Source organism: Sorex araneus, chromosome 6 (assembly GCF_027595985.1).
Source record: "Sorex araneus isolate mSorAra2 chromosome 6, mSorAra2.pri, whole genome shotgun sequence".
In the NCBI taxonomy this organism is placed as follows: domain Eukaryota; kingdom Metazoa; phylum Chordata; class Mammalia; order Eulipotyphla; family Soricidae; genus Sorex; species Sorex araneus.
The window spans coordinates 52016088-52268587 of record NC_073307.1 but is presented as its reverse complement, the minus strand read 5'-3'; the positions used below and the strand labels follow the sequence as shown (position 1 = coordinate 52268587).

Sequence of the window (252500 nt, the reverse complement as noted above, 5' to 3'; positions counted from 1 at the left end):
ACACACATGCAGGAATTCATAGTCAAACAACTTTGGGAATGATGGCTTTGAATAAGAACATGATGGGCTTGCCCCACCAAACCCCAATCAGCATTTGCTCCCGTTGGCAGGAAGTACCACTCCCACATACATATGCTGGCATCAATCTATTTCCACTTCCTGCCAGTCTTGGGTGCCTCACAGGGCCTATAGACAGCCGGTCAAGACTTTTGTCCTGGGCATCAGCCAAAAGCCACCATGATTTGACTTGTGCAATTATTCAGACTGCTTCGAATAAGCCTGGCAAGGTGACATTAACATTTTTCACATGTTTGTGGGCTTCTGGCCTTCAAGTTATCAGCAACATGTCACTAGACACTCTATTCTGGGAGGTGGGGGTATATTGGAAGAAAATATAAGTTTTCAATAACTGAACTTTTATTCCTGCATCTTGGAGGAAAATGACTATTGGACCCTATTAATATTATTATTTTGGTTTGTGGGCTATTTTTTATTTTTTGTGAGGGGGGAGGGGGAGTGTTTTTTTCTTAGTCTATGCTTAAGGAGTACTCCTGACTCTGTGCTCAGGGATCACTGCTGATGGGACTCAGAGGATCCTATATGGTGCAAAGGATCAGGACTGGGTCAGCCAGATGCAAGGCAACTGGCCTGCCCACTGTATTATTTTTCTGGCCCACTGTAATATTTTTTCTTAAGAATTTTTTCACTGGAGCTGGAGCGATAGCACAGCGGGTCGGGCATTTGCCTTGCACGCTGCCGACCCGGCTACAATTCCCAGCATCCCACATGGTTCTCCGAGCACTTCCAGGAGTTATTTCTGAGTGCAGAGACAGGAGTTAACTCCTGTGCATTGCCAGGTGTGACCCAGAAAGCAAAAATATATATATATATATATTTTTCACTGTTGGACCAGAGAGACACTTGCATGCAGGGGCTAAGCACTTGCCTTGTTCTAAAATGGCAAGACCAAAACAAGTGTCTTTTGGAAAAGACTCATATAACAATTCAAGCCCTGACCAGGCTCCACCCCACTGATCACTTCAGCTGGAGCCTCAGTGCTACACTCTGCAGTGTGACAGTCTAAGTTCAAAACATTTTTTTTCTTTGCATCTCTGGTGTAAGAACAAAATTTCTCAGTGACCAAAGGTTGGGCCAGAGCGATAGCACAGTGGGGAGTGCATTTGTCTTGTATGCGGTCAACCTGGGTTTGATCCTTGGCATCCCATAGGGTCCCTCAAGCACCACCAGAAGTGATTCCTGAGTGCAGAGCCAGGAGTAAACCCTGAGTCTTGCTGGGTGTTCCTTGCTTGGGTGTTTTCCCCCCACCCTCTCCAATAAAAGCCAAAAAAAAAAAAATGACCAGAGGCTGCCACTCTGGGTCCTGGTAAGCTAGTGCAGATTAAAGACTCAGGTTTTAGTTCTAGTTCAATCTAAATCAGACCCCAGTGGCAACTCCGTTTCCTTAACCCCTGAGTCGGACTCTCGCAGCGGGATCCACAGAAGCAAGATGACCTGCCTGTGCCTTTGCTCTCCATGTGAACTTATCTTGATGAGAGATGAGCCGGTGCCACTTGCATGCAGCATGCCGTGCTCAGATGGTCCTGGCTGCGGTGCAAGGCCGGTGCAAGGAAGATCTCAGATATCTTTGCCAGTGAGGACAGAGGATCATAAGAACCCTGCTGAGGTGCATGCTAGCCCAAACCTATGGGCAACATTACCCTGGCGGCTTCTGCTCTCTCTCTCTCTCTCTCTCTCTCTCTCTCTCTCTCTCTCTCTCTCTCTCTCTCTTTCATTTTTTTTTGGCTTTTTTGGTCACAGCTGGCAATGCTCAGGTTACAACTGGCTCTGCACTCTGGAATTACTCCTGGCAGTGCTCAGGGGACCATATGGGATGCAGGGGATTGAACCCAGGTCAGCAGCGTGCAAAGCAAGAGCCCTCCCTGCTGTACTATTGCTCTGGCCCCTATCCCTGGAATTTCCCAATAATCCTGGAAACTGGCCCAAGAAAGGAGGAAAGAGCTCAGGATGCTCCATCATGCCATCCCTCAGTTGCCTCCTGGCACGTCATAATGACCATCCTGACCGGTTGGTGTTTGTAGGAAGGAAGGAGGAAAGAAGTAGACATCCTAGGTGTGTGCTAGGTTCTAAGTCTCAAAAACTTATTTTGCAATCCCCCATCCCGCCACCCCTGAAAAAAAAGGAGAACCTCCAAAAAAGAGGCAAAGACATGGGAGAGGTACGTGCTCAGGAGCAGAGATACCCAGAAATCCAGCATCATCTTAGTGGGCACTGCAGGTTTTATTAAGCCTTTGTACATGGCTGAGGACTTTCAGCAGCTGAAAAAAAATTCCCCTCTTGGACCTGTTTTCTCAAGGAGACCCTTTGTTTCAGAAACTCTGAAAGATCATTGAGAGCAGTCACCAAGTCCTGCCCTTAATAAAATGTTCCTCCTCCCACACTCTGCCAGAGACCACAAACAACAAGGCCATAGATAGGGGAGACACAGTTTCCCTTTCGAGACAATAATCCTGGGAAACTGATTCTGTAGTGAGAACTCATGATGTAAAGGGGGAATAAAACGTTCATTCTTGGGACTGGGGAGAGAGGACGCAGAGGATTGCAGTGTGTGTGGGAGCCCCAAGTTTGATTCTTGGCACCACTTGGGCCTTGGGAGTGACCCCAACCCCTGAGCTGAGAATAGCCCCAAGCCCTGCCAGGTGTGACTTGGACAGCTCTTCCTGTCTTATGGCCACAGAATTTCCAAGGGACACTCTTTCGGGGTCTAGGTTGTTCCCCTACTTCCATCATATAAAACTGTGAAACTGTTTAGTGCTAAACTCACCCAACACCCACTAGCCTGGATCTCCAGGCTGCCTGATCCGAGTTTACATCTAGATGTCCCTCAGATTTCACATGAAATACATCCCGAAACACCCCAAATAGATTGTTTTCAGTACCTTCACTTCAAAACAGCTTTTCCCCTTGCATTTGTGAATGACTGTTGTGTTCAGCCTGAAAAGTTGTACCTCGCACCAGTGTTTTTCAACAGGGACCATAAGGCTCCCTCGGAGGCCCCCCCAGGTATTCCAGGGGACCACAGGTAAAAACTGGGTCACTGGGTGGGGTGGGCACAGCATAAGTCTAGGTACGGAATGGTAAGTGGGGGAGGGCAGGCAGGGAACAAAGTTGGTAGAGGGACAAGGTTGAAAAGTTTGATTCTTTTCTCTCTCCCTTCTCCTCTCCAGGTAGTTAATGAAAACCAAGGTGTGTCCCTGTGACTCAAGCACCCTTACTATTGCCTAGTTGAAGTTTTCCCAGACATTGGCCAAGTCCAATTACCAACTAGAAAGCAAATTCTCTGCCCGTCACATTTTCTTCTACTTCCTTGTCAGAGTGGTGTTTTCTGTTTCATTTTTATCAGACTCAAGACCTGACATCTGGGACCCGAAATTCCTGTTCCCTCAAGTGGGATCTGAGGCCGAAGATCTGCTCAAGCATTTCTCCTTCCTCCTTCCTTCCACCTTCCTCTTCTCTCCTTCCGTCTTTCTCTTTCCTTCCTCCTTCTTCCTCCCTCTTTCTGCCTTCCTCTTTTTGCCTTCCTCCTCCCTCCTCCTCCCTCCTTCCGCCTTCCTCCTTTCTTTGGGAGCTTTAACCAGGACCTCCATTAGATTTGCTCAACTCAGTCTCCCTCTGGGATCAGGTCCCCAAGCTCTACCAGGGATGTACACAAGCACATGTTTTGGAATTTAGAAATCCTTTCTTCCCTCAACAAAGCCAGTCCTTATTTGAAAGAACACAGACTTGAAAGAAAAAAAAATTAAAAAGAACTTAGTGTGAAATTCAAGCTTGCCAAAGACTTCTTTGTCCCAGATGGTATTTACTGGTTCCCCCTGAAACAATTAATGCCATTGATCCCCAGGGTGAGAAACCTCAGGGCAAAGTGATGGACAAGGAAGGGAAAATGCATTGTTTTCAGTATCACTCACCCCTGTACCCCCTCTCCACCGCCTCCCCCCTCACTCTCCCTCTGCCAGACCTTTGCACCTTTGAAAAGCACATTTGTTCTCAGGAAGTGCTCCCCACCCCTCCTCCCAGGAAGGGGGGGTGTCAGGGCCTTGTCACTCAGAAAGGGCAGAGTGGAACTGGGACAATGGACCTGGATTGGGGGAGAAATCAGGAAACTTGGTCTATCATGAGAAATATTCCCTTGAGCAAAGTATAACAGCTATAATATTCTGGCTTTCTCTAGAGCAAATATCCTTAAAAAAATCGGTGTGACTGTCATACCCTATCTTTTTATTTATTGCTTTGGGGGCCACTGCCAGGGCTTACTCCTTGCTTTGTCCTACGAATGATTCTTGGCGGATTCAGGGGACACTATGGGGTGCTGGGATCAAAATTAGGTCAACGGTGTGTAAGGTGTGTAAGGCAAGCACCTTGCCTGCTGTGCAAGCACCATGGCCTCTCTAAGCTCTCTTTTAACAAGTAAGTGTTGATCATCTTCTCCTTTCTCTCTTTGATTAGATTCTTTGATGAGAATTAAGGAAGAGGTTAAGTGGGCCACAGCATGGCCCACTGATCATATTGGGTGAATGATGATTTCTTCTCCCTCTGGAGAAGGGAGAAGTCCAGTGAGTTGGGTGTTTGCCTCCCTCCCTCCCTCCCTTCCTTCCTTCCTTCCTTCTTCCCTCCCTCCCTCCCTCCTTCTCTCCCTCCCTCCCCTCCCTCCCTCCCTCCCTCCCTCCCTCTCTTCCTTCCTTCCTTCCTTCCTTCCTTCCTTCCTTCCTTCCTTCCTTCCTTCCTTCCTTCCTTCCTTCCTTCCTTCCTTCCTTCCTTCCTTCCTTCCTTCCTTCCTTCCTTCCTTCCTTCCTTCCTCCCTTCCTCCCTCCCTCCTTCCCTCCCTCAGTCCCTCCCTTCCTTCCTCCCTCCCTCCCTTCCTTCTTTCCTTCCTTCCTTCCACACTCCCTCCCTCCCTTCTCTCCTTTCCCTTCCACCATACCTTCTTTCCCTCTCTCCTTCCTCCTCCCTCCCTCTATGTCCCTATTCTAATTCAGGGCAGGAGGTTTTGTGTGTGTGTGTGTGTGTGTGGTTGGTCCAGGGATGCTTCCAAGTAGTGTTCAGGAATTATGAGCCACTCCTGGCATTTCTTAGTAACTGGTCCAGAAGTTCAGTTTTAGGAGCCAGAGACGACATGTTGCTATAACCTAGTGGTTCTGGGGACCAGTAAGACCACGCTAGTGGTCCTCAGGTGATTCCAGGGTTCCACCCAATAATGCTCAGTTGGCGATGTTGTGCTGGGATTCAACGGAATCCCCGGACTATCTGCCTGGCCCCTGATAAGGTTTCTTCCTGCAGTCCTATACACAAAGCTCAGCAGCAAGGCATGTTCTTCCAGCAAAGCCAATGGATTTCAAATGCTGAGCACCCAAGGGTGACTGTCATGGCAACCTCACAGAAGCCACCAACTGTGTGAGAATTTTTTTTTAATTGTTTTTTGTTTGTTTCTTTTGGGCCACACCTGGATGTGCCCAGAGCATACTTTGGACTTTGTGCTCAGGAGTCACTCCTGGTGGTGCTAAGGGATGCTGGGGAATCTAGTCATTACATGCAGGCAAACACCCAATTAACTGGACTCTCACTCTGTTCCCTGTAGTGAGACTATGGGACCAACTCTGAGCCCATGAAACTACCACCCCAACCCCCTCTCTCCTCTGATATACTGTTCGTATTCTGTCTCCTATTCATTCTCTCTTTTTTTTTTGTGGTGGAGGGTCATTCCTGACTATACTCAGGTCTTAACTCCTGGCTCTGTGCTCAGGGATCACTCATGACAGCACTTAGGAGATCACATGTAGTACCAGGGATGTTATGACAGACAGGAATTCAGGATTCACACAGATGGGTGAGAAGAGCCGATGAATAGTCAAATTCAAGGTAACTCCAGTCTCATTAGCAGTGTTCCTGGTCATGGGCAAAAGGAGGAAAGCCGCCAGCCCATCTGTCACTACATCGTTGATCTCACGTGGCCCCAGTCCACAGTTCCTTGTCAGCAGTTCCCTTCTATTCCAGATATAAATGACACCAATCAACTGGCTGCCCCCTCCCCTTAGTGCTAACGTCACCAACCAAAGTACTGCTTGTCTCTGATCACGGCAACATCATTGTTTATTCTGGCTCCTGAGCGTTTCTGCGTGTGAAGGTGCGGATGACTCTTACGATCTTGTGAATCAAGGGAAGATGACGGTGTGGGGTAGCGGGTGCACTGCAGAACTGGCAGCAGAAGTGAGAGCTCCCCATGGAATCGACGTGTCTCTGTAACTCACAGGTGTCGCATGTGCTTGACAATCACCTGACAGGTCCTATTTGCTCGGTCCCATGCTCCGGTTGGATATTTGTGGATGTTCATGGGTGTGTGCATGTGTCCTGTGATTGTCTCCCTTTAGGACGTGTGATTTTCTGTCATCATTGTCTTTGCAGAGCGTGGACATGTGACAAACACACTCCAGCCAGGGGCTGAGGTGACAGAAACACCCAAAGGTCTGTTCATCAACGCAAAAGCCAATATGTTCCAATATGGCTGCTTTCCCCACGTTTGTGATGTTTGGGCTCATCCCTTTTACCCTGAAAGGATGCTCTGTGTGGGGAAGAAGCATGCAAGGCACAAGCAGGATGGGAGATAAACCTCCACATTGGCAAGGTGTCTGCTGCAAGTGCTCCCTGCTGGAGAATCACAGCTCTCCAACTCAGATCCCAGCCTAACACTCCTCCTTCTGGCTCCTCTTCCCTGCTGGAAAGGCCTTCTATGCCCTACATGTAGGTATTTCATCCCTAAGTCTTTAGTTTGATTTTGGCGGCCACATCTAGTGGTACTCTGGGCTTCCTTCTGGCTCAGTGCTCATTCTTAGTCATGCTCAGGGAACCCTATACAGGTCTGCAAAGCCAACACCTTACTTCCCAGACTCACTCTCCAGCCCCTGATTCTCTAGTTTCTTTTTTTTTAAATTAATTTAGAGAATTTAGACATCTAGCAATTATTATGATTAGCCCCCCTTTCCACTGCTATTCATCACAACAAACAAATATAACCCTCATGGAATGAAATGTCCAAATTTCATACCTGTATTGCATCTACCTCTTTTTGTTTGAAAAAATACAGTTTTTAATTGAATAACATTGAGATATACAGTTACAAAGTTGTTCATGATCGGCATTCAGTCATACAATGTTCCAATACGCGACTCTTTTTTTTACAGTTTACCATTCCCACTGCCAATTGTGGGGTCCCATCCTGTCCCGCAGGGAGGACCCTTCGTGGGGCTAAGGAAGGGACGCAGCCAAATGAACGGACGCAGACGCAGAAGGAGGAGGAGAGAAAGAGAGTTTATTCTACTGCAGTTACAATACTTATACCTTTGCTGGGAGGGGGGTGGTATAGTATGCATGCTTGGACCCCCATAGGAACAGTAGTAGAATGTTAATCAGGCATGGCTGTTGGCTAGTGAGACAAATGGTGAAATGATAAGATCACAGGAATCCCAAGCAGCCTCCACTTGACTAGACGATAAGAGCCAAACTCTGTAAGATGGCTCCCTACAGCCAATGTCCTCAGTACCCCTCACCCACACTCCCCCCCCCACAGTTCCTGCCCACCTACCCCAAAGCTGGCCTCTATGGCAGGCACTTTTTTCTCTAGTCTTATTGACAGAATAAGAATCCTATGTGTATGTGTGTGTTCTTGCATCTTATCACCACTATTCAAACTTCTGACTCTTTCAATGTGTGGTAGAATATCACTCCATTTCTCTCTAGTCTTCAGGCCCTGAAATCGGTTGGTTTATGAATTTTAAGCAGGTAAAGACAGTCAAGGTAGCAGTGGGATGTTAGGTTTGCAAAACTGCTGACCTTCCAAAAAAGATATGTTGGAGTTTCTATCCTGACTCTGTGTGATCAGAAGGTCCCTTACATAGGGAAGAGGGAGAAATGAGAGCCAGAAACAGAGCCAATTCTGCATGAGGAAGATGTGTACAATTCTGTTGGATTGGAAGGTGGAGAGCAACTTTAGCCAAGGAGCGGGGTAGCTTCTGAAAATCGGAAAAGGCAAGGAAATGCATTCTCTCCTCTAAGCTCAGTGGAACCCAACTGGAATCTCAGAAGCTGAATGATACTATTTATGTCCAACTCAAAAACTAAGGGGAAAGAAGCATCTTTGTGAGGGCCAAGAGTACTGATCTACAGTTGGAAACTTGTCACAAGTAGTGGGGGAGGGGAGAGAGCAGTTAGAATAGATTAGGGACCATTAGGACAATGACATTTGGAAATGATCACTCTGGTAAAGGGATATACATGATAACCTGTATGACAAATCATAATGACTAAAAGAGGAGAGAGAGGGGGGTAGGGAGGGAGGGAAAGAGAGAAGAGAGAGAAAGAGAAGAGAGAGAAGAGAAGAGGAGAAAGAGAGGAGAGAGAGAAGAAAAGTGTGAGGGGGTGGAAGGAGAAAAACTGGGGACATAGGTAGTGGGAAATGTACACTGGTGAAGGGATGGGTTTTGGAACATTATAAACTGAAACCTAATCCTAGACAACTTTGCAGCAGTTTCTCTCAGGATAATTTATTTTATTATTTTTATTTTTTTTAAATTTTATTGAATCACCATGTGGAGGGTTACATAGTTCTCAGGATTATGTCGGTTATACAATTCTCAAACACCCTTCCCTTCACCAGTGCCCATCTTCCATCACCAACCCCCCCAGTATACCTGCCGCCCCCTCCCACCTCCCCAGTCCCCACCCTTGTGATGTTTCACTTCGTTTACGCCTTATCTCGATTACATTCCATGTTTCAACACATAACTCACTACCGTTGTTGGGATTTCCCCCAAAAAAGAAAAAGACAGTCCTATTGCCAAGGAGGCATTTGATAGTTCTCCACTGCTAAGAATATAGAGATATTAAGTCCCGCTGTTTGTTACCTAACTTTTCTTTTTCCCCCTTGCCCCCGAGCCACCGAGTTCACGCCTGTTTAGTAATCGCCACGCTGCCTGACAAGGGAAAAAAAAACCGAAAAGGATGGTTATTTCCCGTCATCAGCAGGCGTGGGGCTCTGGCTTAGTTGATAGACTAGTAGAGTGTCTGCAAGCAGTTTCTGGAACCAAAGGTCTCGCGCTGGTATCGGCTCCGGCTCGAGATTCCACCAGTGTCCCACTGTTCCATGTACATAATTTTCCCCTTATATCCCATTCCCACGCCACCAGGTCTGTTTGCTTAATGGACATCACACTATGTTTGACACCACGCCTCGTTTCTTCCCGAGAAAGAAGGGTATTTCTTCTCAGCCGGCGTGGGGCTATAGCTTAGTTCAGTCTAGAGAGATGGCTACCACTTTGATTGCCTTCAATATTTCAGCAACAGACTATTCTTGATAGGATCTCCCACAAAAGTCCGACCTGTTAAGGAGGAACCATTACATATTGCTGATGCTAAGATGACATTAGGTCGCGCGGTTTTGGGTTTGTGTATAAAGTCCAGGGAAAGTACAACCAGAAACAACATCACTACAAACTTTTACCCTTATATGGTGCTCATAAGATGGAGAAACCTAGAGAGAGGCTCGGTGTCTCCATTTTGCGCTCAGGAAAACCGCGGACCCTGCGCTGTGTTCAGAAGGAGTTGAGAGAGAGAGAGGTTAAAAGAATTGGGGGATGCCCGGTTCCCACTGTTTCAGCGCCGTGGGGTCTCTGGTCCCGTGCCGGAATTAGTTCAGTGGGCAGCTTGGAGTCCAAGGGCGCTTCCTTGGGCTCTTCCATCGTGCTGGCTCCGCAGCAGGATCCAAAAGGAAGCACACGTGGGGGAGGTGGGTTTAAGTATCTATTGCGGTGGGCGGGGGTCACCGCCCCCGCCCCCTGGGGCCTCCCGCAGGCGCGCGCGTCCTCTTTCAACCCGCTCAGCGTCTCCATTTTGTGCTCAGGAAAACCGCGGACCCTGCGCTGTGTTCTCTCTCAGGATAATTTAATTAATTTTTTAAAGAAAGCATTTTTGCATCTGGAAGGAATGAAAAATTAAATTAAAAACCAGCATATGTAAAACACAGTAGGCTTCCCTCAAGGGATCTGGCAGCAGGATTTTTTTCCATTATATTTTAAGTTTCCCAATTGGTGTTGGACTCCAAATAATAACTGTGAGATGGAGGTGAAGAAATGCAAGAGAGTAGGAACTGAGAGAATCAGAATCTGGGACTCATGCTTATTAGTGACAGGACTAATGTTTTAGAAAGACATGGGACCAGAGAGATAGTATGAGGGTTAAATACTTGCCTTATATGCCACAACCAGAACCCAGTTTAATTCCACCACCCCATTTAGTTTTCAGGGAGCACTACCAGGAGTGATTCTGGAGCACGGAGGTGGGAGTAAACCCTGAGCACTGCTGAATGCAGACCCCCAAACAAATAAACAGATGAAAACAAAACCCCCCAAGTCCCATGATACACAGGAATGATGGGAAAAAAGACAGTAGCCTGATTCAATTCAGAATTCACGGAGAGAGAAATTTCACAAGAAGGAAATAGCAATGGCCTCTTCAAAAATCTGGCTATCACCCCAATCAAGTGTTTCAGAGATCAGGAGGCTGTGTGCATTGATTTTTCTTCCACTTAACAGGCTAGTCGAGACGATTTTGCTTTTACAGATGTTTTAAGACATGATGCCAAAGACAAATTTTTCAACTAGAACCCTCCAGAAATGGTACTTATGTATCTTGCCAAAAGAGAGCCAGCATTTTCTCGAACATGAACATCTGCTGACAATATTGTGAAAGCGAGGCATTTAAAATAATGATATTGGTAGCTTCTTGTCTCTCATATGTTTTAAAAGGAGGGAAATAAATTTGCGGTCGATTCCCACCCAAAGCAAGTTTTCTTCACCGGCAAGCCTCCAATCAGATGATGGGGGAAATGAATGTATCAACATTATGTTGGGTGGAAGTGGTTAAAACCATTTCTGTGTGCAACCAGCGATCAATCACACCTGCAGAAAACTCTGAACTCCTCTAACTCCAGAAACCTGACTGATTCACTGCTCTGCTCACTTGTTTGTGGCAATTAGAATGCGCTTCTATTTACATATGGATGGGATTTTCTGTTGAGTGAAACTCAAAAAAGCTTTGAAAGTAGTGAGAGTCAGGCAGGCAGAAGTTAACCAGGTATAATCTGGATGATACAAACCATTTGTCATTCGACTCTGTGTAGGGTGCTAGCCTATGTAGGGTGGGGATTGTTCTCTGTAGGGAATGGCATGACACACATAATACCAGGTCCAATGAAAGAACTTCATGCACCTTGTCTTTGGTAACAGGTGTTTGTTGCAGGGCTGCGCTCAGGATGGCATTTGGTAAGAAACGCTGTCTCTGAGCCACCATGCGTTGGGATGCTCCTGAGAAACAAGTTCTCAAACTTCCTGAGATAGAAAAATGATGTAGGGTAAAAATAGCTCAGATTACAAAGTCAGCTCAAATGAGCTGCCTTCTTTCTCTTCACCCATAATTCGTACTTCTCCAGATAAGTGATTTGAGAACCGTCAGCCCCCAGAAAGGAGTAGCGTTATTGGCAAGAGCTTCTCACCAACACATCAGGGTAATCAGGTTCCAGCCTTTGCCCCCTCCCCTCCAATCTCTTTCTTCCCTCTTTCTGGGGGATCAGATGGTCTCACATGGAAGGAAACAAAGGGGCTGGCTGCCAGGAGAGGAAAAACAAGGTCAGAGATTAGAGAATGGCTGGGAAGTGCGACAGTACTACTTGAGAGTTCTTTGTAATGAAGTGTATGTGTGTGTATGTGTGTGTGTGTGTGTATGTGTGTGTGCATGTGTGTGTGTGTTTATTCAGGTGCATGTGCACATGTAGGTGGTATCAGATGAGGTCCCAGGGATCGAACCTGGGTCTGCCCACATGTAAGGCAAATGTGTTACCCAGTGAGTTTTCTCGTGGGCCCTCCATTAATCTGTCCTTAGATATTTGGGTTGATTTCAGATCCTGGCTATTAAACATAGCACTGCAATGAACACACATGCACATATACATGCACTTATCTGTATGTATATGTTCATATATTATATGTAATACTATATGCAATTAAATCTATATTTAATATAGATTTATATAAAGTATAAACCATATATAATTAAATGTATATTTAGTTATTACTTTTAAATTAATTGGGGTAGATACCAAAGAGTGGAATTGCTAAACTCATTGCTGAATTGTTCTTCTACAAACCCGTCTCCTCTCACACACTGTCTTGTGTCCGATTTTTCTTTCCTTCCGTGTCCCTACCTCTCCCTGCAATTCCATTCTACCTGTGCTTATGCATTCAGTTATTTATTGACATACAAGAGTTTTACTTTTTGCCATTTTAGTCAACCAGTATCTGAAAATATAATAATGTATTTGATATTATAATAATATATTTTGTATAATCAACTTGTTTCACTTTCTTTAGCTTTACTTTATGTCATTTTAGTTAAGATAGACTTAAAATATTATGCCCACTAGATGTTTTGAGAGAGAGAATGATGGAATAATCCACATAACACTCACATACCTTGGAAAAGAACTGAAGTCTGTTATTAGCAACATCTTAGCCCCCACTGTGCTATGCAACACCTGGTCGGAACCTGGGCCCTCGTATTTCTTTAGAGCTTAAGAAAATTGTTTGACTTCAATGAGACTTGCCTGCATGGCAGAGCCTGGCAAACTACCCGTGGCGTATTCAATATGCCAAAAACAGTAACAAGTTTCACAATGGAGACATTTCTGGTGCCCGGTCGAGCAAATTGATGAGCAACAGGATGACAATGACAGTGGTACAGTGAGACTAAATTACTTGACTTTGATGAGACTCACTCATATTTATGCTTGGGTTTCTGGCATATAATGTTCCAACACCTGTCCCTTCACCAGTGTACATTTCCCACACTAATGCCCCCAGTTTCCCTCCTTCACCACTGCCCCACCTCTATGGCAGACACTTTTCTTCTCTCTCTCTCTCTCTCTCCTTTGGGAACTGTGGTTTGCAATACAGATACTGAAAGGTTATCAAGTATATCACTTTAACTACTTTCAGCGCTCAGTTCTTATCCATAGTGATCATTTCCAACTACTATTGTCATACTAGTCCTTTCTCTATCCTAACTGCCCTTCACCTCCCAAACATTTGTGGCAAGCTTCCAACCACTGATGAGTCCTCCTGGCCCATTTTCCCTGACCTTGGATAATAGTCTCATACTATTTTTTTTTATATCCCACAAATGAATGCAGTCATTATATATTTGTCCCTCTCCTTCTGACTCATTCCATTCAGCATGGTACTCTACATGCCCATCAGTTTATAAGCAAATTTCATGATGACTGGATAAAGAAACTATGGTACGTCTACACAATGGAATACTATGCAGCCATTGGGAAAAATGAAGTTGTGAACAGACTCATTTTTAAAATGGAGATGAAGCTTAATTCACAGGAATAGAATAATTATAATTCTAAATTATAATAATAGATTAATTACTTATGCTAGTAAGTGCTCAGACCTGGTACTTTGGAAAGTGTAATAATTCAATGAACAGTAATCCCCCTCCTTTTACTGCAGAAACATCCTGACTTGGGTCACCCCCTATGTAAATCCTACTTAGCACTAAAAAACCCACAATCATCGAATCAGAATCTTGCAGAGTTATGTATGCTGAGATGTTTTTCAAAAAATGCTCCATTTGTGGCCAATAGATAAAGAAATTTGCCAAGTGAGCCCTCCGAGCCACAGGCATATAAATAAAAGTAAACAGAATCAATTAGAGAAATCCTTGAACATCTAGGAGGTGGAAACACTTAAATTGATTTTAGAAGATAATCTAAAACCAACTTCAAGTAGAGATGAATGTGTTTTCCTTGTAAGAGGGTGAACTTCTGGTACTGTAGAGGTAACAGTAACACCTCTTCTGGGGAAGAAACACCTGTAGGATGCTGAGGTGACAGAAAAGGTGGACAGAGAAGGGAACAGAAGCTCTGACCTGTACAGCAGGGAATGTAGCTGTTGACCAGGTCCAGATACTGACCAGGGAAGATCTTCAGAGTCAAGAGTGAAAAAGGAATGGAGTCACTGTAAGATAAGATGTTATCTTACAGATAACATTTATCCCATCAAACTCTCTCATTAATATTCACTGACACACCCTCAAGTGTATTTGCTGTACTCTTCTCAGAGTACAGACAAACTGGAAATGAGCAGCCATTTTTTTTCCTTTTTGGATCACACCCGGCAATACACAGGGGTTACCTCCTGGCTTTGCACTCAGGAATTACTCCTGCCGGTACTCAGGGGACCAAATGGGATGCTGGGAATTGAACCCGGGTCGGCTGCGTGCAAGACAAATGCCCTACCCGCTGTGCTATTGCTCCAGCCCCATGAGCAGCCATTTCTACCTACCATGATCTAATGGTCTGGGAAACTTTGTGGCCCTTTTGTGGGATAAAGGTCTGTGTTAGACAGGTCTGCTAAGACAAAGTTTCAGTAACTCATCCCAGACTGGGATATACCGGTGCTTTGCATGTGACCCACCCTGGTTTGACCTTTGACAATGTGCACGGTACCCTGAGCACCACCATGAGTGATCTCTGAGCACAGAGCCAGAAATAAGCTCTGAGCACCTCTGGATGGGGCCAGATTCCTTTTCCACCTTCTACTGAAACATGACCTGAGCCTTCTGGTGGAAAACAATGTCTTTCCAAAGACCAGTAGGCAAAAATAAAATATATAACATGGATGGACACGAAGAGTACCATGGAGAGTGAAAATGAGTCAGTAGAAGAGGGACAGATGTAGAATGACTGCACTCATCTGTGGGATACAAAAAAAAAAAACCCAACCAACCACACACACACACACACACACACACACACACACACACACAAACCAAAACATAGTATGAGACTAATATCCAAGGACAAAAAAATAGGGTCAAGAAGACCGTTTTGTTTCATAGTTGGAAGCCTGCCACAGGTATGTGAGGGTGCAGAGGGCAGCTAGGATAGAGAAGGGGCCACTATGACAATGAATGTTGGAAATTCACTCTGGACAAGAATTGAGTGCTGAGAGGAGGTAAAGAGATATGCATGATAACCTCTCAGTATCTGTGTTGCAATCCACAATACCCAAAAGGAAGGAGAGAGATAGAGAGATAGATAGATAGATAGAGAGAGAGAGATAGAGAGAGAGAGAAAGAGAGAGGTACCTGCCATAGAGGGAGGCAGGTAGGGGTGGGGTGGATGGAGGGATGCTGGAGAAGTGCAGACATTGGTGGTGGAAATGTGCATTGGTGAAGGGATGGTATTTGAACATTGTATAACTGAAACCCAAACCCAAGAACAACGTTGTAACGATGTACCTCATGGTGAGTCATTATATATATATATATGTAATATATATACATGCACACACATATATATGTATATATGGGCTGGAGCAAAAGCACAGTGGGTAGGGCATTTGCCTTGCATGCAGCCAACCCAGGTTCGATTCCTCCATCCCTCTCGGAGAGCCCAGCAAGCTACCAAGAGTATCTCACCCACACGGCAGAGCCTGGCAAGCTACCCATGCGTATTCAATATGCCAAAAATGGTAACAAGTCTCACAGTGGAAACGTAACTGGTGCCTGCTCAAGTAAATCAATAAGCAATGGGATGACAGTGACAGTGACACAGACACACACACACACACGCACACACACACACACACATATATATATATACACATATAATATATATATATATTTTAACCATAAACAAAGACCCAGCAAGCTGAGAAAAAAAGTGACTATGAAGAGGTCAACTCTATACTCTTCCATGGAATCAATTTCTTTGCCATTCTAAGGAGCTTTTGGTAAATCATGTATTGCCCTGCTTTCACTATGAGTCTTGGCATCTTGTCGTGTCTCTATTTTTCTCTCTCACAATACCTCGGGGTATAGGTGGAGGAAGAATGCCCAGACTTTCAGCAGCAGATGAAATAAAGCACATGTTCAAATATTATTAACAGAACCAGAGAACCCAATCCTGTTCTCAAATTTTTCAGTTAACTCACGCCCTGGTGGGGAAGAAGGTCACCACCCAGGGACAGAAGCCTCTCCAGTAAGTGAGAGCAATTCATGCTGAAAAGAGAGTGCATGCTGCGTTTAGGAAACTATTTGTGAAACATGTCTGTCTGTCTGCCTTGAAGTGCCAGAAAAAGGGTAATTTTATTAAAATGCCCAAAGCAGTATTTCAGTTCGTATTAGCTGCTGAGGCCCAGTCTCCCTTGCTTCTGGGTTTGTGTTTGTATTTTTATTTCTTCTGGTAATTCTCTGAGGTTTTGTTGTTGTTGTTGTTGTTGTTGTTGTAATGATGATGATGATGATGATGATGATGATGATGATGTTGCTTTTTGGACCATACCCAGTGATGCTCAGTGCTTACTCCTGGCTCTGCATTCAAGGATCATTTCTGGTGGTGTTTTTTCTGGGGGTATCATATGGGATGCTGGGGATTGAACTCAGGTCAGCTGCATGCAAGGAAAAAAAATGACCTACTGTACTACCCTCCAGTCCCCTTCTCTGAGGTTTTTGGGGAAAAGCAATTTATTTCTAGAAATGTGTAACTATAGAGCATATATGCTCTGAATGGGCCCTTTAGAATGAGCTCACAACACAGGTAGAAACAGTGCATAACATTGTGTTTTGGGGGCTGGTGCCATAGAGCAGCTGGTATGGCACTTGCCTAGTTGGTGGCCAATCCAGGTTGGATGCCCAGCATCCCATAGGGTACCTGAGCATCACGTGGGGTAATTCCTGAGTGCAAAACCAGGAAGAACCTCTGAGCATCACGAGTGTGCTTCCCCCTGCAAAAAAGTTGTGTTTCACACATTTTACAGGCCTTTCAAAGTCCAACATCCAAAAGTAATGCCAATATCCCTGTTTCAATATGAAAATATCTGAAGCACTAGTTTAAGTTCAGAATGGGAAACAAGATGGGTGATACTGTAAATTTTAACCAAAAACATATTAGTAAGTAGATATTGCTTCTAAGAAATTAAGATAGCATTTGCAAATAGAGATTTAATCTGAGACTATATTCTCTGAAATTCCTTCCTCTTTAAGAATGAATTAGAAATGAATAGATTTTAGTATAATCGCTAAGCTACCTAAACTTTCTAAGTTATAATAAGGCGATGTGTACAGACTTTGCATAAAACAAATAATAATTTTTACTCTAATATAACACTGGAGCGATAGCACAGCGGGTAAGGCGTTTGCCTTGCACGTGGCCGGCCCGGTTTCAATCCCTCCACCCCTCTCAGAGAGCCTGGCAAGCTACCGAGAGTATCCCGCCCTCATGGCAAAGGCTGGCAAGCTACCCGTGGTGTATTCGACATGCCAAAACCAGTAACAACAAGTCTCACAGTGGAGACGTTACTGGTGCCCGCTCGAGCAAATCAATGAACAATGGGAGACAGTGCTACAGTGCTACAGTGCTACAATATAACATTATGAAGTTGTCTTAAAAACCCTTTACCATAGGTTTTGGGTGTAGTAGCTTGGACATGAGAGGCTATGTCTAAGTTGTTTATTTGGTGAGAGGAAGGAGAAAACAAATAAAAAATTTATTTTCGTTTGCTCACCCTTCAAGTTGAGGATAGAAATGTTAAGAAGAAAACCAACTTCTTTTAAAGATTCTGATTGAGAGCTCTCTAAACAATGTAATTATTTTTTCAAGTTGATGGTCATTTAATAAGATTTAATAATGGATTTGTGGGAACTTGTATATGCCTATTTTCAGAAAAGCGTTCTAAAGAGGAAACTACAACCTGAAAGTTAATTCTCCTCCTCTTCACCCTGCAATAACCTGCCCAATCCCCTCCAAATGTATTGATATTCTTTGGACCGATAATAATAATAAAAAAAGCATTACATGCTTAGTTCCAGAAATTCTCCATTTCCATTATTGCTGGAAAAGCTATCTTAAAAGCACTTGAAGTTGATGATGTATGTTGTTTACTCTCTTGAAAAAAAAAACATCCTCTCCAAATAGGGGGAAAGGTTAGAAATGATTTGTACTGCATTGATCAATTTATCCAAGTTGTCTTTCGACAGATTGTATTAATGGAACTTCATTTTCTTTTATTCTGTTGACGGCCAATTTTTTGTTGTCTCTTAAAAAGATCAATGAACGTGTCTCACCATCTTTTCACAAAACAGGATGATTTTCCCCTTAAACTTAAAAAAAAAGACTTTATTATTTGGTTGTAATAGATTTTTGTCCCCCTCTTTCTTGCTTTCAACTCCCTGCAGCGAGTTTTCTAATGCCTGCCTATTCTTTTATATCTCTTTGTAGTTTTGACTTCAATGCCTTACATTTCACTTGTTTTCATCATTCAGGGTTCCACGGGGATCTTCAGGGATAGCAGCCGCTTTGAGCTGCGTTGGGCAGATAGGCTGATGTTCGCCACTGCGGTATAAAAATGCAATCACAACAATCACTCGCAAGAAAAAGAATGCATTTTGATGGGGGCATTATGCACTGGGACTTCCGATTCCTCAGTAATGCAAACCTGCTGCCTTCACCAAGGCCAGGTGGAAGAGCTGATCCTTGGTCTGTGAGGGGAGAGCAGGGAAATGATGAGAAAGCCTCACTTGCCATTTCTTGACATTTAGAGTATGTTTCCATGAATGTAAATGCATCTTTCAGGCTGACGGAAACACTCTGGTTTTCTTGTTTTATTTTATTTATTTCTTATTGCGGGGAAAAATATGAATTGAAAAAAAAACAAGACAGTAAAACTCAATTTATCTACCTGTCTTTTCCTAGTAGATTGTGAGCCCTAGTTCCTTCTAGCAACTGCCCGCCCCAACCCTGCTCATAATTATATCCACAATCCCATTTGGCTTAACACATACCCAATCTACTGATATTTGTAAGAGGTAGCCACGTCTGCAGAGAATTGGTACATTCAGCAGGAAATGTTTTCATGAATTGACTAGCAGTGGAAACCATGTGATATCTATTAACTTCTCCCAGACACTTCTCTAAAAAAAAAACTACCAAAGACATAAAGAGCAAAAGACCAAAGACATTAAAAAAAAACTACCAAAGACAAATATCACCGATACATAGATTCAACATAGGTGGTATAGACACCTGTGTGTATCTTGGGTCTACTATCTTCTTTCCTTATTTTTACAGACTAAAATACATATGAGTTGAGGAAGAAAAACTGTATTGGTGCATCTGTTCACTCATCCATTTATTTGCAGTCATGACAGCAACATAAGCAAGAGCTCGGTTCCCCCAATAAAAAGCCATTCCCAAACCATCACCTACAGATTAATGCATCTATTGGCTGAGGGTCACTCCTAAGTTTCCCTCACCTTCAGGACACCATCTACAGGGGATGCTGAATGAATACCTGTTAGAGTGGACCTCCAGGGAGGGAAGTGGAAGGACAGAGATACTTTTTTTTTGGTGTTTGCATCACTCTCTTCCAAGTGGAATATCCGGATACAGTTCTACATGTCCCTCCTTTACTTAACCCGTACTTATAATCTGTCATTGAGTCTTACAGATTTTCTTTTCTAAACAACTCCTCTTCATTTCTCTCATTGCTCATTGCTCTTCCTGTTCCTGCAGTTGGTTTTTCAGTTCAAGCATCATTTATCACCTCAAGGACTGGGTTAGCCTCCCAACCTGTTTAATTATTTCCCATATAGTGGTAGAATGACACTCCATCCCCGCCCTAACACACATGCACTCTGTCAATATAAGCTTCTTAAACTGAAAAGATGATCCTGGCACAGGCTCTTGGAAGGATCTTAATTTTAGGACAGAATTTACAGTATTGCCATTTCTCTTCTGAAACCCTTGAGGCTCAGCTCCATGTACCCATGATACTGCAGTAGTAGGTACTCTTGGAAGTACCTGCACGCATGTAGCTGTTTCACTGCTGTGAATTTTCATGTGTGTGTTTGTCTTTTCAAAAAAGCACTTCTGACCACTATGACAATGATAGTTGGAAATGATCCTCTGTACAAGAACACACAGAGGGAGAGGAGAGAAATAGGGCAGGAGTGGTAGGTGGCAGGAGGGAAATGGGACATTGGTGGGTGGGAAATGTGCACTGATGAAGGGACGGTTGTTGGAACATTCTATCACTGAAACCCAATTGTGAATAACTTTTTAACTGTGTATCTCATGATGATTCAATTAAAATATATAAAAGAAATAAAATAAAAGTATGCAGGACTACAGAGAAAGAAAGAAAGAAAGAAAGAAAGAAGGAAAGAAAGAAAGAGAGAGAAAGAGAGAAAGAAAGAAAGCTCCCCCCATCAAAGAACCATTTCTTGCTAATTTTCAAAAGGAACAAAAAATAGGATGGCTCTCTCAAGCACGAAAGGCAATCTCTGGATGAAAATTTGCTTTCTTAGAAGTTACCCCTGCATTCTGGAGTCAGTCCCGTCTGTACTTTCATAACCACCTTGTGATTCCTGCACCAAATTGTAATTCTCTGGTCACTGGTCCTGAAAGCTTCAAAGCTTCTAGCATTAATGACCTCAGCTTATGTGCCTTGCACTTTATAACCCAGGGGGCTGAATCTATTAATCAAAAAGCCATCCAATGGGTATTCCCATGGGTGCCATCAGGAAGAAGGGAGCTTCTTATGGAGTGTCAACAGGTATCAAAATAAACAATGGTCCATCCTCATCCTAGCTCCTCAATTTACTTAAGCAACTTTACAGGATTCTTGATCACGAGGCCATTTGATCTGTTTAATGCTGTGATTTCCTGAGCGCTACTTAAAATTTATTCCTGAATTGATCTATGAGTTACTCTTCTGTTCTAAACTTCTGTTGCTACTATACTGCTTAACAATGAGAGTACACACATTTTGGGAGGCAAAGCCAATGGCCAGAATGAAGAGAAATGTATTACACTAGAAACACTGTTAAGAATTCCATTTAAAAAATAATGAGAGGGGTTCGGAGTGATAGTACAGTGCGGAAGGCATTTGCCTTGCATGTAGCTGACTCAGATTCGATCTTCAGCATCTCATATGTCCCCTGAGCACTGCCAGGAATGATTTCTGAGTGCAGAGCCAGAAGTAACCCCTGAGCATTGCCGGATATATCCCCTTGCTCCCCAAAAAATAGTTATAGTAACACAATCTGAAGCAAGTTTGGGTTATTATTTATAAATATGTTATCAATATGTTGTTGATAATACAAAATACTCACTCAGAATGTCTTTTGTGTAAGTACTTTCTGTGTTTTCATTGAAAACAGAAGCCCTGATCTTTTCTTAAGCACAATATTGTATGTCATATGATGTCCTGCCTCTTCAATTCACAGACTTAAGTCATAACCCTTCTTGCCTCAGACTATGACCTTCTTGGAAGCAGGATCATTACAGATATAATTAAGATGAGGTCATGTTGGTATAGGATGGGCTAATACAATATGACTGGTGCCCTTATGAAAGAGGAGAATTTGGACACAGACACAAGTAGGAGGAAAGTGACATGAAGCTGAAGGCAAAGATCAAGGGCTGTCTCTGGCAAGTCAAGGAACACTAAAGGTGACCAGAAGTTAGGCAAGATGCATGCAATAGGTTCTTCATAGACTTTGGAGGCAGGGATCACTCCTGTGTACCTTTAGAATGTGGACAATTGGTCACCAGAGTTGTAGGACTACATATTTCTGGTGTCTCGGTGGCTCAGTTTGTGTCACTTGGTAGGGCAGCCTAGAAAACTAATACCCACAATAATATGAAAGTCAAGTTTAGAAACTTAATAGACAAACACCTACATAGAATCACGAAATCCTGTTAATCACCAGTTTCTCGGGCGGGCTCAGTAACATCTCATTTCGTTCTTTCCCTGAGGTCTTAGAAGTCCATCTCGACTCGGCCCTCCTACCGATGCTGCACTGGGGGCTCTTCAGGGTCAGGGGAATGAGATCCAGCTTGTTACTGGATTTTGCATATGAATACACCATGGGGAGCTTGCAAGGCTGTCCCATGTGAGCAGGAAACTCTCAGAAGCTTGCCAGTTTCTCCCAGAGGGAGAAGAAGGCTAAAGATATCGCTTCTGGGAGCTTGCTTTTAAGTCTCTGGGTGCTGACCGTTGATGGGATTACACACACCTGGGTTCCTCTGCCGGTACCTTCATGCGTGAGGCCTGGCTGAACATGTGGAGGGGGCCTCCAACATGGCTGTAGCTAGGTTCCGGTGGTCTTTGGCCCCCGGGAGCTCTGCTCAGGGTGGGGAGGGAAGCTGGAGCCCATCCCCTCCGAGGGGCCCCGGGGGAAGACAGCCAGGTGTGCGGGCAAGAGACTCTCTGCATCACTCTCTTCTGAGAGCTTGCTTTTAAGTCTCTCTCTGAATGTTGGCTGTTGATGGAATTACACACACATATTCTACATAGAATATATAGAATTATTCTTTTCAAATAACAAAGGAAAGAATAGTCTTAGGTCATTAAACCTTCAAGGAAAGAAATGTCATCTGGTGCTGGAGTGAGCGATAACACAGCGGGTAGGGTATTTGCCTTGCACCCGGCCAACCCGGGTTTGTTCCCAGCATCCCATATGGACCCCTGTGCACTGCCAAGGGTAATTCCTGAATGCAGAGCCAGGAGTAACCTCTGTGCATCACCAGGTGTGACACAAAAAGGAAAAAAAAAAGAAATATCATCTGCCTGAGCCAGCTCCTCAGGAATACAAATTTTGTCTGTTGTATTAGTGGATGTTTTTCTAATCCAATTCTGATTTTTATGTGGAAAAATATCTATTGGTGGAATTTTTTCAGCTGGAGGGCAGCACTTGCCTAGCATTGATTTCACTGATTTTTTTTTCACTTTCTTTTTGCTCATTGATTATTCTGCTGAAATTGTATTGGTATATTTTATGATTTTTGTGGATCTTCTAGTTTTCTTTAAATTGTTTGTAGCAAAAGGTACCTAAATATTAAAGCAAAACAAAACAAAAACCAAAAACCAAGCAAACATAAAGAAGTTAAGAGGAAAATCATACAAATGTTAGATACAGTGAATGTTCCTAAGATGGAAGAAAGGGGGTAGTTTTAGGATTATCACGTGGAGCATGTCGTTCATTAGTGTTCCTTGCACTGTTTTCACTCTTCCTTGTTGAATTTCTCCAACTCTAACACAACGATAAATTTTGGAAATGTTCCAAGTGAAAGCACAGGCATGGTTCCCCATCTCAATGTTTGAGTATGTAAACAAAGGTATAATGAGAAATACCTCAGAGTTATGAATGAGCTGAGTGAGGAAAATGCATATGACGTATTGGGCTTTCAGTATCTAGTAGGGAATAAGTGCAGAGAAAAAATTTGTGTTTTTCAAAGTCAGAAAATATGTCCAGGAATTTGTATATTGATACTCATACCATAGGATGGTTACTAATTAAGATGGTTATCTTAATTAGTTAAGCCCATCTTTCCTGGTAGATCATATTTCAAATTAATGCCTTCTCCGAATTTGTCACATTTGGATAAAAGGAATTAAGAGTTTGTAGTCTATAACTATATTTTCTGTTCTCCTCAAAGTCTAACTTAATTATGAACACACAGCCTATGGTAAAACATTGTACGAACAGATGAGAGAGAGAGAGAGAGAGAGAGAGAGAGAGAGAGAGAGAGAGAGAGAGAGAGAGAAAAGAAAATGGGAAAGTGCCTGTCATGGGAGTGGGGACTGGGGAACTTGGTTTTGGAACATTATATGACTGAAACCCAATCAGGAACAACTTTGTAGCTGAATTTCACTGTGATTCAATTAAAAAAAAATTAAACTATAAAAGAGACAGACTGATATTTTCTTGGAGGGAGGGATACATCATACATACAATTAAACAACTGTACCCCCTATTTCTGATGTCATATATAAGAAAAAGAGAATATAATACAGAAATATACTTTGGTGCTCAGGACTTAGTCCCGGCTCTATGCCCAGTGTTCACTTCTGGTAGTGCTCAGGGGACCACATGTAGTGATGTAGTAATTGAACCCGGTTGGCCACATGCAGAGTATTGTCTATATGCTGTATTCTTACTCTGGCCTCAAATTCACTGTAATCACTGTAATCCCGTTGCTCATCGATTTGCTGGAGTGGGCACCAATAACGTCTCCATTGTCAGTCTTGTTGTTCCTGTTTTTGACATATTGAATATGCGTTGGGTAGCTTGCCAGGCTCTCTGAGAGGGGTGGAGGAATCGAACCAGGGTCGGGCTGCATGCAAGGCAACTACCCTACCTGCTGTGCTATCGCTCCAGCTATTGCTGGTTTCAAATTAAGAAAAAGAAATCAAATCATCCTGGATAGTTTTAAATGTCCCTTTGAAAACTGATCGTATAGCATTATTCTTCATTTTGAAGTCTTCAGTGAAATATATAAAAAGGGCTTGGCTGTCAGGTTCAAATCATTTCTGCCACCAATCTGAGAATTGCAAAGTATCTTAATCTTCCTGAACTTCAATGAGCTTAACTGAGATTTTTTTTTTGGGTGAAAATGTCAAAGCTATGTAAAAGTTTTAAAAGTATCTACATTTAGTAGATACTCAGTGAGATAATTTTTCTTTGTTGATTTTTTTTTGTGATTGAACAAAGAAATCACAATGGTGATAAATGGATGGATAGGTAGAGTAGATTTAGGAAGGATAAATGGATGAATGTAGGGTGGTGGGTAGATACATAGGTAAATAATTTGGAATTAAAAATGGATGGGTTGATAGGTTGATAGGATAATTGGAAATTACTCATGGATGGGTAGAAGGATAGATGAATTATAGATAGACGAATGAACAGAAGGAAATATGGATGAATATATATCATAAGGAAGGATAATTAGATGATTGGTGGATAATCAAGTGATTAGAATTAAGAATGGATGTATAGGTTAGTAGATGAATGGATGGATTGTTGACTGGAAGAAAAGATGGATGAATAAATTGATTTTTCTGTGTAGGGTTGCACAGTTATAATGGTTGAGGAATCATGTCTCAAATTAATTGACAGAAAATCAAGGAGAAATGACAATGAATATACAAACTGGGAATATGGACATGGTGAAATGCTGCTACTCCCCTTTGCATCCCTGTCATACATTTTAGTCAAGTTGACAACAACCTTCACATGTAGAAAAAGCAAGTTTTTAATAGAATAAACCTTCTTTCATGATTTCAGTATAGAAAAAGTTGTTTGAGGCCAATTCTACTAAACTGATCCCAAAGATCTCACTCTCCATACGTATTCTTGGTCTGCTCTATCTGATATCTGATATAGAGAATTTCCCTGAAGACAGAAGAAAAAAAATATATATGGATATATTTAAGATATCTATATAAATATGACAATTTTATTTTGTTATAAAGATCTATATACATCTCTACCTAGTAAAGAATTGATATTTCTATTTTATTATATGTTTATGTATGTGGTATATTTTTAATAAGAATTTTATTTAAAGTTCAATATTCTTCCTCCCCTCCCTCATAGCTACAAAGGTGTTCATGATTGGGTTTCAGTCATACAATGTTCCAACACCTGTCCCTCCACTAGTGTACATTTTCCACTACCATTGTAACCTATGGCAGACACTTTTCCTCCCTCCCCCACCCCCGTTGGCCATTCTGATTTGCAATACAGATACTGAAAGGTTATCATATATATCCCGTTACCTTCTTTTGGCACTCAGTTCTTGTCCAGAGTGATCATTTTCAACTATTATTGTCATAGTGGTCCCTTCTTTATCCTATCTGCCCTCTGCCTCTAGCCCCATTTGTGGCAAGTTTTCAATCATGGGATAGTAATGTATGGTATAAATGTATATACTATAGATAACATGCATATTATAAGTATTATATATTACAAATATTTTAGGAAATTCTAAGCAAGTCAATTAAAAATCACATTGTTTAGAATCTCTGGAGGTTTGGAGAAGTTAATTGATTTTGGGTTTATTTTTTGCAGTACTCACAATGCCAGGCAAGTCAGAGAGAGGGTTGGAATTAAAGGTCTGCTAGAGTCAAAGGCCCATCCACATGCATCCAGCTCTCTTGCAGCCTCAGTTTACTCAGCTGTAAAATGAGTAGTAGGAGCAATAAAGAGGGTAGGGAGTAACTACCTACTCCCTGAGTGACTCCATTTCTCCCTGACTTACTGGGGAGCTTCAGTAAATGTCCTAAATACCAGATTCATTGCAAAGATGTGGATATTGATGCTCTAATCGAAATAAAAAGTAAACAAAGTAGCTTCAGGAAAACCTCCATTTGGGGGGCTGAATTTTTCATCTACCACATAACTAAGCAAAATGAGAGATGCCTAAGAAGCCCTGAGACCTTAGTGGGCCATCTGCTGTAAATCATCTGAGAAAGGGACTAGCGGCCTGAGCAACAGGACAGCAGGAAGGTGCTTGCCTTGCATGTGATCAACCCGAGTTTAATCCCTGGTACTACATATGGTCCTCTAAAGAGTGAACATATGGTTCACTCAGGAGTTATCCCTGAGTGAAGGAGGAAGTACTTTGCACAGTTCGGTCCCCCAAAACAAAAACAAAACAAAACAACAAAAAAAGAATCACTGTATCACTGTCATCCCGTTGTTCACCAATTTGCTCAAGCGGGCACCAGTAATGTCTCCATTTGTCCCTGTCGCGTGCTAGTGTAGCCTGATGGCATATTGGAGGTTCTTTCAGGATCAGGGGAATGAGACTGTAATTGTTACTGTTTTCGGCATATTGAGTACACCAGGGGTAGCTTGCCAGGCTCTGCCATGCGGGCGGGATACTCTTGGTAGTTTGCCGGGTTCTCTGAGAGGGACAGAGGCTTTTGGGGAGGAATAAATCGTGCTAAATAGGACTTCCTTCACAAAATTGAAATGTATGTATATAATTTCTTTTTTCTCTCCCTTCAATTTATTAAGTTTATTCTAACCAGATTATTGTCAGTATGTCATGCTTGGCCCTGCAGGTAAAGCAATATACTTATACTACATACTTTCTGTACCTAGTAATGTGTGGCTAGTAACTTTTATCTATGATCAGCATTTTTTTCATTTATTTATTCATTGATTGGTCAGTAATTTTTTATGTATTAAAAGCTCATAAATACAAGTGGCCGATTATTTGATTAAAATAAAAATAAAATTAGAGAGGCTGAAGAGATAGTACAGCAGGTAAGGTGCTTGCCTTGCACACAGATGACCTGGGTTCGATCCCCAGCATCCCTTATGATCCCTCCACCCCCACCAGGACTCATCCCTGATTGCAGAGTTAGGAGCATGCCTTGGGCACCACTGGGTATGGCCCCAAAGTGAAAAAACAAAAATATAGAGCTTAAAATAAAGTCTCAGACTTGCCTTTCTATTGATGTTTGATTGTTTTCTGTGGGAAATGTCAGTAATTCTTCTGCTTCAAGTTTCTGTTCATAAGAAACCGATGTGACATCCAGAGATACCCATTAAATGGCCTACCTCAACCATCTAATTCTGAAAAAAGAGTCTTGTTTTGTTTTGTTTTGGTTGGTGGTGCTCTGGGCTTCCTCCTTGCTCTGTGCTCAAGGACTCCTCCTGGCAGGGCTTGGGGCCCCTATACAGGGTGCTGGGAATTGAACCCAGGTCACTCACATGCAAGGCAAGCTCCCTCCACTCTGCATGATCTCTCCAGTCTCTGGAATCTATTTTTCATTAGAATACTTGCTATCTTGATGAATATAGCAACAGGCATAATTTATGGTGGTATGTGTCTGATGATTCTGGTGCTCCTGAATTTCTATAAAATGGTTATTTTACTTAATATTCAAGAAAAAAATCTCTTTTTTTCTTGGCACAGTACATTTCCGTGTATTTTATCCCCAACCGGAACTTCAGCCATCTTAAGAGGTGGAGTTTAACTTTCCATAGTTACCTCAACATTTTGTGTCTCTCTAGCCACTACCTCCAGGGCTTCTCTGCTGTTTCAAAGAGGATCATGCCCTAGGGATCTGACTGGGCACTCAGTGATCTATTTTATGATTTTCCCACAGAGAAGAACACAATTCATCAATTCTGGAGCTGACGAGAGAATATAAAGCTGTTTTTCCCAGTTTAAGATTACAGAGCCAGGACTGGAGCAATAGGACCACTAGTAGGGAATTTGCCTTGCATGCGGCCAACCCAGGTTCAACCCCCAGCATCCCATAAGGTCTCTCAAGTACTGCCAGGAATAATTCCTGAATTCAGAGTCATGAGTAACTCCTGAGCATCGCTGGGTGTGACCCAAAAGCAAAAAAAAAATCAAAACAACAACAACAAAAAGATTACAGAGCCAGGAGTAAGTCCTGGGTATGGCTAGGTATGGCCCCCAAACAAAAACAAAACAAAACAAAACAAAAACCAAAGAACCACCAAGAACAAAAGCAAAAGAAATAGAGCTTAAAAATAAAAGTCCCAAGACTTGCTCTTTTATTGGTGCTTCACTCTTCTCTATGGGCAAGATCAGTAATTCTTCTTCTGTGTGAAGTTTCTGCCAATATGGAGCAGATATGATATCCAGAGATACCCACTTAATGTCCTACTCATCCATCTAGCTCAAAAAACAAAATAAAGAACCCGGTTTTGTTTTTTTTTTGTTTTGGGGCAAACATAATTCCAGATTGGGATAAGAAAGTTTTGTTACTCTAAAGTAATAATTCACCAAGTTATTTCCCTTTAAATTCTTCTTTAGGATAGTAAAAATGATTCTGGATTTAGTAGGGAAATATAGAAACAGAATTTAGAAGAGTACTGTAGACTGTTTGCCCAGTACATGTGCACACACACACACACACACACACACACACACACACACACACACACACACATACTCACACACACACACTGTGCAGGCCGTTTACTTTTAAAACCATGGAAATTGACATTAACAATATCCTTACAAATCAAGAATTATCATAAAATGCTAATTCACAAGCAAGACACATTAATAATGAGAAAGCAGCCAGCAACATGTACATCCTATGCGAATAACCAGATGTTATCAGTTGTAATGTTTTCTAAGCATTGCCCTGCAAACACAATTCTGCATTCAAATTAGTCCCCAAAAGTTATTACTCATTTCTTAATACAAAAAAATCATGTTTTTAGAGTACAGACTGTATTATTTTCAATCCTGTGATAGTCACAGAAAAATAAAGTCATTCTTGTTTCTGTTTTTACATATTAATACTTTTAAAGAAAGACAGAAAAAGCCACAACATTTTTCAATAAAGTCAAGAAGTTTGATCAAAATGTAGGATCCATATATGTGAAAATATAGAGCTGTGCTCCAGAAAACAAAGAAAAAACAAACTATGAGAACAAAAATAGTTTTCACTATATGGAAGGAATGTGTGTGTGTGTGTCTCTGTGTGTTGTGTGATGAACAAATTGAGTCAAGGGGCTCAGTAGTAGGGTGGTAGATGGAAATAGGGAAATTGATGCAGCATACACAGATGTCAAATTATAATTCGTCATACCTGAGATCTACACATCAATACAACACCAACAGAAAATTTAATAACAGGAAGGTAATAAAAATACTCAGACTCCTCAAACACAATGTGAGCTAAAATACAGGGTGTCAATCTATTCAAATCCTCTTACTGCAAAGTTCTGTCTATTCTTGTCTGTGGTGGCCAAATCTAGTCTTACTCAGTGCAACTTTCTTCTCTTTATAGTCATGAGACCCTATTTCACTTTGAATTACCTTTAATATGCTAATGCTTATAAATTTAAAGATTTATTCTTTTTAATTTTGTAATTGTATTTTATTTATTAATTTTTTATTATAGAGCCATGATTTACAAAGTTACTGATAGTTGCATTTTAGGCATACAATAATTCAGCACCAATTCTTCCACCAGTCCACTTACGTCCACCAACGTTCCCAGATTCCCTCCCCATTCCAACTCCCCACTCCACCCCACTTGTCAACTTGACAGGCACGTGTAATTGTCTTTTATTATTTCTGTTATTTATTGCTACAAACCATATGCAGAAAGTATAGGTTGGTCCTAAGAATTCATTGATCTAAGTGTTTGTTCTCCGAATATTTATAGAGAAGCTTCAAGCTTGCAGTTTCCATAATAGGGTAAGAGGCTTCATGCCAAAGATGAACCACACCTACTAAATCCCTCCAAGAACGTATCAGGTAAATAAATGGACAGAATGTGCCTATTTCTAAGTTATTACAAATCCTTCAATCTCCCGAGTCATGCTTAGTACCCAGTGCAAACATTGTCTTTGGCAGAGCATGCCTGCTATTAATAGCTTTTGTGTTGGTAGAGTGATTGGAACATTCAGATATATAATTATCTCATTTGATTTGACTCAAGTTTGAAATTTGCACAGCATCCTACTTTACACAGGACTCCTTCCTCCTTTTCCCTTCTCTCCTTTCTTCCCACTTTCTTTTTTCCTTCCCCTACATAATTATCTAGGATATAGATGGTGATTAAGGAGCTTGCAATCAAGAAAGCGGTATCAATACTGACATGATGGATGCTGTTATTTCTGTTTGAGAGGAAATTCCAAAGACATGAGAGAAGGATCAAAAGCAGGCGAAGGTCATTCTAATCCAGGTCGTTTTCTTGAGAATAGATGAACTTTTTTGCAAGAGCACTGTGGGCAGTGTTTGTTCAGCCATGGTATTTGTATATGCAGCAGGCAATGGGTCCTAAGATGATATATAATTTCCAGAAGGATCTTTGGTTACAGAGCAGAGGGAAGGATGGCTTGATAAAAGATTTTTGATAAAAAAGCCAATAGATAGAAGCCAACTTTGCAGGTTGGCTGCTCAGTGGTCTGGGATCGGTGAAGCGACCTATTGATCCAGAGTTCTGATTTCTCGTGCGTCTTATGGAGAACATGACCAAGACATGGTAAAGTTCTAAAGTGGAAGGAAGACTTGCTGATGAGAAACAAATGATTCTGCCATTAGCATTGATTGCTAATTGATTACAAAGAGAGAAAGTGCAGGCCCACACAATCAGTTCAGACAAGAGACATTGACTAGCAGCTGCAAAATGTCTGCTTTAATCTTGTCCTCTGAGCTGTTTCCCAGGAGGATATTCTGGCCAGATGATAGGGATGCCTTAGGGTAAAGGGAAACTCACATGTGGGACCTTGACATGCGTAATGCAAAATAGCTTTTCCTGTAGGGAGAGTGGAGCCTTGGTCTTTATGGAACTAAATATTCATTGGGTTCACATAGAACCATTTACTTAATGAGCATTTCTGAAAACTTGGTTATGACCCATTAAAACTAAGGTAGCATGAGGTTTCACCCCTTATGCAGGCAGAGTCTACAGTACTTTGGTCAGCATCAAGGAGCTCCAGGAGATGGGCCCTTACCCACTTTCCCCTTAAAAATTTAAGGTGGATGTCTCATGAAAAGTGTTGTAGTTCAGTATCCTAGTCCAACAATTTTTATAGAAAATTCCAAATAAAACCTGTTTTTTTTTAACTTCACTGTTCATCTTCTCCTGAAATTTTTTTCTGAAAAAAGGGTGAAGTACCCGGAAGGTCTGGGTAAGGTGTAGACTGACTTTCCTCTCTTGCAAGGAGCAAGGCTCACAGCAGACTCTTATCAGTCCGAGATTTCCCCAGCCATTCCTGGGTGGAAGATATAGAGATACAGAGAAAATAGAGAAAATGACAGATTCCCTTCTCGAGGCTGCGGTTTCTCTCCTCCCCACTTCACATAAGTCAACCAGGGACCCCATGGGCATCATTTATGTCTGCGAACCTACTCCTTAACAGATATTTTAAAATAGATAAACTTTTCCTTCAGCATTGTGCTTAGTTATGGGTATGGAAAGTGAGAGTCAGATCTGGCATTGGCTTTGTCATCTTGCTCTGAGTGAGAAGAACAAAATACAGCAGGCATTTATGAGAGAAGTATATTCTTCATGCATTCTTTTGTCTGCAGGTAAGTAAGAAATCCAAGCTTCAGCCTTGTGCCCTAGAACCCAGTTACATATGAAAGACCAACTAAGAACCACTCTCAGGTACCATTTAGGAGAAAATGTCATTTTTATTTGTTGGTTTGTTTTTGGCATTTTGGGTCACACCCAATGATGCTCAGGGGTTACTCCTGGCTCTGTACTCAGGGATTATTCCTGATGGTGTTCGGGAGACCGTATGGGATACCAGGGATAAAACCCAGGTTGCTGTGTGTAAGGCAAATGCTCTCCCTGCTGTACTATATGGCTCCAGCCCAGAATGCTGTTTTTAAACAAAGGATAGTATTTAAATGATGATTTGATGGACTTTTTTTTTTTTTGGTAAGAATTCTGTGTGCAGTATTTGGACAGCCACCCAATTTGTATATGCAACAGACAATGGGTTCTACTAAGCTGTAGAGTGTCCAAGAGGAGCTTAAGTAAGAAAACAGAGGGAAGGGTGGTAGAAGATAGAACTCAGCAGCTAGCACTGACTAGCTGGTCAGTGACTTTGTGTTTAGAAAACGAGGAGTAGAACTGTCAATAAGTCAACCCAACATAACAACATTTTGATTTTTGTTTTGGGACCACACTGGTGGTGCTCTTGTTTAGGAGCTCAGGGATTACTCCTGGCGGGCTCAGGGGATCACATGAAATGCTGGAGAGCAAACGAAGGTTAGCCATGTGCAAGGCAAGTGCCCTGCTCACTGCACTGTTTCTGTGGCCCCATAGTTCCCTCTACAAAAACCCACATGTTTACATAGAAAGAGAAATCTGTGAATAAATAGGAACACCAAACCTATCAGTGGTGGAAGAGAAGTGTAGGAACGGTTCACAGTATAGATGCATCTGATAGTTTTGATAGTTTGTATGTGTACTGGTATGTGTTTGTGTGTGTGTGTATGTGTGTGTGTGTGTGTGTGTTTTGTAAGGAAGCCATTAAACTCAACCATCATTTGGTTATATCATTTTAAATTGGGGTGTTTTGACACAAAAACATAAGTGAAAACTAAGAGGTCAGAGAGACAGTATTAGGACACACTTGCCTTCCACTCTGTTGACCTTTGTGCAATTCCCAGCACCCAAATATGGTCCCCTAAGCACTGCTAAAGGTCACACCACCACAAAGCTCTTTATAATTGGGTTTCAGTCATACAATGCTCCAACACCCATCCCTCCACCAGTATAGATTTCCCACCACCAATGTCCCCAGTGTCCTTCCAGCCCCCCACTCCCCCGTACCTTTCTCTCTCTCTCTCTCTCTCTCTGTTTCTCTCTCCCTCCCCCCCACTTTGTGCAATATTGTTTGCAATACAGGTACCAAGAGGTCATTGTGTTTGTTCAGGGTATTCAACATTCTTATCAGGGAAGTATATCTGGATTAACTTTTATTTAAAAAACTGGGTGGCAGCTTTCAGGGTATGGAGATGACTGCTTGGGCTTCTGGAGGTACAGGGAGGTAGGGGGAGGTATTCTATTTCAACCCTGAGGAAGCCTGGAGATTAGAAACTCATTATTAACTCATTATTATTTTGTTGTTGATGATGACTGTGCTGGGAGCAGTGCATGATGCTCAGGGCCAGGTGGTGCTGGGGATGGAACTGAAAGAGGGATTACAGAGGCAAGGCATATGCTCTATCACATGAGAACTGGGAATATTTGGAATCAACTTTAAGGACTGCATGGGATGCCTCCATGCATCCAATGTGCTCTCTTGTGAAATCAAGCCTAAGATCATTGCCATACCATACTTTTGCCAGCATTTGCAATTTGATGTCAAAAGGACATACAGAAATGAAATCAGCTTAAAAGTGGAATCTTAATTAATTTCCTTTTACATTGAAGGTAAATGTAAAAGGAAGGCTGTTTGCCTGAGACTGTTTGCCAGGGATAATTAAAATCCTTATATTTGATCCTTTTCATTATTTTTGTGTGTATGGAATCTGAAAAACATTCCCCACTTGTAGAATTTCTAACAGTATTTGAATAAAAATCTGTTAGCAATTTCAATTTGTTCTTTAATCCCCTAATTGTGGTACTTCTTTTTTTGGTAGAGGATGGGTTGGGCCACATCCAGCCATGCTTAGGGCTTCCTCCTGGACCCACGCTCAGGGATTACATCTGGGGGGTGATTCAGGGGACCATATGGGATGCTGGGGATCAAACCCAGGTCGGATGCATGCAAGGCAAGCACCCTCTCTTCTGTACTATCTCTCCAACCCCAATTTCTGGCAGTATTTTTTGGACCACACCTGGCAATGCTTACTCAGTGATTACTCCTAGGTCCTACACTCAGGAATTAGTCTTGGTGATGCTCTGGGGACAATATGAGATGCCAGGGATTGAACCCAGGTTGGGCATGTGCAAGGCAAATGTCCTCTCTGCTGTCCCATTGCTCTGTTCCCGACCTGCTGTGCATTTTTCTAACCACCTTGTTTCTACTCTCTCCTGCACATCATCCTTTGAAGCCTTCTGTGCTCTAGTCTGCCTGTCTTCTGCCCAGTGCCGACCTGATTTGGAGAACTGGAGAAAATCTGATCATTGTGGCTTTTCAAGACAGGGTGGAAATAGTTGTTCAGCGAGGGTGACAGGGATTGACAAAAAAACAGAACAAAACAATTTACCAGAGAGTCCTTTCTGCTGTAACTGGAGAGGGTTGGCCTCAGAGATGCTTGATTGGGCCATGGAGAGGAACTGGCAGTCATCACACAGGGCTCCAGGCCATGGGTTCTGCATGCTAGCTCCTTTTACCAGCTGAAGACAGAATTGGAAGGTTGGTATCGGGAAGGTGGGGGTTGGTGGGATTCTCTAGCTCCTACTGCATTTGTTCCCTCAGGCTCTTCAAGTCTCAGTTTAGGTTCATGTAAGGTCCATGACTCAGGGTGTCTGATCCTCCTGCAGGTCACCTCTGACCTTGGGGTTGCAGGCATGGAGAGACTGAAACAAGATCAATTTGTTCCCTGGGCTGCATGCGTCCTTGTGGGTTTCCAGTGCTTGCTCTTCCTCACTTGCTGTCCCGGCAGGTTTTCTTCTTGACTGTTGCACCCCACTGGATTAGCTTCAGGCTTTTGTGAACGGCCAGTAAGACTAACATCTGTCAATATTAAAAATAGAGAGCTAGTAAGACTAGCTCTTTATTAAAAAACATTTATTTGTTTTAAAAATTGAATCACTGTGAGCTATACAGTTACAAAGCGTCAATGGGTTTCAGTCATACAATGCTCCCAAACCCATCCCTCCACCAGTGTTCATTTCCCACCATCAATGTCCCCAGTACCCCCTCCCAACACCCTCACCCCAGCATGTCTCTATGAAAGGCACTTTTCTTTTCTCTCTCTCTCTCTCTCTCTCTCTCTCTCTCTCTCTGTCTCTCTCCTCTCTCTCTCACTCTTTTGGGCAATATGGTTTGCAATACAAATCCTGTGAGGACGTCATGTTTGGTCCTTTACCCACTTTCAGCACACATCTCCCACCCAGAGAGCTCCAATCAATCAGCTTTTCAGTGAAGATACCTCTCTTCATGCTGACTGTAGTAGTCCCCAAGAGCATCAACCCCAAACTGCAACAGTGACCTCAGCTTAGATGAATTACTGTGTCCCTACCCCTTAGCTATTTCTAATCGGTTGCATCCTATGGAATTGAGGATTTGTGGTGCTGACCATTTAGATCACATATATCCTATGTGAATGCAGGATGTGGGACCCACCAATCACAATTATTTATATACATATAAGGGTCCAATAGAGGTATTGGGTTATCTGGACCCTCCCTCCTGGCTTACTCCCTAACACAACCTCCCCATCACTGCCTTCCAGAGTCCAGCTCTTTGCTCCAGATCCCCAAACTGTGTTTGCTTTGATTTCTTGCAGTTTGCTTCATGGTCCAGAAAACTCAGAGTCTGTCTCCCTGATTAGCCAAACCCCTGGTAACATAAAGGCAAAAACATTTTGTTATAGCATAATCAGGAAGGTCCTGGGGCAGAACAGGAGCCACCGTGTTTCTGCTTTTGATGGCCCTGGTCCCTGGTCTGTGTGTGAATATAGGTGAATATTCCACCTGTGAGACATTCTAGAAAATTCTTCACTGGAAATCACTCCTGGCACCGACGAGGTGCCAGGGCCCGAAGCATGTTCTCTGGGAAGGACAGATTTTGTGTTCTCCCTGCCTGCTGAGAAGGGGCAATATTTGTAACACACACGTTTCTGTGATAATCTACTCATGCTGCCGGAAATCTAACTGCGTGTCCTTGAAACATTTTCATCGTACCCCAAGTTTTAGGTTTCCGATGGGGAGGGATGAGGAACGCATTATGCTTTGCAGAACTGAAATTAAGGGGAGAGCCACCAGTAAGTGAAAAATCAACTGGAGATACTTGGGGAGGGGGAACAATTAAAAAACCAGTCTGCTTTACTTGGTGCAACCTGGAGGGGGGCAGGTGATGTCCCTTTTCACCCCAACAGAGCCAGCCTCAGCAGCCGAGAACCTTTAGAACTCAAATGCTGCTATGCTCATGGCCACTTGCACACGCCTGGACAAGCCTCAACCACGAGTGAATGTATTTCTGGATGGCATGGCCACATTTGCAGCCTTGCAACATCTCATACTTTACACTACCAATATATCAAGAGTAGCACACCACATTTGATGGGGTTTAAAGTAGAAGGCAACCAATCTTAGGGGAAAATGGCTCAACCTTTAACAACAAGGCTCAACCTTTAACAACATGTTACTAATATCTCATAGAAGGGCTTAATGTCTCCTGGATGAAATACAACAACCTTCACACACTTTCCTCTAAGAAACCTTTTCTGTCTCATTTTTAGTGGATTATTCATAACAAGCAATACAAAATAAATTATTTCGGTTCTGCCTTGGGGGCAGAGTTTGGGCTTCGGGATGGAAATATGGTGGTGGGAAGGTGCAATCGTGGTGGGATTGGTGTTTGAATAGTACATGTAATCAAATATTGTGAACAACTTTATACAATTAAATTTTTAAAAATCTAAGATTAGAAACAAAACAAAACAAAACAAAACTGGTTCTTCCTCCCTAGTGCCCATCCCCTCCCCCAAACCTCACTTGCAGGCAACTAAGCTGCCCACACGTTCTGATCATCTCGTCGCCGTGTCTGCCGTGGTGACAACTGATCCATGTATTCATTTGCATACATCTCCCGATGCCAGCAGCGGAATACAGAATGGGGGGCCTCCTGCTCTGGCAGCCCAGCACTGGCAAATCAGGGGGCTGTCAGAAACAGCTGTCCATTAACAGAGCTGGTGGGAACAACCAGGAGCTGTTTAAAAATGCTAGGTGGTAGAATTTAATTGGAGCAGCAACTGTTCAAAATTAAGATGAAAAGGACTAGTCACTCAGCGCGGATGCCTGACACCTTCAAAAAATAATAAATAACGCTTCAGGTTTGATTCATGTTGCCTGGAGTTGTGTGTTTCTCCCCTTTATGCCCACCCAGCCTTTTTGCTGAAAGGTTGAGTGCCAACAACTCAGGAAATGTGTCAGTGTTCTCTCGTTGAGTCTCCAAATCCCCTAGGCTGAGACCTATGTGGCTTTCAGCAATTTTCAGTGGCCTCTTGCATACAACTCAGTCCGGGGGAGTGTGGTAGTAATGGAAGAAGCAGAGTCGTGTGTTTGGGAGAGAGACAAGCTTTTGAGTGTGGTCCAGCCCTGTAAGATGGGTGGGGGCAAGCACCCCCACCTTTCTGGAACAGACATGAAATTGACCCAACACATTTGCATCTGCCTTGAGCGGGGAGAGAAAAGAGAGTCTATATTCCACAACCTTCTCTCGAGTAGCACCAAAGAATATCAGAAGTAGCTGATGATGAAGTGATGGAGGGAGAGGAGTGTGGAAGGACAGAGTGATTGGGATGTGAAGACCAAGGGCTGGGGAGTCGCCTCTGAGAAAAATATCTTAACTTTAGCATTTCCTCAAGAATTGGACAAGAATTCCAACAGGTCAGAAATAGCGACTTAGTACTTGGAACAGAGTAAGCCCAAACTGGGATGGTAATGATTTGAAATTCCTGTCTCAACATCAAGTCCTGTGTTCTGAGTCCCACATGTGTGGCTCTCCAGCTGCAAACTTGGACGGGTTGCTTAATTTCACTCGGTGACTTCAGTATTCAAAAGATTCAAGATGATGCCAGACCGTTACAAAGATCATTTGAGAGTCAGTATCAAACAGGGTACTCGATTCATAATAAAAACTAATAAACAGAATGGTGAGATGTTCTGATTAATTTTTTTCTCTTTTTCATAGACTTCCTGCCCCCTAAAACAAAATGTTGGAGGAGTTATCCCCTAGAGTAAGGACAGTGTGTGTGAGGCTGTAGCTCCAAAGAGGTGGTACACAGTAGGCAGGAGACGAAGTGACAGCTGGTGGCTTAGTAAACAGATTTCAGTTTAGGATTTTCTGAACATTTTAATATGCTTCTCCACTGTATCTTTTGTTCCCAACTCAGTAACAAAGCAATTTTCTATTTGTTGCCTGAAATATCGGATTGGTTATGAACCAGATATAGAAAAAACAAAATCAGGTGGTACTATAATAAAACATCTAAAGATCTGATGTGATATCATTGGCCTGTTGGGGAGGTGAGGGGAAGGAGAGTATTCCCAGTGATAGTGCTTGAGGGTATTTGCAAAGAGAAAGTGTATCCAGTATTTCATTGTCCCCCAATTTGTCCTCCTATCCTTTCTCCCCAAGTAGCATGTATCCCCAACTTCTACCACACTGATTAAGAAGTGAACCTGGCTCTAAGTGGCTTGGAGGAAATCATAAAATTTGACAATGGCATGGAAGACATCCCTCCTATTAACAGCCTGGCTGACTCCTTTTCCAAATGCGAGACACTGAAGGGCACAGTCATATTCGAGTCTCCCAGTCTGTGCGGCTTGCTCTGCGTCGCTGCATGAAAAACAGCAATTTGTGTTTGCTGTGGAAATGTGTACTTTCTTATGGAAACTAGTTATTCATGGTTGCCAGCCTTCGGGTTCTCTGCTACTCACATTTTCTGTGTGAAATGGAACAAGGCAAGTGGTGAGGCTCTTTGTGGGGGAAATATTTCCCTTCCGTTTGAGCGTGGGGGAGACGCGTGCTTCATATTTTAGTTTTTCCTGTATGATTTTTAGTCTCCTACTCCAGAGAAAAAGTCATCAGCTCCTATTTCTATAACTTATATATGAAGCTCTGTGGTTTTTGAGAAACCTGCATTTTGAAAAGAAAGATAAGCAATATGCAGGAAAAATTCAGCCTAAATTGGAAGCTGGCATTTCATGTCACCGTGTTCTACACCAACCACCATGTTTCTGTTGCAGCCTGGCCTGGTCTGCTCAAACCTAGCTGGAATGTGCAGACAGATTGCAGATGATACTGCTAGGTTGATAAACTAAGTATAGTTATTACATATCTATCATCTGATTGTATTTCCAAGTGAGGAAGTGAAGGTGGCTGCCTACTGCTAGCTCAACAGAAGGATGGCAGGTTTGAGGCTCTACTAGAGCTCTTATGAAGAGCTTTTTTTCTCTTTTTGGGTCACACCCAGCGATGCTCAGGGGTTACTCCTGGCTTTGCACTCAGGAATTACTCCTGGGTACTTGGGGGACCATATGGGATGCTGGAGATCGAACTGGGTCGGCCAAGTGCAAGACAAATGCCCTACCCACTGTGCTATCGCTCCAGCCCCCTCTTATGAAGAGTTTTAGAATAGGAAAGATGTTGAATGTAGCATCAAGGTTGTTTTTTGATCTCTCTCTTCTACAGTTAATTTTTATTTTATTTTAATCAACTTTAAAAACTTTAAAACTCATTTTTAAAATTTTTAAACTCTACTTTTAAAACGCATTTAAAATCTACTTTAAAAATCTGCCCCATAAATTGTCTGCCATGGAGGCAGTGGGAGGGTGGGAGAGGGAGGGAATACCAGGGATATTGGTGGTGGGGAATGTGCAATGGTGGAGGGATGGGTCTTTGATCATTGTGTGATTGTAACTCAAACATGAAAACTTGTAACCATATCTTATTAAAAAAAATTCTCTCCATTTAAAAATTTTAATGGACTTTCCCAACGCTCCCTACTCTGGGAATAAGATGGTTTTGAGTATGGGTGTCAGCAAGTCCTCCATCTTTTTAGATTACTAGCAACTGAATAAAATCATTGTGGTGGTTTGTGCACATCAACCTTAGTATCTTGAGTAATTGGCTTTCCAGCAGCCAAGCACCTGAAACTTGAATGGCTAACAGAGGCCTCAGCTGGAGCTTTTGGTCCACACTTGATCCAGCTGCCTCTAGCTACTGTGTGCAAAGGGCTTCGTTGTTGCTGGGTCTCTGAGCTAAAGACGAAGCAGGAACAATGTTCCTGCCTTGCTGTGACTTCACAAAGTAAAATCATTGGATTCAGAGCCTAATTTATCTGCTACAAATTTGTAAATGGGTCCTGACTGCCATCTCCTTCAACTCCTTTTCCTTCCTATGAATGAGTCTTCTTCCTTTAAATGAACGGATTTATGTGTTCATTCTCTCACTGATCCCTCCAAGGAATGCCATCTTTGCTTTCTCCTTCTGAAGTTCCCATTGAGGAAATTGGGGAGCAGTAACCAACCGTGTTATCAGGGGGTTGGAAGTACCAACATTCGTGATGTCATGATTTCTGCTCACAGCTCCTTATATGAGGCAGGTTCCCATGAGGGCAAGTACATGCTACATACACTCTGTGCACAACACCCTGGAATCAATCACAAAAGCAGGGATGCCCATTCAAGCATAGTTATGACAGATCGGAACCAAGAGGACAAGTCATTTCAGTTCATCTGACCTCATTAACTGAGAGTACAGAAGAGAGAGAGAGAGAGAGAGAGAGAGAGAGAGAGAGAGAGAGAGAGAGAGAGACAGACAGACAGACAGACAGACAGTCAGAGACAGAGGCAGAGACACAGAGTCAGAGACAGAGAGACAGAGAGACAGAGACAGAGACAGAGAGGCAGAGACAGAGGAGAGAAGGTGATGAGGTACCTGCTTTTTCTAAGACATATGAACAGCCACACTGTCAGCCAGGATGATTACAGGAAGAACATGGTTATTTTAGGAAAAATAGCATGAATACTCATCCAAAAAATTATTTCAAATCAATGTCTGCATTTATTTAATAAAAGCCTTCTTTTATTGGACTCCTGGAGTCCTAGCTCTCCATTGCAATGAAAACTAAATTCATTGCTACCAAAATAAATATAGTTTTGAGATGTTTTAATAGGATCACCTCTACTGATATAATATATTAGGATGGACTTTTCCCTAAAAATCAGTAAACTAGAAAGTGATCAAGGAACCCTAAATGCGCCCACCTTCCTGCAGGTTCCAGGCTGTTCCCTGTCCTTCATCAAGAAGCAACGAATGTGTCATTGCTAAGAAGTTCCCAGAGCTGGAGAACACATGCACCCAGATTCAGGAGACCTGTAGGGTACCAACTAAAAGAGACCCACATAAAAATCCCTAAGACACACTAATCAGAAAGACAAAAGCCAGACAGATAGAGATAGAATACTGAGAGCAGCAAGACCAAAGAAGGAAATTATGTACAAAGCAGCAGATCTGGATAAGATTTACAGCAGAACTTCCAAATCAGACCCATTAGGCCCAAAGACAATGGTGGGGTGCAGTGATTAAAAACTCAGTGAAATGAACACCTCACAGAAGCTGTACCCAGCCAGACTCTCATTCATATCTGAAGGAACAATATACAACCTTATAGATAAACAATAACCAAGGAACTTCATAGGCTCATAACCATATTTATAAGAAGAACTAAAGCTGCCACTCTAAGGCACGATACATCTCACAAGAACTAAAAACTTCTACAGAAAGATAACACAAAAGTCCATGATAATAATCTCACTCAATGTTGACAGCCTAAATGCACCAACTAAGAGACAAAGGGTGGATTAGGAAATTGAATCAAACCTTATGCTGCCTATAAGACAAACATTAGGAAAGTCTCAAACTCAAAGGCAGTATTTCAAGCAAACAACCCTCACAATAAAAGTCTGGGATGGCCATACTAGTATCAAACAACATTAACGTCAGGACTAAAACAGTGATAAGAGACAGAAAGGGTCATTTCTTAATGATCAAAAGATATATATATATATATATATATATATATAGTGAAGAACTTACTCTTAAACATACATACACCTAATGAGGGATGAGCAAAATACTTAAAACAGTTGTGAATAGACTTGAAGGATGACACTGACAGCAACACAATCATAGATGAAGTTGTGAACACCGCTCTGTCACCACTTTTTAGGTCAACTAAAACTAAAACTCAGCAAGGAAATACTGGCTTTGAAGAAAGAAATGGAAGAGAGGGATTTAGTAGACATATAGAGGACTTTTAATCTCTCCAAAGTTAAATACATATTCTTCTCCAGTGTACTTGGGTCATTCTCCAAGATGGACCACATATTGGGTCATAAAACAGCTCCGTAAAGTCAAGAGGAAGAAAGCATATCATCTATCTTCTCAGACCATGAAGAACTGAAGAATAGAAGTTAACTACAAACAGAAATGGAAAAACAACTCAAAATATACACGCACATGAAGAAATAACTCAATACACACATGCTTCTAAAGGGCAGTTATTATTCTCAAATACATATCAGTCAAATTGTGTGTTTGACCATGACTTCTCCCTGTAGATTTTGTTCTTTAGCACTTGAACTAGTTTCAAATATTATCATACTGAGACACCCAATGCAATCTTGAACGTTTGAAGGCTACAGGGATATAAAAATATATTCACACTACAGGAGAACTGGACAGTAGCAAAGAGCTACAAAGCATTGAGTGAAAATTTTTATTGTGTGTATTTTTTTCATTCTTACTGTTATAGAAAAATGTGGAAATAAGAAAATTAGGAGAAAAGAGTAGTATTTGTGCTGTGGCTCAGAAATCAAAGTGCTAAGACGCCAGTAATTGCTTAACCTTGATCTTGGCATTGGGAAATATTATAAACCTTCCCTCTTTCAACTGACTCCTTTGTGAAACATAACTAATCTGCTTTATTGTGGAGGAATAGATGTTATTCCAGGAAAAGTGCTACAGTTAGGCATCTGGTGTTGAAAGACAGTCAATACTTCGAGCTGTTCTCTTAATTGTGAATGAACATGATTATTATTTTAATTTGTTATTTATTTATTATTACATCCATCACAATTAGTTATATCTATATTACTTTTGGTGAAGCGTTTTTATTTTAGATTTCAGAATCACATCCAACTGTGCTTAGGGGTTATTTCTAGCTCTGTGCTCAGGTGACCCCTGGAAGTTCCTAAGAGTCTATATGTTGTACCTGGGGTCGAAGCTGAGTCTGCTGGTTGCAAGGCAAATGCTTTAACCTCTGCACTGTCTCTTCAACCCTACCTTTTTTTTTTGCCACACATGGTGGTGCTCTGGAAATCCTCCTGGCTCTGTGCTCAAGGGTTACTTCTGGTGGCCAGGGCAGTGCTGGGGAACAAATCTGGATCAGCCACAAACAAGCACCTTACCTACTGTTCTATCTCCCTAGTCCATAATGTCTTTTCTATTGGTGTTTTATTTTTGCCTTGGGGGCCACTTCTGGCTGTGCTCAGGGCTTTTGCTTGTCTCTGTGCTCAGGGATAACTCCGGGTAGAGCTCAGGAGACCATATGTGATGCCAGGGATCAAACCTGGGTCAACCAGGTACAAGGCAAGTGCCTAACCTGCTGTACTATTTCTCTAGCTCCCTTATATATTTTAAAAACTAATAAGAGTGGCCAGAGAAATACAATGAGGGATAAGGTTCTTGCCTTGCTCCTGGCACTGTATATGGTCTCTCAGCACTGCCAGGAGTGACCCTTGAATGCAGAGCCATTACTAAGCCCTGAATACTTTTGGGTGTGGCCTCAAAACAAAACAAAAATAATACCAATTTTCAAAATAAAAGTTTCCAGTTCTTTGAAAAACCTTGTGATTAGATTATAGGTATGTTAAGGAAAATGTAATCTCATGCAACTTTATTTTAACAGGTTTCATTATATTAACAGACTTTGTCCTTTAGCATTTACCAATTATGTATGGTATTCTCACTCATCATTTTTACATAAGGGTAATTGTGTATGGCTTTAGCATTCACATTTGCCTTTTCATTTACATGCTTGTTTCAGAAGAATGAAACGTTGTTATTCTTATCTCCCAATATCAAGGTTATGAAAAGAGGCACATTATTTTCTCAGAGTCAATATTTATATTCTCCTAGCTAATCATGTCCGAATCTCCAGCCTCTGTTTTATGACACACGTGTATTGACACACATAAGCTTTACTCTAGTGGCTTGTTTTAGTGTCCAGATATATATAAACAAATGCATGTTTGCAAATACAAGACATTCAAATGCACGTTGACCCAACTTTAGGCCAACTTCTAATGAAATTGCATGAAATTCATCTGAAACACTATGGATTGCTTCTTTATTCTAGCAACAAACGAATAAGGTAATACATAGAAGTGCAGATCTTCAAAAGAAGCGGATGAAAAGCGTTAAGAGGCAGAAAGGTGAAAAAGGCTGTACTGAAACAGGAAGGTGGTCTGGGCACATCACCTGCTCTCTGCTTCATGATTCTCATTCAGTCCCGTGAGCTTCTCAAACAAAGTCCGGTCTCCTAAAAATATTTGGAACTATTACAAGGCATAAATTATAAATGTGTCAGGGAAATGGAAAAAGGTGTCTTGGGTCTACTTAAAGCACAAAATGATCTCCACCATTATTCTACAATGATATGAACATCTTTTATTTCATTTCTCCTTAACAGTTCCTTCTGTTTGCTATCATTTCCTGCTCAGCACCATGTCAATAATTACTAAATTAGCGGGACGCCTGTACAATTTCAGCTCAAGTGTTATTACTGACAAGTCAAACAATGGGGCTGATCGAAAAGATGGGCCTCCAGCTCCTTATTTAAATGGACCGTGTTCAGAAGGCAAGATTGAAGCCCCCTTTTTTTGCACGAGAGGGAGGGAGGGAAATGGTTTACATTTTGTGTGGCTCAAGGACACAGTCAGAGGAAATGCCTTTTTAATGTAAACCTCTTTTCATTTCCAGGGGACAAAAATGAAGGTTATTGAAGAGAAGCATGCTGGGTGGAAGAAGTAATTACATTTTTTTTTCAAATCTCAGAGGAATAATGCTTTTATATTTCCTGCGATGACCCAATTTGCACTGTGATATGCTCCCTTAAATATAAGTGTAGGGATAGCCTCGGCCCACCCTGTTGTTCCACCGGAAATGGTGCTCCTGTTTCCTTCTGATTAATTTTAAGATGGGGGGGGGAGGAGGATGAAAGAAAAGAAAGAAAAGAGAAAAAAAAAGGACTTCATCTGAGCTCGCCCTCATTACCAAGATTATTTAAAATGAAAAATACTGCCAGATGTCCCCTGTTCCACCACACCCCAGTCAGAATTGCGTAACTGTCTCTGTATACCATCCCATAGGATAAGGCAAGTTGGGGTTCCCAGATGAGACTTGAGGAGAAACAAAAATCATTGTTATTCTCAAGAGGGAGTTGAGGGCATGAGTTCACAGGTCAGGGCTGTGTTACCAGTGCAAGAAGGTCATCTCTCTCCTTGGCCATTTTTTTTCCAGCTCTAAGAGCCTATCTATACCTCTCAAAAAGAATGGTAGTTACAACTGAGAACCTAGAATTTCTGTAATCTTTTCTAACAATCAGTGGTCCTTCCACTAAATCAGATATTATTAAGAGTATTTGCTAAGGAACACCCTGCCCCAGATGAGGCACAGATTGGGTACTATCTTATTATTTCCTAATCAATTTTTAAAATTTGAGGTCCTCATAGTTTATAATAGAGCTAATAATTTTCCACGCTTACAGTGTTACTATGATATGCCCACTACCAAAGTCTTATCCTTACAACACTTTCATCTTACTTTTTTTCCAGACTTCTTTTGGAAGCATAGTACTGTTAACAATATCTTAGGGTTTGTTTCTATTGGGTATTGTCTAGTGACAGCACTTTATTTCTTTATACTTCACACATTACCACGATTGTCCTGCATTTTCCTTCTGACTCACTTCACTTAATATGCCACCCTCCAGTTCCATCCAAATTGAAGTGGAAAGCAAGATTTCATCTTTTCTCCCAGCTAAATAGTATTCTATTGTGTATACAGACCACAAATTCTTTTCTGAACTAAAATGTTTTAAGCATTTCCTAAAAATTAGTTCGCATTCTATGACTTCACAGGACATAAAACTAAACTTAGCTTTAAGATGTCCAACAATTTTTCCATAAACCCTGTTTAGGAAACAAAGCAGTTGTGTGCTTTATAGTCATCTAGAAAATTCTAGGTTTCTAGGCATGTGATAATGCATTGTGTCATTTAACACATTGAAAACCCATGATTGTAAGCAACTCTTTCAGCTTCAAAATGATAGATACTCATCTCAGTAACTAATGTTAATGATATTTCTGTAATTTTAAAAAGCAGAGAGGGATTTACACATGCAAGGCAGTTTCTTTGCCATTGAGTTTCACCTTAGCCTGATTTGGGGGCTTTCTTTCTTTTTGACTTTTTAAATTTTTTCACAGAGAATAAAAGCTCTATGGAAGGAAGACACAGATTTCAATGAGCATGTGAGACTCTCCAGAAAGAAAAAAACAACAAGGAATGCCAAAGGCACAGGAAATTTTTGCCTTAAAAAAGATATAGTCAATCCTAGTGGGATCTACAGAGAAAAACACACCTGGAGCTGGGATGTGGGAGACCCCAGAGTGTGGTCCTTATACAATTTTTTGGATGAAAATCTTACCTCCTTTTCTCTTTCCTCTCATTTTCTCATACCCATTGACAGTATAATGATGTGGGCAATTTGAGATGAAGTTACCACAAGCAACGACCCACATAGGCTGAAACTCAGAACAGAAAAATGGCTCACTAACTCACTAACACAAACTGTTGACCCTTCTCATCAGTGATCCTAAAGTTGGTGGTGAGAGGCTAATGGACACGCTTATCTTGCTTGAGGAAGCCTTTCTTCCTTGGTTAATTATGCTTAAAATAACAGATTTGGCTAATTTTCACAGTGAGTCAAAGCAGGGAACATGGTCACTATTGAGATTCTTGGGTAATCTCAGGGTGCTGTCATTGACTGAAAGGCATTTCTAAGAGCAGATGAAATGAAAAACCAAGATTAGGATTGCAATCTTTCTAACTTTAATGTAATGATTGTGTCTCGATTTGTGGTTGGGTTACTCATTCAATGGACTGACATTTTCCTCCATTTAATTGACAGAGTTCATTGGTCATTTACATCAGGATTGATTTTCTTGAATCCTTCATTGTCTATTTCACTGCACAGGGCATGTGGAAACTCTTTTTTGAGCTATGAGAAACTTAAAATCATTTCTACTATGAAGAAAAAGCTTCGGTTTCTTCATTTGTTTCACGTTAATATATTTTAAAGAAGCCTGTAGTAACTTGGGTAGATTTGTAGGTATCTTCATCAGAATGTTAAGATAGAGAAACAGAATAGGTACTTCATTATTGCATTAGTGGGAATTAGTGGTATTGTCCAAATATGAGTTAGCAGACTTTAAAAAAATTATTTTTAAAAATTGAATCACAATGACATACACGGTTACAAAGTGCTTATGATTGTGTTTCAGTCATACAAAGTTCCAACACCAACCCTTACCCAGTGTACATCCAAGGGATGTACGTCCCAGGGAAAACAGGGACTAGGAGGACTGGTAAATGTTGGAAGCTTATACAAGTGTGTGTGTGTGTGTGTGTGTGTGTGTGTGTGTGTGTGTGTGTGTGTAAGGGCAGTTAGGATAGAGCAGGGATCAGTATGAATAATAGATTAATAGATAGAAATGTTCACTCCGGACAAGAATTGAGTATTGAAAGTAGGTAAAGGGGTAAAGGGATATACATGATAATCGTTCTGTGTCTGTGTTGTAGATCACAATGTCCAAAGGGGAAGAAGGGGAGAGAGAGAGAGAGAGAGAGAGAGAGAGAGAGAGAGAGAGAGAGAGAGAGAGAGAGAGAGAGAGAGAGAGAGACAGAGACAGAGACAGAGAGAGAGAAAGAGAGAAAGATATAGAGATAGAGAGAGAGAGGGAGAGAGAGAAAGGGAGAGAGGAGAGAGAGACAGACAGACAGGGATAGAGACAGAGAAGAAAAGTGTTTGTCATAGAAGTGGTGGTGGAGGGGGGAGAAAGTGCCAAGAAAATTTCCAAATAATCATCATGATCAAATAATAGTTTATTTGAAATTTCCTATCAGGCCACATGTCTATCACGAAACATGAGCCTGCATAGTAAAGAGTTAAGTCTTCCTGGATTCTCTTAGGCCAATTCTTGATTTCCTGCAGAACATTCGGACTGTTCAGTGCTCCAACCTCCAGCTCTGCAATATCAGATCTGGATGACTTTGAACAAGTTGCTTAACAGAGTCTGCTTCATTTTATAATGAGGGCGATGGTGCAGGAGTAATGCTTACCTCCCAGGGCGATTTGAAGAGCAGAAAGTCTCGGAACTTTGTGTAGAGCAGATCATCACTGTACATGAGGCAGCTATTGTAGTCATCAGCATTCCTTTTATGATCATGGTTGAATGATTCTAAGAACTCTCCTGCTCCTAGCATGTTCTCCATGTCTGAGCATGCCCTGTCTAAGATGGAATTGGCTCTTGTCAGTTACAATTTCTATTAGGCAAATGGAGATTTGCTTCTAGACAGACGCTACAGAAAAGGATCCAGTGTTGGGGCCAGAGAGATAGTACAGTGTGAGCAGGGGTGCTTACTTTGCATGATCAATCTGGGTTCAACTCCTAGCAACCAATTTGGTCCTCTGAGCACTGCCAGAAGAAAATTCTTTTGGGTAAGCATAGAGACAGGAGTAAACCCTGAGCATTGCTGGGCCCAAACCAACAACAACAGAAAAGGAAGAGAGATAGGGAAGAGGGAGAGAGTGAGATAGAAAGAGAGAGAGAGAGGGGAGGGAGGGACAAAGAGAGGGGCTGGGGAGAGAGAGTGAGAGTGAGAGAGAGATATCGAATATCATGTCTTGACACAGACAAATTAGTTGCCGTTTATTCATCCAACAGATATCTACCAGGTACTTATTAGGGGCAAAACAAAACAGTATATGAAAGTAATGCCTCAAATATGGACTAAGCAGAGAGACGGTAGGCCAAGCTATACAATTTTACAAACATTCCATGTGTACGTGTGAAATTTGTATGTATTCAATTTTGACGAGGAATTACAGAGAGCTTTTGTATTTCGTGACAAAGCCAAAGACAAAATTCAAGGGGCCTGATGCTGGGAGGCGGCAGACAAGACAGACTTGAAATATCTTTTCGACCACTTCTATTGCCTGAATGAAACACACAGCAAGGTAATGCAGCAATGTAACTCTACAGCCATGTAGAGTAATAAGTCAAGAGAAACTGGTCAAGGGAGGAAAGAGATATAAAAGGGATGAAATTGACCCTCAGGCCGGTATATGCAGTCCAGCCCATTGCTCAAATCTGATGAAACAAAGTGGTTCCTCCTGCTTTCCATTTCCGAGATGTCCTAAACCATGGCTTCTTGGAGCCAATTGGGAGAGTTACTTACATTATCTGTGTTAAGACAGAGTCTCGTCATTATCTAATGAGGATGATGGTGCATTCAGTGACAGAGGTACAATGCAAGGAAAACATGGCTGGGTAAGCAAGATGCAGGAGAGTGCTCCAGAAAAGACAGCTTCATCCATTGACAGGGTTTTGCTCTGAAACAAATTGCTGGTTCCCTGCAACAGACAAATGGAGAAAGAAAAGGTGGCCTAAACGCACAGTGAAGGGCTTTTTGACTCCAAGCAAAGATAAAATTTTGCAGTTGGCTGCAACTTGGATGGATCTGGAGGGCATCCTGCTAACTGAAGCTGGTCAGAAATTAAGAGAGAAACTTCAAACGATCCTGTTCATAGGTGAAGTAGAAGAAAACCAAGGAAGGGATCTGATGAAAAGTTTAAAATGACCTTTAAAATACTGTACTTATTTTTTAAATATAAAGGGGAAAGGAATATCTGTCTTTTCCCCATTCCCATCAGCATACCACATGCATACGAAGTATTGTTAATACTCCTATAAGAATTGTTTAATTAAAGCTGAAACACCATTTCAGTGCACCTATTCTGGGAGCATAGGGTTGTTGTCAAAGTAACCTTGATTAGATAAGCTAACAAGAAAAGAAGCAAGCTCATTTTCACATTAACAACTGTAAATATTGACATACATGGATATTGGTTCAAAATATTTCTCATAGGTAGGCTTTTATTTGGGTATTTTCAATTTCCTTTATCATTTTGCTTAATTTTGATTACAGAACTGAAATTTAGGAGGGTAATAAAGATTATACATAGATAGTATGATATCAGTATGTACATTATGTACATATATTTATATATCATGTACTTACAGTGCATATTTATGGATTTTAAATGCTCATACTGTATAGACTTTACAATTCTTCCTTTTCCTATCATTTTGTATTATATTACATAAAAGTTGGCTTTATATCTGCTCAGTCTCAGTACTGGAGAGACAGTATTGGGCTCAAGACACTTGCTTTGCATGCAGCTGTCCCTGGTTCAAACCCTGGCACCATATGAGCTCCTTCAAGCACTCCCAGGAGTGACCCCTGTGTTTAGAGTCAGAACCAAGCCCTAAACACACCCAGGTGTGGCCCCCAAATAAAATTAACAGAAAAGAAAAAAATAACTGTATATTTGCTTACTTTAAAAACATTGGACCTATGTATATTTTTTTTTTTTTTTTTTTTTTTTAGAAAGAGGAAAATTTTATTAATAAGATTATAAATGAAAGAGTAGTTATACCAATGAATTACAGAAGATCTCTCCCCATAGTGTTCAGATGGGTCTACTAGTGAATTCTTCCAAACCCTCAAACAGAACTTATTACCTATCCTTTTCAAGCTTTCCTTACTGGAAAGAAGCAGGAATCTTTAAGAACATTTTCTATGAGACCAATATTGTTCTATTTACCAAAAAGACATCAATAAAAATGAATATATAGATCAACTTCCTTCATAAATAGACAGATTATTAACAAAATCTTAGCTACCCAAATTCAATAAGACCTTAAAAAAATGAGGTTCTGGAGAGAATGCAGTGGGTAAGACATTTGCCTTGCATACAGCCAACTGGGTTCCATCCCCAGCACCCCATATGGTTTTCTGTGCCCACCAGAAGTGATTCTTGAGCGCACCGTTGGGTATAGCCCCCCAAAAATACAAATTACATACTAGAATCAAGTGGAATTGGTAAAAATTCATGTGATCATACCAATAAATGGAAAGTATGATGCAACAATATTTGTGATAAAAACTTCCAACAAAATTGGGTAGAAGGAACTTGCTTCATAATTCATAAGTTTTTCAACCCAGTTTTATAAAGTTGTTTAATAATTCATCTTGTGATTCTTTTTAGATTTTTAAAATCAAGGATATTCCCGGTTTTATTACTTCACTAAAGCATACCTATTTTGCTGTATCTATAAATTTGTGTAATTGCACTATAATCTCACAGCTTAAAGGTCTTAATATTTGGTAAGATGTGTTAAGTAAGGTATCTGTCCTTTACCTTTGTGAGTTTTTATATACTGATTTGATTCTTTTAGTATGATTTTCATGCTATGCGTTTTTTTTATTTGTTTTTTAATAAGTTTAAGTTTACTTGGTAATTTATTTCCTATAAATATTTTACATTGAACTATGGCACTTACAGTTTTATCAATATATAAAAATCTATAGTTATACCTGCTTTCACCCACTTTAGATTGTTTCTTGTTACTTTCAAGATAAATCCATTAAAAATTACTTTAAAATCTTTCAGATTTTTGAATTATTGGTTATATGGTTAATTGATGATGTTAAAATAGTATAACTTTTTTTGTACCCCCCTGGATTTTATACTATTACTTTTCTACTTCTTGAAATGAATAGAAGTATTATTAACTTTAGGGTTTCTTTTTAATTTTAATATGCCTCTTTCATTAAGTTTTCTTATGATTCAGTTATTTTTTGATTTTATTTAATTATTAAATCCATGAGTTAAAATTAATATAAAAAATAAACACATAGAAATATTAACATGCAAATTTATAGTCATTTATGTACATAAATATAAGTATTAAGATATGTTTTATAGTCATGATTTTTATAATTTTTTATTCAGTACAGTATTTAGAGAACGTAGTAATTAAAGCTATTAAAATAAGTTAAAATTAGGTTTATTTTCTTTTTTTTTTTTTTTTTTTTTTTTTTTATTATAGTTTATTTTTAATTAGTGAGTCAACGTGAGGGTACAGTTACAGATTTATACATTTTTGTGCTCATGTTTCTCCCTTACAAAGTTTGATAACCCATCCCTTCACCAGTGCCCATTCTCCACCACCAGTAAACCCAACATCCCACCCCCCCTTCCCAGTCCCGTCTCCCCCCACCCCACACTGCCACTATGGCAGGGTATTCCCTTTTGTTCTTTCTCTCTGATTACGTGTTGTGGTTTGCAATAAAGGTGTTGAGTGGCCATTGCGTTCAGTCTCTAGTCTATATTTGGCCCGCATCATCTTTCCCCCACATGACCAACAACCACATTTTACTTGCTGTTCCCTTCTCTGAGTTGCCCAGGATGAGAGAACAGCCTCCAAGCCATGGTGACAACCTCCTGGTACTTATTTCTACTATTCTTGGGTGTTCGTCTTATAGTCTATTATTCTATATTCCACAGATGAGTGCAATCTTTCTATGTCTGTCTCTCTCTTTCTGACTCATTTCACTTAGCATGATACTTTCCATGTAGAACCACTTATATGCAAACGTCATGACCTCATTTTTTCTAACAGCTGCATAGTATTCCATTGTATATATGTACCAGAGTTTCTTCAACCAATCATCTGTTCTAGGGCACTCGGGTTTTTTCCAGATTCTGGCTATTGTAAACAGTGCTGCGATGAACATATAAGTGCAGATGTCACTTCGACTATACTTTTTTTTTTTTTTTTTTTTTTTTTTTTTTTTTATTATAGTTTATTTTTAATTAGTGAGTCAACGTGAGGGTACAGTTACAGATTTATACATTTTTGTGCTCATGTTTCTCCCTTACAAAGTTTGATAACCCATCCCTTCACCAGTGCCCATTCTCCACCACCAGTAAACCCAACATCCCACCCCCCCTTCCCAGTCCCGTCTCCCCCCACCCCACACTGCCACTATGGCAGGGTATTCCCTTTTGTTCTTTCTCTCTGATTAGGTGTTGTGGTTTGCAATAAAGGTGTTGAGTGGCCATTGCGTTCAGTCTCTAGTCTATATTTGGCCCGCATCATCTTTCCCCCACATGACCAACAACCACATTTTACTTGCTGTTCCCTTCTCTGAGTTGCCCAGGATGAGAGAACAGCCTCCAAGCCATGGTGACAACCTCCTGGTACTTATTTCTACTATTCTTGGGTGTTCGTCTTATAGTCTATTATTCTATATTCCACAGATGAGTGCAATCTTTCTATGTCTGTCTCTCTCTTTCTGACTCATTTCACTTAGCATGATACTTTCCATGTAGAACCACTTATATGCAAACGTCATGACCTCATTTTTTCTAACAGCTGCATAGTATTCCATTGTATATATGTACCAGAGTTTCTTCAACCAATCATCTGTTCTAGGGCACTCGGGTTTTTTCCAGATTCTGGCTATTGTAAACAGTGCTGCGATGAACATATAAGTGCAGATGTCACTTCGACTATACTTTTTGGCTTTTCTGGGATATATTCCCAGCAGCGGTATTGCTGGGTCAAATGGGAGCTCAACCTCAAGTTTTTTGAGAATTGTCCATACTGTTTTCCAAAAGGGCTGAACTAGCCGGCATTCCCACCAGCAGTGTAGAAGGGTCCCTTTCTCCCCACATCCTCTCCAACAGCGGTTGCTTTTGTTCTTTTGGATGTGTGCTAGCCTCTGTGGTGTGAGGTGGTATCTCAAAGTTGTTTTGATCTGCATCTCTCTGATGATTAGTGATGTAGAGCACTTTTTCATGTGTCTTTTGGCCATTCGTATCTCTTCCTTGGTAAAGTTTCTGTTCATTTCTTCGCCCCATTTTTCGATGGGGTTGGATGTTTTCTTCTTGTAGAGTTCAACCAGTGCTTTATATACCCTTGATATCAACCCCTTATCTGATGTGTATTGTGTAAATATCCTTTCCCATTCTGTAGATAGTCTTTGTATTCTGGTCGCTGTTTCTTTTGCTGTGCAGAAGCTTTTTAGTTTAATGTAGTCCCATTTGTTGATCTCTGTTTTTACTAGATTGCTTAGTTCCGTGTCATCTTTGAAGATACCTTTATCTTCAATATCCTGGAGGGTTTTGCCTACCTTGTCTTCAATGTACCTTATGGTTTGTGGTCTGATGTTGAGGTCTTTAATCCATTTTGATCTGACTTTTGTGCATGGTGACAGATCGAGTTCTAAGCCCATTTTTTTGCATGTGGTTGTCCAGTTGTGCCAGCACCATTTGTTAAAGAGACTTTCCTTGCTCCACTTCACATCTCTTGCACCTTTATCAAAGATTAGATGATCATACCTTTGAGGTTGTGTGTGGGGATATTCCACCCTGTTCCATTGGTCTGCAGTTCTGCTTTTGTTCCAGTACCATGCTGTTTTAATTGTTACCGCTTTGTAGTAGAGTTTAAGGTTGGGAAGGGTGATGCCTCCCATCATCTTTTTCCCAAGAATTGTTTTAGCTATCCGTGGGCGTTTATTGTTCCATATAAATTTCAGGATTGCTTGCTCCGCTTCTTTGAAGAATGCCATGGGTATCCCCATAGGGATCGCGTTAAATCTGTATAATGCTTTGGGGAGTATTGCCATTTTGACAATGTTGATTCTCCCTATCCATGAGCAGGGGATATTTTTCCATTTCCTCATGTCCTCTTTTATTTCATGAAGTAGCGTTTTATAGTTTTCTTTGTAGAGGTCCTTTACTTCTTTAGTTAAGCTGATTCCAAGGTATTTGATTTTCTTGGGCACAATTGTGAATGGGATTGCTTTTTTCATGTCCCTTTCCTCTGTCTCATTGTTTGCAAGACCTATGTATATATTTTGAAGGCCTCCAAAGCAATATTTTTGGGCACTGGGGGCCATTCCTAGTGATACTCAAAACAACCATGCAAGGCAGTTTAATGTTTGTGCCCAAGTATGCAGTGTATACATTCTCAGCCCTGTGATACTGGGGATCACCCAAATGACCCTAGTGGTGGTAGGTGACCTACAGAGTCACACCCCATGATGCTCAGGGGACTATGTAGAGCGAGGTTACAACTTACACTGATGCATGCAGTGATTGTGACCCTGAATTCTAAGTTCTCCCTCTAGCTTCTGGGCCTGTCTCTGGAAACCATATAAGTATCAAGCCAAGGAGCCACATGGTAAGAAACATAATCGGCAATGTAGAGTGAGGAGACTAGTGGAAAGGTTGCGTGGCTGAGATGAAAAGCAACAGAAATGGGATGAACTAATAGAAAATCCCAGCTAGGTAGAGTTGTAAATTGTAAATATTGTTCTGGTGTGAGTTCACAAAGTGTGAGGGTGTGCGATGTATATGTTCAGTGGCTGAGAGCTGCCTCTCTGTCCCCCCCAGTCCTCCCCAGCAGAGGAACAAAGAGACTGGGGACTCAGGCCTGATGGTAAAAATGACCCATTTAATGCAGAGCTGCTAACATTCTTATAGAACATCTGAAAAGATTTGGGCTATAGGGCTGCACATTGCTGTGGTCGATCATTTATAGAGGTAAAACATTTCGGCATTGACTCAAGGAGACATTCTGTCTCCCAGGGACACCTATATTACTTTTCTCTTTCCCTTAAGTTGTACATTTTAAATAATTAAGTTTATTTCTTATTAATATTTGCAGCTATTTGGGTAAACACAGTAAGATATATAGATTCCGAAACTTACTTCTCTGGGCTCTGAGAGCAAGCAAGGCTTTTACCATAAATCCTAGACTAAGTCCTCAGGCCAGTTCAACCTCATTCTTCCCCATGGAGATCCTTTCTCTTAAGTCATAACAGCTTGCATCAAGACCATGCTTTTATTCTTTCTGCACTGTTCCATTTTGATGCCAGGGTAGTAGCTTCTCTATTTATCCTAGGTCCATCTCAGTCCCATGGCAGGACCTCTATTTTGGTGTTTTAGGAAAAGCAGCAACTGAAGCCTGAATCAAGTAGTTATGATGAATGCCCAGGAGTAGGACTGGAGTGATAGCACAGCGGGGAGGGCGTTTGCCTTGCATGCGGCCAACCCAGGTTTGATTCCTCTGCCCCTCTCAGAGAGCTATGGAGAGTATCCTGCCCACAAGGCAGAGCCTGGCAAGCTCCCCGTGGCATATTCGATATGCCAAAAACAGTAACAACAAGTTTTACAATGGAGACGTTACTGGTGCCTGCTCGAGCAAATCGATAAACAATGGGAAGACAGTGCTACAGTGACAGTGCAGTGCTACCCAGGAGTAGATACATTTGAGAATAAATCAGTCCCCAAATACTAGGGGCATAGCATTAATAGTCTTTCTGTGTTTAAGCAAAAAAAACATTGCTCTATAGTAAAGTATGAAAAGGCCATAGGGAAAATAGAAAAAAAATTCACTACAAATACAGAACCCAGAGTTACCAGAAAGCTTTGGCTTATAAGTAATCAATATTGACTTGGGGAACTGTGACAATGAGAGGTAAAACACAAAGGAAAAGTTAAAAATAAACTCAGGGGATTAAGGATGTTCACAACGGTAAGCTTCTCTGTGGGGGAGGAAGAGGGACAATTCACTGATGAAGCCTAAAGCACTTAGGGTTAATATACAAAGTTGTGGAAAAAATTTGAGAGATATTATCCTGCAGGAGGAGGGACCTAGGAATTTCCAAAGAAATGGGTAGTTTCCAAGGTGTTAGTTTATTATAATGTTTTGAAATCTGTCGGCTGGCTATTAGGTAGTTGTGATGGGCAAAGACAAAGTTGCTTAACATAACTGGAGACAAAGCTGATAGATTAGATTTAATTAGCCAGCTCATGGCTACTTTAACCTCTCTGGTTACAAAGTTACGTGGGGGAGGTGGGGACTGCATGAATATGAAGCAGTTCCCAATTAATCAAACTTGCTCACCCATAATACATCACCAGGTTAATGGGATGCTCTTTTCTTCAATTGAATGCTTAGGTAGAAATAACTGAATAGGTAGAGGAACTGAATCTTTTACTTAGAGGTTGGAACAAGATTTAGTTTCAGAAGAAAAACATTCATTTCAGCAATATTGAGGAAACTTGCAGGCATGGCAACAGGTGAAAAATTACAGATGCTGAATGATATCACTAACCATGCAGTGTAAACAGAACACCTGTCTCAAGAAACAGAGTAACTGGCGGATGTCAGAGGGCAGGGAAGGTTGGCTTCAGGGCTGTTAGGGTATACAATTTCAGCTAGAGGAGGAATAAATGGGAGGAACAGATCATTCAATGTGCTGATTAGAGATGGTAATATTGAATTATATACTTGGAAATTGTTAAGAATACACATAAAATGTTCGCACCACAACAAAAGAAATGGCAATTATGTGATGTGTTAACTAAGACTATGGTGGCAGTTATTTTGCAATCTATACATGACACCGCATTCTATGCTAATATGTTATAAGTTGATGATACCTCCAAATCAGAGAAAAGGAAAAATTACCAGATGAAACATTTAACACTGAGCCAATAAAAAATGTTTACCTTTTTTGAGCACATCATTTTACCTTCCCTTGTGCTTGCACAATTGTCTTGTGATAACTTCAGCAGTAATGCTGGTTTTGCATGGGCTCATAGACAAGTTCAACAATGCTGTAGTAATTCTTGAATGTCCAGCTTGCTCAAAGTAAAATATCTGTCATCATCCATAGGAGAGTCATCAGTCAGTCACTTCTGATTTCTGATGAACCTAAGACATCTTTTTCCCCACCCCACAGTATAACCACTTGATGCTGGTGGCTAGAAAAATATTAATTCACATCCCTTAACACTTCTAAGGCTTAGAAAAATGAGTTGACTATATAATCTTAATAATTATGAAATTGTATAAATGGAAGAGATTTCTTAAATGAAAAAGTGATAGAATCAAATTCTATTTGAGTTTACATAGCATAGAAATTAGTTTTCATGCCAATATCAATATTACCATCACATTTTAAAAAAGAGAAAACATCAAAGTCATGATTTTGTATACCATTCTACGGAGGACAGAGTAGAGGCAAGACTTGCTGATTTAAAGCTCTCTGGTGTCTGGAGAGTCTTGTAAACTCCCAGGTACAATATTTATTCTTCTTGCCGATCATGATTTGCTCTATAATTTATAATCACATTTGAACTGCCGGTTCTAAATCAAAGGGATTTTGAGGTGGTAATACAATCCTGTTGAGAAGTACTAAATCTCCCCCTTAAGTATCCTTGAACTTTCCAATACTCCTCTGGGAAGACTCATAAGATATAGCACTACAGTATGAAAGCTGATATGAAAGTATAATGATATTTTTGGCTAATTGGATCATTAAAATATGGGTTTCGATAAAATTTGAACTATTCCTTGAATAGGTTCAAATGTGGTAACTAGATCTGAATGTCTTCCCACCCTGTAGCCTGCAGAATCCACAGGACCAACTCACCTAGCCAGGCAATCAACATAGATAGGCTGGTTCCTTATGGTTGACTAGTCACGTTGAATCATAAAGATGTAAACAACATAAACATCCAGTAATTATACCACTTAGTAAAAACTTCATCATAGTTTTTTTTTTAAAAAAGAAAAAGATCTGTAGTATTGTTGAAATGAAATCTAATTAAAGTTTTGTCTTGGAGATCAAGGTGGTAGGTTTGGATGATAGATGGGTGTGGAATGTCAGGAAGTGAAAGAATTGGAGGACGGACACATCTTGCCTGTGTTCTCTATGAACTGGCACCAAGCACCTTTGTTAGGCCTCCATGGTGTACCTTATTTCTAGTCAGGTCATGCTGTCCGGTCAGAATTGAGGCTTCTATGTAATTTGTGAAAGAAGAAGGAAAGGAGTCAAACATCTACAAACCTCTTCTTATTCTTTTCAACATCGATTTCCTTTTGAAACTTGGGAAACCCATGTTCAGGGCTGAAAAGCAAAGGTGCTGACAAGTCTATCTAAATGGAAAATAATTGGATGCTTGTATGTCAAAGCACTGAGGCACAGAAAGCCATGTATCTGAACATCAATGGAAAGGCAACTGGGTCAGAAGGTAACCCGTATCTTCTGGATCTTCTAAAGACTCGTTTTGGAATTCATGGTGTTCTCTTATAACCCAATGAAGTCAAAGCCTCTTATTATAGTATGTTAATGGTGCTCGACCATTCAGCGAAGACCTCTGGAATGGAAAGGAATCATCTTTAAAGACTTGAGAGAATGTAAGAGTCTAAAATAAACCTTGGCAAAACCCTACGCTATAAAAGAAAATGCTTGAAAATATTCCTCACCCAAGTCTCTGAGCACGTAAAACTTTTCTAAGCTAACAAGAAGGTAAAGCGAATGATCGGGCAAGCACAAACCCTTTGCTTTGATGTGGTAATTAGATTACAAATCTGTGCACGTAATTCTCACAGCAGAAGCAAGAAGTGGCAAATTTTTACTCAAGGCGTATTCCCCATTGAAATAAGAGACGCTTTCATTTCTTGACAGAGCATATAGTTACTTTAAAACTAATATTCTATGTATTTTGGACTAAAATGGATGTTCTGACTTAACATATTTCTCTAAGGGAAGAAAGAAGGAGATGGGAGGTAGGAGAGAGTTCAGTGGTAGTGGGTAGAGGAATATATAGGTGATTTGATATAGGCATGGAATAGAAACAGATATTTATAAGAGGTGCAGAAAAATAGAAAGAAATTCCTCTAGAAATGAATATATTTCATACCAGATCCATTTTTATTCCAGTGTTTTGATGCCACCAAAATTTTGCATGAAACATTACAAATTCTGGACACCCACAAACGATGTTTCTAAGTTCCACTTTGATAATGACCAATTGCCAATGAAGTTTGGGAGTCAGGAATCTGTCATCCACTGGAAATAGAACCTGGGTTGGATTCCATGAACTGGTGAATTTGAGAGAATGTGAAGAGTCTGAAATAAACCTGGGCAAAGCCCTACACTAACAAAGAATACTTGGAAATATTCTTCACTCAAGTCTCTGGACACGTGAAACTTTTCTAAGCTAACCAGAGAAGGTAAAGGGAATGAACTTGGTGGCTCTAGATAACTCTGACCTTGATTACACTCCCATTTTATTCCCATAATTCATTTTAAAGCATCAATAAATTGATAGTTATATATTTTTTGTGACTTTATTCCTTGCCATTCTTCTTCCCCCCACCCCACCAACTTAACTCAACTGCAAGTGACTCAAAATTTCAAATTACAAGTTATTGTAATTTGGACTGGAGCAATAGCACAGTGGGTAGGGCATTTGTCTTGCACATGGCTGACCTGGGTTCGATTCCTCCATCCCACTCGGAGAGCCTGACAAGCTACCGAGATAATTCCACTTGCACAGCAGAGCCTGGAAAGCTATCCGTGGTGTGTTCGATATGCCCAAAACAGTAACAAGAAGTCTCACAATGGAGACGTTACTGGTGCCCGCTGGAGCAAATCAGTGAACAATGGGATGACAGTGCTGCAGTGCTACAAGTTATTTAAAAAGTATCCTATATATTTTGGACTAAAATAGATGTTCTGACTTAAGAAATCACTAAGGGAAGAAGGAAAGAGATGGAAGGTAGGAGAGTCCAGTTATGTCTCGTAGAGGCATTTCGGCCCTTTGGAGTAGGCATGAGATAGTAATGTATATTAAGAAGAGGGACAGACAGAAAAAGAAGAAATTACCCTAGAAATGAATATATCTTATAGTGGGTCCATTTTTATTCCAGTGTTTTTATACCACTAAAATTTTGCATGGAACATTACAAATTCTGGGCACCTACAAAAGATGTTTCCAAATTCCACTTTGGTAATGACCGACTTCTAATGAAGTTTGGGAGTCAGGAATCTTCCGTCCAATGGAAATAGAACCTGGGTTGGAGTCCATGAACTATGTCAAATCTGACCTAAGTGACATTCCCATTTTATTATCATAACCCATTTTCAAGCACCGGTAAATAGATCACTGCATACTTCTTATGACTTTATTCCTTGCCATTTGTCTTTTTGCTCCCAAACTTAATTCAACTGCAAGTATTTTAAAAAATTTCAAATTGCAGTTGGCTTAAATAGACAGGACTCAATTTCCTTTTCTGAAGTGTCAGTACTGTGATGGCCAACAGGGGAAGAGTGGCATTGGGTGATGGTATGGCTTTAATTCAAAGATAGTTTTATTTGGGGGCATTATGGCAATGCCCCAAAGTAGAGAGAGAATATGGGAGAAATTGTCTGCCATAGAGGCAGGGAGAGGATTGGGATGGGGGGATACTGGGGACATTGGTGGTGGAAAATGTGCACTGGTGGAGGAAGAGTGCTCGATCACTGTGTGACTGAAACTCAAACATGAAAGCTTTGTAACTGTATCTCACGGTGATTCAATAAATTTTTTTAAAGGATAGTTTAATTTTTATTTATTTATTTTTAAGACAAGGAAAACATTCAATGTCAAAAGCAAACAGGTAATCACTATCCTTTTAGACTCCAGATTGGGCACTTCTATTTCAATCTTCCTGTTCAAGACTTTCATTACGACGGCTGCTACCACGGTGGATGTCAGGTCCACTTGAGCTGGTCTACATTGTTGGTTCAACATTCTCTTTGGGTTTGCTTTGAGGTTTTTCTCACAGGTTAATGTCTGAATAGAAAAACAGATTGACTTCTCTGGTGGCATGAATCAATTCTCATCTATTGAGCGGTGACAGATCTTTATGTGTTCCTTTTCCTAGCTAGGAAAAAGAAAGTTGATTTCTTAAGTTTAAAAATCTATATAGACAAATGGGAAGTAGGTATGAAGGAAAATACTGTCTGCTAGCACTCTCCAAAGCATATAAAATATTTCATGCAAGCACAACAAATGGTAATTTCAAACAGAAATACAGTTACAACTATCTAAAACCAATTACTCTGGGGCCAAATGGACAGGAAGAGGGTAAAGCTCTTTTTTTTCTTTTTAGGTCACTTCTAGCAATATGCAGGAGTTACTCCTTGCTCTGTAGCATGGTAGCACTGTCGTCCTGTTGTTCATTGATTTACTCGAGGGGGCACCAGTAACATCTCCATTGTGAGACTTGTTACTGTTTTTGGCGTATTGAATATGCCCCGGTTAGCTTGCCAGGCTCTGCTGTGCGGGCAGGATACTCTTGGTAGCTTGCTGGGCCTTGAGAGGGGCAGAAGAATTGAACGTGGGTTGGCCACGTGCAAGGCAAACGCCCTACCCGCTGTGCTATTGTCGCTTCTAGAAAGGCACTAATCCCATTAGATCAGGGGCATATACTTCTGCCCTGATCACCTTCCAAAGGGTTCCTCTCTAAGCGCCATCCATGGAACATTACAGCTTCAACATTTGCTCTGCACTCAGGAATTACTCCTGGAGGTTCAGGGGACCATATGGATGGAGGGGATGGAAACAGAGTTGGCTGCATGCAAGCAAGGCAAATGCCCTACACACTGTACTATCACTGCAGCCCAAGAAGTTAAGACTGACACAATTCAATTGCAGGCACTGCATAGTTTACCCTGAGCATTTCCAGGAGTGATTCCTGAGCACAGAGCTAGGAATAAACCCTAGCACTCAGGAGTCTGCCCCCTCCCACTCCCCACAATTACTCCTTGAGTTGGTGGGAAAATTTGAGTGAATGAGTTGATTTCCATTTTATAGAAATGAGGCCAAATAGAATTATATTTTATTAGTAATTGAATCAGGAGGTGGTTTTGTTTATGACTGCATTAGCTTTGTCCAAGGAGAATGAATGATGTTGCCTTGTTATTGTCTATTTGGGGCCATAGCTGGTGGTACTCAAGGTTTATTCCTGGCTTTGTGCTCAGGAACCATTCAGGGTACCCGGGGTTTGACCTGGGTTAGCTGTGTGTAAGACTATCACTCCACCTGCTGTGCTATCTCTGTGGTCCCTAAGTGAGACTGATTTCTAAAAAGCCACATCTTTTCACATTTTTTCTCCAAATGAAAAATAAAAAGCAAAACTTAAAAGAGTAAGATTTCTTGAACCTAAGAGGATTCATTAACAGATGTAAACTATTGCTAACTCAGTTTTCTTTCTGCCTATGGAAGACTGTGGACTGGTTAATCAATTTAACCAACTATCAGTGAACATGTAGGGAAGAAAAAATGAAATTGGGAGGAGTATATTCTACACAGGAGCACAAGACTTCAAGTTTGAAAGGAAATGCTGGTTGGCAATGAAACTCCACAGCTGTAGGCAATGAATGGGTGGAACAGATTCACAGTTAGCTGGACGGTCAGACATTTCACCTTTGCTGGCCCTTGACAACACCTGATTAGGACTTGAGAAGACCCAGGACTGAGGAGAGAAGTTCTAGGCTGGATTTCCCCCTCCAAAGCCTGTCATTGGAGACTCCAGGAAATAATGATCTCCATGAAATTCTTTCTAGCTTGGCGATTTGATGGTGATGTTTGGTGTAGGGAAGAAGAGTCTTGTCCAAGGTGACACGAAGCGTGGGACACGTTTGCAAGGAATATTTCAAAATCCTTGCCTTGTCGCCATGCACCATTCCTTTGAACAGGCACCATTTCCCACCGCTGTCACTGAAATAATAACAGAAGGTTCAAGTGATTTGCAAACTGTCAGAAAAATGACCTCAGACAGTCCCATTATTTCCAGTGACGGAAGAGATGCCCTAAGGCTAAAGCCCACTGCAGAATTTTAAATAAAGCAGGATAAATTCAAACTGACAAACTTCTAAAAACTTCACTCTCGTTCCTGTTCTACTAGAAAAGCTGCATTACCTGCAGAGGGAGGTGCAAGAACAGGCAAGCTCTAAGACACACACACACACACACACACACACACACACACACATGCATGCACGCACACACACAAATATAACAGGCACTTTCAATTTTGAGTTTTGAGTTCATTTTCAATTTTGAGTTTGCAATCTGATAGACTCTCCTCTCTCACCTCTGGGTATACACCAGATATTCTGCAACACACAACTTGGAATGATTTTGCTATGCGAGGTGCTGAGAGGGGAATAACTTGATCACCCTTGATCCCAGATTATAGGAAAGAGAAGGACAGAGAAAGAAGGAAATTGAGGTGGGTAGCTAGAAGAAGAGGCAGGAAGTAATAAGGGGTGGGAGTTATGGGCCTTGAGTGGAGATGTGTAGATGATATAGAGAGTTGGTTAACCCACATATTTTGTGATGCATATATATATAAATAATTCATGTATAATATAATTTATATATCTGTAGATCCATACATTCTCATCCATACATCAAGAGTCAACAACACTGGAAACAGGAGATTCAAACAACTACACCCAAACTTAAAAATATGCCCTTTGGGGCTGGAGTGATAGCACAGCGGGTAGGGCGTTTGCCTTGCACGTGGCTGACCCGGGTTCGATTCCTAGCATCCCATATGGTCCTCTGAGCACTGCCAGGAGTAATTCCTGAGTGCATGAGCCAGGAGTAACCCCTGTACATCACCGGTGTGACTCAAAAAAAAAAAAAAGGGAAAAAATGTGCCTGTCAAGGTGGCAGACTTGGGGGACGGGAGGGAACCTGGGGACACTGGTGGAGGGAAGTTGATACTGGTGATGGGATTGGTGCTGGAACATAATATGCCTAAAACTCAGCTATGAATTTTAATCAATCCTGGTGTCTTGATTAAAAAAATTAAAATAATTGAAGAAAAAGAAAAAATTGGAAAAAATTCTTACATCTTACTAGAATTGCATCTCTTTAGGGGGAGGAATAAAGTCTGTCTCATTTGACATTAATTTTCACAGATGCCTAAATGTCAGTTGTGGCCCACAACAGGCTCTTGAGATTAATATCAGAGGGATTTCAGTATCAGAGATCAGAATTCAGAGGGAAAGCTGGCCCTGCAGGTTCGTCCTACCCAATCCTGCAGATTCTCAAACAATGGCTGGGGTCCCTCTCTCTTCAGGACCAAAGCACCTGATCCGTCCTGGAGTGGGGGTGCGGGTGGTGTCTCTGGGTGTCAGAGACAGGCAGACAAAGGAGAAGACCAGCTGTCAGGGAGAGGAATTGAACATTCCTTACCGGAGCCTCCTACATTCATCTCCCTGCATGCTGTTTCACATCTGTCCTACTGGCAAATCCTCTCTCCGTGCTCCGCGTAGCTTGCTGCTCTTGTGGGTAGTTCTGCTGCTCTGCTTTTAGGAGTTGGGGGTAGCTCATGGCTTCCTGGGTGGCCCCATAATTGCATGCTCTCTCTCTACCTCCCTCCCTTCCTCTCTTTCCCTGCTCTCTTGGGTAAGGGCAGCTGCCACCTCCTCTGTCCTCACTGGGCTCTGTGGGGTCCTGGCAGTGGCAGGACCCCTTAGCGAATGCACGCCCATCAGGTCTGTCCTCCCAGTAATGCAGTCTTGGGAACTCTCTACTCCAGAGATACACAGCAAAGCAGACTTTGTGCCAAAGCCTCGGCATGTACACAAGTACTCAAGGTCTCTGTCTTTTGTGAGGCTCATTCCCGCAGACCACATATTTTTGCCTCAGCCAAGGTTTTGCCTACACCAAAGACTCATTTCTGTTCCCAAACATACTATGGGTCACGGGGCCCCTTCAGGCTTAAGTGCTTTGTGTAGGAAAGAGCCTTATTGTTCAATCTTAGAGTGTCTTTTTTTTTTTAATTACCTTTTGGGGTCACACCCTGGTGATGCTTAGGAGTTCCTCCTGGTTCTACAGGAATTGCTCCTGGTGGTTCTCAGGGGACCCTATGGGATGTTGGGGATCGAACCCAGGTTGGCTGCATGCAAGGCAGAACCCTCCCTGCTTTTCTATTGCTCTGGCCCTAAGCATCTCTCTTAAGCTCCCAGAGATCTAGTTTTCCAATGCTGCTGCTCAATTATGACATAATCACGACCCTCCACAAAATTTCTGCCTTCCTATTGGGTCCCTGCCCTGAGCCAGGAAGCAAAGTCAAAAATACGGCCATTGGGAAGAGTTCATTATTTTATTCTTCTTCTAAGTATTTGTCTATTAAAAAGCCATTTTAAATTGTTATTTCAGATTGCCTATGCGCACCCAGAGGTAAGAATGGAGAGAATATTACCTCTTTATAGTATTTAGAATTTTTTAATGATAGCATCATTATTACTTATACTAAAGGATTCAGCACCAGGAGCCACTGCTGTGTCTGATGCACCTTTATTCCAGCCACTGCTGCATGTCAGGGTTGGACTGACATGACAAAGGGGAGTGAACCAAGGGCCAGGAGAGCCACTATCACCTGCCCTGTCTCCTGAGCAGGCATACATGTGGCTCCATGACAGGAGTTCCACACGCAGTTATATAAGATTTTGCTGAATAACCTCTGGCTGGAAGTCAGGCCTGGCCAGAAGCTAGCTCCAAAGGACCAGTAGCGCAACTGTGGCCATGTACTCTATAGCATTTCATTGTATTTATTTGATTTTGGGACCATATCCAGTGATGTGTAGGGGTTATTCCTGGCTCTGTACACATATATTACTCCTCATAGGCTTGAGGGACCCTTTGGGTTACCAGGGATTGAACCTGGGTCAGCAGTGTGCAAGGCATGCCATACTCTCACGTTGACCCAGTCCCGCCAGTCCCTAGCATTTTAAATCTGGTTTCAAACCCACTATTTCTCTCTCTGCAGTAATAAATGCTCCCCTCTGTGCTATTGATCTTTGAAAGAAATGCAAATATGCCCAAGATGGGTCATTTTGTTATCAATTCCCCAAAGGCCAGCTCCCTAATCATTAACTAATTGTCTCCTTGCTCTATTGACAATGTGGCTACCTTCTTGCTAATTTTTGCTGACACAGGAAGGTCCCTAAGAACTGAAGTAACCTTTGTACACTCAAGAGCCAGAGGTGAAGTGTTCATCAATGGGGCGGGCCTCCATGTCTAGGAAAACCTCATCAATGGACCAGATTTGTCTAATGAGGCAACTTTAACTGACAATGAACAGGGGATGTAGACATGCTTTTACTAAGATTTGGATTTTGCTGAAATGGGCCAGAATTTTGGCAAACAGGAACCGCTAGTGGAGTGCAGGGTGGAGCAAATACAGTGCCTTAGGCAAAGGCAGGAAACAAAGACAATTCTTAACGCAAAATGGAAATGCACAGTGAAGGAGCCATGAATATTTCACATCTGTAATTTGTGAGGTGGAGCACAGGACTAATGATAATGGATATTTATTTATTTTCCAAATATTGGCTGGCCAGAGAGATTGCTTGAGTTAAGCCGTTTGTCTTGCATGTAGAAGACCAAGGTTTGGTCCCTGGCACTGCATGTGTTTTCCCAAGCACTGCCAGGAGTGACTCTTGAGCACAGAACTAGGAGTAAGTCCTGACTTTTTGCTTATCTCACCCTTCCCCAAACTAAAATAATAAATAAATAAAACAAAACTAGCTGGGACATGATAGAGCTATAGAAGTGACTGGCAAGAGCAAGTACTATACTTGAACGTGACAAAGAATCAGGATTAAGAAAAACAATGTGACCCATAGTTAGAGTTGGTCAACAGTGTAGTTCATTCAATGAATCCGTATGTATTTATCAATGTTGCCCATGTATACTTGGGAATCAGTTACTGGGAAAGGTAAAAGGAGAATACGGTGGGAGAAAAGGATCACTTGTATCACTTGTCATCCCATTGATCTTCGATTTGCTCGAGCGGGTGCCAGTAACGTCTCCATTCATCCGTTTCATGTGCTAGTGTAGCCCAACGGTATTTGCTCGCTCCAGGAACACAAAGAGCCTCAAACTATTCATTCAGGTTTGTGACGAAGAAGTCTGACCATCTCGTAGGTGGGCTGCCACTCGGTCTTTTGATGTCCTGTAGAACCCAATCAGTAACAGCTCTAGTCCAGAGGTTGTCTCTAAATTGCATTATGTGTCTGGCCCATCTGATTTTTGACGCCTTGGCAAATGAGACAGTGTCCCTGATTCTTGATCATTGATGGAGGTTGGAACTCCAGATTCCTTCTCTCACTTGAGTGAAACGTGATACTCCAAGCATAGATCTTTCAATCCTCTTTGGGATACCCAAATAGCGTTCTCATCCTGTTTGCATAGGGCTCAGGTCTCTGAGGCATATGTTAGTGAAGGAAGAACGGTGGAATCAAAAAGATGTGCCCATAGCCAGAGGTTCTTCGAGGATCAATGGGATGACAAGTGATACATTTTATAATATAAATGTATTACTGTATCACTGTCACTGTCATCCTGTTGCTCATTGATTTTCTCCAGTAGGCACCAGTAATGTTTCCATTTTGAAACTTGTTATTACTGTTTTTGGCATATTGAATACCCCATGGTTTCCGGGATGGAGGAATTGAATCCGGGTCGACTGTGTGCAAGGCAAACGCCCTACCTGCTGTGTTATAGAAAATTATACTGAAGGTCTGAGTGACACTAACAATCAAAGTTACTGACACAGCCAAACAGGTAGCATATCAATATTTTGACTGAAAAAAATTGAGGAAAAAGATTTAACTGTTATGCAGAGTTTGGTCATGAGTTAACTGAGTGATGGAGAAACTTTCCTTAATAGAATCACTTTCTTCTTGGAATCTATTACTTTTCCCCCTCTGATTATAAATTATTTACTATTTATCTCCTTTGAAACTATTTTAGATAATTAAATTATTACTGAATTTATGTGACAAATAACTTTATAACAAATGCCTCCTCTTATAGCCTACTTCTCCCTCTTACAGAACCTGGCAAAGTACCGTGAGCATCCTGCCCACACGGCAAAGCCTGGCAAGCTCTATGTGGTGTATTCGATATGTCAAAGACAGTAAGAATGATGGGTCTCATTCCCCTTACCGTTAAAGAGCCTCCAATGCGGCACCATTGGGAAGAATGAGTAAAGAGAGGCTGCTAAAATCTCAGGGCTCAGACGAATGGAAGCGTTACTGGTACCCGCTCAAGCAAATCGTTGATCAATGGGATGATAGTGATAGTGAAAATGAAATACATCATCATAAAATTAGACCATGCTACATTTCTCAACAAACTAGAAATTGAGCTTCCATATGACCAAGTAATACCACTTCTGGGAATATATCTGGGGGGGTGGGTGCAAAAAAGCACAGTGGAAATAACATCTGCAGTTTTATGTTTATTGCAGCACTGTTCATAATAGCCAGAATCTGGACCCCTGAGTGCCTGAGAACAGAAAACTGGTTAAAGAAACTATGGTACATCTACACAATGGAATACTATGCAGCTATTAGAAAAGATGAAGTCATGAAATTTGTTTATAAGTGGATGGACATGGAGATTATCCTCCTAAGTGAAACAAGGCAGAAAGAGATGTGCAGACATAGAGTGACTGCACTCATTTGTGGAGCGTAAAACAACATAATATGAGACTGACACCCAGAGACAGTGGGCACAAAGACTGCTACACAGTTTGGAAGCCTGCCTTCTGAGCTGAGGGAGAAGGCAGCTGGGATCGAGAAGGGACACTAAGTCAATGATGGTTGGAGAGATTGCTCAGGATGGGAGATATGTGCTGAAAGTAGGTAAAGAAACAAACATGATGGCCTCCCAGTATCTGTACTGAAACCATAATGCCCCAAACTAGAGAGACAGAGTAAGAAGAAAGGTGCCTGCCATAGAGACAGAGAGTGGGGTATGGTGGGGGTTGTGGGAGGGATAAACAAACAAACATAGAAAATTAGACCATGTTAATTGCATTTGAGGACCAACTGAAAAGGTTGGATTTATGAGGTGGATTTAATTTTTCCTCATTTAATACCAATACCCTTTTCTAAATTTGTGCTCTCACATTCTAGTTCTGCAGCATTTGTTAAAGTCTCAGTGGCAAGGGCAAACAAGAGCTTGGTTAGTGGCTTATCGCTGGGGTAGTTTCTCCTTTCTAATCAATCTCCAGCCCTCAATTTAAGCAGAGAGTCTAGGCTCACATCCTATATTGGTCATATAGGTGAGTTAGGCTTGACCTAGGGCATCCACTTGATTCATCAGTGACTTCAGGGTAAGGAAAATGTTCCCAACCTAGACTCTGTTTCTTAGCAATTCACTTGGATCTGTACGAACTTCTAAGAGCTTGCTGGGTTCCATTGTTTGTCTTTGAATCATGGCAAAAACAGGTATGCATCATTAAAACAGAGAAAATCAGTAAGAATGAATCTATCAAATAATAAAGGGTCCCCAAATTTAAGGTCAATGAAATGACTCCAAGAGGATGATAGACCAACAGTGACTTTGTTGGGATTGTCATAAAGGAATAGGGACCCAATTAAAGCCACATGGTGGATGGTTTTAAATGGAAATTGACTCTGTCTTAGCAACATCTGTCAGCGTAGACTCTTCATTAGGATATGACAGTTTGAAAAAGGGGTATGTTGCTTATTATTAATTTACTGTTTAGAGCCCAAATCATTTTTTAGTGCTCATACACAGAACCTGTAGACATGAGATATTTTCCTCTTCTCTGTTATTTCTCATTTGGGTCCCAAAGATAATTTACTTCTCCTCTGACAATTCATTATCTAATAGGCTGGTAACTCTCAGTCACCGCCATGATAATTTAGTTCTAAAATGTTTACAATGCCATTATCTCAACCAAATCATTGACAAGCAACTTCCTGTGTCGTCTCTTTGTTGCTCTGCTGAGATGACAACTATTTGGTACTATCCTGAGTTACCATGGAAATAATTTATTATTGTTGTCAAAGATGGACAGTCCACATACATTTTAAATAGGGTAATACAGAAACTTTTCATATAAAAAAACACTAGTTCTGTCATTGTCTCTGAGAACTCAGCTCTGAGAAGTAATCCATGACTTGCAGTTCAATTACAGGCACCATAAGCATGAAATTTTCATAAATATTTTCAAGAGTATTTTAAAACACAATCTGTCTTTTACAGATTACCTGACTTTCTATTCTCTAAATAATCTAATACTGCAAATAAATTCCCCAAACAGTAAATATAAGTACATGCATATTTCCTATAAAATGTATAAATATGTGGATAATTAGACCACAATTACACACACATACTCACTTCATTGACATGTTATTTCTCTTAGAATAATGTGTGATTAGTAAAATATCCTTGGAATATTTCTCTTAGAATAATGTGTGATTAGTAAAATATCCTTGGAAAGAATGTGACTAGCAATGTTTCAAATGAACCAAAAAGTACTTATAATTGTGTATATTCCCCTCAAGAGTGTGTGCATACCTATCTGTGAGCTCATACCTTTAAGGTGCATTTGTATCTTGAATTTCCTTTGCATGTGACCTTTTGGGAGGCCTGTAAAACTAACTCATTACTAATGATGTCACCATAATTGTTTCTTATATGTGGAATACCACACTAGAGGCTCTAATGTGGCACTGTTGGGAAGGATGAGTAAAGAGAGGCGGCTAAAATCTCAGGGCTAGGATGAATGGAGACATTACTGGGCCTGCTCGAGCAAATTGATGATCAATGGGATGATAGTGATAGTGATGTGGAATACCAAGTGTGGCAAATTTAAAGCCCACGGGCAAAGATTAATTTCTTGGCTCTGGAATTTTCATGAGGAAACAGAGGGAACAAATTGTGGCCCAGGACTTATCAAGAGAATGCTGTGGTCACTAAGAAAGCCATGCAGGGCCTGATCTCAAGAGGAAAAAAGGGGATTTTCTTAGATTTTGATACAGAACTATTCCAATTCCTTCACCACTTTGTGACTATTAAATATAGATTTAGTTTTTGAAACATAACTCTTTGAGCATATATTAGAACACCTATTCAATTGGTTTGTCAAGCTCTGCTTTTATTTTATTGTGTGTTGGTTTTGCGACCACACCCAAACATGCTAGGGACTTGCTCTTGGATCTGTGATCAGGGATTATTCCTAGTGAGGCTTGAGGGAATTTACATGGTGCTGGGGATCGAACCATGTTGGCTGCGTGCAAAACAAAAGCCTTCACCACTCTACTAGCTCTCTGGCCCCCAGACTATTCTGTTTTCTGTTTTTAAATGAGATTCGACATTCCACATCCCACAGCTCCCTCCCTGTCAACTTATCCACCAGCTCTGCTTTAGATTCACAACTAAATCTTGGAAGAGATGCAAAGCAAACCACACAAACTCATGGGTACACTGGTCTCCTGGCTGAAAACTCTGGGGTACCCTCGGGCAGAAGGTGGGTTGTATCCACGGCTGCCGAAGCCCCAGCAGCTGCACCTACCCCTCCCATCTGCCACCACCCCAATGGTCTAACTCCACTGTTTCAGAACTAATCTCTGCAGAGACATCAAGAAGTGACATTTTCAGGGAAAACGGTTTTCTGATAACTCTGGAGTCTTATTGAAGTGGGGGTGGGCAGCCTCCCGCATCACTTGAATCCCTGGCATCCACGCCGACATCCCACAGGCATAGCCATGTAAACTCATCCATTGGCAGAGCTTGACAGATCCTGGAGTACCTGGAGCATACATGCAGTACAACACCTCCCGGTTCCACAGTACTGACATCCCAGTAGGAGCACACCAAGTTAGATGGAGAGTTGTAGCCACTTAAGCCAGCAAACAAAACAGTAACACAGAAGGCTCAGCTAGCAACAAATGGCTTGGTGAATCCTCAGATAAGGACTTACTCACCCCATGGTGAGATAGAACAATACTCCCAAATTTTCTTCTGCTGAAGTAATTTTGATAATTCTATTAGCCATTTAGTTGTAACAAGCAATATAAAATAAATTTTCATGCCTGCTAAGGGGACAGACTAAGGGGGTGGGTGGGAAACTGGGGACAGTTGTGGAGGGGATGTCACTCTGGTAATGGGTTTGGTGTTGGGACGTTGAGTACCCTTAACAATGGTATTAGGAAACCTTTGTAAACCACAATGTTCAAATGAAGTGAAAGTAAATAAATGTGAGGTTCCATAGCCTAAGGATTCCTTGACTCAGGTAAACTGAGATGCTTGTCAATTGATGGCACAGTTTGCAGTTGCACTCTCTAGCATCTGTTTTGTCTCTGTGTAGGTACGGCCACAGCATGGCCACAGTATCTGTATTTCATCATACTTGTATTTTGTTTTTTATTTCTGTATCATCTTTTGGGATGAGGGTTGTTCTCCCAAAGGGTTCTTCAGGATCCAGGGATCCCTCTTGCCAATTCTCATCCAATATGGCCTATGTTTCAATGCAAATTCCCAAGATGCAATGCTGCTCTGACACTATAGTGCTGGGGAATACTTGGCCCCACCCACAAAGTGCTCAGGGACTTCAGAGCTGAACCCAGCTTGGGGAAGCAGGCGGTGCCAGGCACCCTAACTGGGGTAGGTGGTGTCCAAAGCAAGAGCTTTAACTTCTGCCCTATCTCCTTGGCCTCTATCTTTTGTTTCTAATAATGGCAAGTGTCTCAAGGCCACATGTCATTTTGTGTCTTGAGCAAAATTACTTGGAAAGATCCCCCATTAAAAGAGACTTTTTCCTTAGTTTCCCCCTATTAGAATTCTGGCCAGATGGAGGAGGCAGTCAGCATAGAACCTCTGCCGCACAAAGGGTGGAAATAGCCGGAAAACTGCCGCTATTTTCCGGCCCCCAGGAACCCTGTAGATGGAGCCCTGTGCTAATTCCTAGGTTCTCTCCACACACATCGACTTCCTTTGGGTTGATGATGATTGATTATGGTGGTTTCTTCATTACTTTAAACCTAATCAGTGCTCGGAGTAATTTGAGTAATGATTGCTCATTATTGGCAATTGTGAAGTTTAAGTCTTGCTTTATTTTGCATCACGAGGCAGTCAGTCGGGAAATTCTGGGCAACATCCGGGGATCTGCCACGTTTTTAAGGAACGAGTGGAAATACATGATTCACAAAACCCAGTGATGGACAGGAAGTCCTGGAGGTTGGGCAGAAGTTATAGTCAGATTTTCTTGGCAAGAAATAGTGACAGTTCCCACTAGATCAAATGAGACCATCAAAGAGACAGTTCTTACTGGATTTAAAAGCCATTCAGCCTCTTACTGAAATTCTCAAGTTCAATAAATCACACTATTTCATATACTGTTGTTATACTACTCTGTCTTATAAATGAAGATCTATGATTTGCCAACCAATTTTCTATTGTTAAGAAAGATAATTAATGATTCTTGCATAAAAACCAACACATTGCAACTTCTCAGAAAGCACATATTTTAAGGTGCGCCTCCCTTCTCCTCTGTTAAATCAAGTTTAAAAGTAACTTTGCTTGTAGGGGTTGATTGATTTACAGTCTTAAATAAGTGATCCACAAGGGAGATATTTTAGGCTGCTCAGCAAATAAATAATTTGTAAAGTCATTAGATACCTAAGAATATTACATCTAGTGGGCTTATTAAATTATGTTAGTAGAATGCTTGAACACTCTGGATTCATCAAAGAAACCATGGAAAGAAACTATACTCACAATCTAAAATTGCAGCTTCCAGATGCCTGTTTATTTGGTGTGTGTATGTGTGTGTGTGTGTGTGTGTGTTTTGTTTGTGTGTATGTTCATGATGATAGCTGTAAAGGCATTTATGGTTTTAGAGCATCCTAAACAAAGCAATTAACCATTACAAAAAGTGCCTATTTGATACTTACATTTAAAGCCTATCTGGTTTTACGTATGAAATAAATTTACTTTAGAAGAAATACCTTTAATGGCATACAAGTACTGTGTATGCTAGTTTTAATTTAATTTTACTGCCGCATGAATACAAGTGCCTTATACAGTACTTATCATCTTAACACTTGTTTAAGTGTAAAATATATTGTTGTGCACTACAGGTGTAGTATTGAAGAGCTGGTCACTAGAATTGCTCATCTAGCTGGAATAAAACTTAAGTAGGACATTCATAAGGATGCTCATTCTTCCTAGTTAGAAATTTAACCCTGTCTTAAACAGTCAAATTTCTTTCTAGTCATAGATTAGTGGTATGCTTTATGTTGAATCACATGTTTTTAAAAATTGGAAGAGGAGGTAGGCTTTTTTGCGGTTGACCCAGTTCGATCCTTGGCACTCTCTTTGGTCCCTTGAACCTCACTGGGAGTGATCCCTGAGCTCAAAGTCAGAAGTAACCCCAGAGAACTGCTGGATGTGACTCAGAAACCAAAAGGAATAAAAAGAAAAGAAAGGGCATAGGGGAGATAGTACAGGAGATAAAGCACTTGCTCTACATGTGGCTGTTTGACAGATTCTGGTTCAAGCCCCTTACCACATAAGGTTCTCTGAGGACCCCCAGAGGTCACTCCTGAGCACGAAGCCAGGATTATTGACTGAGGACCATCAGGTGTGGTGTCCACATTTCGAAAACCAAAAATGAAAAAGGGCAAATCTTCCCAAATATCCAAATATAACAAAAATCTCATTTATAAGTAAAGCAATATACAATGAAACAGTCACGTTAAGAGGCTAGAGCATTTCAACCAAATCAAACTGGAAAATGTATTGCTCAGTAAAATGTGACATTGATGTAAATAGGGAAAGGATGAACTTGAGATGGTTTTTAGATATCTGCAGAGCTGGGATAAGATCTGTTCCCTGGAACTATGTCAATAAAAATGTTTGGTTTCTACATGAACAGTGTAACTAGCAGGAACTATAGGCAAGTTCCTTTGCTGCATAAACAAGGGGGAAGCTTGAAGATCATGTTCAATTCTACAGTAGTACTGCAGCACTGTTGTCCTGTTGCTCATCAATTTGCTTGAGCAGGCACTAGTAATGTCCCCATTGTGAGACTTGTTGTTACTGTTTTTGGCATATCGAATATGCCACAGGTAGCTTGCCATACTCTGCTGTGTGGGCAGGATACTCTTGGTAGCTTGCCAGGCTCTCCAAGAGGGGCGGAGGAATCGAACCCGGGTCGGCCGCGTGAAAGACGAACACCCAACCGCTGTACTATCGCTCCAGCCCATTACTTAGCAATACAATGAACAATTTAAGGGACCCACATCTGGCTCTATGCTCAAGAATTACTCCTGGAAGTGCTCAAGGAATCATACAGGATGCCAGGATGGAACCCCGGTTGGCTGAATGCATGTACCATTATTGGGTCACGTGCTCTGAACTACTGATAGTGATGGATCAGAGGTACTGATTTACTTTTGGGTAACAACTTTGAGAACTTTGTATTGAAGCTCTGGGGTTGCCTGATACTGTACAAACCATGGTTATAAACATACTGCTATATGCTAGAGGCCAAAGCTCAGACCTAAACTTTTTTAAGGGCGCTGTTACCCTAAATAGTGATGGGCTGGACCCTGTGGTGCTGGGGATCAAGCGTAGAGTTCCTGCAATGTGAAATATGAGCTCATCCCTTTAAGTTAATCTCCTGTCCACTAAATGCATTTTAAATGTACCTTCTTTTTCTTTAAAGAAGAAAAAGCATCTTCTCTGGTGCTGGAATGATGGTTTGCCTTGCGTTACCCAACCAGGGTTTGATCCCCGGCATTCCATAGGGTCCTCCATATGCTGGGAGTAATTCCTTAGGACAGAGCCAGGAGTAACTCCTGAGCATCCCAGGGTGTGGCACAGAGTGAGTGAGTACACAGAACCCCCCTCCCCTAAACCAGAATTTCTTCTGTTCTATTTACTTGCCTATTTGGAATATAAAAAATCTTCCACCAGCCACCATGAACAAATAGCAGCTCAAAGGGTATGGTGTAGAAAATTAATTTTGACGGTATCTGTGCGGAGCCCATGAATACATTCATCACTAGCACACAGAGGTAGAGAATTTGATTCTCCTCTCTTCCCCTCTTTCTGCCCATCTGCACCCTATAAATAACCTCCTCAGAACAAGTTACGTTTTGGCTCATGCTTTAAGCAAATTAAACCTTCAAACTGTTTGACATTTGTCTATCTTCCATCTTGATAAGGATAAGCTGTTGGAAGCAAAGCTTTTTGCCGCAGGAATTGACTAGGGGGTTTCCAACCATTCCAAGCGCCATCTTTATCAGCTGTAGCCAAACTGAGCTATTAGTGCATGCAGTGAAGGCAAAGGAAATCAGCTTCCAGGTATGACATGCTATTAACACAGTGTGTCACAAAATTCTACGTGTGAACTAGTGTGCCATGATATCAAACAGCCACAAAATTCTGCAATGCTAAAAGGAAAAAAAAAAGACCTGTACCAATGAGTTAAACTTGTTACTGAGTGTCTTTTTCTGATTTCAGACTGATTGACGGAGAGATCAAGCTTAAGCCTAGAAGTGCTCAGACACCGAGCTCGAGGCACACGCTGTGTTCCTGGGAGAGTTGAGGCATTTCTGCAAACTATTTCCAAATGGTGCACCTCAAGTTAACCCTGCCCCAAATTTAACCTATTCTAGCAGGTGGAAGCGGTTTACTACCAGATCTTTTCTCAGTCAAGTGTCAGGAGAAAGGATTTTGAATCACACGTGCCACAAAGCACAGTGAACCTCAACAATTAGGGATTACATTTTCACATTCAGCAGATGTTTGAGTTTTTGCCTGCCAAGGATCAGAACTTTATCTCAGATGAAACTTCAATTTAACCTCGTCGCTCTGACTAAATGATGTAAGTGCCCCCTTCTCACCCCCTACCCCCAATAAAAATTTGGGTTCCATGGATTTATGCCTTGTTCTAAAGGCATTGCTAATTCCACATTTGCCAGAATTTAAGATTTACTTGAAACAATAAGCAATAAAAAGCTCTTTGAACGACCCTGTGACAATCTAGAGATTTTTATCTAGACAATCTGTGTCTTTTCTGGGTCCCAGAAGCCACATGTAGAAGGTTGGTTTCAGAAATAGTATCAGCACTTTTTTTTTTGCCAGTGGATTCCAAATGAGAAGATAATGATTCTAATTTTTACATGATTTCAAAAAGTAAAAAAGGGCTTTAAAATGTGGCAGGTAAAAGTGAAGGTGACTTGAAAAAGAACATTGTAGATATTATTTTTGAAAATTAAAGACATGGCACCTTTTAAATGAAAAATATAACAATATATCATCATCATCATAATATAATAATAACAACTCAAGAACAAACATTTAAAATGGTGGCTCAAAACAGTAAGCTTAGCAAGCATACTAAAAGAATTATAAAACAATATCATAATGTAAAATGAAAGAGTACACAAACTCTAATACTTTATCCACTGCTTTCAAAATGGGCAAAACAAAAAAAATAAGGATATAACCAAAACCTCTTTAAAATGATAGTTAAAAAATTGGTCATATAAGAAAACAATTCAACAAGTAGAAGAACTTATACTTCAGAGGAGAGTCCCAGGAAGTAGAGAAAATGAGACATTATTCTAACTGTATAATCATAATGAAAACTCAGAAGTGAAAATTTGTAAGCATTGAAATAAGCATAACAATTGAAGGATTAGTTTGCAGTTGAAAGATAGAGGTGAAAGTTTCTTCCCCAAAGCAGTAAACAAGAGTTAAAAGAGGAAAAATACAAGAGATAACTTGAATAATATGGTGGCCTGAGAGAATCTAATATTTCTGACATCCCTCTAATAAGAATTATGGGAACAGGGATTCAGGATGAAAATTGTTTGTCTTGGATGTTGAAGGCCCTGGGTTTAATTCCAAACACTTGGGGTAAAAAAGAATTGTGTAGAGATGAGATCCAGAGCAGCCACGCACGACACGGCCGGCCCCTCTGCTCCTTAAAGACTATGATCCAGGAGGTCTACTAACCCATTTTGGCACCCAGAGACTTATAGAAATGCATCTAAACTGTGAGCTGAGCTAAAACAACAGAAATCCAAAACCGTGCGGCCACGAGCTCGCTCCTATAATCTTCATTCTCAGCAATGGAAAACAAACTATCAAATGAAGCCTTTTCAGCAGGTTTGATTGTTGAGGGAAAATTCCAAATAATAATAATACTCAGTTCTCTGTTGAAATATTGAATGTATAGAGAGAATAAAGTGAAGATCATTGGCCACTCAGGTGCGGGGGTGGGGTGGGGGGGAGGGTATATTGGGGTTCTTGGTGGGGGAACAGGTGCACTGGTGAAGACAGGGGGGTTTGATCATTATGACTGAGACTTAAACCTGAAAGCTTTGTAACTTTTGTCATGGTGTTTCAATAAAATAAAATTAAAAAAAAGAATTGTGTAAAGCAACCCGTTGAGAATTCAAAGAAATGGTAAGAAATGGTAAGAATTCAAAGAAATGGTAGAAAAATTGATCTCCCGAAGAAGTAACATGTGAAACATCAATTTGAAAAAAAGGGTGGTCTGAATAAATAAGAAGTTTCTTCAAACAATCCATTCAAAATGTTTGCCCACTGAAACACATTTGAGTAAATTTTTAAAACGATAACTGAAAGATGGGGAAAGACTAAAAGTTTTCAGTAAACAAGCACAAAGAATCAAATATCTTCAAGTGAAAAGTTCATTTAAACATAATAAAATTCAAGTTTAGTGTTTTTATTATAGATGAAAATAAAGTTCTCAAAATTTTTACCTTGACTATATAGGAAATCACAAAAAAAACCCTTCACTTTTTTTGTTTGTTTTTATTTTGGGGGAAGGGTCTCCCAGAGGCTCAGGGGATTATATGGGATCAAACCCAGTTGGCCACATGCAAGGCAAATGCCCTAACTACTGCACTCTCCAGCCCCTAAACCACTAAAATCCTTTAAAGTTCTATGAAAAAAAACACACTTAAAAATGCCACATTTTGGAAACATCATAATTTAACCTTGATCAATACATACCAAAAAATGAGGAAATCTCTTCAGAAACATCAAGAAATCTAAGTGAAAATTTGGTTCTCTAATATGCCAAATCACCTTTCAGATGTGAAGGTAAAGTAAAACCATACACAGAAAATAAGTATCCATAGATCTCATTTGAAATAAATGCTGGAATACAAATCAACAAGAATTTAAATGCAGAAAGCAGGAAGCAGTGGATATCTATATCACTACCATCTCTCTGGCCCTACTTTGTTTCTTTTAAAGGCAGGCAAGACAAAACCTTTTAGGTTATGAAGGCAAAATGACCATCACCAATGGGGAAGGGAATGGGGTGGGCAAATCTTGTAAAGGGGATCAATTTATGGTGGTATATAAAAATCTGCCTTTCAGTGAATATTATAAAGAGCTTTATGGATATATTTATATTCTATCTGTGCCTGAAATATGCACTATAATAAGATCAATTTCATGTCAATATTTAGCATATTTATTTTTATTATTATTTCTGATTGTTGTGCCACACATGGAAGTGCTCAGGGCTTACTCCTGGCTCTGTGCTGAGGCATAACACTTGGTGGCCTCAAAAGACCATGTCGGGTGCTAGGGATTGAATTTGGGTCAGCTGCACGCAAAGAAAGCACCCTGGCAACTGAAATATGTCTCTGGTTGCTTGATATATATATTTAAAAAAAGAAGCCTGCCAACAGAATGGAATTTCATACTAACAAAAAGGCGCTTAAAGCAATGCTTTATTTTTAGCAAGCACTATGCACTGAGCTTTCTAGAATAACAGCCAGAATAATATTCCTTATTTGCACTTTACCCTTTGGGGTGAGCAAAGATACAATCAATAAAAATGCCAGGATCCTCAGCAGGATGACTGTTGTTCTACTAAAGAAATCCATTGCCTTTCCCATCTATTTTGGTACCCAACCTGCTGGACAAATTGAACACTTGGTGAGAATGAATTATCATCACTCAAAAGCAAAAAACATCAGAAAGCAAGGAGATTTATGAAGTGGGTCAACTATAGAGAAACAAAATAAACGCAAATTCTTTATTGATAAACTATCTTGATTCAGTGCCAAAGCTGTAAATAAGAAAGAAGAAACGTCTCCGGTCTTGAAGGCGCCAATTTGATGGTTCGGAAAACCTCTTTTCCTTTTTGACTTATGGGAAATTTCAGAAAACTTCTTTTCCTCTTTGACATGTGGAAATTCAGAATTCAGAATCTTATCCTTTGAGGAATCTTATTTCTTTGAGGAATAACTTATTGTCTACTACTAAGTATTGTAGTATTGTAGCTAGTCTCTTCTCTCTCTCTCTCTCTCTCTCTCTCTCTCTCTCTCTCACACACACACACACACACAAACACACACAAACACACACACCCTGTGTGGTCTCGAGTAATAAATTCCCCTGACCTCATTGAAATTGCCTGGAATGATGTCTTTTAAGTAAAAACACAGTAAAAGTCATTTTTTTTAAAAATAGCATCACCACTTGTCAGGCTGAGCAGCACCCCAAAAGGGACCCCTACAAAACATTAGTTTCCAGTTTCCAGAAAGAGACTTAAAACACAGGAAGGATTCAAAAGAAAGGTCTTCACAGCCCAAACCACTGTTTATCGGGGCAGTTGATGCTATGGTTCAATGTTTATAAAGCCGAGATATTATATCTCACCGTAAACAAACACCAGTCTATCTGCTTATCCTGACTTATTATCTAGCAAAGGTGATACCTGACTTGAAACCATATTGATTTTTTAAAAATTGATTTTTATTAAGAACACTGTGGTTTGTCAAGATGTTTATTATACAATTGTTTCAGGCAGAGTTTCAACGCCACCGTCCCTCCACCAATATCCCCATTTTCCCTCTCAATTCCAACCTACATAACAAATTTACTTTATATTGTTTATTTCACCAAAACTAAGAACTGGGGGCCAGAACGATAGTACAGTGGGGAAGGCGCTTGACATGCATGCGGTTGACTTGTGTTCAATCCCCAGCATACCATATGGTCCCTGCACCGCCCCCCCCCCAAATACACACAAAACTTTTAAGAACTGGGAAATATAATGATAAGAAAATAAATCAGTAAAGGCCAATTAGACTGCAATGTGATTTTGGTGTATGTAAATAAGAAAATTAAAACCATTTAATAGCACTGTCATCCCATTGTTCATCGATTTGCTCAAGTGGGCACCAGTAATGTCTCCATTGTCACATTTGTTGTTACTGTTTTTGGCATATCGAATATGTTGCGGGAAGCTTGCCAGGCTCTCCAAGAGGGATGGAGGAATCCAACCTGGGTCTGCCACGTGCAAGGCAAATGCCCTACCTGCTGTGCTATCCCTCTAGCCCAAAACCACGTAATACAATATAAAAATGGCCTGTTCTATATATATATATGTTTTCAGCTCTGGAATATAAAATATATTATATTAAATTTTATTTTTTACTTGGATGTTGTTATGGTAATAATCATGTCTCACCTGTTATTAATAACACCATAAAGGCAATTCTGTGCTAATGTAATTTGGAGTTTACATGGGACAGGTAAGGCCTACATATGTAAATTTTCCCCTTTCACTTATATAAAAACTGTGGTTTACAAAGTTGTTTATGAGGATTCGTTACAGGCATTCAATATTCCAACATCGATCCCACCACCATTATACCTTCCCTCCACCAGTCTCCAATTTTCCCAGCCACTCCTTATACCTGCCTGCAAGGCAGGCCTCAAAAATCTATTTTATATTAATTATAAATAATTTGGTAACAGAATTGATCAAAAAATGTTTTCTTCTGGGGTGGGGGGGTAACAGGGTGATGGGAGGGATGCGGGGACCATTGGTGGTAGAAGATGGGCACTGATGGGGGGATGGGTACTTGATCATTGTATGACTGAAACGCAAGCACGAAAGTTTGTAAGTCTGTAACAGTACCCCCATGGTGGTTCACTCATAAAATTAAAAAAATGTTTTCTTCGAAGAATATTAGTAAGAATTATATCTCGCCATAAACCCTTTAAGCCCTTGTGTAAGAGATGATGAAAATAGTTACAGGTGAAATGATATTGCTCCATAAAACCTATCAAATGATTTGAACATGGAATATAGTAACAGGTTGATTTCTTTGGGATCGATGAGCTTTTTTCTGCAGTCCTTTCTCGACTGAAATGTGGTCTTTGAACTCATTTTGTATTGCCCACAGAAATGTAAGCATTAGAGAAAATATGTATTAAAGGAAACAGTTACTTATTTTTTTAAAAAAACTTGCTATAGCAAGAATCCTCTTAAGATACAGTTTCTTTTGAACTCCAGCTGTGTGTTTCTATTTAAAGGGAAATGTACCCCAAGGATTGTGGTTACATAAAACATTCCATGTTTAAGTCTTATTTTTATGGAGGCTTGGCAAATTCTCATGGAACCACTTTAATGCCAACTCAAATTTGTTGAACCAAACATTCTTAAGACTCTTTTTCTTAGACAAATTGCATAATTCACTGGCATGGACAGGAAAATATTCTTTCCAAATTAACTTTTCTTAGGATGAAATTTGTACTTTTAAGTCTCTAAAACACTCTACTGATTTTGTAAAGGGTATTAATGCCTCCTCTCACGGAAACGCTATCACAAGTATCACCTACTGGTTTGGAGTTTGAAAATCCTGTTTGTAAGGATAAAGGATGTAGGGTAAGGACATTGGCAAGCATAAGGACATAGATAAGAATATTAATAATTTAAAAGAGTCTCTTGCTTTGTCACCATGAATGAAGTCTTCTTATTCCTCCTCTTTTCCCGAAATTCCTGTATACTGTGAGTGAGGTGGGGAGGCGTGTGTGTTGTGTGTGTGTGTGTGTGTGTGTGTGTGTGTGTGTGTGGTGTGTGGGGGGAGTGTACTCATTCTGAGTCACACAGCTGAAGCTGCCAGCCACACCATGGTGCAGTGGGCTGTTCTCAAGCTTGGTAACAGCAGATTTAGAATGGAAGCATTCCCTTATAATTTTCCCCTCAGTATACTGTCATTGAAAATTCCTTTGCACAAGAAGTTCAGATTACAAAGAGCTAAGTGGAATGAAAGGCAGGGTAAGTTTGAAACTCAGTGTGCATGCAATAAATAAAATAATGACTTGCAAATAAACAAGAATTCTTCCTGAATTCCTCCAGGGCTTACCAAATCAGGGATTAAAAGGGATAGAATATTATTAGAATACATTAAATATTAAGCTCCTACTAAGTTTTACAGAGTAGATTGGGGGATTGGTATAGGAATAGAAATGACCAAGAAGTAAATTCTAATTTTTTAGAGTTTGGGCCACACCTATAAATGATCAGGGAACAGTGCTGGAATCGAACTCAGGTCTCAGCACTACAAGCACAAATGAATTCCAACCCACTGAGCTTTCTCTTATGCCTGCAATAGTAATTTTATCTCTGAAAATCATTTCTACTAACATGGCACCTATCTATGTGCCATATTTTCTTCAATTAAAGATAATATATGTCATCTACAAGGTCATATATTCTGACCTATTAAGAGTGCTCAAGATTAGAAAACTTCCCCAAGTCTGAGAGCTGGGGAAAATTCTGAAAAGAATTTTCTATGAATGATAGGTATGTTTCTGGAATGTCCATACAAACCAAATGCAGAAGACAGGCTTGCAGTCTTACTATCATTCCATAGGTAAAACCTAATTTGTTTGAAACTTTAATTCATACTACCATGTTGGGTAGTTGACATACTATTACTTAAAATAATTCCCTGCCAGGTCTTTGGGAGAATTTTACTCTGTGCCAAGCAGTCTGTTAAAACCTTGCTTTGCAAGTCTCGAGTTGTCAAGCTGGAGACTGTGAACAGTTGCTTCCTATGACTGGGGAGAGAGATCTGCTTTGTGCATCCTGACTAGAATTGGGTGTCATTTGCATGGACCCATGAGTTTTCCCAATAGACCTGGCAAAGATGTGGAACTTGGGTAAATCCTCAAATCTCTGTAGAATGCCAAATGAGTCCAAAAAACTATTGTTAAGTCACCTCATTAGGGCTCTCCTACAGTCAGGTAAGCGAAACAAATCTTTCCATCTTCATTGAACACCTGGAAAAAATGGACATTGGTGGATATTGACAGCCTTGTTCATTAAAGCAGAGGTGAAACATAGCTTTGGTTTATAGAGCTGGATCCATGATCATTTCACTCTATAATATTGCCTCAGCCTTTTAGTTAGAATATTATATGTATACATATATATAAAGCACTATCCATAATTCTTTGTAGGATTACATAGAATTATATAGATATATCACGATCACGAAATTCCGTTAATCACCGATTTCTCGGGTGGGCTCAGTAACATCTCATTTTGTCCTTTCCCTGAGATCTTAGAAGTCTATCTCGACTCGGCCCTCCTAACGATGTTGCACTGGGGGCTCTTCAGGGTCAGGGGAATGAGATCCAGCTTGTTACTGGATTTTGCATATGAATACACCATGGGAAGGAAACTCTCAGAAGATTGCCAGTTTCTCCCAGAGGGAGAAGTAGGCTAAAGATGTTGCTTCTGAGAGCTTGCTTTTAAGGCTCTCTCTGGATGTTGGCCGTTGATGGCCGTTGAGGAACACCTGGGTTCCTCTGCTGGTACCTTCATGCATGAGGCCTGTCTGAAAGTGTGGAGAGGGGCCTCCAGCATGGCTGTAGCTAGGTTCCGGTGGTCTTCGGCCACCGGGAGCTCTGCTCGGATTGGGGAGGGAAGCTGGAACCCATCCCCTCCGAGGGGATATATATAGATATATACCCCACACATATAATACTTTAAGATCTTGGATAGAAGATAGAATAAGAAAAATACTTAGAGTATCATTAGAATCATATTAAAATAATAAAAAATGCCCAAGTTAATTTTATATTAAAGCAGACTATACATTGCATACCAACTTGTCTTTATTTTGGGGCTGTGCCCCTTGGTTCTCAGGGATTATTCCTGATGAGCTCAGGGACCATATGGGGTGCTGGGAATTGAACTTGGGTCGGCCACAGGCAAGACAAACGCCCTACCTGCTGTACTATTGCTCTGGCTCCACATATCAATTTTCTTGTAAAAATGATGTGATTCATAATTGTGAGATCAGTGACGATCACAATGATTAGATTTCTAGTTAATTTCCTTTTTGCCACGTTTTATCTGTGGGTGATTTTGACCAAACAAACCCCCCAAACCTTCTACTGCTCTGAAATTGGGAGAAATTACCTTAAATAATCATTTCTCCTAGAAGATCCTTGTGATAATTAAAACCAGATGCAAATGAAATATAAAATCCAGTTTGATCTGGCTGCCACTGTGTTGCTTCATAATTCACAGCTAATCAGGCATTTATTATATATTTAAAATCATATTTATAAATTTTAGGCCAACCCGAGTTCGAGTCCTCCATCCCTCTTGGAGAGCCTGGCAAGCTACCAAGAGTATCTCCCCCACCACGGCAGAGCCTGGCAAGCTACCCATGGCATATTCGATATGCCAAAAACAGTAACAACAAGTCTCATGATGGAGATGTTACTGGTTACTGGTGCCCGCTCAAGCAAATTGATTAGCAACGGGATTACAGCGACAGGGACAGTGATTTATAAATTTTAATGCTTTTATCTATTTATCTTTGAGACCATTGAGGGAGGGCTACACCCAGTATTCTTCAGGGTGCACACTTGCTTTGCTCTAAGGAGTAACCCTTAGCAGTGCTAGAAAGCAAATCAGTGTTGGCTGCATGGAAGGCAAGCACTTAATACCTTGCATTATCTCTCCTTCCACAAATTTTCATATTTCAGTTTTATTTATTTTGAAGGGATCATACCTGGTTGTGCTCAGGGATCACTTCTGATGGAGCTCAGGGGAACCTATGAGGTGCTGGTAACTGAACCCAGGTCGACTGTGAGCAAAGGAAGTGCTCTACCTGTTATACTACATCTCCAGCCCAAATTCGAAACATTTTACTCAACCTTCAACCCCTTCTTGCCCTGTTCTATTATCCTGACAAAATTTTGTCTTCTGTTTCTTGTCTCCAAGAGAAAAGTTTTGGGTGATAGTTCCCGAGTTCTCCCTAATCTTGTCTTGGCAGAGACTAACATTTGACAGGATGTTCTGCTCCATAGAATGTCCAAGATGAACTTTTTCTTTGGGGGATGGAGGATCGGGAGGCCTTAGGCCACACACAACAATCTCCAGTGCTTACTCCTGGTTCGGCACTCAGGGATCATGACTGGTGGGCTTGGAGGCCATATAGGGCTCTGAACATGTACAGGCCATAGAGCCACGGTTGGCTGCATGCAAGGCAAGCAACCTACGAGCTATGCTATCACTACGGCTCATGATGAACTATTGTATAGTTTTTTGAAGTCAACAGGATTTTTGTGTTACCATGTCAAAGGACTCTCAGTTACTCAGGAATTCTTTTTTAGGATACAACACCTAGCGCCCATGTTATCGGAAAGAACATGATCATCTCTATTTAGATAACTAAAAATTCCTTCCCAGTAAATTCTGACCTTATAAACATATAGATGTCTATTCAGATATTATCTTTCTTTGCAATTTAGCTAGTGATAGGCCAAATAACTGGTTGCTAACTAAATAAGTGGTGGATATTAACATAAGTATTGATTAAAGATTAACTATTACACTTAGGTTAAATATTTATGAGAGCACTCTAGCATTGTCTTCCCATTGTTCATCAATTTGCTTGAGTGGGCACCAGTAATAACTCTTTTGTGAGATTTGTTGTTACTGTTTTTGGCATCTTGAGTATGCCATGGGTAGCTTGCTAGGCTTTGCTGTGTAGGTGGGATATTCTCTATAGCTTGCCAGGCTCTCCAAGAGGGATGGAGGAATCGAACCTGGGTCTCCCTTGTGCAAGGCAAATGCCCTACCCATTGTGATATTAAATATTTATGATATATAAATTAAATACATAATAATCTATTAGTTATATTTGTCACACTACTCATAATTATTTTTTGTTTTGTTTTGGGGACACATCTGGCTGTGCTCAGAACTTTCTCCTGGCTGTGCTCAGTGATCACTGCTGGCAGTGCTTAGGGAACCATATGAGGTGCCAGAGATTGAACCTAGGTTGGCTGCATGCAAAGCAAGCGGCTTGCTCAGTGTGCTATCACTCTGGCTCCTATATTTCATAAAAATATAAAATTCTAAAAATTCTATATTTTTAGAAAAGTATTTTTTTGCTCATGATCTTGTAAGAACTATGAATTGTCTTAGATATTTACTATAATTTTATATATTTTGCTACGACTGAGTTCAATAATACAGTGGATGGGTGAGGAGTAGGGAGGGGGCCAGCTACTGTAGATAAGTGAATAGTAGGAAGGGGCTACCTCACACATGCCACCCATACGGCAGAGCCTGGAAAGCTCCCGTGGTGTATTTGATATGCTAAAAACAGTAATAAAAATGGCCTCATTCCCCTAACCCTGGAAAAGACAACAACATTGAGAAGGATGAGCAAGCATTGACCCTGGAAAAGCCCCTGATACAACAAGCACTGAGAAGGCTGCTAAAATCTCAGGGCTGAACTAGGCTGCCAAAATGAAGAAGGACTAAAATGACAGTCTGTACTTTTAACGCACACATGCTGGCATTGGAAGCATCCATTGAGGAACTGATAGTGCAAGCGCAGATGATCAAGTACGACATCATTGGATTGACCCAGATGAGAAGGCATCGATTACATCATGCCGTTTTCAACAATGGAGAGCGTGCGACAGAAGAGGTGTGGGTGGTGCTGGTGTCCTCGTCAACACGAACTTGGCCATGAGCATTGATTCTTTCAAATGTCTAACAACCCAAATCGGATGTTTATGTTTGAATAGATGGTGGATCATTGCCGGCAGTTTCTACCTTCATTGTCTATGCACCAACATCCAACTACAATGAAGAAGAAATTGAGAAGTTCTACATGGAGCTGGAGAAGTTCTATAAAGAGGACCACACCTTCTATAAGATCATTGTTGGTGATTTTAATGCCAAGATAGGACCAAGAAGGTCGCCTGAAGAACTCCACATCGAGACCTACAGCCTAGAGTGGAGCGAACAGGGTGAGAGACTGTCTGAGTTCATCATGTTGACCAAGACCATCTATGGTAACTCGCAATGCCCGAAAGCATAATCTCAATGTTGGACATGGGAGTCTCCCGGTGGACAGTTCCACAATGAAATTGACCACATCATATTCAATCGATGGTTTTGCCTGTTGGAATCAGACCAGTGTCTCTTTTTAAAATTTTTAATTTTATTGAATCACTGTGAGATAGTTACAAGCTTTCATGTTTGGGTTACAATCATACAATGATCAAACACCCATTCCTCCACCAGTTCATATTCCCCACCACCAATATCCCCGGTATACCTCCCCACTTTCCCATCCTCCTCCTGCCTCTGTGGCAGACAATATTTTCCATACTCTCTACTTTTGGGAATCACGACTTGCAACACAGACACTGAGAAGACCACCATATCTTTTTTGCGAAATTCTACTTCACAGAGCAGGGAGAAAGGTCTACAAAGTTTAAAAAGAGAACTCCCAGAACAAATACCAACTGGGAGCTCTTTGGCATTATTGAAGCAATATGGGAAGAAGCCATCATTGACAACATCGATGAGGAATACAATCAACTTGGTTCAGCACCTCCATGATTGTGTGAGGAATGCTGAGAGAGAAAACCACTAAAAGACGCCTGTCTTTGGAAATTCTCGAGCTCATTCGCCAACGTGGTTTGGCATGAGCCTCAGGCAATCACAAGTTAACGTCCAGCTTGAAAACCTGTGCAGAGAAATGATAAAGGAAGACCTCAAAGAGAGAAGAGCAGCAGTGTTGGCTGATGCAGCAGAAGCCGGAAAAAGTATTTTCAACACCCGCCTGTCCTTTGCTAACTATAAGACCAAGATGATTGCCCTCTGACGTCCTGATGGGCCCATCACATCTTCCAGAAGGGCAATGGAAAAGGTTATCCACGACTTCTACTCAGATCTCTTTGATAGCCATGTCCATCTGCCCACATACCAAATTCTGCAGGATGGATATGTTGTTCCCAGTGTTCTTCCTTCCGAAATCCCACACGCCATTTCTTCAGTAAAGAAGCGTACAGACAAGGTCAGACCTGAACACCTGAAGAATCTGCTGCTAGCACTTGTCAATACACTGGCTCGGCTCTTCGCACTCTACCTGTCTGAATGCAAGGCTCCATTCCAGTGGAAAACCAGCAGGACCATCCTGTTGTACAAGAAAGGAAACATCAGCAACTATCACCCAATCTGCATGTTGTACATCATCTACAAGTTATTTACTCAAGTCATCCTGAATAGGATTGGCAGAACACTAGATGAAGGACAACTGTGTGAGCAAGCTGGGTTCCAAAAAGGATTCAGCACAATCGACCATATCCACACGATGACCAAGCTCATTGAGGTTCAAAAATCCTTAGCCAAACAGGGCGTTCAAACTCAGTACATCAGGATCCTCTATGCGCTGCATTATGGGTTCACTAACAGGATCACATTATTCTACTGGGAAGTGATCATTGATGTAAAGAGAGGGATTCAACAGGGCAACACCATTTCACCGAAACTCTTCAGTGCCACTTTGGAGAATGTCATGTGATGACTGGAATGGGAAGGGATAAGAGTGAAGGTAGATGGTCGGCAACTACACCACATCCGATTCAGTGATGACATCATTCAAATAACACTAAACATTAGCCAAGCGGCACAAATGCTGGCGGACTTTGACCATGAGTGTGGAAAGGTTGGACTGTAGCTGAATCTCACAAAGACAATGTTCATGAGAAATGGACTAGTTCCTGACATTCCATTTGCTCTCAATGGAATGAACATCTCCGAATGCAGCAGCTATGTGTACCTGGATTGAGAACTCAACATGATGAACAACCTGGCACCTGAACTGCACAGGAGGAAGAGAGCAGTGTGGAACGTCTTCAAGAGCTTTGAAGAAGTTGTTAAGAGGATGAAGAACCTCCAGTTCTGGGCACATCTTTTTGACTCCACCATTCTTCCTGCACTAACATACGCCTCAGAGACCTGGGCCCTACAAAAACAGGATAAGAACGCTATTTGGGTCTCCCAAAGAGGAATCGAAAGAGCTATGCTTGGAATATTATGTTTCGCTAAAGTGAGAGAAGGAATCCAGAGTTCCAACTCCGTCAGTGATCCAGAATCAGGGACACTGTCTTGTTTGCCAAGGTGTCAAAAATCAGATGGGCTGGATACATAATAGATTTAGAGATGACCTCTGGACTAGAGCTATTACCACTGGATTCCATGGGATGTCAAAAGAACACATGGCTGCCCACCTATGAGATGGTCAGACTTCTTCATCAAGACCCTGAACAAACAGTTTGAGGCTCTTTCTATTCCTGGAGCTAGCAGAACGCCATTGGGCTACACTAGCATGCAATTGGGATGAATGGAGACGTTACTGGCACCCGCTTGAACAAATCGATGAGCAATGGGATGACAAGTGAAGCGATACAAGTGAGTTCAATAGAGGTAACACATTCTTCTTTGTTTTTATTTCTGGGTCACACCTGGCAGTACTTAGGGTTACTCCAAGTTCAGTGCTCAGGGGTTGCTCCTGGTTAAGGACCAAGTAATACTAGCTATAAATCTCAGCCCTCTGCATGCAAAGTATCACTGAGCTATCTCTTTGACCTGTGAGCACATTCTTTATACAATTATTCAAGAAACAAATTCTAATGTATAATTATATTCTACATTAAAATATAATACTATAACAAGTCTCACAATGGAGACATTACTGGTTTCCGCTTGAGCAAATCAATGAACAATGGGATGACAGTGTGACAATGATACAGTGCTACCATAACCTATACTTCATGACAAGTGGTATGTCATTTCAGCTCACCATAAACAAAAATAACAAAAATATCCCAACATAATACATTGATTTTTGGCATAAAAATTTTTTGTTTGTCATCAGCTAAATAGCTGTTGCTTCCTTCAGAGATGGGGGAGTAAATAGGTAGATAAATGCATAGCAAAGAAGAGAAAATGAATAGATCCAGAGTTCAGATATAGAAAGAAATAGATGACAAATATTAGTGTACATAATTATATGGAGTTCCTCTATCTTTGTTTCTCTTGTTTGTGTATTAAAGAATTTAAGCTATACTACAAGTTAAGAACTTCTTTTTTTTAAGAACTTCTTTATAAGAGTGGCTTCTAATATTATAGAGGTACAATTTATGGCATTGTTATTGTAAATTCTATATAACAAAGTATAAATGAATTAAATCGCCCCAATTTGATTGTGTGGAAAAACACACACCAAGAAGATGCAACTGCTTTCCTGTGAAAAGTAGCTGCAAATATACCAAAACATGTGCCAATACTAGGTTTTCATCTTAAGACATAGTAGATGTATTTCCTGGGTAGTAAAAATTGCAATAATTGATGAAGGTGATCCATCAAGATTCAAAGAGTAGAGGGTGGCTTCATAATGAATTCGCAGAGTTTTCTCAAGAACTCACACACTTGTTGAGAAGTTAGGAATGGAGTGTATCCCTTAGCCTCCTTTCTACACTCAATTCTTGTCCAGTGTGATAATTTCCAATGATTATTGTCATACTGGTACCTTCTCTACCCTAACTGACCTCGCACCCTCCCACACTTGTGACAAGCTTCCAACAGTCAGGGTTATATACCTGATAAAGATTACATAGCTCTTAACCTTTCAGTATCTGTATTGCAAACCATAATGCCCAAAAAGGAGAGAAGGAGAGAAAGAGAGAGCGAGAGAAGAGTGTGCATGCGTGAGCACGTGTGAGAGAGAGCGAAAGAGAGAGTGAGACAGAGAGAGAGAAGAAAAATGCCTGCCATAGATCACGGAGAAGGGGGTGGGGGCAGGAGGGAAACTGGGAACACTGGTGGTGGGAAATGGACACTCGTGAAGGGACAGGTGTTGGAACATTGTATGACTGAAACACAACCATGAACAGCTTTGCAACTGTGTATCTCACTGATTCAATTAAAAAATAAATAAATTTTACAAAATGGGTCTGCTGCATTGTATTACATTACCAGTTTTTATTTTCTAATATGTTAGAAGTTTAGTGTAGAATGCCCCTCCCCTTACTTCACCAAATTTATAAACCACAGTGCATTCTAGTGCCAGGTATAGGGAATTCCAAATCTTAGAGCCCAATAAGATTTTCTTTTTCTGGCCAGGCCAAGAAACTAAAATAAACTTAACCATTCAGGAAGCTGATCTTTTGGATTCGTTTTCAGAGTGCAGTATATATGATAATGACTTCATTGTCATCAAATAGAATACAATTAATTTTATTTTTTAGTATGTTATCAGCAAGCAAACCACCAGTATTAGCTCGATACCATCTGGGAGTGACAGTTTCCTTATTACAAAATATGTAAAAATATGGATTCCCTTAAGGAAACTGTTGCATTGCACCTGCTCAGATTTTTGTTATATGCTAATGGTTTTAACCCAGCATATGAAGCATGCAAAAAAAAAAAACCTGAAAATTTTCAGCTAAATTACTCATTTCACATTTAAAGTGTCTCGAAGATAGAGAAGTCTCCTTGTGCAGTTTTAGCTACAGGGGATTGCGCAGAAACAAAGAAGGATGGAGCAAACGGTGCTTCCTACCTGATATTCACTCCTCATTTTTGTCTCTGGAGTGTCTGACTGCCCACATAATTAAGGCCACTTTATATGGGGGAGAAGTATAGAAACTAGAACAGTCCAATGCAAAATCCCAAATGAGCTCCGGTTAGAACAAAGAGATGGTGACTGATAAGACAATTATTATCCTGATCGCTCTTTGTTTGGAAGATATTAAATAATCACAGTGATTAACACGAGCGATTATCATTATGAAAGCATTCTCTGCCATGAGCGTTCTTTTATCCCACTCTCTGGCCTTGCTGTATTTTCTCACCTCTACTTGGATGTGGAAAATTCATGTGAATCAATTCTGCCTATTGATGCACGAGAGGGCTTGGGTCTGGGCCAAAACCATGTCACAGCTTTCAAAGGTTAGCCTCCAGTTGAGCTTCCGTCATCGAAGGACTAGACCACGCATCAAGGATATCTTCCAAACAATTAGAGCTAGCGTCACAGAGTGAGTCTGGGGCAGATGCTTGGGGTTGGGGTGCTGCTATTCCTTCTGTGTGACTATGAGCATCGATGGCTGTAGGCTCACGGGATTGCCACACTTGTAAAACAATTTCATACGGATTGTTTTTCTGTGTGTGTATGTCCTTGGGCTGTGGAATGCTGGCATATACTAGACATTGGTTTTTCATCTGTTTCATCTCAGGTTATGGAAATGCAGAAGTTGTCAAAGAATCATCAATGCTTAGTAACTAAGTAAAATATGCTCACTGCGAGTATTTTTCTTTTCTCATAATAACAATGGGCCTCCTTAGAAGAAACCCAATAGATATAAGCTCTTGAGTTTATGATCACCGTCCAATTTCTTCAAAGAATGATCAGTTTTGGTGCCGCGTATCTCTGAATGGTCTCTAAAAAGGTGAACTATTTGATAAATGGGCTGATTCCACTAATCAAGATAAAGAATTAGTAAAGAAAATACCATGTATTGGGACTGGAGTGATAGTACAGTGGACATGGTGTTTGCCTTGCACAGGGCAGACCCACATCCCATATGATTCCCTGAGCACCCCTAGGAGTAATTCCTGAGCACAGATCCAGGAGTAACTCTTGAGCACCACTACATATGCCCCCCAAACAAACAAACAAACAAACAAACAAAAGTTTTATGTATTGTAAAATACCTTTAAGCTCTTTGATTATCTTCTAGGAATTGATTGGATCAACAAATCTAAAGCTTATTGAGCAAGTACATATCTCCAGCCTGAAAAGTCTCCTATAACTCCTATTGATTCCATTTTTGAATTACTTTTTAAATAAAAAAATAGCAAAAAGCACACTATAAATACATTTCTTTAACTGAATATATAGTACTTAAAAAAATATTCCTTATGTACTGTAACTCCCTGCCATGATGTTTTTCAGTCTTGCAATGTGTATTACAAGATTGACTTCAGTTAATCAGTACTTCTACAACACACATGTCATCAAAGAAAACAATTCTTTATGATCCCAACTTTTAGAACATCTGACAATGCATCCCTCACCCCAACAAGACAATGATTTGTTTTTACATGAAGGAAAAAATATCTGCTTATATCTTAAGAGTATTTAGTTATGTTGAAAATAAAATATTCTAAGCCTCTCTTCACTCAATATGATATTTAACAAGCTAGAAGAAGCTCTGGAAGAGTTCAGTAGTTCAGGAAAAAAAGTAAATTAAATAAATAAACCACCAAAGAGAGATGATCTGGGCTGTACTTCAGTCAGACTGTTTTTAACAAGAGGTGGAATATTCAAATAGACATAGTCAGCTAGGGTGCTGAGGAAAAAACATTTCAGGTATAACTGCCCAGAGACATTTCAATTATTATCATCTGGCAACCTTTGTCCATGCTTTGTCTCTTTTTTCTTCAGTATTACTTTAATTTCTTGAGGCCCAAGCTCAGGCTTTATGATAAATGCTCTTTTTATCTGTCCCCATCCAAATTTTGCAATAACCCTTTGAAATGGGAATATTTAAATTTCATTTTGCTGGCCATAAGCTGGGAATAGAGAGTAAATGTGGGTACCCTGGTTCAGCTGGACTAGAAAACTTGGACCCAGAGTTTGTACAGAAAGGAGCTATGGCATCTACCCAACCCAGGTTTGATTCCCTGCAACACAATGGGCATTGCGTGATGTGACTTTGGAGGTCCCTTGAGTACATCTGGGTTGGTCCTGATGGTCCCCAGCACCACAGGGCCCAAGTACTGAACCAATGATCCAGTTGGCTGAGTATTCTCGGGAGTGGCCCTACATTTTCTGAGCAACACTTGAGAGCTCAACAACACCCCCCCACTGCCCCATTCAATTAAAAATGAAACCAGGCATCTATATGAACATAGCTCAAGTTTCTAACTTAGAGACAGAGTTTTTCTCAACTTCTACTGGGAAGACAAACTAGAGCATTGTCCAGACCAGATCTGTCAGTGAACATGTAAAGTTCTTGATGAAGCTTTCTTTGGAATCTTCATTTTGTACATACCTAGAGGAGTTATTGGCTTAATCTGTGAAATCTTTGCTTAAGCTGACCTCCTACTAAATGTTAATCCTGCCACGTGAATAATAGCCTCTTACTTTTTAAATTTTTAATTATTTTTAGAGTATTACAAAGCCATTCATGATTGAATTTAAGCCATACAATATTTCAACACCCATCCCTCCCCCAGTGTACATTTCCCAGCACCAGTATTCCCAGGTTCCCTCCCATTACCTCCACCTCCCACCCCTTGCCTACCTCTTTGGCAGGCACTTCTCTTCTCTCTCTCTCTCTCTCTCTCTCTCTCTCTCTGCTTTTGGGCATTGTGGTTTGCAATATTGATACTGAAAGGTTATACAGAATATCCCTTACCTACTTTTAACCCTCAGATCTTGTCCAAGGGTTAGGAGGACTGGTCAATGGTTGGAACTAGCCACTAGTGTGTGGGGGGTTGAGGGTAGGTAAGGTAGAGAAGAGACCACTATGACAATAATAGCTGGGAATGATCATGCTGGACAAGATCCGATGAATAATAGCCTCATGCAGGAAGGTTCTCATGTAGAAGCTGGAGTAGATTTCCTGGAGCTTGTCTTCCACAAGTGTGATGAGGAGCTTGGAAGAAAAAGCTTTGTCCCATGGCCATCCAAAGTTAATATTCTGCTGATTTTAGATTGGAATGCTAATTGATGGAGATGAGAAAGGAGAGTGGTTGTTCATCATCTTAAAAGCCAAGGATTTCCACCTCCCCCTATCTCACCCAGAATTACAGTTTGGCACCTGTATGAGAGTAGGGCCAAAGGGGAGCTTGTAATGGATTACAATGAAGTCTGAGTTAGAAGATATTTCCAGTATATCCCTGATGTATATTCAGTAACAGATTTAAGTGGTACTTAATGCTTCCCTGCTGCACACTGTCAGTAGACTTTAAATAAAATCGACCTGGAGTGTTACTTTGAACTTGGGGCGCCAGGAGAGCTTAGTAGAACTTTATTGATGAGCTTTGCAAAAGGTAGCTCAGGTTTGTGAAAATATAATTAAAAACATGGCACCCTGACACAAAACTGAGTCCACCTCTTGAATAATTCAAAAGATAAAACATTCCTCCCTATCCCCCCCTTGATGGGTTGCTCTCCTAGATACGCAAGCCATCTGTATTTAAAATATATGACTACCCTTGAAATGAAAATATATTCATATGCAAATAGGATTATTAGAAGAACTTTGCTAGAAAGAATGAGAAGAATGAGCTACTAAGATCGTGAGAATGTAATAAAGGAAATTTGGCTTTGGTGTTCAAGGGACATAGGGATGTTTGGAAGAGTGACTTGGTACTAATCAGAGCCATTCATGTGTTGACTGAAGAGCAACCACATCCTGGGTCTAAGAGGACCAAGAAGTGGCTCAATATGACAGTGTGCTAATCTTTCCCCTCATCCCACCTGGATTTCCAGCTTCAACCCTCGTCTAGTCCTAGTGGTGAATGAAGGGGACGTTGTTAAGCCTTGATCCAATGAATAAAACCCTCAGACAGCTGAGGAGACACTTGGGTAAAAGTTCTTCAGGCTTCGTCAGTGAATTTCCCCTTTTCCTCCCTCTAGAGAAATTTACAGTGCTCTTACGAGCACCTTAATCCCCTGATTTTATCTTTAACTTTTCCTTTGTGTTTTACCTCTCAATTCCCCAACCAAGTTTTGGTTACTTATAACTCTAAATTTCTGGTAACTCTGGAATGTATGTTTGTAATGAATTACTTGCTTTCCTATTTCCCCTATAGTCTTCTCATAGTTTACTATAAAACAATGTTCTTTGCTTAAACACAGAAAGACCATTAATACTATGCTCCTAATATTTGGGAGCTGACTGATTCTCAAATGTATCTACTCCTGGGAATCTAGCATAATTACTTGACTCAGGCTTCAGTTGCTATAGTTCCTAACACCCCCAAAAAGGGGGTTCCCTCTTTGGGAATGGACCCTGGGCAGCAGCAAAGCTACTCTGGCATCGAAATGGGGCAGTCTAGAAAGCTTAAAACCCTGGTCTTAATGCAAGCCCTTATGACTTAAGAGACAGACAGGGTCCCCATGGGGAAGGACAAGCTAAATCTGCCTGAGGTCTGAGTTTAGAATTTTTTGTAGAAGCCCAGGAACCTTGCCCTCAGGGGCTCAGAGAACTAAGTTTTGGGATCTAGATCGCTTATTGTGTTTACCCAATAACTGCAAGTTTTAATAAAAATAAACTTAATTGTTTAATACTTACTAGGACTGGAGCGATAGCACAGTGGGTAGGGCGTTTGCCTTGCAGGCAGCCAACCCAGGTTCGATTCCTCTGTCCCTCTTGGAGAGCCTGGCAAGTTCTCGAGAGTATCCCACCCGCATAGCAGAGCCTGGCAAGCTCCTCCGTGGCATATTCGATATGCCAAAAGCAGTAACAACAAGTCTCACAATGGAGACATTACAGGTGTCTGCTCGAGCAAATTGATGAACAATGGGAGGGCAGTTCTACAGTGCTTACTAGGTGCTAGGGAAGGAGAAAAGCAATACAATGCTTGTTTGCCCTGGGCAAATCACTCTGTATAGTCCCTGGGAGGCAGAGTGTTTCCTTGAGTTAATCCCCTTAAGAGAATTGCCTCCATCAAAATTCTTTACCTTCATAAATGATCATCACAACTACGTACAGTCCTATACCTCAACCCTCCCTCAGATGTGCTATAAGTACCCTAACAGCTCTATGTTAAATGGGCCATTTTGACCATCAGTTTGTGGTCCCCTGTTTGGGGAGGCCTGGGGAGGTGGCTCTCAGCCACTGAACACACACATTGCATGCCCACATCCTGAACTCAAAAGAAGATGGAGACACTCTTTCTTTGGGGTTACAGTTCTGATAGGACAGCCTCTTGGTGTAGAGGGGCTGGTCAGCTGTGGTTGACCAAATGTGAAACCACCATGTTTGTGTGGGTGTTCCATGGAGAATGGAACAAAACAATAAGGAGCAATAACATTAAGAAATCTAAAAAAAGGAGTGCTTCAAATCATCATCATCATCATCATCATCATCATCATCATCATCATCATCATCATCATCATCATCGAGGGTTTGTCAGTCACAAAGGATATCTTGACTAAAAGCCAGCATGTCTGTGTGGGTGTTCCATTTCAAATGCAAAGCAACAATCATTATTGGGAATAATAGTACTAATGAGTGTCAAAGAAGAAGCAATGCTGCAGTACTTCTACTAAATAATAAAATCATTGATTTAATAATAATAAAACAATAAATATAATTATTAATTATATAACATAATTGTATGTTTAATATATAATATAATACAGATATAGAATAGCACTGCACTGTAGCACTGTTGTCCTATTGTTCATCGATTTGCTCGAGCGGGCACCAGTAACATCTCCATTCTTTTTTTTTTTCCTTTTTGGGTCACACCTGGAAATGCACAGGAGTTACTCCTGGCTCTGCACTCAGGAATTACTCCTGGCGGTGCTTAGGGGACCATATGGGATGCTGGGAATCAAACCCGGGCCGGCCGTGTGCAAGGCAAACGCCCTACCCGCTGTGCTATCTCTCCAGTACAGATATATTAAAAATATATAATATATAATAAATGTATGATATATAATTATATATTTTTGAGTACCCTGTGAGAGCTCAACATCCTCTCATTGCGTTTAAATGAAGCTAGGCATCCGATCAGTAGTAAAATACTCAATAATAATTTATCTTTGGACCCAGCCAGAGTCCTAAGACATAAATAGATATAATCTGCTAGTAGATTTGATTGACTCTCTCCAAGATCCAGGCAGAACAGGCCTGGTTTGTGCATCTCTGAACACTAAGTGCATCTCTTCCATGGAAGGTAAGAAATGAAAAGCTCACTGATCCATTTCCCACACTGCTTTCAGTGAGGCCAAGCTATTACCCATTTGCTGCAGGTTTGTTTTATTACCTTCCATGTTTGACTATTTCCAGTTTAACTCAAAACCCAGGGAGTTTTATAGCAGGAGTTCATTCTTCAACACTGCACACACTTTCTATCTAAATTTTTGCATGTATCCAACTGGGGTTAAATTCACATTTTCCTTTACAGCCATCTTAATAGCAAAAAAAAAAAATACTTAAAAACAGTGGGCAAGGCTTAGTCTCTTTTTGCCTTAGCTCCAGTTGCTGTTTCCTTTAGCCACTAAATATTAGGTTTTTAGGAGACCCCAGCAGTAGAGGCATGAGAATTAAACCAAGAAAAGATGGTGACTTCTCACATACAACTTCCCACATTCTCACATACAAATAAATAGTCATGAGGAAAAGGAAAATGAACTTTGGCATAAGGGAAAAAAGCTATCAGGAGAGGGAATTTGGTGTCACACAGTAAGATGTTACACAGCAGATGAAAGATGCGTGTTTGAAATGGTCTGGCGGGTGGTTCTGTGAATCACTCCTGGGTCCCTGCACCTTTTAGTTTACTTTAAGTGTTTAAATCTCCTAAATAAAGCCGGAAGCAGCTCTTTTCTTTCATTCTCACAATGTACTTCTGGCTCTGATTTACCTATATCATTATTCTGAGTTTTCTTACCCCTCAATTATTACCAGTAGGTATCAACATTTTCTCAAGTGCAAAGTTACTTCAGAGTGATATTTCTACTTTTAATTCAGGCAAGGACTTTAGAACCTATGCTACGCTTATAGTTTTATTTTTACAGGTATGGAATGTTAGTAGCATAGATGGATTTCAGAATTTTCTATGCCATATCTTCATAATGGGGCTGGAGCGATAGCCCAGTGGGTAGGGCATTTGCCTTGCACGCGTCCGACCCGGGTTTGATTCCTCCATCCTTCTTGGAGAGCCCGGCAAGCTACTGAGAGTATCTCGCCTGAGGCAGAGCCTGGCAAGCTACCTGTGGCGTATTCGATATGCCAAAAACAGTAACAGCAAGTCTCACAAATGGAGACGTTACTGGTGCCCGCTTGAGCAAATCGATGAGCAATGGGATGGCAGTGATGATGATGGTGATCTTCGTGAGAGGAGGAAATTTGTCATGTTCATTTTAGGAATATGGAAAGTTAGCTTCTTAAACAGAAACAAGAACACTAGAGATCTCAGTTGTTCCTTATAAAATATGCCAGGGCATTAATGTGCTATACAATATTCTAAGGTGCAATAGATGATAAATTTAATTAGAATCCATGTCCTCTACTCCTCTTTAAATTATCTTTTAAAATATTCGTAGCTCTGGGAAACCCACATGTCCATTCTTTCCATGCCATCCCTGATCAGATTGACTACGTTTTAAAATCCATGAATAATGCTTTCCCAACTCCAAAAGCTAATTGTCTGCATCTCAACTTGAGATGTTCATATTTTTTCTTTTACTTTATGGGAACACTTGACTCTTTGAAGCCCACATTCTCTCTCTCCCTCTATTTCCCTCTTCCTCTCTCTTTCTCTCTCCCTCCCTCTCTCTCTTTCCCTACATGTGTATCTCTCGCTTTCTCTTCCCCCCACTCCTATTTCCCTAAATATGATTATTTTATTCACAAACACAAATAAAATTCATGAGCAGAGGTCACTGCAGCCTACATGGAAATTCTATGATCACTAGATAAACCCATTTTTCCAAGTTAAGATGAAAAACAGTGAAAGGTTCTGAATATAGGATTGCAGTTATCTCCTAAGGTAGTTATACAATTAGTTGAAACATTAAAAATAAATGTATATCATATAAAAATTATATATCTTAAATGATGCAATTTGTGAACATATAATATGAGAGAGACTTGTAGGAAAATACCAGATTTCTTCGCCATCTCCAAAAATGATGGTGGCAAAGACCAGGATGAGAACCATGGAAATTGGGAGGACTCATTGGATTTTGTTATTTTTGGATGGTAGAAGCAACAGATTTCTTAACAGAACTAACTCTGTGTTCGGAGAAAAAAGGAAAGATCATTATGGTTTCAAAAAATTTTGCCTGGAACAAAAAGTCAGAATTGTCAAAAGAAAGCTAGGAGAGAATGTTGCTACCATGATCATAGTGCGATTATCAGGGTTTGGTCTTATTTTACATTTAGGAACCATCTTGCTTCCTTCTTGATGTTCATAATACTAAAACCAATATGCCACCTCTTTTCCTTGTGAGCTGCTTTTTAATTTATTTATTATAAATAACAATTTATTTATTTAAGAGAGTCTCTTGCCCGCATGCCTGGCTGTCTTCCCCAGGGCCCTTTGGAGGGGATGGGCTCCAGCTTCCCTCTCCACCCCGAGCAGAGCTCCCAGTAGCCGAAGACCACCGGAACCTAGCTACAGTCATGCTGGAGGCCCCTTTCCACACGTTCGGACAGGCCATACGCATGAAGGTACCGGCAGAGGAACCCAGGTGTGTGTAATTCCATCAATGGCCAACATCCAGAGAGAGCCTTAAAAGCAGCTCCCAGAAGCCATATCTTTAGCTTACTTCTCCCTCTGGAAGAAACTGGCAATCTTCTGAGAGTTTCCTGTCCACATGGGACAGCCTTGCAAGCTTCCCATGGTGTATTCATATGCAAAATCCAGGAACAAGTTGGATCTCATTCCCCTGACCCTGAAGAGCCCTCAGTGCAACATCGTTAGGAGGGCTGATTCGAGATAGACTTCTAAGATCTCAGGGAAAGGACAAAATGAGATGTTACTGAGCCCGCCCAAGAAATTGGTGATTAATGGGATTTCGTTTCATGAACAACTTATTTATTTATAATAACTTATTATAAATAATTATAAATATAGAGCCTGGCAAGATCCCTGTGGTGTATTCATATCCAAAATACAGTAACATATATATATACACACCTCTCGGAGAGCCTGGAAAGCTACGGAGATTATTCCGCCCCCAAGGCAGAGCCTGGCAAGCTACCTGTGGCATATTCGATATGCCAAAAACAGTAACAGTAGGTCTCATTCCCCTGACCTTGTAAAAGCCAACAATTGTTGGGAAAGATGGGTAAGGAGAGGCTGCAAAAATCCCAGGGCTGAGTGTAATAGAGATGTTACTGGTGCCCGCTCGAGTAAATCAATGAACAATGGGATGACAGTGATACAGTGATACAGTAATTTATTTATTTATTTTTATAAATTTGTTCACAATCATCCATTAGATTTAATATTCAAACACCAATCCCACCACCATTGCACCTTCTCACCACCATACTTTGAATGTTTCCACCCCAATCCCAAATTGTGTCCTCAAAGCTTGGTATATCAGTGGTTTGCAGCCGCGCGCTCCAGGAATTCTAAAATTTAGAATACGATTATATAGCAGATTCACTCATGGATGAGGCCTATGTCACTCTCTTCCAGGAGCTTTATTTCAGAGTCTTTGGATCATGGCCAATGATAAGATTATATGACAGCAGGGGCAGTCTTGTTGGTTTGACTGCCAAACTATTGGAAAATTTGGGAGATGGGGGGAGGAGGCCCATTCCTGCTCCAAGAGAGCTTGGAGATTTTAGTCATGGGTCCCCCATACCTGGTTTCTCCGCAGGTTCCTCCATATCCAAGCCTGTGGAGAGTGGCCACGAGCATGGTGGTGGTTGGGTTCTGGAGGTTTTCGGCTGCTGGGGCTCTGTTGGGACAGGGAGGGAAACTCAACCCACCCCCCTCTGAGTTATCCTGGTGAAGACAGCCTGGCGCGGGGTCTGGATGTTCTATGTTGCTCTCTTCCTGGAGCTTTGTTTCTGAGTCTCTGGATCATGGCCGTTGATGAGGTTACATGGCATCAGGGTCAGTTTTCATTCTGATTTTATGTCAGAGTTTCATGAGAATAAAGATTTATGCTGTGTAGCATAAATACACATGTAAGAGCTGTTCAGAGAGGTATGTTTTTGTCATTGGAAGTATACAGAGGGATCTTAAACCATAATACGGTTTTTTAAAATCTAATCCCAAGTGATTGAAGTAGGATTTCTAGAGTGCATGGCACTTTATTCAAGATCTCAATGATAAATAATAGTTCCACAGACCAAGAGCATTCAGATCATCCTATGAAGTCTCCACAATAAACAGTGAGGTGGTTGGGTGTGTGGGTGAAGAAAAACAGTCAGAAAAGATTGTTGGAAAAGACTGGCCAGAGTTACTCAGGACAGCTATAGGGGGGGAGGTTCCTGTTGTCATATTGTATAACATCTGAGAATAAGGGGGGCCAGATAGACAGCACAGTGGTAAGATGCTTGACTTGCATGTGACCAGCCCTACTTTGATTCCTCGGTACTGCATATGGTCTTCTTTTAGCACTGCCAGAATCAATATCAGAGCACATAGTCATGAGTTATCCCTGAGCATTGCCCAATGTGGCCAAATATCACTTACTTCCCTCCCAAACAACAAGTCAAACAAACAAAAAAGCAAAATAAAAAGTAATACATACCCATGAAGCCTAATAGTGATCATAGTAAAAGTTCCTTTATGGGAAGGGAAAGTTCCTTTATGTGAAGGGAAATAGTGATTAGATAGAAAATAGAAATTAGATATTTAGATATTAGATATATATTATATTAGATCATTAATCACGAAATCCCGTTAATCACTGATTTCTCGGGCGGGCTCAGTAACATCTCATTTTGTCCTTTCCCTGAGATCTTAGAAGTCTATCTCGACTTGGCCCTCCTAACAATGTTGCACTGGGGGCTCTTCAGGGTCAGGGGAATGAGATCCAGCTTGTTACTGGATTTTGCATATGAATACACCATGGGAAGCTTGCAAGGCTGTCCTATGTGGGCAGGAAACTCTCAGAAGATTGCCAGTTTCTCCTAGAGGGAGAAGTAGGCTAAAGATATCGCTTCTGGGAGCTTGCTTTTAAGGCTCTCTCTGGATGTTATATTAGATATTATAATATGTTAGATATTATAATATATCCTATAATTAGATATTAGATGCTAGATAGATTAGATAGAAATTAAATAATAGATACTAGATAGAAATTAGATAGAAAATAAAAGCCTAATAGTGATTAAAGAAAAAGATAGATATTAGATTAGATACTATAATGTATTTGATAATTATATAGATAATTAAATATTAGATATTAGATAGAAATTAGATAGAAAATAGAAGCCTTATAGTGATTAAAAAAACTTTCTCAATGGTGGAGGAATGGATGTTGGAATACTGTATGACTGGAATCCAGTTATGAACAGCTTTGTAAGGGTCTACCTCACAGTGATTCAATAAAAAAGTTGAAAAGAAAAAAAAGTGGAAAAAAGATTTAACAAAAAAAAATGCTACATGATAAAAAAAGAAAAAGTTCCTTTATTAAACAGAATTAAAACAGACTCTCATAGTTCTAAAAATTCTGGGGTTTTGAATTTTAAAGAGAATCCCCAACTGAAGGAAGTAGTCATACCAAAAGGAGATATACTACAAGGTTCATACTACAGCGTACTATACTATACTACTCTATACTATAGTACAAAACTATACTATACTATTCAGGGTATTCACTTTAATCCAGATGGGGACTCTACCTTAGAGTAGAAAAACCTATCCTACCTCCCCGATTCACACACAAAACACAAATAAAATTCATATTTGTTCCTCCACCAGAAGGACCTATCTGTATGATATGATACTTCCTCACCTTGAGAACATGCATGGTAGCAGCATGGAAGTCTGCTAGATATGAAGAGAAAGGTTGGGAGCTGGAATGCCTCAGAAGGAAGATTTCCAAAGTCTCATTTTTCTCAACTGTCAATCAATAGTTCAGAATATCATATCTGACAGGCAATTGTTACTTTCAGCATCAAGCACAACACTGTTATCTAATAGAGCTGGGTTCCTAACAAAATGGGTGTAATCTCAGAAATATATGTTTGAACTAAATACTTTCATTTAATTGTTCATTCTTGAATTGGTTTCCAGATTCTGGTTATTTTTAGTCAAAACTCAAAGTTTTTCCCAAATACTTCTTGGCAAACAAGCAGACTCTCCAAAACAAAATAATAAGTTATATTTTTATAGGATATGATTTTTTTCTGGCTGGTTTTCAAGGGGAAGAAAGTATAATAGAACTCTTAAAAGTTATTTTGTATGCAGTTCACTTTTTTTCTTTTTGGAACAGGCTTTTTCTTTGATCATATGGAATCCATGTATGTTCCTTTAGGATCCTCTTCACTTCTTTTTGGTTTTTGTTTGCTTTTGTAGAGTGGAGTAATGAAACCTATGGCCTCTGGCTTTACACAGGAATGGTACGTACCTCTGAGTCATTTGTTCAATGGCTGATGATAATTATTATTTAGTAATTATATATAATATATATTCATGATAATAATTCAATTACCCTTGACCTTAATTATCAATGATCCAAGATCTTCTTCAAAGACATTATTGGCTGCAACAGAATATAAAAATAAAAATTATAGTTACCACAAAATGGCTTTTAGCCAAGAAATTGTACTAGTGATGCATGGAAGCATCTAAAGAATACATTGTACTTTTCAAGCTTTATGTAAGATCATGGTTTTATATAGTAATGGTTATATTCATAGGGCTATGTGAGAGGTGTGAATTGTGTTTTAACTTTTATGAGTTGGTCACTATTTTCTGATTGTTCTGTGCCTTTGACTCATTTGTTGTAAGCTAATCGAAGCAAGTGAAGTTTGAGGTGTTAAAATGATTAAAAAGTAATAAGACCAGGCATTCCCATTAAGTTTGTTAAACTTCAATGAATTCATAAAGCCCAGGATTATTGATTTCATCTCCTGGTATTCCCAAAGGATCCATTTAGGTTGTTTGACAGCAAATTCCCCCCCACACCCCTTCTTTGAACATTTACAAAAAGTTGCTATGGAATCTCTGTTAAGTATCTGATCCGTCCTCCTTACTTCTTCCACATCAGCCCCCGAGTTCAGGGGGTCCCCAGCCGGGGTCATCCTTGAGGAACCCACTCAGGATCAGTGATTAAAATGATGCTCCTGCTCTTTCAGGCTTTTAAATAACAGGACAATCAGCACACATTCCTTTTCATCTTTGCCTTCCATAATTTTCTTTGGCGGAGCATCTTGTCAAAAATGCTTGATTTTTTCCTTCCTCAATTAGGACTCTTCAAAGGCAAGAAAATGAGACTTTGGAGCCCAGGTTTCCTTGCAAACACATCCAGGACCACAGCTGCTCTGGCTTTTGAAGTCCTCTCTGCCCACCTCTTGATGCTGCAACCTTCTTAATAACAGCATTAGTGACTGCAGCACCATTTTCTGGTAGGATGGGTGGAGAGCGGGGAAAGCCTTTCATGTAGGACTTTGCTACTCTGCTTCCATGCTTGAAAGATAAAAACTAATTTTGATGTATCTGGTCCTTATGCCTCTCTGTAGCTGTGCTCTCTGCTTAGTAAGCAGTGAGGGCGATCCCTAGGTTTTTCCTTTTTTCACATCAATTAATGAGGATTAGAACTCGATGCAACTTAATTCAAAGGCCAGGCTCATGGATGCATCTGTTCCATGCAATGCAGACAGAAGCCATATGAAGCTCCAAATATTCTGAATATCTTCCCATAATTATTTCTATGCAGAAATGCTAATGAGATGAAAATATATTACTATAATGTCACCCCAATCACGCTAGAGCATGAATAGTAAAATCTATTGCCTCTTAAAAAATAAAAGAAGAAAAATAGGCTTTAGTGGAAGGGAGATTTAAAACTTTCAAGTTTAGTTGAGTGAAACATAAATATGGAGTCATAAACATAAAATCATTTCCCCCTAACACTGATAACTCCATAGTTCTGGATCTATATCCTCTTTGTCAGAATAGAACACCCTCAGAGGCAAGTTGCAATAAGTATATGAACAGGATGATGATATATATTTTTATTATTATTTATTTTATTGAATCACCATGTGGAAAGTTACAAAGTTCTCAGGCTTATGTCTCAGTTATACAATGCTCAAACACCTGTCCCTTCACCAGTGCCCATATTCCGCCACCAAAAACCCCAGTATTCCTCCCACCCCCACCCCCCACCCCCGCCTGCATAACTGATAAACTTCACTTCATTTTCTCTTTACCTTGATTACATTCCATATTTCAACACAAAAATCACTATTGTTGTTGGAGTCCCCCCCCCCAAAAAAAAAAACCAGCCCTACTGACAAGGAAGCATTTGATAATTAGTTTTCCAATGATAAGAATGAAGAGATATGAAGACCCGCTACCGCGATAGCGGCCGCGCGGTTTAGGATTTCTATATTTTAGTATTTTAGTAATTAAGTCCAGGGAGATTTATGTTAGAAATTGCATCCTGGGGCAGTATGGGGCAATGGCTTAGTTCACAGTATAGAAACAAGATTGCAAGCAGTTTCTGGAACCAAAAGTAGTCTAGCTGGCCTCCAGATCGTGGTCCAGGATAATACTTTCACTTTGCATCCATGGACTTAAATGTGCAAGTTGAGGAGATATGTTTAATCATATGCTGTGCTCTATATTGAACACCAGCTGGTTGCAGGAAGCTATTAATTTCCATAACTCTCCTCAAGCATTTTTCTGACATTCCCACTTGAATATACCTTGGATTTTCAATTGCCTTACCCTCCTAGAGAAGGAAGTAGGACCACCAAAGAATGGTTACACTTGGGACAGAGGTAAAGGGTTTTGTAGAACTTAATGAATTAGGAATAGCTTCTCAAAGGCCTAGTGTTTTGCAGGTTGTATCTGGTGGAAATGTGGCTTCCAAGCCTTCATCACACTTTGTACTGATTTTGAGAGTAATAACATGAAGTTGAAGAGTATGTGTTAGGGTCATGCAGTTATGGCTTATGCTTCAGAACTGGATGCTATAGAAGTGGAGACTAAGAAAACAAATGGGTTGGAATAGTGCAAGATAATTCGAACTTCTATTGATTAACTATTTGTGGAGGAACATAGAATGTTCTACTTGTAATTATTGGCAGTATACCCTACACAACCAGCTATAGGCTACTCTAGACGAGATTCTACCTTGTGGTAGGTAAGCTTTTCTCTGAAGATGATAGGGAGACTAAGTGTTTATCTGCCAGGTGTTGATGCATAGCTACTAGTTATTTCACTGTATCACTGTCAACCTGTTGCTCATCGATTTTTTCGAGTGGGCACCAGTAACATCTCCATTGTGAAACTTGTTGTTACTGTTTTTGGCATATAGAATATGCCACGAGTAGCTTGCCAGGCTCTGCCGTGCGGGTGAGATACTCTCGGTAGCTTGCCAGGCTCTGTGAGAGGGGCGGAAGAATTGAACCCTGGTCAGCCGTGTGCAAGACAAATGCCCTACCTGCTGTGCTATTGCTTTAGCCCTTCAAATATAATAGAAACACAAATTTAGTGGTATCACTGTATCATTATCATCCTGTTAATCATCAATTTGTTTGAGCAGGCCCAGTAATGTCCATTAATCCTAGCCCTGAGATTTTAGCAGCCTCTCTTTACTCCTCCTTCCCAATGGTGCCGCATTAGAGGCTCTTCAAGGTCAGGAGAATGAGACCAATTGTTGTTACTGTATTTGGCATATGAATACATCATGGGGAGCTGCCAGGCTCTTTCCCGTGCAGACAGGATCTCTCGGTACCTTGTCAGGTTCTCTGAGAGGGAGAACTAGGCTATAAGAGATGGCGCAGTCATATGTGGCCATGCGCTTCTGAAAGCGTTGTTTTCTAGTCTCTGGCTGTTGGCCATTGATGGGATTACATGGCACTGAGGGCAATTTCTGTTGTGACTGACTAGCTACTGGAAAATAGGGAATCTGGGTGGAAGAGGACCAGCCTTGATCCGAGCAGCCTTGGAGATCTCAACCCCGGGTCCCGCACACCTGGGTTCCTCTGCTGGTTCTTTCATGCGTGAGGCTCGTCCAAACGTGGTAAGTTCATAAAACCATTCTGCTCCTTCCCCACATCATAACATAGATTAATGTTAAATGCTCAATAAAAAATCTCGGTTGCCACATCAAAAACTCACACAGTATCCCCTCCCTGTGAGAATTTGGATCATTTTCATCACCACAATATATGAGCAATTGCTAAGCACTGAAAGAAGGCCAAGGAAAGATCTCTTTTAACTTCTGGCTTTCTGGAGCAGAGAGATAGTACAGAAGGTAAGGCACTTGCATTGCATGTGTCTGACCTGGGTATAATCCTTGGTACCCCAGATAGACCCCGAGCCAGGACTGATCACTGAATGCTGACTGCTGAATACTGAACTGGGAGTAAGCCTCCCTCGCAAAAAAAAAATTTTATTTCAGGCTTCCTATGCTTTCTGCCAAGTATCTTTATGAGTAAAACTCACCAACTGCTTACTTTCAAGTAGCAGAGCACCAGATCAGGTAGATGCATGCATTGCCTACTGAGGTTCATCCCAGCACTAAGTCAAGTCCCGCAGTCCCAGCAGGAGAAAGCCAAGTGTGACCCCAAAACAGAAACAAAGTATCCCTCATTTTTAAAGAACAATTTCACTCATGCTGGTACTTCAGCATAATAAAAGGCCTTTTAGAAAATCATTAGTCATCAGACTGTACCCCATGAATTTGTCATCAAAGTAACCAATGAATCAAGAAAAAAGCTAATACCTGATTTTCATGCCAGAAACTTTATGAAATCTCAAAAAATCACTATAAGATAGGAATTGCCACATGGAAAATTTAATGGATAAAGATATTTCACAATTCAATAATTTTACCAAGTCTGATTGAGTGAAAACTGCCGAGGGTGTTTTGAAACTATCTTGTTCAAAATTAAGAGGCAAATTCCAGGAGCTCTACTCATTGTAAAAATAAAGTACGAAAGTATCTAAGGACCTATAAATGTGTGTGTGTATACATGTAGGTGTATTCATAAGGTTTATGTATACACATATATGTGTATAGATTTATAAATCTCAGATGCCAGTAAGATTTTAACCACAATTTCTTTATCAGAACAACTTGCATAGGAACATTTGCTAGAGGCCAGGAAATCAGACAGGTTATCTCTCTTATATAGGCGGCTTAGCTTAATCTTGAATTTTTTCCCCTCAAAATTCTAAATGTAATCCATAGGAGAAGTACAGTCTTGTTCAAATTCTCAAAAACACCAAATCCTAAAAGACTGCAAAAATTCTTCTAAGTCTTAGACTATTTGTTCTAAACAACAGGAACTAAGAAAGTGACCATCTCTAGTTATATTTAAAGGGGGAAATTCACCTACTTCTCCAAGTTGTGAGTTTAGCACTGCAGCCTGAGGCACCAAGATTCTCAAAGGTCTTTTGGTGCTGGTGAGTGAGCTGGACTTTGTCTTATTTGACAGTTGAAACAGTTCCAGAACTTTCAGGGGGATATAAGTGGGCTTTCTCTATCTTTCCATGGTCTTGTACTTCTCTGGCAGGGAGAGTGGAGATGTTAAAAGAGTAAGAGTTCTCCTTGACCATCATGAGTCCCTCCTAGCTGCCTATCAGATGGTGACAACAGTCTAAAGGTAGAGAGTTCTGTTTATTGTGGGACTCTTTTTGGCAATAGTAGGAGGGCGTGACACCGAGGTAAGGCATGGGAGCCTGGAGATTCTTTACTGGTCTAACCTTGTTGATGGTCCCCAGAAGAGGCTGGGAGGCCATGGGGAAATAAGGAGAGTGATCAACTAAACATCAACACTTCGAGGAAAAAATTTCAGAGAAAAACCAATTTCTGCCTGAGCACACTCCACCCTTCCAAAGTAATAAAACAAATAATATGTTTTACTCACAAGATAAAGATTATATGCCTCTAAAGTGTGCGACCTAAAGCAGCAAAACAAAATTCCTAGCAAAACTCTCTGGAAACATGTATTTTCCTACAAAGTAGAGTTAAAGATAAATGATTTTCCAAGAGCTCACTTTAATATCCTAGAATTTAGGGGGACAATTCAAGTAAAATGAATGATTATTCCTGGGTGGAAAATCAAAGGATGGTTCTAGCTTTGATAGAAGACCCACTTTCTCACTCATGAGATATTGGTAGTGACCAAGAGTATGCACTATATTTCCAGTCTCAATGGTAGATGATGGAGTTGGTAGAATTTTTCTAGGCTTCCTTTATTAGCTAGGCAAAAGCCATATAGGTTCTGGAAAACATACAAAGGTGACCTAATATATATGTATATATCTAAGAGACCATCAAATAGATCTTTGTGTAATATATCATATATATGTATATATATATACAGATATATCACTTGTCACTTGTCATCACTTGTCATCACTTGTCATCCCGTTGATCTTCAGTTTGCTCGATCAGGCACCAGTAAGGCCTCCATTCGCCCCTGTCACATGCTAGTGTAGCCCAATGATATCTGCTTGCTCCAGGAACAGGAAGAACCTCAAACTGTTCATTCAGGGTTTTGAGGAAGAAGTCTGACCATCTCGTTGGTGGACGGCTATGAGGTCTTTTGACGTCCCGTGGAATCCAGTTGGTAACAGCTCTAGTCCAGCAGTCATCTCTGAATCGGACATTATGTGTCCGGCCCACCTAATTTTTGATGCCTTGGCAAACGAGACAGCATTCCTGATTCTTGACCATTGACAGAGGTCGGAACTCCGGATTCCTTTTCTCTCTCTCTCTCTCTCTCTCTCTCTATATATATATATATATATATATATATATATAGATATATATATATATGTGTGTGTATATATATATATATATATATATATATATGTTTGATGTTCCTAAGAGGGAAAATTTACACTATGGAAATTTTCTTGACCTCGAGAAAGAAGTGACATCATCAGCAGATTGTTTAATCTGGAAAATGAGAAACAGTCACATGTAACATCTTAGTGAAGTTATCAAACTTCTAAAATATAGACGTTCTTGGGCAACCTTGAAGCACCCAGGAAGTCATTTATAATTAGAATAGAATTTGACACAGCAGTCTCCATGCCAGAAAAAAACAGGCTGCTTGCTCACTGACTAGGATGAAGAGGTGAAGAATTCTTCATTAATAAGGACACCCAACCAAAGTGTCCTTCACCTATGAGGGGGACAGATAAATGAGGGACCATGCAGCACAGGTTGGAGAGATAGTACAGTGAGAGATAATACAGTGAGATAGTACAGTGAGAGACATGACAGTGAGATAGTAAAAGAGAGATAGTACAGTGGAAGATTATACAGTGAGCCTTGCACATGTCCGACTGGGGTTGAATCCCCAGTCAATGGCCCTTTGAGCCACACCAGTAGTGATCTCTGAGTACAAAGTCAGGAGTAAGCCCTGAACATCACTGGGTGTTGCCCCAAACCAAAAACCAAAAACAGAAAAAGGGAGAAGTTTATACTGCATAAGGTCAACCTTAAGCAGAGGAATTGATGCAGATTCTCTTATATGTAGGATATAAAGAAACATAGGAAGGGAGCAACAAATGGCCAGAGACATCAGAACTGGAGGTCTGGAGTTTTCCCTAACAATACCAAGTGTGCCCCCAATCAAATAAAAATAAATTAAAAGTTAAAGAAACAAAAAATTGAGCAGCATTTAGTCAAGAAGCAACAGGGGAAAGATCATGAAAATTTCAAACAGATATAGATTAACCATAAGAAAAGGTAACTCATGAGAACACCTGGAGCAATTCTTGAAAAGAAAAAGTATTTTAAGAAAATAATCAACTTTCAGAATGTAAAACTAGGCTAGATGTATAGAAGAGTAAGATAATTACTGATTTTCTAGTAGTGTGGAATTCAATATATATTAACTAAAGTTGAAATATTTTTGTTTCAGAAAAAATAATAGAATGAGTGTACTGCATTTAAGAAAACTACTTTTTTTTTTAACTGAATGACCATGAGATCAACCATTACAACATTACAAAGGTGTTCATTATTGGGCTTCAGTCATACAGTATTCCAATATCCATCCCTTCATCCCTTCACCAGTGTACATTTCCCAGCATCAATGTCCCCAGTTTCTCTCCCCCGCCCCCCAAGTCACTCACCCAACTCTGTGCTGTATTTAGATTTTATGATTATTTCTTCAATCTTTATCATCTTACAGGAATGAGTCACTTTCAGGTGCTAACACATTTACATTAAGTTGAAAGATCCTTTTAATCTTATCATGATTTCTATTCATTCTCTAATAAAACTCCAATAAAATCAGATGCCATCAGACTTAACAATTACATAAATGTCATTGGTGATATTGGGTATGATTCTTTAGCTACACATACCTACTCATTCTCCCACTTCCTCTCTTCCTCTCTTATCGGTTGGTTAATATTCATGTGCAAGTTACAGTTAGATGTGGACACATGTTTGAAACATGCTGTCAAACATTTTTCTCATGCTAATAATGGCTATTTTCTGAATAGACATATTTTCCTTTTTTGTTCAAAGTGTCTTTTGCAAGACTTTTGCTTAAAAAACCAACAAAACTAATCACACTTCAAACAAAAATAGGAATGAATCTGTATTCATAATCACAATCATATTTTGATATTAGTGAAACTATTAAAAAATCTGGAAAGATCCATCATGCCCTTCTCAGATGGAATTCTGAGCCAGAGAAAGCAAAACAATTGGAAAATAAAAGGCATTTGATTCATTTGACTTAGTAAAATTACAACATAATGACAAATCCTACCTCTTCTGCAGGCATTCTGACCCTTTTACAATGCTTTGAGTCCAGGGATGGAACCAATTATTTTTTGAAAATCTATTAACATAAGAATCCCTCCTTGAGTACTACTATATGGGGGTAGAGGGCTTGTTTCCATGTGTTCATTAGAACAAAAATGCTTCTAGATTTTTGCCACACGTATTTCTTCTGATATTTCTTCCAAGACATTCTTCAATTATGTCACACTTTGCAGAAATCAACTGTATTACAACCACACCCAACAGATTTTGTGAGGAAACTTATTTATGGTCAGAAGTACAGTGCTCCTCCAACCCTGTATTCCTTGTGCAAAGGAAAACCAGTCATTAGATGATTGATGTCAGCCTCTTCCCATTTCCCAAGAGACTTAAAAGAATCCTAGACAGACTTTTATTTAGAAAGGCAAATGAGTAAAGGGCTGCAGGCAAATAGCATGGAAACTCTGCATGACTTAGTACCCTTAAAGGGAATGAGCATCCTGCATGCAGACCATCATCTTGGTCTTTGAAAAAAAAAAAGATTGACTTTTCTGAGGAAGCACAGCCCTAGAAATTCCTCTCTGGTCCCCTTTGAATATGGCCACAGTTCCTAATGATAATCCACACAGATAATCACAAATACCAACGGAGATAATACAGTCCCGGTGAGGCCCAGGGCTAGGAGAGTTAGGACAAGTGACTGGGGACCTCAGCTGTGTTTAGCTTTCCAAACACCATGTGTTTCTTGTTAGAAATCGTCTTGCTCTTTCGCCTTCTTCCCAACTCTTCACTGCTCAAATCAGGAGCCCGTGACAGGATCCCATAACCTTCTCTTGCTTGCTTGCTATCAGCAAAGTTGGACAACTGTGACAACAAGCTCGGGGCTTTCTTGTTTTCAGTGGAATTACAAGCAGAGGCTTCTAACTACCCTAGAGCAATTAGATCTGTGCAGGGCTAATTAAGAAAAAATCATCTGCTGAAAGAGGCAAATGCATTCCATCAGCAGTGTGGAAAGTAGGTTTAAACCCATTCCCAATGAGACCATTGCGAATAAGGAGTATTCCTGGCCATATTCCCGTCTGCACCACAGCTGCCCGTGTCTAGACAGAAGTGGTGAGGATGAGGCACCCCCCAGAGACAGAAGAATGTTCACCCTTCACTCCTTGAGTTTCTTTCCCCCCTCCCCCATCTCAACACAGCTCCAAGAGCTATATGTGTGTCAGATGTATTCACGTGCCCGAGACTGTTTATTCTGTTTAATGGACACCTATGGTTCGCTCATCCTTTCTTTGTAGCTGACCTGGAGGAGGCACAGAGCAAATTAGTGCAAAATGCTTTCAGTCAAGTGTCGGGTGGAATCACGGTGATGAATGCTCTGCGCATGGGCTGGCGGGTTCTCTGGATGCCTGGCTGACAGCATTGTCTTCCTCAATTACAGCCTCCCCCATTCCCCCTTTTAAGTCAGCATGGAACACCAAAGCCCATCCTGGAAAGGAGTTGAGATTTTGTTCTAATAAAGATGTTTGGAGCTCATTGTGAAAAAAAAGAAACCCAAAGGATTCCACATAGGAAGTTTTGTAAAGTTTCAGACCTGTTTTTCATCATGGAGCATTTCCAGCCTTCGTGAGTTCTGACGAATTAGGATGTTCCAGTTGAGTGGTAGGTCCAGAAGCCAGGATGCAGTCTTTGGCATGAGATTTATTAACACACTTGCTTTAAAACAAAGGACTAGAGCTGACGCCCTTAATTTCCTTATACCAGATGTGTGTAAATCTTCCTCAGATTGGAGAACTTTACATGCAACTAAGTACCAGGACTATTAGGGGATGATAAGTTTTGTAAGTTTTAGCCCCACTAATACAGAAATCTATTTAATTGAAACTAATAACTAATGCATTATCTGTAATTTTTTAAATTTGCAATTTTCAAAGAAATCTTTCTTCCCTTTCTACAGTTCTCTCTTTCTCTTCTCATTTTTATTCTGTGTTTATTTAGCCATAGTGCTTTTTTCCTTAGTCTCTTCTGGGGGCTGAACTGATTATCAATCATTACTTTTGCAGTTATGATTATGAGCACGCAGTTTATTAGAACACAGAGACAATGATCCTCTGAATAGATCAAAAGGTGGAAAATATGACAGCAAGTTCTTTTATTGGAGGAGAGGGCAACACCTGAGAGTGCTCAGGGGTTACTCCTGGCTCTGTGCTCAGAGATCATTCCTGGTGTTGCTCAGGGGAATGTATGGGATACCAGGGATTGAATCTGGATCAGTCACATGTAAGGCAAATGTCCTATCTTCTGTACTATCTCTCCAGTCCCAGCAAGTTTTTATATAGAACTTAGGTGCCATGGAAACAGTTCTAGGACTCCAAATAAGACCAAATAAGTTTCTGTGATTCCTCAAGTCCTCCAACAGAATGGGCTTTTAGAAATCCTTTGCTTTGGCATGATTTTGACTGTTGTCCAAATGAATCAGGGTCAACATCAGGATCTCTCTATATTTCTGAGTCAGAAGCTAAAAAGTATCAGGAATGCAGACATCGGGAACACGCCTGTGAGAACCTGTTACTGAGTCTCCCAGACTAATTCTGGCTCTTTAGTTCACTGAGAGGCAGAGTATCTTGCCCCCGTGCCTGGCTGTCTACACCAGGGCCCCTCGGAGCGGGTGGGTTGAGTTTCCCTCCCCACCCGGAGCAGAGCCTTCGCAGCTAAAGACCTCCAGAGCCCAGCCACAGCCATGCTCAAGGCCCCTCTCCACATGTTCAAATGAGCCTCACGCATGAAGGAACTGGCAGAGGAACCCAGTTGTGTGGGACCAGGGCTGAGATCTCCAAGCCTGCTCAGATTAGGAATGGGCCTCTTCTGCCCAGATCCCCCATTTTCCAGTAGCTAGGCGGTCACACCCAGAAACTGCCCCTGGCACTGTGTAATCACATCAACGGCCAACATCCAGAGACTATAAAACAAAGCTCCTGGAAGCAACATCTTATAGCTTAGTTCTCCTCTAGGAGAACCTGGCAAGCTACCAAGAGTTTCCTGCCCACATGGGAGAGCCTGGCAAACTCCCTGTGGAATATTCATATGCCAAAACCAGTAATGCCAAAACCAGTAACAATGATGGGTCTCATTCCCCTGACCCTGAAAGAGCCTCCAATGTGGCACCCTTGGGAAAGATGAGTAAAGAGAGGCTTCTAAAATTTCAGGGCTAGGACGAATGGAGGTGTTACTGAGACCACGCCAGAAAATCAATGATCAATGTTATGATGATGATATGATGATGATAGTTCACTAAAGTCAGATTGTTAAACTTTTCCTCCAATTTTGCGAAACACTTTGTTTAACCATCTCTTGATTACCAACTGCCACGGTGGCTTGCAATAGCAATTACTTCAACTTACATAAGGGAGATGCAAATAGACAAATATGAATGAACTTCAGGCAAAGATTTGGAAGAAAAATTGGTTACACTCATCCTCTAAGTCTTGAAATCAAAGATTTGATGGTCTACATTATTCCCTGTGGGTTTTCAGAATAGTTAATGGTAGAGGAGACTTTCCTGATTTTAGCATATGATTTTTATTTCTTTTTATTCTTTAACTAAAATTTTAAAAGAGGTGGAATAAAATTGAGTACATTGATACACATAGACAACTGATTCCTAACTATGGTTCATTTAAGTGATCAGAAAACACATTCAAACGAGATAAAAAATATTGATTCAGACATCAGCTGAAAAACTCAAAAGAAAAGGTTGGAAGAGTTGAAACATGTCTCCATTAATTTCCTTTCAGTTACTCATTTTTAGTGCATTGTTTCATTTATCTAACATTCCTGCTTTTCACATTTAGAGTGAGGTTACTATGGCTGTATGCTAGTCTGATTTTTGTTTAATGTTTGCTGCCATCAAATTCACAAATTACTGAATTATTCTTAGGATTTAGGTGATTTACTTTTAAAAAACTACTTGTTACCTTAATGATAGCTACATAGTCTTAAAAATCAAGTCTTCTATACAAAAGATGCAAGTGTTGAGTGTATATATATAAAATATGTGTACATATTATATATAATATATATGTATTCTAGGTAAAATATAAACCTAGTAGGTTTATATTTTTGGACATCTCTTTTTAAATATAAACTAAATAAAAAGTTGCATATATGATAAGATTGTAATATGAATGTCAAAGTCCAGTTTGCATAGCTGTGTCTTGAAAGTTCTTTCAGATTTTCAGCACCACCTAAATTTGTTGAATATGTGGTGGTTGATGATCAATTTCTCTTTTTTTTTAAAAAAATTATTTTATTGAATCACCATGTGGAAAGTTACAAAGTTCTCAGGCTTATGTCTCAGTTATACAATACTCAAACACCCATCCTTTCACCAGTGCCCATATTCCACCACCAAAAACCCCAGTATACCTCCCACCCCCCACCCCCCACCCCCTCACCCCCGCCTGCGTAACTGATAAATTTCACTTCATTTTCTCTTTACCTTGATTACATTTCATATTTCAACACAAAACTCACTATTGTTGCTGGAGTTTCCCCCCCAAAGAAGACAGCCCTACTGCCAAGGAAGCATTTGATAATTAGTTTTCCATTTCTGAGAATAAAGAGATATGAAGTCTCGCTGTTCCAAGTACATAACTCTTTTTTTTCTCCTTCCCGTGCCACCAAGTTCATGCCTGCTTAATAGTCCTCATAATATGGCTGACACCATACTGCCCGACAAGGGAAAAAAAAAAAACGAGAAAGAAAGATATTTCCAGTCCTCGGCTGGCGTGGGGCTATGGCTTAGTTCACAGTCTAGAGACATGGCTGCAAGCAGTTTCTGTAACCAAAAGTAATCTAGTTGGCCTCCAGATCCTGGTTGATCAGCAGCAAAGCGGGAGCACAAAAGTGTGGCCACCCGGGTTGAATCTCAGTGGAGCGTGCGCTGGTATCGGCCCCGGCCCGAGACTGCCCAATGTCCCGCTGTTCCAAGTACAAAATTTTTTAAATCTTTTCCCCCCTTCCTACGCCACCAAGTTCGTGCCTGCTTAATAGATCTCATAATATGGTGGACGCCATGCCGCGTTTCTCCCCGAAAAGGGAAAAGAACCGAGAAAGAAGGATATTTCCTCTCCTCGGCCTTCGTGGGGCTGTGGCTTAGTTCACAGTCTAGACAAACGGCTGCTACTTTGATTACCTTCAATATTTCAACAAAAACTCACTATTATTGTTTGGAGTTCCCCCCCCAAAGTCAGACCTGCTAAAAAGGAACCGTTTCACATTGCTGACAATTAAGAGATATTAGGTATAAAGTATACCTAATATCTGTATAAAGTATACAGATTTCTGTATAAAGTCCAGGGAAAATTCTGCCAGAAATTGCATCACTGCAAGCCTTTACTTCCCTTTTGTGGTGCTCATAAGATGGAAAAGCCTGGCCCACTGGTGCCGCATGGGGCAGTGGCTCAGTTCACAGTCTGGAGGCATTTCTGCGAGCTGCTCATGTCCAAAGTAGTTCAGTTGGCCTCCGGGATCGTACGCGTGCAGCAGTGCAAAGGCCACACATGTGTGGCCGCTGTGCTTAAATATCAGCAGAGGGTGGGGCCAGTACCCCCCCGACCTTCGCTCCCTGGGATTTTGTGCACATCCAGCCTCAGCCAGGCTGGTACCTCCATTTTGTGCTCAAAAAGTGGCAATCGCCGTGTTGTGCCCAGGAAGGAAGGGCTGAGAGAGGGAAATCCTTCCCCGCTGGCACCGCATGGAGCAGTGGCTCAGTTCACAGTCTGGAGGCATTTCTGCGAGCTGCTCGTGTCCAAAGTAGTTCAGTTGGCCTCCGGGATTGTGTGCGTGCAGCATCAGAAAGCCAAATTCTCTTTTCTAGTGAATTTCCCTATTGCTTTGGATGGTCCTAACAATATTCAAAAGTTGAGTAATCTGTTTCAGCTTCTATATAGAACATCAATCCAACACCATAATGATCTTTTTTTTAGTGAAGGATTCCATTTTACTCTATGTCTCCAACTTCCATTATTCAACTCCTATGAAAGAGATGCTTTACATTCCATGACTTATTCAAGGTATGAAACCATGCTTCAGAAGTACTGGCTAGCAGCTGGATCAATAATATAGTTGTTAGGGTTTTTGCTCTGCATGCAGCCAACCTGGAGTCGATTCCAGGGACTCCATATGGTCCCCTGAGCCCCACCATGAGTAATCCCTGAATACAGAGTCAGGAGTAAGCCCTGAGCACCACTGGGGGTGGCCCAGAAACCAAAAACCCGAACCAAACCGAAACTACTGCATAGAGATAAAATGTAAAAGTTGTATTTTCCCTGCCCTGCAAAAAAAATGTTGTGATACATTGACTTTTCCCAGTAGAGAGGAAAAGCACTTATTTAGTGCTTATTAAAAGGAAAAGTGACTGTCTTTGCTTTCTTTTTTCAGCCTATAGATAAAATATTTTAAAATGTTTTAACTGCTACTATAAAAAATCTATATTAACAGATAGAAAATAATAATGTTCAAAACTAAGGAGTAGAGCCAAGGAAATTAACAGTTTTGAGGGCACATTATATACAACACAGTACTATATTATCTTAGCAAATCTTTTACAATGTGCTAGTGTGGCAAGTATTTAAATGCTTATTTCACTAAATATCAGAAATATTAAAAATAAAGCATCAAATCATTTACTCATTTAAATAAATGAAAATAATTGGTAGTAGAAAAGAAAGCTTTTGACTTTAGTTGGATTTTTGAAGCCTGTAACTTTTATTGCGCCATCTTATTATTAAAGTTCTATAGAAGTGGGGAAGATGTCTTGTGTACATAGCAAATCCTAACCATATAATTTTTGGATTTGAACTAAACACTTGTACTTAGTTTTCTCATTTGTAAGGCCTTCTTTGTACTGTGAAATAAGATGAATTGTGCTTAGCAAATATTTTAATATACACAATAATCTGATTTCATTATTCTCCTTAGCCAATGTTTTTTGTTAAACCACAATCTTAGTCTGAAATGAGAAAAGTTAGAGTAATAACTAAATAATAGGTAAAGTAAGGACTATTGTATTAGAGCCCATCACCAAAAAACCCCTGTAGCTTTTTGGTATTTGTCTATTTAAATATTTTTATTGAATCACTGAGATACACTGTTACAAAGTTGTTCATGATTGGGTTTCAGTCATATAATGTTCCAACAACTGTCCCTTTACCAGCTTACATTTCCTGCTACCAATGTCCCCAGTTTCGCTCCTGTACCACACCTCCTTGCCTGTCTCTGTGGCAGGAGTTTTCTTCTTTCCACCCCTCCCATCTCCTCTCTCTCTCCTTTTGGGCATTGGGTTAGCAATTCAGATACTGAAAGACTCTTTGACTGCATAAGATAAATAAGCCATAATAAAATGCAGTGAATGTTTATAGAGAGAACCCACTGAAATGTATTATAACCTGAATACTTTTTGTTATAAAACTTTGCATTTAAGAATAAATACAGGTGATATAAGAAAAATAAATGAAACCTGCCTGACACAATGACATCTTGAAAACCTGAAAATATGCTTAGTTTAAATAGTATGGGGTCTTTGTAGGTGTGAGAGGTTAAGAAGCATGAGAAGGTGCAATTATCTGGATTGTCTGGATAGACCCAACCTAACTCAGGCTCTTTCAAAAATTTAAAGAAGATGATTCTTACAAATAGTTGGAGATTTGAAGCGAAGGGATTAGTAAAGCTTAGAAAGGATGGGGGAAAATAGGAGGCAAGGAAATGAATCTCTCCATCCCTCCAGTCTTCAAGAGAGTCTTACTTTCTTCTTGATTTTGCCCTCAAGAAACTGAGCCTACTGACTGATTAAAAAAAAAGGCGGTGAGCATTGCTCTAGGTCTCTAGGTATATGACAATTGTCTATATCACCAATAGGACTCTAATATACCAAGTGATTCGAAGTGCATATTTTTGTTCATAATTTCCTCCAGTTAGAATAGAAGACTCACAAGATAGCAAAGGCATAAGAACTGCAATGAATAAGTATGATATTAAAGCTTGCAAGGTACAAGATGACTTAAGCTACCTATGCAAGGATATGAGTCCATTTGGGTAAATAGAGAAAATCAAGATAAAAAAGGAACATAAGGGAGGCTTTTGTTTATTTGGGGGCTGAGTGGGTTGGTTGTGGTCTCTAAAGAAGATGTACTCTAAACTTCTGGTGAAGAGAACACAGTCTATATCCCGTAACTGACAACTTCAACTTTCTGTTTTACTTAGAGATTCTCTCATTCCTGCTCTCTGTCTCCTAATTGCACATTTGACGAGGCTCTTTCTGATCAGAGTATCTTCGTATCTAGTGTCAATGTAGATTGCACAAAGACTGGGAGATTGGGATATGATAAATACTTTTGAAAGCATGAACATTAAAACCGGAAGGCCTCATTTATCTGAAGCACAGAAATGCTTTAAGAGAGAAGAGGAAAGAGAGTCAGAACAATAAGTCTGACACTTGTACTTACTCCGAGGGAGCTTTAAAAGTAACAGCAACCCTTTGCAAAGCAGTTTCCATACGCAGCAATATCTTTCAAAGAACGTGGATCTCTCACCCTCACAATTCCATTGCAGAGAATCTGACATAGAAAAATCACCAGACATAGAATGAACAACAAGAAGGGTGGAGGGAAGAAGTATTTATCAAGAAATACAATTTGGAAAGTAATTTCACCCTCTTAAGAAACGGGGTATAGAAATCCGTGAAGTGAGTTTGTGTTCTTTTCACTTTGTTTTTAAACCTCTAACTAAATCTAAAGATAACCCATTTTTTTGCATTTTTTTAAAATAGAAAAGTTGCAAAAACTTGTCCAGTGCTCAAAGAGGAAAAATGAAATCAATTTACTGAGTATGAAAACAAAGAGCTTATTTGAAGAATCAAAGTTATACCTCATATTAACCAAAGTGAGGGAAATTTGGTAACTTGTCTGTCATTGCTTACTTATAGCACCTATGGAATGATTCCTTAGGATAGATAAATGAAACTGTTAGGCATCAAATGGGAAAAAAGTATTGGTACCTATTGTTAAACTGCTTCTGAAAGAGTTTCTGTTCATTTTATTTTATTTCGCTTTTGACCATAGCTACCTGTGCTCAGGGGTTATCCCCGACTCCGTTGCAGTCAGAACTTACTTCTGGTTCTGGGGTACCATATGGGATGCTGGGGTTTGAGCTGGGCTCTGCCATATGGAAAAAGAGCACCCTCCGTACTGTACTACCTCTCCAGCCCGTCAGTTCCTTTTAAAACTAATGCAGACTGGAAAGATAGTCCAGGAAGCAAGGAGCTTGTCTTGCAATGCGACCAACTCTGGTTTGATCCTCTGCACTATCTGGTGGTTGCCTTATTATTTTTTTAAAAAATTTTATTTATTGAATCACCATGAGAACAGTTACTAAGCTTTTGAGTTTAAGTCTCGGTCATACAATGATCAAACACCCATCCCTTCACCAGTGCACATTTTCCACCACCAAGAACCCCAGTATACCCCCATCCCAACCCTCCCCCTGCCTGTGTGGCAGATGATTTCCACTTTACTCTTTCTCTACTTTGATTGCATTTAATATTTTGAAAAAAGACCCACCACTATTATTTCAAATTTTCCCCCAACAATCAGACCTGCTGAAATGGCATTGTTAGGTAATTTGTTTTCTATTGCTGATTATGAAGAACATATGATGCTGTACAGCCGAGATAGCGGCTGAACGTTGATTCCTCCATCCCTCCTGGAGAGCCCGGCAAGCTACCGAGAGTATCCCACCCGCACGGCAGAGCCTGGCAAGCTCCCTGTGGCATATTCAATATGCCAAAAACAGTAACATGTCTCACAATGGAGACGTTACTGGTGCCCGCTCGAGCAAATTGATAAACAATAGGACGACAGTGCTACAGATATTTTAATAATTAGGTCTGGAGGGATTTCTGCCGAAAGCAGAAGGGTTTTGAGATTCCTTTGTGTGACTCTGGGATCATGGCCGTTAAGGAGCTCAATAAGTAGCTGGAGGAATGTGGGCGGCAACTCAGAGTCTCGTCAGGGCAGGGCTGGTGGTTGCCTTATTACCACCAGAAATTGTTCATGAGCACAGAGCCAAAAATAGCTTCTGAGCACTGCTTTGTGAGCCTCTGGTTACACTTTCCACTTCCTGGAAAAATATAAAAAATGAAATGAAGTTCTTTTAAAAAATTAAATGAAAATAAAATTTGAGAGAAAATGAAGATGAAATGAAGTGCTTTCTGACCATGGAGCCCTCTACCAGGAGCAGTCTGGTTTCAGCACTACAAGTCCTCTACCTATTTAAAAACAAATAAGAGGGAAATTCCATATGAAAAACAGTGCCACTCCTGGGTATTTATTCGCAGGAAATGAAAAATCTAATCTGATAGGACATTTGTGCCCTATGTTCTGAACAGCATTATTCACAATATCTAAAACATGAAGTCAACCTCATGTTCATTGACAGATGAAATAAGATAAAGAAGCTGTGGTGTATTTACTCAATGGAGTATTACTCTGTCATTAATAAAATAGTAAATTGTGACATTGGGGACAAAAATGGGTGGAGATGGAGGTGATTATGCCAAATTAAAGGTCTCTGATCAGATGGGTTTATGTATATATTATAAATGACCGAGACAAACAAACAGGTAAGAAACCACAAAACTCTCTCTTACATGCAGTTACAACTTTGAGGGTTAGAAGAGGGAAAACAGAAAGAAGGTGGGAGAAATGTGCTGAGGGATTTTGGGGGGGCTGGGATGGGCTTGGAACTTAAGTAGTGGACATGGTGATATTTATACCCATATAAGGGGTGAAACTAAACCCTTGAACTCTATAGTATTGTGTAACAATAATAAGTCAATGAAAAAAATATAGCTGATCAAACAAACAAGGATAGTTTGGCTGGAAATGGAAACCATACCAGGGGGATGAATGAGTGTGAAAAACACTTTCTCTTCTGTTCCACAGTCTATTGTTGAGTTCTAGCACTGGCAATGTGAGAGGTAAGGTGTGTGTTGGATGGGATGGGATTAAAAAAAATCCCTGGATAAAAATATTCTAGACACCACACCTCTTTGATGATCTTTATCCCTGATTTTTTTTTGGGGGGTGGTAAAATTTTTTCCACTTTTATTCTATGAACTTGGTTGAGTTTTAAAATGGTTCAAAATGCTGTTTTACCATCTCTTGCAACTTTGCAGGGGCAGACTTTTTTTTGGGGGGGGGTAGGCGGTGGTGTTGGGGCTAAGCCTAGCAGTGGCTCAGGGGCCACTCCTACGTGGGTGCTCAGGGGTCATTTCTTGAGTTAGCTGGGGGACCGTGGGGTGCCAGAGACTGAACACAGCTCCTGCATGCAAGGCTTGTGCTTCAGTCCTTGGAGCAATATCCTCAGGCCAGAATAGGTTCCACTGACCCTCTAAGTTCTGATGAGAGCTTGCTTTCAAAAGAGAATTATCCTATTGCTAAAAGACATCTGAAAACACAACTTGACTGAGAGATCTTAACAGTTTTCTGATTTCTTTTCACTGCCTGTAAATCCTTTCTGACCTCATCTAGGCTGGGTGCTAAAAATCAACCTAGCATTCCTCCCTCATCTCCAGAAACCATCCTTTCTTACTAGGCACCTAGTGGGCTGCTGGAATAACATGGAGCACTGCAGGGGATCAAACTCACAGCCTTCTGGTTGGCAGGCAGGGGCTCCAATGCTAAGACACATTCTGGGCCCTGACCTGCTTTGTATTTTAGTCATTTAAACTAAAAGATAGAGAAGACCACTGATATACATACAGAACATAGATTTGTATGAAACAGAAGTCATGACTATTTGCAATATTTTTCTGGTATGAACTCATTAATAAGCCTAGGCACAGGGTTAAAATCAGAAAACAGTCTGATTTCAGCACTACAAGCTATTATTCATATTACAAATTGAAGAATGGGGAATTTAAAATTTATGATTCCTTTCATACTACAAAACTCCAGTGAAAAGTCCAGTTCTGGTCAAATAATTGTGTCCATTGGAGAGACCCCTGGTTTGACTACAGAGACCACTAAGTCCATGCTATGCCACCATGAAGAAAATGTGCAGTTCTCCCCCAAAGAACTGCACCCCCCTTTTTAATCACCCAAATTCTACCTGGATGATTCTGAGATTCTTTCTAAGATAAAATTTAATCCTTGCAAGACTCAGACACTTCTTTGCCCTAGTTTGGAAAAGGGAGACTGTGTTGCCCACTCTACCACTCAATTTACGACTTACAAATATTTCCTTCTTTCCTATGATACTTCACAGTTGTCTGTTTGGAGATGGTACCACCAATGTAGCGTATGTTGGCAACTTGATATCAGAAATGTTCATAGAATCCAGTACTGTGCATCTTTAAACATTAAAGAGAAGTGGGCAGAGAGAAAGAGAGAGAAAGAGAAAGAGGAAAAGGAAGAGAGAGGTGGGGTTGGAGGGTGAGAAAGTGCCTGCCATAGAGCCGTAGGGGCATGGGGTTAGTGCAGGAGGGAAACTGGGGACACTGGTGGTGGGAAATGTACATTGGTGAAGGGACGGGTGTTGGAACATGATATGACTGAAAGCCAATTGTGAACAACTTTGTAACTGTGTATCTCACTGTGAGCCAATTAAAAAATAAATTTAAATTTACAAAAACCAGACTAAAAATATGGAGGTATATTATTAAAGATTTTGCATTAAGAAAATAAGGAACAGTGGCAAAATCACTTGTGTTTGCAAAAACTCATCCTCTCCTTCTCTTTCTACTCTGTTTTCTTTTTTAAAAATCTTTGTTTTGGGGCCGGAGCGATAGCACAGCGGGTAGGGCGTTTGCCTTGCATGCGGCCAACCTGGGTTCTATCCCCGGCATCCCATATGGTCCCCCAAGCACCGCCAGAAGTAATTCCTGAGTGCAAAGCCAGGAATAACCCCTGAGCATCGCTGGGTGTGACCCAAAAAGCAAAAAAAAAAAAATCTTTGTTTTGTTTTGTTTTAGAACCACACTCTGCAGTGCTCAGTGTTTACTCCTAGTTCTGCACTCAGTAATCACTCCTCGCAGTACTGGGAAGACCATCTAGGGCACCAGGAATCAAACACATGTCAGGACCTTACCCACTCTACTATCTCTCTGGATCTCTACTCTTGTTTTCTCCCTATGAAATTTACTTTAATGTCTGTTAAATGTGAACAATCCCAAATTTGTATTTGCACTGTTTAACTCAAGCCAACAGCTACTTAGAGTGTAATTTACTGGACATTGTGAAAAAAAATCATGTGAAAAATCTAGTCTATGTCTTAAAAACAGAATTTTTAGAAGCACACCAGCATCTTTCTGCATAAATGACACTGTATTTGTAATAGGCCATAGAGGACAAGGGGAGTATTGGCAGAAAGCCAGAGTTTTGTGTTCACTTGAGAGCAGAGGTGATTTTTAATGCCTCAACATCATTCACAAAACATCATATATATAATTTGTACTCATGATAACAAACAGACTCTCCTAGGAAACATTAAAATGAATAGCTTCTTTAACTCTTTTGTACCTTGATCATATCTTATTTTGATGAACCCATAAAAAGGGAAGCTAAGATTGATGGTGTCCAGATCAGTAGGGGCAATCATGTAGCTTATTACATATTTATGACTCTGAAAGATCAAAGGATATTTTTATGCACATAACTTGGCAAATGTATTTTGCCACATTCAGATATGTTCCAAGTGACTTCAGCAAGGAAGAGAAAAGATCTGGCGTTTTGCCTGTAATGCTATTTGGCAAGACATTGAATGATGTGGGTTTGAAAATACAGTAACATACTGTATTCCATGTATATGTGTACACACTCTATAGATGTATGCATACATTCTCTGGTATATAGGAAACGTGTGACTGCATACACACTCCACGTAAATATGCTTGACTATATATCATAAGCATAATTAGCTGCAAAAGTAGCACCCGTATGTAGCAATACACTGTATATTTGGGCAAAATGCATTACTTTTCTTTATCCACATTCAAGAAAATTTTAAGTCAAACATGTTATGATCAATATCCTACTAATATTAAACTGTGTATATATTAATAAGTTCTGACATAATCTTTATTGAACAGTCTAAGACTTGAAATGGTGTTCAGGCTGAGTGCTGCTATGCTCTACACACCAAAGGCACCACATAAGACATGATTATTTCTCCTCCAGAGAGTAGAACTTTCTAGATTCTCAGAATCCAAGGACCCAGTCTTTGTCCCCCAAAATGTCTGTGTGTGTGTGTTGTGGTGGGGTTTGCTTCAATCTGTGAGTTCCTTTCTTCTTATGGTTTAAATTGTTAACATTGTGGAAAATGTCTAGTACCTGGTTAACCAAAAATACCTTTAACTTAAAATTAGAATGTGCAAAACACAACCTAGATTAATTTTTTATGTTCCAATCACAATACTTCTTTCTGAAACATCAACAGATGGTTGAAATTACACTATCCTAGGATTTTGAAAGCATGATGCAAAGAACATATGAATCATTTGAATCACTGGTGGGAGTCACCAGGAAAAAAAAGCTACATAAAAAAAAGCTACAGCTATATTTGGGTTAAACAACCATACTAACTTTCTATAGGTCAAACCTATAGGTCAACCTGGAAACACCAGGAAGATACTTCAGTTTTCTCTTGGAGAAATAATCAATGATTTCTTTATGCAATGCATCAGAAGCATCGTGCCTAATATGACTGGTAAACCTTGTAAATTTGCCAATGTGATAATAACTTATAACATACTTACTACTAGTTTTAGCTGATTACACTACCTTAGTTATTCAACAACGTACTTAATAGTCCATAGAATTTGTTATAGGCAAGGAAAAAGAAATTTCAGGCAATGTGTCTGGGAGAATATGGCAAGCAGAGGTGAGAATTTGATCTAGGTCTTTCCAGTATCCAGGGTCATTTTTAAGAATATATCAGAATAATTGTTCATGTTGAAATATTTATATCAATACCAAAGTATGATTCTTCCCTAGATCAGACATAATGAGAAAATACCACTCCATCTGCTGTCACGTTCTATCTCATCACAAGCATTACTTGTTATCAGTGGCCAAATGTTTTTTATTCCAGATATGCTGCTTTTACAGTTAATGCTCTAAATGTTGGCTTATATTTGCAAAAACATTACTGCTAAATTATTCAATAAAAAACATTAAATGCTCACCAAATGTAAAAAAACAATGGACATTGTGTAGAAAGAGACCACTAAACTTGGTCCTTAGAATTTGTAACGACAAATTATTAGTGCCAATTTGGGGGTCTAAACTTTACTAAAGTGAAGTGATTGTGTCACTCAGTTTGCATTATTTCTCTCTGTGAGGATTTTTGTGGCATAATTGAACATAGAATACTGGTATTTCTTTTCTTTTTTTCTATTTGACCAAATATGGCTGTGCTCAGAGCTTACTCTTGGTGGACCATGGAAGATACTGGGCATAAAATCCAGGTAGGCCAGGTGTAAGTCAAGTGCCCTACTCACTTTAATACCTCTTCAACCCCTTGAGTACTGGTGTTTCTATATCAGCCATGTACCCATACATGTGGAAGATAGAGATTTGTACATGAAAAGCTTTCCTACCATTTAATGCACGGGCTGGAGCTATAGTACAGCGGTTGGGCGTTCGCCTTTCACGCGGCAGACCTGAGTTCAATTCCCCCACCGCTCTCGGAGAGCCCGGCAAGCTACATAGAGTATCGAGCCCGCGCGGCAGAGCCTGGCAAGCTACCCGTGGTATTGGATATGCCAAAAACAGTAACAATAAGTCTCTTAATGAGACACGTTACTGGTGCCCACTCGAACAAATCGATGAGCAACGGGATGACAGTGACAGTGACCACTTAATGAAAATTTTCTTTTATCCATTGTGTGTGTTGCAACCCGACCAATTAATAAACTGATATTTATTAATAAATAGAGTTCATAGATTTATTTTCAGGATTGTATATTCTATTCCATTACTCAGTGAATCTACTTTTATGCTGGTGTCATACTGTTTTTTTTTTTTCATACTGTTTTGATTACTATAGCTTTTTAATGTATTTTTAATTGGGTGGTATGAAACATTCAGGTTTGCTCTTTTTTGCTTAACATTAATTTGACTCTTCACAAACTTTTGTAGTTTCCTGCAAATTTTAGGATAGTTTTTATATTTCTATGAAAAGTTACTGGAATTATGAATACTGAATGAATTTGCTGATTATTTTTGATAGTGAGGTCATTCATTTTTAAAAAAATGTTTGGGATAACACACCAATAAAGTCATCAATATTGTACTTTAATCTTCTGGGATGTTTAGTAAATAAAATTTTGATTCAATTCCATTATTGTAGGCTTAGATTTTCCATTTCTTCATGATTTGGTCTTAATAAGTTGTTCTTAGAAATTTATCCATATTGTATAAGCTATCCAATTTGTTGCTGTGTAATTGTCTCTTATGAGCTTGTATTTCTTGTTTATTATAGTATCACTTTTACTTAATTTTGGGTTGAATTTTCTCTTTTCATTAGTCTAGCCAAAGTTTTGTTAATTTTGCATATATTTTGAAAATGCTAACTCTTAGTTTCATTGGGATTTTTTTGTTTTTTTACTTTTTTTATAATTTTATACTACATATATGAAAACGATTCAAAATAAATGGAAACCTTAAACATAAGACCTGAAACCATGAAACTATTATAAGAAAATTTACAGAAAAAAATGACATTGCTCGTTTTGAGTATATTACTATTGGATATTACTCCAAAGCAAAGGAAACAAGCAAAAATTTGACAAGTATGATGAGGCAAGCCAAAGGTTGTACAGCAGGACAAGCAAAGAACACTATGAAGACACAATTTATGAGGTAGGAAAAACTCTTAGAAACCATTCATAAAGTATGAACAGTATGAAATGTACAGAATAGGAAAAATACTTGGAAATCATGTGATAATGTATTAATGTGATAATGTGATAATGATAATACATGTGCTAATGTATTAATATCTAAACTACACAAAATACTCAAGTAGATGTATGACAGAATAGATTTAAAATATAGGGAAAGGGCAAGAATATATATGTTTCAAAAGAAGGGATGCAAATAGCCAACAAGTGAAAAGAGTTTCATTCTAATTCTCAATAGTCATCAGTAAAACAAAACGTCTTTCCTTAAAAACAAAAGGTAAGTGTTGGCAAGGATATAAAGGCAGGGAACACTTTTGATTTGTTGGTGAGAACATAAACTGGTATATTCATTATGCAAAGCATTATAAAGGTACTCAAATATTGAAAAAAGACTGTCAGATGGTCCAGAAATATGACTCTGGGGTATACAACCAATGTAAACAAACCGTTATTGAAAAGAAATATCTAGATGCATCTAGACTGTGAGCTGCAAAACGACTATGTGCCACCCAGGGAGGGATTTTCCCTCTCCACCCTGTTTTTCTGCGTGGAAAATAGCTGTGGCGGCATCATCCACGTGGCGAGAGCCACCCCCTACCAGAGGTGGGAACTTTGCAATGTTGTGGCTCATAGGCGATCATGGGAAGGGGGCGTTACCGGCATGCCCTCGACCTAGATAAGATCTGGAGCTGCTGCTTGCGAAACAGACCCTCTGCTCCTAAAGACTATGATCCAAGAGGTCTTCTAACCCATTTTGGCACCCAGAGCGGCTTCTTGCAGACATGCATCTAGACTGTGAACTGAACTAAAACATCAGAAATTGAAAACCGCGTGGCCACAACAGTGGCCGTGCAAGCTCATAAAATCTTCATTCTCAGCAATGTAAAGAAATTATTAAATGATGCCTTTTCAGCAGGTCTGATTGTTGGGAGAAAGTTCCAAACAATAATAGTGAGTTCTCTATTGAAATATTGAATGTATTCAAAGTATAGAGAATAAAATGAAGATCATTAGCTACTTAGGTGGGGGCTGGGTGGGAAGGGGGCATATTGGGGTTCTTGGTGGTGGAACATGTGCACTGGTGAAGGGATGGGGTTTCAATCATTATATGACTGATACTTATACCTAAAAGCTTTGTATTTTTTTTCACGGTGATTCAATATAATAAAATAAAATTTTGGGGGGCTGGAGTGATAGCACAGCGGGTAGGGCGTTTGCCTTGCACGCGGCCGACCCGGGTTCAAATCCCAGTATCCCATATGGTCCTTTGAGCACCGCCAGGAGTGATTCCTGAGTGCATGAGCCAGGAGTGACCCCTGTGCATTGCTGGGTGTGACCCAAAAAGCAAAAAAATTAAAAAATAATAAAATTTTTTTTAAAAAAGGAAAAGAAAATAAATATCTGTAGTTCCATATTTGTAAACACTAATTTAGCCCTGAGAAAGAAGGACACTATGCTTTCTATGACAAAATGTATGAAATTTGAAGACATTAGGATGGATAAATGAAATGATCCAGATAAAAACAAAGATGAAATGATATCACTTATATGTGGAATCTTAAAAAAAAGAAATGGTCAGATTTATAGAAACAGACAATAGGATGGCAAATGCAGATTTAGGGGGTGAGGACAGAAGAAGGAAGATGTTGATTAAAAGATCTATAGTCTATTGCTTAATGATATGGAAATAAAGCTAAGAGAATAGACTTCAGTTACATCCCTCACCAAGAAACAATAACTGTAAGGAGATATATTTGATTAAGTCATAATCTCTCTATATGCATACCAAGTCAACATGTTAATAGAAACTAAATATATATAATTTAACAAATATATATAATTGTTAAGAAAAGTAGATGTTTGTACGAACTTTATTTTTTTCCGCTTTGATTTTTATTTATTTATTTTTTAATTTATTCTTTTATTGAATTACTATGTGGAAAGTTACAAAGCTTTCAGGTTTAAGTCCCAGTTATACAATGCTCAAACACCCATCCCTTCACCAGTGCACATATTCCACCACCAAGAACCACAGTAAACCTCCCCCAAAAATTCCTATAAATTGATCCTAACACTAAATGTTCTTATATAGCCTCAGGGATCAAAAATTGTTCTTGAAAATCATTTTTGTACCTAAATAATAACCACAAATTTACATTTGAAGCCAAGTCCATACCTCAAATAGGTTATGTAAGTACCAATTTTTATACCTGAGTTTTAGAAGCTGATCAAAGAAAAGTAACTTTTTGTTGGGATTTTATACAATTTTATTGACTTGTGAAGTTAAAGAAAGAGGATGTCAAAAGTGTTAATTTCTACTGAGTTTGACACTATCAAGAAAAACATCACTATAAGTTTACTACTGAGTGGATGTCATATAATGATATCTAGTATTAGCATATTTTATGTATGGGATATAAAGTGCATGTAATTAAACAATTCTCCATGTAACATGTTAAGTTAAACAGTTAATTTATAGAATTAACCATTAGTTTGTAGAATTCATTTATAGAACTTATTTAAACAGTTAATGTATAAATTAACTTAAAACACATAGAAAACATATAGAAATTATTTGATTATCGAAGTTGTGTTTTTCTAAAATATCATGTTTATGTGCAAACATAAACATATGACAATGGCATTAAAATGTGTCTAGAAGTATTTTCCATAAAGCAAGGAGTGTGTGTGCCCACAATAATATGTCTGTTACAAGTGACAAATTTGAACAAGAAAAGTACTGAATGCTTCTTAATTTATGACCCATAAATCATAATTTCAAATAGTGTTTTTAGTAGGAATTTCCCTTTTAAAGCCTTATTTGATACTAATTTTAACAAATTGTAATCACATTTACCTAGGAGGGGAACTGTAGTAGATTTTTTAAGGCTAGGTTGAAACCTTGTCTTTAATTAATTAATTAATTAGCTTTTTTGGCTATACCTAGCCATGCTTAAGGGTTACTCTTGGCTCTGATTCAGGTGTGACTCCTGGTGGTATTTAGGGGACCATATGCGATGCTGGGGATCAAACCTGGGTTGTCTGTGTGCAAGGCAAATGCCTGACCTGCTGTACTATCACTCTGGCCCTGAAACCTTGGTTTTATGTGATAGTTCTTCAGTGAGGAAACTTGAGATCAGATGTCTATATACTCATCAGGAGAAGGAATATTAGCACTTCCCCAGACACTAATTTTATTTTTCATAAAGAGGTTTTAGTTTTCATAGATTTAGTTTACATAAATTTTTTTGTTGAAAAGGAATTCTCTTAATATGATTAAGATTTGGAGTCTTGAGCCAGAAAGACTGGACAGGGGTTAGGACCCATTTTGAATCCCTGGCATCACATAGATCTCTGGATATTTTAAGGCAAATGGTGACCTTAACATGATAACTATGTCAAATGAACTTCAGACTTCTCCAAGTAGTGACCTTCTCAAGCCATTTCTCTATCATGGATCCACCCAAAATGATTCCCTCTTAAATGAACCAAAGTCATCTCCCTATCAGCTTGTAATGGACTTGCACTTGCATCATGCACCTGCTCCTCTGTAATCTGGAACTTCTAAGTTTTGAATGTTTAAACATTTAACTTATTGTTTTTTGCTTTTTGTTTGGGAGCCACACCTGATAGTGCTCAGGGCTTACTCCTGGTTCTGCATTCAGGAATTACTCCTGGCAGTCCTCAGTGCATCAAATGGAATGCCAGGGATTGAATCTGGATCTGCCACATGCAAGGCAAGCACCCTATCCAATGTACTATCATTCCAGCCCTAAACACTTAAATGGTTAAATTACAAAAGACAAAAAAGATAACTTTACCAAGAAGAAATCTGGCAACTAATATTCAATCCAGGCAACCAATGTCAGCTTTATAACTTGATAAAAGTAGTCTTGATAGGAAGGAATGACAGAGATAATTTGCCTCCCTGTTCTTCCATAGCCCTGGTCTGATTCTGAAGGTGTATATAATTGTAGGATAACATCGGTTTGTCCTTTCTTCCTTGCTGCAGGGAGCTTTGGTTTATTTGGTTTATTGGGTTACACCCATCACAGTGCTCCCTAGGCACTCCCATGTGTTAATCACCTATGCCCCCAAATCAAACCCTGTAACTGGTAAGGCCAGATTCTTCTAAGGACTCTAAATTTTTTATTTGTAAGTGAAATATTGCTTTTCTCTTTCCCTTATGTCCTTTAGAGCAATATTCTTTTATATAGACACAGGCAGACAGTTAATGCTATGCTTTGGTAACTTGGGAGTTAATTGACTCCGAATAATATTTATTTCTGAATATCTGTCATATTTACTTGACTTAAGCCTCAGTTGCCCTTAGTTCCTAGCACCCCAAAAGCAGGGTCCCAATGAAGGGACTGGAGCAACCCAGGGCAAGCTGTAAGCTACCCTGGCATCAAAACAGGACAGGTCAAGTGCCTTAAAACTTATAAATAACAGCATGGTCATGGACCAATTCTGTCATGACCCAAAGAAAAGTGACTGGAGAAGGACCCTGCTAGGGTTAGGAAGAAGTAATTCTGTCCTGAGAACTGTAGTCTGGGGTCTACAGCAAGATGTTCCCAGGAGAGCCACCCTATAAGCTTAATATAACTCTTACTGTGTCCACACAAAATGAGTAGAAAGATATTAAGAAGTAAATCTAAGGTGATTGTTTATGAACTAAGGAAAGGAGAAGTATGTCTTTAGATGAAATTGTGCCCTTGAGTGGGTCTCTTAGCAGGATGACGTCTTTATCCTAGAAGAGCTACCCTGAAGGAAAGGAAGGGCTTTACAGATGTTGATTGCGCTATCTGACCTAGGTGTAGTTCCTACCCCCAACCCTTGGAGGTGGGGCTCTAGACAAAGACTTCGAGACTGGGCATGGGGAGAGTAGATTGAGGGACAGGATAAGAGGGAGATGAGGGGCAATGTGAGACTGGAATGGGGCGCTCAGTGGGACTGGAATAGGAGTGCAGGGAGAATGGGATAAATGGCAGGACCGAGATTGGAAAAAATGGTGTCTGATAACCAACCAGCCTGGCAGCCCTGTTCCCTCCTTCATGTGTCTATTGGCAGCAGCTGCAAGCCGGGGTGGGAAAGCAGCTCATGGTCACTATCCAATGTGGCTGGAGAGAGCACAAACACTTATTTATTGAATACATGCATAACAATACCTGTAACACAACTAAAATCTTTTTGCCTGAAGGTATATAAAATAACAGTTAAGTGGAGTCTAATCATTTAATATATGCAGACATTTTTAAAAGTAGATAAGCTCATCATCATCATCATCATCATCATCATCATCATCATCATCATCATCATCATCATCATCCCATTGATCGTCGAATTTCTCGAGCGGTCTCAGTAACGTCTCCATTCATCCTAGCCCTGAAATTTTAGCAACCTCTCTTTACTTGTCCTTTCCACTGGTTCTGCATTGGAGGCTCTTTCAGGGTCAGGGGAATGAGACCTATCATTGTTACTGGTTTTGGCCACAGGGAGTGTGAATATGCCATGGGGAGTTTGTGAGGCTCTCCCGTGTGGATAGGAAACTCTCGTTAGCTTGCCAGGTTATCCCAGAGGTAGAAGTAGGCTAAAAGATGTCTAAGCTTCCAGGACCTTGGTTTTATAGTCTCTGAATGTTGGCCATTGGTGGGATTACACAGCGCTGGGGGCAGTCTCTGGGTGTGACTGCCTAGCTACTGGAAAATGGGAAATCTGGGCAGAAGAGGCCCAGTCCCAATCTGAGCAGGCTTGGAGATCTCAGCCTCGGGTCCCACACACCTGGGTTCCTCTGCTGGTTCCTTCATGTGTAAGGCTCATCCGAGTGTGTGGAGAGGGGCCTTGAGCATGGCTGTGGCTGGGCTCTGGAGGTCTTCAGCTGTGGGGGCTCTGCTTGGAGCAGAGAGGGAAACTGAAAACCACCCCCTCAGAGTAGATAAGCTATTTTTTAGAAAGCTAACTCTAATCATTTGCAACAATGTGGTTGGAACTTAAGGGGGTTATGCTAGGTAAAAATAAGTCAGGAGAATTATTTAATACTACCCTCGGTGGTATATTGGTTCTAACGAGAATCTAAATCTAAAGATTTATTTTTTTGGCCACACCTGGCAGTGCTCAGGACTTACTCCTGGTTCTGTGCTCAGGGATTACTCCTGGTGTGACTCAGCTGACCATATGGAGTGCTGGAGACTGAACTCGAGTGGGCAGTGTGCAAGGCCAGTGCTCTATTCACTGTTCTGTCTCTCAAGCCCAGAGTCCAGAGTGAAAGCAAATGGACAAAACAAACACGAAACCTTGAGTTCTCACCACAATAAGGTGGTTATCAGAGGTGGAGGTGGGTTAATGGGTGAAGGTGTAGATTGGAGAGTGGTAAATGGTGAGTGAAATTTGGTATTGGGCAAATTGTTGTGCATACATGTGTCATTCTCAATACTCAATACTCAATACTCCTGAAATACTACCCAGTCTTGTAAACCAATGTTCATCAATAAAAATAGTAAGTTAGAGACAGTAGAAGAATAGACTACCCTAGCAATCTCTAATAGTAGAATAGTAGACTCTGCTAGCTGTTTATATTTATTACTCTCAACCAATCTTAGCAGGTGCTTTAGAGATGTTCATAATCATCTCTCTCTTTCTCTCTCTCTCTTTTTTTGGTTCAGATTGAATTCCTTTTATTGAATCCCCAAGAGATACATCATTACAAAACTGTTCATGATTGGATGGTTGGTTTTCAGTCAGACAATGTTACAATACCCATCTCTCCACTAGTGTACACTTCTCACCACCAATGTCCCCAGTTTCCCTCCTGACACCCTTCCTGCAGCCTGTGTCTATGGCAGGAAGCTCTGCCTTTTTGTTTTGCATGGAACCCCTCCAAGCTGGGAGCTAGGCCCCATTATAAGTTTTATGTTTGTTTTTTCTCAAAAGTGATCTCATGTGCTGCTTTTGAGATTATATCCACTGGAATAGCCTGATCACTCGATGCTGTGATGCTGTTAAGTCTTCCCTGGGAAAACATAATCATTGAAATAGGTGTGTCCTAATTCCTTCCTCATGGAATATCATGCGTTCCAGACTGAGTGGGTTAAGCATCAGGACTACTCCAATCTCTCTATCTTTCTACTGTCTGCTTGTAAACACGAATTCTTGTTCCTAGATAAGTAGAGGTATTGGGTATGTCATGAGATTTTAATCATAGATACTGACACTGTCAAATAAAAGAGGAAAAAAGGTATCAATGCAGTGCTATTTTCCTATCTGGCCTTGTCTAGAAATTGAATACCTGAATGGTTGGCCTATATTCAGGGTGCATAATTCTGGGACTAAAATCTTTCCTAGAGAAAATATCTTATAAAAATCATACAGCAGAAACATTTTAATGCCCTTTATCTGCAACTGATTTTACACCTGAGCCAGGCAATCTCTGGGTTCCGAATTTGCAAGCAGATGAGGAAAGATCCCCTGTCTTAATGAGGCCTGATGGGCAAATGCTGAAGAGAAACAGTGGAAGGAAATGCATGGAGGACTGACACATTTCAACAGCACCCAGTTATTCATAGAATTGAATTTAATCAGACAAGATTCTCATCAGTTTGACGAAAGTATGCTTCTTTCCTCCGCTTTTCCTTTCCTGATGAAAAACTCAGCCTTTACTCTTTGTTCTAGTCTGTAAGTTTCCCATCAGTAAGTCTGGAGACGTAAAAGCCACCAAAAAGAGAGAATGTCACTAAAAGAGACAAATGTCTTTCTTAAAATATTCTTTTTTCAACTGTTGCTGGTAACTCACAACCTATAAAGAACTTAGAACTTTGGGGTCAGGTCGATAGCACGAGGTTAAGTCACCTACCTTGCATGGAGCTGTCCAGCTGTTCCCAGTTTCATCCCTGCTGTGGCCTGTGGTCCTTATGAACCATCAGGAGTGATTTCTGAGTCTAGAGCCAGAAGGAAGCCCTGAGCACCACCAGGTAGCCACAAACCCGAAACAATCTAAAAAGAAAACATGTAACTTTGGGATCACAAACGGAATCGGAGGCAGTGGTCGCCTCACCAGTGATTCTTGGCCTAACCAGACTGTTGGTTTCAAGTGAGGGCCCAAACTCTAAGATTGTGGGGATACCTAGGCTACTGGGATGGTGCTAAGGGCTTCAGAGCACACTTGGCCGTGCTTGGGGCAGGGGATCTTCTGAACTGTACCCAGCATTGCACGGAGGAGTTTGTGCTGAGGATGAGACCCAGGTCTGGTGCATGCTGGGTATGTGCACTAATCACTGTACCATCTCCAAGCCCTGAGATCCTTGGGTGCAACAAGAACCTTTGGTTCTAGTATCTTGGAACTTCTCTTCTCAGCTGTGCTCTTCTGAGCTCCCTGTCTCTCTTTGAGGAATGTGTGGACAGGAAGTCCCCCTAATGAGGGTGCTAGTGGCACCCCAATCTTTAAGAGATTACCTTGGCTGCTTGATCATCCCCCATAACATGCTTGGTGAAAGCCTTTTCTCACCTCTGTCAGGCTCTTGGGTTGAGTGTAAAGTTTTACTACAATTAGAGTGGAAAAGGCTTCACCGCGTTATTTCGATATTATCTTTGTCGGCTGAGAAATGTTCTACCACAAAGTCTAAAAAATATATCTTCTAAAGTTAATTGGAAGTGTATTTTCTGGTGTTCTGGAGAAAATGGTTTCTTCTTTGGGCTTACATTGGAGTCATCACAATCTTCTCCCGCCTCTCTTTTTCTCTCATTCCATCGATGTCCATTCCTCCTCTGCTCAGTTTTGCTTGTGGTCCACACTTAACTGTACTCCTGGCAGGGCTTGGAGGATCATATGGGACACCAGGGATCCACCCTGGGTCAGCTCTGTGCAAGTCTAGCGCCCGTCCCTCTGAACTCTTTTCAAGTTTTAAAAATATACGGACACAGAATGGAAGAATTATCAGAAGATACCAACACGGGTAAGGTGTTTGCCTTGCATGTGGCCGACCCGGTTTAGATTCCTCCCTCCCTCTCAGAGAGTCCAGCAAGCTACTGAGAGTATCCCACCAGCATGGCAGATCCTGGAAAGCTATAGATGGTGTATTCGATATGCCAAAAACAGTAACAACAAGTCTCACAATGGAGACATTACTGGTGCCTGCTGGAGCAAATTGATGAGCCATGGGATGACAGTGCTATAGTGCTACCGACACACTTAAGAGGTCTGAAAGTAAAGGTGAAAGTGAAATTGGAACTTTATGTGATATATTTCCCTAGATTTCCTACAAAATGGACATGCTGGGTAGTCTATTATGATCAAATGTTTCTTTATATCTATTTCCATTTGCTGATAAAAATGGACAAAGAGGGGCTTCTTGCATGCAGCCAATCCAGGTTCCATTCATGGCATCCCATATGGTTTCCTGAGCCTGCCAGGAATGATTCCTGAGAGCAGAGCCAGCAGTTATCCCTGAGCATTGTCAGGTGTGCCTGCCCCCCCCCCCATAAAAAAAAGAAAGAGAAAGACCAAATTGACAGGTTGACATTCTTCATACATTGTATTCCTAAAATGCATATATTCATTTGCATTGCAATCCACAAACTTGTGGGCAATATCTCCATATGTATATAAGATTGAAATTCATCTGTATGAAGGAGACTCTTTGGAAGGCCAAACCCAGTCAGCAAACAGTTGGGCTTTCAATACTGTTCTGATTCTCAAGCCAGTGTCCCTTTTACTCTCCATCCGTTTTCCATACTAGGGAGAACAAGTCCAGTGGAAAATTTTCTATTCTTTAAGCTCTAGCATCCCAAGGCAATAAGGAGAGTGGAAGGTGTGAAGTTTTGGAAGTTGTCTTAAGATGCAAAACCATAGTGCCAGGCTGGGTCTATAGCACAAAGGACTGGGCTCTTGCCTTGCTGGCACCCAATCAGGTTTGATCCCCAACATCTGATCTGGCTTTCTCTTTCTCCTCCCCTCCCTGCCCACTGCTGCTCAGTCAGCCTTTGGCACTGTCCTCCTCCCACTCCCCATAAGATAAAAGTTTAGCTGCTCAGTTAGCCTTTGGCATGCCTACCTAGGAACAGTATAATAGCTGGTCATGTAAATGCATTAGCCATCCAGAGAACTCTTGGTGGAATGTCTCCTGAATTTGTCTCTAAGTTGCCTACATAACATTGGGGCAACAGTGAAGAATGCTGGCACCAGAAATGTATTCCAGGGAAAATAGTTTCTGAGTCAAGTCACTTTGATGGGGGTAAGGTATAGGGGGAGGGGGAAGTAGGGGCAGAGCTTTTATGTCCCATTGCAGGCCGTTTCTTGAGTTGAGCGATCAGCAATCAATTTCATTCTTCATGCTATTTACCGATGGAGAGTGTTTCTGCTCCTTGGTATTTTGAAGTCAAAGAAAAGGGTTCGAGACCCAAGAAAAGAAGAAAGAAGTAAAGAGGTGCCTGGTAAACTAGAAGAGGCAGAAGTCAAACAAACCCTAAGGAGGGGTCAGGGGATCTTATCCGTAAAGACAGAAGCAAAGTCTGTGGAAAAAGCATGAAGGATGAGGCACTTCTCGGCAGGAAACTTCCCAGGGTGGAAGGAGACATGCACATCTGTGGATTATTTATAACCAAACCCTGAAGCCGGGTGGCCTATGCATTGACCACACAGCTAAGGGACACCCACATGTTGGCGTCTCTCAGTGCCCTGGTGGCAGGAGGAGGAGAGCGCCCCTGAAGGACTGTGTGAGCATCTTGGGTCTGGGTTTGCAGAAGGACCCCTGAAAGGAAACGAAAAAATGCCACGTTTGGACAACAGATGAACACGCACACTCCTGGGAAGAACAACAAAAAACCCGATCTGATTGAACAAGCACCAGGCGGCCGTCGATGGGGAGGGCCTGGAAAGGCAATGGAGCAGGGCAATGTGTAATCTCACCAGGCAATGGGCTGTGGGCAGGTGTGGGCGCCCCATCACTGGACGTGTCAGGGAGATAAATAGCAGAGTGTCCTCCTCAAAAATATGATTAATCCCCTCCTCGGTCCACTGCTGAAGATGTAGTGGGTGCAGCTGGCCCGGACGGCAGCTGGAGAGAGGGAAAATCCAGGACGCCTGCAGCAGAGCAGAGAGGGCAAAGAGAGCCCCCAGATTGGGAGTGCTGAGGCCTGACATTGGGGGAGGGCTCTGAGGACCCTCCACCCCTCCAGGGAGGTCCTGACAACCTGCAGCTTAAATAAAGCTCACAGGCTTCAGGGGACATGCACCTGCGTCCAGAGGTCTCCATTCGGAGGGGGACAGAGCATAGAAGTGTCAACTTTGGGGACCCCAGGAGAGATGACATAGTGGTTGAGCACTTGCCTTGTGTACAGTTGATCCAGGTTTGATCCCCAGCACCCCATATGGTCCCCCAAGGATGCTAGAGCCATGAGTAGGACCTGAGCAACACCAGATACTTCCTCCAAACCAAAAATGTTCCGGCTTTATGTTCTAGTTCTGGCACTCATGAAACCGGTGAACAATCCTGGGGAATTGTGGGCTTTAGGGCAGGATCCCCACATTCCCACATTCCTCTTGCCCCTATAATAGCCTCCGCATGTGTCTGTGACAGGAAGATAGAGGTTCAGAGAGGTTTCGTCACTTGCTTCAAGTCACCCAGCTCAGGCATCAGACTTGGAGACTCGTAAACCTCTTGTCTTTCCTTCCAACCAGGCTGACTTTCCAGAAGAAGGAACAAAAATATGTGTAAAGTTGAAGTCACATGGCCTCAGAACACTTGTGCATGTGCATCAGTGGCCTCCTCTGCCATGTGTTTTCCCCGCTGGGTCCCAAACTCTCATGAACAAATCAAACTGTCATATTTCCCTCTTCATATTTTCTCATTTACCTAGCAGTCAAGACACTACAATGCTCACCCAGAAATAAAAACTATTCAGTGTCAACTGACTCAGAGGAGACAAGAGCACATAATGGGGTGTGGACGTTGATAAACAGTGTCAGGATGCCAAAGAAGAGAATGGAGTACATAGCGCTGCTGCACAGTGAACACCAGAACTATCTCCAAATAGTATCAAATCCTGAGACCTTGTCACTTCTTGAAGGCATGTGGGCATGTGTAACACAAACATGAAAGCTTGTAACTATCTCACAGTGATTCAATAAAATAAAATTTTAAAAAAGGCATGTGGGCAAGCTCCTTGGCATTGGTCTTAGTAAAGTCTTGTGGAGCTGGGATTTCATTTTTGTTTTTGCTTTGAAATTGAGTACAATTCCAAAGGAAAGAGCAAAATTAAGCAAATAGGACTATATCAAATGTAAAACTTAGTATAGACACAAGAATGAAACTGTTCACAAAGCTAAAAGGTAATTTGTCAAATGGGATGTGATATTTGCAAATTATATTTATATTTGATATTATTTTACTGGAGCAATAGCACAGTGGGCAGGGCATTTGCCTTGTATGCTGGCAACTAGGGTTCAATTCCTCTGTCCCTCTCGGAGAGCCTGGCAAGCTACTGAGACATCAGCCCGCCCACAAGGCAGAGCCTGGCAAGCTACCTGTGGTGTATTCAATATGGCAAAAACAGTAACAACAAGTCTCATAATGGAGACATTACTGGGGCCCGCTCAAGTAAATCAATGAACAACGGGAGGAGAATGCTGCAGTGCTACAGTGCATTATTTTACTAGAAGGTTTATAGCCGTAATATGTAAAGTATTCATAAAAATCAATAAGAAAAAATATTTTGATGCAGGATATATTCATGGACATATATTCCAATGACAGACAGATGGTCAAAAGGCATTTTAAAAGGTGCTCAATTCCATGAATTATCAGGGGAACAAACATCAAAAAACACATGAAATATCTCCTTAGATCTTATATGACAGGTATAAAAATGATTATCTGATAGAACAGAAAATTAGAAGTGTTAGGAGAGTGTGGAGAAAAGAAATCCCTTACATCCAGTGGTGCACATATATAGTCACTGTGAAAAACGTATGGCGTTTCCTTGAAATATTAAATCAAAATTATACTATGGATGACCTCTGGCTATTCATACCAGGAAAGTGAAGACATGAATTTCAAATAACATACACACCCCAATTTTCACTGCAATATTATTTACAACAGCTAAGATCTTAACATAAAGGGTCTATCCATGTATACAGAACTTATAGAATATAAATTGCACATGATGAAATACTACTTACCCCTGAGCAAGAATCAACTCCTGATTTGCAGGAGCATGGATGGAACTTGATGGCATTATGTGAAAAAAGTAAGAAAGAGAAAGACAAGTTCCACCTGTTTTCACACAGAGATGGATAATACAAAAATAAAATGAACAAACAAAATAAAATCAACTTAAATATATAGAGAACAAATAGGAAGTGACCTCAAGAGAGGAAGGGAGGGAATATGTCAAATAAGAAAAAGGTATCTTTTAAAATAAACAGAGTTATGAGACCATACTATATAGGTAGTAGACTCTAGGCAACAATTATGAGTCATTTTTGTAAAATATAAATATAGTGACATGTAGTGTAATATAGATATAAAACTTATAGTGGTAATGATTGTATAACAGAGTAAATATGAATAATGCTGCTAAATTACACACTAAAAATAATGATGGTGGAGGGCAGTTTGGATAGAGAAGAGACCAGTATGACAATAATAGTTAGAATAAGTCTGGATAAGAACTGAGTATTGAAAGTAGGTAAAGGGATAACCTTTCAGCATCTTTATTGCAAACAATAATGCCCAAAAGGAGAACAAGGAGAGAGAAGGGGAGAGAGAGAGAGACAGAGATAGAGTATGTGTGTGTAAGAGCGAGAGGGAAAGAGAGAGAATGTGTGTAAGAGAGAGGTAAAGAGAGAGAGGGAAAGAGAGAGAGAGGTGTCTGCCATAGAGGTTGGAAGCGGGAGGGAGTTGTGGGAGGGAAATGGGGGCATTGGTGGTGGGAAATGAAATGTACACTGGTGAAGGGTCGAGTGTTGGAACATTAATGTGACTGAAACCCAACCCATGAACAACTTTGTAACCGTGTATCTCACTTTGATTCAATTTTTTTAAAAAGAAATAAAAATTAAAATAAATAACAATAATGAAGGTGATAAACTTTGTTATGTACTTTTTGCTACATCTAGACAAAAATCACATCACTTGTAAGTGAAAGGTCATTAACCTCAACCCTTACTGGTACATCACCTTGGTAGTTTTTCTCTATCAGGCCATTTAGAAGGCAAAACTGACCAGATAGGTGACTGCTCCATAGAACATTTTCTGTCATTCATTTCTCCTGAAGTTTGAATTTGTTTTTGAAAGTACTGGCTGAAAGGAAAATCTTAAACCTGTCCATCTCCAGCCGTGTCAAGACTGTAGATGGTTCCTGCACACAAAGAGAACTTGACCTCACTATTGAATTTGTACACAGTCCAAGCAAAGATGCCTGTTACCCAAGTTACTGAAACAGAAATAAATCAGTTAATACAAAGGGTTCTTCCATTTGACCAGCATGCATCATTTTCTTATTTAAGCCACTGATAGTCAAATGACTTACTGTTTGGTTGTCTTATACTGTTTTGAGACTCTGGGTAAGATTCAGGATTTGGAGGCATTACTCCTATGCTAAAGAGAGATTTCAGTCTTTAGAGGTTTAGAGACAATCCATTGCTCTCACCTGAGCACACAATCTAAGTAAAATACTAAATAAATTCAAGGACTTAAAACCCACAGTGAAGCTAGAGGCTTTCAAAAAAACCTCTGGTTAATGAGGAATCTTTTAAATGTCACATCTACAGTGCAAATTAACCAATATTGCATAGCAAAAATCCCTCACACGAAATCTGGTCAATGGTTTATGACAAAAAATTAATGCTTTCTGTCAAGAATAAGGGTTAAGTTTAGTATTAATCAAAAAATGACCTTTAATTGCCAAACAAAAGCACTTTGTTATTTCACGACAATCCCAAACTCACCCTGAGCACTAAAAAAAGTCATAATTTGCTTAGTATAAATATATTAAAGTATTAAGCCCGCCCTGCTACTCAATTAGTAAACATGTCAAGGGGTGGGTGAGTTATTCATGGTTCAGAGGGCCAGCCCCTTTTCACAGGGAACTTTTTTCACTCTAATGAAATGATGGATAATCTGGAAGTAGATGCTTTAAGAAGATATTAATCATTCTCTGAGGTCATGTTAATCACGCGTTCCAGCATCTCCAGATGCCGCATATCACCTTCCTGTGAGACAAAGGGCACCAGAGCCCAGAGATTCCTTTTGGTCACCTTTCTCCAAGGACCCTTCTGGGCATCTGCCTTTCACGATGACTTTAGATTTCCAAACGTCCTTCTGGGAAAAATTGGCAAAACTGGCAAGTGGAGTGCCAACTTCCTTCCCCTGACTTTTGAGGCAAGTGGGAGTGGATGTCCCACTAGTCCCTAAATATTTACATGTTGCATGTTCATAAGAGACTTGCTAAGAGGAGAAGGTGAAGTCTTTCAAACAGACTCTCTACGGATGTGCTGGCAACCCGCTTTGACATCCCAGTGTCGTCAGCTGTCTCCTCTCCTATCTACCAGTCAAACTGGTGCCTGCAACTCTATCCAGCAGAGTTACTAGCAAAAAATGTGACAGCATGCAAAGACAGGCTGAAGGCAGTGGGTCCTCTCAAAAGCCCTGAACAATGGGTCTGCTGGCATTTTATCTATCTATCTATCTATCTATCTATCTATCTATCTATCTATCTATCTATCTATCTATCTATCTATCATCTATCTATCATCTATCTATCTAATTATTTTTTATTGAACCCACTGTGGGATACACAATTACAAAGCTGTTCACGATTGGGTTTCAGTCTGACACTCGTCCCTCTGCCAGGGTACATTTTCCACCACCAATGTTCCCAGTTTCCCTCCTGCCACTCCCCCACCCCTAACCTGTCTCTGTGTCAGGCACTTTTTTTCTTTCTCTCTTTCCATTTGGGAATTATGATTTGCCATACAGATACTAAGAGGTTTTATGTTTGTTACTTTACTACTTTCATTGCTGGCTTTTAAAATCTAGATCAGCCTTCCCTCTGCTTGCCTCCACCTGGGAGTTAATGTATATATATGAATAACAAAGACTGAAATATTGACACAACCATGGCCTTAGGGTGATACATAATCAGCAAGTAGTTCTACTGTGTAGCATTGAAGTTATGGTAACCTCTTGCCAAGCAGGACTGCATATTGGCTGCATATTTTAAGCCCCATTGTCTACACTAGACTAAATTAGTTTTACCTTAAGCCATATCAACAGTGGGGTTTTTATTAGGTGGAGGAGGGTACAATTTCCCACTCCAGGCTTCTAACCTTTCCAAAAGTGGGAATAAGTTTCTCTTGTCTTTGTGAGTGAATGGAACGAAACACCTCTTGTGAGACCTCTGGACAATGAAACAGTTTTATGGTTACTGGTTTTTAAAAGGAAACAAATAGACAGAGAGATGATCCCTTCCCAAATAGGTTCTATCTCAGAGTAATTTTAAATGTATCTGGGGTCCTGGAGGAGAAATCTGGAAGGTTCTCAGTGCCAAGAGGCTGTTGTGTCTCTTTCTTTCAAGACAGATCTGTAAGCATCAAGTAAGGTTCTTGATTGCCCTGTCCTATGATTAATAGGAAGTTTTCACTTGTCCAACTTCATAAATTCTGCCCCTGATCTTAGACTGACCAGGAGGCTAAGATAATAGGCTAGATAATAGGCTATACCTAAGGCAAATGGCCAGACAGATTCTCTGTAACATTTTTGTCGATCCCTAAGAAATGCAAAGAGACTTATTTGTGGGATATAAAAAAAACATAGTTTGAGATTAATACCCAAAGACAGTAGAAAGAAGGGCAAGGAGAATTGGTCCATGGTTGGAAGCCTTCCTCAAGCTCTTGTGAAGTAGGCAATTGGGATAGAGAAGGGACCACTATGACAATGATAGTTGGAAATGATCACTCTGGATAAGAACTGGGTAGTGAAAGGAGGTAAAAGAACAAACATGATAATCTCTCGACCTGTATTGCAAACCATAGTTCCCCAAAGGAGAGAGAAAGAAAGAAGAAAAGTGTCTGCTAGAGGGGCAGGCTGGAAGTGGGGGCAGGGTGGTGGGAGAGAAACTGGAGACATTGGTGGTGGGAAATGTGCATCTGTGGAGGGACCAGTGTTGGAATATTGTATGATTGAAACCCACCCATGAATAGCTTTGTAACTGTGTATCTCACGGTGATTCAATAAAAAATTTTAAATAAATAAAAAAATGAAATATATTTAAAAAATGAAAAAAATGCAAAGAGCCAATCTTCATTTAAAAGGGCCCAAATTAAAAAAGAATCTGATCTTTAACTTCTCTGATTTCTCTATAATCCAAATACCCATTTTTTTCTATATCCCACCCTCCAAACCGAGCCAGAGTTCACTGTCCCTATACTAAGTTCCTCCATATTGGGAGTTCCTTTTCCTTTCTCTTCCTTTCAACCTTCTAATTTTGAGTCTGAGAATCTTTATTACTCAATATTTCTATTTTTTTACCATACATTTAAATTTTTTTTTGATTTTTTGTATTAATGAGTCACCGTGAGGGTACAGTTACAGAGTTTCATGCCTGTGTTACAGTTATACAATACTCGAATACCCATCCCTTCACCAGTGCCCATTCTCCTACACTGATGGCCCAGGGTCCCTCCCCCCCCTGTCGGTGCTGTCCCCCCAGCCCCCCCACCCCCGTGACAGGGAATTCCTTATTGTTCTCTCTCTCCCTTGGGGTGTTATGGTTTGCAATGGGGATACTGGATGGCTATCATGTTCAATCTATAGTCTGCTTTCAACCCACCTCTCCCATCCTGAGTGGATCCTCCACTACAATTTAGTTGGTGTTCCCTTCTCTATCTGAGATGCCCCTCCCCCAGCAAGTGAGGGCGGTTTCCAAGCCGAGCAGGCCTCCTGGTACTTATTGCTACTATTCTTGTGTGTTAGTCTTTCATTCTGTTGTTTTATATTCCGCAGATGAGTGCAATTTTTCTGTGTCTGTCTCTTTCTTTTTGACTCATTTCACTTAGCATGATACTTTCCATGTTGATCTACTTATATGCAAAGTTCATGACTTCATCCTTTCTGACAGCTGCATAGTATTCCATTGTGTAGATATACCAAAGTTTCTTTAACCAATCATCTTTTCTCGGGCATTAAGATTTTTCCAAATCCTGGCTATTGTAAACAGTGTTGCGATGAACATACAGGTACAGATGTTATTTTGACTGTACTTTTTTGCCTCTCTGGGATATATTCCCAGAAGTGGTATTGCTGGGTCAAATGGGAGCTGACTTTCTAATTTTTTGAGAAGTGACCATACTGTTTTCCAAAAGGGCTGAACCAGTAGTCATTCCCACCAGCAGTGTAGGAGGGTTCCTTTTTCCCTGCACCCACACCAACAGCGGTTGTTTTTGTTTTTTTAGATGTGTGCCAGTCTCTGTGGTGTGAGTTAGTACCTCATAGTTGTTTTGATATGCATCTCCCTGGTGATTAGTGATGAAGGGCATTTTTTATGTGCCTTTTAGCCATTCATATTTCCTCCTTGAGAAAGTTTCTGTTCATTTCTATGAAATTCTTCAAAGAAATGGATCAAACACTCCTGAAATTCATATGGAACAATAAATGCCCACAAATAGTTAAAGCAATTCTTGGGAAAAAGACGATGGGAGGCATCACCATCCCCAACTTCAAACTTTGCTACAAATCAGTAACAATTAAAACAGCATGGTACTGGAACAAAGGCAGAGCCGCCGATTAATGGAACAGGGTAGAATATCCCTACATGCAACCCCAAATATATGATCATCTGATCTTTGATAAGGGAGCAAGAAATGTGAAGTGGAGCAAGGAAAGCCTCTTTAACAAGTGGTGCTGGCATAACTGGACAACCACATGCAAAAAAATGGGCTTAGATCTCAACCTAACACCATGCACAAAAGTCAGATCAAAATGGATTAAAGACTTTAGCATCAGACCACAATCCATAAGATACATGGAAGACAAGGTAGACAAAACCCTCCATGATATTGAAGCTAATGGTATCTTCAAATATGACATTCGACTGAGCAGCTAAGTAGAAACAGCTATATACAAATGGAACTATATTAAACTAAGAAGCTTCTGCACCACAAAAGATACAGTGACCAGAATACAAAGGGAATCTACAGAATGGGAAAGGATATTCACCCAATACCCATCTGATAAGGGGTTGATATCAAGGGTATACGAGTCACTGGTTGGCCTCTATAGGAAGAAAACATCCAACCCCATCAAAAATGGGGCGAAGAAATAAATATTTTTATTCTCATTTTGTTTGTTTTTTTGGTTCACACCCAGCAGTGCTCAAAGGGTAACTCTTGACTCTGCACTCAATAAATATTCCTCATAAGTGTGGGGGACCGTATGGGATGCCAGGGATTCAATTGGGTCAATGACATGCAAGATAGAGCCCTACCTCTGTACCATTTCTCTGATCGTGGACCATCACAGAGACCCTTTGTCACTGGAATAGTTAGTCTCCAAGATTTTTACACATCAAGAGTCTTAATGAGTGCTGAAACGAATCTATTGTAACTGCCTTCACCAACTAAATGTTTTTCTGAGGTTTATTTTTGAGAAAAGTTAGATGGAACAAACTCTCAGCATTGATGCACATCCCCATTTTAGAGATAACTCCCAGCAGTGCTCTGAGGCATGCAATTCTCAGCCCAGTGATGGGCTACATCTTGTGGTGGTTGGGAGATTAAACTCAGTACTTTTTTGTCTATTTTCGGAGGGGCACTCACACCTGGTGATGCTCAGAGGTTACTTCTGGCTCTGCTCAGGGAATCAAATGGGATGCAGGGATTCAAACCTGGGTTGGCTGTGAGGAAGGCAAACTCTCTCTTCACTGTACTATCTATCACTCCACACTCTGAACTACGTACTTTTAAGGCATGTGCTTTGCCATTTAAGATCTCTCCTCAGCCCCTTAAATATTCATTTTGTGGGAAGTGGGACTGGGAGGAGGTGTTTCCAAGCAGTGCTAGAGGTCAAGGGGTAACTTTTTGGCCAATAGGGCCCATAGTTCAATGCAAAGACCTAAATATGCAATGCAGTTCTGGATCTGGGGTGCCAGGAATTACGCAGGCCTTTTTGACTGTACTGGGGGCCTCCAGGATGGTACCTGGAAATGCTTGGACAATCATGAATGAGGTACACAGACTTGAACTGTGGTCAACCTCAGACTAGGCATGCACCTCAACTGCTGTAGCATCTCCCAGCCCTAGGTAATTTTAAAAGTGGCATTTGGGGTGGCTTTTTTGTTTTGTATTTGGATGGTATAAATATTGGGATTGTCACAATATTGGGATAATTACAATGCAAGGTTCTGTTATCTAATAACTGGAGATTCTCCTGTTGAATAGAAAATGTTCCTGTTGAATCATACAGTTGGTGTTTTCAGTTATTTATTTTGACTTTGAGACAGCACCTAGAAGTGCTCAGGGCTTACTTCTCACTCTGTGCTCAGAGATCACTCCTCGTGGGGCTTGGGGGACCATATAGGATGCCAGGGATCAACACGAGTCAGCCGCATACAAGGCAGGCACCCTACCCATTGGCCAGGCCCCAAGTTTGTGTTTTTAGATTCAAATGAGTTTGTAGAGACTGTTACTGTTTTTCAAGCTATCTTACAACAACAAATAGGCATTAGACGGAGATGTGTTTTCCAGAATTGCAAACAGAAGTTGAAAAAGAACTCTCAAATTTTCTAGGTTGCTAATTTTCCCCACCTGCTGTACTATCTCTCCAGCCCACGTTTGGGTCCTTTATTTCCCAACACAAATTCCTTTATTTTTCTGCCTTTGTTTCCTTTCTACCACATTCTACTTAGAATCATCCCTCAGTCAAACCATTTCACCTTACTACAAAAAAACCCCCATACATATGTGATCTTATGTGAATTAAAACTAAAACTTAAGAGCATCTGTGCTCACAGACAGGCATTTTCAGTCACAGCCCTTTAAAATATTGTTCCACAGACGTTTCTAAATACAAAGCCACACATAAGTCACGTGCCCCAATGTCAAACAAAATATAAGTAATGGGAAGACATTTCAAGCTGTGGATTTATGGGAAAGGGTGATTTTCCACATTTCCCGGAAAGTGGGGACCCTGGGGCACCCAGATCACTGGGGTCAGGCACTGATGAAGAATCTAGTTGGAACTTGTCCTGGTTTTGACAGGGCTTGGGTTGCACTTTTCTGAATTAGAAGGGGCTTCTGTTCTCTGGTGGGAACTGCCTGAGCCCAGTAGGCAATTGTTTAAAGAAACAGTGAATTCAGTGAAGACTAAGACTCAGACGTAGAGCAAGGGTGAAGGAGGAAACAAAGGCTTTGGGGGAGATGAAGGCTCGCCCCACGTGGGTCTTGCTGGCATTGCTTCATTGATGGAGATGTGAACATCTAGCATGCTGCCTGAACACTTCCATATCACCCCATTTCTTTTGCTTTGTTTTGGGGCCACAGCCAGTTGTGCTCAGAGCTGGCTCCTGGCTTTGTGCTCAGGATTCATTCCTGGTAGGCCTGGGGGTCCCTACACAGTGCTGGGGATGGAATCTAAGTCAAGGAAAGAATCTTAACCCCTGCACCATATATCTGGTCCTCATTTAATTTAATTTGAAATTTGAGCTTTGCCAGTGAAGTGGGGGTCTTGGAAGTTTCTAGGTTTGACTCACAAACACTCCCTCCCCCAATGGTATTATCAACCTTTTTCTTTTCCAAATGATGAAAGTTTATGCACTTTATTGATCTGTGAACTCTTCTTGCCTTGCCCCCCAGTCCTTCTAGCCAGGGTAGAGCATCCTTTTCCACCTGCTGCTCCATGGAGAAATGATCTCTCCCTCCCAGGACTGAGTCCACCAACCCCATGTAGTACTGGTCTTTCTTTTCTGATAGGCATGATCTCAATTCTGAAAATAGTGCCCAGTTTTGTTTGGTTTCCAACCTAATTTTGGTGCCTTCTTCCTTGTGAGTTCCCAGGTATTACCTTTGCTTCCCTTATGGTAAACACCTGTTTTTTTTTTTTTTTTTTTTTTGCTTTTTAGGGTCTCATCTGGCAATGCTCAGGGGTTACTTCCAGATCTGCGCCCAGGAATTACTCCTGGCAGTGCACAGGGGACCATATGGGATGCAGGGGATCAAACCCGGGTCTGCTGCATACATGGCAAATGTCCTACATGCTGTGCTGTCACTCTGGCCCCAAGCCTGTGTTTTTTAAAAAAAATTATTATTATTATTATTATTTGCCTTTTGGGTCGCACCTGGTGAAGCATAGGGGTTACTCCTGGCTTTGCACTCAGGAATTACTCCTGGCGGTGCTCAGGGGACCATGTGGGATGCTGGGAAGCCAACCCAGGTCTGCCGCGTGCAAGGCAAACGCCCTCCTCGCTGTGCTATCGCTCTAGCCCCAAGCCTGGCCCAGTATTTGACACCACCAGGAACCCACCCAAAGATGCTGTTAGTTCCCAGGTCTTATCATTTATCTCTTGACCCAACCATTAGAATGGAACTTTTGGTGAACATAAGGAAACTAACAGGAGGCACCAATTTTGAATCCTGACTGCATTAATGAAGGCACAGGTCACAAATCTCTTCTATGATTGAGCGTGTCCTGAAAAAAGAAATAGACATTCCATTCCACACAGAGCCCCTAGAGTAATAGAAAACTGTGTTCTCCCTTACATATATTTAAATATTAATAAGTTCCAAAATAAGCCTAAAAAATTCAAAGGCCTAGGAATCCACAAAGACACTTAGGGAGCAAACCAAGCTTAGCCCCAATCCTGAGCTTCTCTGAGTACATCAGAGGCCCTGAATGAAGGTCTTCTGATGTAAAAGAAGCTAGGTCTTCAGAAAGTGACATCCACATCTTTTAGAAACTCGACTAAATGAAACTAAAATATGCTTTGATGTTCACTTGAAAGGAAAGGAGAATCTCTTTTAATAAAATGTGCAAAATAAAATGCATGTATTTTTGGAGTGTTGTGGTCGTGTTCTCGGCAGCACTGTCATCCGCCCTGCCCAAGACTTTCACTTGTTACGTGGAGAAGTGGACTTAGCAGACCTGATGCAGCTTTATACCTTTGGAACAGGAGATGATCTTGGATCGTCTAGGTGAGGCCAAGGTAATTCTCAAGGTACTTATAGAAAGTCGCAGGAGGGTTCAAATCAGAAGGCATCTGGATGGAAACAAAGAGTCTGAGGTGCCACAGATAAGGAATGAGGACAACCTCTACAGTTGAAAAAGTCAAGGAATGGGATTCTCCCCAGAGTTTTCAGAAGCAGGTAGGGTTGCTGAACCTTTTTTATTTCTGATCTCCAGGAAGGAGAGAGAATAAGGCTCTTCTGTTTTAAGGACTAAAGTCAGTTATAAAGCAATAAAGGGGTGTGAATATACACATACAGAACTGTATCAACAAATAATATAGTCTTTCCTTCCTTCTTTCCTTCCTTCTCTTTCTCCTCCCTCCCTCCCTCCCTCCCTCCCTCCCTCCCTCCCTTCTTTCCTTCCTTCCTTCCTTCCTTCCTTCCTTCCTTCCTTCCTTCCTTCCTTCCTTCCTTCCTTCCTTCCTTCCTTCCTTCCTTCCTTCCTTCCTTCCTTCCTTCCCTCCTTCCCTCCCTCCCTCCCTCCCTCCCTCCCCTCCTTCCCTCCCTCCCCTCCTTCCCTCCCCTCCTTCCCTCCCTCCCTCCCTCCCTCCCTCCCTCCCTCCCTTCCTTCCTTCCTTCCTTCCTTCCTTCCTTCCTTCCTTCCTTCCTTCCTTCCTTCCTTCCTTCCTTCCTTCCTTCCTTCCTTCCACCCTTTCTTTTCTTTTTTATTTATTTTTGGCTTCTAGGACATACTCAGCAATCCTCAGGGCTTACTCCTGGCTCTGCAGTCAAGAATTGCTCCTGGTGATGTTCAGGGGACCATATGGGATGCTGAGGATAGAACCTGGATTAGCTTCATACAAGACAAGAACCCTACCTTCTGTTTATCACGCCTTCCCCAAGTAACATAATTTCTTCTTAAAAAATTTATTTACTTATTTTTAATCGAATAACAGTGAGATACACAGCTGCAAAGTTTTTCATGATTGGGTTTCATTCAAATAAGATAATATCTATTAGACAGCCAGGAAGGAAACATAAGTGTGCATTAATTTGAGGAAATGAATTCTACAAACAACTTAAGAGAAGATGAAAAAATTTGAAAGTCCATGTGATCTTGAAATACTCATTATCCACAGTTTGAGCAAAAGAGAGAGGACACAGTCAAACTTAATCATTGCCATTATTACACTTGACCCTAAACAAGGAAAATTTTAAAAAGGAGAGAAAGGGATTTGGGGGGAACAATTATCTAATCATAGGATGACCACATAAAATTTTATACCAACTCTAAAAAAATAGATTTTTCAACAAAATATATTGATCTCCTGGACCTTTTTCGTTTGTTCCGTGACTGAGGTACATCATATTCTTGGCAAACTAACAATTTTCAGCTGAGCAAAATTTTACAGATGAGCAACTTCATTCAGTATTATTATTAATAGCCATGAGGTATCACTTGTGGGGCCCTGAAAGATAGTGTAGGGGTTAGGACTTTTTGTCTTCTATATGGAACACCGTGGTTCCATTTCTGGCAATGCATATTGGTTCACCAAATACCACCATGAGTAATCCCTGAATACAGAGCCTGGTGTAAACCCTGAATACAGAACCAGGTCTAGTTCCTGATCACTGCTGGGTGTGGTTCCCAAACCCTCAAATAAATAAAGTTTCACTTTGTCAGTAAGTAATTTTATGAACTAGTTGGTTAGAATAATGTAAGGAAACCTGTGTTTGTAAAGGAAGAGGTCAGTGTGCAACATCAATTTTCCCAAAGGTTAAATTTTTAAAAATTTCTTTTGGGCAAGGGAGGGGTGTTGAGGAAGGGTACTCCAATAAACAAAGAATTTGCAAATTTCTCCAAGTGAGGTCCCTTTCATGAAAAACCATAAAAGTAGGGAAAATCCATGATGTTGTCCTCATGTTTCTAAAATTTGTTATGTTTCAGTGAAAATGTTGAGACCATTACTTGAAATCTACTTTTGAGCACCCACCCCCACTCAAGAGGGGACACAGAGAACCACTCATTATCCCTAGCTCCGCTGCCTAACGTACCTGCTCCACTGCTCTGGGTTGAGACGATCAATCCTAATATCCAGCCCCTCCTGTGGTCATTTCTCATCTTGTCAGGTCTCTTTCTGTAATGAGTAAAGGGGAGTGGCTGAGTTCCCAAAGCCCAGGGCTGCCAGATGCACATTCTTCACGGGCCTGAGGTTCTTCTTCCTGTCTCCCCCTTCCTGCTGCTCTCCTCCTGAGCCAGCCAGCCTGCCTTCCTTCCTTCCTTCCTTCCTTCCTTCCTTCCTTCCTTCCTTCCTTCCTTCCTTCCTTCCTTCCTTCCTTCCTTCCTTCCTTCCTTCCTTCCTTCCTTCCTTCCTTCCTTCCTTCTTTCCTTCCTTCCCTCCTTCCCTCCTTCCCCTCCTACATTCCTTCCCTCCTTCCCTCCTCCCTCACTTCTTCCCTTCCCTCTTTCCTCCTCCCTTCCTTTCCTCCTCCCTTCCTTTCCTCCCTCCCTCCCTCCCTCCCTCCCTCCCTCCCTCCCTCCCTCCCTCCCTCCCTCCCTCCTCTCTCTCTCTCTTCTTTCTTTCTTTCTTTTCTTTCTTTCTTTCTTTCTTTCTTTCTTTCTTTCTTTCTTTCTTTCTTTCTTTCTTTCTTTCTTTCTTTCTTTCTTTCTTTCTTTCTTTCTTTCTTTCTTTCTTCTCTCCCTTCTCCTTCCCTTCCCTTCCCTTCCCTTCCCTTCCCTTCCCTTCCCTTCCCTTCCCTTCCCTTCCCTTCCCTTCCCTTCCCTTCCCTTCCCTTCCCTTCCCTTCCTACTTCCTTCCCTTCCCTTCCCTCCTCCTTCTTTTCTTCCTCCTCTCCCTAAAACCAGTTTTACTAGTAAACAAACAAAGCAAACATAAGGTTCCTCCTGGACTCCAGCACAATGATCAACTTTAGCCATGGCCTTCTCTAAGCACTGTAATTAAGTGATGGACAAATGGCAGAATGCAATGGAGGGTTGGGGGAAACACAACCTCTCTCATCATGCCTTCCTGACTCAGAGAAAGAGCTCTCGCCCATCCTCATTTTTTCCAACCCAATTCCAATTTCATTTTTATGTAAAGCTGGTCTCTGCTACCCCTAGCAATCTGCTTATTGAACCCACTTTCGCATCAGCATAATTATATCCAGCATCTCTGGTTCTCGCCTCTTCTCACGCCTCTTCTCATTTCATTTCCCTCTGCCCCTCCTGTGGTGCATATGCCATCATGACATTGATGCTCTGACCAAGAGAACAGGGCATTGATCCCTCCTCATGGAACCCTCGCAAAGCCAGGACCACTCTGTGAATTGGTCTTGGTCCCCAGTGACAGCTTAAGTAAGCGTGCACTCGAGAGAAATGGAGAGCGTGTGATGACAGGACATTGGGTCAAAGGCCCATCCACTCCACTGAGGTGACATCGCGTTCCCACTCTCCTCTGATGCTCTTTCCTCTAATGACAGAAGCTCCCTTATGAGTGCTTCTCCTGGAAATTGGATGCCATTTCTGTGGGGACATATGATTATCATATATGTACACATGATCTGGGGCCAAGATCTGCATTTGAATTGTAGTGAAGCAACAAGGACAATAGCCATTAGTCGATAATTTGGGATAATTTTTTCCAGTGGCTCAGACACGCTACTGGTCATTTATTCACATCCGAGATGGCTTGGATACAGGGACTATTTACAAGTAACTTTGCAAACTGACACTCCATAATGCTCCTAATTGGAAGCCAGCAAGAAGCAAAGGCTTCTTTCTTTTTATAATTTTTTTATTGAGTCACCATGTGGAAAGTTACAAAGTTTTCAGGTTTAAGTCTCAGTTATACAATGCTCGAACACCCATCCCTTCACCAGTGCACATATTCCACCACCAAGAATCCCAGTATAGCTCCACCCCGCACCCCCACACCCCTAACCCCCCACGCCCCTAGCCCCCCACCCTTAGCTCCCCCGCCTGTGTAACTAATAAATTTCACTTTACTTTCACTTTGATAAGAAGCAAAGGCTTCTGGGAGTCAACTAGGCTAGAGACTGATTTTTCTTTTCCCATGATTCTGAGAGCTGGCTTCCCCTCCCCCCACTTCTCTGCACTAGAATAGAGATGATGTATCAAGTATCACATAATAATCTGCTCTATGCCGAAGCTCTTGTCTACACTCAAGGTATCACAGGAAAAGAAAAACATCATTATTTTTTCTGGTCAAAGAGAGATGATCAAAAAAATATGAATTTGAGGCTGGAGGGTTAGTACAGTGGTCAAGGTGTTTGCTTCGCATGTGACTGATCCAGTTTGATCCTCAACATCCCATATGGGCCCCCAAGCACTGTCAGTAGTGATTCCTGAAAAACCATTGAGCATTTCTGGGTGTGGCCCAAGACCCCCACATTAAAAATAAATAAATAGATTTTTAAAACATGAATCTAATTCAATTTTTTTTTTTTGCTTTTTGGGCCACACCCGGCGATGCACAGGGGTTACTCCTGGTTCTACACTCAGGAATTACTCCTGGCGGTGCTCAGGGGACCATATGGGATGCTGAGATTCGAACCCAGGTCGGCCGCGTGCAAGGCAAACGCCCTACCCGCTGTGCTATCCCTCCAGCCCCTCTAATTCAAATCTTAATCTAATTGTATCTGATCTTGATTTAACTGAAATCATCAAATCTTCATTTAAATTTCATTGACCTGTGAAGGAAAATGGCACCAAGTTCATTTTAAGACTCGATTGTCTTCCATAGAGGCAGGGGAAGGGTGGGAAAGGGGGGTATACCCGGGATATTGGTGATGGGGAACGTGCGCTGGTGGAGGGATGGGTGTTTGATCATTGTGAGATTGTAACCCAAACATGAAAGCTTGTAACTATCTCATGGTGATTTAATAATTTTTTTAAAAAAGACTTGATTTAATATCTTCTTACCTTCAGACTTTTGGTGTATGACTTGATATACTCTTATTTGTACAGACATTTGAAACGATCATTTCTGTTACAGAAAGCAGGTTATCCAAAAGACAAGATATTCAGTGATTTTGTGAATAGTCTCCATGATACAGAATTTATAGAATTCATATATTGCTTTGTGATGTTTATGATTTGTTTGACTTGTGGGTCTTATTTTTGAGCCCTATAAAGGTCAGCATCATTAAAAAGGCATTTTCTCCAAGAAGAGATCAGACATTTCCCACATCCCATGCTTTCTTCTAGCTTATTTAAGTTATGACATTCTTGACCTCTAGCCTAAAAGAGATGGGTAGTGATGTGACTAAGTATCCCTACAGTAAAACTATCATATGCACCTAAGAATTACTCTAAGAATGTAAAATTTTATTTTTTAAAGAATTATTCCACCATGAAAATCACAAATTATTCAGTGGACATCTGCAACAACTTTTCTTCCTACTTTACATAGACTCTTTGCCAAGATTCCTTGGGAAGGAGTGATGTTCTCTCTTGGTTCTTTGCTCAAGGTGAAGCTTCATGATAAAAATGAATTTAAAAAAATTAAATATATTTATTTTTTAATTGAATCACAGTGAAATACACAGTTGCGAAGTTATTTTGGGTTTCAGTCACACAGTGTTCCATCACCTATCCCTTCACCAGTGTACATTTCCCACCACTAATGTTCCAGCTTCCCTCCCACCCACCTCCACCTTTATGGCAGGCACTTTTCTTTTTTCTCTTCCTCCTCCTCCTCCTCCTCCTCCTCCTCCTCCTTGTCCTCCTTGTCCTTGTCCTCGTCCTCCTCGTCCTCCTTGTCCTCTTCCTCCTCATCCTCCTCGTTCTTCTCCTCCTCCTCCTCCTTCTCCTCCTCCTCTTCCTCCTCCTTCTCCTCCTCTTCCTCCTCCTCCTCCTCCTCCTCCTCCTCTTCTTCTTCTTCTTCTTCTTCTTCTTCTTCTTCTTCTTCTTCTTCTTCTTCTTCTTCTTCTTCTTCTTCTTCTTCTTCTTCTTCTTCTTCTTCTTCTTCTTCTTCTTCTTCTTCTTCTTCTTCTTCCTCTCCCCTCTCTTTCCTTTTGAGCATTATGGTCTGCAGTACAGACACTGAAAGATATCAGGTATATCCCTTATCTACTTTTAACACTCAGTTCCTGCCCAAAGTGATCATTTCTTTAATTATCCCTTTTCTATTCCATCTGCCTTCTCTCCTCCTCTCATGAAGCAGTCTTCTAGCTATGGGGCAATCCTCCTGGCCCTTGTGTCTACTGTCTTGGGTGTCAGCCTCATGTGATGCTATTCTATACTCCACAAATGAGTGCAGTCCTTCTATGTCTGTCCCTCTCTTTCTGACTCATTTCACTTGGCATGCTATTCTCCATGTCTTCCAAGGAACGGGACACTGCCAGAAATTTTCCAGATTCCCCATGGCTCCATTCCTGGGTCAGTCTCAAGCATTTCAACCTTCTTAAACCTACCAACCTCAGCAGAACAGTGAAAACCACCATCAGTTCAGCAGCATACAGCATTTGCATATGAGCAGGAAATGTCTGTGGACCCACACCAATCCCTAGACTGCCAGTTGGAAACCAGGACCTTGAGTGGGTCAAAAGGAAAGGAAATAGCATGGACAAATGGAAAGATAGCTAGCATGGACTTCTGTTTGTTTGCTTTTCTTTGGGGGTGTGGTGAATCTCAGTGCTTACTCTTGGCTTTGTACTCAAAGGAATATGTAAGGTTCTGGGGATTGAACCTGGGTTCACCACGTACAAGGCAAGCTCCTTGAACATGGTAACCTGGTGTCCTATTGCTTCAGGCCCTGGCAGGGACTTTTATTATGAATGATGCTATTGTCACTAAAGCTTTGGTTCTCATCCACCACCCTCTAGAGGTTATTGTGTTAGGGTGGGATTGATATTTCTCAGAGAGTATTGAAAAGCTGATGTTGATCGAAGGGTGAAATTGGTCCACCATGGTGCCTTGCAGCTCTGATTCTCTGCCCACTAGCCAAGGAGCGGAACCTCACGCATGAAAGAACTGGAAGAGAAACCCAGGTGTGTGGGACCCGGGGCTGAGATCTCAAAGCCTGCTCAGATCGGGACTGGGCCTCTTCTGCCCAAAGGTATAGACCCTCTTTGAATCTCCTGATACTGGCCTAACCAGAAACATCAGTCTCAGACACTCACTTTTAATGTGTCACGCAGCCTCACCCCACTTTTTGAATGCTTCCTATTTTCCAACCTACAGTTTGGTTGTGCTTTGAAGGTGATGAGAGATATATTGCCACCAGGGAATGTATTTTCATTGTCTGACCCATAAAACCTGGGCTTCTCCAGTATCTAAATATTAAACATACCCATCAATAGATGAAAGATGGACCCTCCCCTCTCGTCTTACAACCCAGATAGAAGACAAATTTTAAAACAAATGAGCACTCAGCAAGCACATTCTCATTTTGATTTCCTCTTTGATCCATGAAAGTTCAGACCAACATGGACACCCATGAGACATATATCTGTGAAGAAAAGGAAAATGAATTCAGTGTTGTTCATCATTGAGAAAGCCAACAAGGAGCAAACCGGAGGCCAAGAGCTCTTCTCCTTAGCTTTCCCTTCTTGTGTTTATCTCTGTGTTACAGGGAAATGATGCTTCTACTCAGACCCCTCCATCTTTTGTATCATTTATTCTCTCCAAAAGCACCCCTTTAGATTCTGGTGGGATCATCTCTGTTTAGTTTTCGAAGTGTTCCAGACAGAGCAGCCCAATGAGTCACAACCAAAATCACGAATACCAATAATCCATCACCAATACTGACCACATACATCATCTATGATAACTAGAAAATTCTAGAGACCCAAAATTATTTCTGGCATCATATCCAGTGGCGCCAAACACATAGCAGTCATTGCTGTTCCTGTTCATCCTCCACCATCCCCTCTGCTCCAAGCATAGTCAAGTAAATGAAGTCTTCCATTTAATAAATGCTTCTTGGAGAAGCTTTTGGTCCTGTCTAGGTTGTGTTCATCTTGCAATCGAGGTCTTTCCACACTCTTGAGAAAAACATAGCAAGTCAATATGGAGGGATTTGGACTTTAGTTGCATTTTTACCCTCTGACTTTAATTTTGCTTATAATATTGAATAAGAAAATGTGCATAACACCTGTGCTTACTTGCCAAGTGACTCTTTGGTCAGTCACTCAATGTGACTCAGTGTGTCTGTTGATAATAGTTGACCAGGTGCAATAACACTGTAATTGTAATTATGGTGGCCTGCCAAGTTCAACAATATTCTTAGCAGTCGCTATTTGTTTAGCACCTACTTTTGCAGTACAATGCTGAGCATCGTATTTTGACTGTTGCATTTGCATTTTCTTATTTTTTAAAATAAGAAAATCCTGGGAAAATCCTGTGTGGATGGTGGGATTTCCTTTATTTTGTAGGAGAAACAACTGGGACTAGAGAGAACTAAGGAATTTAGTTAATATACACAGCTCAAAATAAGAGAGTCTACTGACATATAAATCTGTCTGACCACCAGAACTAATGCTACACGACAAAGGAATTTATACACACAGTGAGTATTTGACATGAGAGAAACAATTTTTAGTACCATTACCCTAGTATCATCTAAATAACAGATAATTAAAGAAGATGATTGGTCTCTTTCCAGGACTCTAGCCATTTCAAACACATTCTCTTACATATGTGGAAATCAACAGCCCAAATTACATGCAATGATGCTACTCTCTGTGTCCTAGGTCAGAGGTCATTAGTTCAAGGGTCAACCTGGCTAGATCAAACTATGCAGATCGAATATTCCAGACCGAAGACCAGATGAGTTTGAGCATGAGTTCTCCAGATTGGAATTGGGGATGGTGCTAAGGCCTGGAAAACTTGGACATTATAGATAGTACATTTTCTCCATGAGTGATGAGCTATAAGAAACAGAGACGGCCAGTTTGCCTAGACAAAAGGAGTATGCAGATGCCAACAGCTCAGAGGCAAGCAAGACAAAGATAAAATTTCCTGACTTTGTTCATTCACTAGAGACAACCCCTTTGGTTGGCCATGAGGCATGTATATTTGCAGTTCCCTGTGACATTTTATTTCTCTGTTCAATACTCAGTGGTCTTAATATTTATTTTTATTAGAGCTAGCTTCCTGCTTCTTTCAAATCCTTGACTCCAAAACATCTCAGTAAATGTATCAATTGTTTCTGTCTTTTCTTTCTGCTCTGCACATGAAGATCAACTTCAGTGATGTTTGTAAAACTCTCCGAACTGCCCACACGTACATCTTGCATTGGTAATACAGTAAAAGCATCCTTCCATACTAGATAGAAGGTTGATACCTAATGTTTCCAGAAATCCAGGGTCATTTCCTGTTCCTTGAAACCTGGCTTGCAATGGCCACAGTCACAGAGAAGTTGATGATTCTTTGTCCATATCATCCAAGAAATAATAGGACCCATAGGAATAGTTTCCTTATGCTTGGTGCTTTTTCAGCAACACCAAAGGGTCAAGTCAGAAATACCACATTTCCTTCTCCAAAATATGTCATTCTATTAGAAAAGAACACTGCACAGTAAAAGTCAACTGTTGTTTTTTTTCTTCTTCTTTCAATAATAGGAAATAATGACATTCTCAAAGAATTGATATTAGTTTTTCTTCTCGGGGATTGCAATTGAATTTTTCCTGTAAATTTTACTACCTCCTGTCACTGTTCTCTGCTTCAGTCATACACCTTGTTTGGTTGTATATACAGAAATGTTTTTTGTCCCAAGATCAAAGTCCTTCTTGTTATTCATCTCTGCCTCTCCTCCAGCTCCTCTTCTTCCTCCTCCTTCTTAGTAAAATCCTAGTCAAATTTTAGGTTTGTGGTCAAATACCTGCTCATTTTTGACCATCTCAGATAAGACGTGGTATTCAAAACCCAGTATTTATATTTCAATTGAATATTCCAAAGATATGGTATCTACCATAGGCAAAAACCCACGCATGTACACCCTCCATTGATTTAAATCTTTGTTTTTGAGACATATTTTTTTTTACTTTTAATTGATATTACTGATGCCTGGTTAATCTGCCAATTTACAGAATAGAGTTCTCACAAGTTTTTTTGTTGAGATGAAACAAACACAAGGATGGGTTCACATTACTTTAAAAGAAAAACTTAGAGCAAGGTGTCTTTTGAAATTGTCATATTTATGATTTTAGAAGGATATAATGCACCCTGCTGCTAATTGCTATTTTAGGTTTAGAGACAAAATAATATCCTGAATAACTGGAATAAGTAAAGAACCAAAATTTTCTCTAGTTAAATTTGTACTCATATAATTTTTGTAGAAAAATAGAACAAATAAAAAAAATCTCTCAGAGGGTCCTGGATTTTAGAATTAGAGGAAAATTGTGGATTTGGAGATTTGTTTTTCTCTTCCTAAAGAAGTGAATAAATTTTACCCAAAGTTATAGTCTGGTCCTCAAAACAACCCTTCTCAGTCCATACAAGTATTAAATCTTTGCTTATCGCATGCTTCAGGCTGCCCAGACACTTTTCAACGACACTTTTAACTAGGCTAATTATAATAGAGCTCCACTGACTCGCATAATTCTCCAGATGTACAAGATAAATTGCATGGTCAACCTAATAACAGTAAACATTTGTTCAGAGTTTAACCCATGCTGGGCATTGTTCTTAAGTGCTTTATAGGTACTTAGTGATCTAATTCTTACTAGAGCTGAAGGTTAACTGACTTGGCCAAGTTCTCATGACTACAACTGGGGAGTACAGATTTCAATTCAGATAGGTTCCAGAGTCCTCAAAGGGCCCCAGTCTTAACACTCACAATGTAGAAATCTCAACTGACTTCTTCAACTGTCTTTAAGATAGTGTTCAATTCATGGTATTTAAGCTAGAATTAGAGCTGGTAAACCCTATTTCTCTGTGAGTTGTCCCTCTAAATATACAATTATATGTTTCCATTGATTTCCCACTAACTTCCAAATCCCTCAGAGACACCCAAGAATATGAATATGTAGCTTATCTAAATACACTTGTATCACTTGTCATCCCGCTGATCTTCGATTTGCTCGAGCGAGCGCCAGTAATGTCGCCATTTGTCCCTGTTGCATGCTAGTGCAGCCCAATGATATCTGCTTGCTCCAGGAACAGGAAGAGCCTCAAATCGTTCATTCAGGGATTTGATGAATAAATCTGACCATCTAGTTGGTGGGCAGCCACGCGGTCTTCTGACATCCCGTGGAATCCAGTCGGTAACAGCTCTAGTCCAGCGGTCATCTCTGAATCGCATTACATGACTGGCACATCTGATTTTTGATGCCTTGGCAAATGAGACAGTGTCTCTGATTCTTGACCATCGATGGAGGTTGGAACTCCGGATTCCTTCTCTCACTTGAGTGAGACATGATACTCCTAGCATAGCTCTTTCTATTCCTCTTTGGGATACCCGAATAGCGTTCTCATCCTGTTTGCGTAGGGCCCAGGTCTCTGAGGCATATGTTAGTGCAGGAAGAATGGTGGAATTGAAAAGACGTGCCTGGAGTCGGAGGTTCTTCATCCTCTTAACTACTTTGATGCTCTTGAAAGCATTCCACGCTGCTCTCTTCCTCCTGCTCAGTTCTGGTGCCAAGTCGTTCCTCATGTTGATTTCTCGACCCAGGTACACATAGCTGCTGCATTTGGAGATGTTTGCTCCATTGAGAGCAAATGGAGCTTCAGGGACTCGTTTTTCATGAGCATCGTCTTGTTGAGATTCAGCTGCAATCTGACCTTTCCACACTAGTGGTCGGAGTTGGCCAGCATTTGTGCCGCTTGGCTAATGTTTGGCATTATGAAAATGATGTCATCAGTGAAGCGGAGGTGGTGTAATTGCCGACCCACTACCAGCCACCGCCACCTTCAGGCCGCTCTCCGGACACTTGGGCTGAACCTCACGCATGAGTGAAGCCCCACAAAACCAGGTTCAATGAGACCCGGAAACAAGATCCTCTGTCTTCTAATCTCTGGCATCTGAAGGAGGGGGTCAAACCCAGACGCCCCACCCTACCCAAGCCAGATAAATACTTCACTGGCCGACCCCACTACATCCACTACCCAGCTACCGCCACGCTTCAGGCCGAATCTCATACACGAGCGAAGCCCCACAAAACCAGGTAAGCAGAACTTTGCGACCTTGAACTCTAGGTTCAGTAAGACCCGGAAACAAGATCCTCTGTCTGCCTCCTCCAATCTAAATACACTAGTGGCTTTTAAAGATAACTCAGAATAAAGTATTATATAGTATCAAATTTGGGGGGAGGATGTGGTGAAATGGATAGGATACTACAAATTTGATTTAGTCACTGAATATAAAAAGATAACACAGAGTCGTTGATACTTTGACTTTTCAGAGTTTTTCCTTGCAGTGATCATAAGAAATGATCATAATGAAGTTAATTAAGTGTATTTGTGTCCTAGAGCTTCAGTAATAAATTATATAAAGTACCAAAGATTATGCTGCTTACAACAATAGAAGCATGTTTCTCCCACCGTTTTGAAGCTTAGACATTCAAGATCAAGAAGTACACAGGGTTGATACGGGGTCCAAGGCTTGGTGCTTGACTGGCTGGTTTGGAAGGAGATGAGGGACTGATGTTAAGTGCTGGAACCTGGGATTTGGGGGCACTGGGGAATTGGGTATTGGGGTGTCCTTATCTTTGCCTGCAAATTCAGGCTTGCATACAGCATGCTCCTGACATATTTCTTCACATTTCACTGTCTCCCAGTGACCTTGTGTAATTATTATTGACATTCTGTGAAATGTTTATGTGCTGAGGGGAACATGACAGCCTAGCTATTAGCTACTAGTTTCGAGGGCCATTTGCTTTGTTTGTTTATCAAAATGTCGAGTGAAGATGAAATTATTTTGTAGTTTTCTCCCTAGGTTTTTTAGCTTTTGAAAGTTCTACTAATTATGACTGAGTCTGTAATTATCTATTTTATCTAATTATATAAGTGCTATGTCTTTTATGATTATGCATAACTCATCACTGTAATATATCCATAAATATCTGTGTAGTATTTACTAGAATATATGCACCTGCTATCAGGAAGGATTAGAATAATCCTCTAACTCGGGGACCTTTTCAATCCTTTGATGTCATTAGAGGACTCCAGTTTTGGTTCTTTCATCCCATTTCCTAATCCTGGGTCTATTGCTACATGCCTTGAGCATTCACTGTGTAAAATATAGACTTAAAAAATTTCAAGCGGGCACCAGTAACATCTCTCATTGAGAGACTTATTGCTACTGTTTTTGGCATACCCAAGACACACGGGTAGCTTGCCAGGCTCTGCCGCAAGGGCTCGATACTCTCGGTAGTTTGCTGGGCTCTCCAAGAGGGGCGGAGGAATCAAACTCGGGTTGGCCACGTGAAAGGCGAACGCCCAACTGCTGTGCTATAGCTCCAGCCCAGACTTAAAAAATCAAATTTAAAAATTTGAAGAAGGATTCACACATTTAAAACAAATTCTCACTGGTGAAATTAGTTTTTCTAATTGTGGGTCTTCTAGGTCACATGGGCTATTCACCAGAAAAACAAATTGTTGCCATGGGATTGAGATTCTTTCAATTTTATCAATCTATCTATCTATCAATCAATCAATCAATCTATCTATCTTCTATCTATCTCTCTATCTCTCTATCTCTCTATCTATCTTGCTTTTGGGGTCAGATCACCAATGCTCAGGGGTTACTACTGACTTTATACTCAGGATTCACTCCTGGAAGTTCTCAGGGGATCACATGGGATCGGAGGATTGAACCTGGGTTGGACATGTGCAAGGCAAGCACACTACCCACTCTACTATCGCTCTGGCCCCAAGATTCTTTCTTTTTATTATGCTGTTATAGTTAGGGCCATATTTTCACAATAGTGTGAATGTTTATAATCTTGATGTAAAATTATTTTCTCCAACCAATTCCAAATGCCCAACATTCTCCAACGATGTCCTTATTGTTACTTCTGCTTGTAGAAGATATTTTAAGTTCAAATGACATAAAATTGTGTAATATTTTAAACGAAAATTGTGTACTCTGCTGTTTTGAGAACAGAAAGCAGAGAAAATGAATGATATCTTTTTGATAATTTTATTGCAAACCACAATGCATACAATGAAAAAGAAGGCTGGGGGGGGCAGAAGAGAACCTGGGGACAGTGATGAAGGTAGTGGATGATGATGAAGGGATGGGTACTCCAACACTGCACAACTGAAACTCAATCATGAACAACTTTGTAACTGTGAATCTCAGGTGATTCAATTTTTAAAAAAGTAAAAGTGAAAAAGAAATATAAAGAGAAAGAAGGAGAGAAAGAAAGGGGCCAGAGCAATGGTATAGTGGGTAGGGTGCTTGCCTTGTACACAGTTGACTTGGGTTTGGTGCTGGCATAGCATATGGTGCCCTGAACACACCAGTGGTGACCACTGAACATAGAGCAGAAGTAAGCATTGAGCACAACTGGGTGTGTACCCCAAGAAAAAGAGAGAGAGAGAAAAAAAGAAAGAAAAAGAGGAAAAGGCAAAAGAGAGAAAGGAAAAAGGGGGAAAAGAGAAATAGACCAGGAGATGCAATAGTAGGACACATGCCTTAGCATGAGTCAGGCCCGGGCTGATTCCAGCATACTGTGATCTCCTGAGCACTGTGGGTGCATCCCTGAAGACCACAAAGTATGGAAATAGCAAACAGGACTGCCTGCCCAGGTTTTTCCATTAAATTGCCGGCCTAGTATTTCCAGGAGTGGTTTCCACTGTCTGAACTCCACTTGGAAGCCTCCCTCCCCATAATAGATCAAAGTTTGCCATATGCAACACCATAGATGGATCTTGAGAGAATTATGGCAAGAGAGATAAGTCACAAAGAGACTTAACTTTGTGAAACATTGGATGGTTTCACTCTATGTGGGTGTAAAGAAACAAAGCAAATAGACATAGTGAGATAGTATCAACACAAAGAGTCAACAGAATGGTGCTCCCCAACAGCCAGGGGACTGAGGCATGAACAGACCAGGTAGAGAGGTGATGGATGACAGTAGAGGGTTACTAGACCTTTGATAGTTGGTGAGGTGTGGTATAGACACTTGTGAGAGGATGAAGCTGAAATGTACATAGTTATCATCACTTGTATCACTTGTCATCCCGTTGATCTTTGATTTGTTCGAGCGGGCGCCAGTATACCTTCATTCATCTCTGTCACATGCTAGTGTAGCCCAATGGCATCTGCTCACTCCAGGAACACAAAAAGCCTCAAATTGTTCATTCAGGGTTTTGACAAAGAAGTCTGACCATCTCGTAGGTGGGCGGCCACGCAGTCTTCTGACATCCCGTGGAATCCAGTCGGTAACAGTTCTAGTCCAGCGGTCATCTCTGAATCGCATTACATGTCCAGCCCATCTGATTTTCGATGCCTTGGCAAATGAGACAGCGTCCCTGATTCTTGACCATCGATGGAGGTTGGAACTCCGGATTCCTTCTCTCACGAGTGAAACGTGATACACCAAGCATAGCACTTTCGATTCCTTTTTGGGATACCCAAATAGCGTTCTCATCATGTTTGCATAGGGCCAGGTGCCTGAGGCATATGTTAGTGCAGGAAGAACAATGGAGTCAAAAAGATGTGCCCGGAGCCAGAAGTTCTTTGTCCTTTTAACAACTTCTTCAGTGCTCTTGAAGGTGTTCCACGCTGCTCTCTTCCTCCTCCGCAGTTTTGGCACCAAGTCGTTTCTCATGTTGAGTTCTTGGCCTAGGTACACATAGCTGCTGCACTCGGAGATGTTTGTTCTGTTGAGAGCAAGTGGTACATCAGGGACTAGTTCATTTTTCATGAGCATTGTCTTGGTGAGATTCAGCTGCAGTCTGACCTTTCCACACTCGTGGTCGAAGTCGGCCCTATTTGTGCCGCTTGGCTAATGTTTGGTGCTTTTAGAACGCTGTCATCAGCGAAGCGGGGTGGTGTAGTTGTCGACTATCTACCTTCACTCCCATTCCTTCCCATTCCAGTCATCGCATGACATTCTCGATGTATGTCAATAAAAAATAAAATATAAAATATAAGAGGATGCTCAACTTTATACCAATCTGGAAATTTACTAAAGGTCACAGATCTTTATATGGTGTTTATTAATATGCCTGAACCATATCAGCTCTGCTCAAGAAATAACTGCTGAGGATCCCTCCCTCCCTTTCTCCCTCTCTCTCTCTCTTTCTCTCTCTCTCTCTCTCTCACATACACACACATCACAAACACACAAGCCTGTCTCCTATGATCTTATTGCTTCTTAACTCCCAAAGTAGGAAATCAAAATAATGAAGACAGGTAGCAATAGGATTGTCAACAGGGAGAAAAAGCTGTCGTCTGAACTTCTAATGGGACTTGCAGAAACAGAAAGAAGGTTTGGATGGTTTTCAACCATGTCACAAGACAGAAGAAACAGTTCCTAGGGACTAGAGAGATATCTGAGGCATACATATGATTTTCCTTTGCTCCTGAGCTGGGATCCTGCAGAGGACTCATGAGGGATAGGAAGCAAAATGTCATGCTGGTTTAGAAGAAGACTCCTTTGTCCATGATAGGGAGACCAAATGTGTCAAGCAACTTTTGGAAAACAGAGAAGAGACACACATGCATTTGTGTTTCTAAAGAAAAATTGGAGGAACTAGTGTTCTCTGGAGACTAACTGGTAATACAAAAATCACGTGAATTTAATGAAATATGAGAAAACTGAAACCATAGCTAGATGGTCCATTAGCTGGCTAATCAGCCCTGCAAAATGAAGCAAAGACATTGAGCTCCTTATTTTGAGATCAGGAGGAAAGAGAGGGGAGTGGAAATCATGAACTCAGAGGGGTCCTATAGAGAGGGTCTGGCCTGTTTCTATCACAAATGTCAAAGTGGTTCTGCATGTTAATGCCCCTCCACCTACCCTGGGTCCAATTTCATAAATTTAATTGACTCTTGTGTCTCAGGAATTCCCACGGCTGTCAATTTAAATCGTGCTGTTAGAACTCTAGGCTTGAGATCACTGTCTGCCAAGAGTATCTTAGTTTGATATTATTATTTTTATAAAACCCACATATTAGCCAAAAGGGAGGATTTGAGGAAAAGGCTTAGGTGGAAAGCCCAATCCTTCCATTAAATCATTCAGTTTTTGGTTTACTTTTGTTTTGGGAAAACACTGGGTGGTACTCAGTATTTATTCCTGACTCTGAACTTTGGAGTCACTATGGTGGGGTTTAGGATGCCATATGTGGTGCCGGGGATCAAACTCAGGTCACCAACATGCAAGACAAGAATCCTACCCACTGTACTATCTAGGCCTCCAATAAGCCATTCTGTGTATGAGAATGTCAGATACACAGAATGCTGTTTCTTCAAGTGAAAGAGAAGAGAACGAGATGTCTGTACATCACAGTTCCTAGACTAGAAAATAAAAGACTGCAGAGTTCAAAAACGATGGGCTGAGAGGAATAATGAAAAGAAAGGAGAAAGGAGATTATTTCGTGCTGACCATGCATTTAAAAACAAGCAAGTTTCTCAGAGTTGGGATGGGCTACCTCTCCCCACCTCCCTGTACTTATGGAAGCCCTGGCAGTCACATCCACATCCCCCAAACACCACCCAGTTAAAACAGAAAGCTACTCCAGCTGTACCTTCTCAATAAAAATACTGAATTCCCTGAACAAACAGGATGAACTTTAGTACCTTTATTGCAAACCATAATGCAGAAATGAAGAGAGAGAGACTTAGAGAGAGATAAAGAGATAGAGATTTAGAGAGGGGGAGAGAGAGAAAGAGAAAGATTTAGAAAGGGGGAGAGAGAGAAAGAGAGAGATTTAGAAAGGGAGAGAGAAAGAGAGATTTAGAGAGAGAAAGAGAGAGGTTGAGAGAGCGAGAAGAAAGGTCATAAAGGCAAGCAGATGGATGGGGGGTGATAGTGGGAGGGAAACTGGGGATATTGGTGATTGATACTGGGAATTGTACACTGGTATAGGGGTGGGTGTTGGACCATTGTATGATGAAACCCAATCATGAATAGCTTTGTGATGGTCTATCTCATGGTGATTCAATGATAAATAAATAAATAATAAAAACAAGGGAGATTGGAGTTAGAGCAATAGTATAGTGGGTAGAGTGTTTGTTTGTCTTGCACATGGCCATCCTGAGTTTGATTCCTGGCAATCCATATGGTCCCCACCAGGAATAATCTCTGAGTGTAGAGCCAGGAGTAAGCCCTGAGCACCACTAGGTGTGGCTCAAAAATCCAATTAAAAAAAATAACAACCTCAAAAATGAAACCAAGTCAACCAAACACCAAATCCAACTGGAAAAGGAAATGCAAACCTTAAGACATATCAATTGAAGAACTCAAACCTGAGAGACATACCTCTCTGCCCACTTCCATCAATGAATGTTGTCCGAAGACTGTTACTGAAGACTGAGAAGCCATTTGTTGCTAGCTGGGGGATTGGTGACAGCCACATTCTGTTATGTTAGAGCCAGGCTTCAACATGGAATCTTAGAAAATTGGACACACTGATTCCAGTCATTTGCTACAAGATAATGATATCTTTCTTTCCCCTCCTTTAACGGGCACTAATTATTACATTTCGAGTAACGTACAATATAGCAGCCGTGCCTCCTGGCGGGTCTGCAGAAGACGTTGAGGTGTCTAAGGGTGCATATGTGTGAGCAGCTGACAGTGGGCGGTTTTGGTGTTTGCTTTATAAATACATGGGAATAAATGGCTTTTGAGTAAAGCCGTTGGGATTTAACAGTTTAACTGCAGTGACTTAGGAAGTCATGGGAGAGAAGTGCTTCTTGGAAAGGCTTGGTTTTGTTGCAGCATTATATTTAGAGTTGAATGTCACAATTCAGCACGTCTGGTGGTGCTGAGAAAAAGGTAGGGTCTCGGGCAGAAAGAAAAGAGAATCTGAGAAACTTGGGCTTGGAAATGAGAAATGTCCCGTCATTTCTCCACAACACAAACTCTTTCCTATTACAGGCCTGTAGGATAATATTTAGATGGTCAAGCCAAAGACCCAAACATAAATTGTAAAGCTTTGTATTGGTCCCCAAGGATTTTGGATGGAGATCAGGGTGGAAATCTGGCAGCCTGCTTTCTCTTAATCAGAATAAAGCAATTAGACACAAATGGTTTTGTACTGACCTAGAGCCCACAATGTCTGGGGGAAAGCATTCCCTCCACCCTACCAAAAAAATTGTCCCCAGGTTCTCTGACTGGGTCAAATCCTTAATAAGTTGTAGAATTTTTCTCTTGAAATGGCATAAAAGGCCTTTCTTTTTTTCTCCCCAGGAATAGTTCACTGTACCTGTGTACAGTGAAGCTAAATATGTAAAATTTCCTGTTCTTCGATTTCAGGAGACGATCTTTGAACTTCCCCTTGTTCAAGTTTGAAAGCTGGTCTGGTGAATAGCAACATCCTTTTTAATTCAATGTTTCATCCCCAAGAAGGGTGGTCTCTTTTTTGGGGGCCCAGCACATGCCCAGAAAGCAATGTGACCTTTTCTTCCATCTCAGGGTGAGTTTTGTCTTGATCCAAAATGGTTGTATTCACAGGAGGGAAAGAGATATCACAATCTTTTGCCCGGCAGCAGGAACCAGAGGAGAGAGACTGGAAATTTCTCTTGGGAAGGGGGTGAAGAGTAAGAGCAGGGAGAGAAGCTGGCATCGTGGAGATAAAGGGGAAGGGTGTGAGAAAGGAAGAAGAGAGACGGGTAGAGCTATGGCTAGACAGAAGGCATCTTTTGCCTCTTGGAAGATGAAGGACATGTAAGCCTGGCAGGAGGTGACCCCCCCCCCCGGCTCTAGTCTGTAGGTGAGGAAACTGAGTCACAGTTCTAGTCCCTGCTCACACATGGTATGGCATCCACACCAAAACTTGGTTTAACCAGGATCTCCAAAGAATGGAAACCTGCTTTGAATTTTGGATTCATTCTCAGCAGCACTTCTCAGTATTTAGAGAACCCAGAGTCCCAGCCAAAGATGCCTGGACAAGGTTTAAAAGTAAGTGGAGGGGTCTAGGCAGCAACTCAGGCCCTGCAATGATAGATACCTCAAGGGTCATCCTTGAGGTGCTGAAGGATGAGCATCTCAAGAGTGACATTTGGTGGTGTTGGAGGAGTCCTGTAGTACTAGGGATTGAATCTGGGTCTGGTACAAGTGAGGTTTGTATCCTAACACTTGTACTATCTCCTAACCTCTCCATAGAACTTTTCTGAGTGTTTTTGGCAACTTATTCCTAGGTCTGGGCTCAGGAATCATTCCTGATCATTCCTGGCTGTGCTTGGGGGACTGTATATAATGCTGGGGATTGAACTAGGGTCATCCTCAAGCAGGTAAGTTCTATAAACCCTGTACTATCTCTCTGGCACCAGTAGTACTTTTTAAAGCAAATACTAAGACATCCCCCAATGACCTTGCAGAGACATTACCTTGCACCACCCTCCTCATCTGGCTTTCCCCACCACAACATCAAATTTCTTTTCTCTTAAAGGCAGGATGCGAGCAGGAGAGAGGAATGGCGGGAATCAGCCTGTGGTAATTCAATTCTGCCCCTGGGATCTGTCCTCTGTGGACATATCTCTTTGTACTTGGCATGTGTGCATGGTTGTGATGGGCATAGGTCAGTGACCAAAAGACAGGTAGGGCAGAAGGAATCCTGATGAATCACGAAGAGAAGGGGATGGATGGGGTGCCAAGAGGATGTGGCCTAAGAGCAAAGACCCTGAAAGCTCCGGGGAAAATTTATAGTTTTGTGATCTGTGCTCACCAGGGAAGTGGATAAAAGAACACTCATTGCCTGAGCAAAACAGATTAGGTGATAATGGTCCCAACAGCACTGGGTTCTCCGACCTCGCCTCACACATCAGAGTGGGATGGATGGAGGTAGGAATCGGAAGTCAGGCTCCCTGTGCAGCTGTGTAGAGAAGCTCAATGGCCAGAAGGGGCTGGAATCTAGCCTAAGCCTAGGCCATGGCTTCCTAACAGAGTTAGCTTTTCTGGAAGATGGGGATGACCATGCAGGGTTGCTTTAACAACAACAACAAAAGCCTCCGTGACCCCACAAACTCACTGGAGTCTAGAATACCTAATTTAGCAGGAAGGTTTCTCTCCTCCAAACTTCCCAATCTCTGGCTGTTTCATATTCCCACCCATGTCTTTTTTTCTCCAAAATTCAACAATCAGCAGCCACATTATGATTTTGGAGATACTCCTGTTCTCTGAGTTGCATGTTATCAATGAATTCTTTTTCCTAAGAGTAACCCAAACACTGTATTGTGCCTTATGTATCTTTCTCTGTTTTCATCTCCTCAGTGGTAAAGTTTTATAGAAGGATCCACATGTCATAGAGCTAGCAGTGCCTACTGGGTTGGGGGGCACAATAAATACAATAGATTGCCTCTGAGGTTGCTACAACACTGATGATCGATTTTACACCCTTGGCTTTCCACTCTCAATTCCCAGCTAGATACAGACTCTGGGCTCCTCGTAGGCCAAATGAGTTTGGTTGAATTACTTGCCTTCCATGATCCTCTAATGGAACAAACTCTTTATAGTCTGCCTCTTGGAGCATCACAAACTATATTAGCATTGTGAAGTCATCAAGATAACCTATAGTCTAGACTACTGATGTATACTCTCTTAATCGCTCACACTGCAACTTCTCACATTCTAGGAAGAATATTATAGGAAATAAAAGAGGAAGGTCAGGAAAGACTTAGCATAAAAAGGAAGAAATAAATAAAACTGGACATGTTAAGCTGGATTTAGGAGAATGCAAATGATTTACAACTTGGGACCGAGGTAGTTGGCTTGATAATGCAAACTAAGAAAACTTAGTAAATCACAATGATAGATTTGGCACAATCCTAGAAATAGGCAGTTACTGTTAGTAGGCAGAGTCCTGAGCCAGAAATTAAAGAGCATGAATATTAATCTTTGTTCCCTTGCAAACCGTTTAGATAAACTATAGGCATAAACAAACAATAATTTGATTTCTGGTCTATAACTTAGGGGTTCTCTGCATACTTTATTTTATAGTTTTGAACATCAATTCAGTAGTGCTCATTAAATTGTTATGTGATTAATCCTGTATTCGAGTAACAAAACAGTCTGAAGGCATAAGTCCATGAATGGCATTTTAAAAAATATTTGTTTGCACCACTAAATGATGCACTTTATATTTTAATGCAGTTGGATTGATAGTACCCTAATTAATTAAATATTTACTACTGGATGGTACACCTGAAATTGGTGACAGCCAGAATCAACTCATGATCTCTGGTTTATGACTTGCAGAATTGATCTTCTTGGCTGACGGAAAATCTAGACCATAAGTTTCCTTTCCACAATCCAGATGAATATATTTATGACATTGTTTCAGCTGAAATGAAAAAAGTCAACTCTGAAGACTTTTTTTTTTACGAGTCCATTACTGTCAAAGTTTCGTTATCAGCTTAAGGTTGAGGGTGAAAACTTTTAACAGAACTAAGGGAACACAGAAAAACTTGAACTTCAAGATAGAAAAGTTGTCTAAGATCATTTAGAGATCTTGCAGATTTTGCTGCAGAGGGAGCAAGAGGAAATGTTTCTGCCGATGGGAACAAGAAACATCTGAGAAGTGACTGAAATGTTTCAGTGCATCTTACACATAGATCAGTTCCTTTGTGTAGAAAGGATCCCCTCGCAACCTGTTTGACATGCCAAGGGTGTCTCATTAGATATCCTGACTTTAGAAACAGATCTTCAAGCCAGAATGTTCCAACTCTGGTTGGATTGTGAGTTTTTAACCTTCACAGCTTTGACCTTCGAGCAGAACTTGAGAAATGAAGAAAGAAAAGCAGAATGCAGAAGAAAAGAAAAAGAAATCAAAAGCCACTTTCTTGGTAACGTCGACATTTCCAAGGCCAAGGCAAAAAGTACTGGACTATAATGAGATCAATTAGGCCCATTCCTCTGGGACACAGTAAGCGTATTGAAATCACAGGCTCTGCTCAAGTCCATATGCAAAAGGTCTGAGCACAGAATCCTGCAAATCACTGGCCTAGAGTCTCTCCTTGCCCCGGAATCTTTTCACATTCTAATACCAGTGACAACCAGTTTCACATCGATAAGTTAATTCCATTTGCTTTTTCTTTCTTGAATCAAAGAAATTATTATTTTTCAAAAGCATTATTAAATAGTATGTGAGTGATCCTCTCCTTTTGTAACACACACAAAGGCACAGGAGAGAAAAAGAAGGGAGAGAGTGGGGGGAGAAAGGCAACTGTTTCGCAGTGGGGTTGTGAGACAACAACCACCCTGTGATGCTGATTGCCCCGTTCCTTCCTTGGCCATCTCAACTTCTTTCAGAGCCACTGTGGGGATTTTTCCAGCAAGGGACTGTTTTTGCAGAAGTGGAATCGTAGATTCCACTTCCCAAGGGCTACACATTGCGTATTCCTGTGAGAATATTTTGGCAGCTCTTCGGGATAATGCAAGCTCCTTTGGGCTGTGTTTAGGAGTACAGAGGGATGCCCAATGGCTTGTCTGCAGTCTTGCAAACAGGGCTGCTGCCTGCTGCCTCTTCTCTGACAGCCGGGATCCCAGTGGAGCTGTCGGGGTCATCTTGTCCTTTGAGACTTTGACCACTCAGGCAAACCAAACAGATTCCAATTACCCTCACTTGAGGCATGGTGCAACTTTTTCTTCAGTTTTGGGTTAATTCTGAATTCTCCAAGAAGGGGACTGCTTTGGGCAGGGTGATAGAGGGGAGAGGGGCAGGAGGGAGCATGGGGACACTCTTGGAGAAAAGCTGACACTGATGGTGGGGTTGTAATTGGAATATTGCATGCCTAAGGTTCCACTGTGAATAACTTTGCAAATCATGATTCTTTAAATTATCAAAAAAAAGGGAGGAGGGCTCTGATGGGATCACATCACCTCCTCTACCACAGCCAGGCCTGGCTCCAATGGGAGGGGGATACAGAGCAATGGTATGGGTGGGGTGCTTGTGCATGTGGCTGATCTGAGTTTGAGCCCCAGAACCCCATATGTTTCCTGAAGTCTGCTAGGAGTGATTCCTGAGTACAGAGTCAGAAGTTAGCCCTGGGCATCATTTAGTGTGATCCCAAAACAAAACAAAATACTGATGAGGTTTGTCTTCCCAGCACCCTGAACTTGGAGTCCTACCCTGCCATAGGAGGAGTGAATATCAGATGGAGCTGAAAATACTCTCAGCACTTTTTCTTTCTCTTTGCAGGGGTTGGAGAGGGAGTTTGGCTACATCTGGTGGTGTTTGCGGATCTATGCCATGATGCAGGTGGAACCAGGGACAGCTTTACCTTTTGTACTATCTGTCAAACCTCAGCATGGTTTCTTTTAGTGGATGGCCAAAGACTGAACCAGAAGACATGCTCTGTCTCTCCTGCTCAATTGAAGCAAGACACTTCACTCACTCCAGCCTTTGTCTTGCAGAAATATTTTCAAACTCTTGCTTTGTTTGGTCTCATCTCACCAAATTCCCCCATACCAAGAGGAGAAGCAAGGCATATTAACAGAAATACTAATAGCGGACTAGGGTTTAGGTTGAACCTGACATCATTGGGGGGAGCTCTAAGACATGGGAAAAGGCAAGAAAATTCCCTGGATCTCTGTCATTTTTTCCACTGATGTTCAGTGATGGTATCAGCTTGTGATTTTTTTCCTACTAAGATGTGCTCGGCATGGCAAGGTCCTCATACAACATACTGGGAAAATGAGACTCCAATCAATTCACTCTTTTCTCTGATGCCAGATGATCTGTTAGATCTATAAACAAGAGCACAATCATCTCACCCATACTCAAGATTAAGCATCAATCTATCAGCTCCAGAGCTTTTCCTCCCTTCTTATTACGAGCTTTCGTGTAGATCTCCATGTGAACACACAATTCAGAACCAGATGACTAACACCAGTGGACCACTCACCTTTCCGTCTTTTTTGCCTTGACAAATGGCCTTATGCAGGTGTGGAGGTGAATCCATAGGCACATCACCATGACCCCAGCCTGAAAAGATAGTTATTTCATTTTTCTTGGCTGCAAAATATGATTCCTGCCCCCACCTCTCCCTCATCTCCTCTCACTTTCTGAGCTGCTTTAGAAACACATCTGTTTTCTATCTTTTGAGGGAGGGAGACATGAATGCTTTATTATGCCCTCTATAATCTAATACATTACATGTATTGCATTGCTCTGGGCTGTGCATTAAAAAACAGTCAACTCTCTAGAGGTAAAGAGACACAGATGGATGGAGGATAGAAAGCTTCCCTGCACAAGATGATGCTATGGGCATTGCTTAGATCTTCACAGATCTTCAAATGATGCAGAGGTCCATGCTACTCCTTTTAAGACTGACAAGTGATCACTTAATCCCCTAATAAACCTTATTTATGGAGGAGTACTCAAGATTGTAGGCCATCTGTGCACAACTGCTGGAAAGATTCAGTTCAGTCTGTACGTAGCTCTATCCTGGATTCAGTGGGCTAATTCAATGGAAGTGAGGGCAACATTCAAGCACTTTTCCTGAACATATCAGGACAGTCACTGCTGAATCACCGCTGCTCAGTCAGATTCCTATCCAGACTAGAAGACCGCCATAGCCAAGCCAAGCCTCCAGCCTCCAGCACTGTTACTTTGGGAAGAGAAAACTTCCCCAATACCCAACAACTACTAGCACTGTGCAGTGGCAAAGTTTTGCTTCATCATTTTTATCTTTATCTTTTCAAAGAATCAATCCAATCTAAGTGAATAAGGTCAACCTCACATGATAGGGCCCCTATGCTATTCATGGAAGAGAGTTTTGTAAATTACTTTTAATTAAAAAAAATTTTTTGCTTCATGGGTCACACCCAGTGATGCCCAGGGGTTACTCCTGGCTCTGCACTCAGGGATCACTCTTGGTGGTGCTAGGGAGACCATGAAGAATGTGGGGGATTGAACCCAGGCTGGCAGTGTGCAGGGCAAACACTCTACCCTCTGTACCACTGCTCTAGCCCCTCAGTATATTTTTTTCAGAAAAAAAAGAAAATTCTCTACAGCAATTGCCTTACCTGCAGGAACTCCAAGTTCCACTTCTAACCAAGTGATACTTTTAGAACTACATGATGTACCTCCCGCCACCCAAGTAAATAAATCAATAAAGCCAGACAAATGATTTGCACAAAAGTTCACTGAGAATAAAAATACAGAAGGGCTCACAGTGTGAAAAATATTCTTAATTACAAGGAAATAAAATTAAGAGTTAATTAAACACATTTTGACTTCCATCAGCTTGGAAGATGCTGAGAAGTACAAGACCAAGTATTAAGAAGGATATGCAGCAAAGGAGTTCTTCCCCCTAGACTGTAATATCAGATAACTCAAGCTAATAAGAACCTCAGTAGTACTAGGAGACAAAAAAGAGTATTTAGAAGTGTGCTGTTTTTTAAATTGTTGGATTAAAAGCATTGTCCCATCTGTTGCAGGAGAATGGGTAAAGTTGTGGTGTGTCACAGGATAAGATATTTTCACACATGGAAATCAACTCAAATCAAAGGGAGCAATAACATGGTTGCACCTGTGAAATAAAATAAGACACCAAAACCCACAAATTTCCTGAGTATGTAAAATACCATGGATAATCCCATTACAAGTGGAATAGTATCATAAATATTAATATATTAATTTTAAATAAAAGTTTGTAGGAGTGCAGAGGAAGGACAAAAACAATTTCATAATGGAGCTAACTTTTATAGGAAGAAAAATTATTATTATTTGAAGAACAGGGTGAGAAGTTATTTTTTAAATATTTTATTTATTAGGGCTGGAGCAATAGTATAATTGGTAGGGCATTTGCCTTGCATGCGGCTGACCTGGGTTTGATCCCTGGAACCTTGTATGGTTCCCTAAGTCTGCCAGGAGAGATCCCTGAGATAAGAGCCAGGAGCATTGCTAGGTATGGCCCCCAAACAAAAACAATCTATAATGCTTCATGGGCAAGAGACAAATACCTATACCTTTACCTTTCATGTGTTTATGCAAGCATCATATAATAATAAAACTAAAAATGTCATGTAACATTCTTTTATTTTTTTACGTGTGTTCACTTTTTTTCTTTTTTGCCTCTAGAAAAATCTGGTTCAGCATCTCTTGCCAATGAGCAGATAAACTAATATGAGTTTGGGGAGGGGGGGTTCTGGTAATCACACAACTAAAAGGACATGGTTACCAAAGAAGTCACATTCACAAATAACCCTAAATATTGACTGAGCAATAGGTCTACAAATTAATAAGATGGGGAAAACCAGGAGAAGACTATACATTAGGAGAGAAACTAAGTATCGAGTGATGATAAATTTGAAATGCCTAAAGTGCATGCAAAAAGTATTAAGTTTAATTTTGCCATGAATTCGGGACCCAAAGATGCAGCTGCAGAATGGTGGTCACCAATTTGTTAGTGCTGTAAGTTTATTGGATACAAAAATCACGCTAATATTTTAGGGTGTCTCCTTAGAAGACATTAGGAGGCAGGAATTGGAGTCTAAGGGGACAAATGGTCACAATAGAGCAAAGTCAGAAAGATGGACAAGTAAGACGTGCAGGTTTTGAGGAAGAACTCATTTAAGTGTAAGACTTGCTCAAGTGTTGGATTATAGTTCCAAGCACTTTAGGTTTAACACTGGGTTGTCCTTTATCCTCTCCAGGGAGCTAAGGTTTATTGAGTAACATCCATCACAGTGCTTCCAAGGCAAATCCAATTCTATCCAGGGACTCTCAATTATCTGGGTTTATCTTTAACTTCTCTGTGCTCTTCTTGCCCTATCTGTTAGTCACAAATCTTCAAATCAGACACTGTTACTTGTAAAATCAAACCTTCTGAGGGCTCTGGATTCTGTACATGTAAGTGAAATATTGCTTTCCTCTTTCCTTTGCATATATTATTCTAGAGCAGTGTCCTTTTTTTGTATAGACACAGGGATACAGTTAATGTTATGCTTTTTTAATTGACTCTGAAACATTTGTTCCTGGGCATCCATCATATTTGCTTGACTTAAGCCTCAGTTGCCCTTAGATTGACCTTGGTTCCCAACACACCAAAAGGTGAGTCCCGCAGAGGGACTTGGAGGGGCTCAGGGCAAGCCGTAAGCTACCCTGACATTGAGAAGGGACAGCCTAAATTTCATAAGAAGCATGATAAATCAAGAGCATGGTCATGGAACAAACTCCGTCATCACCCAAAAATAAATAACTGAATAAGGACTATGCTGAGGTTAGGAAAAACTAACCTGGCCTGAGGAGTGTAGTCTGGGATATATAGTGAGATGACTAAGCTTAATTTAAGGTATAGATAAAAAGCCTAGGCTTTTTACTGCATTCATACAAATAGAATAATGACTAGACATATTATTAAGAACTAAACTTAATACGATTGTTTAAATGGATTACCAACAAAGGAAAGGAGAAAGCAGTATGCCCTTAGATGAAATTCCGCTCCTGGGCAGATCTCCTAGCAGGAATCCAGAATGCTTAAGCTCCCTAGATGAAAATCTGTCCTTGAGTGTATCTCCTAGAATTTCCCCCAAAGGAGGGACTTTACATTTGTTTATTGTTTATGTTAATGTTCAACTGCATCTTTGAGTAATTGCTGTCTCCCAACCCTTTACAATCTCTCTATAATAATGCTGAAATTTTTGAATAAGTGGCCACTGAATTACTATCCACTCATTACCAACCATCCCATGACCCTGTTCCTTTGTCCATCAGCTTGGGGGATGGTCATCAGTCCTGAACACACCAGAGGAACCCTGGTCACCACTGGATGGTAACAACAAGATTTGCCCAAACAAGAATGCTTCAGGACAAGGACACTCAAGACCAACTGGCAGTTGACTGATGAGATTCTGTAAATCAAAGATCACCCTGCTCCCCATGACACAGAAGACTGGACGTATGGCCCACCCCCAGCCTGGTAGTCTCCAGGCTAAATTACATGCTTACCAAGCATATCACTCCCACTAGTCTTTGCTCCTTTCCCACTGAAGACAACTTAAAAACCTCATCAGAGGTTGGTAGAGTTTGCCCTGGAGCACAACCTCACAGACTCCTATTTCTTCCATTTACTCATCTTTGTCCCTCTCTCTGTGCCTGGCTAGATTTCAGACTCATCACTAAGCATTTGAATCTTTTTCAAAGTATAGAATGTAGCGAGGAGTATAGAATATAGCACTAAGGGCTAGGCATCAATGGGAAACTTTTTATATCATCCCTCTCTAACCAAGAGGAGAAAAGTAAGCTTACTAGAGGGAATAACTGCCTGAATGCAACTCTGATTCTAACGCTGATGCCTGCTTCTCTTCCTGCACCTGATGGTTCTCTCAAGGGCAGGGACGCTGGCATTTGAAAGCTGCTCTTGTTTCCTTTGACATCCATCTCCTGCCATTCACTACCGAGGGCCCATCCTTTTTGTCCCTTCCCTCTTCTCAGTATGCATCCACTCTCCTGGAAAAGTGCCATGGACTCCTGCTGCACTGAGTCACAATTGTGCTAATTGGCACAAGATATACAAATTGTATATAACTATATTTTCAAGGCTGATGGGCTTCTAGTTTTATGTGGTTGCCATAGATGCACATATTCATACAACAAAGATGAGCCTTTCATGTTAAGAGTACAGATTTTCCCCAGCAGGAATAGTAGATGCTATACAAGGGAGATAGAGCATATATTTTTGTAAATCATTCCATAAATTCAATATATAAATTAACTATGCATTATATGGAAATTACATATAATATATATTAATATACATATATTAGTGTGTGAAAATAGTGTACCTATATGCCACATATGCTGTACATACATGTTCTAGAGTGTTTCTCAATCTTTTCCCATCCATGATTCACTTCCTTAAACCTTATTTCCTTCCTAGGAATTCCTTTATTCCCCCAGGAATGTGACCTTCAGCTGAGAAGCACTACTTTAGAATATATGCATGCACATATATGACATGAATATATGCATCCATTTGCATTTTCTATATTACATTCTTGCAAAATATAGTAAGATTTGGAGCTCATATATGTGGTCTGAGGTCACTTTTTCAGTTTTTTGTTTATCTACAGTGGAAAATCAGTGCTCTAAATTACTCACCTGTGCATGTTCGTGTGTGTAATATACACACACACACATAGATAATATCCTTAAAATATTGAGCAACTTATATGGCATGGGCACTGACAAACAAAACAGATGGTAGGTAGACCAGCCAGACCATTGTTTTGGCCATACCAGAGCAGACTGCTGAATGTCATTCCTTGCCCGTGTGCTTCTGGGATGGTGCAGTGTGCAATGCTGTGTTCAAAATAAGAAAGATATATTCCTATCAAGAAATTCAAAGTCTAATGGTTCATAGAGCTCACCATCTCTGCATTGTAATTATTCATCTCTCCGGGGTCACTTTTGAGTTTTTCAGAGCAGTTCTAATTCTAGTTATCACTTAGCTCTATTAGTCACCATGCTCTTCTGTAATGCTGGCATTTAGTTATGTAACCAAAGCTTCCCATAGACCCTTTTACATTCAGCACTGGCAAAGAGACCTTTGTCAGCACTTTGATTTATGGTTCAGGAGATAGAATCCCGCAGGATGGGTCACAGTGACTATCCAGCTTTTATCTAATCAAGCACGTATGTGTGCACGCACGCGTGCACACATACTTAAGAGAAGGACACTAATGCATATGCAGTAAATTTTAAGCAAAGACTTATGGTTTCAAGTATCAAAAACTGTTTTCTAGGTCTCTCTTGGATTTGAACCAGTTTATTTGACATGAATAGCTCCCATTACACCACTAACTGCTGAAGCCATTTTTGTCTGGCAGATGGGAGAATAGATAAATTGATGAATGTAAATAGGCAAAAATCACAAGAATGACCTTCAGGTTCTCCTGATTTACTCTGGAATAGAAAGAACATGAAAGCTACCATGGAAGCATTTCAAAACCATCATGATACAGGGGACTAAACAAACTCGTTAACAATGACGCATCAACCCGGTTTTCTGATGATTTGTCCTTAAAAGCTGATGATTCAGATTAGCCTGAGAAGGTGGCAAAAGAACTATTTCAACACATGAAAACACCAACTGCTTTATAAGTTATCCTAGGGCCTAGTTTCCCCCTGGGGATAGGCTTTAAACATGTCTGGCTTTAAACGTGATCAGTTGCTTCAGCAATAAGTAACTGATAAGTTCAATAAATGCTATGATGAATGATGAATCAGGTAAAAGGAAGTTAAGAGCATTAAATTACTAAGCATGTAGGCATTCAAGCAGTGGGCTGGATACCACAAGACAAAGGGAATGCATTAACTTCCAGCATAGTTCCTGTATTTCTCTCAAGAAGAGGAAAAAAAGAAGTCATAAATAAGGTTACCATAGAGGATGATCTCATGGGGCTTCTTAAATTTTTTCCACGCATGAGCCCTTTCACCTGAGAAATACAACACAGGTGAGCACTGCCAGAAACATCTTGGATTCCTGAAACTATTTGCTTTTGAATTAATTTTTGGGTCATACTGTGTGCTTAGCAACCTCGGGGGGTTAGCAACCAAAGTTTTGGCAACTTTTCCTGACCCCTTCATCTGTGATAAGATTGTGACCCACAGTTTGAGAAGCCAGGCTGTTCACAGCATGTGAGGATAAGCAGTGTTAAACTGGTGGAAAAGACAGAAGAGCGTCATTGAGAGAACTTAAAAGAGAGATGAGCTTCGTCTAGGTTTGATCTCCAGCTCCACTCTCTGTGACCTAACTGCACAATATTTTGTGGTGCTGATGTTACCATCATTTCAGTACAGCCTACTTAATTCATTTCAGTACACTTGGAATCTGGTCAGTAGCCTGGGGGATCAAGTTTGACTTCTAGTATCATATGCACATGACCCCCAGCTCCCTAACTGGTGGCAGCTCTAAGCATTGAGTAACACAAGGCAAGTATTACAGGGAGTGGCCCCTACATTTGCTTGAGTGATGCTTGAAATCCACCCACCTCACATACAATATGTATGTATCACTGTCATCCCATTCATCGATTTGCTCGAGTAGGCACCAGTAACATTTTCATTTGTCCCAGCCTGAGATTTTAGCAGCCTCTCCTTACTTGTCTTTCCCAATGATTGGAGGCTCTTTCAGGGTCAAGGGAATGATATCTGTTATTATATGTACATATGTATGCATCTATATACACACATATGCCAAAAAAGTACATCTTTTCCAGGGATTCCCTCAAACCTGGTAGCTATATGATCATTCATATTTCACTTTTTTTTGGAACCTACGTGTGCCAGGGCAATATTCCACATTGAACTACCTACGGATCTTCATATGATATAATAATCTCTTGAAACTAGATATTAAAACTTAATTTTCCTTTTAACCTATGGTACCTAGAGCAGAATTGTTATGTTTTAGAATTTTATTATTTTTGTTTTGTTTTGTTTTGTTTTGGGGTCACAAACCTGCAATGCTCAGGGGTTACTCCTGGCTCTGGGGACCATTATGGGATGCCAGGAATGAGTCCAGGTCAGCTGCATTGCAAGTAAAACATCCTCCACACGGTACTATCCCTTTGGCCCCAACTATGTTTTTAAACATATTTATAATCCCTTGGCATGCAGAAACTTATTTTAAACATCTTTCTTTATCTTCTCTCTATTGAACACAGTGCCTGGCATGGAGGAAGTATTCAGTTTATGTTTAGTCAAATGAATAAATACAGAAATGCAAAACTCAATTAAACTTGATATTCAATTTGGAGACTATTTTAATCTTCCCAAACGCCAATATTTGAATAAAAATGTAACACCATTTAACTGCCATTCTCTTTGCTTTATCCATATGGCTGCTCTGGTTGAGGGGAGATTACACATGAATGATGTTTTGGCAATAGTTTCTATTATTAGCACATAAAGGAATCAAAAGAAAGCAAAGTGAAAATCCAATAAATTATTTGGGAGGATATTTGGAACATACATGGAAGTGAAACACAGTCTGTCAAATTAATTCACCTGAGAATGAATTCACCTGAGAGTCAAAGAGAAGTATTCTTTCAAAGTTCAGGGCTTGCCCAACAGGAGGAGGAAGGAGCAATAGATCACACTTTAAGAATACCAGAAAAGATTTAATAACAAACTAGACTCTGAATGAAACTGCTCCCAATGTTACAAGGCATCATTATGCACAGTGATGAAACACAGCTATGCATTAATCATAAAGATCAGTGTTGCCTTCTAGGGAAAAAGTCTTCTTTTAATTAACTTAATTTTTTTATATCAAATTGATTGAAAAGCTCTTATCCTTTTAATTTTTTTTTCACTTTAGACTCTTCTGTGCATGAGCCGGGAGCCCATGTTTCCTTACCAGTTGTTTATTTTTTATAGTGGCCAACTAGCTTCATGGCTCAGAAATATGAATGTTGAGTCAGAAGTAAGTCAAGAGAATGATAAAATGGAAGAAAGTCTATGGAGTTTGTTGCAAGAAGAAAAATCTTACTTTCCTAAAGGCAAAATGTGGATATACCATTCCCTCACACTAAAGCTGGGGGGCAGGATATTGAACAGGGCTGGGCCTTTACTGTAAACTGGACAGCACAACCAGTGTCAAAACATCATAGACCAGAAGTCCAACTATTCCACTGAAGATAATTTCTGTCATCTCTAACAGCATTGAGTTTTTGCATCTACAATGATTTGTTTTCCATTTTTTTCTCTAGCTTTGTTTTTTTTTCTTTTCTTTTTTTGTTAATTAATTTTTTAATTGAACCACTGTGAGATACACAGTTACAAAGTTGCTCATGATTTGGTTTCAATCTTACAATATTCCAACACCCTCCCTTCACCAGCGCACATTTCCTACCATGGATGTGCCTAGTTACCCTCATGCCCCTGTCTGCCCCCTTCGCCCTCCAACCTCCTGTCTTTGCAGCACTTTTCTTCTTTTTCTCACACTTGCTCTCTCTCGCTCACTCTCTCTCACTCTCTCTCTCCACGTTTTGGATATTATACTTGCAATACAGACACTGGTTATCATGCATGATAACCTTTCAGTACCTGTACTGCAAACCATAATGCCCAAAAGGGGGGGGGGAAGAGAGAGAGAGAGAGAGAGAGAGAGAGAGAGAGAGAGAATGATGAGAGCGAGAGCTGGGGTGGTAGATGGAAAGTTGGGGTCATTGATGGATTGATGGTGGGAAATGCACACTGATGGAAGGATGGGTGTTGGAACATTGTATGATTGAAACCGAAGCATGCACAGCTTTGGAACTCTGTATCTCATGGTGACTCAATTAAAGACAAAGATTACAACATCCATTCTGGTCTGAAAAGGAGTTTCTGCCTCTAACCCCCAACACTGGGTGTAGGCAAACCAGGACCGATGCTAAGGCCAGAAACCACCGAGAGACACATTAAGGGAAAAAAGGCCCCATAATACTAAAGGAAGACCTCCATCTGCCCTTCCTTTGTAAGTCCCCAGCAACAGATATTGACCAAGAAACCCCCAGAGCTGAACTGGCTTATAATAAGTAGATGAAAATCAGCTTGGGAAAGGAAAAATAATTATAATACACAGTTTTGGTAATGGACTGGTTCTTCTCCACCAAGACTTTCACTTTTGCAAATATGACTTTTATACACCTCCCCCCCTCCCCCGCCCTCACCACCATCAACCCCCAAGTACCAAGCACCAAGTCACACAAGTCAAGTGTTATAGAAGGACTCTGGTACTAGTACTAGCTCCTTTCTGGGCTCTGTCTGGAGCTTCTGTCTCTCCAGGAGGGTGAATCATTTATATTTTTCACCAGACCTAGAGATTTTCCACTCAGGCACAAAAGTAAATGCACATCTAGTTAATTTACAAAGTACTGATCAATGAACTCAGGCCTACAATCTCTGTGGGGTTGAAACCAACCCAAAGAAATTAGGACCTACAGTCAATATTAGAACCCTGGAAACCTGTCTGGTTAGAGATGGCTGAAATGTCAACAATGTCTCACTTAACTTTTTCTAAAGGTAAGAGGACAGAAAACGCAATCAGAAATCTTTATTTGCAGTTACACTGGAAGTGGGGCCCAGGGAAAATTTATTTTTTACCCTGTGCCCACCAGTCAATATAGGTCTGAATTCTATCTGAAAGGCAATTCAGGAATCTGTAGAAAGACCCTTTGGGTTTTCTTTTAAGTCATGCTGGCCAAGCGGATCCTGAATGTTCTTCTAAGGGGGAGATGACTCCATTACAGCTTCATTTCCTTACTTAAAGAGAAATGTACATTGGAAACTGTTACTTAATACCTTGGTTAGAAACTTCCAGAGTTACTTGATTTTCAAGTGTGCAAAGTTATTTATAAAACAAAAACTGAGTATTGAAAGTAGGTAAAGGGATTTATTTGTGATAGTCTTTCAGTATCTGTACTGTGAATCATGAGGAGGAGGGTGAGAGGAGGAGGAGAAGAAGAAGAAGAAGAAGAAGAAGAAGAAGAAGAAGAAGAAGAAGAAGAAGAAGAAGAAGAAGAAGAAGAAGAAGAAGAAGAAGAAGAAGAAGAAGAAGAAGAAGAAGAAGAAGAAGAAGAAGAAGAAAGGAGGAGGAGGAGGAGGAAGAGGAGGAGGAGGTGGAGGAAGAAGAAGAAGAAGATAAGTGCCTGCCACAGAATTGGGGGTGAGTGGGAGAAAAGCTGGGACATTAGTGGTGGCAAATGTGCACTGGTGAAGGGACAAGTGTTGAAGCATCATGTGACTGAAACCCAATCATGAAAAACCTTGTAACTGTATATTTCACTGTGATTCAATTAAAATATAAAGATAAATTAAAATTTTAAAATAAAAGAAAGTGGGGCTGAAGTGATAGTACAATAGACAAGGCACTTGTCTTGCACACAGCTAACCAGGGTTGAATCTCCAGCATTCCATGTGTTCCCTGAGCCCTGACAGAGGTAATCCCTGAGTGCAGAGACAGGAGTAAGTCTGAGAAGAAGCAGATGTGTCCCCCAAACAAATATTTAAGAGACTTTCTACTGTTTGACTTGAAAATAAACATCTCTCTCACCATTTGAAAGATGGGCATTAATTCCCCCACATTCAACCAAAATCAGATGTCTAATTCCAAGTCACAGAACCGATTTAGAGAACTTATACAACCACTTTTTGAGGGTACTAAAAACCATACCAGGGAATCACAACGAGTTGTTTGGAGAATCATATTTTTAATAGAGATTAGAATTTATACAAGTATGAGGAATTTAAATTCTGGAAGAAGATGGAGGAAAAGAGAAAAAAATAAAACCTTACCCAAATCATGAGAATGGACTCATAAAGGGAACTTAAGAAGACTTTTTTTGGCTTTTTGAGTCATACTCGGTGATGTTTAGGGGTTACTTCTGGCTCTGCATTCAGAAATTATTCCTGGTGGTGCTTAGGACACCATATGGGATGCTGTGGATCAAACCCAGATTGGCTGTGTGCAAAACAAATGCTCTCTCTGCTGTAGTATCACTCCAGCCCTATAAAAGTCAATCATCTCAGCATCTAGTGGTAGACTTGATGCCACTGGAAACTTCAGGAAAATGTGCTGTTCAGTTGCAGACTCTGGGAACCAGCATAGACTCCCTTGTACATTAGCTGGTCCTTCACATCTACTTTCTAAATCTTGCGCAGAAATCTCTCTCACCCAAGTTCATATCAATGAAGCCCTTCTCCTGCCATTATTATTCTATTCTATTCTATTCTATTCTATTCTATTCTATTCTATTCTATTCTATTCTATTCTATTCTATTCTATTCTTTTTGAAGATCTCTCACTGGGTGTGCAGGGAACCTAAGAGTTACTCCAGCAATACTCCACCAATCCAGCCAGTACTTCAGTGCTAGGGCTTGAGAAGACAGTAATAATCGAGGCCCAGGTTGCTAGAAATCACTAGGCATCTAAGCAATGATGTTGAGGTATCCAAAGTCACTCCTGACTAGTTCTCAGGGACTAGTTGTTCCCTGGGGATTGAACGTGGACTTAGGGCATGCAAATATGTCCTAAACTATCTAAGCCCCGTCCATTTTCCAAGACCCATTTGCTTGCATTTATAGACAAGGGCAGTTAAGAGCATTTCTCACAGTTTGCAGATGAGACACTTAGAAAACAGAGAAATCCAGGGACTCACACATGCCTGCTCTTTCTGCGCCAACCATGTATTGAACAGCTCCTGCGGTAGGTGCTTTGATGAGCACTTGGGGAAGCAAAGGCCAGGGCGTGTTCATCTCAGTTGCAGTTCCTGTATTTTTCTCAATTATTCTTTGGGCAATTTATTTTAATTTTCTTCAAAGCTAAAGGCAGATCTGCTGGGCCATTGTCAGAAAATCTTTATTCCCGCGGTGGCTCATGCTTCTGGTTTGAGGACATAAATAACCTAATGACCTTTCCTTCTCATGCACGGTGCCTTGAACAGACTGAGGAGTGACACTTCCTGGGATGTGGCTAACCCATGAGTGGGGAGCTCCGCAAGAGACTTTAAACTCATCTTTAAAATATTTGCTTCTGTTTTATCTAAAATAATCATTGATTTTTATCCTTGCAACATGATTCTCGGCCATGTTGTAGTTCTCCATGCTTGTGTCTAAGGTATTCTGGCCCTTGAGGGAAGAATTGATTTCAGTTCTACCTCCCCACCATCCAGCTCTGAAAAACACTTGAAGGAAAAGAATGGAATGACCCCCCCCAGACATCAAAGGCTTAGAACTATACACCCTAGAAGTTACCAGTCATTTCCAAGTGGCCCATCCTAACACGGGGAGAGAGATACACTGACTCTGTTGGGGAGACCATCAATCCTATTTTCACTCCTGTTGTAATCAGGGACAAAGAATGAATGTCAGTGTACCAGGGCTGAGGCCAGGCAGATAGCATGAGCTTTCTGACGGAAAAATAAAGGGCCATGTCAATAGGCGAAGTATCTTAATTGTTGTCTGCAGTCATTTAAAGCCACATTTCCAAGGCTGTGATCTTTGGGGGGATTTCTATGTAGCCATTTTTAAGTCCCTGCCTTGGATGGTTCTCTTGGGCTGTTTGTGATCATTCTTATTGCCTGCAGTGGCACCTGCTCAAGCCCTTTAATGTAAAAAGCCCCACAGAATGCAGGGAGACAAGATTAAAGGTCTCCCCTGACGTGGAATAAAGGGGGAATTATACGGTTTGCAAGAGAAAAGATAATAAAGCAGCGAGTCTATAGAAGTACTTTGATGAATTATATAGAAGCAATTTTCTGACATTAGTAATGTAGGCCAGAAGACAATGTTTCTGATATATAGATGTAAATTCATCATCCCGACTCCATTAACGAGACTACAAAAGACCCGTGCATTGGAGCTTTGCTTACAAGAGCTCTCAGGTAATGCTAGCAGGCCCCTTCCACAAAACTTGGAGACCGTAATAATTGAAGGCTCATTTGGATGAAATAGCCTCCTTTGGGGGGGATGTTATAAATAGCAAGAAGCCACGTGGCCACATTCAGTTACCTGTATCTAGAACTGGACCATCAGTTGGAGGGTTTGACATTATATACTAAAGAGAATATTTTTAAAACATGGCCTTTTGCTTATAAATGGATAGATATGGAGTGTCATGTTGAGTGAAATGAGTCAGAAGGAAAGGGAGAGACATAGAATGACGGTACTCATTTGTGGAATAGAGAAAACAGCACATAATAGGAGACTGATACCCAAGGACAATAGAAACAAGGACCAAGAGGTCTGACCTACAGTTGGGAACTTGCTACAAGTGGTGGAAGGAGGAGGGCAGTGAGGACAGAGAAGTCCACTGTGACACTGATAGCTGGCAATGATCACTGTGGACAAGAACAGTGCTGGAGGTAGGTAAAGGGATAAGCATGGAAAGCACCTGTACTGCAAACCATAATGTCCAAAAAGGGGGAGGAGAGAGAGAGAGACACAGAGAGAGAGAGAGAGAGAGAGAGAGAGAGAGAGAGAGAGAGAGAGAACATTGCCTGTCATAGGGGCAGGCTGGGGGGTGAGAACTGGGGACATTGGTGGTCGGAAAAATACACACTGATGAAGGAAAGGGTGTTGGAATATTATATGACTGAAACCCAATCTTACAACTTTGTAACTGTGTATTTCATGAGGTTTCTAAATAAATAAATAAATAAATAAATAAATATTGCATTTGAACATTGCATTGCCTGGCTCTTTGGGAAGGGCAATCACTGCTTCTTTAAATTAATTTTTAAATGCCCAATGAAAAAATTCATCTAGGAAACTATGGGTCTCCTATCCATATCCCCTTCGAGTAAAGGATAATTTCTGAAGATTTAACCATTAAAACAATTGTTTGAGGGCTGGAGTGATAGCACAGCAGGTAGGGCGTTTGCTTTGCACGCGTTTGCCTTGCACACGGCCGACCTGGGACTGAGGGCGACCTCTGTCCCTCTCAGAGAGCCCGGCAAGCTACCGAGAGTATCCCACCCACACGGAAGAGCCTGGAAAGCTGCCCATTCCGCATTGGATATGCCAAAAATAGTAACAACAAGTTTCACAATGGAGACATTACTGGTACCCACTCAAGCAAATCGATGAATAACGGGATGACAGTGCTACAGTGCTACTAAACCTAAGTGTTTCAGGCTTCATCAGTGTATTTTCCCATTTCCTCCCCACAAAGAAGCTCACAGTGCTCTTACAAGCACCTCTAATTCCCTGATTTTATCTTTAACCTTATCTTTGTGCTTTACCTCATTGTCACAATTCCCCAAGTCAGTCATGGTTACGTGTAAGTCAAACTTTCTGGTAACTCTGAACTTTGTGTTTGTAGTAAGTTACTTGTTTTACTATTTCACTTATAACCTGTTCATATTTTACTATATGAATATAGTAATTTTCTTTGCTTGAACACATGCTGTGCTCCTAATATTTGGGAGTTGATTGAGTCTGAAATAGATCGACTCCTGGGCATCCATCACAATTACTTGACTCAGGCTTTGGTTTATGTAGTTTCTAACATGCCAAAAAGGGAGGACCACACTGTGGGACTTATAGACCTGGGGCAAATGGCAAAGGTCCCCTGGCATTGAAATGGAACAGTCTAGAAAGCATAAAGCACGGTCTTGAGGTAAACCATTATGACTTAAGAGACAGGATCTCCATGGGGAAGGACAGGCTGAACCAGCCTGGGACTTATCCGGGATTTATGCTAAAGCTCAGCGGTTTTGCCCTTGGAGTCCCAAGAACTAAGTTTTGGAATCTATATCTCTTGCTGTGTTTATCCAAATGACTGCAAGTATTAATAAGAAGTAAACTTAATTGTTAATATTTACTAGAATCTAGGGAAGGAGAAAAGCAATATAAATGTCCCTGGGAGACAGAGTGTCTCCTTGAGTTAATCCCCCAAGAGAACTGCCTCCATCAAAATGCTGTACCTCTGTAAATGATCAATCACACCAATCAATCACATCCAGTCCTATACATAGAACCTCCTCAAACATTTTAGAAACACCTCTTTCACTAATGCCTGCTAGGAAGCCTGAATCCCTCTGTGAAAATTCAGGGACTTTGAAGACAAAAGCATGGATGACACGATCTGAGGAAGAAACTTCATGTCCTTTGCGTTAATTGTTATTCCTTTTCGTGCATTTCTTTTCCTGTGTAAAAATGAGTAGATGAGGGAAACAGCTCTCTGTGCTTTTATGTGCACATTTAGAAATAGAGCAAGAATGGCAATTAGCTAGTGAACTTTTTTGAGTAGAAGTTGAAGACACGCAAACGGGACAAAGCAAAACCTACTTTAGGCACCGAGCCATTTAAACTGGTGTGTGCATATGAAGATGAAATTTCTGAACACGCGGTTATTGTCATGACGACATAGGATAACTGAATATCATCAACTTGTCACCCAAAGCAGGAATGCAGAAACAAGGAGAACAGCTGCAAATGAAATACTGTTTGACCTTGGGGGATGGCAAGGCAAGTGGCAATGTAAGTTAGAACAAGACTAAATTTGGGATCTTCATTCAGCAAGGAATGTTCAGGTCTGTATCTCTTCACCCTGCTAAGCTTTGACTTTGAGACGGCTGAATTTTCTTATCCTACCTCTTTATGTTTTGTTCTTTGCTACCATCTCTTTTCTTGGAATAAAACTAATATACTAACTTCCTATAGAAGCAGTAATTATTACGGAATTAATGAAAGAATGCCAACATTGGATTATCCATTGAGTGAATTATTTAGTGAGATTACAAGGGGAATTAATGAAGCAATGAAAAATCTGAAACCCAAAGTTACAATTTCATTTGTGCATGACAAATGGAGAATAGGAAACCGAGGAGATTGGCAAATCAACCGTGTCTGCTTTCTGATCCTTTTGCTTATAGATTATTTTCATGTTTGAATCCAAGAAGAGTGGCATGGATAACTTCTACCAAGTGGCACAGTATAACTTCTACCGCTGACCACTTACAATGCAATTAAGTGTTTGGGTATACCACTTAACAGTTAAAATCTCAGAATTCCATCTTTTCTTTCTTCCAACATGGGAAAATAGCAATGTTAAACATTTATTTAGAATTAGTAATACTTTTATTGCTGGGTGTTTAAGCTAAACGTCCTTTCAAATTATGAAAGGTTCAAAAATTTTCCGCTCTTTATTTATGGTCTCTTTGTTTTTGAGTTATTAAGAACCCAAATAAGCATGAAATGCCATAGATGTCCTATTTTTTAAAATAATTACAGTGATGACACTTTTGATAATTCTTTCATAACGACAAATTCCAGGCTGCTCCAGTTCAAAAGATGTAACCTCGTTTTTCTAAGAAGGATTAAAGATGATGCGTGTTTCCTTGTGGAAGAAGGTTCTCTTTGCCACCAAGCTGGTATTAATTTCCTGTTCAAAAGGGGCTATATTGTCAATGTGACACTTTAATCAGCCACCAATGTGACTGGGAAGCACTGACTTCAGAATCAATGTATTTCATGTCGTCTCAATACTGCTTAGTCATTTTGCTTCAGAAGTGCGTGAGGTCAATACATTTCATTAGTTTGTTTCATCTGGAGGAGAGTACAACATGAGAACTTTGATTATATTATAAGAATTGACTTAATGTGACACTGATCCCCTGATTGTGCCATCTCAGACATTTGAGGGCTGGAGGGCAACCAAATTATCCTTCATAAAAACACGTATCCAGCCACCACCAGAAAAATGTACTGCAAATGAAAGAAGGAAAGAAGAATCTTGCTCGATTTACATAGTAGAGGAGTGGCAAGGATACCATTAGGGATTCATTATGAAACAAAACTATGCAGATTGACTTTGAAGAATCCCAGGGAAGGAAAGAAACCATTTGATTTCTCCACTACTGATTCTAGCACTCAAGCTATTTACCACTCTGAAACTTCACAGTTCTTTCCGTTGTACTGCCCCGTCATGGACTGGAGCACAGCGAGTAGGGCGTTTGCTTGAATGCGGCTGACCGGGGTTCGATGATTCCTCCATCCCTCTCCGAGAGCCTGGCAAGCTACAGGGAGTATCTCGCCTGCACGGCAGAGCCTGACAAGCTACCTGTGGTGCATTTGATATGCCAAAAACAGTAACAACAAGTCTCACAATGGAGACGTTACTGGTGCCTGCTCGAGCAATTCGATGAACAACGAGATGACAATGCGACAGTGCTCCAGTGCCCCCTAATAACTCATTTCCCCCCTCTTGATGGACTTTGTAGCTTTATAACTATCAAATTTCCTTTGAAAATTTTCAGTGACATTTTAATCTAACAATTCTTCTAATTCATGTATCCCCTTCCCCATCCCTCTACCCCCAACTTTTCCCTTAAGTGGAATAGTTTGGAAGAAACTCTATTCAGCTTCCCTTTGGTTATGTGGTTTACCAAGTCTTTCTGCTTGAGTTTAGGTTGTTTCATGAAGTAGTTGAACCACTGGAGAGACTAAAATCGTGATCTGAAGAATTATAAATAAAATGTCTTTCATTTTCTTATGGCCATTTCAGAGTGCAGAATTCCTCTCTGCTCATACTCTTGTAGTGCTGGTATCGTTGCTTTGTACATTAATTTGTCATTTATTTGCAGATATGGAGAAAAATCATTTACAGTCAATACCAGACTCCCCACCCCTCCCCCCTCAGCCCTGCTTTTGTTGTTGACCTGTATCCTTTCAATCATGCTTCCTGTGGGCTACTTTCCCCTGGAGAAATTCCCTTGGGCTTTGTGTTCTTTGCTGATTCCTGAGGCTTAGTCTTAGTTCCTTCTCCCTCCCAAATACTTTGTTAGGGTTTGTAGGTCAGCTCTTCTTGCTTTGATGGACAGTACCTGGTTAGAACTTGTGGTCTTATCTACTCCTATATGGCAAGAGATATATTCCAGAGATTCCTTCCAGGTATGCCACCCATAACCTCTCAAGGTCCACGAGATGGGACTTGGACAAACATTTACAACAATAATTTTTTTGTTACCGCATTCTCTTTCTGTCCAAATAAAACCACACAATATATATTGTATTCTGATGTTATGACCTCCCATAAATGTTCCTCTTAACAATTAGGAAAAATCCATACATATGTCCAAATGGCATTTATAAATACATTAATTCCACAGAACAATTACAATTCTTTAACAACCAATTTTTTTCTCTTGTAATTTTAATTGAAGCACTGCTACTCATTTTTAAAAATCTTTCTTAAACGTACCAAATTTTAACATCTAAGTCAATTTGGGCAGGGAGGTTCGGTAGAGCTGGGGCAGAGGGGTATGGTGGAGAAACACCATCAAGAATTTTCCTCCAGAATAAAAACAATGTTGTTCATTCCTCTGAGCAACCAAATTTGAAGTCTATCAAAACAAACAAAAAGGAAAAAAAAACACAGAAGAAAAGTAACAAAAAAGTCACATTCTAGGGGTTCAGTGCATGAGCGGCTCTTGCAGCACTGCTTAAACATCCTTCAGCTGACTTTCGAAAAACAACACCCTAGCTCATCAGATAGACATTTTCCATGTTTTTTTTAAATTAAGAATAATTTAAAAAAACTCTAATAAATTCACAATCAACTGTCTGACTCATTTTGATGTCATGTACAGCACAGGAAGGTCAGGAAGGCTGTTTGCAGCACATGTGCTCTGAGGGTCAAGCTCTTCAAAGTTTAGCTTTCTTCCAGACAGTGTCAAATACTCACAATCCAAGTATGAGAATTTGAGAATTCCACAGGACAATACAGGTGCCCAAGCTGTTCTTCGTAGAGTGGCAGGGCTTCCGTCAAATTGATGCAGTTGCCCTGTGTAAAATATTTCCTGTCTCTTTTCAGTACTTGCATGGAGAGGTCAAGAATCAGTCTCAGAAATTCCCATGAGGTGGGCTGGAGCAATGGCACAGCGGGTAGGGCATTTGCCTTGCACGCAGTCGACCCGGGTTCGATTCCCAGCAGCCCATATGGTCCCCTAGCACCGCCAGGAGTAATTCCTGAATGCAAAGCCAGGAGTAACCCCTGTGCATCGCCGGGTGTGACCCCCCCACACAAAAAAAAGCAAAAAAAAAAAAGCAGAAATTCCTATGTGGAATCTACTTTGGGAACTGTGGAGATGGGAACAGCCATTAAATCATTAGTCACGTAGTCAAACTCCCTCCCTTCTTTGGCGTATCTCTTCAGTACTGGAATACAGTCTTCTATGAGAACCTGATAGTAGTCTCCTTGAAGATTGTCTAAGACATCACCCCAGGTTTTTTGCATGAATTTCTTACATCCATCAATCACCATTTGGTCCATCTCTACCATAGCGACTGTCTTTGGTTTCGGTTTGACTATTTCACATAATATGCTCCTGTCTCCACCTCTCAGAATCAGGACATCTTTGCCAGTATAATCTTTGCCACTGTCCATTATGGCTCGAGGGCATGCCAAATCACTCTCTGCCAAATTAATATCCCCACTAAGGATGATGATAGTCCCAAACTGCTTCCAGCGCAGAATTTTAATGTCCTGATAAGGCGAGTCTTCATCATACACCACTTCATCTATATCATACTCAACCAGGCGGCCATTAGCGGTGGGCCAGTATCTGTCGATGGCACCTGCTCAAACTAGGGGTGGTAACTGCTTCATCCATTCAGTACAGTCTTGACTCAGTCCTCTCATTATTTCTTCTACTTTGTTCAAAAGGCCATCAATTTCTTCTTTCACGAGTCCATTGCCGTCATAGCTCTGAAGGTCCAGTAACACCAATCCATGTGGGCAACACTGTAGCACTGTTGTCCCATTGTTCATCAATTTGCTCCAGTGAGCACCAATAACGTCTACATTGTGAGACTTGTTAGTGTTTTTGGCATATCGAGTATGCCACGGGTAGCTTGCCAGACTTTGCCATGAGGGTGGGATACTCTTGGTAGCTTGCTGGGCTCTCTGAGAGGGATGGAGGAATTGTGCAAGGCACATGCCCTACCCGCTGTGCTATCAGTTCAGCTCATCCATGTGGGTAAATTCTCAAATAAGCAAAGCTGCCATGTTTGCTGATGTATGTAACCAAGTAGCCATGGTCTTGCCAGGTGTGCACTGACTCGGTCATGCCCTGCTCTTGGAAAATGGACTGCAGGCCTTGCAGAATGGTCTTGCCATCAGCTTTGGCGCCCAGCATGAAGTTGAGCGTGCTATGCTGAGCTGCTGCCAAGGCAAGGTGAAGCTCTGAACCATGCCTGGGGGGGCCCCACACGGGCAGCATGCTGCTGCGGGCACCAGGAGGCAGCCAACGACAACTTTTTTAATTTCCTTTATTTTATCAATGAAATCACTTTTTTGGCCAAGAAATGAAGATTAAATAAAAATTAAACTTTTGGTACATGTAGTTTATTCCCATCCAGAAACATACTTGCAATCTTCAAATCCATTATTAAACAGTCATTTATAGTACTGCTAATGGCTATGATTTCTACTTTATCACAGTCTACAAATGACTTCTGCTTGCCAGTAGGACAAAACCGAACCATTTTTGGCACAAATTCTAGTAAAGATGTGGGTTGGTGAATAACTAATGAACTAAATAATAGATACCAAAATATAGGGTACCTATCTTCCATGGAGACAAAGAGGTATATACTCACTCTTGTGTACGTCTCTGTCTTTGACAACTAAATGATAAATTACTTAACTGAAAGAGATGCCAAGGTAAAGATGATTTTTCCACATAGCAAGAAATCTGAAGATAAATGGATTTTATGTGGGATTGTGATATACATGACTTTCCACTTGTTTCAAATCTATCCTAGACTTGCTGCCCATAACCTTATCACACCAAGCACTCAGGGTAGCACCCAGCATTTCATCCTCATACAATCATGCTCCAAAAGAAGAAGACCAGCAGCTCCCTACTCATGCCCCCATACATAGCACACCTTCTTTCTTCAAGAAAATCCTGCACAAAACTCACTCACGTCCTGGTACTGCCTATAAAACAAATACCCTTGCTTGCTTTAGATAACTAGAATTTTCCACATCTATTATGAGCTACCGAGAGTATCCCGCTTTCATGGCAGAGCCTGGCAAGCTACCCGTGGTGTATTCAATATGCCAAAACAGTAACAAGTCTCACAATGGAGATGTTACTGGTGCTCGCTTGAGCAAATTGATGAAAAATGGGACAATTGCTACAGTGCAGTGCTATCATGAAACACTGACACATAAGAAAGGGGTTGGAGCGATAGCACAATGGGCAGGGTGTTTGCCTTATATGTAGCCAGTCCACATTTGATCCCTGGCACCCCATATAGTACCCTGAGCACCACCAGGAGTATTTCCTGAGTGCAGAGCAAGAAATAACCCCTGGACATCTATGGGTGTGATCCAATGAGCCAAAAATAAAAAATAAAAATAAAAACTGAAAAAGAAGAAAGGATATTCATTGGTAGATAATCAAAATACATTCAACAGACTGAGCACCATAACTCAGTAAACTGGATTTAAGAGTACAATCTGATTATTATTTCATTGTAATGTCTTGGAAAAAAGAATGAACAGGTAAAATAAGTATAATGTTAATTTATAAATGCTTGAATTCAGGGCAAGAGTAGTACTGAAAACAAGGGGACCACCTTGAAATGGTCATGAAATGCCTTGCCAAATTTGGAAACACCTAGACAAATTGTCTTGTAAAATAATCTCTAAAACAACATTGTGTGGTTAAACACATACAATGACATATTTAAAACTGTGCAATCTTACCCAGAATTAAGAATGTATACACATACACAGGTACCTGCATACACTTTCTACTTGCAAATGCTTCAAAATCTTAAAAAACTAGAAATAACATTTTTAACAGTGCTTGAATCTGAATCACTGGCAATGATCAGATGCTTAGGTAACATAAAAACTTCTTTCCAGCAAATACACTTTTTCAACTTTTACACATTTTCCATTATGGATATACAAACTTGTCAAATATATTTTATTTCTCATGATATTGACATATACCTGTGTTCCTATATATAGAATATATGTATATATAGAATATATGTATAGAATATACATATTCTATATATAGAATATATGTATATATAAGTAAATACAAACATAAAATCAAAAAAATATATATAATTCTTGTTTTAAATTTGAAGATAAAGAAGAGAGATGTTTTTGAGACTCTGATAACCAAGATATTATAATTTCCTAATGTGTCAGTTGAGACAGAGACCAATCCAAACTATGGTCATATCTGATGACATCATGTTGCTTCATATAGCACTTGTTTGAAATGGACTACTGAGAAATTTTTGATGTCTTCAGAAGAATATTAACTCCTATTCATGTATACATCACACTTATTAAATAAATACAGTACAACACAGGGTCTAGGAGGGGGCAATGTCAGAACTGCAGTGCAGTAAAAAAAATAAATAAAAATTCCATGTAACTTAGAGTTGACCTCCTTATATACTTGATTTTCACATCCCATCTATGGATTCACCCAATTTGGAATGAATAATGGATTGCAGAATTTGTAAATGAACAACAACAACAACAAAAATCAATGTGTAAATGGACCTGTGCAGCTAAAATCTGTGTTATTCGTTAGCAATAGCTATCTAGGAGGAGGAGAACTTATGAAGAGATCTCTTTATGTATAAAGCCTTACCTTAGTATTACAAAACGACTATAATGTCGAGGAGGAAGAGAAGGATGAAGAGGAGGTTAAGAGGACGGGGAGTCAAAGGGGGAGGGAAATATCATCGAAGAAATATTTTTCAACCTTCAAACTAAAGATAAATCCTTGGGTTTAAGGAATAATCATAAACTTAAATTGGAGCTATAAATTTGGGGCTGTTAAACAATACCACAAAGAGATGAATTATCTTTATTCATAATTAGTGTTCAATGTTTCAGGAAATCAGTAATATGACTGAGCAATGAAGTGCATTTATGAGCAGTTATATTTGTCGTAGTGTTTTTAGTTTTATTCTTCTTTCTGTTCCCTTTCATTCCCTCCACTCCTTTCTTTTTTCATGATTAACACAACAGCAATTTAAACCAGTTGACCCTGAAATTGATCTTGACCAGTATTTTTTGACAACTTCCAGGTCTTTTTATTTCCCAACGCTAAGTAGTCATGGGCTTGCAAGATTCTTAAATACTGTCATTAGAGATAGTAACTCAGCAAATAGATCTACAACTTCCAGAAACTATAAGATCATTCACAATTTTTACCTTCAAGGATATTTCCAAGTCATATTCCAGTTGATCTGCCAAGAGCTGAGCTCAGATTCAACGTTTTAGCAGACGCTTCATCAAAGAATTCTGAAATTACAATTTGAACAGTTTAAACAAAAACTCTTCTCCATTTAGATACACTTATAAAGACTTAGCATTTGATATCAGGAAGTATCTGCTGGGAACTCATTCAATTTTATTCCAAACATGTCATATGCTTACATTCATATACTTGCTTTTTATGTGGCACTTATTTCAATGTAATAAAAATATATTTAATGGTAGCAATAAAATAGAATGAGAATGTAAAATAGCCATTCTATTTTATTTTCAACCACTGCTTGAATGTCTGATTTATCCGCTTGCAGATAGTCTCTGAATCCAACTCTTCTTTTAAAAAAAAATTGTCAATGCAATTTGTTTTTCATCTAGCTACTCAATAGCCAACACTCTCTTGAGTCTTGAGAAAAAAATTCTTACACTTTCTGTGACTTTGCAAAAGTAATTTAATTGACTTAGGATTTGACCTTCAAACTACAGTAGTGTAATTAAATTGGAGTAAAGCAGAAATGCTGTAACACCCTTAAAAGGCATCACTGAAATCAGGTTTGCTGGTGCCCAGATCCTGCGATGGGCCAATTTTGTAGTGCATTTGTTCCTGCTTGATGAATGTGAGGGATTGTTCGACTGATTGAGCAAATCCTGGAACACAACGGGCTCGTTACACTAAGATCTTATATCTTAGTCAATGGGTTCGTGTCTTCAGCTACGGGAGAGGATATGAACCTTCTTCTTGGAAAGACTTGAAAGATAAGTTACATTCTCTGGAGAAAAGTAGATTTATTATTTATTCATAGGCATAAAATTATGATGAATTAAAGTAATTAATATTCTTCCCTAGTCAGAAAAAGTGGGGCTGGAGAATTAGCAAGGGTTTAAAAAAATATCTCCATCTTTATTGTAATAAACATAGTTACTCTGAATAAATCCAACATTTTGGTGTCTAAATATTGTGCTCTACCTAAAGCATTTAGAATTAACTTTTGCATGAGAAGAAACAAGGAATTTTTTAAAAATATTTAAACCACGGTGATAGAATTGATGCTTATTGTGGGCTTTATATAATTCCTTTCTATAAAATATCTGGTAAAGCAATGCTATATTTAGAATACCCAATAAATTAAATGCATTAAGATGAAGGTTGGCAGAGTCTCATGTCCCCTCACCTGGCTGTCTTCACTGGGGCCCCTCCAAGGGGGTGGGTTGAGTTTCCCTCCCTGCCCAGAGCAGACCCCCCCTTGGTTGAGGACCTCCAGAACCCAGCCACAGACATGCTCAAGGCCCTTCTCCACATGTTTGGACAAGCCTCATGCATGATGGAACCAGTAGAGGAACCCAGGTGTGTGGGACCCGGGGCCGAGATCTCCAAGCCTGCTTGGATCAGGACTGGGCCTCTTCTGCCCAGATCCCCCATTTTCCAGTAGCTAGGCAGTCACACCCAGAAACTGCCCCCAAAGCCATGCAATCCCACGAACAGCCATCATCCAGAGACTATGAGACCAAGCTCCTGGCAAGCTACCCATGGAGCATGTGCCAAAACCAGTAACAATGATGGGTCTCATTCCCTGACCCTGAAAGTGTCATGAGGCACTGTTGGGAAGGACGAGTAAGAGAGGCTTCTAAAATCTCAGGGCTAGGATGAATGGAGATAGTACTGAGACCGCTCAAGAAAATCAACGATCAATGGGATGATGATGATAATGATGAAGATGATGCTGCTAAACATAAATAAACCTGAATGGTTCTTGGTGCATTTCTATCAGTTGTCTTCATTTTAAGAGTCAGTAGAGGCCCAAACCAACTCTAAAAATAGTCTTACATTTAAAAAAAGAAAGAAAGTTCTCTCAAGTCATCAGAAGAATGAAGGATTATACTGGCAATAGCATTTTGTATTCTGTAAAGGAAAAGAACTATGGAAATTCAAGGCCGGAACTCTATTATCACTGTTCCCACTGCAAAAACCCAATGAGTCAAAATAGGTTCATTTAATTGACTCTTCAGTTTCAGGAAGTCATCCAAAATGCCATCTTGTTTTAACACCTGTGGTTCCAAACTGCCTTCTCTGCTTTCATTCACTTTATCACCATCAGCATCGTAGGCAGAAGAGCAAAGCATTTTCAGTGATCAATTGTTTTCTATATCAAAAAGCTTCCCTTTCCATTGTGAAGGAAATGCAAAGCAGAGGGAAGGAGAGATGGATAGAAGATGAGCTCTTTATCCATCATCACCACTAAAGGACGGTCTCTTAGTAATTTCCAGCTGGTGCCTCATGTCCATTTCTGATGAGTAATGCCTTTATGCCCAGTTCACCTTCTGCAGTGGTCAAGAGATGAACATTTGCAAAGGAATATGCCCCTGTTTGGGTTAGAAATATTAAGGATTCTGTGATTAGGAAGAGCAGACTGAGCTAAATATATACTCACTGTAGAATGTACCTTAAGGGGGTGTATGATTGCTGTGTTTTTTAGTAGTTCTGTGCTCTCACATTAAATTTTTAATAACTTGCATCTGTTACCTAACAGGAGCATGTGAAAATTGTAGCTGGTGACAATCAAGGAGTTAGCTGACATTCCAGTTTTTAAGAATTGTTCTTAGCTTCCAGGGAGTGAGCGAATTTCATATTCTGGAGATCCTACTGACCACAATCTGTTCCCTTTCCCCACTTTCAAGGACGAGTAAGAATCTGGATTTATTGCTTCATTTTTTAAAGTTAAAATATGAATTTACATCTTGCATTATGATTACCATGAAAACTTTAACCCCTGTATCATTGCACATGATGGGCATTTCTTTTTCTGAGAAATTTCTTTTGCTACAATCTCAGTGCTGTTCTCTACCACTTTTCATAGTTCCCTTAAGCAAAATCCCCCAATCCATGCTAACCACTGTTAAACTCTGTCCACAGAGCTCCTTTATTGTTCAGACTTGAAATGTTATTATACAGTGTTTGTCTTTCTCTGTCTGACTTATCTCATTTAACACAATGCTCTCAAGGGTTTATCTATGTAACTGTTGCAATGATACACACACATATATACATATATATCTTGCCATTTGCAGCATATGTGTTTTGGAGAAACATCCAGCTGTGCTCAGGGCTTACTCCTGGCTGTGCATTCAGGGATCACTCCTGCTGGGCTCAGGGGCCATATGGGTTGCTAGGGATCCAACCCAGGTTGGCAGCATGCAAGGCAAATGACCTCCCCATTGTATTATCACACTGTCCCCTTATACTTTGTGTGTGTGTTTTGGGAGATGGGGGAGGGGCAGGTCTCCAGAGCAGTATCCAGGAGACTTAGGGGCCCTATTGAAGATTTTTCACCAATCAGGAAATGGTTTGATGCCAAGGTCAGAGAATGGGATGCTTCAGGCAAGCTGGGCTGCCCAGGCCACAAAACTGCCTGCCATAGAGACATGCTGTGTGGTGGGGGTGTGGTGGGGGGTGAGGTGGGGTGGGGGGTACGAGGTGGTAGGAGAGAAACTGGAGACACTGGTTCTGGGCAATGTACACAGGTGAAAGGATGGATGCTCGGACACTGTATGGCTGAAGCCCAATCAGTAACAGCTTTGTAATGATCTATCTCACGGTGATTCAATAAAATTTTTTTAAAAAATACTATGAAGTCTTATTTAGCACTAAAATGAAATGGCTCTCAAAGTATAAAGCATGCAGAGAAATCTCAAATTACTGAGAAAAATGGGCAAGTCTGCAAAGGCCACATACTGCATGATTCCAGATATTGGGAATTCTTAGGAAGTAAACAGTGGCAGCAATAGAAATTCAGTGATTGGCCAGGGTTGGAAATGAAATGGATAGAAAGCACCAACGATATTTAGGACAGGGACAATACTCTGTGTTATATCGGGATATGACAATGAATACATGTCATTGCATATTCGTCACAACTTTACAGCACCAGGAAGGAGCCCCATTGTCTACTACAGAGGATGTGTATGTGGACACATTGAATTATGGTGTGTTAATAGAAAGAGCAGATATTCTCTGGCAGCATTAAGCAGTGACTGTTGTAGGTGATTTGAGGACAGGGGATATATAGGAACTTGACTTTCTCAATTGTACCATGCACCTCCAAATGATCTAAAAGACAGTTTGTTAACTTCAAAAAGAAGAAGGAAAACAAGGGAAAAAATTATTAGTGAGTGTCTAAGTTTTTGCTTTCCCTACACAAATGCCAATAACCAAGTCCAAAGAGAAAGAAGCAATCTTTAAATGTGACTCCAGCCACCTCACTGTGGAACTAAGACCCTCAGAGGAACAGCACAGATCGGGGATCAATACCTAGTCATTTCCAAACTCTTCAAATTAGCACCTTGCTCCAATTATAGGCCTCCAATACAGCCCATTCCCCAAAGAAACCATATAAATAGTCAACAGGAGTTCAACAGACTCTAACATGTGTGTTCCAAATTGCTGGATTTAGGTCATTATATTTTTCCAGGCAGCTAATTTTCCTCTTTGAAGTGCTCACAGAAGGTCAGAAGCAGTTGAAGCATCAAAGCTTTATGAATTAAACAGTTTCCTCATGAACAGAGGAAGGCGGTCTGCCAACACAAAAAACATTGTGTGGCTGACTGGGGCACGTTCCACTGGGATGCATTGCACAATACAGAGATCGATAGCCCACAGTCACCCAGAACAGCCTACCCACTCCAAGGACCACTAACCCTGTACCAAGAAAATGCTCTCATCTTTAACTCAGGCATGCTGGTAATTCTCTTTTCTGCTTACTGATTAATTTGCAAAAAGATGATTTTGGAGGAAATCGAGACAAGTGTGTTTTATCAGCCCTGGGCATACTTCTCAAATGACTAAACATATATACTATAAAATCTTATGAAGCCTAGAGTATTACACAGCTCTGTTATTGGGTGCATTCTTTCCTCCATGACACTCTCTCCCTTTCTTTCTCTGTCTCTATGGTGATTGAGATGGTCTTTGATGCACTCAATACTTCCAACATAAACTTGAGTTTTGGTTACTGCTGGGTCCAGCATATCTTAAGGAGGTTCATTAAGCACATATGGTAATGCCCATACTATGAAAAATATGACTAGAAATGCAATGATTATGTGTGTGAGTGTGTTTCATTTGGTATTATGTTTGTGTCCCCTGAAAATGTATGATATTTAACAGGGAAGGGAAAACCAAACTATTTAAAGTGCACACAGATTCTTCATATAAATATTATGCTCCCTAGTTCTGCACATCACGAGGAATCTCTCATTAAAATGTTTCTGTTTCTCTCCTGGTTTCTAAGTTCTTGGCTAGCTTTTCAAGATGACCCATTTGGTCATTTTACCATTCATAGATTTCTTCTTTTCTGAATACCTTTTTTTTTGTTAGGCTTAAAACTGGAACTATAGCACAGTGGGTAGGGCGTTTGCCTTGCACGTGGCCGATCCGGAATTGATTCCTCTGTCCCTCTCATAGAGCCCGGCAAGCTACTGAGTGTATCTTGCCCCCCACAGCAGAGCCTGACAAGCTACCCGTGGCATATTTGATATGCCAAGAACAGTAACAACAAGTCTCACAATGGAGACGTTACTGGTGCCTGCTTGAGCAAATCAATGAACAATGGGACAACAGTGCTACAGTGCTAGGCTTAAAAACTCATCCAAGAAGACACCATAGTTGCTAGAAAGAGCATAGGCTATGGCTTCTTCCAAAGGCATTTCCTTGGTATGGACTTTTAGAGTCTTTTAGGAAGGTCTTTGAACTTCAGTTTCCTAGTCTTTTCTAGTAGAGAGGTTGTGAGGTTAAATTTTGGGATGAACATAAAATTTCTCCAAAAATATTATTTTTAGAAATTGTCTTTTTGTATTCGTCAGATGTCTTAATTCAGTTCTCAATCTCAACTTACTTTCTAATGAGAAGTCAGCAATTATTTGAATCTGTTTTCCTTTATCAGTAATATTTATTTATCTCCATGTGCCTTTAAGTTCATTTCGTTGTTTTCAGGTTTCTGAAATTTGATTGCAATATGTTGGGACATATATTCCTCTGGATTTATCCTATTTGGAGTTCACTTGGCTTCATGAATCAGTAATGTTTTTCCCTTCACATTTTGTAAGATTTTACTTTTCATTTCTGAGTTTCTTTCTCTCTCTCTTGGAGTCTACTGACATTAAGTTGGAGTCGAAAGACAAAAGAATTATATTACAGAGCGATAATACAGTGGGTAGGGTGAACCCTTACATAACCCAGGTTCAATCCCCAGCATCCTATCTGGCCCCTTAAGCACTGCCAGAAGTAATTCCTGAGTACAGTGGCAGGAGTAAGCCCTGAGCATTGCCGGGTATGACTCAAAAAGAAAAAAAAAAGATGAAAGAATTATATAAAATGATTAAAAACAAGTTGCTACCTTTAAGAATTTCTGTGTCTACAGCAACCAAGAATGTAGTATTAGTAGGAGTAATATTAGTAGAAGGAGATCAATGAGCAGAAACTGATAGAGCTAGAAATTCATCTACATAATGACAATGTTCTGATTTTATTTCTAAAATTGCAAAATAATAATTCAATGTAGAAAAGTTAATCTTTTCATATGATTTTTTTAAGAACATGAAGAGCCCTTGACCAAAACAGTAGCTTTGATTCAAACCTTACACCAAACACAACAAATTTATGTGGAATGGATCATAGATCAAAATTTAAAACATAAAGGTAAAGAATTTAAGAAGAAAACATAAGGGAAATATTTGTGACATAGTGTGGGCAACCAAGGTATAATAAAAAATAGTCTTCAGAAGCGTAAAATTTTTAAAACACAAAACACACAAAATAGTCAAAATTTTATTGTATGAAAGACATTCTTAAAAGAATTAGATGATAATCCACCTCTTGAGAAACACTGTTGGCAATATCAAGAAATGGCTTGTTTCCAGGAAAATGTCTAAGCACAATATTAGAAACTCAGTTTCTTTAAAAAATGAGCATAAGAATTGCAGACAGATTTCATCAAAGGAGATAAAAGGGTGGCAAATGAACATGGGAAAAAGGAGCTCTGGGTCATTCACCAATAGGGAGATTCCAATTAAAACTAAGTTTAGAAATCTCTGGACCTTCAGGAAGGGCTAAAGTAGCAAATGTCTATTCCTCATGCTGGTGAGCACAGAGTAATGAGGGCTTTCTCTGATCCAAGAGCCAGTGAGAAGGTGAAATGGGATAGCAGCTGTGGAAAAGTGGTTGTTTTTTAATAACACACACTAGATCTTCAACATATGGTACGGCAATGGCCTAGGTTCTTATCTCAGATCAATAAAAAAAAGTTTGTGTGTATAGAAAGTCTGCATGTGTATTCTTCAAGCAGCTCTTTTTGTAATAAACCAAACTGAAAGCTACGCAAATGTCTCTCACCAGAGACAGCATCATACCCCAGAACGGGATCGGTGACTGATGCTTGGAACTGGTACATGTTTTATGATTTGCAAATAGGGGGTCTGCAAACGAGTGATTAAGTTTCTTAAAAGGGAAGCTTAGCCTGGATTACCCAGGTGGGTCTTAACTGTAATCACACTGTGTCTGTGGAATTAACTAGAAGTAAATTGGACTCAAAGAAGGAAATGAGGGGAAGATGAAGTTACTCAGCACACAGCAATGATGCCCACGGGCAGAAGATATTGGAATTGGAAATCAACATTCCACTTCAGATCATCATTGGGAGTATAGTTCCGCCAGAATGGTTATTTTAGTTTGAGTATGAAATCCGTGTATGAGGAAGTTTTACTTTGGGAGGAAGTGCTATAACAATTCTGCATCCAAGGGCTGGACCAATAGTACAGCGAGTAGGGTGTTTGCCTTCCGCTGGCCAACCTGGGTTCAATTTCCAGCATCTTATATGGTGCCCTGAGCCCTGCCAGGAGTGATTCATGAGTGCAGAGCCAGGAGTAACCCCTGAGCATCACTGGGTGGGACCTAAAAAGAGAAAGAAAGAAAGAAAGAAAGAAAGAAAGAAAGAAAGAAAGAAAGAAAGAAAGAAAGAAAGAAAGAAAGAAAGAAAGAAAGAAAGAAAGAAAGAAGGAAGGAAGGAAGGAAGAAAGAAGAAGAAGGAAGGAAGGAAGGAAGGAAGGAAGGAAGGAAGGAAGGAAGGAAGGAAGGAGGGAAGGAGGGAGGGAGGGAGGGAGGGAGGGAGAAGGAAGGAAGGAAGGAAGGAAGGAAGGAAGGAAGGAAGGAAGGAGGGAAGGAGGGAGGGAGGGAGGGAGGGGAGGGAGAAGGAAGGAAGGAAGGAAGGAAGGAAGGAAGGAAGGAAGGAAGGAAGGAAGGAGGGAAGGAGTGAGGGAGTGAGGGAGGGAGGGAGGGAGGGAGGGAGGGAGAAGGAAGGAAGGAAGGAAGGAAGGAAGGAAGGAAGGAAGGAAAGAGGGAGGGAGGGGGGGAGGGAGGGAGAAGGAAGGAAGGAAGGAAGGAAGGAAGGAGAGAGGGAGGGAGGGAAGGAAGGAAGGAGGGAGGGAGGGAAGGAAGGAAGGAAAGAAGGAATGAATGAAGGAAGGAAGGAATGAAGGAAGGAAGGAAGGAAGGAAGGAAGGAAGGAAGGAAGGAAGGAAGGAAGGAAGGAAGGAAGGAAGGAAGAAATAAGACAACCTAAAAAGCCAAAAGCCAAACAAACAAAAAAAGCCCAATTCTGCATCCAGAATTAATGGTGGATTATATCTATCCATGTGGTAGAATTTCATAAAAATGCAATTGAGGAGGAAAAAGGAATGGATGAAAGGGAGGATGGACACGCTGGACTTCATTAAAATGAGAAGCATCTGCTCTAAGAAAGTTATTCTTTCTCTTTAATGAGAAAATTAACCATTTTTTCAGGACACAAGGCTACTTACCCAAAGTATTGTTTGAAATTGGAAGTGGCTCTGGATCCCGTGGACCCACGAGTGGGGAGTGACTGTAGGGGTACAAGACTCTGCATCATCTCCTAGAAAACGCATCAATTCTCCACTTGCACGTTTGGGAGTGAATATGATTGAGCCTGTGCTATAATCATAACTATGAGGACCCTTCTGTTGGGAATCAGGCAGAGGAGTGATCTGGCCTTCTGAAGCAGGCTAGCCACCTCATGCCTTGGACAGACGACAGAAGGGATGATTCAAGGACAGTAAAACTAGCTTCCCTGTCCTTTAAGTCAATGCATGTTAGGATCTCCTGGTGCCATAACTTAGTCTACACTATCATGAGTTCAGGGATTCCATTAAAAAATTGTTGGTTTGGACCACACCTAGCTCTAACCTCAGGGGTCACTCTTGGACGGGCTTATGGGACCATATAGGATGCCAGGGATAGGACCTGGGCCAGTTGTGTGCAAGGCAAATACTCTCCCTGCTGTACTATTGCTTCGGATCCAGGGATCTCATTTTTCACTAAATTGTCCTTGTATATTCATTCACTGCATACCTAGAAATAGTGTCTTGATTCCAGTCGTGGAAGTAGACATTTAATGAAATAAAATAAATGGCAAGTTTTAACTTTGTGGAGAGCCCAGAGGCATAAGCAGGATATAGGGAGAGACTATATTAATTTTGACAGGTCAGAGAAGGTTGCAAGAAGAAAAGTGATGATTAATATAAAATTCAAGGAAGAAAGAAACTTCCTAAACCAAAGGAAGAATGGATATGAGTACAGCATTTAGCAGGTGCGAAGGGAATGCAGGCTTGAGAGAACTGCAGTGAAAATGGGAGAATTAGTCAATGCAGGAGAAGAAACAGGGATGGAGGAACATTTCACTGGGTATCTGATGTTAAAGGAATTTGATCTTGATTGGACAAAGCTCTTGAAGTCTTTGTAAATGATCAGATCTGTATTTTTAAATGTATTTTTAAATGTCTCATATTAAAATTTTATTATTGCATCTGAAGTGCTTTTTTACATTTAAAATGACATTGATGTCTTGCAGGGGATCATACTGAAAGAAATAAGCCAGAAAGCAAAGAACAAAAACTTGGATGATTTCATTCATAGAATGAAGACCAGTAGGGGGCATCCCTTGGACTGTGGTGGAGGGATATTGTGGTGATGGGTCTGGTAGAAAATATCTTACCCCAAACCCACAAGTTTACAGGCTCAGAAGCCAATGTTACCTGAATTAAAAAATAACTGAAGTATGAGTACATAAAATTATACTTGCTTGGTGGAAAATGGATGTGCCATGGGAAAATTTGAGGTAGGTAGAATAAGGAAATCTTTTGTCTTTTTCGGTCGCATCTGGCGATACTCAGGGGTTACTCCTGGATCTTCACTTAGAAATTACTCCTGACTTGGGGGAATAATTGGGGACCATATGACACGCCGGGAATTGAACCTTGACTTGGCTGCATGCAAGGCAAAGGCAAATGCCCTACCCACTGTACTACTGTTGTGGCCTTGGTTAAGGGTATGTTTGCAAAGATCACAGTCTCTGGTAAAGAAGCAAAAAAATACATATACTCAGAGGTCTCAGCAATCAAGGAGAAATAGGGAGTCAGAAATGATAGTGAGATCTTCTAGTAATCTGTCTCATACAAACAGACATGGGGCCATCTTGGGAAGAGATTGTTTGGAAGGGAAATCGAAAACAGTTTTGAATGCATTAAATTTAAGATTCCTTGAAGTCTCATTTAGTACTATTTGGAATTGTTAATCATTCTTTCATTGCAGTCAACATGAGTCACAGTAACTCCCTAGCCGCCCTTAAAATGTTGTTTCCAACATAGCTTCTCTTCTGCATTTCATATCTTCAAAGCTTTGAAGGCAAGACTAGAGTGAGAGTATGGTCAGTAGGTTATTTGCCTTGATGCAGCCAACCCAGGTTTGATCTCTGGCATTCCTTATGCCCCCCTGAGCATTACCAGGGATAATTCTTAAGTGCAGAGCCAGGAGTAAGCCTGGGAATTGCCGAGTGTGGCCCTCAAACCAAAACAACAGAAAAGTTTTGAAGGCATCAGGATTTGCAACTTTGTAAATATCCTCTAATTAGGGGCTAGTGTGATAGCACAGTGGGTAGGGCGTTTGCCTTGCACCTGGCTGACCTGGCTTCGATTCCCAGCATTCCATATGGTCCTCCAAGCACCGCCAGGAGTACTTCCTGAGTGCAGAGCCAAGAGTAACTCCTGAGCATCGAGGGGTGTGACCCAAAAAGCAATCACTGTATCACTGTCATCCTGTTTGTGGATTTTCTCGATCGGGCACCAGTAACATCTCTATTACACTCAGCTCTGAAATTTTAGCAGCCTCTCCTTACTCGTCTTTCCCAATGATTGAAGGCTCTTTCAGGATCAGGAGAATGAGATCTATCGTTACTGTTTTTGACATATCGAATATGCCGAGGGTAGCTTGCCAGGCTCTTTTTAAAAAAAATATATATATATATATTATTTATTTATTTATTTGTGCTATGGAAAAAATAATAAAAAACCTGTGAAAAAACTAAATTGAACATTTTTAGAATACAAGGGAAGTGAGTACCATGCTCAAGATTTTTTTCTTCCACCGCTTGCATATCCAGCCACTACTACTTAAAAAAAATAGTGTGTGGGATACCTCAATATATGTTGTATGTGGCCACCATTTATTCCTCCACTTATGGACTATAAAGAATTTATTCAAATTATAAAAACCAAAAAGTAAAAAAAAATACTTATCCTCTGATTATTGAGTTGATATGATGATATTTAAATCTAAAGTCACCCTATTCGGCGTTTGGTCCAATAAAGAATGAAACCTGAGTCATGCTCTTGGATGAAGGGAGAGAAAATGAACCGCAAAGGAAAAGTTTAATTGGATTTATTATAGGTCTATTTTCCAGCCTACAAAAGAGTTTGAGCTTGAAGACATGACAACAGTTAAGGAAACACACAAATGAAGCTGGAGAGATAATACAAATGGCTGGAATATATGCCTGGCATGCAAGAGGCTCTGTGTTTGGCTCTTGGCATTGTGTGGCCCCCTGAGCAATACCAGTTATCCCAGTATCACTGGGGATGCAAAACAAAAACTCAACAATATGTATGATACAAAGAACCAATGATCATCAACCAGGAGGTGATTTGTGATAGGTCATCCTGAGGCACTGGAATGGAAACAATTGGAAATGGATAGACTCACAATGATAAATCAGAACAGCAGTGCCTAGCAGGTGCTGGTTCCAACCCAGTTAGGGATATTCCCACTAAAGTTAACACATTCATAGTGTACATTGGATCCAAGGTCCAAAGAGAGAATGCCATCTTCTGACTCCAAGGACACTCAACCATAGCCTTCTTGAACATGTCGGTTGTAACATACATAAACCCATACTATGGCTTCCCCCCTTTTATACTTTGAATTTGGTTTGAATCCAGATTCTATAGATGTAGTTCACTCTTCCTCTGTGCTTCCCTGAATTTGCAGTCCTGGCAGCAAAAACTGCCTTCCATTCCATCTCTACCAGCCCATGGCCCAGGCTTTTTTTCTGGAATTTGATGATGGGATACCACTGTGGAAGTGGGAAGAAAGGTAACATTTTTTAAACTCACAATCATTGCTGTATATCTTTGTCAGAGAAAGTCCACCAAAAATGTGTTTTTCCTTTAAAAAAACTCTAAATTTAAAAGTACACATTTACAAATGGCTGAGGACTTTGGGGAATGAGTATTATAAATACTTCATGGATCAAAGGCCAAAACTAACAAAATTAGAAAAATAAGATTCAGTGAAATCATATTAGAAAAAGAGTCTAAGAATTTATCCCATTGGGGTTTCAATTTAAATAATAAAGACACAACCATGGAATAATTTCAATCATTTTCTTTCAATGAGCAGAGGAAATAGACAGCTGTCTTTATTAGTAACATTAAGCCTGAGATGTGGTGATCGATATATTAGTTCAGAATAGTCAGAATCTGGAAAAAAATTCTGATAATATAGTTCCTATTCTCCTAGTTCCTGAGAATAGATGATTAGATAAAGAAACTATAGTACATCTATACAATGGAATACTATGCAGCCACCAGGAAAAATGAAGTCTTGACATTCGCTTATAAATGGATGGACATGGAGCTTCTCATGCTGAATGAAATGAGTCAGAAGGAGAGGAGCAGACATAGAATGATTCTACTCATTTGTGGAATATTAAAAAAAAACAGCATGAGACAAATGCCCAAGGACATTAGAAACAAGGGCCAGGGTGACTGGTCCATGGTTGGAAGCTTGCCACAAGTAATGGGTGGGGTGTGTGAGAGCAGTTAACATAAAGAACTATGACAATAATAGTTGGAAAATGATTCCTTTGAACAAGAACTGAGCGCTGAAAGTAGATAAAAGGGATACAGATGATAATATTTCAGTACCTTTATTGAAAACCATAACGCCCAGAAGGAAAGAGAGGGACAAAGAGAGAAAGAGAAAATGAGAGAGAGAGAAGAAAAATGCCTACCACAGAGGCAGTCAAGGGGCTGGTGGTGGTGGGAAAGTGGGGACACTGTTGGTGGGAAGTGTGAACTGGTGAAGGGACGGGTATAAGGAACATTGTATAATTGAAACCCAACCATAAACAACTTTGCAACTGTGTAGCTCATGGTGATTCAATAAAATAAAAAAAATACCCAAGTGATGAATGCTATCATGGATTCCTAGCTAGGCTGAATCAAAAGAGTTGTATGATATTTCTCATGCAGAAGGACTAGGGGAAGACATTTGCCCTGAGCCTTGATCAACAAGAGGGCTTTACATACACAGACATGAAGGGATAGATGTATGAAGCATGAGGTCAGGAGCAAGACCTATGGGTTCACAGGAAACAGAAGGAATTCAATATGGCTGGAGCACAGGACATAGAAGCAGAGACAAGTTCAAATCTCGATGATCGCACTTGTCCCCCCAAAAGGGTGGACATTTTAGAAGTCTCTGAATGCTCTATTTGTCGTTTCCCAACCTTCCCCCGAAAGCTGTGGTCCCCTTCAAACTGTGTTCCCTTCCTGAGTCCTCTTTGTTCTCCAGGTTTGCCCTCTTATTTCGTACCATTGGCCCCAGTTCTGTTATTTTTTTTTTGTCATTGTTTTCCTAAATGTATTTTATTGAGTTTGATATAATATTAAAGTGTATATTCTACTTTATTTTTTTATTTTTATTTTTTATTTTATTTTTTTATTAGTTTATTTTTAATTAGAGAGTCATCGTGAGGGTACAGTTACAGATCCATACATCTTTGTGCTCATGCTTCCCCCATACAAAGTTCAATAACCCATCCCTTCACCAGTGCCCATTCTCCACCACCCGTAAACCTAACATCCCTCCCCCCCTCCCCAGACCCGTCTCCCCCCACCCCACCCTGCCACTATGGCAGGGAATTCCCTTTTGTTCTCTCTCTCTGATTAGGTGCTGTGGTTTGCAATAGAGGTGTTGAGTGGCCATTGTGTTCAGTCTCTAGTCTGTATTCCACCCGCCTCACCCAACCCCCACATGAACTCCAACCACATTTTACTTGGTGGTCCCTTCCCTGAGTTACCCAGAATGAGAGACCAGCCTCCAAGCCATGGAAACATTCTCCTGGTACTTATTTCTACTATTGTTGGGCGTTAGTCTTATAGTCTATTATTCTATATTCCACAGATGAGTGCAATCTTTCTGTCTGTCTCTCTCTTTCTGACTCATTTCACTTAGCATGATACTTTCCATGTTGATCCACTTATATGCAAACGTCATGACCTCATTTTTTCTAACAGCTGCATAGTATTCCATTGTATAGATGTACCAGAGTTTCTTCAACCAGTCATCTGTTCTAAAAAATCTGTGACCCACTAAAAATTCTGAAAGTGCTAGAATGGCCTCAAAGGACTTTTCCCCAGGACTCTTCTAGTGTATTTGGGGGTAAGATAGAGCACAGAGCACAGACCATATGCATATTATTAAAACTATATGAATGATGGGGGGTTTTGAATTCACAGGGATGAGAAGTACCCCATGGTATATAATGTGTGCAGGGGAAGTTGAGAATAGCACTAATCTAAGCAGGTGGTAAAGCTAGAGAAGTTGGCCAGGAAAAAACATATTATGGGCAGATTGTTTTTATGCTTACTTGACTTTCCATGGGCATACAATACATCTCAGACAAGTAGAAACCTCAGGAGAGGAGACTAGTGTCTTGGTTTTGCTCATATCTGTGTTCTAATCGGCCAAGAGTGAATTGTAGATTCAATATTCTTCTTTCATGACATGGAATTGCCATACCTGAGACTTTAATATTTGGAACCTGAAATTGATAAGTGGTTCTTGACACAGTCAAAACACTGACCCGCGAGGAGTTTCTGAAATAGTCTCTGTATTCTGTAGTCAATGGGAATTTAATTCCTCACATATGTCTTATTCCCATTTCGGATAACTGTGCGTGCTTTTATTATATGTGTAAGGAATTCATAAACCCCAATAAAATAAGATGGAAAAAGATTATTCATGACAAAAATTTCTGTTTTTTTAAAAAAAATACTCTAATCTGTTCATGGTCAATTTAATATTATTATGATTTGCAATGCCTCACTCAGGTTTAATATGCAATTGAGACATGAAATGAACAGTTACTCGAATACAAGTAACTATTAGGTATTAAGACCTCAACAATAAAAATAGCTATTATTTATTAAGTACTTGCAAAAGAGCAGGCTATTCTTAAGCACTTTATAATACTATCTAATCCAAATACCCCCATGGCATACATATGAATATATATTTAATTTTAGGAATCATGAAATTGATCTTTGTAATACTAAACGTTCTCAAGAAAATGATCTATGCCAGAACTGAGGGTGAATGAATCCATGCCAGAGAAGAGTTTAGTGTTTAGAAGAGTTTAATGCTTTGTTGGAAAAACTGGGGGAGAAAGGATTTGGGGTCAAGTATGATTGGGAAATGCTCTAAAAAAGAATTTCCCCTGAAAAAAATAGTGTTCATTGTATCTCCCATTCCATGTCTCCTGCTGGTTTTTTTTATAGTAAATATGTTTTAATTATATTTTTACTAGATTTAGTGGGTTCTATGCTACATGAGTGTTGGATACCACCACAAGGATATTATTTTTAACTGAAGACGGAAGACAACCGATCATAAGCCTAAGGGCAGTAATCATTTTAAGTAGTAGACCATATCTACTACTTTTTACTATGAATATTCTGTAATTTTTCACATTGAACAATAAACTACTTTCAGATATAACATTTGTATAAACAAAATGAATTAAAATGTTTTAATACTATGAAAAAACCTTTTAAAACTTTTTAAACTACAAAAATTCAAATCTTCTCCTTATTGTACAAATTGTTATCTTTCTAAAATTAGAGATATGGTGTTACTATTTCTGCCACTGTAAATAATACTTTCATGAACATCTTGCCTACAGAAAGCACTACAGTTTTTGACATCAAAGAATAAATGTAGGGGACAGAGAGGTAGTAGTGTAGATACGCTACATGTCCTGCACACAAATGACCCCAGGTCAATCCCCAACATCACAAATGGTCCCCAAGTACTCTGAGGAGTGATCTCTGAGTGCAGAGCCAGGGATAAGCACTGAGGACCGCGGGCTATGGCACCCAAACAAAACTAACAAAATTAATGAATGTGAGCTCTCTCTTTTTGTTTTACTCCTGCTGTAACACTTTTTATTTGTCTTCATTACCAGACGGACAGATAGTTTGAACTAATTAGGGAAAAAGGATATTTACAAAATTTACTGAGGAGAAAGAATCCCACTGCGAGCAATCTCCCAGCATTAGAATCCATATTTCAAGATTCTCTGACTTTCTACATTCCTAGCTGATGTTGCCAACTCATATTCCAGAAGCTTCATGGAACTGATGACTCTTGCCTCTCTGTATCCCATTCAATAATTGGTCTCCCTGGAACACCTCGCTCTGCTCTTGCCTCCAGCGCTGTCTTTTCTTGTCTCCTTGGTGTCTCCTCAATGTCCTTTTAAGAACTCACTGGTTACACCGGCCATTTGTTCAAGGTATACCGTACTCGGTACTCAATATAATGCTTAGTCATATTTCTTTAAACACATTCTAAAAATCATAAAAGTTTAGTTCTTTTTGATGACTTGTTCTTCCCTTTTAAGTATCTTGGTGATATCTTTTGATCTGTCATTCTCAGTAGCACACTATGCTGAGCATCACAAGTGTTCACTACATATTTTTTAAATGAATAAAACAAGCACAGCTGGTGGGTGGCAGAAGACGAACCATAAACGGTGAGTGTCTCTAGCATCCTCCTGTGTACAAGTGGCCCTACCTGACACCAGCTATAGGAAAAAGGCAACAAAGACCATCTACACTGCCAAATACCCACATGCAAACAATCCCTCAGGCCTGCTCCTGCTCTGGCTGGGGTGCATGAACTTGCCTGAGCTGTTTCAGCCCATCTCTAATGGAAATCTAATGGAAATCATAAATTACCAAAACAGGTCCACAGGTGCTGAAATTTACTACTGTGCTGACTGCTGGCAAGGTTGGAAACCAAAGAACAATGTATGATCTGTACAAAAAAATGAAATATTTATTACATTCATATTCTCCCTCAAGCTTTTTTTAAGGCTTTTTTTCCCTCTTGGTAGTGAAATAACAAAGCACCAGAATTTCAAGACAAACCAATTTGCACTGGCATTTTTAGAAATTTTGTTAAATAATTCTCTTTAATGGTTCAAAGCTTCAGAGTGCAGACATAACTTCATGAATTCTAAATAAACCTTAAAGCCAAAGGGAAAAGGGTAGGAATGCTCCACCTTGCCAATTACTCTGTACTTTCCTCTTCACCAGATACAGTGTACAGTGGCCTTAGCTTCACCAGTTGCTCACCTCTTGGAGCCAAATTAGTCACCAAGGGATTGGATACACTTGGTTGTGGGGTCAACCTTAAAGAACATAGAAAGAGCCAGCATGCCATCCTGAACTAGTTCATAAAGAATATCATTTGGCTTGGAATGAGGTCATGGAGAGGGCTCTGCATCCCAGCAGTTGAAGGAAAGATGCTGGAATTTGTGGTTGGAGCATGTAGGCTGGGGAAAGAGTTTATGGAGGTAGAGAAGCATTCTTGAATAAAACATCCCTTCCTTACAGAACTTTAGGCACCAAGATCCCCTTTTGGGGATTCAATTCAATACAAAGCTCCTAAAATGTAGGAAGAAGATGCTGAGTCTATAGAAAGTGATCGGAAATTGGTACTACAATTAGACCTTCAACACATGACAAATCATTAAAGTGAAAAAATGCAAAGGTATTTACATCTTTCTGAAGACCTCAGAAAAGAAGACACAAGTTGGATGCTAGGATTTTTTTAACCCTTAATCACTTCTCTTCCTGCCAAATTAAAACTTTCATGCTCCTAATTTTGACTGGACAAAATATAAAAAGCTAATATTGAAGATGTGCTTTTATTTCACTGTGTTTTTTTTAATGACTTGATACTTTCCAATGACTAGTCATTTTCCATTGATTTAGTTCCCAGAGTTTTATTTAAAATGAATTCAAATAGTTTAGAAAGTGACTTAACAGAACACAACAAATGTGTTAAGTGAAGACACAATCATGGTCTGAGATATGGCAAAATTGCAGTCAGATTTTGAGGAACATGGGTTGAGTGGATACATCTGTGGCTTCTCCCAAGTTAAGGAAACTGAGCTGTAAGAAAGTGCCAGAAAGTGACTCCATCCTGGAAATCCAAAGATATAGTGGGTCAGGTTCTAATTTCCTGAGCTGAGCCAGCATTGAAGACCTAATCAGATCCAAGACTTACACCTTAGACCCAAAAGTCCAAGGTAGGGTCAGTCTCATCTAAAGAGCTCAGTTAGCCCTACTGTGAACTGAACCTCAAAATTTTTTCACAAGCAACAGATGGATACCACATGGAAAGAGAAAAAACAATGAAATCAACTATTGGATGTGAAGGAAACTTTTTAACCCTAAACATTAGGTTATATAGATCACCTTTATTAGTGTTTTTGCTTCCTTCCCACATTAATGAAATGGATAATGCTATATATACTGTCCTCAACCGCAGTCTTTATAGTACAAGTTTATGCATATAAACATTCTTTTGTTGCATATACATGCACATATGCATGTAACACTAACCAATTTTTTAGAAAAATCTAAGCATTAGATTTTTAAAAATTAGTTATTTTTATTTTATTCTTGATGGAACATGAAGATAAAGATGATCTAATTAACACTAGCAAGTCTTAAAAAGTGACATTCAGGAAATAACACCCTCTAACTAAAAGCCTTTTATATATATAAATGTCATCTAACCCTGACAATGATCAGGTAGCAGAGTGAATGCTGGGTGGAGGTGGCCTAGAGCCCAGGAGGATTCCCAGGATCCCAGCCTGAAGCCGCAGGCGAACCCACACCCCAGAGAAGTCCTGGTTATTGTCCAACCTGGCAGCTTCCCAGTGGCATCTCCAACCATGTCATTGATCAGGTGGATGCCTGGTGGAGGCAGCCTGGAGCTGGGGAGGGATAACTACTCCAGTCTTATATCCCACTAACAGAGGCACAAAGGAGACTGAATGGAATCTTAAGTTCACCTTTAATGGCTTGAATGTGGAATCACGTGACCACATATGAGATTTCTGTTCCCTCAACTTTATACTGAGACCACTACCCTGTGAAGATTGCAATCCGAGAGTGCCCCTCATTGCTTCTAGGAGTTGAATTACTAAGAGCACTCAGTGATCAAGCAATTCCACTTCTTGGCATTTATCCCAAGGTGGCATCTACCCCAATGATCCAGAAACTCCACTTCTTGACCCAAGAGTCCAAGAAACCCAAAATTCAATTCAAGAAAGATCTCTGCTTGCCTATGTTCACGGCAGTACTATTAACAATAGCCAAAATCTGAAAACAATCCAAGTTCCTGAGAACAGATGGCTGAATAAAGAAACTATGGAACATATAACACAATGGAATTCTACTTGGCTATAAGATGAAATTATGCAATTTGTGGCCATGTGGATGGATCAGCTGAGTGATGTGTCATGCTGAGTGAAGTTAGTCTGAACAGATATTGAATAGTCTCCCTCATATCCAGGATATAGATAAACATATATAAGAGAACAAATACTTGCAAGCAACTGGTCTCTAATAGAAAGTTTACTGAAGCAGAGGGAATGGTGGGGACAAAGGGGGAAGATAAACAGTGGGACACGTGAAAGAAAGCTAACACAGGCAAAGGTGAGGCACTATAATGTTTTATGTATGAAATCCTGCCATTATCAGTATTGTAAACCATGGTGCCTAAAATAAAATAAAATATAAATCTTAAGTATTAATGCTTGCAAATAGAAGAATCAATGTCACTGTCATCCCATTGCTCATTGATTTGCTCAAGTGGGCACCAGTAACGTCTCTGTTGTGAGACTTGTTACTGTTTTTGGCATATGGAATACGCCACGGGTTCCTTGCCAAGCTCTGCCGTGAGGGCAAGAGACTCTTGGTAGCTTACCAGGCCCTCCTCGAGGGGTGGAGGAATCGAATCTGGGTCGGCCGCATGCAAGGCAAATGCCCTACTTGCTGTTCTATTGCTCCAGCCCAAGTAGAAGAGTAGCACTATAGCACTATGGTCCCGTTGTTCATCGATTTGCTCGAGTGGGCACCACTAAGAGCCCAGCAAGCTATCGAGAGTATCCCACCCACACGGCAGAGCCTGGCAAATAGAAAGTAGGAAATAAATTAATATTATTTATTTTCTCATCTGGTACTTCTAAATTCAGAGAATAAACATACTTCTCACACGTTGCTGGATTCTACAGCTTGAGGAGTAGGATCATCTGAAACTTATAATTAGGTAAAATCTGAAAAGTACAGAAGTAAGGCTCTGGAGGTAATCTCCCTACTATCCACAACTGAAAATTACTATGAAGATGCTTCGTTAAAGGAAGGACCAGAATTAAAATTGACATTGCACTCCAAAAAAGAAAATGAGAATCATAATTTTAAAAACCCCAAGGATAATGGTAGCGCTTGTTAAAATAGTGCAATATCTAAACATTAGCTATTAAAGTTAGGGGAGGGAAGATCTTTAGAAAGGTAAAGTAGTATAATGGTTGAAGCAAGTAGGAATCATCTTAAACACATCCACCATTGCTTATCAGATCATAGAGGAATACACATTCCTGAGTTCAGACATGCATCTAAATGACTTAAAGTAGCTCAAACAAGCCTGATTCCATAATACCATCATTCTGTCTCAGATGTGGTACCAATTTGTGGCTATAAAGCAAAGGAAAGTCAAGAGATTTAGCACAAATTTCCTAATTTCCTAATGGGGCAGTACAAACTTCATGTAAACAGACAACTCAAAAGTACTTTTACAGTTCCATCACTTATCTGAGTCTAATATTGTCACAAGGATAGTCTCATGGAACCAGGCTCTGTGAAAAAGGAGGTAAAAGAGAATTGAATCATCAGAGTTGAGGCGGAGACAAACTGGTGTCTGATTAGCCACTGAGGTGGGATAGATGAGCAAGACACATGAAGCAATGATTATTTTTGCCATGAACAGTTTTCACGAGGGTTGTTACACAAACTGATGGTGGCCATAATTATCCAGTACAAATACAGATTCAGTTTGCTCGTGATTAGCTTGAACCTCCTCTTGCAAATTATAGATACCAGAACAATGCAAACCTTAATAGAGAGGTGTTTACAATTGTAATCTCCATATTAAAACGATGTTACTAACATATCCAATCCAACTCCACAAGACTCTATCTTTGTGGGTAATGTCCTTACTGCCCTAGTTAATAGTCAGCCTATTAACTGATATCCTTAAGAAATTCAGCATTACAAATCAAAACAACAATGAGATATCATCTCACACCACAGAGACTGGCACACATTCAAAAGAACAAAAGCAACCAGTGCTGGCATGGATGTGGGGAGAAAGGGATGCTCTTTCACTGTTGGTGGGATGCCGACTGGTCCAGCCTTTTTGGAAAACAATATGGACAGTCCTTCAAAAACTAGAAATTGAGCTTCCATATGATCCCACAATACCACTTCTGGGAATATATCCCGAGGATGCAAAAAAGCACATGTACCTATATGTTCGTTGTAGCACTGTTCACAATAGCCAAAATCTGGAAACAACCCAAGTGCCCTAGAACAGATGACTGGTTAAAGAAACTTTGGTACATTTACACAATGGAATACTATGCAGCTGTTAGGAGAGATGAAGTCATGAAATTGGCTTATAGATGGATAGACATGGAGAGTATCAAGCTAAGTGAAATGAGTCAGATAAAGAGGGACAGACATAAAAGGACTGCACTCATTTGTGAAGTTTAGGATAATGTCACTTGAGGCTGATACCCAAGGACAGTAGATACAAGGGCCAGAAGGGTTGCCCCAATCCTGGAAGCCTGCTTCATAAGTTGAGGGGAGAAGGCAGATGGAATAGAAAAGGTATCACTAAGAAAATGATGGCTGGAGGAATCAGTCAGGATGGGAGATGTGTGCCAAAAGTAGATAATGGGAAAGGAGATGTGTGCTGAAAGTAGACTAGAGACTGAACACGATGGCCACTCAATACCTATATTGCAAACCACAGCTCCTAAAAGGAGAGAGAGAACAAAAGGGAGAGGGGTGGGATGGGGGATGGGATTCAGGGGTGGGAGAGATACTGGGTTCATTGGTGACTGAGAATGGAAACTGGTGGAGGGATGGGTGCTCGAACATTGTATGAGGGAAACACAAGCATGAAAATGTGTAAATCTGTAACTGTACCCTCACGGTGATTCACTAATTAAAAAAAAGTAGATAATGGACCAAACATGATGACCTCTCAGTGTCTGTGTTGTAAGCCATAATACCCCAAAGTAGAGAGAGAGTATGGGGAATATCATCTGCCATGGAAGCAGGGGGAGGGTGGGAAAGGAGGTATACAGGGGACATTGGTGGTGGAGAATGTGCACTGGTAGAGGGATGGGTGTTTGATCATTGTGTGATTGTAACCCAAACATGAAAGCTTGTAATTACCTCACAGTGATTCAATAAAGTTTTTTTAAAAAGAAATTCAGCATCAGTTGAAAACGTGTGAACCTATTCTCTAAAACATATCTACAATATTGTCAAACAGTGATACATCCATTAAAAACATAAAAAGACAGACTTTAGGAAGACATTCTGAGAGAGGAAGAAAAACATTTTTAAATGGTACCAACAAAAGGCACATTAAAAATAGGTCAGAGGGTATTTTGTCAATTAATTGCACAATCCACTTTATTTTTATTTCATTTTTATTGAATTACCATGAGATACACAGTTACAAAGTTGTTCATGATTGGGTTTAAGCCATAGAGTGTCCCATACCCATCCCTTATGCCAATACACATCCCTTCACCGGTGTACATTTTTCACCATCAATGTCCCTAGTTTCTATCCCACCGCCATCTATCCCCCCATCCTAACTGCCCTCCCTCTTGCTCTTCAACTTGTGGAAAGCTTGACAATTGAGATCTAATGGACAAATTCCTGGAAAGCAGTGCCTATCCAAACGGACAGAAGAGGTGATAAACTAATATATAATAAATATCTTGAACTCTCATTAAATTATTTCTGCATAGAGAGATTCAGGACCAGATGGTACCTCTTATGAAAACTTACAATGATTACAAAGGAAAGCTGAAATCTCTCATACGTTCTATTGAGTTTACAGAGAAGGGAACAAGTTCAGCTACTTCTATGTGGTGAGTTGGAACTTGATGCCAAAATTGGCATAAAAATGCCAGACCACACTCTTCCACTCATGCACAAAATTCCTAAGTGTAATGTTGGGAAATAAAATCCAACAACATATAAAATGCCCAGCTAATGACAATGTAGTGTGATTTACTATAGGAATGTGGTCATTCATAACAATCAAGAAAAAAATATACACTTCCAGGGAAAGCTAAAGTAAGAATCATATGATTAACAAAATTGAATACTTATTGTCTTCTTTTGAAAGCGCTTAGAAAAACAGGTTTAAGCCACGTAATGTTATAAATGTATTTGTTAACTTTAATGTATTTATTAACTTTGTCTGCACCCGGTCCAGACAAGGTCAGACCCGAACACCTAAAGAATCTGCTGTCAGGACTCAATATACTGGCTCAGCTCTTCACATGCTACCTGTCCAAATGCAGGGTTCCATCCCAATGGAAAACCAGCAGGACCGTTCTGTTGTACAAGAAGGGAGACTGTCTCGTTTGCTGAGGCATCAAAAATCAGATGGGCCGGACACGTAATGTGATTCAGAGACGACTGCGGGACTAGAGCTGTTACCGACTGGATTCCATGGGGATGTCAAAAGACCGAGTGACTGCCCACCAAGGAGATGGTCAGACTTCTTCGTCAATATCCTGAATGAACGATTTGAGGCCCTTCCTGTTCCTGGAGCGAGCAGATATCATTGGGCTACACTAGCACATGACAGGGACAAAAGGAGATGTTACTGGTGCCTGCTGGAGCAAATCGAAGATCAACGGGATGACAAGTGATACAAGTGAACTTTAAAATATACTTTTTGAAAAGCATCTGTAACACTTTACTTAAAGATGAAATAGTAAAGGATTTGTTTATGAGATTTGGAAACAAAGATACTATCTATTATTCTCAGTATTGGTTTACTGAAGTCCTGGGCAGTGAAATAAGATAAAAAAAAATAAAAGTGAGATATAATTTTTTTAAAAGGGACTCTTATAGTCACCAAAGCCTATTAATTCTCATTTCAGTATCTTTGACTGTTCACTAACATTTTTGTTTCTGATCTATTTTAATGTTCAACTTTTCAATTCTGGACTTCTAAAATGAATTGAAAACTATAAACCAAATCTCTTTTCATTTAAATCCACTCCACATTTATAGCTTTTCTAAAACAGCTAGACTTGCAGTGATTTTATATCAATAAATTGTTGATAATTTCCCACTCTTTATAGTCTAAAAGGCATCCTGCACATCTGTTATCAGAATCCTCTTATCAAGACTGACCTCACTATCTGAGGATTTTGATTTTGTTTTTCTGGGGGGTCTCCTAAGTGGTACTCAGGGGAATCCTGGCCACTCCTAGCATCCTTGGCCAATCCGTCCTGCAATTGAGTGTTAAGGGAAGATTCAGTAACTTCTTTGGATCTTGCAGTGTTGGGACCCACCAGGCTGCACCCTAAGGTGCTTGGAGGCCTTGAGAGCTATACCTAGTGATAATCATAAGACAACAGAGTTCTGGGAATTGAACCCTCGTGGGGTTTAATCTCCTGGCACTATGTCTCCAAAGCAGTCAGCATCCAAAATGTTCATACAACCGACATCCCACCAAGGAAAGCGAAGTTGCCCGAGTCACGGATCCCTTGGTGGCTCTGTACCTTCTCAAACTATCTTCAGCTTGCCTCTGACCCCCAAGATGCCGTTCCTCTTTCATGCCCGTGTTCTCATCAGCATTCACCTCAACTGTTCAGAACACTCAACATATGGAAACACCTGGATAGCAGGTAACAATTCAGGCTGAAGCATCTTCTACTTACTGTGTCTAGACCTTTGAAGCTCATTCTACCATGTCCAGACATTCAGAGCCAGGCCAGGTACAAATAAAACAGGATTCTGTTTAATTTATGGAAACAGAACTCTCTGAAGTTGTGCCAAAAAAAATTCCCTGCCATCATCCAAAAAGTCTGCATTTGGTCTGACTTTAGGGGAGAGACTCTCCAAACAATAATAGTGAGTTTTGTTGAAATATTGTATGCAATCAAAGTGAAAGTAAAGCGAAATTTATTAGTTACACAGGTGGGGGGGGCTTAGGGTGGGGGCGCTAGGGGCGTGGGGGGTTAGGGGAGTGAGGGGGTGGGGTGGAGCTATACTGGGATTCTTGGTGGTGGAATATGAGCACTGGTGAAGGGATGGGTATTCGAGCACTGTATAACTGAGATTTAAACCTGAAAACTTTGTAACTTTCCACATGGTGACTCAATAAAAAATTAAAAAAAAAAGTCTGCATTTATTCTTTGCACCTTCATGGAACATCATGAAGATGATATGCATGCAACCTTCTCTAGCGGTTCATTTCCCCGGCTCTCCTTTCCCTTCCCACTTTTTTTCCCTAGAAAACTGCTTTTCTATTTCCCTTGCAGAGCACTTCTGAATTCAACGTTGTTTTTGTTCTTGTATTTTGGAGATGCACTCAGCAATGCTTAGCTCTTACTCCTGATTCTGTTATCAGAATTTACTCCTTGTGGTACTTAGGGGACTGACTAAATGGGATACCAGGGATTGAACCTAGATTGGCCACCACAAGCAAGGCAACTACCTTACCTGCTGTACTATTGCAGCATCCAGTGTTTAAATGTAGCACGTAAAGATTATACCTTCAGAGATAATTTCTGTAGCATCCTTTCAATGTAACAAACTTTAAAACTGCAACCCTTTATCATATAGAGTACTCAGTTTTGGTACTCTATATATCCTAAAAATAACCATAGTGTTCTTTGTGTTTGTGTGTGTGCAGGGAGGCATACTCAATGGTGTTCTGGTGTTCCCCTGACCACGTGGTGGTAGGGATCAAACCCAGGGGTTTTTGTTATTGTTGTTGTTCTCCTTTTTTAAATTTTTATTTATTTATTTATTTATTTTTTATTGAATCACCATGTGGAAAGTTACAAAGCTTTCAGGCTTAAGTCTCAGTTACACAATGCTTGAACACCCATCCCTTCACCAGTGCACATATTCTACCACCAAGAACCATAGTAAACCATCCCCCCACCTTCTCACCCCCCCAACCCCCCACCCCACCCTGCCTGTGTAGCTGATAAATTTCACTTTACTTTGTCTTTACTTTGATTACATTCAATATTTCAACAAAAAACTCACTATTATTTTTTGGAGTTTCCCCTCCACCAAAAGTCGGACCTGCTGGAAAGGAAGCATTTGATAATTTGTTTTGCATTGCTGAAAATGAAGAGATATGAGGTCATGTGGTCACAATAGCGGCCTCGAAAACCCAGGTTTTTGACACTCTAAACAGGAGCTCCTGTTCTTTTATCCATCTCCCTGACCCTATTATTCTATGTTATTATTATCAGTTTGCAAACATATTTTCAATAGTGTTAATGTTTATGATTTTGATGTACAGTTATTGCACCTTTGCTACTGTTAAGATTGCCCAAGATCTCTCTGGTTCCTTAGATTTCTTTTAGCCCACTTCTCCCATCTACCTACTTAGTAATAATCTCAGTTTTACAATACGTGGACAAGGGTTTGTCATTCTTGGACCCCTGTAATTTTTAAGTAGACTTCTTCTCATATTTATTTAATGTGAAGTAAAGGACTCCTCAGGGAGTGGTATGTCTTCACTAAATTTTATTAAAAATCTTTATGTATAGGGCTACTTTGTCTTAGTCTCACATTCTTGTAAGACTTGTATTAGTCTTACATTCCCTAAAGCAAAATACAAATTTGATTTATGTAAGTAAAAACATTGAGCTTCATTATTGAAATTTTGATTTTAAAAATTGTCTTTAGGGACGCCCTCCCGCACCCCGCTTCCCGCCGCCTGGACTCCCCGAGACCTTCCAGCCGCCCCAGCCCGTGTCCTCTACGCCCCGGCTCCTCCCCGGGCCCCCTAACTGCGGCCCGCCCTCTCAGGTACCTTCCCGGACCCTCGGCCACGCCCTCCCGCGCCCCGCTTCCCGCCGCCTGGACTCCCCGAGACCTTCCAGCCGCCCCAGCCCGTGTCCTCTGCGCCCCGGCTCCTCCCCGAGCCCCCTAACTGCGGCCCGCCCTCGCAGGAAGACACTGGGGGCGTGTCCTGTATGTTAGTGGGCGTGGTCTAAAAGTGGGCGTGGCCTCCTCTCAGAGCGGCCGCAGTTATTCTTTGTTACCTCAGCTCAATCAGTACTTGTATGTTTTTGAAAATTCACTTTTGCAATCTCTAACACACAAAATAGCCATTAGCTTAGTCTGACACTATAAAAGCTCTCATTTAATAACGGAAGTTTAGCACGATCAGAAAACCTTCTTTCCAGAAGAAGGAAAAAGGAACAAATAACTACAGAGCTCCAGCTCTATACTTCCGTAACAATATGAAGAAGCAGCGAAAATCCCCTCCACCAAGAGAGGGAGAAGAAAAAATTCCAGAAACATCAATGGGGGCTACTCACATCTATGACCTCTCAGATAAACAATTTAGAGAGGAGATCTGGAGGAGAGTCGACCTACTCCAAGCAACCATGGAACAGACATCCAATAAACTAAGGGAGGAGATGAATGAAGCGCTGGAACGGTCTACCAAGAAAATTCAGGAAGAAATGAGAGCAGAAATGAGAGCAGAAATTTCAAATCTTCGAACGGAAATCTCACAAATAAAGGAATCGGTAGATGAAATAAAAATCTCACTAGATGCCCTCAACAGTAGAATGACTACAGCTGAAGAAAGAATCAGCGACCTGGAAGATGAGCTGCAGAAAGCTTATAGACAACAACAAATCATGGCCAAAGACCTCAAAATGGCTATAGAGCGAATCAGAGCCCTGGGGGATGACTTCAAGAGAAACAACATAAGAATCATTGGAGTACCAGAACCACAGGGAAGTAACCCCAATGAAAAAAACACAGTCAAAGACATCATTGCTAAGAAATTCCCAGAGCTGGAGAAGGCAGGCATCCAGATACAAGGAGTCCGAAGAGTACCAGCAAAAAGAGACCCGAATAAAAAGACTCCAAGGCATATCATAGTCAGAATGACGGATGCTATGGATAGAGACACAATTCTGCAAGCAGCAAGGTCAAAGAAGGAAATTACATACAAAGGAGCACCCCTCAGATTTACAGCAGACCTGTCAGAGGAAACCCTCCGAGCCCGAAGACAATGGTGGGACATAGTGAAAAGACTCAACGAAATGAATGCCTCACCAAGAATACTTTATCCGGCTAAACTCTCACTCAAACTCGAAGGAACCATACACTACTTCTCGGATAAACAACAGCTCAGGTCCTTCATAGACTCAAAACCAAACTTGAAAGAAGGTCTCAAGGGGCTACTGTAAGACAAGGTGGAGCCACATAAAAACAACAAATACCACAGAAATATGACACAAAATCCTATCACAATAATCTCTCTCAACGTCAACGGCCTAAATGCACCCATCAAGAGACACAGAGTGGCAAAATGGATCCAGAAATTAAACCCATCATTCTGCTGCCTGCAAGAAACACACCTGAACAAACAGAGTAAACATAGACTCAAAGTCAAAGGATGGAAAACAATCCTGCAAGCAAACAACCCCCGTAAAAAAGCTGGAGTGGCCATCCTAATATCCGACAACATAGATTTCAGGTTGAAAAAGATTAAAAGATTAAAAGGGTCATTTTCTGTTTATCAAGGGATATGTTCAACAGGAAGAAATCACACTCTTAAACATATATGCACCTAATGAGCGACCAGCTAAATATTTAAAACAACTCCTAGCAGACTTCAAAGAGGACATCACTAACAGCACAATAGTAGTCGGAGACTTCAATATGGCCTTATCGCCTCTAGATAGATCGACAAGAACAAAACTCAACAAGGAAACACTGACTCTGAAAGAAGAAATTGAAGAGAGAGGCCTAATAGACCTATACAGGGCCTTACACCCCCAAAAGAAAGAATACACATTCTTTTCCAGTGCACACGGAACATTTTCTAAAATAGACCATGTACTGGGCCCCAGAACATACCTCAATAGAATCGGAAAAATAGAAATTGTATCAACCATCTTTTCAGACCACGATGCGCTGAAGATAGAAGCTAACCACTCACTGACACGGAGAATCAAGTCAAACACTTGGAAATTAAACAATTCAATGTTGAACAATGAGTGGGTCAGGAAGGAAATCAAGGAAGAAATCAAAAAATACTTAGAAACAAATGAGAATGAAGACACGAGCTGCCAAAACCTATGGGACGCAGCTAAAGCCGTGTTAAGGGGAAAATTTATAGCTCTCCAAGCATTCCTCAGGAAAGAAGAAAGGGCCCACATAGACAGCTTGACTTCACGACTCAAGACCTTAGAAAAGGACCAGAAAAGGGAACCCAAACCAGATCGAAGGAAAGAAATAATAAAAATTAGAGCAGAAATTAATGACATGGAAACCAAAAAGACAATCCGAAAGATCAATGAAACAAAGAGCTGGTTCTTCGAGAAAATAAACAAGATTGATAAACCGCTAGCAAGACTCACAAAGAAAGAAAGAGAAAGAACCCTAATAAATCGAATCAGAAATGAAAAGGGGGACATCATAACAGAAACCAGTGAGATTCAAAAGATCATTAGAGACTACTTCGAAAGTCTATATGCCACAAAACAGGAGAACCTAAAAGAAATGGATGGATTCCTCGATTCTTACAATCTCCCAAGACTGAACAAAGAAGACTTGGAATACCTGAATAGACCCATCAATGTTAAGGAAATTGAAGCTGTGATCAAAAACCTCCCCAAAAACAAAAGCCCAGGCCCAGATGGCTTCACTGGCGAATTCTTCCAAACATTTAAAGAAGACCTGCTGCCTGTTTTCCTCAAACTTTTCCAGGAAATTGAAAAAACAGGAAATCTCCCAAACAGTTTCTATGAAGCACACATCTCCCTAATACCAAAAGCAAACAAAGACATCACTAAGAAAGAAAATTACAGACCAATATCCCTGATGAACACCGATGCGAAGATCCTCAACAAAATACTGGCAAATAGGATCCAACAACTCATCAAAAAGATCATACATCACGACCAAGTGGGATTCATCCCAGGGATGCAAGGATGGTTTAACATTCGGAAATCAATCAACATAATCCAGCATATCAACAAAAGTAAAGATAAAAACCATATGATCATATCAATAGATGCAGAGAAAGCATTTGACAAGATCCAACATCCTTTCATGATGAAAACCCTCGCCAAAATGGGGTTTGGAGGAACTTTCCTCAAGATAGTCGAAGCCATCTATCACAAGCCTACGGCAAGCATTATCCTCAACGGGGAAAAACTAAGGGCCTTTCCTCTGAGATCAGGCACAAGACAAGGATGCCCACTCTCACCACTCCTCTTCAATATAGTACTGGAAGTACTTGCGATAGCTATCAGACAAGAAAAAGAGATTAAGGGCATCCAGATAGGAAGGGAAGAAATCAAACTCTCACTATTTGCAGAAGACATGATACTATATCTAGAGAAGCCTAAAACCTCTACTAAGAAACTCTTAGAAACAATAGACTTATACAGTAAAGTTGCAGGCTACAAAATCAATACCCAAAAATCCATGGCCTTCATATATGCAAACAATGAGGCAGAGGAAAGGGACATGAAAAAAGCAATCCCATTCACAATCGTGCCCCAGAAAATCAAGTACCTCGGAATCAGCTTAACCAAGGAAGTAAAAGACCTTTACAAAGAAAACTACATAACGCTACTCCATGAAATCAAAGAGGACATGAGGAAATGGAAACATATACCCTGCTCGTGGATAGGGAGAATCAATGTTGTCAAAATGGCAATACTCCCTAAAGCATTATACAGATTCAATGCGATCCCTATAAATATACCCATGACACTCTTCAAAGAAATGGATCAAGCAATCCTAAAATTCATATGGAATAACAAACGTCCAAGGATAGCTAAAACAATTCTTGGGAAAAAGATGATGGGAGGCATCACCATCCCCAACCTCAAACTTTACTACAAAGCAGTAACAATTAAAACAGCATGGTACTGGAACAAAGGCAGAGCCGTAGACCAATGGAACAGGGTGGAATACCCCTACACACAACCCCAAATGTATGACCATCTAATCTTTGATAAGGGAGCAAGAGATGTGAAGTGGAGCAAGGAAAGCCTCTTTAACAAATGGTGCTAGCACAACTGGACAACCACATGCAAAAAAATGGGTTTAGACCTTGACCTGACACCATGCACAAAAGTCAGATCAAAATGGATTAAAGACCTCAACATTAGACCACAAACCATAAGGTACATTGAAGACAATGTTGGCGAAACCCTCCACGATATTGAAGATAAAGGTATCTTCAAAGGTGGCACGGAACTAAGCAATCTAGTAAAAACAGAGATCAACAAATGGGACTACATTAAACTAAAAAGCTTCTGCACCGCAAGAAATACATTGACCAGAATCCAAAGACTATCCACAGAATGGGAAAGGATATTTACACAATACCCATCAGATAAGGGGTTGATATCAATGGTATATAAAGCACTGGTTGAACTCTACAAGAAGAAAACATCCAACCCCATCAAAAAATGGGGCGAAGAAATGAACAGAAACTTTACCAAGGAAGAAATACGAATGGCCAAAAGGCACATGAAAAAGTGCTCTGCATCACTAATCATCAGAGAGATGCAGATCAAAACAACCATGAGATACCACCTCACACCACAGAGACTAGCACACATCCAAAAGAACAAAAGCAACCGCTGTTGGAGAGGATGTGGGGAGAAAGGGACCCTTCTTCACTGCTGGTGGGAATGCCGACTGGTTCAGCCCTTCTGGAAAACAATTTGGACGATTCTCAAAAAATTAGATATTGAATTCCCATTTGACCCAGCAATACCACTGCTGGGAATATATCCCAGAGAGGCAAAAAAGTACAATCGAAGCAACATCTGCACATGTATGTTCATCGCAGCACTGTTTACAATAGCCAGAATCTGGAAAAAACCCGAATGCCCCAGAACGGATGACTGGTTGAGGAAACTTTGGAACATCTATACAATGGAATACTATGCAGCTGTTAGAAAAAAGGAGGTCAAGAATTTTGTAGTTAAGTGGATGGGCATGAAAAGTTTCATGCTGAGTGAAATGAGTCAGAAAGAGAGAGACAGACATAGAAAGATTGCACTCATCTATGGTATATAGAATAACAGAGTGGGAGACTAACACCCAAGAACTGTAGAAATAAGTACCAGGAGGTTGACTCCATGGCTTCGAGGCTGGCCTCACGTTCCGGGGAAAGGTCAACTCAGAGAAGCGATCACCAACTACATTGTAGTCGAAGGCCATGTGGGGGAAGGGAGTTGCGGGCTGAATGAGGGCTAGAGACTGAGCACAGCGGCCACTGAACACCTTTATTGCAAACCACAACAGCTAATTAGAGAGAGAGAACAGAAGGGAATGCCTTGCCACAGTGGCAGGGTGGGGTGGGGGGGAGATGGGATTGGGGAGGGTGGGAGGGATGCTGGGTTTACGGGTGGTGGAGAATGGGCACTGGTGAAGGGATGGGTTCCCGAACTTTGTATGAGGGAAGTATAAACACAAAAGTGTATAAATCTGTAACTGTACCCTCACGGTGATTCTCTAATTAAAAATAAATAAAATTAAAAAAAATTGTCTTTAGGTTCATTTATAAAGTGAATATTTCAGGTTTATAGCACCCATGTATAAACTATAATTGCATAATCAACTTTAAAGAGAAACAGAACAAAAATATATATGAAAATATACAACATATATGACATAATGTAAATATGTTCTTATCTGTCTATGTACTTATGAAGTTGGTATAAAATGAGGAGCATACTAATCTTTGGTCAGGAATATAAATGGAAAAAGAAAGGAATAAGACAGAAAAAAGTGAGGGACAGAGGTAGAAAAATAAATTGAGGCTACATGTGTTAATGTTAATTTTGTCATTCTTGCCCTCATCAGGCTTGAGGAATCTTAAGAAAATGTTCTCATACCGAGGAGTCTCTTTAAGACAAATGTGAATATAAGAAAGGAATATTTTCTTTTAATGAAACAATAATTAATACTTCTTAAAATGAAAGATATAATTTAGGTGAAAAGGCCATTGAATTACATAGGAAATGACACATGAAAAAGAAATTTAAGTGAAACCAGAATCTGAAAAAAACATATTCCTCTGCTTTGTTTGTGTCTGTGTCTAAAATACAAAATTTAGGCATCATAAAGAAAGCTTCTAATGTAATGAGGACTTTTGTAGAGTTTGGAAGAATAATTCATCATTAATTGATGTATTTTACAAAAGACTATTTTTTACCTTAAATCAGTACAATGGCAGAAACAGGTTGAGGAATATACATAACTACATTTTTGGTAAGCATAATTTTAATTAAAGAATGCAGATCAGATGATCCAACTTAAACATACAGAGATGAGTGTCCCTTGAAAATGAGTGAGAAAATGAACACACTTATGTACTTTAAGATAACTGCAAACAACATGATCTATCCCAAAATTAGGAGTAGGACTACTATACAATCCAGCTAAATATCACCTCTTAGCATCTATTCCCAAAGCACAAAAACACTAATTTGAAAGGATATATGTGCATCTATATATCCTTTATATTCCTCTCTGAATTTATATCCTCTATATATTCATTGCTCCACAAAGTACAATAGCTAAGATATGGAACAATTTAAGTGCCCAAATACAGATGAGTGGATCAAGAAATTGTAATATATATCACTGTATCACTGTCATCCCATTGTTCATCGATTTGCTCAAGCGGGCACCAGTAACGTCTCCATTGTGAGACTTGTTGTTAACTGTTTTTGGCATATCAAATAAGCCACAGGGAGCTTGCCAGGCTCTGCTGTGTGGGCAGGATACTCTCAGTTGTTTGCTGAGCTCTCTGCGAGGGACGGAGGAATCAAACCTGGGTTGGCCACATGCAAGGCAGATGCCCTACCTGCTGTGCTATGGTTCCAGTCCGTATTATATATACACAATGGAATACTATGCAACTCTAACAAGGAACAAAATGATGCAATTTGCAGCAACATAGATGGAATGAGAGGATACCATGCCGAATGCAGTCAGTCAGAAGGAAAGGGACAGAGGTAGAATGATCCTCTCATATGCGGTACTGGGACTTAAAGATACACAGCAAGGTAGCAACAAAGGTCTAAGACAGCATCATGGGAGAACTGATCCATACAATTGAGTTGTGGGGGCTGAGAAGGAAGGATCTCGAGCCCTGGAATTAGGGTGGGGGGCACACTGGTGAAGGGTTTGGGTTTCAAATTATGTGCATGTGATGCTATTATCAATATCATTATAAACTACAGAACATCAATTAAAAAAAGATAAATATATATTTTTAGAAATGTAGGTAACATGATCTGATGCGCTTTAATCCTGATATTTAAAGAAGTCTTCTACCCACAGCATCATCAACCACAGCATCTTCTACCACATCATCAACCACAGCATCTTCAACCCCAAGTCTTTTTACCCACAGCATCTTTAACCTGGTGGCACTGTTGAAATCTTATTTTCTTCTCAGGAAGCAAAAAGCCCTGTAAGCATTCCCTTCCCATCGCTAATCTTCAGTGCTCCTTTTGGACTCAGAAGCACATTTGCTGTGACCTCTTTTTTTTCTCATAGTCCTAAGTGGCTTTATTATATTTCTAAGTTACATATATTGGAAATATAATCAGGTGCCTTCTATAATACTGTTTTATCTGCTTAGCTAAAGCTATTGGTTAACTTGTAACAAAGAGATAGCTTAAAACCTTGGGTGTTCATTGTTTTAAATTTACATCAATGTATTCTTTTTAAAATTTATTTTTTTATTGAATCACTGTGAGATACAGTTGCAAATCTGTTCATGGTTGAGCTTCAGTCATGTAATGCTCCAAGGCCTGTCCCTTAGGCAGTGTATATTTCCCACCACTGATATCTCCAGTTTCCCTCCCCTCCCACCCCCCCACTTCCCTGGTCTGCCTCTGTAGCAACACAAAGTATGAGACTAGTACCCAAGAACAGTAGAAACAAGGGCCAGGAGAATTGGTTCACAGTTGGAAATCTGCCTCAAGTGCTGGGGGAGAAGGCAGTTGGGATAGAGAAGAGACTACTATCACAATAATAGTTGAAAATGATCACTCTGGATAAGAACTGTGTGCTAAAAGGAGGTAAAGGAACAAGCGTGATAATCTCTGTGATCTCCTTCAGATCTACAAGCCCATTGCCAATGCCATCCATTCCACTGAAAGTGTGGTGCCCCTTTTCACAACGTGCTGGAGATGGTCCATTAACCCTCAGTCAGGACCATTCAAAAGTCTTCTCTTTATTCTTTGTTGCTTGCTTCCTTCCTCCATTTATTGGGGTCTCCCAAGCAGTGCTGTGAAGGTCTGGGGACTGCTCTGGCAGTTCTCTGATAAGTGGGGTGTGGTTCCATGCAAAAGCCAAGGATGTGCTGCAGTTTGGGCCTGGTAGATGCGGGGATTATTCAGATTGTGCTTGGGGTCATTACAATGGCAGTTCTGGGAGGTGTGCCCAGGCCAAACAGGGAGGCTAGACACAGCACTGGTAGCTGTATAAGAGTGAGATTTATGTGGACCAGAGAAGGAATCGTTATGATAGTAATAGTTGGAAATGATCAATGTGGACAGGAACTGAGCATTGGAAGTAGGTAAGGGGATATATCTGATAATCTTTCAGTATCTGTACAAACCATAAGGCCCAAAAGGAAATCTTGGGGAGGGGAAAGGGGGGAGAAGGGCAGGAGGGAAACTGGGAGATTGGTGGTGGGAAATGTAAAAAGAAGGGGAAAAACGTGAATAAGGGTTTAAATGTAGTTTCTCTGGTCATATTCAAGGGAACAAGCATATTCAAGGGAACAAAGCACCCAAGATGCACTGTAGGACTCAGATCATGGCTGGATTCACCCCTGCACCACACAGAGATAATCCTTACTGGGCCCCTCCACTATCTTTCCAATGAGGTTAACATCCCGGCTGACACCCCAAGGTTTTTTGGATCCAGAACTTGATTCCTCACTCTTCCAGCTAGATTCAATAGCCTCCACACCTGTCCCTTCCACACCTGATGGCTCTAGTCATCATACGTCACACTTACACTTCCTGTGACTAGGTGAAGAAGGAAAGGAAAGAGCAACACCCAGCCTGACCCCTCAGAAAACCCCAATGGAAGCAAAGTACTAAGATCCACCCAAGCACAACAGAGGCACAGCGAACCCAGTGGGGAAGACACACAGAAGCCCCCCAAGCTCACCGAGTGAAAACTTAACACAGAAGGCTCTAAGCCAGTACCAGCCAGTTCCATCAACTCCAGAGAGGGACATTAGTTGCACCATGTTGAGGGTGTTTAATGAGCTCAAAGAAACACAGCTACTCCGCAAAGCAAGAGAAAGCATGAGAGCAGAAATGAGAAAACTACAATCTAATATGACAGAAACGAAAATGATGGTTGGTGATATGAAACATCCCATAGAGACATCTCCAAAAGAATGTGATAGTGATTAATCTTCCCAGGTAGACTGGTCCAGTCTAAGAACTCAGGGACCTTCTCCAATAGGGATACACAGATTCCCATTTCTGCCTGTGGGCCAACAGCACATAGTCGCACCCCACACCCTCCAACAGGAAAAATGTCCAGCTCCACAACTGAACTGCATCAAACTGCCAAGCCACCAAGCTGTCCCAGATCTTTACTGGCCCACGTGGCCCCATATGCAATGGTCCGACATCCTCAAATCTCAAACTGCGGTCAGCCCAGGAGGATCACAGAAAATCTGATGGGAAAGTTGCATAGGAGACCACTAAGCTCAATGAGCCTAAACAAGAACACAGAAGGCTCAGCTAGCACTAACCAGCTCAGTAGGTCCTCAGTGAGTTTAGTAATGTCCTTGTGAAATGTAACAAAGACCTCAAATTGACTCTGACTGATCTAACTGTTGTTAATGAAATTTGCTTTTGTGTTGTAACAAACAATATGAAGCAAACTTATTTGTGCCTGCATTGCTTCTGAGAGGGACCTCCTGCATAGTTCCTCGAGTGTTCTTAAAGTGTACACGAGGACTGCGGATGGAGCAGTAGGATGGTGTGTGTTTGCCTTGCATGTAGCTGACCTGGGTTCTGTCCCTGGTGTTCATATCATCCCTTGAGCCCACCATATCCCAGGTCCAGAATCACTCTTTTCAGTAGGACAAAGTTTGCATTACACCCAGTGGTGGTCATGGTGTACTCCTGACTTTGTGCTCAGGGATCAATCACTCCAGGCAGTTCCCAGGGGACTGTATGCAAAGTTGGGGATAGACCAAGGGTCAGCTGAATGCACAACAGTGCCATACCTTTGTCCTGGCCCCGAAATCTCTTACTGCTGGCCCTTAAATCTCTTACCGGTCACGATTCAGTATGTCTATGTTCCCTTCCATTTTGTGACTTTTTGTTTGTTTCTTTGGGCCATACCTGGTAGTGCTCAGAGGCTACTCCCAGCTTGCAGCTCACTCCCCGTGGTTCTGGGGGACTGTGCAATGCCAAGGATTGAACATGTTTCCATTCCTTTGAGGCATCTCTCATGTCCCCGTTTTGAACCTCTTACGGGAAAAAGACATTTTAATCTAATACTTAGATTCTATGCTTTATACAGTTACAGTGCTAATATTTTACTGGACACTATTTTACTTGCCAAATGAATCGACTGAAAATTCATAGTTCTGTGTCCCTGAACTTGGAAGGTTATTTTTATGGCCAATACATTTAGGTTTTGCTACTCTAGTAGTGGATTCCTCCATCCCTCTCAGAGAGCCTGGCAAGCTACTGAGAGTATCCCGCCGCATGGCAGAGCCTGGCAAGCTACCCGTGGCGTATTTGATATGCCAAAAACAGTACCAAGAAGTCTCACAATGGAGATGTTACTGGTGCCCGCTCCAGCAATTCGATGAACAATGGGATGACAGTGCTACAGTGCTTGGGGTCACTCTACGGAAGCACCTATGGATGCTTTGAGGCCTCTGCAGTACTGGAGATTGAACCAGGATCAGTGGCATGCAAAGAAAGCACCTAAGTCCCCGTGCTATCTTTCTGACCCTCATAACTTAATTTTTTAAATAAGTCTGGCAAGAGAGGCTGAAAAACTAGAAGTGGCATTTCTTGCTTTGCCGGATGCCAATCAGGTCCACCCACACAATTTATTTTCTCTGAAATTGAGAAGAAGCTAATCAGGTGGAGGCCAGTTCAGATATGGTGGGAGTTTCTGCCAAAGCAAGGGATAGAGCAAGGAAGAGTGTGGTGCTGTCAGCTCACCTGCACCCAGACCCAGCTGTCCGTGTCCAGGTTCCTTGTGTTCCTACAGCTATGGGAGTGGCATTTGTCTCAATGGTGTTTAGTTGGTCAAGTGAAGATCAAACGCTGATCCCCTGAGCATGGTCAGATGTGACCATTGAGCCCAGAGCCAGGAGTAGCCCCTGGGCACAGCCAGGTGTAATCCAATTCAATGTACCAATGTTTTTCTACTAACCCCATACATTGTTCTATTTTCTGCATGGAAACATCAACTTTGACATCTTTGCTGCCCAGTGACTTACATTTCACCATCTGGAAATTTGGATGCTGCAGATCTCACCGGGGTAGAATGTAAGCCCTCCTACAGATGACAGAATATAACTGTTGTCAATTTTATATGCTGAGCATAATTTTCTTTTCTGTCACGATTTCTTTCTGGTACTAGTCAAACCCGAACACACATGGAATTTACTGCCATGACTCAAATGCTGGTATCTAATTATTATCCTCACCCAACAATAGATGTTTCCAAATGTTGTTAAAAAATAAAGGTAGGCTGAGTCTTCTCTATACCTGTTTTATACCAGAAATGTTAATAGAGCAAACAAATTTTACATTGAGTTTTAAACCACAGCAAACATAGCTTTCTCTTGCAGACCCCAAGATCATGAGCTAAGGGTTCAGTGAAATTCTGCTGTAAAGGAAGTTCTTCAATGATATTTAAACGCTTTATAAGCATGCTTACAACAGAAGTGGAAGAGAAAATGATAGTGTTTTGTAGGAAATAGTAACTCAAAATTGTATCTTTATCAATGGCAGGAAAATCAAAATAAAAAACTTCATATCAATATTGACAGTGATTGGGAGAAAATATTGTCAAGGATAAATCTAACCTCAGGGAACCAATGCTTACAATTTTAATTCAAAGGAGAAATTACACATAGTATTTACTTGGAAGAACTCCTCTTAGAGCACAGTTCATAAAGAGATATCCGATCAATATCTTCAAAGAAAGATGACAGCATAAGAAAATCATTTGGGTAAAAGAATCTTTCATTTTGATTGTGATGTTTCCAGCTCTTATTTTTTAAAGTAGGCAATGAGCATTATTATGTAGAACCTGCCATTTTTGCACATTTATTTTCTCCCAATTGCTTTGATCAATATAGGAAAAGCACTATAAATAGGGCATTTGAGCTTCATTAGTATTTGCCTTTTATAAAAAACACTCATGTCTGATTTCTGTTTGTTCCAAGAGGTTTTTTTTTTGAATAAAGAAAAAAGAGTAATTTTATTTATTTTTAATGAGCAATTTTAGAAGGTCCCAATATGTCAGGTGGATAAAGACACCAGCAAAGTAAGTTATATGAAAACATTGAACTCTGTAGGTGATAAATATTTGCCAGAACTTTAATTTGGATTATAAAACAAAAAGCACACAATTCAAGACAGGGTCTGTGATTTTTACTATAATTTACTTATTCAATATAACATATTTTCAGAAGGGTTTGATAGAATAAAACATCCAACAGTTTTTAGGGACTTGAGCTACTCCTTCCAAGCCGTGTTAGTTTGAAGGTTGAACTGAACCCTTCTATGCCTCAGTTGTCTCAGCTGTTGAATGGGGAGACAATTGTAGAAGAGTTTCAAGAAAAAATACATCTGTAGCAAAGAGTTGGGGAAAAAAAGAATTGCATGGATTAAATGAAATAAACTATGGAAATGGTTCAAGAGACTTCCTAGTGCCTAGTTAAGTTTGCTAACTGTTATAATGCTATTATAGTATTGAACCAGAAGTGACAGAGAGGTCTCTGGAGATAACATTCTTCATCAGAACTTGGTTGAGTAGCAGAGCCAGGGGTTTGATCAGACTGCTTAAGTGAGCACTCACTAAGAAGATCCATCATCAGCTGAGCTGAAGTATCACTGCAGGAAACTCTAATTTATTGTTAGGATCTTGCCCAGCTACTTAACTTCCCTCTGACAAAGTTTGCTGGTGTCTGAAGCCAGGGAAATGATAGTATTTGTTCTCAGGTTGTTGTGAGAAGGACATATGCGAGTGTCATTAAAGAACTTAATTATAACAGAGTCCCACATATGCAATTACTCCATAAACATCAACTTTTTTTTTTTTTTGCTTTTTGGGTCACACACAGCGATGCTCAGGGGTTACTCCTGGCTTTGCACTCAGGAATTACTCCTGGCGGTGCTTGGAGGACCATATGGGATGCCGAGGATCGAACCCGGGTCGGCCGCGTGCAAGGCAAACACACTACCCGCTGTGCTATCGCTCCGGCCCCAAACATCAACTTTTTATTATTTGCTGGACACCGAAAAGTGGTCTACGGTTCAATATCTGAAAATATCACCAGGATTTGAAACAAATGATTTATTTCTGGGCTGCAGAGGAGGGAAGTCACTTGCCTTGAATGCAGCCAGGCCAAGTTCGATCCCTGGCACTATCTGTGGTCCCCTTAGCACCACCATGAATTATTCCTAACCAAAGAGATAGCAATAGTCCCTGAACACTGCTGGGTGTGCTACCTGCCCCTGAAAAACCTCCCCCTCAAAAAAAATGATAATGATGTTTTGTTAGGCCAGAGAGACCAGAGTTGTTAAGATGCTTGTTTTGTATCACCAGCAGTGATCCCAGAGCACTGAACCAGGAGTAAGGTTCAGTTTTGCTCAGCATTTGTTCAGCATTGCTGAGTGTGTGTGACTCCAGACCAAATAAATAAGAAAACCCCATGGCTTATTCTACACCATTGGAAGCTTTCAAAAGTTGCATGAAAATGGGCAATCTCCCTTCTGGGGAGAAATTCTGAACCTTCAGAATTTGCAACCAACTGTAGATTTTAAATAAGGGAATCCGAGAGGGATATTTTCTAAGCAACCCCCAAGACACTTCAAGTGTTCACTGGGATCCTAGTCCCTGCTTTCTTCCTCTTGAAAAATACCATATGTGCTCAGCAACCATTGTGAGTCTCAGGGACCAGCTTCTTTCCCTTTGCTGTCCTTAATACACGGCAAGATTAAAATATCAACCCAGTACTCCATAAAACCTGTAAAGCCTGGGTTATTTCCAACCACAGGGTTTGGACTAATTCCAGCAAATCAGCACCACAAAGCACCTGCCTGCTTACATTGTAAACCAAGAAGGAAGCTTGTAGTATTTGTTTTGACAAGTTGGGCCCCACGGTGTTTGAGAATATGCTACTCTTGCTGTCTCAACCGTGGAGATTGGAACGATCATTAATGTAATGGTAAACGTCAGCTCCCCATGCAAAGGCCCTTGGTGGCTTCGCATTGCCGACAGAATAAAATCTGTCTTAGTCAAGTGTTGGAGGATTTCTGTCCATTAGCTCCATTTACCCACCTCCCTACAGCAATGGCTTTCTATAATATATTTATAATATTTTCCTATCACAGGGGCTAAAAAAATAGAAGTAAACATGCAGAGGCCAAACACATATTCTTGGGGCTGGAGTGATAGCACAGCGGGTAGGGAGTTTACTTTGCACTGGGTTCGATTCCCAGCATCCCAGATGGTCCCCTGAGCACCACCAGGAGTAATTCCTGAGTGAATTAGCCAGAAGTAACCCCTGTGCATCATTAAGGTGTGACCCAAAAAGCTAAAAGAAAAAAAAAACAAAACAAAAAACCCAAACCCTCATATTCTCATTTTCTCTCAATTATTCAGGGTCTATTGATTTTTATTTCCAAGGATCTGGAAATTCCTTTATTAGGGAAGTCTTCCTGATAGGAACCCAAAATTTCCATTTTCAACCATCACTAAGTGATAAAACACTGTGTAGGTAGAAGAATGTGTTCACTGAGATTGGTTTTGGCTTTGTCTCTTCAGACACAAATTCAGGTGTCCCCTTTTCCCGCTCCCCATTTCAAAATGTGTGCACATTTGCAGCTGTTTGTGCTGCAAATATATAGCATGTGCCTATTCTCGGGCTGACCACCTACCCCAGGAGACTTGAGCCCACATCTTGTCACAACGCTATGGCTCCTTTCCAAATCTCTCGGACTCTCAGAGATCAATGGTGCTCCCCTGCCAAGGTGGTGACCTCCCCTCCCTATTCTTCGTCATTGTCAGGTGGCATCCAATTGTTTCTTGGTTCTCCTGCCCGCCCCCCCAGCACTGCCAGTTGATAATCTAGACTTTTGGAGAGCTCGCTAGCCCTGGTGAAACAATGAAGTGCTGACTGGGTAGGGTAAGAATTGGCAGCTCAGTGCTGTTCTTCCTACTGGATGAGTTCTGAGCGGGGAATGGACCCTCGGGGCCATCTGGGAACCTGCCTTTGACCTATCGACTCGAAGAGAGCAAGGTGCCTTAGATGCACATGTCAGCCAACATAAAACATTCAATAGCACCGCTAAGACTGCTGTTGTCTCACTCCCATGAAACCCAGCCTGGGTCCTTTTATAGACATGGAACAATTTTAGTCCTGGGTTTAATTAATGTAATGATACTGTTTGCTCTCTGAGAAGTGCTTCAGCTTCTGTTATCCCATCTGTAATGAATCGAGCATCAGGCCTAGGCAAGGGATTGGTAATCAGAATGTGTAAAGCATATTGCAGGGACCAGCCAGGGGTGGAGAGGCAAAGGGCCCGGGAGGAGGCGGGGGTAGCGGGGAGAGGGCATGAATGTCACTGACCGCCCCCTGAAGAGGGATGCTTCTCCGAAGATGGCACACTGCCACTCCCTTCCTCTCACACTGTTCCTTCTTCTTGATGTAAAATGCCAATTTTATATGACACTCACCAGGCAGTGGGGACAAGGATCCATTCTAAAAGGAATCATGTGAATCAGTGTGTTCTGCCCATTTTAGCCACTCAAACACCTTTTTTTTTTCCCCATGCAAAATCTTCCTGTGGAAAGAGTGGCCCTCATTAATTCCTTGCATGCAGACATTTCATTGTTTTTACTCATGCTTTTTTTTTTGCACGTGGCTATAGAAGCAATAAATTTCCAGGGAAATGAAACTCACTTATCAGATTTCCCAGAATCAAATTTCATATTAGCAACGAAAAAAATCAGCCTAACTGGACTCAATATAGCTGTAAACCAATATATGTAAGCCATATCAGAGATTAAACCTTCATCATTGCATTTATAAGTCTTCCCATTTCTATCTGGAAAGAATAACAATGTTCCTCACTATTATTTAATGATGCAAATAATCCTTAAAATAATAAAGTAAATGAATTCAGACAACACCCTAAAGACTGAATAGTATTCTTTTGGAAAGAAAAGTGTGACTCAAATGTGCACATTTTCCTTTTAAAGATATACGTTCATTTGTTGGGCTTTAAAAATGAATAGAATTCTTTTGGTGATGCTATAAAAACAGTTCATGAGATAATATTTACAATATTCAGTTTTTCAATGAGCAAAAAGTTTTTACGCCAATTGCTTTTTTAAAATTTAAGATCACTCTGGGGGGAGAGAGAGAGAGAGAGAGAGAGAGAGAAAGAGAGAGAGAGAGAGAGAGAGAGAGAGAGAGAGAGAGAGAGAGAGAAGGAAAGTGTCTGCCGTAGAGATGGGGGTAGGGGAGGATTCAGTGGTTGAGGGAAACTGGGGACTTTGGTCGTGTGCACTGGTGAAGGGATGAATGTTGGATCATTGTATGGCTGAAACAAGATCATGAACAGCTTATTAACTGTGATATCTCATGGTGATTCAATAAAATAAAATAAAATTTAAGATCAAATACTAAGACTTCAGTGTTATACTTATGTGAAAATGTAAATAAGGAGGGATTCAAGAAAGTCGCAGCAATGGTCAAAATGAATTTAGGTATAACATTGATGAGGTGGTTTTGAAAATGAAGTGTGGGCAAGGTAGACTGTAATTATTGTACCACTATTTTTTGTTTGGGTTTTGATAAATACATGCAAACACACACAGTAAATATACGTACACGTTACAGCATATACTATGTAAGCTTAAAATTCTAATTAAAGCAGTTAGCAATGACTTGCATTTAGCAGCATGAAAAAATGAGTAATTATGCTGCAGAGGGATGCCAGCAAATAACGCTTAGAAGCTTAGCCATGAAGCTGCAACTTTCTAACCGGGAAGAAGTCGGTGGTGAAAAATCAGAATGTGAAAATGGAATCAGGCTCCATCTTCCTCCCTTCTTTAAATAGACCATGATGAATTGTTTATAAGCAGTGTTTTAAATTTGTAGTGCAAAAGGTCTAACGTATTTCCTGTGAAATGCACACGCCTACAGATTTATTTTAACCAAAAAAAAATTAAATGCAAGATGTGCTCATTGTAGGAAAATCCTCACTCCAAAGCATCTGTGCAATGTCTAACTGGAACACTGGGACAAACAACTTCAATTTTAAACTCCTGAGTAAGGGAGAACTTTGTTTAAAAAACACTTACCCACTGCAGGATTGCACAGAACAATTCTGTTTGTATATATGTATGTACTTAATACATGTCTGTAAAGTGGAAACAGAAAGGAAGGGAGAGAGAGAGGGAGAGAGGGAGGAAGGGAGAGAGAGAGAGAGCAAGAGAGAGAAACAGAGATAAAGAGAGACAGAAAGACAGAGACAGAGAGACAGAGACAGAGAGACACAGAGAGACACACACAGAGTCTAAATTATGACATAAGAAAAAACAACACGCTGACGGAGAGAGATCTCAACTTTGCTGAATGATTGGCTCTAAGAACTGTGTCCAGTTTCATTTGATGTGACAAGTTTCTTGTTTCTAAAAACCACATTTTACCGAGTCAGAGAAGACTTCAATAGTGCGCCAACGGATTGCTCGATTTCCATGAAAACCCACTCTATCAAACCACCGCTGGGCCCTAATCGATAAGTGCTTTTGAAATGGTGCTACTTGCCTTAAACATAGCCCACGCTTCTTCGCATCAGCCCGGATCAGCCTGGAAACCACCGGGCATCTCCAAGGTCCCTTTGGCGCCCTTTCTAGCCTCGGCCACTAGGAGGCACTGCAGCCTGCTTTTTTAGGAGGCTGGAAGCTGGCGAAAGGAAATATTCCACCCAGCTAGCTATGGCTCTGGTGTCATTCCCTATTTAATGGCTGTCAGTGAGGGGGAAAGACAACGCGGAGGGTAATTAAAACCAAATTGCAGGCAGGAGATGACTGCACAAGAATGATATTGTCATTAATACTGATTTAACATGCACCTGGGTAAGGTGAGGGAGCGCAGCGAGGGAATTCGCACAGACCAGAGTTGCCTGATTTAAAGATGTAGTGTTTCCAGCTGAAGCGTGTTTCAAAAATGGAATAAAACCATCATCTCGTGACAGCAGAAATAAAACGGAAACAAATGTTTTACATGTGTCCACGAGAGAGAGAGAATGAAAGGGAATTCTATTTCTGCAGCCGGTGAAGGTATCCTGTTCTCTGAAGTTCAAATGTATTTTGCACAAGACAATTTCCACCTTTTTGGTGTTCCACTTCTCCCCCAAAGGGATGGGAATCTGGATTTGCAATTCTTGTTTGCACAGGGACCGGAAGGACCAGGCTGGTTGAAACTAGCACCCTTCCTTGATCTAATAAATATATTCTAATGCCATGGGGAAAGATTTCGATTCCAGAAACATTTTAGGAGAAGGCACCACCTCCTGGCCCTTGGGGGACTTCCTGTACACAGCCACATCTGGCCGATCCCCTGCAAACCCCTCCCTGTCTGAATTCGGGTAACAGCATTTAGGGGAGATCAATTTGGCTAGACCTCCTTCTCAAGAAGACCACTCCTTTCATTTCTGTGTCTCTGCGAAGTTTCAAGTAAGTGGCCAAGCCCAGAAAGCAATGAAGCATCATTGAAATGTCTATTTTGTTTAAGTTGGCTTTGATCATTGCCTGGTGTTCTAAATATGAACCAAGTATAATCTTACTAGGATCTAGGTGAAAATTTGTGGAACGAAAGCCCAGAGTTTGACATTGTGTCAATGAAGGGACCGCAGCCTTTTCTGGAAAGGACAAGGGGCCATTTCAGGGAGAGAGTGGACCTGAATTAAAGGCATTTATGGGAAGGACGCAATAGTTATGGGGAACAGGCTCAGTCACTGCTGGAAAACTGTTCTGATTGATAAATCACCCCCCTGGTTTCACCTTAAATGAAATGTGTGCAGGAGAGAGATGGCAAGCCTTCTGCCCAGTGCCAAGGAGATGAATCATTAAGGACGCCATGAAGATTTATAATCACACTATAAAGAAAGTGAATTCAGAGAGCATTCCTTCGGCAATAAAGAACATATTATAGAGAAAGAACTCACTAAACAAGGTCATCAGGGAAGAGGGAGAAATGACCGAATGGTATAATAGTGATCTAGACCACAGGAGTTGTTTTAATCCCCCAAACTCCTGAATTACTGTAGATTCATCAGATCTTTTGGCTATCCATCCCCACCTGCTCAGCACACGAGCAGCTTACTCTCATTTTTTCCCATAAATTGCACATTTAAAGATCTTTTATATGTGCTTTTCTTTGCTGGCTTATACTTCCACTCTTAGCAATCATTTCTGGATTTTTCTCCTGAGAGATGGACACCCCTGAAGTGCCATCACATGGCATAGATGAATATGAGTAGGTCCTTTATCCTTTAGGAAGAAATTTAGTTCCAACATCTCCTGTTGGAACTCTAGTTCCTGTCGCAGCTGCTGAGAAACGAGAGGAGAAAATGAGAAATACAACAACAACAAGAAGATTTTCCTTATCTCAGTCCTTTTCAAAAATGATCAAAGAAAATTCTCCTCCATGGAGGAGACGGGCTTTCGATGACCACCAGCCCCTGAGTGCTTTGCCCAAGTCACGTTGACCGTCGGCTCTGCTCGGACGGCAGGGAACAGAGGAGCCGGCCAGGGATGCCAGACAGAATTTCATTCTCAAATTCTCTTCTCACATTTGAACTGCAGAAGTCAATGAAGCGGATCCCCACTCAAGTTGGAGGATTATCGGGGATCAGTGGCTTTTATGGAGGGAGGAGGAAAAAAAAGGAAAAAGAGACCTGTGGTTTCCAAGGAGAAAGAACTTCCTAGATGATGAGTATCCTCACATTTCAGCTGGTACAAAGAAAGCACAGAGCATCCAAGCGCCCAGTTGCTAAGGACACGCTGACATGGGTGAAAAGGACAATTATTTGGAGAGAGATGAAGACTTAACTAGAAGTAATGTTGATTCAGAATAGCGACATGGAGCCCACTTTTTATTTTCTTTCAACCGGTCTGCACCCAGGCCACATGTCTTGGGGACAAGCAAAGCACCTGCAGATGAGCACTGCAGGCTCCCTTCTCTATTTCACCCCATTGACTTCTGGAAGGGCCCTGGCACTTGCCAGCTCTTGAGCTGCTCCCCCAGGTTACGGGTGTAACAAATATAATTTTTCAGTAAGATGCTTGCTGCCAGCCGTGGACTCAGAAACGTCCATTTTAATTAAACATTTTACTTTCAATTACATTTCACAGTTTGCGCATGGTGACATCTGCCTTTATCACATGGACTTTTCGATCGCTATATTAGGACTAGCTTTCTGAGGCGGGCAAATGTGTGCTGGTAAAAAGGACTCCCATATGAACAGCCCTCTCTTCTTCTTTTTTTTTCTTTTCCCTTTCATTTAGTCAATGGAAAGTTATTTTCCAAAAGAGAAAGACTAGCAGCATTTCTTAACCGGAGGCCACATTTTAACGTATCCAGCAGCTGGGATCCCCTAAATTGATTAAA

At 40.7% G+C, this 252500-nt stretch overlaps 1 protein-coding gene across 1 annotated transcript; it reads right to left on the bottom strand.

Annotated features, from left to right (window-relative positions):
* Positions 1-49717: 49717 nt before the first annotated feature.
* LOC101548256 (spermine synthase-like) lies at positions 49718-200720 on the bottom strand. The gene is given in 7 exon segments (XM_012934786.2): positions 49718-49882; positions 105862-105968; positions 106561-106611; positions 107420-107537; positions 199184-199356; positions 199561-200232; positions 200474-200720. Coding segments are annotated over 7 exon segments (1533 nt in total).
* Positions 200721-252500: the final 51780 nt, after the last annotated feature.